Raw genomic sequence first — 226516 nt, 5'->3', positions numbered from 1 at the left:
AGTGGGGGCAATGTCTAGGAGCCCTTCTTAAGACTTTGAATGTTTTGTACATGTTAATTGGGGGGGAGGGGTGGGAAAGTGTATTAGGATTCATTTCTTCTGTAACTGACAGGAAGCCTAAAAAGATTTTTAAAAAATTAATATACTTTATTTTTTAGAAGAGTTTTAGATTTACAGCAACAATTGCAAAGATACCCTGTTTCCCCGAAAATCAGACAGTATCTTATATTAATTTTTTCTCCCAAAGTTGCGCTAGGTCTTATTTTCAGGGGATGTCTTATCTTTCCATGCGCTAGGTCTTATTTTTGGGGAAACACGGTAGTAGTTTCTTTATGATCCTGCCTATGCATATACCACTTTATTATTAACCTCTTTCTTTAGTATGGTATATTGGTTTTAATTAATGAACCAATATTAATACATTTTTATTAGTTAATGTCTATAGTTTGCTTAGATAACCTTAGTTTTCACCTAATATCCCTGATAATTTTTCTTGTTCTAAAGGATACTTTGAAATTCATAGAGCTATTCCAGTTTTCTTTAGATTAGGGTTAGTATTGTATATAAACCCCTTTACTTTTTGTTATTGTTAATCCTCACTTGAGGATATTTTTTTCTATTGATTTTTTTTTTATAAAAACAAAATTGGAGTTTTTATTATCAAGACAGTGTGGTATTGACCTGAAGATATGCATATAGGTCAGTGGGACAGAACAGGAGCCCTATTGATATGGCGGTAAAGTGGTGTGGAGGGGAAGCAGTCTGTCATCTGATATTAAATCTCATTCTCTGAGTGGCCTGAGCCCCTAGGCTATGACCTTCAGAAGTGTTCCTGGGTGAGAAAGGAAGGTTATAGAGGGCTGAAGAGCTAATCATCATTCTCCTGGGTCAGCCAGGGCTCTGGCAAAGTCTTCCCACTTGAGAACATTCTTTGTTATGGAGAACGCACTGGGTATATTTTTAAATGGTCACTTTTTCTCTCCCTTCCCCCCTAGATGGGAGGGAATTTTTCTTGCAACTGCAAGAACCAGAGGAGGGCAGTGGGGAAGGGAGTTCCTAGACTGGCCTCCAGCTAATCCTTTAGCCATTTGTCAGTTAAAACTCCAGCACTTTCTGCTTATGGTAATATGATTTTGGCTGTGGTTCTCTCAATCTGCTTATCTCTCTAGCTTTCAGGGTTGTTAGTTCTCTGATGGGTCTAAGAAAAGTTGTTGATTTGCAGTTTGTTCAGTTCAGCTTTTATTCCTATTACTAGAGGCCTGGTGCACAAAATTCGTGCACAGATCTGTGTGTGTGTGTGTGTGTGTGTGTGTGTCCCTCAGTCCAACCTGCACCCTCTCCAATCTGGGATCCCTAGGATTGGGCCGAAACTGTCAGTCAGATACCCCTTTCACAATCCAGGACTGCTGGCTCCCAACCGCTTGCCTGCCTGCTTGCCTGATCACCCCTTAACCACTCCCCTGCCACCCTGATTGATACCGAACTGCTCCCCTGCCAGCCTGATTGCCCCCAACTGCCCTCCCCTGCAGGTCTGGTCACTCCTAATTTCCCTCCTCTGCAAGCCTGATCTCCCCCTACTGCCTTCCCTTGCTGGCCATCTTGTGGAGGCCATCTTGTGTCCACATGGGGGCACCCATCTTTTATTGATTTTAGAGAGGAAGGGAGAGGGATAGAGAGATAGAAACATCAATGATGAGAGAGAATCATTGGTTGGCTGCCTCTTGCACAACCCCTGCTGAGGATTGAGCCAGTAACCCAGGCCTGTGCCATTGGCTGGAATCAAACCTGGGACCCTTCAGTCTTCAGGCGGATGCTCTATCCCCTGAGCCAAACCGGCTGGGGGGCACCCATCTTTGATCACAAGGGGGCAGTCATCTTGTGTGTTGGACTGATGGTTAATTTGCATATTACCTCTTTATTATATAGGATGAGAATAGGAGTGATGACTTCTAGTTCTTTATATGCCAGAGAGGAAAACAGAAGTCAATAAGAGCTTTTATTATTTTTAATTTAATTAAGTTTAAAATATGTTTTTCTTGATGTTAGAGAGAGAGGAAGGGAGATGGAGAGGGAGAGAAACATTGATGTTTGAGGAACATTGATTGGTTGCCTCCTGCATGCACTCTACTAGAAATCAAGCCTACAACCAGGGCATGTGTCCTTACTGAGAATCAACTCAGCCACCTCTTGGTCATGGGAAGACACTCAACCAACTGAGCCACATTGGCTGGAGCAACAGGACCTTTTAAAAAGGTAGTTTATGCCAAAACTGGTTTGGCTCAGTGGATAGAGGTCCCAGGTTCGATTCCTTTTGAGGGCATGTACCTTGGTTTTGGGCACATCCCCAGTAGGGGGTGTGCAAGAGGCAGCTGATCAATGATTCTCTCTCATTGATGTTTCTGGCTCTCTATCCCTCTCTCTTCCTGTCTGTGAAAAATCAATAAAATATATTAAAAACAAAACAAAACAAAAAACAGACTAACTCTTACTAGTCAGTCATTAGCTCTAAAAAAAAGGTAGTTTATTTTTCTTTCACAAAAATGGAGCCAATCCTGGGCAGGTAGGGCAATTCTGTGATCATCTGGGACCCAGAGTCCTTTTATCTTTGTCACTTTGGCATCCTCAACATGTGGCTTTCACCTTGTGTTTGGAGATGGCTTCTCCATTTTGAACCATGACATGGTCTTCCAGCCGTTCTCCAGGAAGGAAGAAGGGGAGAGGGAGAGAAGGGCATAGTGCTTTTCTTTAAGATAACCTTGTTCTTTAAGGGTACTTCCCTGAGGTTGCTCTCCCTACTTCTGATTCTGTCTGAACTAATAGACCCTGAATTCACGTGGCTACACCATCTGAAGTGGAGGTTGGGAGATATAGCTTTAACTTGGATGTGTCATTGGAGAATGGACAGCAGTTTCTACCACAACAGTGTTCCAAAGGTTTCCTCCCATTCTCAAAGGCGTCTATGACAGCAAGTGGCTTAAAAAATCTGCTTTACAAAATGGCTGCGAGTCGGGGTCATGGTCTATCAGCATCACATTGGCACTGGGATCAGCATACCCAGATTATGTAGGTTAAGCAGAATCTAACTCGTCTCACTCACCTTTCCTGAAGGCTCGCTAAAGGTCAGGCTTTGAACTGATAATAAGCTAATCCCAACCTACCCTCAAATCATGACTTCTCTTCTCTGGCAGCTTCCCCAGAGTGCACCTTGTTTCCAGAGCAAGCCATGGTGAAAGATGATGGCGACAAATATATTTTGTGTAAGGCATATAGGTTCTATCCAGAGGACATTAACATAACATGGTATACATGGACCCAGAAGAACCCCCAGGGCCAGGAGATTTCTGAAGGTATCACCACTGGTCCAGCCATCAAGAATGAGGACGGCACATTTAACATCACCAGCCGTGTGAGGCTGGAACACAACATGACCACCTACCAATGTGTGATAAGTCACAGATCCTTGCCCACCTCCTGTAGGTTGAACTGTACCCAGTTTCGGAGAGGTAAGCATTTTCTAAACGTATCCCTTACTCTTCCCTTTGACGGGGTATAATGTAACATTGAGGTTCCCATCTAGGCCAGGATGGGGGCTAATGGGGAAGGAGAAAGCTGGGTTTGGCCTACTTCAGCCCCAGAGCCAGCAGTCCAGACTAGGTCCCTACGCCAGGGTGAATGGCCTAATAGGTGGAAAGTGGTGACAGGAGTCCCCAGGGTTGCTGTTAACTTACGGCAGCTTAAGGATCTGGGTGGTCTATATGACCTGGAATAGGAAGCCTGTCAGCTATGAGGAGAAAGGGGATAGGATCCTGTCCATGCCCCCTGAGGATAGGGGTCTATCAGGGGCCAGAGACCCAACCCTCAGCAACTCTTCTGGCCAGGCTCCAGGGCCACTGCAAACTGTTGGCTGGTAGAGGGCAGATCAGTAGTTCTGTGCCCAAGCTGGGGAGTCCATAGTAGGGAGTCCTGCAAATGCCAAGGCCTTTCCTCAGGCACACTAGATCCTGAGCTTAAGATAATACAGCTCACTACAGAACCCGCCTGCTGGTGGGGTGTAGTTAATTGAGCTCATATCTTGGTTTCCATGGTCATGGCTCTGGTCTTGGGTGGGGATGACCCTGCAGGTCAAATGCATCTGCCTAGAGCTGAGAAGGGTTAGAGAGGCAGGGGCTGACTGGTTTTGCCAGAAGGGGCCTGGGGTGGCCCTGGAGGGAGAGAGGAATTGCTTTTGGAAACAAGGGCCAGGGATGTGTATGAGTGTGGTGTGTTCAGAATATGTGTGGCATATCGAAAATATGGAATTGAAATATGATTTATGTGTATAATCTCTCATACAAAAGGTCTATGGCCGTTAGGCCATAATGCTGTCACAATCAAATGAGCATGAGGTAGGGGAGTAGTGAGGGGGGGAGTGGGGCAAGGCATGATCTACTAGTGGTGATGGGTGGGGCAGCCAGCTGAGGCAAGTGGAAGCGAGCTACCCCAACAAGATTTTGTGAAAGCTGGGCCTCTAGTATAAAAAAAGAGATTTGTGTTGGTGACTTGTGGCTGCTGTAATAAATTGCCACAGACTAGGTGGCTTATAATTAACAGTTTTATTTCTCACAGTTCTGGAGGCTGGAATTCTAAGATCCGTGTGCCAGCATGGCTGGTGAGGGCTTTTTTCTCCGTCACACGTATCCTCACATGGTGGTAGGGATGAGGGAATCTCTCTAGGGTCTCTTATATAAGGGCACTAATTATTCATGATGGCTCCTCCCTCATGACCTAATGATATCCCAAAAGCTCCACCTCCTATACCATCAAATTGGATATGAGGATTTCAACATATGAATTTTGGGGGACACAGATATTCAATATATAGCAGCATATAGTGATGTAAGATGGTAGAGTGTGGTACATATTTGGTAGAGGTGTTCCATATTGCCCTGTATTTTTGGAAGATGCTAAACACACTATGTGATGTGTAAAGGAGTATGTAATAGGGATAACAAGAAGTGTGTCAGAGGGTTGTTGGTTATGTCTGTGACAGGCAAATGACACTTAGCAGTTACTGAGCCCTGCCCGTTGGTTTCCTTTTAATGTTTGCCTCCTCTTTCTAGAATCTGAGATGGGACATACCTGGGGCCCTATTGAAACTTTGATTGCTGTTATTGGCTGTATTGTAGTAGCAATCATTGGACTGATTTATTGTTGCAAAAGGTAAGGGGGATGCCAAAGCAAAGTGTAGCCCTGTGTTTTGGAATTGGCTCTGGGAGTTCAGGGGCCTTTGCCAGTGGGTGATATTTGAGAGTTCTCAGGATCGATGCCGGGGGGTGGGGGTGGGGGGAATCTCAGTGTGGTGTGTGGCTTTTTCTGATGTTGTGTCCGGGAATAACGTTTTCCATAGATCCTTATGTGGTAGTTTGAGACTCTGAGGAGCTGCACTGTAAGGCCCCTCTGCCTCTTCCTGACATACAGCCTCACTATGAACCAGGCCTCACTGTATTCGTTCAGACCAGCCTTTGAACTGTGAATGGGCTGCAATGTTCTCACACATAGAACTACAGCTCAGAGAGGGGAATTCCTTCCCCAGGTGCTCACATTTTGTTAAATGTAAAGGGATAGCTTACAACCAGATTTCACCATTAAATCAAGAGTTCCTAGCTCTCATTGGTGTTTCCAAACTATTTTTATCTTGACGGTGGTCCAAACAGCACATAAAATAACTCAAGGAAAAGAAGTCTAAGAGACTAGTGTAAACATTTTGCTTAAAATAGTTCTAGATATTAAATTGCCCTCATTTTTTTACGGCCTCCAAGGCAGAATCTGTGCAGTAGCTAATACATCTCATTAGAAATGCTGGTACATGGTCCTGGGGAAATCACTTCATAGAGCTGATCTTCTAAGTTGGTTTTAAAATTTATTCTTCTATTGAAGTTTTTAGGTCAATTATGAATGTTCACCAAATTTACAAATAAACTTGTTTGTCCAACTTAAAAAAAAAAGAATGCTTTAGGAAAATTAGAATAATCAGTTAATCAAGAAAAAAAGGCCATTTATCTAAAGTTGGCCAGTGATTCATGGAAATTTTCTTCTTTAAAAAAAAAATATTTTTGTTGACTTTAGAGAGGAAGGGAGAGAGAGATAGAAACATCAATGATGAGAGAGCAACATTGATCGGCTGTCTCCTGCATGCCCACTCATTGGGAATCAAGCCCACAACCCAGGCTTGTGCCCTTGACTAGAATTGAACTCAGGACCATTCAGTCTGCAGGCCAATGCTCTTTTCACTGAGCCAAACCAGCTAGGATGGGACATTTTCTTCTGATTGGGGTTAGGCCAATGGGAAAACTGGATATAAAGCGGTTTTCAAATGATTCTTGTGATATTTGTGAGTGTTCTCATATTTCTGGCCTTCCTCTGGCTTCTTATATCTAGTACTGTCACTGTTAGCAGACATTTCACATTGAAAAAAGAGACTACTAATGCCTTCATAATCATTCTAGATTAAGTCCTGGTTTGTAATGAAGGCTCCAGGCTTCCAACCTTCCCTAATATTTATCCTTTGCCATGTAACTTTTTAAAAATATATTTTTATTGATTTCAGAGAGGAAGGGAGAAGGAGAGATGTACAGAAACATCAATGATGAGAAGCCATGTAACTTTTCAGTGCCCTCCAATCATGGGCTGCCCTTAACATAGGGCTCAACCTTGTGACTTGCTTTGGCCAATAGAATGAGACAGTGAAAGAGGCCTTGTGTATTTCCATTTGCTTTTTTTTGTGCTGACATTAGTGAGAGGAAGATTCTAAGCTAGCCTGAGGGAAGATGAGAGACATTGAAGCTAGTGCTAGCTGCTCTAGAGGAGGTCAGTCTACAGTAAGACCTCACTTCACGTCATGCCTAGGTTCTGCAACTTGAAACAAAACAACATATAATGAAGCTAAGTTTACTATAGGCTAATTGATATAAACAAGAGGCAAGTTCCTATGGCATCTCATCCACATTATGGAGGACATTATCAAAACCATGTTTTTTTTGAGAACCAGCTATAGATTAGGTGACAGCCATCCAGTTCCTAGACATGTGAACAAATCTAGCTGAGATCATCACCATCAACAGGGTCGACTCTCAAATGTGTGAGAAATAAATCTTTATTATTTTAAAGCCACTGTTTTAGGCTTGCTTGTCGTATAGCAAAAACTAACTGATACAGCTCCTCGGAGAGCTGAGTTTTGACCAAAAGTGGTTGCTCTAGAGCTGTGAGAGAGTCTGCTATGAAGCATGCACCCAGGTAACATGTTCTATCTGTGCCATCTCAGGGATCTGCTGCTGTCCTCACCCTCAGGAGGTCCAGCCAATGCCTGAACAAAGCAGGAGTCTTTGGAGGTCTCTGTAGAGTGGCTGAGACTTTCTCAGAGTTGCACTAGAATCTGAAACTCTTGCTTCCCAATCCTTTTTCCTTCCTCCCTTCACAGATATCAGATCTACATCATGACCTAAAGGCTTCCCTCACTGACTTCTGTGCCCTCTTTCATAGGCACTACTCCCAATTATTCTCTCCTATTTCTAACACATCTAGAAAGCCGCCTTTTGGGAGACACGATCCAGTACCACAAGAAGAGACTAAAGAATTGGAACTTGGTGCTTTAACTGCCGTGCATTCATGATGTCTTCAGATGGAGGAGCACTGTGTAAGGCAGTTTTTACACAGATGGATAACAGAAACCACATTCTTTCTCAGAGAACATGTAAATAACTGACATTATTTTTTCTGATGACTGCCACAGCTTGCTCAAGAGGAGACTGTTCAAGCTGCTTTCCTGGATAGCCTCTGGCCAATCATCTCTTTCCAAGAAAAGAAGAAAACAACACTTTACAAAGAAGATATACAAATGGCCAGCATGGATATAAAAAAATGCTTAACATCATTAATCCTCAGGGAAATGCAAATCAAAACAATGAGACATCACCTCACGCCTCTTGGAATATCTACTATCAAAAAGACAAGAAATAAATAGTAGTGGCAAGGATGTGGTGAAAAGGGAAGATGTGGGTACTGTTAGTGGGAATATACAATATATTTATTATACATTTGAAGATAAATATAAAAATAAGTTTTCTGAAAAGAGCATGGAAGTTCCAAAAAAATTAAAAATGGAACTACCATATGGTCCAGCAGTTTTACTTCTGGGCATTTATCTGAAGGAAAGGAAAATTCAAACTTGAAAAATTACCCATACCTCCATCTTTATTGTACCATTACTTACAATAGCCAAGACATGGAATCAACTTGTGTCATCGATGGATGAGGGGATAAAGAAAATGTGATACACTCCTACACACAGTCATGTGCCACTTAACAAAGGGGATGCATTCTGAGAAATATATTGTTAGGCAATTTCATTGTTGTGTTAACATCATTGATTATACTTACACAGACCTAGATGATATACTAGTAGCCTATTGCTCCTGTACAGTCAGACTGCACTAAAATCATAAAACAATATGAGACCAAATCAAGCAGAAGAGAGAATGATATCAAGAGACACAGCCAACAGGCTAGGCTGCTGCTAGTGTAACTCCACATACTGTTTTTCAGAAAACTTATTTTTATACATAGAAAGAGTACACTCTAAAATAGCAGTAAAAGGTCCTAGCCAGGTGGCTCAGTTGGCTGGAGTGTTGTCCCATACACCAAAAAGGTTGTGGGTTCAATTCCTGGCTAGGGCACATACATAGGTTGCAGGTTTGATCCTCGGTTGGGGCAGGTATCGGAGGCAACCAATCAATATTTCTCTCCCAATTCCATGTTTCTCTCTAAAATCAATAAAAACATATTCTCAGGTGAGGATTACAAAAATAGCAATAAAAGCATAGCATTGTAAATACATGAGCCAGGAACAATCATTTACATCATTATCAAGTATTTTGTATTGTGCATAATTTTGTACACTTTTGTATGACTGGCAGCACAGTAGTTTGTTTACACCAGCATCACCACAGTAAGTCTAATTTAAATTCATCATCTTGTGAATAACGCATTGTGGTTCAATGTTAGGATGGCTATGACTTCCCAGGTGATAGGAAGATTTTTGCTCCGCTATGAGCTATGGGTCCACTATTGTTTATGTGATCAGTCCATTGTTCCTTGAAACATCATAATGAGGCATATTACAGTGCACACAATGGAATATTATTTAGGCATAACAAAAGCAAATCTTGCAATTTGTGACAAAGTGATGGACCTTAAGAGTAGTATTTTAAGAAAAATATTTGTAACTGTATGGTGATGAATTTAAATTAGACTTACTGTGGTGATTATTTTGCAATATATACAAATATGACATTTTATCCTGTGCACTTGAATCTTGGATAATATATGTCAATTATACCTCAAATAGAAAAAAGGGGGGGGGGAGAAAACAATATATATGTATATATATTTAATATATTTTATTGATTTTTTACAGAGAGGAAGGGAGAGAGATAGAGAGTTAGAAACATCAATGAGAGAGAATCATGTATCAGCTGCCTCCTGCACACCTCCCACTGGGGATGTGTTCGCAATCCAGGTACATGCCCTTGACTGGAATCAAACCTGGGACCCTTCAGTCTGCAGGCTGACGCTATGTCCACTGAGCCAAACCGGTTTTGGTGAAAGCAGTATTTTACTGGCTGCAGATTGTAACCAGTTTCCGTTTTATATTCTATTAATGTTCAGTAAGTTCAATCTGTACATGTCAGTATATATGAATAAAAATATTCCCCTTTATTAATGGCTGAGTTATTCTTTGATAGAACATACGTGACTTATCCCCTACCTCATGATTAGTAAAGAGTAGAGCTTGGAATTTTAATCAATAAATCATACTAGAGGCCTGGTGCACAGGATTCATGCACTGTTGGGGGTGTGGCCTGCGGGTATAGGCCCACTGTGGCAGCACCTCTCATCTCCTGGCTGTGGTCCAGCACTCAGCAGCTGCTCTCTGGTCCTGCATCTTCCGTGGAGCCAGAGCACTCACCTCCCAAGGGGATCAGGTCAGGCTGGGCCCAGATACAATAGCACTGAGAGGCAGTGGAGAAGGCCTCAGTTCTGCAGCAGCCAAGAACTTGCCTCTGGGGTCAGCTCTGTGAGCTTGGCAGTGGTGCTGTAAGGCCTGAGGCTGTCTGGAGGAGGTGGCAAGGAGCAAGGAGGTGGAGCCTGGGGCAAGGAGGCCATTGCAGCCTGGGTTTCTGCCAGTTGGCCTGAGGTTTGCAGCGGGAGCAGCAGCAGCAGCTTATCCTGGATGGACCCAGCTGTGAGGGAGCTGCAGCTTATTCTGAGTCAGCCCAGCTGCACTACCACTGTGGTAGTGCACTGACCACCAGGGGGGCTGCTCCTGCATCAAGCGCCTGCCCCCGTGGTGGTCAGTGTACAACATAACAACTAATTGACGGGTCATTCTGGTCATTCTGCCATTTGGTCACTGGGCTTTTAATACATTGGATTGATTACCAAGGTAGATCAATGTGTGAGGTTGGGCTGTGAATCATGAGCTTGATCATTAATTAGATCTAGAGGAGAGGCTTCCTCTGTACAGTTCTAGTCTGTTCTTAGGGGAGGACCTGATAGTTGGTGTGTTCGGTCCTTGCTTTATTTTCTTGACTGGCCCAAGGTGGCTGATGCTATTCCTAATTTGATAGAAGTAGAGGTGCCTCAGCCAGGACAGGCTGACAGGGCTGTGGAGGGTCTCATGCAGGTGTTGGTCATGGGTAACATACAGTGTGGTTCTGAATGCACTTATCAGGGATGTGCAGTGTATTCCAGGACCTTTGTGGGGCAGAGAAGCCCTGTTCCCATCTCTACTGAATGGAGTAATGACTCAGAAACAAGTCTTAGATCACTCAGGACTGAGTGCAATTAGCACATAGGCATAACTTAACTTGCAATTCTCTTGGCTTAGAGCAGTGATTTTCAACCTGTGTGCCACAAGAATTTTTAAGACATGCAATTCCTAACTATTTAGTCAGGGGCGCTAATTTCTCCCCTTAGATTGTCAAATGACAACAGCCAACATAACAATAGCTGTCTGGTGTGAATGAGTCAAAATTATACCTTTTTTTTTGGTGTCAAATAGATAATATAATGCGGGGGCCAGATGCAGCAGGGGCCAGATATGGTGGGGATCTCCCTTTTTTTTTTGTCCAGCACAGAAAGAGAGATACATGAACCGGTTCTAAGTGGAGGCAGCCAGGGATTGAGAAATAAAAGAAAGAAGATGCAGAGAAAGATGTATAAAGCTGAGAGCTTGGTGGAACCGCTGCCTCCTCTGATGGAGAGGCCAGGGCCTGAGCCCAGGCAGTACATTTATTTATATTTCCCAAATACTAGGAAGTATCACCAACACTTAGGATCAAAGGAGCTTATCTGCATTCTTGAGTAGGCCCTAGCATTCCTGTTGCTTGCCTGGATTTACATATCAAAGTCCACTCCGTGATACCTGGACAAAGGTCAGTACTGATAACATATCCAGCCTTTTTGGGGAAGAATGTTCCCAGGGCCTGGCTCTGCCTATGGCCCTGAGTTCAGCTGACAATAATTAAAGAAATGCCCATGTGCCTTCCCAGGCACTGTCTACAATATAATATATTTTTTGGTGGATTGCAGAATTTAGTTTATGTGTGCCATGAGATGGAAAAGGTTGAAAGCCCCTAATTTAGAGGGATGAATAGAACAGACTCCCCATAGCTGAACTCCCACCAGAGGGCGAGCTAGAGTGGCCTTTGGTGGTGGCCTGTGGGGATCGCAGCATTGACGTGTTTGGTGCCCACTGTGAGAATGTAATTAAGCAAACAATAAATCTCACAGTGGAAGGAGGCACATGGCAATAGTAGGAAGTAGTCCAAAGGTGTTCATAGTGGTTGAAAGAGAATGACACCCTTTGGAAAAAAGTAATAAGGCAGAGGAAGTTTTTATAAATTTAGTAAAAGAAATTATAATTTTGTAGAGATTGTGATACAGTAATGCAAGGTGAAAAATAAATAAAATATAATTAGATGGGGGAAATCACAAATGGGGTCTTTTCATAGGAAGATGAAAATATTAGATATAAAACATGGAGAACGGTAATTGGGCATTATTGATTGGAAAAGAATCTATGATGTAGGGGGAAAAAAGAAAGGCTCCAAGGAATTACTAAACTCAGATATAAGAATGCTGGTCAGACCCTGAGAGACCTGAAGAGCGGCACAAAAGAGGCAGAATTATGGGATGATTTTCATTCTTCTACCTCCAAGATGGATGGAAGGCCACAGTAGGACTTTAACAAGGATCTCAGAACTGTACTGCGTTTACTTTTCTCTCGGTTTCCCTGACGTGACTTCCCTTCCCCAGTAATAATGGCCTTGTGAGAAAAACTGGAATGGATCAAATAAAGAGAACGTAGAGGCAGGGCTCCTCAAAGTCTGGTTCTCATCACTTCGGGTGCTGACAGTCTATGGCAGTGGTCGGCAAACCGCATGCGGCTCACGAGCCGCGGCTTGCCGCTCTGTTGACGAATGAGTTTGCCGACCACTGCCTTAGGGAAAAACACTTAAAAAAACATTTTAATAATGTACTAATGTCTTTAACCTGAAGTCAAAACTTCTGGGTAAGGGTAATGCCTTACGCAGTGGTCGGCAAACTCATTGGTCAACACAGCGGCAAACCGCGGCTCGCGAGTCGCAGTTTGCAGACCACTGGTCTATGGAGGAGGGATTTGTGACCCATTTGTGCTGCAAGGAATGACACCCCTTCACGAAGAGGTGTGTGGCTGAAGACCACTTCTGGGTACCGCTCATCTGGCCGGTACTCCTGTGTACCCTCGCTCCTCCCAGTGAAGGAAACACATAGTTGCATATGCACTTTGCCATCACTTCCCCACTCCGTGGTGTCAGTGCCTGAGATCCGGGGAAAGGCAGCTCACACGCCTGTACCCAAGCTGGCCAGCGTGAGTGACCTGCTTTTTCTGTCACTTCAGAGTTGGGCCTGTACCAAGTGGAAATAGAGTAGGGGGTGTAGGTAGCACCTGCTTCCCCGCCCACGAAGACATGCAATGCCCCAGGCAGGTGGACCTGGCAGAGAGGATGCCAATAATTTAGAATGTAGTGCAATTAACTCGCTCTCTGGAACACAGTCTGACTTGAATCCCACTGCTCTCTCTTTCCCCAGCTTCTTTCAAGCTGGAACACACCTGCTGTTCTTCACACCTGTCCTTGTCTGGGGTCCACAAGACTTTGGCATGCAAAGTTCCTATCTTCTTCTGCATGTCTTGGTACCACATAAGGTGTCTGATACCTGGGCCTGGGGAAAGGTCAGAGGTGAGCCCATACATGTAGGGAGCCAGCCACCTTGGTAGAAAGCTCCGTGGGGAAGTTCTCCTGAAGGAAAGCTGCTGGGTAGGAGCTCACCTGCAGGATGGAGATGGGAGGATGGATAGTGGGCCCTGAAGAAGCTGGGTGAGTCCTCTCCAGCAGAAGGGCCACGTGACCGGTGGGAAACGCCACAGCTTAGCCTGCTATCAGTCTCAAGTCTGGGACTCAGGGAGGCGCAGGGGCTTCCTGAGTTACACGCTCCCTCTTGCTCTTGGACTAGAGACAACTGTCTTCCTGTGGTGGATTTGACTCTTAGGAAAGGTGGTGCTCAAGATGGAGCTCAGGTCACTGGGACTGTGCAGCAGCCTCGGACAGTCACTGGGACTGTGCAGCAGCCTCAGGCTCGAGTCTGGGCCTGTCATTTACTAGCTGTGAGATGTTAGCAAGTTAGTGTCACTCCTGATCCTGTTCCCTCATCTGCAAACTTGGAGAACAGTGCCGCCATCAGCACTGGACCGTGGTGACACGAGGTGCTTCCCTCCCATGTCCACTGGGACTGGGGCAGAGCAGGGTGTGGGCTAGCACGGACTGATATCTGCTCTTATGTGATGTCCAGTGCTGTCTTGGAGGCAGCATATCAGAAATGAAGTCTTCACAGGAGCTCCTGCTGGGCTGAGTGGAGCTCAGGGGACCTTCTTTGGCCAGGTTAGTTCAGTGCTGTAAAGCAGGGATGCCCTCAAATGGAAGGGGCACTGCCAGTGGGCAAGAACATTCACAAGGGTAAAGAAAGGCTTGATACTTCCACTCTATGGCTGAAACTTTCCAGCTTCTCCCGGAGCTAAACCTTAAGGCTGGGGGTGTCTCTCAAAGTGACCAGTGGCCCTGATTTTCTGGGATCAAGTAGGTCTTCTCTGACCAGCAGGTGGCGCTGAGCCCTCAGTTCTGCCAGTTCCCATTCCCAGAAGCTTAAGGTCTGAGGGCTGGAGGAAGGTTATTCTGGATGGAGTCCTAAGGATGGTGCTGCTAAGCCTTAGGTTTCACAGTGGGTCTGACCCCTCCTCTGGGCCTTAAGAGCAGCTAATGTAAGTCCCAAGAGCCAAGCACTGCCCCCAGAAATTCCAGGCTGATTCTGAGTAGCTTCTCATCTATTTTTTTCTCTACACCAGAAATGGGTCAGCTCAGCAACGCTAGGGGACTGTGTGGTGCAGGGAGGAGGTAGCTTAGAGCTTGGAACTGCAGTAGCAGCAGCAGCAGCAGCAGCAGCAGCAGCAGCAGCTTCCTGGCTCGCAATCTTGCCTCTTGAGTAGTCTGAGACAAACTCTCATTTATCCAACAAAAGCCCTCTGCAGGCCTCCAACTACAGCAATAACCCTGGCTTGTCATGTACACCATCCATCTATCCATCCACCCATCATTCATTCATCCAGCACTTACTCAGTGCCAGGCACAGGGCTAAATCAGACATACTCCCTAATCTCAAGGAGCTGTGGACTTGGAGGAGGGGAGACAGACCTGAAAATTCAGGCAAAAGTAGAATACCCACAGACACAGTTGAAGGGGGAAGGACCATGTCTTTCCAGAGGAATCAGGGAAGGCTTCAAAGAGGCATCATTTGGCCTGAACTTCTGTGGCTTTCAATAGGCAGACATGAAGCCTGGGCAGTCCAGGCAAAGGCTCAGAGGTAGGAAGGTCAATGTTATATGCAAAGAGGGGATAGTAAGGCAGACAGAGGAGTGGGAAGGTGCACAGGGTCCTGGCAACTGTGAACTGTAAGGCTGGAAAGCAGGTAAAGCTGAAATGGCTGGCTATGGGTTTAGCCTTGACCCAGAAGGCCATGGGAGCTACTGCAGGTGGTTGACATAGGAGGGTATGATCATAAACCTTTTAATAAGACCACTGGTGGCTGCATCAAAGATGGATGGAGGGGGTGAGATGGAGACAAGAAGACCGGGTAATACGTGCAGCCACGGCCCCTGAGATTAGTTCGAGGGGCAACTGTGAAGAAAATAAGATCAGGCAGAGAGACTCTTATTACCGAGGGGAAAAATAATAGCACCCTCTCTCTTAACATCTGCTTGGCCAGTTGTCTCATCATGTGGCTGATGCAATAGCAATCACAATAGCTAACATTTACTGAGCACTTATTATGTACCAGGCACAAAAGCATTTTACGTGGAGGGTGACTACACTGTTTGGGCAGGTTCAAGCCTTGGACTAATGAGAGGGCACAGTCCTCTCATGGCCACGCGCATGTCTCACCTTGGAGGGCAGGGTCCTCCCACCACAATTATAGCCAACAGCTGTAGTTGTAAGCTTGACCCTATGGTCCGAACACGTGGCCCCACAAGCCTGAGTGATGTGGGCTTGATAGAGATCAGGTGCATGTAACTGAGTAGGATGGAAACCCACAAGAATGTTGTAAACATCGTGACCATGCCCTTACTTTGCCTCGGGGCTTCTGGCTCTAAAATAAAGACACGGCTTGTAGTCTGTGGTGCTGCCGCTAGCTCTCCATCAGAGAGACTCTCCGTTAAAGAGGACACAGCCCCAACGAGACCCAGCTTTCATTGTCTTGTCTGTCTTTTCTCAGTCCTTCACCATCCCCGCTCAAGTTCACCCTTGGCAGTGCTGGCATGGCACAATGTTACGTATACTTTTCACTTCCTCCCACAAGAATTCTATGAGGCAGGTACTATTAGCATCCTTACTTTATGGATGAGGCAACTGAGGCACAGAGAGGTTAAGTTACTTGACCAAAGTCTTAGAGCTAGAGCCAGATTTGAATGCAAGCAGCTGGCATAAAAGCTTATGCTCTAATCACTACAGTAATGACCGTGACGTCCCTACCTCTCTCCCACCGAGCACCCCAGCTTTGTTACAAGTTCCTGGGAGTGGAGGCAGCGCTACAAGCCTGGTGAGTGTCCAAAGGTTGAAATGGCCAGACGGGTTGGCAGGGCTGGGCTGCCTGAGGCAAAAGGGGACATGTCTCCTTGAACTGGGGAAGAGGGCCAGCCTCATGGTTCTCTCCAGGGCTCCTGGACTTGAGCCCATGGCACCCCTGGAATGTGGGCTGGCAGTCCCAGCCCTCCCCTCCCTGTCCACCAGCATGCCTCCTGCTTCTCCAGCAAGAACAGCCCAAAGTCATGAAGGAGGGAGGCTTTATTGACAAGGAGAAGGCAGAATTATGGGTAAGTACACACAACACTGCTCCAAGAGTCCATCCAGGCCTGGGGTCAAGCCCATCAGGGGGGCCAAGGGCCCCTTCACCTCAGGGACCTTGCTCACCCCCACCATCCTGAGCTTTCCAGCATCTCCTTTTCTAGCAACCCCTAGACCCTCCATGGTCACCCTCTGGACAAAGTCAGTGGCAGCCACGGGTGGGGAGCCAGGACCAGAATTTGGTCTGAGGCTCAGTGAGTATGGTGGGTCCAAGACCCCTTCTTCTCAGCTTCTTTCTGCGCGGCAAGCCAGGGTCTGCCCCAGCCCACCCCCACGTCTGAGGGTGGGGGACAGAATGGGAACAGGCAGGCTCAGCAGCCCCAGCCCACAGAGCCCTCACCATAGAAGCCTCGGTGTTGGGGCAAAAGGTAGGGGAGCAGTGCCCATCCCACTGCCCTGTGCCTGAGAGGTCTCAGTGAAGCTGAGCCTTCTCACGCCATTTCCTCCCTGCAGGAGCCTGCCCGTGGAGCGGAGTCCTGTCAGCCTCAGCCTGTCCCTGTCTGTGCAGGCTCTACACCTCCAGTCTTCCAGCTGGAATGGGCTCCCTCATTGGCTGCCCTCCCCAGCTGGCCCACGCTTTAGTCATCAGGTTTGCAGGGAGCAAGGGTGGCTGGGGCCTGACCACAGGCATCTCTTGGGGCCTCAGACACACAGCAGCAGGCCCCCAACCTGGGAACTGTTCTTCCCCAGCCATCTGCCCAGCTGTGGCTGGTTGATCATGGGGCTCCAGCTTTAGGGCCTGACACTTCCCACAGTTTCCCAGCCTTGAGTCCGGGGAGGGGCACCGTCCAGTCCTGAGTTGGGGCTGGGAGGAGCAGGGACAAAAATAACCCAGTACAGGCTCCTACTAAGACCAGAAATAGGTAGTGACAATGCCTTTTAACACCCTGGGCGAGCGCAGCAGGGGGGAGGCTGAGCTGGGGAGGGCCCGGCCTCACCCCAGATCCTGGCCTGCCCAACGGGCCCCATACCATGTCCACTCTACACATCGTATCCCTCTGCCCATGTGCACACACGTGTGGGGTGAGAGCCCAAGGGACCACGGCTCAGGACAGGGAATCCGGAGCGATGCTAAACCTGGGCTTGGCCTTGGCAATGGCCACGCTGCGCTTACGCAGTGGCCCGCGGGCCGTGGCGAGGGTCAAGGCGTCCAGCAGGCTGCGGTCCTCCTCCAGCTGGCGGGCCGTGCAGAGGGGCGTGGGCACCTTGACGGTGTTGCCAAACTTGGAGTAGTCCACGGCGTAGCGGCCGTCCTCCTCGGCCACGATGGGCACGAAGCGCTGGCCCCACAGGATCTCGTCGGCCAGGTAGGAGGTGCGGGCCTGGGTGGTGATGCCCGTGGTTTCCACCACGCCTTCCAGGACGACGATGATCTCGAGGTCCTGGTGGTGGTGCAGGTCGCCGGGCCCCAGGTCGTAGAGCGGGCTGTTGGCGTCGATGACGTGGTAGATGATGAGGGGCGCCACCAGGAAGATGCTGTTGCCCCCGACCCCGTTCTCCATGGGGATGTCCACCTGGTGCAGGGGCACCACCTCGCCCTCGGGGCTGGTGGTCTTGCGCACCACCTGCATGTGGATGGTGGCGCTGATGATCATGCTCTTGCGGAGGTCCCCCACGCGCAGCATGAAGCAGAGGCGGCCGTGGCGCAGGGCGATGACGGCGTGCTTGCTGAAGATGAGGGTCTCGGCCCGCCGGTGGGCCTGCGCCGTCTTCATGAAGATGCAGCCCAGCATGATGGCGTTGATCATGAGCCCCACGATGTTCTGCACGATGAGGATGAGGATGGCCAGGGGGCACTCCTCCGTCACCATGCGCCCGCCGAAGCCGATGGTCACCTGGACCTCGATGGAGAACAGGAAGGCGGAGGAGAAGGAGTGGATGCTGGTGACGCAGGGCTCGACGGTGGCGCCCTCTCCGGGGGCCAGGTCCACGGGGGCCAGGTCGCCGTGGGCGAAGGCGATGAGCCACCAGACCATGGCGAAGAGCAGCCAGCTGCACAGGAAGGACATGGTGAAGATGAGCAGCGTGTGCGGCCACTTGAGGTCCACCAGCGTGGTGAACACGTCCTGCAGGAAGCGGCCCTGCTCCCGGATGTTCTTGTGGGCCACGTTGCAGTTGCCCTTCTTGGACACGAAGCGGGCCCTCCGCTCCCGGGCGCGGTACCGGGGCTCGGCGGGGTCCTCTGCTAGCCGGGTCAGCACGTACTCCTCGGGGATGATGCCCTTGCGTGACAGCATGGCTCCAGCGGCCACCAGGGAGAGGCTTCCCTCATGGGGGTGCCCCCTGACCAGCCTCCGTCCAGCCTCACGGTGGGGTTCCTTCTCCCTGGGTACCACCTTCCACTCTGGGACCCCTCTCAGCCTGTGCTGGCCTCACTTCTGAGATGCCTCCTCTACCAGACTCATCGTTACCTCCATCCGGCCCTGGCTTCACTTTTTACACCTGTCTCCCACTTCAGCCCACCTGCCCATTGCCTAGTGAGCCCCCCACCCTACTGATTCCCCACCTGGATCTCTGCTCAGCAGTCCTCCACCTACTGACCACCCCGAGGGGTCCCCCTGTCTAAGACCCCCGTCTCCCCACCCAGCCTTCCTTCTCAGTCCACTCCTTCCACGGTGGAACCTAGCACCTCTGGTTATTATGCACTGAGCAGACCTCACACGACCCCCACCGTGTCTTCTGCCTCACCCATGTCTGTCCCCGGGCCGCCTCCAAGCCAGCTTCACATCCTGCCCACCACTCCCCAGCCTCGCCTTGAGGGGCGCCCCTCTTTCCTCCCCCCCCCCCCCCCAAACCGTCTCAAGCTCTTGGCTCTTGGGATCCCCCTCCAGCTGTCGTCCTCTCTGTCTCCTTGGGATCCTGAGATCCTCCAGAGTCACCACCCTGCCCGGCTCAGCCCCGGATCCCCTGACCCCTGGCAGGACCTGACCGGCCTCACTCTGGAGTCGGGGCCTCCGGGCCCCCAGCGGGCCGTACGCACGCCCGGCGCCGCGCCCCCGCCCCGCGCCCCGCGCTCGGCCCCGGCCCCGCCCGCCGGCTGCCGCGGCACCTGCTCCTGCTCCTCAAGCCGCTGCCATGGCCTCCCCGCCCCCTTCTGCAGCGAGGCTCGCAGCGGCCCGCCCTCCGGTCCGTCTGTCAGTCCGCCGAGGAGACCGTCCTGTGCATGGTGGGGGTAGGAGATGGAGGGAGAGGGGCGCCGGAGGAGGGGAGTCGGGGGACAGGGCCGAGGGGCCGCCAGGGGGAGCCCGACCTGTTCTTGAACCGGAGCGGGGCGGGAGCAGGCTCCAGCCCCGCCTTCCGCCGGCCCCCGCCCATTGCCTGCTTTCTCCAGACTCTCAGGCTGGCCTTGGGGATTTGCCCCATCAGGTGGACAAAATCAGGTCCCTCCTGCCCACAGCCTATGGAATCAGGGCGGGATGGGGGTGAGGGAAGTTGTGGCTTGCCTTCCCTCTCTCTCGGGATGACAGTTTCTGGCGCCCTGGCGTCCGTCCCCAATTTCCCCACCCTCTGTTGGGTCAATATCTGCCTCTGAGTGCAGCCCTGGGCTTTGCGGTTCCCAGGGAAAGGAGGCACCGAGGGGCTGCATAACCGACCCGGTGACTGGGGGAAGTTAGATGCCCTGATGACTTCTCAGCTAGCTATCTACTTCTTCTCTTTGGGGGATGTTCTTCACCTCTTCTGAGTCACAGATCCTTTTGAGGATCTGATGAAATCCACGGTCCTCCTCTCCAAGGTGGGGGTGGAGGGGAAAGTACCTGAGAAGTTGTAGGAACACAATTTAACAGCCACTGCAGGGGATGCTGGATACGGCAGCCCAGGAGCCTGGGTGGTTGCATCTTTTCAATCATGACTGCCCCACCCCAGCCCTGCATTTCAAAGAAGGTTTGAGTTAAGGGCACTTGCTTCACACCTCCTTTCACCCAAAGCCTGCTTTCTTCTACCTTAGTTACTGGGAGGCACTTAGGTCTGTGGGGCTGTATTAGGGCCCACTTGGGCACTGAGGACCCAAGCTCATGGCCTGCACATGAGTGGTTTCTACTGCAGGCATTAGCCTAGGGTGCCCTATGGCTTAGGCTCCAGATTTTGTGGGGGGGGGGGTTCCCCCAGTTCTTGGCTGAAAGGGAAAGGCTGCTTGGTCTGTATTGTGGCAGTACTAGCCCCACTCCCTTTGTGGGGCTCAGGATCCATGTGTGTTCATTGGTTGATGTGGGGGCTTGAGGCTGAGGCTGGGAAGTGAAGGACAGTGGGTTTGTGGGCCTCAGGAGGGCCAGGTGTGGCTTTCATATTGAGTTTTCCTCTTTCTCTCCCATATCCACCAGCAGACAGAACACTATGACTTAGAATAAGCATGATCTTGGGCTGAAATACCAGAGGTACAGTGCCTATGGTGGGAAGGGGAAAATAGGGTGAGCAGAGTGGAGAGCTCAAGGAGACAGGATTACAGGGGCAACTACAGCTGTTGAGTCATCAGAAAAGGAGACTTGAAAATCGCTGTCCTCCCTCAAAATTTGGGCACTACTGCAGAAACCCTTGAGGTCCAAGAAGGATGGACTAGTAGTGTTGTGTAGATCCAGTATAGACACTGAGTAGAACAGAGGCAGTCTTTGATTTCATGTAGGGAAGAGTCAGTTCTAATAGCCAGAGGTGACCTACGTCTGTAGAGTATCCAAGTCAAGGTTGGCAGATCATGAGGGATCCTACAGAGAAGTTTGGGCCAGGACTGCCTTGGACAGTGGTTGGCAAACTGCGGCTCGTGAGCCACATGTGGCTCTTTGGTCCCTTGAGTGTGGCTCTTCCACAAAATACCAAGTGCAGGCATGTACATCCAGTGCGATTGAAACTTCGTGGCCCATGCGTTGGTTTTCGGCTCTCAAAAGAAATTTCAATCGTTGTACTGTTGATATTTGGCTCTGATGACTAATGAGTTTGCTGACCACTGGCCTTGGGCATCCCTGCAAGACTTCAGTGTGGAGCCTGCACCTGCTACTTCCCTTCAATTCCGTGGGGGTAGGTGAGCATAGGAGGACAGGGATCCTCTTCTCCTCCTAAGCTCTGGTCCTGGGAGCTCCCATAGTGGAGGGAGCTGCTGGGGCCCCAGAAGCGTCTCAGAGCTGGAAAGGCTGGCCCTACTCACAGTGTGGCCCTGAGGCCTCAGCTATTTCCTGCTCGACCCTTTCCAGGTGGACGAGTCCACTGTCCAAAGAGCCAGCCTCCTGCCCTGCTCCATCCTGTACCTCCTCATACTCACCTCCCTCAAGTCTCTTTCTTACTCAAAAAACTTCTCCATTTCCATTTTGTTCAAAGGCTTATCCCAGACTTCTTGTCCTGGCACTTAAGGCTGTCTGATTTTATGTCACCCATCCAGCACTAAATGGGCCGGTTTTATCCAACTCTGCCTGTATAATTCCTACCCCTCCCATGCCCAACTCGAATCCTACCTCTCCCAGGCAGCCTTAAAGGACTGTCCCTCTCTGAGCTCCTGTGACTTCTAGAACATCCAGAAGGGCTTGTGGTGGGCCCCTCTCCAATGACTGGTGGGGTTTACTTATGTTGTATGGCTCTGACCCCCTTGCAAACAAGATGAATGCAGGCCCAGGGCTCCTGGGATCTGCACCCTCAGGGCCTGGAACAGCCAGTACTGAAGGTAACATGTAAATGATAATAAAATGATATGCAAACGAGCACCTGCCATTTCTTGGCTGAGGGCAGGTATGCTCTTCTGTTTCAAGATGCGGATGGAGCCTGAGGGCAGCTGTGGCATGCACTGTGCTCTCCCTCTGGAGGGCCACCATCTCCTACTTCTGAATGCCCCTGCATGGAGGATGGAGATGGGGACATGTGGTTCAGACCTAGCCAGTCAGTTTGTTCCAATCCTCTGGTCACATGACTAGGGGCAGGGATGTGACCCAAGTTGGTCAATTGAGATTTTTGCTGGAACTATTAGGAGAAAGCATCTCTTTTTTTTCAGAGGGGTAGGGTGTAAGCTGGTGTTGCTAGTGACCATCTGTCGTTGGGGAGGGAGAGGAAGATGGAACCAGAAATAGAGACGCATCCTGATGTCTCTACACCTGGATCCAGTGTACTTGAAGTAGCACACCTCCTGCCCTTCTCAGTCACATGTAATAATAACTCCAGTTTTTGTTGAAGCCACATGGGGTTCCTGTCATGTGCAGGGGAAATAGTGCATTTCAAAGAGGGGTTGAGTAATCCAAGGTACTTGGGGTCCCACAATTTCAGTTCAGGAATTAAAGTGAGAAGGAAGGGGACCGAGCTATAATATAAGGAAATTTGCCTCTTTACCTGATGAGATAATCACAAAATGCTATCACTCTTGTTATGTGCTGCCCCAAAAAGCATATGTTGAAGCCCTCTCCCCCGCAATGTGACTATAATTTGGAGATAGGTCCCGTGAAGAGGTAATTAGGTTAAATGAACGGGAGGGGGCCCTAATCCACAATGACTGGCACCCTAACAAGAAAAGAGAGAAACAACACGGGTGTGCATACAGAGGAATGGCCATGTGAGGACATAGCCAGACAGCAGCTGTCTGCAACCAAGGAGAGAGGCCTTTGGAGAAGTCAAACCTGCGATATCTTGATCTTGGACTTCCAGCCTCCTGAGCTGTCAGAAACAAATTGCTGTCATTTAAGCCATGCAGGCCTTCCTAGTCTGTGGTGGCAGCCTAGGACGCCAATACCACCCTCATTTCCCAGACAAGGAAACCCGCTCTGCCTTAGCTCATACCGCTTCTTCAGGTCTGCTTGATGCCAAAATCATGCTGGCTCCACTGGACCCACAGTCTGCCCAGCCCCCTGCCCACCAGATCCAAGGCCTCTGGTAGGAAATAACCAATCTCTTTATTTACAAGTGATTTACAAGTGATTTTAGAAAACCCAGGTGGGAGGTGGGGCCAGGCTGGGGCATGGGATGGCACTGGGGCTCCGGGAGGTCACTTGTCTGCGCGGACGAAGGAGGCAAAGACGCTGTCCTTCCGGCTGAGCAGCTTCTCCGGCGTGTCGAACTCGAGGATGGCGCCACGCTTCAGGACGATCACCAGGTCTGCGCTCAGGATGGTGTGCACACGGTGCTGGATGGAGCAGGAGGGGGCTGGTCAGGGTGGTGGGGGAAGGCCGGGGCAGCCGAGGGCATCCTTCCTGCAGCTTGGAGGAGGCGGCGGCGTGTGGCCAGAATGTCCTGGCTCCGTGGTGACTGCCCTTTCCTGAGGTGGCTGTGATTCCAGGCCTTCCCTTCACTAATGACGTCCTCTCCCTTCACTAGGTCTCAGCTCTGCCTCAGACTTCAGGCTTCAAGCCTCAGAGACCCCCACCCCTCATTTCCTATGGAGATTAACCCTAGCCTAGCTCACTGGGCCTTGGGAAGGGGTGAGGTGTGGGAAGGGATGGGGGAGGAGGGCTTGGAGCTTGAAGAAAGAGAGGGGAGGTCTGAGGACAGCAGGTACAAATCCTCCCCACTCCAAATTCTGCAATCCAGGGTCCCCGCAAGCCTTGTAGACTCCTTGCCGTGCCCTGCCCCAGGGGCCCCTCCCTCTTGATCACCAGGTCCCAGTGAGCCCAAGGGCTGCTCTTTCATGGGGGTCCACCCTGCACCCCATGCACAGGCTCCTTACCGCAATGGTGACCACCGTACGGTCTGCGAAGGCCGTCATCACCACCTTCTGGAGGATGTTTTCCTGCCAGGTTGGAGCGGCAGCTGTTGGCGCACCTGCCCTGTGGTTGTGGTCTGGCCTAGCTTTGGGGATGTGGGGCCCAGGGTTGTGGCCCAGCTCCCACCTGACCCCAATCCTAGTCCCACCTCCTCCCTCTGTCTGGCCCTAGTCCACATAGGACCAACCGGATTCCTAGCATTCAAGGAGTTCAGTTCTGTGCTTGTGCGTGTGTGTGCGGGCTGGGAGCTTATGCGGGGTGTGCTCTGGTGGGGGACAGGGATGGAGTGGCCATGGATCTGTGTGCAGCTTGTATGCATGTGGCTTGTGAACATGCCCTCGCTGGAGTCAGGGTGCCCAGCCCTTTGCCTTTTTGGCCACAAATGGCCTTGATGTTCAAGGTGACATCTTGGACTTGGGGGCCACTTTATGCAGATTTCCCCCTAACCCACCCACCCTCTCCAAGCCCCCCACCCCTTGGATGCACCCAGGACCAACCGTGGCCATGTCGATGGAAGCCGTGGCCTCGTCCATGATGAAGATGCTGGTCTTCCTCACGAAGGCCCGCGCCAGGCAGAACAGCTGCCTCTGGCCCTGGCTGAAGTTCTCCCCGCCTTCTGTGATGATGGCGTCTGAAATCAGCCCCCGGAGAGGAGCAGGGCTAAGTGAATCTTGGGTTGTGAGGAGAGCAGACAGGGTGGCCTGAGGGGCGGGGGCTCAGGAAATGTCTGTACAGGAGCGAGTGTGTGAGCGTGTGTGGTGAGTACAGGTGTGTAGGGTTGCCGAGCCTCATACAACATCACGGATGCCACCTGCACGGATTACAATGAGAAGAGCACCCCGTGGAGTGTGTGCTACTGGGGCCCGGGGCCGTTCGGGGAGGGTGTGTGCACTGAGTGTTCACTCCGTGAGCGGGGAGCCTTTGTGGCATGATTCTCTGAAACCGAGGCGTGGCCAGCCTCTGCTGCCAAAGGGGCCGCAGCAAATGCAGCTACCCTGGGTGAGCGGTCTCTCAGGAGCCTGCATGAGCACCCTGTGCTTGTGATTCCCCAGACGGTTCTCTCCTCCCTCTTTCCCGAACTGGGCAGGCAGGTGGACAGGGAAGGGCAACACTACCATGGTATCAGGAGCCTGGAAGCTCCGTCTCACAGGGACCCCTACTGTCCTCTCGGTGCCAGACCCTGAACTGACCATTGTGTGACCCGGGGCAAGTCACTTGACCTCTCTGAGCTCCCGCATGGGGAGAGCTAGGACCAGATGGTCTCTGGGGTCCTGCCAGACCTCAGACTCCAAACTCTGGATAATCCTAAGGCACGAGTTTCCCCTCCCCAGCCCCGACGGACATCTGGGCGTCCGCCAGGGCCTGACCAGCAGCTCAGCCAGCAGGAGTTACCGAGGCCTCCTGGCAGCGCCTTCACCACCAGCTTCAGCTGCGCTATCTCCAGGGCCTCCCACAGCGTGCTGTCGGAGCACTTCCGCTCCGGGTCCAGGTTAAATCTGGGGGGGGAGGGGTGACACAGAAAGCCCTGTAGGGAGGGGAGCAGGGTCCTGGCTCCATCCCCACAGGCCTTGTAGAGGGTGGTGAGGCTGGTGAAAGGAGCAGTGAGTAAGAACTGATTGACTTGGGAGTATGGCTGGGAGATGGGCCCTAAGGTGGTGGCACCCAAGACCTGAGGGTAGGGGTACCCCTAGGGACCAGGGCCTGCCCAGGCCTAAGGAGAAAGAGAAGGAAGGGCATGGGGCAAACGCCTCTGAAGAACCAGTGCCAGCCCCTCGCGCTCCTGGCCTCCCCCCTCCCCCCCTTTGTGCTCCAGAGTCCCCGGCTGGTGCTGAGCCAGGCCTGGCCGGGGGATGGGGATGGGTGGTTGAGGGTGGAGTGGGTAGGGGGCCCGAAGCTCACCGGATGGTGCCGCTGAAGAGGACGGGGTCCTGCAGGATGATGGAGAGGCGCGAGCGCAGGGTGTGCAGCGGCAGTTTGGCGATGTCAATGCCGTCGATGATGATGCGCCCTGCGTGGAGACCATGCTACAGGCGGGGCCCTGTGACGCTGGGACGTGGGTCCCCAGGAGGATGCCGGGGAAGACAGTGATAGCCAGGCCTCCTGTGACGCCTGGCCACACGCCAGGCCTGCGGTTTCATCTGATGGCCGGCCATACCACTCACCTTCAAACATGTCCACCATGCGGAAGAAGGCGAGAGAGAAGGAGGACTTCCCACTGCCGGTGCGGCCACAGATCCCAATCTGGAAAGAGAGGGGCGGGTAAGCTGTGAGGGCGCTGGGAGCCTGGGAGTGCCGAGAGCCTCTGGTGCTAGCTGTGGGGGTGTGCACTGGGAGGTCACTGCGCATCTCCTTGTCCCGGCTTTCTCACCAGCTTCCGCTTGGCCAGGGCTGGGCCCCGTAGTTGGACTTGTGTCCTGCAGTGGGTCAAGAGGGGGCTCCCATGGGGACCCGCGAGCAAGTGCAGGCGTAGATGCCCATTGGCCAGGGCCTGGGCGTGGGCCGGGCTGTGCCCGGTACTTGCTGCAGGAGAGGTGGGGGCACTAGTGTGTCCCCCTGTGCATGGGGGTGGCAGGAGGCCTGGGTAGCTGCGTGAGGTGTGCAGGATGTGTCTGTGCATCCCACCTTAAACTGGAGCCATCTCTGTCCGCATTGCTTCCTGGCCCTTGGGTACCAACAGAAACGACAGTAAAGAACGAAGACAGAGACAGAGATGGTGACGAAAAGATGGAAGGAGAGGGGCAGTGGCAGAGAGAGCAGAGTGGGAGTGAGGAAGAGGGAATCAGTCAGAGAGTAAGGGCAGAGAGCCAGCCGGGGGTTCCCTCCCCGGGACAAGGGTGGCCTCACACTCTGCCCCTAGGCCCCTGCTCTGAAGCTCAGGGGCCAGTGCCCTGGGACAGTCTGACCACTTGCAGTGCTGACAAAGCTGCTGTAACCAGGGGAGTCTGAGGTGCCCTCCTTGGTGAGTGAGTGAGGGCCGCAGGAGGAGAAGGGGAGAGGGAGGCAGGGGAGAGGTGGGCTGAGCCCTGTCAGGTGAGGGGCCTGGGGGCTCTGCATGGGTGTGAGAACTGAAGGGCCCCAGAGGGCCCCGAGGTGACTCTGTGGGTGGCCCGGCCGGCGCCCTCCGCCCTGACCTTCTGTCCTGGGGAGATGAGGGCGTTGACGTGCTTCAGCACGGGCTTCAGGGAGCTGTCGTAGCGCACACTCAGGTTCTGGATTTGGATCTTCCCTTGGTCCGGCCAGTTCTTGGGGATCAGCGAGGGTGCTGGGGGCCAGACTGGGGGTCAGCCACCAGGCAAGGGCCACAGCTGGTATCCAGGAGTACCCTACCCCTAGGCTCTCTCCTGGCCCTCTCCCCAGAAGCCCTCCTGCACCCCTCACCCAGCAGCCCCTCGTAGCTCTCTGCCTCAGTTTTCAGGAGCCCGTGGATGCGCTTCACGGCCCCCAGCTGGATCTCCATGTCCGCCAGGTTCCTCACCATCCAGTTGAGGTAGTTGGAGACCTGTGGGGAGTGAGCTGGTCACAGTCTGTGGCCACGTGGTCTATCCCTGGCCACCAGGATGCTCTTCTTGTGGCTGAGGAGGGGCTACCCTCTCTACCCCAATATCTTTTGCTGCCCACTGGCTGGCTGTTCAGATGGCCCTTCCCAGAGACACAGGAGTTCCTCATCCATCATCCATCTGGGGCGTGGGCTCTCCTGCCTGCATGATCCTTCCGGCATCAGACCCAAAACAGGTTGGGTAAGACCCGGGGGTGTCTCTTGTGGGAGAGGTGCCCTGGGATTCCCTGTATGTGGTTTCTGATCCCTCCCCTGTCTTAGCCACTGCCACTCACCATGAGGGCGTAGGTGAGGCCCAGGCCCACCAGGCCGGCAGAGAGCCCCCTGTGCAGGGAGTTGGAGATGGAGGTCACGGCCGCGATGAGGACCACACATGCACCAATGTACTCCTGTGGAGGGACGGGGCTGGCTTGGGCCCTTGGGGGCTGAAGCCACAGTGACTTCCCCCCGCCCCTTCAGAGCAGAGAGAAGCTCAGCTGAGACTCAACCTCGGCCCCAAACTCAGGTAAATGTCAGCACACACAGGAGGCTTGGAAGGCTGGAGCCCCAGGAGACAGCGTGCACACAGCTATGCTCCCACACATGTACACAACGTAAGTATCACATGACTCACTTCATACACACACTCATCACAGTTCAATACACACCTATTCCCACTATTCACACACACACACCTCAGATTCCCAGTCCCCAGGCAATAACAGGGGGAAGAGGGGGTTTCGGTCAGACACTGGGAGGACCATCTGGGCTGGGAGAGGCAGGATATCTCGAAGACCCCCACCCCCACCCCCCTGTGTGTGCACATGAGCTGGTGGTATTCCACACTCTTCCCACCCTCCGGTCCATGTTTGGCCCTGGCTCTGCAGAGCTCCACACCCCTATCAGAACCCCCTGTCCTGGGCCCGGATTGGGGGTGGGTGGCACTTGCCATGCGGACTTCTAGCCATCTGTTGGCAGCCGTGAGGAAGAGGGAGGCGATGTTGTTAGAGTCCGTGTATTCGAGGAGCTTCTGCTGGAACCGGGCCTCGTACCTGGAGGGAGGATGATGGTCTGAGGCAATAGCCTTGGTTAACACAGACTGTGGGAACCTGCCCTGACGCTCTAAGGCAGATGAGACCTCTCTGTACAAGGAACTTGGGTGGCTTCTTTCCTGCCCTTGTGCCGTCATCACTTCCCTCCATGGGGTTACTATGCCTCTTTCTGACCAGCCTGGGCTCCTGGCATCACTCTCCTTGGCCCCCCCTCAGACCTGGCTGGCTTGGGCACTTGTTTGATGGTGAGTAATGGAATGAATGAAAGTGGCTTCAGCGCTGGTCCCGGGGATGCAGTGAGGGGCTCAGAGGGACTCCAGACAAGCCTCGGAAGGCACTGGCTTTTCATTCCTGGAAGGTGTTTGTTCTGCTTCGTTATTTCTGGGTGGAGGGCCTGTGATGAACTCTGTGTGTGAGGAGGGTAAAGGGAGTCTCTGAGGCAAGGAGCGTGCATTTGCGCAGCAAAGGTGGATGTGGTGAGGTGATGTGGTTGAGGCGGGCGTGAAACCCTACGTCTCAAGTGTATGTGCTCGAACAAGTGTGTGTGCCAGAGGGGCATGTGAAAGTGCAGGTGTGTGCGACGGGAGTCCACAGGGTGTGTGACCGTCTGCGGGGTGAGGGTGTGAGGGTGTGTCAGCTTCTAGGGCAGGTGTGTGATGGTGGAAAGAGCCCCAGCTTTGGGGCCATGTGGACCCAGGTTGGAGTCCAGCCCACTCCTCACAGGCTGTGTGTGTAGATAGAAGACTCAGTTTCCTCATCAGATGGTAATAGTTCCTACAGGGACTGCCACGACCTCTGAGCCCAGTGCTGAGTACTCCTGAAAGGTTTTTTGGGAAAAAGCAGGGCCTCCTTGAAAAACCAGGTCAGACAGGCCTGGGTTCCAAATCTAGAACCAGTGACCACTGTCTGTGTAGCCTCGAATTGTTTCCTCAGCCTCTCTGGGCCTCTTCTCTTCATCTCAGTAGGGGGCTGCAGTAACTCTGGGTGCAGAGTTTCTGTGATAGCACAGGTACAGTGCTTAGTGCTGGGCCTGGCACTTGGCAAGTGTACGATCAATAAATGCTACTCAGCTCTCAACAGTGCGGGCTGCTGGGCAGAAGCCAATGAATTAAACACATCCAAGGGATGATCATAAAGTTCTTCATTCATTTATTTAAAAACCATTCACTGTGTGAGTGCAATTCAGGGCGGGGGGAAAGGGGGGGACAGAGTGGGGGAAGAGCACCTCGCTGGGCAGCTGGTTCCCTGGCCGACCACAGGCTTGGTCTGGGGCTAGTTACAGGTTGCTGGGATTTACCCGGATCCCACTGAGAGGGTCTGGCTGCTCTAGGCCCAGCCTCAAGCCTTCAGGACACCAGTTGTAAGACAGACATCACCAATATCTAGAGTGGAGGGTAGGCCCAGGGGTGTGGAGGGGTCTGGAAGTTGAAAGAACTGGGGAAGTTTGGGCTTGAGAAGGGGGGAGGGAGGAGACCCTAGAGTCATGTGCCAGGCTCCAAGGAGCATCTGGACAGGAGAAAGCACAGGCTTGCAGGGGATGACCAGGGAGCAGAGCCAAGACTGGAGTGGAACTCAGTTTTACTCGGACAAGACCCCCAAGAGGCTCTCCCACTGGCCCCAGATGCCCCAGGGTGTGAACACCAGGGGCCCGGGCATCTCTCCCAGGGCTGCAGCTGGACCTTGGGGGCCAGGGGAGAAGATGTCAACCTCCTTGGACCCTCCCAGCTGGTCCTTGGGCCCTAGGGTTACTCTTGGCCACAGGGCTTGGTGTTGCATGGCTCCCGTCACACCCTGCACAGCTATGCCATCCTAAAAATAACCTGGCTTCACTCTCCAGTTGAGGCTTAAATACCAGAGCCCCACTATCTGGGCCAGGGGTGTCTGACCTGTCTGGCTGGAGGAGAGATGCCCTAATAGACCAGTCAGAGACGAATATAGCAGTCCCTCCACTCCCCAGGAAGCCTCAATGCTCCAATTCACCCAACTTCACAATTCAGGGTAGCAAGATGATGGCAGGGGCACTGAAGATTTCAGAACTTTCCTCCAACCTGGTGAATTCTGTCTACCTTTTGAGTCCTAGCTCCACTGCCACCTTCTCTATGAAGTCTTCCATGACTGCCCTCCCCTTGTGTGCTCCCACAGCTATGTCCTGCCAGGTGCTTTCAGAATACCTGTCAGATGGTTGGTCCTGGCCTGTTCAAAGTCTGGACTGTAAGGGCCTCCAGGTCAAGGGCTCATCTGACTCATCTCTTTTTTAGTGCCTGGCATGGGGCTTAGCACATAGTGCATGCTCAGTAAAGGATATTGAATGAATGAGCAGATTCAAGCCTGGGCTTCAACTGGCTTTACAACAGAACAGTAACATAAGCTCTCTGAGCCTCAATTTTCTTGTCTGAGAAATGGGGATAATTACTGTCACTGCCTTGGAATGCAGGGCAGAGTGAATGAGATGGGCATAGAAAGAACTCGACAGTGTTTGGCTTACAGAAGGTACATGCTATTGACTGTGAATCTAACCTATGATCCTTTGGTGTGCAGGCTGATGGCTATCCACTGAACAACACCGGCCAGAGCTAGGAGATTTTCAAAGATGGCCTCATGCTTGCCCATATGATGTAAGGTCCTTTCTAGCATTGATATGTGAGTACTTGTCCCAGCCTTGTTTGTTCTGAAATTCTGCCTTAGGTCACAGGGGGTCCAGGCTTGGCTGTGGGACTCAGGTTTCCTCTCTGGATTATACAGTGGAGCCCACCTGTCCTGGCCCTCTGGGAGACCTCATCTGAGCCTTGGGGTTTGAGGCAGGGCTGGGAGGTGTATGCCCTGGGCCTTCCTAAGTGGAGCCCTGAGATCTGAACCTCATTACCTGTGACCTGGCCTCCCCCACCCGCAACTTTCCCTACCTTTTCCCCGCCCCTCCCCGGGGATGAATCTGATACCTGAAGGCCCGGATGGTGATGAGGCCTTCCACAGTTTCAGCAAAGTGTGAGAGCAGGGGGAGCTGGGTGGTGTCATCCAGCTGCTGCAGGTCCCTGTGCCAGGGGAGCAGAGAGGGATGGTTAGGAGGACAGGCTGCGGGCTCAGCCTGGGTCTGCATCCCAGCTCCACCCCTTTGACCATGTGGGCAAGTGGCTTTGCCTCTCTAGAGCTCAGTCTCTCACCAGTCAATGATACCACCCCATCAAGCAGTTGTGAGGACTGGACAGCTCGTGTTAAGTAAAGTGCTTAACCAGCATGTTGGCACAGTCACTGCTATCCTGGGCATCACCTACCCGTCCTCTATGCCTTTGTCCCTGGGCTGCTGCTGCTGCTGCATAGCCTCCCTCTGCAGGGAGGCTGTGCAGACGCGGTTAGTTCCCTTGCACAGGTGAACCACCTGAACCAGAGGCAGCTGGTCCAAGGAACAGAAAGGCAACTCAAAAGCTTCCTGTCCCTCCCCAGTAATCACAATAGATTTCAGCACATCTCAGGTCAGGTCAGACGCCAAAGATTTCCTAGAGGGGGAAAGGCCAGCAGTTCCCATGGAAACATAATTGCTCCTGCTCTCCACAGCTGCACCTTGACAGGCTGGGGTGCAGAAAGCAGCTTTCCTCCAGGGCCACAGCGGGTGCTGGGGAACAGGGCAGTTACCCTGGCAGAGGAAATGCACTCTGTGGAACAGCTTGTAGTGTTTAAACAGTCACCGTGTTTTGTGACTGTCAGTGTGCTATGGGTACATTGTGGGTACCAGGGCATTCTAGACCAAACAGACAAAACGCAATTTATACAAGTCTTGATCCTTTGGTCAAGGTAATTGAAGCTGAAATGTACCTAAATTTAATTATTACTATTGCTATCAGCATTCTGCCTCCAGTTTTTAAGCAACCTTTGCACTTGGGAAAGGTACTTAATCTTTCTCACCATCACCCATAGTAAGAAATACTTTTTGTATCATAACACACCCCCATGCCGCCCAAACAAAGCTTACTGTTACTATGTGAATATGGTTCGATACTTTCTGTTTTATTTCTTTTCTTTGTAAATGCTGGTTATAATCTGTGATACTGATTTCAGGACTCATGGCTAGGTTGCCATTGGCATCTTGAGAAACGCTGGCCTAGAGGTTCTTTAAAATTGTCCCTACGATTCTTTGAATCTAGGATTTAAATAGAGTCGTTCCCAGAAAAAAATCCCTAGGGAATGTTCTTAGAAAATTTTAAGGAGAAAAGAGGTATGTGTGGCTCCAAGGCCCCTGAGGGCAAATGTGATCAGGAGGCTGGTGGTGAGTGGCTGGCTCCCTGGTGCAGAGGCTCCTGACCCACAGGCTGAGATGTGTGGTTACCATAGCACCCCTCACATCAGGTGCCCTCTGACTTCACGCGCTGGCCATCTGCCTGGTCACTGGACTCATACAACCCTCCTGAGACTCATTTTGTCCACATGAATGAAGGGCATAAGCATGCATATACCTCCCTGATCTAGCAGTTCCATTCCTGACCGTAGCTCCCAAGGAGACAGTCCAGGTATTAGCTGCAGCCTGTGTGCTGACACTTGCTTATATTAGGATAGTTCTGTGGTTGGAAAACGGCAGCTCTCGAGCCACATGCGGCTCTTTGGCCCCTTGAGTGTGGCTCTTCCACAAAATACCACAGCCTGGGCGAGTCCATTTTGAAGAAGTGGCATTAGAAGAAGTTTAAGTTTTAAAAAAGAGAAATTTCAATCGTTGTACTGTTGATATTTGACTCAGTTGACTAATGAGTTTGCTGACCACTGGGATAGTGGAATATGAATACTTCATTTCCTTCATGTCTGTTTTCCTTTTCACAGGGAACAAGACTCTACTACTTTTATGATAAAGACTTATAACAAGGGTACCAAACTGCCCATTGCAAAGCACCTCCCACCCCCTCCCCACCCCCAATCTCGGAGGTTGACAAATGATGCCGTCACCTGGACGCCACCCGGAAGTACTTCTGGATGAAGTAGCACACGATGGCCAGGGGCAGGAGGGCCACGAGGAACACAGGTGTCACGTAGGAGATGACGGCCAGGGCGGAGACACAGAGCAGGGTGGAGCGGCTCAGGCACTCCAGCGTGGATGGGATGTGCTGAGGGAGGGAGATGTGGGAGAGGGAGGGGAGTTTCCATTTTTGATGACCTTTAGTGAGTTACTTGCTGCCAGGTTTTGCTCTGTCACACTATTATAGGCACGCGTCTTATCTCTCCAGCTACACTGTGAGTTCCCTGAGGGCAGGAGGCAGCACTTGGCCTTCTCACTATCTTGTGCAATGGTAAATAAAGAACACAGGCTGAATCAAAAGAAATATTCTCTCCACAAAACCAGTCACCTTGGGCCAGCCAGTGTGGCTCAGTGGTTGAGCATCGACCTATGAACCAGGAGGTCATGGTTGGATTCCTGGTCAGGGCATACGCCCGGGTTTTGGGCTTGTTTCACAGTGTGGGGTGTGCAGGAGTCAGCCAATCAATGATTCTTTCTCATCATTGATGTTTTTATCTCTCATTCCTGCTCTCTTCCTTTCTAAATCAATAAAAAGATATATATATTTTAAAAATCAGTCACCTTGGTTTAGAATATGTTGGAACATTCCTAGAGTGAGCCAGGGGGCTCTTGGATGGAAGCCAACCGGATGTGTTTTCTCGCTCAGCCTTATTATGAGGGCCTCATAGGGGCTGTGGGCAGCATTATAAACAGATTGGGGCCCACTGGGTTCCTCCCCCAGGGCCCAGGTCACACGATCTGGGGAAGCCAGCAACAGACAGGGGCCTGGCCTCTCTCCGAACTGGAGGATTGGGTCACAGTCCCGTGTACCTGGTCGATGGTATTACAATCAGATGAGAATCTGTTCAGGATGCTTCCGAGGGGCGTGGTCTCAAAAAACCTAAGAGGCAACCAGAAGAAGGACCTCATTTGTTCACTGATTATTGAATGAGGGTAGATATTTCCTTCATTTTGATGTCTCTGGAGTCATCCCTGAGTCTAACCTCTGCAGGTCTGTAGCCATCTGGCCTGAGTCCCTGAGAATTCCCGCAGCAGTCCAAACGGGTGCTGGCCCCTCGCTGGCCTCTCTTACTATCAAGCACATGTGTGACCACTGCCACCTTCCTCAGCTGCTCCCCAGGCCTGACACACTCAGCAGCTGTCCTCCCCGGGACATAGAGTCCTCTCCAAGGGACAACCAGTCAGGGGAACAGGGCTCTGGGGACAGCTTGTCAGCTGGCTGACCCTGCAAGGCCTGTCTGTCATCACTCTAGCTGTGACACAGAGCCAGCCTAACCCCAACCGGAGTATTTCAGACCCCCCAGATCTGAGACCAACAGAGGTTATATAAACTTTGAGGACACCTCTCTGGGCCACAGAGTGGCTGCAAAGTAAATATGGAGTCAGATGGTGAGGTCTGGAATTGACAAGGGTGGGGCCAGATGACCTGTTGGCCTGTGGATTCTTAAGCCGAATTGGCTAGCCAGCTGGGCAGCGACTTCTTTTATAACCAAGTGGTATTTGGAGTTTTTATCCATGTCATTACAGAAGATTAGAGCAGCTACACCATGTGCCCAGTGTCAGAACCTGCAGGCTGGTGGAGGGAGGACAGAGGAGAGCTGAACCCATGATTGGAGACAAGCAGGTGGAACCTGCCTAGGGAAGGGAAACTAATGTTTACAGAGCCTGCAGACCCTCACTTTGGAAGACTGTTGAGAAAATTAGATGAGTGAGCCATGTAAAATGCCTAGCACTGTGTCTGGCTGAATAAATGCCCGTTTCCCTCTTTTTTCTCTCCTGAGGAGGACACCTTTACAAATATTTGAGGCTCCTTGAATCATGCCCAACAGCTTGTGACAGAGATTGTATATCCCCATTTTATAGATGGGACAACTGAGGCTCACATACTAGTGACTTGCCTACAGCCTCAGAATGGTGGGGGGGAGAGGTACCTCATGGGAGCCAGGATGATCCGGTTCAGCAGGCTGCGGTGCAACTTCTTGGCCACCTTTAGCCCCGTCCACTCTACTGTGACAGAGGTGACCAGGCAGAGCATGATGCCCAGGCTGCAGAGCACCGTGAACACCATGGCGTAAACGGTCTGGTCAAGGGAGCATTCCTGGGCCAGGCAGAAAATGAGGCAGAGTCCTAGGGGTGTCTATGGTTCAGCCCCCTCTACTCCTAACTTCCCTCCAACCCTGGCCCTTGCCCTGAGGCTGCTGGCCCCACCTGGCTGAGGGAGCAGTTCCTGGCCATGGGGCTCAGAGTCAGGGCACTGTCTGTCCACTTGGCCAGCCAGTAATCAATGGCCACCAAGACCATGTGCTTGAGCAGCTGGGAGAAGATGAGCAGCGACAGGAGCAGGATGCCCGCAGATGACAAGTACTTGGCGCAGGCTCTCCATGGGATCTTGGCTCGCTGGTGCAGCACCGACGACAGGTTGTCCTCCTCCTCACTCTCGGCTGCCTCCTCTGCAGGCCACAGAACACGCCCTGTGGCTTCACATCTGAGGGTGGTGCAAGGGGCATGCTCTCCCCACTTACAGATGGGAAGACTCAGGTACACAGAGGGGAAAGGGTAGAATCAAAGGCATCCTATCTTACCACCCTCAGGACCTCAAACCTTAGACCTCAGGCCATGATTTCACTCCCAGTCCCACTGTCTGTACCTTCTTCCTCTTCCTCATCCAGTAGGAGGCCATCTCTTGAGGACATGGCCCGGGGCAGGCCCTGGGGTGGCTCTGGGACTTTTCTCTCCACAATGGTTTCCTGAAAGACAATGTCCTCAGGTGTGCAGAGGGGAAAAGAGAAGATGTGGGGGCATCCAGCCCTGGTAATGAACAGTGTCAATTTCCAGGTTGCCCCTGCCTCTAGAAGGGTTTAGAGGGACGCATGTTTGTACTGCCTTCTCTCTTTCTATCTTTAAAAAAAATTATTCTTTATTGTTGAAAGTATTACATATATCCCCTTATACCCTCCATTGACCAACTACAGCCTCCCTACTCCTTAACCCCCCTACTGCCTTCTCCATTCTCTAACAGTAGCCCAAAGTTCCTGGGAGAGACACCTCTCCCTTATTCTTAGTCTCTGTGATATGAGAGAGCTGGCAATTCTCCCTGGCTCCAAGGGTGGGCATATGACACCATACTGGCCAATATTCTATATCCTTGGCCACAATGATTTGTTCAGAGGTGAGCACGTGACCAAATTGACCAATGAGAGTCAGTCCTGGGACTTTTGCTAAACAATCCTGAAAGAGGCACTCTCTGACAGCTGTTGATCTGTGAGAATGTAAGCCTGAAACTGCCAATGGCCCTCACTGTTACCATGGGAATGAAGTCAATTTTGAGGGGAGCAGAGCCAAGGGATGGGGAGAAACAGATCCCTGGTGACACTGTTTAACTGCCTGGATCCAGCTCTATCTGAAGTTATAGATAGAGCTATAACTTGGACTTTCTGGTTTCATGAGTCAATAAATCCATAAATCCTATCTTTTTTATTTTTATTTTTTTGCTTGGCTAGTTTGAATTGATTTTCTGAAACTCTGTGAAGTAAATGGTATCTGACTATCTCAGGATAAAGGGAGGGCATCCTCCTGATTCTGCCTTGGGTAGTGGGCACAAATACTGCTCATTTTCTGATAGGAGCAAGTTTATACTCCGCTCTTGCATCTGTCCTTTGGGGGGTTTCCTGGGATCAGCGAGGGCAGGAAGGCCTTTATGAGGTTAGGTCTAGCAGAACATTCTTCTCAGGGGGCGGATGCTTGGTCCAAGGAGATACCCACCTTCTCCAGCTCTTGATCCTGCCGATTCATGAGGGTCTTCCAGTGTTCAAAGAGCTGGCACTCAGACCTCTGGAAGTCCTTGAGTGTGCCCTCCCTCTGGATGGTGCCGTCCTTCATGGCGATGATCTGGAAAGGCAGTAACAAACCCTGCTGAGGGCTGCCCGGGGATATGGAGTGGAGGTCACACCTTGCCAGACTGAGCATTCAGAGGTGGACATATACATCCTTTCCCCACCACAAATGGCCTTTGGTTTTCCCTCATCAGCAAGCTGGTAGTGATAACCTACCCTCACCAATACACTCCCAGGACTTAGGCTTTTGTACATCTGGGGAGTAATTCTCCATGGTTGCCCATGGTTAATAGGAGGGTTTGCAGAGCAACTTCGTGCATTCTGGTCAAGCTGCCTGATTATCTGCAAGGCAACCGTGGCAGCTGTTTTTGTACACTTAGTGGGCTCATTGCACTCTACCCTTAGATGAGAGATTCCACCAGCTTTGGCAAAGCACCTGCTGGCTTAAATGTGTGGCCACACCTCTTTGTAATCAATAAAACTTATTTTATTTGTGATACTCAGTGTTTCACACTCACATGGACTCATGATTAATTTAGACACCTACCCTTGCTCCTTTTACCCCCAAACTCCCCCACGGGGCTTAGGGAGGGGTGCTGGGAGTCCTATCCACTGATTTGCCAATAAACCAGGCACCTCCATGCTTCTCTTCTTTGGATTAAGGATTGTCCTGCGATCTCTCGTCAAGGTCACCATGGAAACTCAGACATGAACCTGCACCTGTTTTAATAGCTTTTTTTTTTTTTTAATTTGGACTTTCCCCCCTTTTTCATAATGGAGGGAGGGTCTTGCTACATGTAGAAGGGAGACTTAGTTAGGGGAAAATAGAAGGGCTAATTGGCACAGGCAGACCTGAAGCTTAGGGTGGACCTCAATTTTCAGGGGCAGCTCTGAGTAGGGTTTAGGCAAGGCCCAGATGTCAAAAGTCACCTGATTTCCATCTTAAAAACTAAGGTAGATGTTGATGGGTATGCAGATTTAGTTAAACTCTGGATTTACAAAATTGCATTTCACCAATAATATGGAAGTCCTATTACTACTGCTATTGTTTGTTTCCAGATGGGGAAACTAAGGCACAAAGAGGGAAAAGAGTAAAATCAACTTGAATCTGACCGACTGGATGACAGGAAGCTGGTTTTCCCGTCCAGTTGGCATCCCAAAGGCCAAGGGGATGAGATATTTAATTGAGCAGGATGCAGAAGGTAGGGACTGAATGTCTACTATTTCTGAGATGTCTCAGTGCCAGCCCTTGTGGTACCCAGGCTAGGATGGGCAATGCCTGCAGCTCTAGGTGACAGCAAACCCTTGGGCTATGTAGGTCTCCCTGATCTGCCCAGTCTGCACGAAGCCATCCAGTGCTGATCTCTTCTGCTTGGTGGCCCTCAGACACTGCTATGAGACATCTCATTAACTTCTTGTAAGATGTCAGACTGCCTCTCCCATCTCACCCTCCTGCAGCTTGATGTCCCTGTGGCCCCTCACCCAGTCTGCATGTGGCAGGTATTGCAGTTTGTGGGTCACTAGGACCACTGTCCTCTTATCGTCTCTGAGCAGCTCAAGGATCCCGGCCTGCATCAGGTGGTCACTCAGGTGGACATCCAGAGCTGAGAAGGGGTCATCCTGGACAGAGAGGAGAAGGTAGGGGCAAGTGTAAAGGGAGGGGGTCACAGTGAGTACAAAAACCAGCAGAGTTATATCAGCTTTGGTCTCAGGGATAATTCGCTGTGTGGCCTTGGACAATATCCCTCAGCTCTCTAGGCCTCAGTTGCCTCATCTTAAAAATGGGGCTGTTATCAGTGATCATTCTCAAATAGTGGTTCCCCATAGTCTATGAAGCCTGAATTTCTTAGCGTGGGAACCCAGGCTAACCTGCTTAGTCTTCCTTTCACTGCTCATCTGTCTTGCCCAAGTTCTCCACACTTCAGGTTTCCAGGGAACTTGTGATTCCAGGCCTTTGTTTACACTGTTCCCTCTGCCTGGAGTCTGATGTGCTTTTGTCTGCCAGGGGAATTCCTACTCATCCTTCAGTGTTTCACCCAAGCACTGGCTCTTCCTGTGTCCTTTCCTGACTCCCACACCTAGCTTGCCCTCCTCTCTGTTCCAGCGGTACCCTGCTCAAAGCCAGAGCTGATAGTTATGTACATGAGGCCCCTAAGAACTGAGATCTCCCTTCTTCCAAAAGAAAACTGAGACCTCCCTGTGCCTGATACAGAGTAGTTCCTTAATAAAGTTTGCTGAAATCAACTAAAATATCCACTTTACTTCTCTCTAACAAGGTTGTTTAAAGTCCACATGGGATCCTGAGTGAGCTAGGACTTTGTGAAGTGCTGTATGTGAGTCAGTTACAGAGTGTGAACCTTACATAGTGACATGTGTTTAGCAGGGAGTGTTTATGTGTGTTGTGGAGAAGAGAGATTAAAGCTGGGGTCAGAGGCCCGAGGTTCCTCTTCTAATTCTCTCTCTAAATGGCCCCCTCTTTCCTTTTGTTTAATTGACATACACTTCAAGGCCTTCCTTCAGGAAGCCTTCCCTGATTACTCTAATTCTCACAGTTGTCTTCCTGGACAAGGCTCCTCGCAGTCGGTGCCACAAAAGTTGACTCTCAGCTGGGCTGTGGCTCTGGAGTATAGATGAGCTCTGCCTCCCTATCTGCACCTTTCAGGCCAGTGGTTTTTCAGTATCAACCACGGCACCTAACAAAGAACTTGGCATGAAGTAGAACAGGGATAGCTAAGAAGTTTGATCTCATGTCTGATGGCTAGTGGTTACCCAGAACACTGTGATGAGAAGGATTCTGAGGACAAGTTAAGTTCCTGTGGGAAAAAATTCTGTGATCAACTAGCAATGTCTGTTGTGGGCACAAGATGGGAAGTGGCAGCACACATTCAATGTACTCGTCATTCTCATAGTCAGGCTAAGTACGTCCTGATAGGTTGGGCTCTCCACTTGCCTTCCCTCATGGTTACAGTGGGTCACTTGCACTATCCTTGTCTCAGTTTCCCCATTAATAAGATGAATAAGTAATATCTCTGGCAGGAGAAGTTTGCTCCTGGTGATGGTGATGGTGATGGTGATGGTGTGTGTGTTGGCATGTGTGTATAGGTGTGTGTGTAGGCAATGAGCCAGGGAGGCAAGCCAGACACGAGGGCCCTGAGGGAGGTGCTGGCTGGTGCACTCACCAGGAAGACGACGTTGGTATGCTGGTAGAGGGCTCGGGCCACGCTGATTCGCTGGCGCTGACCACCGGACAGGTTGATGCCCTGTCACCAAAGGGGAAGAAAGGTCATGCCCTCCTAGCCCTTCAGGAGAGACTTTCCTCGAACCTACTCGATTGTGAGCTCCTGGGATAGAAGCCTAGCTCCGTCCATCTCTTTGTCTCTCCTCACTGTGCACAGAGAAGGCACTTTATGTGCTCACTGAATTCAGTGGGAAGTGGGGCATATAATCTCCAAGTCTTAGATGAGTCATCATAGAGGTGCTAGGGACCATCTGACGTGCGAAAACCAAGACAGAGGATGTAGGGGTTTCATTATACACAAGGAGGACGGCCCCTGGAGAATCCTGTGACTAAGCTGTGGAGGAGGGGCCCTGCCTATGGAGTGAACAGAAAGAGCATAACCCTAGGCCTAGTATTGTGCTGTGGGAACTCCCTGTATATCCTCGGGGCCTGAATGAAGGAGATGCCAGTCATCTCCAGCGTGGGAAGGTGCTAAGCTTTCTGCACCAAGCAAGGCTGAAAACTTGCCACAGACAGCCACCAGCCTGGGTTCAAGGAGATGATTTTGTCCCCATTGCAGGAAGTGCTGCAGCTTCACCCTCTCTTATTTCCCAGGTACCTGTTCTCCATGGCAAGGACCTGGGGCCTGGTGGTGATGGGTGGGGAGTGGGGGAGGTTGAGATCCTCAGCTTTGAGAAAACCCCTTGGAGGCTCTACTAACCCGTTCCCCAATCTGGGTCTGGTCTCCATGGGGCAGGATGTCGATATCCGGCTGCAGGGAGCAGGCTTCGAGAACCATCTTGTACCTGGAGTGGGGTGGGGCGGGCACACAGCTGCTCAGCCTGACCAGAGTGGGGCCCGAGCACTGGCAGAGGGTCATTAGCCTCCGGGCAGCTGTGCCAGGGTGAGCAATGGCTTTAATGGGTCTCATACTTGGGTGCAAGCAAACACCATGTGAGCTTAGAAAAAGCTGAGGGCGGCACGTTACACGGGCCTGGAGCAAGTTAAATATTTGAAGGATGAAATTAGATGGCAGCAAATATGCAACAGAAGTGACAAGAGAGGGCCCAGGGCACCTGTGCAGTGGGAAAAGTGACAGCCAGGGCCCTCGCTTGGGGCGCTGTCAGGGAAAATTACTGCTGGTTGGTTTAGGTAGGGATGCTAATGGCTGGTCAAATATTTGCCCAGCCTGCTCCTCTCATACTTCTCGGGCCAGCTCTTCACCTAGCAGGTGCCAGCCAGAGTGCAAGAGGAGGCATCCAAGTGTCTGGGTGACATGCTCTTGGGGATCAGGCAGCCTTGGATATGAGACCCATTTTGTCACTTATTGGCTGGGTGGCCTGGGGCCAGTTACTAAGCTTTCTGAGCCCTGGTTTCCTCACCTGCAAAGGGAGAATGAGAATAGTACCTGCCTACTGGGATTGTTGTGAGCATTAGAGGAAGTCACGTGTACAGAGAGTGTGGCACTGGGTCTAGTAAGAGCTCAATCAGTGTTGGTGGTTATTGTTCACTGGAGGGAAAGGAGTGCACAGGCTGAGGAGCTGGGGGTAGGGAATCATGAGCACAGAGACTCCTGGGGAGCTGGGCTGGCCATCCCACCAGCCACAGTAGAGGGCAGCAGGTCTCCCGTACCTCCCTCACCTCCTACCCTCTCACACGGGAGTTGGGCTGCCTGATGCCCGGGCACACTGAATTGTTTCCAGATGGACCGTATGGACCAAGCTGGAATCCAGCTTAGCCGGCTGGAGATGGACGGCTGGGTGTGGGGGATGGATGGAGGGGCAGGGCAGAGGTCCGGGCAGAGGGCTGGTGCAGGTAGCTCATGCTGCCCATGATTAATTTCTTCCCCTCCCCCCCAGCCCACCTCCCTCTTAGAGGCTTTTACCGCTGTTTGTTGAAGGGACTCTCAAAGGTGATGTTCTCCTCCACGGTGGCATTTAGCAGCCACGGTTTCTGAGAAGCATAGGCCACGGGGCCTCTCTTCCTGGGAAAAGCAGGGTGGGAGTAGGGAGGCATTTTCAGGGCTCATTCTCAGAGGCACTTGTCCAGGTGATGGCTTAGGCCAGAGCAGGAGATTGGGGCGGTGCTACGGTGGTAGGTACATTTGGCTGAAAATCTGCTCTGTGTGGCCCCTGGTGACGGCTCCTTCCCCAGGGTCTGAGGCAGGCTTGTGTGTTGGGTGTTTGCTGACTAGGGGGACCTTGGCCCTTCCCTGCCCTACATGTTACATGCGCCACCCCTGCAGTGTGTACCCCTTCCTGAGTCCTACACCGAGCCAGGACGGAACCATGCCAACACTGGGCCCCTGGTTTCCCCTTCACTGAATAGCTCTCAAACCATTCAACTTGGACATTAGCAGGGAACTCTCCAAATGGAACTTTTAAAGGAAGTAGAGCCAAGGAAACCACACTTAGTACGATGCAACTTGTGAAGACCCCCCAAATTAAAAAAGAAAGGAAAAGATGAGCTTCAGATAAAAATGACCTGGTGGGGCCCAGCCAATGTGGCTCAGCGGTTGAGCATCGACCTATGAACCGGGAGGTTATGGTTCAATTCTCGGGGTTACAGGCTCGATCCCCAATGTGGGAGGTGTGGGAGGCAGCCGATCAATGATTCTCTCTCATCATTGGTGTTCCTATCTCTCTCTCCCTCTCCCTCTTCTCTCTGAAATCAATTAAAATATATTCTGACCTGGTGGGAAGGAGCAGTTTGATGCACCGTGGCCTCTAAACCACCCCGTGGGCACAGAGCCCCATATGGCTCCTTCCCGGGGCCTGCCCTCCGTGTTCTCCTCGGCCTGAGACCCCCCTGAGGAAGCCGCCCTGGAGGACAGTGCTCCTGGGACACAGTACCTGACGTCTGCCTCGGCTGCTGGCTCCCGCTCTGGGCTGCAGCAGGGGAAGAAAGACACACCGTCAGGGCTCACGTGAGCGGACTGTGCCCTCCGCAGACATTTCGAGTTCCCTCAAACCCAGCATGAGGGTCTTTATCATCCCTGTGACCACGTCTGCAGCCACAAATGCTGCACGGAGGGGTGTGGAGTGGGGTGTGGCCATCCAGGGGGGTCACATCCATGCACTGCTGGAATCCCAGTAGTGTCCAGAATCCATGTGGGTATGTGAGGAGGGTCCCCCGGGGAAGGGTAAAGGGGAGAAGGGAGGGAAGGCGCCATTGGTGTGGGCTCATGGGGGAAGGGGACGTCTTGCATCGGAAGAGTAAGAGGACAACATGTGGCTCCTCCATCAGGTGGAGCCTCTGCATCAGAGCTCAAGTGCACTAGCCAAGGACTCAGGCTGACACAGCTGCACCAACAGCTGGGACAGGGAGTGCTGTCTGGCTGCAGCCAGGCATGGCTGGGCAGGTGACAGTGTTGCCTGCCGTTTGTGAGTGGGAACCCAAGGCTGGTGAAACTCAGGTGGCACCGAGAGAACTGAGAAGGTGTGATTTGCAGCCGCATGTGGTCCTCTCAGAAGACGACAGAGGAATCTGGGATCTGCCCCGAGAGACCCGGGCAGCTGCGGTGCCCATGGGCCCTGGACTGACCTGACCTGCTCCAGCACCAACTATGCTGTCCTGTTATTCTCATCTGCACAAGCGTACTTGTCACATACCACGAGGCCTGATTTTTGGCTCAAGAACTATTGTCTCTGTGGCTAGAGAGGCCGGGCCTGTCATCACAGCCTGGCACTTGGGGACAAGGTGGGAGAAAGGACAGAGAAAGACAGGGACGTGAAAGCCTCGTGTTAGGGAGCAAAGGCCAGACCTTAAACCCCCATAGCTGAGTCACTCTTTCCAATCCTGACTTCCCACCACCTCGGTGTGTGTGTATGAATGTTCTTGGGAGAGGTGAGGTAAGGGAGAGTTTTGAGAGTAAAACCATTAATTGGTTTTATTTTGATTTTTTAGATAAGACCGTAAGGCAGCAAGACCACATTTTTTTGTCTGGTCTGGAGATACCCACCTCCTCTCTGTATAGCCGTGTTTCTCAACCTTTTTTCTCAGGATCACCCCCTAGGGCCATTTTAGACAAATGTTTTCTAATTGTCCTTTCTTGAACACATTTCTTATCCAATTCTGTGGTGTTTTTGTCTGTTTGTTTGTTTGTTTTGTTTTTAACTCACAAGGTTGTACAACCATCACCCCAATCTAATTCCTGAACATTCTCATCACCCTTAAATAAACTCTGTACCCATTAGTAGTTGCTCCCTTCCTGACTCTCCCCCCCCCCCCGCAACCCAGTGGCAACCACAAACCTACTTTCTGGCTCTATCCACCGGGAGATTTTAATCCCACAGGTATACTGTATATCTGTTCGTATACACGGTCACAAGTCATTGTAATGTCTAAGGTTTCTCTCTCCCCAAGAACCAGATTTTGTTTTCGTTGAGAAGGCCTCTGAAATTATGTAGGTGGCACACCCCTGAATCTACAATCAGTATACTCACCACCATAAGCACAGCCCCCCCCTACCTCCCGGCATGCCCCACACCCAGACCCTTCCTTTATCCAGACCGACCGGCTTCCAACTCAGTTCCAAGGTTGTACCTGGCGTCCTCTCCCGTCTCGTTGTCAGGAAGGCTGCTGGGGCACAAATGGGAGGGAAAGAGCACCCGTTACTTCTTCTCCATTGACTTTCTCTCCATCACCCTGGGTCTTTGGGGAGAAGCAATCCCCACGCTCCCACCCATTCCCAGTGTCCCAGTGTCCCCCAAGTGGCTTCCTTGGGGTACACACTGCTGTTCTCAATCTCTGCCTCTCCGGAAGCTGGATGGGCACCTTCCCAAATAGCAAGGGCTTCACCAATGTTCCTGGCATGATCAGAGCAGCAGTGATGCTGGCTGGCACCAAGATTGGCTTATAGTTGGGAAAACTAAAGCTCAGCTAGGGAGAAAGACTTTTCCAAGGTCATAATCGTTTCCTACATTGTTTCCAAACGGTGGAATGAGACCCAGTAAGTGGATCTGAAATAAGTGAATTGCAAATGCACTGAAACAAAACCAAAACCAAAACCAAAACCAAAAACAAAAACAACAAAAACAAAACAAAACAACAAAAAAAACCAAGTCAGTGTGGTCAAGATATGTAATTTTGTGTGTGAAATTGTTTCTCTTGTTTATCAAGGAATAAATGAACTTAGTGGACTGAGATATAAAATGCATTGCACGTTGTAGATTCTAGTAAATGTGTTTTTTTGTTTTGTTTTTGTTTTTCGAAATACTGAGTGAGGTGACCTGATTTTGGTACCAATTTTGCTGGTGTTCTTTCTTAGGCCTCAGGCCACCTCTCAACCTCTCAGCAGCGGCCTCCTGCCCATGAGATGTGTACTCTGACAGGCACATTTGGGGAAAAAGAATCTGCTCTGCTTTCAAGCAGATCTCACGGAAACGATACTGAAACCAGCGAACACTGATTGAGCTGTTCTAAGCACTGTGATAAGCACTGGGACAGTGCTATCTATTTTAAAGCTCAGAGCATCCCCTCGAAGAAGGCGTGTTTTGACTGCCCCCTCTTTACAAAGGAAGTGAGGCGCAGAGAGGCTAAGTAACCTGCCCAAAGTCACAGAGCCGGCAAGCAGCAGAGAAAATAGATTCGTTTGACTCCGAGGCTCCATATTCTTAATGACCGTGCCGCATACTGTGATCACCGGCTATGGCTCTGATAAACGCTTTCTTCTCAGGAAAACCAGGGTGCACCGAAAATGGGGGTGGAAAGAAGCCTGAGGAAATGAGGGAGTTCTTTTCTGACTGGAGACCTGATAGATATCTCATCACTAGTCTCCAGTCTCTGTGGCCTCACTTCATTCTCTCAACTCAACCCTACGTTGGGTGCCCAGACCATCAGATAGCTGTGATATATGGACAAGCTGGTAACGTGAGCAGGATGAAAAAATCCAAGCTCACAAATTCCAACCGTGTGGCCACAGCCCAGATAAGCTTATCTGTGGCGTCTCCTGCCTTGATTGCTTCCAGGGTTGCAAAGGCTGTCATTTATCTGGGGGAAAGCGCATCCTCGGGCTCTCTGGGGACCAGGCCCGCAGTGAGCCCTCTCTGCCCTAATCCGGTTTGCACCATTGTCTGTGCTGCCCAATTAGCCCGTATAATGGACTCGCTCCCTCTCTAATCAGCTCCTGTGTAAGTCTTTTCTCCCAGTGGGACTTCAAGGCAGGAAGAGCATCTTTCAGCCCCCACAGTGAGGCCCACGAGGGAGCTGTAATAAGGGGAGGCTGTTAACTGACATGTTAATCACTCGGGGAGAAGGGAGGGGACTAGGACGCGATGTATGTGTCCTCATGCCAGGCACGGAGCGAAGTTGTTGCTATTCACCACTTCATCCTCACAGCAACCCTAGAAACAGGTGCCAGCACCCCCATTTTACATATGGGGAAACTGAGGGATCAGGTTTACATAATGTGCCCAATGGTACAGAGCTGGGAGGAGGGAAAAGCTGGGAGTGAATCCAGGTTCTTTTTCTTCTCTTTCTAGCGTAGTCCCAGCTTCCCTAGAATGAGACTCCCAAGAGATATGTCTATATTTTAACCTGAAATGTAAAGAATGGTACATGTGGCGCACACTTTCTCACTGATTCCTGTGAGTGTTGGGGGCATTCACCCAGGCCTGCACTTTGGGGACCAAGCACTGAGCTGAATAGACAATTTCCCCAGTTTTCCAAGTCCAATATCCTTCCCTCTAGTCGGCCATGAGGTGGGCACGTGAGTGCCTCAATCTGAATGAAAGCTCAGAACCTGCCCTGCAGAGGCTCACAGTCTGGTAAAATGAATCGGACAAGTACAGAACGTTGTAAGGGCCAGAAGAAACGTAGAGCAGGAAGGTACTATAGAAGCATTGAGGGGAAGTTATACATAGACACGTATGCCAATGCATAGGAAAAGGCTGAAAACTTGGGTGATGGGAGTTAGGTGGTTTTTATCTTCCTTATACATGTGTATCTTTTCTAAATTAATGCACATCCTTTTAGACTCAAAGAAAAATGTAATTTTAAAATGTAGTTTGGAGGAGGAAGCAATCTGAGGAAGTAAGGAAGGCCTGGTAGGAATTACAGCAGAGCTGAGCCTTGGAGGGGAGAAGCACTGAGACAGTGGAGGTGGAGGGAGGGGCTCGGGGACAGGGGAGGAGGCAGAGAATTGGAAAGAATAAAGGCTCTGAAGTTTGTATCTGAGGGACTACTCTACTCGCTGACTGCAAAACCTTAGGCAAGCCCCTTTACGTAGGGGAACCTCTGTTTTCTCATCTATAAAATGGGGGTAATGGCACAAACCTCACAGGGACACTGGGAGGATATATTATAATATAGCTCGTAGCTGGAGAGCTGGGGTGGGGGTGTCACCATCTATTCAGCTCAGGGCTTGGTCCCAAAGGTGCAGGAGGAGCAGGAACTGAATGGCCCCAACACTCATTAAGACCCAGCTATAAGTAAGAAGGGAAGAGGTGGTGGACATGGAGGTTGGAAGAAGTTCATCTTGCCACAGGCAGGCTAGTCATTGCCCTGAAATGTTACCTTTTCTACCCACAGTGCCTTTTTCAAATGATGTCATTGGGTCCTCATGCCCAGTCTCTGAGAAAGGAGAGGGTTTCCACACTGTCCTGCTGAGGAAGCTAAGTTCCAGAGAGGTGAAGTAACTTGCCCAAGGTCACACAGCTAGAGAGGCAGAGGCAGACCTACAACCACAGACCATCTGATTCCCAAGGTTGGCTTCACACAGTGTCCCTTCTCCTGTCTGCCCAGAAAACCTGGGCTGCACCTGAACCCTGGGCCCAACGCCCCAAGGCTCCAGAAGCTCTATGAGCAAATGGGACTACAGTCCTGAGAGGAGCCTAGTTCTCATTCCTGAGGATTCAGGGATCTTGGGAGGCAGCCTTCACACCAACCACGGCAATACAACAATGTTCAGAGGCAGGCCCAGGGCAAGCAGGGCCGAATGCACGTTGCCATGTGGAAGCCTCGGCAGGGGTGGGGCCGGCAGCAGCAGGGAGCCCTAGGGAGGCTGATTCGCACAGGGAGGTGGGACCTTTTCCCCACCCGATGCTTTCCCTGGGGTCCCAGCTTCCTGCTGGCTCCCTGGTGACGTATAAAATCATTCTACCGCAGACACTAATGGCCCTATTCTTTATTTTCAGGGCAAAGATTTCATTTACGTACATCTGCTAATATTGCCTTTTTATAACAGTGCTTTCCTCTTAAAGATGAAGGAGAGAGTTTGCAAATTCCCAGGTTGATAGTGCATTGAGCAGAGTGCCGCAGGGCAGGGGCTGGCAAACAGTGTGAAAGGGAATGCTTGGGAGTCACACGATTCTCCAGGAGAGCTGGACCCCAGAGGCTGACCTGCCAGATCTCAGGGCTGCCGCAGTAATTCTCCAACCCAGAATGCCAGACCTCGCCCAATGGATCCTCGGGGCCTGCCCTGGCGTCTGTCTGCATGCCTCTATCCACTCAAGACGGGTGAGCTCTCTGAGGCTGGGGCCAGGTTTTCTCCTTTGTAGTCTGGACAGAAGGGCTCAAAAAATCCACATCTTATGTCGGGCACCTGGGGCCCAACATGGAATCCTCCTCCAGCCCTGTCCTCAATGTGCTCAGTGTCAGGGGAAGACGGCTGCAGACAATCGCAGTGCAGTGAGATGCGCCCCCTAATAGGGCTCACTCATTCCCAGTGCTGACATTCTGGGTCAGGGGGACCGCTTGGGCAAAGGGATGCAGGAAGAAGAGACACATAACAACACATTTACACCGGCAGTCCCTTGAAGGTCATACATGGTTTCTGGCTCATTCATTTAGCAAACAAATTCATTTAGCAGAGCCACTGTGGATGCAGAGATGAATAAGAGATGGTCTCTGGCCCCAGGGAGCATACCACAGTCTCCTGGGAGACAGGATGGAGTACAATTAAAGAGCAATTTGTTCCTGGCATAGAAATATATCATCAAAGAATAATATTTACAATAATATTTATAGGGCACTCATCACATGCCAGGTCAAGCCTCACGTCTGCCCCGAGGGCAATAAGGGAAACCTGGTGCAGAAAGGTCACAGAATTTCCGAAGCACAGAGTCCCAATTGGAACCCAGGCAGCCTGGCTCCAAAGCTTGCTCAGCCACACTGCTCATTTGTTCACTGAAGGAATACATGCACCAGTGGTACAAACAAACCAGGCTCCCCAGAGCATTCTCCGTTCTGCGCCTCCTAGTCCTCCATCTCCCAGCCTTGTGCTTCCTGGAACTCTTTCTTCCAGGCACGAAAATCCTCCGTCCGGTCCCCCTTTCCCTCGGCTGCTGGGAAGCTCCAAGCTAGCTTGTGTGTTAAATGCAGTAGCCGACTTCTGCCCAGGTTTCTGAACACCTTTTCCAAACGCTTCATTTCTTGGTTCTTTTTTCTTTTTAAAAAAAGCTTCTATTTTATACTTTTTTTTTTTTTTTAATCAACTAGTCTCAAGTGCTTTCTGGGAATAGGTGGGAATAAATAATAGATTCGTGCTGGGCTCAGCGTGGGGTTCTGGCTCTTTAATTAAGATAGCGATCTTTTCCCAGAAAGCCATGTTTGTCTGGGTTGATTCTGGTTCCTCAAGACATTGACTGAATGGTCTGCTCCAGCTTTGCTGAGGATTAAGCTGGAAACCACTGTCTGGGTTGCACTCCACCCAGTGAGCATCGGCTTTGGAATCAAACAGAACCGAGTTTGAATTCCGTTTATCTGGGGGATGTATGAGGGCAACTAGTTTAACCATCATCTATGAAATGAGAACTGTGAGCAGTACCCACCTTGCCAGTTGTCATAAGGATTACATGGAGCAATGCACGTAGAGGACTTGGGAAGGTACCTGGCACATAGTAAGGGTAATGGGTATTCATGATGATGATGATGGGAATTACCAGTCACAGCATTTATTGAGTAATCACTGAACACACAATGGGTGCTCAATGAATGCACAATGAAGGCATCCTTAACGGAGCAGGGGGTTGGAAGGAGGGTTGCCCACCTGCCCACTGTGTCTCTCCCCACTACCTGAGCCCTGAGGACGTGTGTATTACCTGTTCCAGAAGACGGCCCCCGAGATCTTCTGCATCTCCCCCAGGGTGGCGAGAAGAAGTGAGGACTTGCCGCAGCCCACCTGCCCCACGATCATGGTCAGCTGGCCTGCAGGGAGGGTGGTCAGCAGATGGGGCTAGGGCTAGGAGGGCGTCTGAACCACCACCATCCGGAAAGACAGACAGATACGCCCAACCCTGGGGCCCCGTTTGCTTTCCTCCTACCTAGAACCCCCAAGGAGTCCTTTCCCTTTTTGAACCTTTCCTTCTGGGAATCTACACCCTCCTTTTCCTTTCTCACCGGTCATTTCCCCCAAACCCCCCAAAGCTCTTCTTCTCTCTTCCATGGTTCCCCGGTGTGAGCCCAGCTCCTCATGGTCCCACTAACACCACCCTGAGTCTCACCTCCATCACACTTCTATGCTTTGCTCAGCTGCTGCCCCTGCCAGCATGGCCACCCTGCCCCCTGGCCCCTACTCATGCCGAGAAACCCCATCTCCTCCAGCATGCCTTTCCCGGCTACTCGGGTCTGATCTTTTTTGCGAAGTGCCCATACTGTCTTCCACCGATGGGGTGACATAAAGGCCCCCATCTTGCCCTGTCCTTGCTGCTGCCCACGGACCCCTTGAGGATGAAGCCCACCCCCTCTCTGGAGTCCGGTCCCTGGAGCACCCACTATGAGTGTGCACAGAGCAGACACTCAATAAATGCTGCTCTTTCTTGTTCTCTCCATTCCGTGGAGACATGGGGAGGGGCACTTTAGACAGGGCTCTAAGGGAGACACCCCAGACCAGGATGAAGGAGCAAGCGGGCCCTCACCTCGGGGAATGTGGATGGTGATGTTGGACAGCGTGGGAATTCCGTCGGGGGTCCATGTGAAGAAGCCTCCAATGACCTTCATTGGCAACAAGAGATCATAAAGTCAGCTGGATTTTCTGTGTTAAAGTCTCTTGCCTCCCCTCCTCCCTGAAAGCCAACCACCACCCCACTCACCTCTGATTCCCTGAGTCCCTGAGTCACTTCCAGGACAGGGGAGTAGATAAATGGTCTTCTCGTGCCTACCCCTGCCTGAGGCACCCTCCCTGAGAGGGCAGCTGTGCCCTGCTCCCCTATCCCCCCAACTTGGTCGAGATGGAAGATTTGTTCCTATGAACCCTACAGGCAGGTATGGTGACCTTGGGGCAGAGGGCTCAGCACATAGGTCTCTGGCCCTTCAGATGCTGAGCTCCTTCTTGGTGCTGGTGCTGAGGGATCAGGCATGGGGTGCAAGGTATCAGACTCACCTGGACACAGCAATTGTCAGCATTCCCATCTGCGCTGGGGGCCAGCCTCTGCAGGGGGCCCATGAGGCCCCGACAATCCTCCCGGGCAGGACGCTTGCGGTTCACGACCTTGAGGGGCTGGGGATGGTTAGGATGAGGTGAAGGCTCAGGGGTCTGGGAGCTGTGCAGGGAAGGGAGCCCCCTTCCTGTGGGGAAAGGCGGAGGCAGGATGCAGCAGGGCTGAGTGGCAAGGGGAGGCTAGGCACTCACCACGGCCTGGTACTTGCCGGCCTGGCCCTGGGGCGCAGGCTCCCGGGGAGCGCACTGCTCCTCTCGGATCTCTGCACTGGACAGGAACTCACTCAGCTTCTGCACGCTACAGAGGAAGCACAGAGACACCCCTCACCCCTGCCAGGGGCAGAGGGGAGGAGGGAAGGGAGAGGGTGCAGCCTGAGAGAGCAGCTCTGAGGAAGTTCCGGGTCCTGAGGTGCAGCCTTTACAAAGCTCCCACTGGGGATGGAAGAAAGGGGGTGGGGGGGTGGTGGTGGATAAAGCAGGGGCATCTGTGGTGGAAGCAATGGGTGTTACTAGGATTTGTTAGGGTTGAGCAATACTCTGGAGTAGGTTAGGGTCTGGATTAGGGCGGATTTGGTTAGTTTCAGGAATAGTTCAATGTTAAGGTTGGTTAGACTAAAGGATGGTTGGTGTTAAGACTATATGAGTTACTGTTAGAATTAAGGTTTATCGGTGTTAAGGTTAATTAGGATTATAATTGGTTATTCATAGTAGCTAATATTTATTGAGTACATACTATATACCAGACACTATATGTTTTATAAGTATACAATTTAATCCTACCAGGGGAAGTGTAATTCTCAACTCATAAATGAAAAGCCTTCCCCCACTCCACCCCCCCTCCAGGAATTTTCCCATGGACCCAGAGGAGGCTCCAAAAGTTTTGGTTCATTTTCTCTCATCCCTGGGGGTGTGGAACCTGTCTTGGGCAGCTTGAGAATGATCTATTTACATATCTCTTTCCTCCCATTTGCTAAATGTCCCATAGGCCTGGGCCAGACAAGCCCTACAACTCTCGAGGTAAGAATAGTCTAAGGCTCTAAATGCACCATGGCCCCTGCTTTCTGCTCTGTGCATGAGCCCCTCCCCCTGACAAGAGTAGACTGACAGCCTCGGCCTTCTCCCCACCCTCGGTGTCTCCTGGACCTAGCACTTTCTCAACAGTGAGTGTCTGCATATGGAAATGCTCCTGAGAATCAGCATAGGCACAGCATTCTTGAACCTTGGTTTCTACACAGAATCCCAGGGCTGGGGTGGTACTGGGGAGGGGGTAATCATTATAAGTCACAATGCATGGCCAATAAAACTGAGGCAGCACAGCCAACCCTGGAAATGAGAGCTGATCTTTTCCACCCTGTTAGTCTCTGGTTAGATATTCCTTTGACCACAATTCTTCTGGGTTATATATAACCTCTCCTTCTATCCTAGAACCCCTGCCTGAGCTTCCTCATGTAAGTTGCTCCTTCCATCAGCTACTTCAACCCAATAGCTACTCCTTCCTGCTGGCTGCCCGGGACCTGCCAGGGTCCCATGAGACAGGGGTGTCAGTCATTTCCCTCAAGGCTATAGGGGCTTGGGTACAGAAGATATTTGTCACTGTCTGGTCCCATTGACGACAAGGAAAGACATAGCCAGCTTTCCCCAGAGATATGACAGGCCACTGATTTCAAGGAGCTATTTCAAAGGACCAAAGAGATCCTCACAGTCAAATCCTCAGCCCTCTACCTTCTGGCATTCATTCCCAAGAGGGCGATGCCTCTGGGAGAGGGGTGGTCACCCCTGGGTTCAAGAGCCTGGGAGTGGGGCCTCCCAGAGTGGAGGCCAGTCGGGGACAGGACCTGCAGGCATGTGGGGGAAGTTGCTTCACTGACCAGGGCTGTGAAGGCTCTGGGACCCGTGGGAAGGACAGGGGATGCTCAGCCAGAGGAAAACAAAGATTCAGTGAATACAAAGATTCAGTGAAAACAAAGATTCTGACACCCGGGGGCGGTCCTGTGGGGAAGGGATGGTGCTCATGCTGGGTGGCTCTGAAGGGTGGACCTAGGACCCATTTGTGAAGATGTACCAATTTTGGCCCAATGATGAATTTTTTTTACCGAGTTATCTTGTAGTTGACATTGACCTTGGAGCTATGCAAGCAAGTTGGCTAGTCCTTTCTCAAGGATGGCTTGGAAGAGAAGCCACGTGAGGCCTACATCCCTCTGCCCACCACAACCAGCTCAGAGAGGCCCGGATCAGTGGGGAGGCATGTTATGGGACCAAACAGCTTTGGCTGTGACTGTCAGGCACTGGAGCCAGTGCTGCCACATGAGCTTCCTGTCAGTGCCCTGGCTGGACCTGCCTCTCACCTGACTAGAGCTTTGACTGTAGACCGGACCACACTGGACAGCAGAAACAGCGGCGTGACCAAGATGTGGAAGAGGGAGAGGGAGGCGAAGGCCACCGAGGGCGAGAAGTCGGCTTCTTTGAAGAAGCTGGCATGGCCCACGAAGGTCTGTGGACAAAGGCACAGAGTGTGGGCCCCTCCAACCCCAGAAGGAAACAGGCCTGGACCAGGGGACTCAAGGGGACCTTCCAGTTAGGGACACCTCCACCATCCTCATAGTCATCCCCTGGCAACGTCCCCAGCAAACTCAGGACTCCAAGCTGGAGGGCCAAACTGCTCCTCCCTATTCTGCCCCCTCCTTGCCAGAAGTGGCCAGGGCCGAGCCCTCAGGTTGGGTCAGCTCTGCCCCCTCTCAGACAACAGTCCTCAGCCAGGAGAACTATGACCACCTGGTCACAGTGCTTGCCCCCTGGCTACCTGGTTGGCTCACTGTTACCCAGAATTCCCTGAAGAGCCGGGCCTGAACCAACCCAATAAATTACGTTGAAAGAGAATTCCCAAGCATGCCTGATGGGCTGTGAACGTCACAGCTCAGGACACGGGCCCCGGGGGAAATGAATGCATCTTGTTAAAGAACTGTGGCTATCACAGAAGCCAGGGAGTCCTGGGTGAAGGGACTGTGGGTTTACAGGGGCCCAGGCCTTTCTGGGGGGAGGGGACACGATGCTGCCCCCACTGCTGAGCTCATACATAGCTTTGGTCAAAATCGCTTTAGAAAAACCTCCACTGTAATCTCTAATGACGTGTAGGATTGCTCGTGCCGTACCCTTACAGTGCAAAGGGCAGGTTACAAAACTGCACGTGCGGCCCAGTCCTATTTTCGTAAAAAAGGTCATATTACGTGCCTTCCAAAAGGACTGGAAAGAAACACATGAAAGATGCTGCCAGTGGGATTACGGGTGATTTAAATTCTCTCTGCCCTTTCCTCTCTGGATTTTCCAACCTTGCTACTGTAAACATGCTTGGTAGCTATTTTTAAAAGAAAGCTTAATTTCTTGAAGACTGAGCCCCAGGTCCTCCAGGCCCAGAAGCCCGAGGCCCTTGTCTTCCTGGAGTGGGGGAGGGGTCCCCTTCGCCTAGAGACAGTGCAGACCGCCTCTCTGTGTGTGCCCCCACTGCCGAGTCATCTCCCGAAGTCCCACGGAAGGTCAGCCTCCCACACCGCACAGCCTGCCCCCACAGCCCGCCAGGAGGAGGAGGAGGAGGAGGAGGAGGAGGAGTTGGAGGAGCAGGAGGAGGAGCACGAGGAGCAGGAGGAGGAGGAGGAGAAGGGAGCAGCCACTTACGATGAGGACAGCGGCGATGGGGATAGCCGTGTTCATGAAAACTGTGGAGGAAGCACAGGTTCAGTGGGAGCGAAGTGAAGGCTCCCTCCCGGGTGGTGGAGGCAGTGCTGACCGTGGGTCCCTTCCCCAGCCATTGAGTGGAGCTGGGGCAGGGAAGGGGCAGAAGTCCAGCCCTGTGGCACCTCCAGCTCCTTACCTGTTTCCCTCAGGAGGACTCATGCCTCTGAGACGTAAGCCTTTACACAGAGGCTCACATGCTCCTATTCTGCTCCACAGTGTGAAAAAAGCCCCGTGAAACAGTGGTGGAGGTGGGACTGGAGAAGTGACGGCCTGTGGTCAACTGGGAGGCCAGCAGCATGGGTTTCTGGAGCCAGCAAGTTGCTTCTTTTCCTTTGCCTTTGGTCCCCGGGTCCCCCCCCCCCCCCCAAACGGGGTTCCCTCGGAGGCTTAGAGGCTTCCTAACCTCCCATGGCTCATGGGAAAGATTTCAAACTCATTCACACTGAGGTATCAGCGATGAACGACAGCTTACAATGAGGTCTCTCTTAGCTCTAAGAGCTCCAGCCATGAAACTATGAGCTCTGCAGGGGCTGTGTCTCCCTCATCAGATCAGGAATACCCCTACAAGCACCCCCAAGGTAGGCACAGTGTCTTCCCTATCTGCTTGGGAGCTCCCTAGGAGCTCCGGTGGGGCAGTTGGTTTGTTTAAAGTGTGGCCCTCGGACCCTCCAGAGGGATCCCAGAGAGCAATGAGAGCTGGACAAGAAGTCAGAACGGTGGAGTCCCTGCTACGTATGAGCTGGGTGACCCTGGGCAGGTCATTTCCCTACTCCGTGCCTCAGTGTCTTCACATGATCTTTATGAACTTGTACTTACTTGTTCACATGCTCTGGCTTTCCCCCAAGGTGAGAGGAGATAATGTAGGAGACAGGCTCTGTGAGCCCCAGGTGCTGACGATCACACCTCGCCCACTGCTTGCTCAGCCCAGGTGCCTGCTCCTCTGGCCCAACGAGGAAGATGCCCGAGGTCTGGGTGTGGGGTCCTGAACTTGCAGAAAGAGCGACCCTCCTACTATCACCTCCCTATCTCATCTTTAATTTTCCCCGTAGCCTCAGAAAGGAATGTGGTCTGTAATTAGCCAAGTGAAAGCAAATGAGCCAGGAGCCAGGAGCCAAAGGCCACGGGCTCAGCCTGTGCATGCGGCCCTGTCTAATGAATGGTGAAGTCTCGGACATGCCGAAGAAGCCCAGATGGTTAACACCGATCCCAGAAGCTGATCCAAGAATCCTGCATCGGCCAGTACATACACAGTGTTTATGGAGGTCTGGGCCCTGAGTGGTAGGAAAAACATAGCCTTGCCCCCAGGGGGCTCCTAGTTTGAGGAAAGAGACAAAACTATGCCTTCAGGAAGGCCCTGATATGCTGGGGAGAAAGGAAACATGCCCCTAGGAAATTCCCAAGCAGATAGGTAAGACACTGTGCCTACCTTGGGGGGTGCTTGTAGGGGTATTCCTGATCTGATGAGGGGGACACAGCCCCTGCAGAGCTCATAGTTTCATGGCTGAAGCTCTGCCAATCTGTCTGACCACAGGCTTTTCATCAACAGCAGTAGTATACATGACCGTGCACTAACTGCCCTTCCTGAAGAGGGCTCCATGCCTCCAGGTGCCCACAGCAGTGCCACAGCCCTCCCTCAGAGTCTCGGGCAGGGGCAGGATAAGCATGATTGGTTTTCCTACGGTAGAAGGGACCCAGGTCTGGGACTAGGACATAGCACAGCCATCACCGGCTGGAGAGGGAGGAGGAGAAGGACTTCCATGAGGCCTGGGCCCTTGACCATCACCAACTGCATAGCTCTAAACACAAGGTAGCCTGTGCCTCCCCTCTAGGGAACTTCTCAGGAAAGGAGCCTCCTTCCCTTCCTCTCCTCCCTATCCCAGCAACTACAAGGTACCCGTGCATCACCCCTTGGCCCTTGCCTCAGGCTGAGACCCCTCCCAGCTAAAGAACAGATTCAGAGTTAGATTGCAAATCAGTGCAACTCTGCTTGGAAAGCAATCTGGGGCTTTGTAGCTAGAGCCACAGAGTTTAGACCTTCTGATCCTATAATCCCTCTCCTGGGAATTTATCTTGAACACGTAATCATTTGAGGGAAGCAAAAAGCCCTCAGCAAGCTGGTGCTAGCTATAGCACCGTAACAGGCAAACAAAACCACAGCCACAGCAAACAAACCACCGGAAATGAGATCGACTACAACATCCAACACGAAGGGCCAGTTTAGTAAATGTGGTTCATCAACTCTCAGGGAGATGCTGCGGTCACAGAACATGTCATAACGAACACTTTGTTCTGGAGCATGTTCTTTCTGGTCGTGATTTCCCTTCATTTATATTTTTTTCTATTTTGTTGTCTTTATTCTTCTTGTAACTGCTTGAGCTCCTCTGAGGAATGAGACATGTTATAAGTAAATTTAAAAGTGAGTATTCCAAAGCTGATTCTCTCAAAAGAGAACCCATCTATAACAATAAAAGCATAACATGCTCATTAAACCAGACGACCTTCCGGAGGAAGCTGGAGCTGTGAGGAAAGCCCGGGCCCTGGGTGCCAGAGGGAAGCTGGGGCCGGCAGCCTGGGGAAGGAAGGCCTACTCTTGCAGGAATTTCATGCATCAGGCCTCTAGTATGGTATAATTAATGTTCGACCCCATTCTGGCTGTGGTATGGAGACATCCTCTTTTGCAAGGACGGCCTTTGTGCAGGAACTCTGGGTCCCCTTTGGGGCCGGGACTGGGGGATAGAATGACCAGCTGCTTGTATTTTAAAGGCCTTTCTGAGGAGCACCCCGCTGGGCCCTGACGTGGACAAGGCTGGGACTAGGGGTGTCAGGGAGGCCTGGGAGGCTCTGGCGCTCTGGGCTCAGCAGACACCCCTGAGCCCTGTGGAGGGTGGGGAGGACGGGGAGCTGGGCATCCCAGCTGTGGTGGTTGAACACTGTGGCCTTGCCTCTATTTTCCTGAGCCACAAGAAGCCCTGTAAGCTGCTAACGGGGGTGGAGACGGAGGTGTAAAAATATATATATATATATATATATATATATATATATATATATATATATATTTGACATATATTTATGACTAATAGATCTCTCTCCAACTTTGGCATGGGGTAGGAAAGAAAAAGGAAAACAAGATACTGCTTAGATCTTGCATATCAGGGAGGAAGGAATCCTGCTGAATGACGCGAGGTGAGAGCAGAAGATGACAAAACGATGTGTCAGGGTGATGCTGCGGTGGCCAAGTTTAGCCGCACGTAGGCCGGCTTCAAAGGCCTCCGTTGAAAGCAAAAGCCTCTCTGTTGTGGTGCAGAGATGTGGGCAGGTGTTGTATTCAACTTCCCCCAAAATATCCTCTAAGAAGAACTTATTAAAAAATTCTTTTTTGAGGGTCTTCTCTGTTCCAGGCATGATGTTGGGCTGGGGGGGTAGGAGGGTGGGGTCACAGCAGTGAACAACATACTGGCTTTTCCCACCATTGCCAAATGCAAGGAACCCACAAATCAAGCGAAACAAAACCAAGCGGGGTGCAGGTCACCGCTCCCCTGGCTCTGCCTAAGGCATGCGGCCTGGCTCTGTGGGTGCCAGGTGCACCACAATACCAGCAGCTTTTCATTTCTGAAGATAAATATTTCAGAAGCCACGTGGCAGGGAGCCACAGCCAGCCATTTGTGCCCCTGGCGAACTGCAGCTTTGTCCCGGGGGTGGGTGGTGAGGGGTGGCCCGTGGGAGCTGCAGGCTCACAGCCTGGCCTACCCACAGGCAGCACCTGCAGGAGGGGGCAGTGTGGCTGGACGCGCACAGGGCTGATTTACATTCTGTCTGATGAGTCATTCAAAGTCAGGAGGAAGAGGAAAGCAGGTCACCGGTGTGTCTGCCACTGGCAGTGGTGGGAGCACGGCAGGAGGCTCCACACGTCACACTGGTTTCTGACTCCTTCACTCATGAACCTCCCAGCTCCCCCTCAGCCACCTCCAGGCCCAAGAAAGTCAGGATATGCATCGGCAACCCACACCCACCCGGCTGCGCCAGCTGGTGGCAGGAAGAGCAGTTATTAAAGAGAAGCTGGAGAAGGAAGAGGGACCCGGTCAGGAGGCCCTGAGACAGGGCCTCCACCCAGGAGGACGGAAGGAGCTCAGGTTTTGGGCAGTGGACCTGGGCAGATGCTGGGTGTCCTGTGAATGGGGTTCACCAGCTTCCTCCTGCCTGTGCCACGCCCATGCATGGCATAGTTGAGCTTGGTGTTTTGCTTTTCAGGACAGAGTATGAGGCCAGTCACACTCATCCAAGGAGGGCCCACCTGATGGTGGTTCAGACTGGACTGGGAGGACAGAAGGTCATGACCCAGAACATTAGGAGAGATGGCAAACCCCCTTCCCTGCAGGTGAACTCCTTCAATGGAGCCCCTGCCTCGGAAGAAGACCCAGAGGCCTGCACACAGGGCACAAGGTCCTGCACGATCTGGCCTTGTTTCCCTCCGCTCACCGAATGATGTTTGCGTCTCGGACACACTGTCCTTCTTCTCACCTGTAGCCCTTTGTACCTGGAACATTCTTCCCCTTACCCGGTTAACTCCTAGCAGTCATGCTTTGAGCATCGGCAATGAACGTCACTCTATGACTTGGTCAGGTACAAATCTCACTGCACCTATAGAAAACCCCTTTCTCCTCCTGTCACTCACCACACGGTCCCATGACCAGCTTCCCTACTAGCCTGTGAGCAACCTGCAGGCAGAGACTGATATTTCTTCTCAGCCCCTCATCCCCCATGCTTAGCACAGGGCCAGGCACACAGCAGGTGCCCAGTGAAGATTTGTTAAATAAGTGAATAAAAGAAACTAAAGAGGCGAGGGCTGGGTAAGTACAGCAAAAGAGGAAGCAAGGCTTCTGGAACTGACCCCTGGCTCTGACCACAGGCTTGGCATGGTCACCCACAGGACTGTGAGGATGGGGACCATGCCTTTTACCTCTTTAACCTCCAAGGTCTCAGTAGAGTTTGGCACAGACAGAAGGCTCTGGAACGGGTGCTGCATAAAGGACAGAATGAACTGGCAGCGCGCAGCCTGGTTGACTGGGAGGGTCTAGGACTCCTTTGTCACTCTTGCAAAGCTTGTCCTCAAATACATGGCGGGGCTGGGTACCTAGAGCTATGCTGCTGCTGCAAGGAAACGGGTATTGAACTGACTTCTAAGGGGAGCGGACACAGCACTTGCCTCCAGCTTTTCCCCATTTTATCTTCTATTCATGGAAATCCTGCCCATCTTGCAAAATGCCGCCAAGCCTCATCTTGCATGAATGGGCTTCCTTCTTCTCTGTCATTTGCTGGCTGAGGACCTCAGGGAGTCATTTAACTTCACGGAGCCTCAGTCTTCCCTGCTGTAAAATGGGACAATGGAGCTACACACTTCTCAGAGTTGATGTGAAGATTAAATGCAGTCAGGCTTGCTAGGCAGGCAGCGTGGAGCAGGTCCACACAGTGTACAGCTCCCTGCCACACTATGAGCTCTGACTTCTCAGCAGATTACACACGCTTTGAAAATGGGGAGCACATCTCACTGACTCTTTCATTCCTCCCGGTACTTAGCACAGGGCCGAGCACATAGCCTGGGCTCACTCAATACCCATTGAGTAACTAGTGTCTGTTATTCTTTGATTCTGAATTTTGATGGTGGGAAAACTACACCCATTTCCCTTTCACCCCCTCCAGGGAGGCCCTACCCTGCCCTGCACTAAGGCTCCACACACAGCTCTAGCTCTCCGTGAAGCTGAAGGTGAGGCCATCAGATAGAGAGTCCGAGGTAACCTGTCTGCCCCACAGGCTGATTGACTGGTGTAGGATGACAGACTGAAAGCCCAGTAGGCAGCACCAGATGGGCCCCATCAGGAAATGTGACTCTAGGGCTTCTCGGTGGCACCAGGACCCATGGTTGGCTGGCGCCGAGGGGGTGAGAGTTAAAGATGCCCCATTACCTCAAGCCTAATGACTTGTGTTCTGATGCCTGGGGACAGAGAGCAGAAGGCAGGAAGTCTGGGAGGAGATCAATGAAAACACACTCAGAGCGTATACCTGCAGCCAGGAGATGCCTCACCCACCACCCATCTCCCTCCCCCGAGCCCCCACCACCACCACAGAGAAACCCGTCCCAGGAAGGGCGAACCCTGAGCAAACAGCGCTGGTCTTCCAGAGCTCTCCCCAGGCTCTTTCCTTTCCCTCCCCAGCGCCTCTCCCAGGGATCAGCCTGGGCTGCTGTGTTGATCCTTCTGTGTCCCCCTCTTGATTCTAGAGCCCCTCACTCCTTCCAGAGTCATCTTAGCTCTTGAAAACATACAGTCTCCCTTCCCTGGGTCCTCTCAGCCTCAGGCCACTCACAAAGTCCTGGCTTGTCTTCTCAGGTCCCCAGGGGACAAGTGCACCCACTAGATAGGCTTTAGTGGGACGGCCCCGGGAACCTAGGATTCTTCTGCTGTCCTTTACGTTTACGTAGGATGGAATGCAAGATGCGCATACATCTCCTAGGAGCAAAGTAGCTGCCACCTGACCCTATCACCATGATGGAGGCTGCCCCCTACTTTCCTGCCAGCGCCTCAGTTTCCTTGCTGCTTCTCTCCCATTGCAGCAACCATGAGCCTGCCCCACCCCACCCTGCTGTGTTGTTGCTGGGAGAGGAAGTCACCTGGCTCATGGGGGAAGCCATTTCCTACCTCAGCAGCTGCTCCCCAGAGGAAAGCCCCTGTTCTCAGGTCTCTGTAACTCAGGAGGCTGGACACAGGGTTTCTATTAACCAGACCCAGGGGCAGGCTGAGCAGGCAGAGGGAAGGATGAAGAGGGCCTGGGTCTGTGGACACTGATTTCTGAGCTCTCTAGGACCTCCCCAATTTCTGCTGTCCTGTGGAGTGCTCAGCCTGAGGGTCTGAGGCCACAGGGTCAGGGGTGAGGGTAAAGGGGCGAGATCAGCAACCTGGAGTGTCTTGGTGAGGAACCCAGGAAGCAATGGCTGCTTGCCTTGCTCATGGCTCCAGTCTGAGAAAATCAGATCCTAGCAGGACTTTCTGCAGAAAGATGCCATGGCTGTGCTGTGTATGGTGGGAGGCCTGGCCACTGCTGACTGGACAAGGGTCCCTGCCTGAGGCACAGGACCCCAGGGTCTGGCTGGACACAGAGAGGCAGGACACCTGCTTCAGAACAAGGCTTTCCCTGTGAGAACCTTCAGGTTGGATGGTAACCACCTATCCCAAGCAGACCTTAGGCAAAATGAACACCAGGAATGCCCAGATGACATGAGGGACTGTCCATTCTCCATGAGCTTACTTGGGAGACACATCCAGTGCACCCTCCACTACTGCCCAACACCTGTCACTCTCCCTCCTCTGCCCCCAACCCCCACCCCAGGTATGTCTCTTCCTTGCACAACCCCTCCCCCCAACACACACACATTTAAGCTGTGGGAGGTGATCAAATTTGTTCATCTCTTCAAATTTCCTCCCCTGTTTTCACTCCCGTCAGAGCCCATTCTAGGTTGTTTCTCTTCTCAGTAAGAGAAAATAACCTAAAAATGGTGCCCCATTGTGTCCCAGCTCTGTGTGGAAATAGTTCAAGGCCGGGAGCTAGAGACTCCAGAGGACCTAGTCTGAGTCATACTATTAACCTCAGGAGTGACCGCAGGAGGACACACCTCTGGGTCTTAATTTCCCATCAGAAAACCGTTTACATCCCTTGCCACATTCTGTGTAATTTCTACAGGTCTACCTTCCAATTCACAAATTCTCTCTTCAGTTAAATTATTTCATTTAACCTGTACACTGAGGTGCTTTTGTTTTTTATTTTTATTGTTTCCATTTTTCCCCCCTCCCATTGAGCCATTGGACCAACTGAGATAAACTTCAGCCAGGACTCCATCGATCACCTGACCTCATACACCCTGACTCTGACTGGGAACTATTATCCATCGAATTAATTTCAGTAACTAAATGTTTAATTTCTACAAGTTCTTCTGGCTTGCTTCCCCCCTCCCCCCCCCCCCCCCCACACCCTGATATTTTCCTGTTCTGCCCTGTAGGTTCTAATCTATTTTTAGCTCTTTAATTATTTTACACACACTTATTTTATGATCTCTTTCAGACTATTCTGACATCTGCAGGTATTGAGGGAGTAATTCTCCTATTTTTTTCGCATTTGCTGATTCACTCTGGGGATGCATTTATTTTCTCTGGAGGACTTTTATTTCTTTATTATCAGCTCGTTGTTCAACAGGAATATTCCCCACAGGAGCCCTGTGTTCTCTGGAAAGTGGCTTTATTACGTGTGTCTGTTGGGACCCTAAGAGTTTCACCAGTTTGGGTCTTTTTTTCTTTTTCTTTTTCCTTTTCTCTATTTCTGGGGTTGGAGTTCCCAAATCAGTGGGTTAATGCAAATTCAATTAGTGTGGAAACACCTGTGAGGACCTCAAACTTGAGCTCCTGTTGTTTCAAGAAAACGTTTCTCCTCCTCAGGGCCCCAGATAAATGGAAGTTTCCCGTTGCTTCCCCAGGCAGTGGCAGCTCAGTCTGACTTATTGAAAGGAGTCCTCACACTTAGGAGCATTCAAACTGTTATTTATTCCTTCCCTACTGCCTCTCAGGAGCATATCAACTCAGTAGCCTCTCTCTCTTTCTCATCCTGTATCTTGAGGGCCAGCACAGTGCTCCCCCTCACCCTCCCGCACAGCAGGCTCTCAATATGTTTTCAGAATAAGTAGACTGAAGAACATTGTGATTTCCGGGGGCTCTGCTGCATGAGTCAGTGCGAGGCTCAGCTGGATTGGATGACCCCAAAGCCCCCTGCTCTGCCACCACCCCCTCCCCCACACCCCGAGACCCTATCCCAGCAGCACACAGGGCTGGCTGGGTGGGCGGACTCACTGGAGATGGAGGTATAGATGGCGAAGGCCCTGAGACTCGTCATCTCCTTCCTGCGGGTCATCTCCACCCGCGTGCGGAAGATGTTCTCCCAGGCGTACAGCTTGAGCAGCTTGATGCCTCGGAGCATCTCGTTGGTCTGCTTCAGCCTCTCATTAGAATACTCCTGCCAGGGGCACCAAGTCAGCAGAGGGCTTCGTCTGCCCCGTCCCACACAAGAGGAAGGAGCTAAGCCAATGCCCTCACCATTGCACAGACCATGCCCAGCTCCTGCCTTCTTCACTAATCCCACCCCACGGACCAAGAAATGGGGGAGGCCGACAGGTGAAGTGACCTGCTGGAGGCCAATGGCAGTGTGCGTGTGTGAGTGTGTGTGTGTGAGTGTGTGTGTGAGTGTGTGTGTGTGCGTCTGTGGAGTATGTGTGGAGTGTGTGTGTGTGTGTGTGTGTGTGTGTGTGTGTAGTGTGTGTGTGGAGTGTGTGTGGAGTGTGTGTGTGAGTGTGTGTGTGTGTGTGTGGAGTGTGAGCATGTGTGTGGAATATGTGGGAGTGTGTGTGTGTGTGGGAGTGCTTGTGTTTGGGGTGTTATTTGGTGGCATCTGGGGGAAGGACGGACACTCACCAGGGTGCTCCGCTGGGCCTGGGAAAGCTTGGTGGCCACGAAGTACTGGACGGGGGCCAGCAGAATGATGACAGCTGCCCCAATTAAGGCACTGACTCCGAGGATGTAGTAAAGGAGAATCACGCCCACGATGATCTGAGGGAGGATCATGGGAATGAGTTCCCTTTGACCTGGTGGCTGCCCTGCCAGGGGGTCTTGGCAAAATCCCCTTCTCTAGTCCCCTAAAGTGGTTCAGCCTTGGTGCATGGGTTTCCAAACGGTCTTGGGGATCAGGGCAGAGGAAGAGGGGTGACAGAGCAGTGTCAGAAGAAGGAGTTAACATGATGGGCTCACCCAGCAGAGAGTGTCTTGGCTGGGAAGTGACTGCATTTATCTGCAAGGCTGGCTGAAGCATTATCTGCCCCAAGTCTGTTTCCCAGATGAAGGTCTTGGAGCTGAAGTGGCACAGTGGGTGTGACAGCTCCCTTTGTTTTGCCCTGGTTATCCAGGCTGATAAGGCTGATGTTTCACTCTCATTGGGAAAGAGTGACATAGGAGCAAAGGGGCACTGTTGCCACCTCCACGACAGACAAAACCAGCCCAGGATCTGAGAGTTTACTTTTCAGTCTTATGCTCCTGACAGCTTTAGTTTTCCAGTGGATCTCCAAGATATCCTCTAAAAAGAAAATCCGTTCTGTTTCTGGCGTTATATAAATGACCGCCTGCTTCTGAATATTTATGACAAGTGTATGTTCCTCTTGCCAGTCCCCAGTGCATCAGGATAACAATTTTCTCAGGTTGCTTTCAAAACCAGGCACCTCTGAAGTCAAGGGCTTATTCTAGAGGAACAGATGTGCTGCCTTCCCAAATTGAAAATAAAAAAGTCTGCTGGGCTGGCCCTGCACTCCCTGAGCCCTATGCCAAATTGTTGCTGAGCTCCTTGCACCACCTCAAGGACAGAGGAGCGGGCGGGTGGCTCCGTGGATTCCGTTCATCCCAGAACGCTTCCTGCATTAGCAGGCATTTAGGGCTGGGAAGCGACCCTCCACCACCTGCCTCCCAGCGTTCAGCGGATGTTGAATTAACGCTGTCACGGATGGGCAGAGGAGCTCATTAGGAGATGAAGAACCTCCTGCTCCTGCTGGGCCCTGCTGCCATCTCCCTCCTGGAAAATTATCCCCGGTCCAGTCCTTTCGTGAACTGCCCGCATATGGAAAAGCTAGCAGGGCGTCGTTCAGCAGCTTGGGTAGGGCCAGACCCCAAGGAAGTCCCCAGAGTCACCACCAGCTCACCAGCTGGGGGCCCGTGCCTGCAGCTCCACCACCTCCAGGTGCTGGCAGCTGCAGGGGAGGCAATATCTGCTGCTGCAAGGCTCCTACTCACACTCCGCCTGCCCTTCCTCGTACTCCTCAGACTCCTCTGACCACTCCTCTCTTCTGCAGGGGTCTGACTGAACCCCACGGGGGAACATACCAGAAACCAGGGATTCTGAGTTTGCAATGCAAGCATGGGGGGAAGGGGCCATTTTAGTTCCTATTCACAAGTTAGAAAAGCAATCTAGGGTAGTCGTGGGGAGATCTCAGCACTTGCTGGCTGGGCAATCTTGGGCAAGTTACTTAACCTCTCTGTGTCTCAGCTTCTTCATTTTCCTAATGGTGATTTTTAATGTCCACTTAGCAGGACCGCTGTGAAGATTAAATGAACATATGTGATAAGCACCTAGAATAGTGCCTGGCACATCGTTGTAGATCAATACAAGGTGGCTGATGCCCCTTCTTAAAAACAAACAAATAAACACACAGGCCCTATGGAACCCTGTCACTAGGGGACCACAGAAAGGCGATGCTTGGGTGTGGTGCTGCTACCAGCTCACTGTGTGGCCCAGGGAAAGCTCCTGGACTTTGGGCCCCTGATGCTCAGAGATGGGGTGGGGAAACACAGAGGTTCCTCTCTATGGCCAAATTCATTACCAAGGTGTCTGAAAGCTTCAGGGGCCCCTGAAATTGTAGGCATAATGTGTGAACACCCATTTGTTTTTCTGAACGTTTCATTAGATTTTCAAAAGTATATGTAGACTAGGGGTTTCCTAAGGCTGGGGTGGAGAGAGGCATGACTGCCAATGGGTATGGGTTTCTTTTTTAAAATATATACATATTTTATTGATTTTTTACAGAGAGGAAGGGAGAGGGATAGAGAGTTAGAAACATCAATGAGAGGGAAACATTGATCAGCTGCCTCCTGCATACTCCCTACTGGAGATGTGGCTGCAACCAAAGTACATGTTCTTGACCGGAATCAAACCTGGGACCGTTCAGTCCACAGGCCCACGCTCTAGCCACTAAGCCAAACTGGTTAGGGCATGGGTTTCTTTATGGGGTGATGAAATTGTTGTAAAATTGTGATATGATTGTGCAACCCTGTGACTATGTAAAATCCATCACGTTGTACACATTAAATGGGTGAATTATCTCAATAAAGCTGTTATTCAAAAAGTATATGTGACCAAAAGTGACTATAAAGCAGGGAGAGCCCTTGGGGATAAAGAATTGGGATTCCTGAGGCCCAGAGAGGTTATTTGAATCAGCTGGTCTCTTCCAAGTCCAGATATTTTCCTCCACACCCAGCAGCCCCCAGGAGCTAGTAGGCCCTCTGGGAATGGGTCTGGGATTTCTGCTTCACTCCCAGCTACAGGAGAGGATCAGAGACTCCCTGGTAGAAGGTGGGAGTCAAGTAAACCATGTCCAAGATTCTTCCTGTATATCAGGGGGAGAGTGGACCTCCTTCACAGCCAGCCTCTCAGGGTGTTTGGTTTTAAAAACAATCATGGTTTTGATGTTCAAAAATAACACATGCTTATTGGAGAATTTAGAAATGCATGAGAAAATAAAAACCACTTGCACTCCCACCATGTGACCTTCCAGTTCTATTTTTCTGTGTGAATCTGTGCAAATGTATACATACCTGTATTTCAGTTTAGTAGGGGGTCTATTGTATATGTCATCTTGTAATTAATTTGTTTTGCTTAAAATATATCAGAACACTTTTCTACAACATAACTTTTAATGTCTGCAAGTGTTCCACATATGATTATTCTATAGTTAGAAAAAAAAGATTTTAAGGTTTAAACTGCATTTCAAAAGTTTTAATGGCACTACGTTCTCTGACCACCCAGAGAGATGGCTAGATGCTTGCAGAGGGTGAGACTGTATGGAGCAGTGGTAGGCAAACTCATTAGTCAACAGAGCCAAATATCAACAGTACAGCGATTGAAATTTCTCTTGAGAGCCAAGTTTTTTTAAACTTAAACTTCTTCTAATGCCACTTCTTCAAAATAGATTCACCCAGGCTGTGGTATTTTGTGGAAAAGCCACACTCAAGGGGCCAAAGAGCCACATGTGGCTCTCGAGCCGCAGTTTGCCGACCCAGGGATGCACCCCATGGAGACCCTAGCAGGGTGGAAGGTACAGGTAAACATGGAAAGGAAGAAGGTGAACCCCTAGTCACTGAGCACATAGCAGCAGATTCTGGTTTTGTGGCCCCTCTCCCACTCCCCACCAAAGCACACATCACTTACCTGCACTGGCATAGCCCAGAGGTTTGGGCACAAGAAGAAAAACCACATGAGCTGGTTGGTGTCGATGGCAACCAGGTTACAGATCTGCCCGGCAGTCATTTCCCCCATGGACAGGTTGGAGGTGGACAGGTGCATGATTTTATTGTAAATTTTGGTCTAGAAATGAGAGCAGCATGGTTCGCATTTATCATCCTCATTCTAATCACCACCCCAGATGCCACACGTCCATAATGTGTCAGGGGCTCCTCAGACATTCGCCCTATGGAGCCCAGAGCAGCTCTGTAAGGGGGCCCTGCATTACTGTCCCCTAAGGCTCAGAGATGATTAGGGCATTGATGACCAATCACACAAACCCGAGAGGCAGCGTGCAAACGAGGAACCCACGGCAGCAGGTCAGGCTACTTTCCCAGCAAGCAAAACCTCTCCCTTGGGGACAGGACTTAATGAGCTTTTAAATCTTAAAAGCAGATTTTCGTGTCTAGTTGAATCCTTGATTTACCAGAGGCCAGAAGAGAGCATACTTCAGAGACATAAACATGACAAAGTGGGGCAGCCATCTGTTTTAGTGGGCCATCTCCAACCGGACGGAGTGTGCTCGCGGACAAGCCCTGTCTTCCTTGAGACTTGACACATGACAAGTGCTCAGCCTGGGATGGGCTCATGTGGGTGTTGATGAGCCCCAGCCCCATCCTGGAGGCCAGCCACCCTGCGCACCTTGCTCTGCCCCCTCCAGGCAGATGGGAACAGCCATGGTAAAGGCTTCCTGTGAGCTGTGAACCTAAAAGCCATCCCTGCAGAGTGATTGTGCCTCCCAGGAGGATGGCAAATTTCCAGGCCATGTGCTCTTGAAAAAGGAAAAATACATTTCTGTCTTAAATATCCTAGGGATGCCTGCTCACAATGAAATCCTGTTGTAAGGTGCATTAATTCATTATTTGTGTAAACCCAGGCTTTTTTGTGGGTCAGGCATCCTTAAGGCATGAACCTATTCTATATCTTTTTTGTGAGTTTATTTACACCACGGGTAAGGTTTAAAATGAAGGCAATGGCATTTTTTGGGCAAGTCTATGCACATCCTAGGTTATGTGAAATCAGTCTTTAATAATAAACCTAATTTCAGTGAAGTAGAAACATAGGCTAATCTATCAAAGAAAGTATTGTTAAGTAAAGACCAAAATACATAGAAACACACAACCGACTGATAGTTAGTATGCCAAAAAATTATATATAACACAGGAATTTTACTTAATAACCTTTCATGTAAGAAATGGGATTACTCTCACCCTAACCGGTTTGGCTCAGTGGATAGAGTGTCACCCTGCGGACTGAAGGGTACCAGGTTTGATTCCGGTCAAGGGCATGTACCTTGGTTGCAGGCACATCAGTAGGGGGTGTGCAGGAGGCAGCTGATCAATGTTTCTCTCTCATCGATGTTTCTAATTCTCTATCCCTCTCCCTTCCTTTCTGTAAAAAAAAAAAAAAAAAATCAATAAAATATATTTTAAAAAAATAAATCGTATTACTCTCAAATTCATGAAGACATGAACTCTTGCCTATAATTTTATGTAAATTTCTGAAAGAAATAAGTTTTTATCTCATTTGTTTCCATAATTAATGCTAGCATTTTCTTTTCCTGACACCTGAATCAGTCTCTCTTATTAATGAAAAAGATTCAGATAGTTTGATAGAAACAATTATATGCTAATACATTAAAAAACCATTTTGCCTCTTTTAGTGTAATTGGAAAACTCTGGGCCGGAGTGTGAATTATGACATACAGATAGAAAGCTGATTTAGTTACAAAACTGTTTGAGTACAAAAATGGCTGTTGTTTGTGGTGGTGCAGGTCTGCCTATCACTGGAGGGGTATGAGCAGAGGCTGGGATTTTCAAGATGGTTTTCAAATTGAGCAATAGCTGGTTCCTGCCAGTTCTGAGCCCCTATGAGTCAGATCAATGGATCTTTCTACCATTCTCCTATGATGACATTCTTGGAAATGGCTCTGCTTCCTCATTGGGAAAACCACTGGGGATGGGCAGCGATGTCATGGCAGCCGCTCAGGTTGTGCACTGCACAATTCTGGGGGGCACCATACACATGGACTATACCTAAATAACCAGAGTTTGGTCCCTGACACTGTCCCCAACTCAGGCTATGCCTTTTCTCTTCCAGTCCCTTTTCTACACAGCCTCTTGGTCCCGGCTCCCAGAGGACCAGTCAGTGTTAATGACTCTGAGACTCACTTCTGAAGAATGTGGCTTTGGGGTTTAATCACAACTTCCTAGTGTTGTACTGACTTCATGGGAATGGCTGGGTATGGCAGAATCTGTAGTTGTCTCCCCATAACCATTCTTTTCTTTTCACCAGAAGAATTTCTAGAAGAATGATGGCAAGAAGACCTCACTTTTTAGCCTCTACAGGTGGCCATGTGGGCAATTTCTCAGGAAAGGGATGGAAGAGAATATGTGCAACTTCCGCCCTGTGATTTTTAAAGGAAGGCAGCATTCCCCCTATTGTTCCATCTTTCTTCTGCTGGGTTACATGTAGGCATGTGGCAATTTCAAAAGTCCTTTAGAACCACAAGATGAAAGTAACTGTGAGAAGCCTGGCAGAACAACATTACACAAAGAAATAAGGTCTCTGATATTGTGTGGCTATTTCACAACCCTGACTGTGAAAAACAAACTTCCACCCTATGTAAACCACTATTGTACTGGGTCTCTTCGTTCCAACCGCTGAACCAAAATTCTAATAAAAACACTGGGGCTTAGACAAATCTCATCACCAGCTTGCCTCAAGGGCCCTGCATCCTCCCTGACTTGGATCATCCTTCCAATGACTCAGAGAAGAAATCCACAGAAGGCAGCAGCAAGAAGCTAGACACAAGGGACCTATTAGACCAGATAAGTCTCTCTTATGACCTAAAATTTAAGATCTCCAATAGATCTTAGAGGCTCTCTAATCCTGGCATGTCAAACACATTTTCTGCTTTGCACCCAAGGAAGACCATGTGGCAGAACTCTGGAATGGTACCTAGAGAGGATTCTGAGGCTACAATTGCATTCTGAGGGAAAGAGTGCTGTGATGGATCAGGAATGACAGTCTCATTCAAGGCTGAAAAACATAGAGGCCCACAGACTGAGCAGTTGACATTCAGGGTCAAGTCCAAGGCAGAACTACAACATTTCCTAAGTCCAGCCCAAGGCATTTCCCACTATCCCACACTGCATTGTCAACGGTCATTATTTCAAAACTCAGTTAAAAGAGCCAAAAAAAAAAAAAAAAAAAATCCCAGCAGAAATTATCCTTGAGGGCCCATGAGGACAAGTCATGTGGCTCTTACTATGAAGTGGAAAAATAACCAGCCAAGTACCTGTATTGCTCCTCGCAAGTTAATTCCAGTTTCAATGGCAACGTAGTAGGATGCTTGCAGAAATGTCCTCTGCAGCAGGAGGGCCAGGAACAGAAGCACGGCCAAGACGTAGGCATTAGCAAGAAACTCTTGGGATGAGACAAAGTAAACCCCAAGAAACTGTGTCTGTTGGAAAGAGAAAGCGCAGAGTCAGCTGTCATTGTCAGCAAAAAGACCACCATCAGTACCTGTTCCTGGTCCATAATGGCTATTAATATAGGACCTCCCCATGCTTGCAAAGCCATGTGCAATTGTTTATGCGTGAAAAATCAGACCGAAGAATCCCACTAAGCATTCTTCTAACTACAGGGAGGGCTGCCTCTACCCTCTTCAACATCTTGCTTAGGGGAACAGAATGTGACTCAGTTCTAACCTTATGCCCAGAAATGTGACTTGCCGTGTTGCGGCCACGAGGCCCAGAGGAGCTCACTCTGAATGGAGCAAGAATAAATAGAGCGAATCACAGAGCAGCCAAAACCAGAATGGCTAGAACAAATCCCACGATGTGTGTTCTTTGCTACAAAAATGGAATGAGGGAGGCCTTGTCCCACACTCACCAGCAGCCTGTTTGTTCTGTAGTGATTTCTGGGAGGAAAGACCAGCGAAAAATATGGCATGGCCGTGCTCCCAGGCGAGAGATGGGAACACATCACTTAGACTGAAAAGATCTCAGGCCCAAGTCCCCTCCACTCCTCCAGCCTCTTGGGCTCCCAGGACCTCCTTGTAAATGTAGGGTTCTCTTGCTGCACTCTCCAGCAAGATCTCAGATGATAATCAGTGGGGGGGAAAAAAAACCCCAACCCAATCATTCTGACTTTGTTGCTAAAGATACCAGGGAACAGCAGCATGTCTGCTTCCAAATTTAGCACTGGGAGCTCCCAGGAAAACTTTGATCTTGGCTAAGTTCATTGCTCCCTAGCAGAGCCACATCACTATTTCCGTGAAGACAGAGGTTCTTCCCTGAACTCTGCAGGCTCGGTGGAAGGGTGTGGGAGCTGCTGCAGGGAAAAGAGTGCTGGGAACGAAGTGATGAGAAGCGGCCGAGGCGTGTCCCTGACTGTGGTCTGGCTGGAAGGGGCAAGCCTCTGAGGGGAGTCCTTTCCCTAGAGTCAGGAGGGCTTCCTGATGGGAGGAAAGATACTGCCTGTTGGCTCAACAGGGCTCTCTAAAGGAGCCCTCACTGCTCACAGCTGTTTCTCCCTTGCTCTGTGGGACAGGGGGCTCTACCCTTTGGGGACAGCAGGAAGTGGACACAGGGAGATCACTGAGGGATTCACACAGGACTCTTAAGAGGAAAGCCGACTGAGACCTGAAGCCCTGGACTCTCTTTTCATTTGTCAAAATACCAGAGGGAGAAGGGAGAAAGTAATGGGGGGGGGGGGGGGCGCGACGGGGCAGGAAGTAGCAAATGGACTTTAAGATTAGGCTGCAGAGTGGGGGTGGGGGATAAACCTGACTTTACAGGGGTGCAAAGGGCAGGACACACTATTTATCAGGTGCAGTGCTCCATCTTTATAAAACCCTAATGAGAAGGGTAACATTATTAGCCCCATTTTATACATAAGGAAATGGAGCTACAGCACGGGTAAGGGGCTGGCCCCAGGTCACCTGCTGTAAAGGAGAATATGTGAACATGAACCTGTATGATGCCAAAAACACCACCCCAGACCTGATGCCTTGGCCATCTAACCTTTGACCTTGAGTCTTTTATCATCATCGTCAAGCTGTGAATGTGGGGAAGAGAAACATGCCCATTTGGGTGGGTCTGAGTAAAAAAATGAAGGCATGCACGGAATTCTTCCATACTGCTATTCTCTGCAGAGACCCTGGAGAATGAAGTCTGTTATTTTAAAACAAGAAAGCACATCTTGGGAATTCATTCCAAAGGAAGTAATTTAACGCAAGGAAATGGCTGTAGGCGCAAAAATGTCTATCCTTAGATTAGATCAGGGGGACAGTGCAAAAATCCCTTAAATTTCTAACCACAGGGAACTGTCAGGAATGTTATGATACTCATGGGGATGCTATGTACCCAAGAACACTGATCATCATGAAAGCTCTTGAGCAGCCCAGAATGCCACACATGTGCTGTGCCACAGTGACCAGAAGACGCATAGGGTGGAGAATGAGGACTGGAAAAATAAATGGACTGTAAATGTTGGTTAGGCTCTGGGTAGTATTTGTTAAATGCACTCATTTCATATTTGTATTTATTTATTTTTTACAAGGTAACAAACTCTATTTTTTTGCAGCTGTAAAAGCAAAGCCTTTACACCTTACCCTGTCACATATCCATTCTTGAGTCAGAAATTGTATTTCTTCGGATCAAGAATTTTATGACATGTTAAAATGGAAGTCTCCCTTTGGGCATAAGTCATTAATTCATTTCCCTTCAAAGAGATAGTTTTGAAAGGATGAAGTCTAGAGAAGCAATGTTTTGATTAAGAAGTGGGTACCAGGTTAGCTGAAGAGGCCTGGGGTACTGTCCAAAGAAGGCAGGCCCTGATGAAGTCTCGTGACCAGAGGGTCCTAGGAGGCTGTGCGTGGCTGTGAGGGCGTGGCCATTGTCCAGTGCTCTGCAAGCATCATGGCAGGACAGAAAAGGCTAAGGACCTACAACTTAACATTTAATGGGAGATAAATGCTTGGTAAGGTCAGATACCCTCATCTCACATTTTCACAAACTCTCAGAGCAGAAATTATGTTTGTTTCCAGGGATTTCCCCAATAGTGCTAAATAAATATTTAAACAATCAATGCATATGATTGTCACCCCTCATCTAATTTCTACAGAAGTTATTACACTTTTCCCCATTTGCAGCTGAGCCAATGAGGGTGGTAGAACGTGAGTGCTGAAGAGCACAGGGAGAGTTTGGAGCACAGGTACGACTAGAGCCCAGAACTCATGACTCTACAGTTAGGACCCCAGGGCCCCTGCCTGGCCAGAGGTTTGACTGGAAAGGCTCCCTCCCCTTGTTCTCTGGAGCTTGAAGGGAAGGGCCACTTGAACTCTTGCTTCTGATTTTGGCAGGACCCAAAAGGTGAACTGCCCGTAGGTCCTAGCCCGGGGCAGCTATGGGTAAAAGCAATGAGAACTGTCTTTGATTACTCACAGACCAACATAGCCCCCCCATTTGCCCACAATCACTGGACATGCTGGTTTAGAGCCTGCACATTGAGGCAGACATATCTGAGTTAGCGTTCTGACGCATTACATACTAGCCATGTGTCCTTAAGTAAGTTCCTCAACTTCTCGGAGCCTCAGTTTCCTCACCTGTAAATGAGGCCATGAAAGGTTTCTACTTTAGAACATTGTGGGGAGGCTTCAATGTCACGATGAAGGTTAAAAAATTTAGTAAGTGCAAATAATCAATATACAATAACTTCTGCATTATGTGTTGAAGATCGTTTCTCCTGTGCCTTCAGGGTGTCAGGCCTGGAGCTGGGAGCTGAACACACAGAGCCCAGGCAATGTAATTCCTGTCTTAAGGGACTCAGGGTCCAGTTGAGGAAGGAAAGAAGGGGTACTTTGATGGTGCAAGCATGATATATAGGTATGTTATAGGACCACAGAGGAGGGCCATCTAATTCAGCCAGAGGAAGGATGCCTGGAGGAGGTGACATCTGAGCTGGGTCTTGGCAGCTGAGAAGGGGTCAGTGAGGTGAAGGAAGGAAGGAAAGGCAGCTCAGGACAGAGCAGAGGCATGGGGAGCTGTCACACACTAACTTCGTAAAGTCACCCACAGGGATAGCCACAAATATGGACACTCAAATGGGGGCACAGACTCACAGAGAATAAGACATGCCAACAGACACAGGGACAACACCAGGGACACACAGACAGAAACATAAGCAGTTCCCAGGAGAACCCATTCAGAAACAAGCACACACACAGTCACAAACCTACACGGTTTTCCTCTGAGAGTTAGAGGCTGTTCTAAGCTTTGGCCCTGAGACCATACCCAGACTGTGTCTCTGCTCAACTGACAGCCTAGTGCAGTGCTGGCAGGTTTCCGATGCCAGCAGTTCCTTTTGAATCCAATTTCCTCATCCTCTGGCCAGATCAGTGGCATCCATGGCAGGTGACAGATTGTGGGTGGGGGCTGGGCAGGAGAGGGCACTGGCAAACGATATAGAATGGCCTGTGCCCAGCCTGGGTCCCAGCTTTTTCTGGCAAATGGCAAGGGGGGCACAGAAGCATCAAAGATCTGTCAGGCCATGGGACACTTCCAGTCATTAAAAAAGAAATGTTTGTCCTTGCGGGTGCCCAGGGCGGTGGTGTAGTTCTTGCTTGCTGTGAGTATCCTGAACAGGGAAGAGAGGGCAGGGCAGCCACTGATAGCGAGGTAAACATTGGTGCCTGGCTGTGCAGGCTTCAGTAGTGGATAGGCTGAGCGGAAGGAAGGGTCTTCCCACAGAGAGGTTGTTAAACATTGCAATGTGTAGCTAGAGAGTTTCCCTCTCTGCAGGTACAATACATAAACACCAGAATAGCACCTGTCTCTCTGGGTCAGAGCTGCAGGGAGGCAGGGGGAGGAACCAAATGACCTCAATATATGACCCATCTCCCCCATTTTCTGGGCCCAGAAGCCCAAATGAGAAGTAAGCCATGTCCCACTCAACCACACAATTGAGGATTCCTTGTTGCTGACAGTAGAGACTACATTTACTTTCAACTCTCGTCCCTATGTGTGATTGCATTTAGGACACAGGGACCATATGTGCAATGTGTAAGGCCTGCTGCCGCTGAGGCAGGGCCACCGGTCTCAGGGACTTAGGTGCTGGCCGAGTAATTGGGACAAGAGCGTTCCAATGGGAGGGCAGCAAAGCCCAGGTTTGTGTTTAAATAAAGGGAAAAGAGAAGGCAAAGCTAGTGTCAGATGAACTAACATCTAAGTGCTATTCTCACCATCGCTTCGGCACATCCTGCCTCACAGCTCTCTCCTCAGGAGAATTCCACAAGATTTTGGGGAAACACAGGAAGAAGGAGGCGATGGGGTCTACCAGACAAGGGCTCTGGCCTGTGCCACTTCCTTCTGATATTAAAACCTGGCTCCATGTTGCTGCAGGAGTACCAATGTCGAGTATTCTGGGGTCACTCTTGACTAGAATTAACCTAAAAGATAACACTGCCGTGGACAACAGAAGCAGTCTCTTCCCTTCTCTTTTGGAACCAATAAAGCTCAGAAACCAGAATAAGCCTCAAAAGCCATCAACATCTAAATAAGTAAAATGCATTCTCACATTCTTGATTAAACAAGAAATCTGCCCACCTTAGCCTGACCAACTCCTAGTCATCTGTCAAGGCCCCATTCAAATACCCCTTCCTCTATGACCACTGGCTGAGTTAATCATCCATCTTCTCATCGTTCCCGGATATGCCCTCTAAGAGTAGTGTTTAACACACAATCCTATATAATAAAACTCTAATATGCAAATCGACCGAACGGTAGAACAATGAGTCGCTTTGATGTGCACTGACCACCAGGGAGCAGAAGCTCAATGCAGGAGCTGCCCCCTGGTGGTCAGTGTGCTTCCACAAGGGGAGCACTGCTCAGCCAGAAGCTATGTGCAGCGGCTGTGGAGGGAGGATCTAAGCTGGCAGGCGGACAACTCCCAAGGGTCCTGGGCTGTGAGAGGGTGTAGGCCGGGCTGAGGGACTCCAGCCCACCCCAGTGCCCAAATGTCATGCACCGGGCCTCTAGTATATATTTTATTTGGATTTCTTGGAGTCAGAGGTGATGGCCTCATCATTGTAAGTGCCCAGACTATGGAGTGAAAGAGACTTTGGTGCAAACCCTGACTCAACTAGTCACAAACTAGTTGAGGGCCCAGGGAAAGTCACTTAACCTGACTGAGCGTTAAGTTACTCATCTGTACAATGGGGATTAAATACCTACCGCACAAGTTGTGTGGTATGTGAATTATATCTCCAAAAAGCTGTTATAAAAAATACTTACCCTAAAGGGTTATATTGGGGATTAAATGGGATAATACACGGATCACACCTGCACACAGCCACACATGTAGCAAGCAGCCAATAAGTGGTGGTATTATTGTTAACACTCCTCCTCATAACCATCGTCTATATTCTCACAGCCTAGCCCAAGCCTGACACATAGCAGGGTTCAATAAATATTTGCTGAATAAATTAAACCAACAGACTTGGAGTGTCTCATATTCCTGACCTAGAGTGCTTGGCTGATTAATTATAGCTCAAGAAAAAATTAATATAAACCTCCAGAGAATTAACTGCTTTCTGCGATTTTAGAGTCCTCGAGATGAATAACATTGCACAAGGGAGTGTCATAAATTACTAAGATCTCTAGTTAGTCACTCTCTGCATCATTATTGGACTGTTTGTTGGTAAAATGTTATAATGATGTTCTTTCTGGGAAAATAAAACATTGAGTCTTATTAGAGATGAAAAGTTTTCCATTTTCCATGTGACCATCTAAACCTAAGTGGCAGCATAGAAACAGGTGAAAGAATGAAATATCCCACATCCCATCCATGGTGAATGTTATTGCACCAAGCAAGGGAAATAAATATCCAGAAGGACTTTTTGTCCAACAAATTTCAGTTTGTAGCATCTTTAGAGCTATAATAGAAAGGCCAATGGGTATCGTCTAGTGCAATGTTTCCCAAACTTTTGACATATGTGTACCCCTTCTATAATTTTTGTAATGCTGAGTACTCCTGTACTCATGAGAATGTAGAATTAGGCACAGCTAAGCAAGGTGCAGTGCATATCCCCACCAAACTCTTCCAGTTCCCCTGGGGGTATGCGTACCACACTTTGGGAAACACTGGTCCAATGGGTTTCAAATATTTTCAAGACATGAAACTCATTAAAAAATAAATTTAGCCCTAGCCAGTTTGGCTCAGTCATAGAGCATTGACCTGTGGATTGAAGCATTGCAAGTTCAACCCAAGAATATTGGAGGCAACCAATCGAAGTATCTCTCACATCCACGTTTCTCTCTGTGTGTCTGAACTTCCTACTCTCTTAAAAATCAATGGGAAAATGCCCTTGGGTGAGGATTAACAAAACAAAACAAAACAAAACAAAACAAAGCAAAATAAAACAGGCGCGCGCACACACACACACACACACACACACACACACACACACACAAAAGGAAAAGAAAAAGAATTCAATGGGAAAGTTTAACATATTAATAAAACTGGGGAAGCTCTGAATGAACTTTGGATCAGCGAGAGCAAAAACCCTAGGCATGGGGATTTCCCATGTTCCTTCCCCCACTGGGCAGCCCCCCAGGTGCCCCTGCAGAACCTCGGGTGCTATGGATATACCGAACTGGGGAAGACAGATCCCTGAAAAGGTACTGAGAGTCCATTAAGGTACCATGAACTAAAAACCAACAAGTCATAAAAGGTCTTGACACTGAGCACACAAATGCACTTCCTGCAACTTTCTCAGTGACTAAGTAACCGGGAGAGCTATTCTGGTGGAGAAGGCATGGCGAGCAGAGCAAGGCACCAGAAATCCTCTTGGGGCACAAGCTCGCCTCCTGGCATTTCTGTGGACTGATATGGAGCATCTTCTGGATGGGGGATATTGCCAAGCAAGGAGCAATATTGTGCATGTGTGAGGAGTGACCCTATGGCAGACACGGTCGCACACATGGGCCTCTGGCACGTTCTCACCCACCAGTGAAAACCTTCCAAAGGGTGCCCTGCTCTGCCCCTGGGTGGCCTACCTTGGGCTGGAAGACGTGGTTCTCCTTTCCCAGATGGTCCACGATTCCGAAGATGCACATGGGTCCGGCGAAGCCCAGTAGGTCGGCCAAGATGCGGAAAGTGCTGCTGAGGACCAGGCGTCTCCCGAAGGCATGGCAGAGTGCCCGCCAGATGGCCCGGGCACTCTGTGGGCTCTGGGTGTCCTTCCGCTGCCCAAAGAGACCCATAGCCAGGTCAGAGCGGCTGGGGGCCCATTCACAGCAGGGCCCAGCATCCCAGGAAACCCCTGGCTCCTGCTGCCTGGGGAAACCCAGTGGCCACGTCTGCTGCAGACAGAGGAACTCCAGGAAGAAATCATGGAACCACCAAGTGCATAGGTGAGTGGACCCATCAATATCAACATGGTCCAGATGGGGAAACTGAGGCCAGGGTATGGGTCAAGGTCACACAGCTGCAGGGGCTATGTGATGAGCATGGCACTGCAATGAGGAGTGGCACAGGCCACACTTACTCGCTATGGCCTGCCACTGCATCTGCCTCAGTGTTTCCCTGCCATGCCAGGACAGAGGCAGCGAAGGAGCACCAAACTGGGAGTCAGGAGACTGGCTCTGATACCTACCAGATGTGGGCCAGCTCTGAGGTCATGGCCTTTCCCAGGACCTTGTTTTCTACTCAGTGATGTGGAGAGATCCTTATCAGGCCCAACTCATAGTTATTGTAAGGACCAGGCCACTAACGCCCTGCTCTCCAAAATGGGTGAAAATTCCCACTGTTAATCCCTGAGCTCCAGAATGAAGAGCACAGGACATACAGAATCCACTGAGGTCACTTCTCTTCTCAGAGCCTCAGTTTCCCCACTTGGAAAATGAGGGCATTTAGACTGGATGACCTCAACTATAAGGGCCATTCCAGCTGTGACTGCCCTATGACTCAGTGGTGCTGGACTTGTCCCTGGCTCACTGCGTGACTTAGGTCAGACCTCTTCCCCTCCCGGGCCTCAGTTTCCCCACCTGTCCCACCCGGGGTTTGACCCGATGCTTTCTGAGGTTCCCATCCGTGACTGTAAACCAGAGGGCAGGGGAGGGGTGGTGCAGCCACGCTCCCACTGACCACCTGGGCGTCGAAGGCCTCGCGGAGCCGCCGGTAGTTGGTCAGAGCCCTCATGGCGATGGGCAGCTTCCCGATAACGCGGAGATCAATGGGCTTCTTGTGGGCAGTCTTGATGAAGGCGTTCATCCACCAGTACGTGCCTTTGGACAGCAGGTTCACGAAGGGCTGCAGGAAGCGCACCCCCAGGTCCTGCAGGTCCTCGGGGGGCTTCACCTCCCTCGGCGTCTTGAAGAAGATGTATCTCTGTGGGGCACATAGGCCACTGGGGATGGGTAAGGGCAACTTCTCCCCACTTTCCAGTTGGCCCCAGCAAGCAAACATCTGGGGTTATGACATCCCACCCTTGACCTCTTAACAAATGGGACCAGGAAAAGGAACCCCAATCCTTTGGCCACCAACACCAGGGCCTCCTGACTCTTCACCAAGGCTCTCTGAATCCCCTGGGCTGGGCTGGGTTCAGGCTAGATTGGGGAAGAGCAGAGATGTCCCGTATGCTGTCTTCTCCACAAATCGGAGGATATCACCATGCAGGGTTTTCAGAACATGGAGCCATGCAGACCTGGGTTCGAATCCTGCCTCTTCTACTTACTAAATTTTTGGGCAAATCTTATTTAAATTGTTTCCTTATCTAAAAAGGGGGTGGTACTTGCATCACAGGGGGTGCTGAGAGGGTCAGTTGAGGGTAGGGAATGTAGAAAACCCCTTGTATCCTACAAATCAACTAACAACAGAGGAGTCAGAGAAATGCAAATTGAAGTAGCATCTGACACTCATCAGATTGGCCCAAATGAGAAGTGGCTGTAGCCCCCACTGCTGGTTGGAGGAAGGAAGAGGGTTTTTATTTATTGCTGGTAGATTACGGTGATCTGCAACATTGATTAAAATTTGAAATACACAGAGTGTTTGAACCAGCAACTCAATCTCTTGGACTCTCTTCCAGAAAGCAGAAATACATAAAGATATAGTAAGTATGTTTAATACACCATTATTTGTGGAGGCAAAAACTTGGCAAGAAAGAGAATGCCCATTAATAGGGTAGTGGCTGATAAATTATGGCTCAACCACATGATGGAATATTATGCAGACATTAAGAAAACAAAATAGCCATACTACACTTGGAGGGCATCCTAAGAGATATCTGTTGGATGAAAAAGGTAAGATGCAAAAAACTGTAATGTAATCCCATTTTTATAAAATAAATATTGAGAGTTAAAACTGTGTGTGTGTGTGTGTGTGTGTGTGTGTGTGTATAGAGAAAGAGAGAGAGAGAGAAAGAGAAAGAGACGCCCCCCCCCCCAAAGGTATACACACTTTTTTTTGATAACTCAATTGATATTTCTTTCTTTTCAGATTTAACCCATTGGAATTAATAATTACTCAAATTGTGTATACATTTTTTGGGGGATACTCTATATGTATATGTGTGTGTTGAGAAAAAAACCCTGAATAGATAGAAGTTTATGCTATATTAATAAAAACAAAGAATGAAAGGACACAGATTAGGTTGTTAATCTGAGTTACCTGAGAAAGGAAAGGGAGGGAAAGGGTGGATAGGGGAGGGAATACTCTTAGAGAGGAAAAGGGGGCAAGCAAGAATGACAATGAAACAAAAGACACGTATGCAGCCACCTCGACTCATTCCCATATGCATGTAACCATATGAACACATTAAAATAAAAACAAGTGTCACCCCTCCCCTCCCCCTGAAAAAAAAAAATCAAACAAACTTGGAGAAGGCAGTACCTGAAGCTTTTATTTCCCCTCTGTGGGATTAAATGCAGAATCCTATAACCTTGCTAACACATCCTGTCACCTTCCTTCCCCCTGGGCAGCAGGAATGCTGCTCCTGAAACTTCTGACACTGGCCTCAGCTCCCCTTTCTAAGGCAGATAAAGCAAGCTGACTTCCAGGACGTGGCTAAGAAGCAGGACCCTGGTCAGAAGCCCCGCCCTAGCCCAGGTGCGTCCTCAGGTGGGGGGCAGCCCAGGAAGGGCCTGCTTACCCTCACCCTGATGACATTGACCTCCACGAGCAGCAACATCCCGTAGAGGACTACCAGCAGCCCCGTGAGGCAGAACCGCAGCTGCGAGAAGCCAATGTTGTGGTCGTAGAACTTGACAAACTTGATGGTCTTGGTGATGAAGGCCAGTGTCCAGTAGACCAGCAGGGCTGTGGAGGACAGAGAGCAAAGAGGATGTGTGTGCGCCCTCATGCATGTGCAAATATGTGGGAGAGGAGAAAAATGAGTGTGTCAGAAGAGGTGCATGAACACGCAAGTGTTATAGATATGAGTGCCCACATTTCTGAGTAAAGGGATGTTGCAAGTGTGAATAGCTGAGTGTGTAATTTTGAAATGATGTACATACATTCAATCATCCATGATGGTCATGTTCAAAGACAATAATCTTGAAAGTCAAGCAATTCACACTTTACAATAAATAGAACAAAAACAGGGGAACTGTTTCTTTAATTTAATTAAGTTGTAAGTGCTGTGCCAAGTAAGCACTTTAAAAATAGTGTCTCATTTATTCCTTACAGTAGCCTTGTGAGAGAAGTATGTGTCACACCCCCAATTTAACAGACAAAGAAGTCGAGGCTCAGAAAGCTTAGGTGGCTGATCCTAGGCTGTACAGGCTCCACCCTAGAATGGAAATTGTGGAATTTCCAAGCTGAGATCTTAAGAGTCCTTCATTCCAGCCCTTTCCTTTTACAGGTGAGGAAACTGAGGCCCAGAGAGAGGAGGTGACCTGCCCAAGCTCACTGCAAGCTAGTAACAGGGAGAGGGTGCGGGTAGAGGTCCCTGGCTCTCCAATCCAGAGCCGACTATTGCATGATGATGCTCCTCAGGGGGCCTGGGAAATGGGGGATACAGAAAGTCACAGTCGGACCAGGTGGCTCAGTTGGTTGGAACATCATTCCATACACCAAGAGGTTTGGGGTTCGATTCCCGGACAGGGCACATTCCTAGGTGGTGGGTTTGATCCTGGTCAGGGCCCGTATGAGAAGTAACAGATGGATGTTTCTCTCTCACATGGCTGTTTCTCTCTCTCCCCCTACCTCTAAAAATCAATAAAAACATATCTTTGGTGAGGATTTAAAAAAAGGGTGAGCCACATAACGGGGAGGCAGTGTGTACAGTGATTAGAACTGGGCCCTATAGCCAGATACAGCTGGGCTCAGATCCAGTGACATAACAGCTATGTAACCGTAGGTAAGTCATTTAACCCAGCTAGGCCTCAGTTGCCTGATCTATAAAATGGGGATAATAATAGTATTACCTCAAAAGTTGTTGTGAGCAATGTATGAAAAGCATTTAGCACAGTGAGCCTGGCACATAGTGGGTGCTCTTTGGACATCAGCTGTTAATATTTTTATCATCTCCAGATTTCAGACCTGGGGTCATAAATATTTGAAGCTGTCAGTGGATTCTAGCCTCTTAATTATCACCATTGCCACCTACCAATAAACCAGTCAACTAGTAACAACTACAAAAAGATCACAGGCAACTCCCCCGCTTTGCGCCTCTCCCTCCCCCCTCACTCCCATCTGCAGATAAAGTCAACCTGACTAGACCTTCACCCGGCCCTCCATCCCTAGGCAGACCTGGACATGAATCCCAGGGCATCTCTAGGGACAAAAGCTGGGGTCTGCCCCAGGCTGGCTCTGAGCTGGGGGCTAGGTTGAGGCACTGAACTTGCCTGGGGAGGGGCAAATGCCCTCTCAGCTCCACCTGGTCTCCAGGTCACAGGAATCCCATAGCTGGAGGCCATCTCCCTGCCTCCACCTACACGCCCCTGGAAAGGCTCTATTCCAGGCTTCAGAACCTCTTTCGTCCTTAGTGAGGGTCATACTGGGGCCAAGATCTGACAATATGCCTCACACTGTTCTGCCTCTAACATGTAACAGACATGGTCTGATTTGATCTTCATAACAATCTTATGACTTACTATTGCTGTCCAGAAGGGAAAATGAGGGTCAGAGAGCCTAAGTGTCTTGTCCAAGGTCACACAGGGGGTTAGTGGTGGACCAGGACTAAGCCCAGGGGTTATTTCCTCAGTCCCATCCTAGAGTGCTGAGCCCTCAGCTTGTTGCCAGACACAGCTGCACCCAGCAAAAGCTTAATGCTCAGCTGAGAAAAGGGGAAAGGAAAAAGAGTGGTGGAACACAGGGGCTGCTGGGGAGGTTAGACTTAGAATGTCCGTTTTTCCTCCTTCTTTCCCCCTTCCTCTCAGCCCCTCATTCCACCCATTACCAAGTTCTGGCAATTTTACCCCAAAATATCTTGAATCCGTTCACTTCTTTCCACCCTGGTGGCCACCTGATTCAGGCTGTCCTCGTGCCTACCCTGGACCTCCTTGAGAGCCTTCTCATGGCTTCCCCACTCCCCTCATCCAATCCAGCCTCCATAAAGCGATACATATCAAACATGACCTCAATGCACCCATGTTCATAGCAGCATTATTCACAACAAACAAAGGTGGACACAACTCAGTGTCCATGGATGATGAATGGATAAAAAAATAATGTGGTATACACATACAATGGAATATCATTTAGCCATAAAAAGGACGGGCATTCTGACACATGTTACAATCTGGGTGAACTTTGAGGATATCATGCTAAGATAAGTGATCCAGCCGAAAAAGAACCAAGTAGTATACGATTCCAATCATAGGGTCATTCCAACCTAGAGTCATCAGATTCATAGAAACAGAAAGAATAGTGCTTGTGAGGGGTTGGTGAGAAGGGATTGGGAATTATTGCTTAATGGGCACAGTTTCAGCTTGGGAAGATGAAAAATTTTGGAGAAGGATGGTGATAATGGTTACACAACAATATAAATGTACTTAATTCCACTGTGCTGTAGACTTAAAAATGGTGAAAAGGTAAACTTTATGTCACACACACACACACACACACACACACACACACACACACATCAATCCTCAATGGTGTGGCCTTCAAGGTCCTGTCTAGTGCAAGCCCCACCTGACATGCTAATCATCAAAATGCAGCTTCCTTCTGTTCTGCGCATCAGCCACTATTTTTCCTTCCTGATTTCCTAAGGTACTTTGCTCCTCCTGCCTCAGGGTCTTGGCACATGCTATTCCTTTTCCTGAAGTGTCCCCTCTCCTTTCTCCTAAATAGTTCCTACCTATCCTTCAGTTCTCAGCTCAAATGTGACTTTCTCATAGGACAGTTCCTTGTTTTCACTTGGGGCCCCAGAATCAAGGTTGTTTTGTGGGACAATGTAAGCTGCATGGTGGTTCACCTTTCTGTGGGACTCCAGACCTGTGATCAGAAAGCAGCCTCCTCAGAGGACCAGCGATTCCCCCAAATACCCACTGCCCTCTCTCATTCCACTTTCCCTGGTTCTGGAATTCCTGGCTCTGTGGCGAGCAAAACTCTAAGAAAGGGAAATGGAGGGAGTTAGTCCTTCCTCCTTGGAGAAGGACAGGGCCATCCACGGGTGGTAATTTGTGCTTTAAGGGTAGAACATTGTGTGTGTCATGGAGAATGAGAAAATGAACTCACCAGATGCCCAGTCAGGGTGTTTCCAGGGGGACCAGGCAGTTAATGAGGGATTCTCTGTGCATGAGAATCTGCTTCAGAACCCGGAGTGGGAGCTCTCTGAAGCCTGTATTTAACGTTTCTCCCTCTGCCTGCCCTTTGTCCCCCAGCCACACTGACACGGGGCCCCCAGGGCAGCAGGCTCACCTGGATAATGGATGGAGCTCAGCTCCCACCTTACACGGGAAGGTAGACCTGTGGTCAGCTTGGAAAACACTATCTACCTTCACTAGTCCAGAGAGGTCCACATTCCTGATGTTAATTAGATGCTGCAATTTAATGACTTACAGTCTGACCACAGCCTACCAGCCAGATGGACAGCCTGGTGTTAGGCATGTAGACTGAGCCCAAACACAGAGGCAGACCTGTGGATTTATACCTCTGGCCCATGCACACCCTGAGGACTTTAGACATACAGTTTCAGAAATAGTTAAGATCCTGCTGAGGTGCCATAGTCCTGGCACCCCGCTGGGCAGGCTAGTGCCAGTCACAAAACCTCTGAGCCTCCATTTTCTGACCGGCCAAGGGGAAATAATAGTGGTGCTTATCTCACAGCATTGTTGTAAAGAGTAAATGGGTTAATATAAGTAAAATGCTTCGGATAGTGTCTGACACCTAGTAAGTGCTAAGTGAATGTCCACTGTTGGTGTTTTTAACCTCTGAATTTCAGGGTCCACATCTGTAAAATGGGAATAGCAATAGTAGCAATAGGGAGATTGTGTGGATTAAGTGTGGTCACAGGTGTAAGAAGCTTAGTACTGAGCCTGCATGCAGTACATGCTCAGCAAATGTCCACAATTAGCACTTTTGTTTCTGCCCGGGACCCCAGGCACTTGGTGTCAGAAGCTCTAGGCTGGCACTCCTTCCTGAGTCTCTTTAAATGTTGGCAAACCACAGGTTCTGGTCCCATGGCCTTTCTCTCCTCTCTTGAGCTGACCTCACCTGGGCTCAAGCTTTAGATGCTCCCTGTGATGGTGGAAGGTACATCTCCATCTCTGAGCCCCAGGCCCCTTGTTCCCCTCACTCCCATTTATCTAATTCTGACTCATTTATTTAGTGACCTATTTGATATTTAAGTTGGCATGTCAGCGACATCTCAAGCTCAACATGCAGGGAGAAAAATTGACCCATATTGCACCCCAATTCTTGTTCCTTCTCGGTTATTAATACCTCTATTTGCCTAAGCACTTGAACCCAAAGCCTCTGACCTCATCTCCTGCCATTTTCCCCTTTTCCATTTGATTCCTTTGCCAAGTTTCTTCCTCTCAGAAGGCCTTTGCCACTTGCCGTCCCACCTGCATGGAATGTTCTTCCCCCAAATATTTGCAACTCACTCTATACGGACAGCTCCAGTGCCATCGCTCTCTACTGCTTACTCAGCTTTATTTTCTCCACCGCACCAGCACTGCCTGTTTATTTAGTTACTCTTTTTGCCTGTCTGTAAGCTTCGTGATTGCGGGTTTTTTTTCCTTCTCCACTTTTGAACCTTCAGGCATCTTCAAACTTTTTAAAGTGGGGGCCAGATCACGGTCCCTCAGAGAGCTGGAGGGCCGGACTATATGAACTACTAATTCCTACTGTAACACCTCGGCTGCGCTCACTGCCCAAAAAACCTGGCGGGCCGGATCAGACTCCTCTGCCGGCCGCGTGTGGCCCGAGGGCCGTAGTTTGAAGACGCCTGCGTAAGCATGTAGAAGAGTGCCTGACACAGGAGTCCTCAGTAAACATGATCTGAAGGAATGAAAGGAGGTTCCTACCCCTCCCGGCCCATTTCCCTCCCCTACCGATCAGCAGCTTAGGGAAGTTGGAGGTCTCGATGTTGTGATAGTAGACCACGGAGGTGACAGCAGCCATGAACGCCATCCCGGCCGGCATGTACAGGTGAAGGTGGCGGGATTCGGTCACCCTGAGATGGAGGCAAGAGACAGACAGACAGACAGACAGTATGTGAATATCCTGAGTACCCTAACAGAGCAGTCCAGGCCTTGGGCTGAGGGCTCAGCACACAGTGGGGTCTCCAGGACTCATGCACAGCTCCATGCCATAGGCTGGCAGCTCTCCCCAGTCATATTACATACATGCCTGCTAAGTAAGGGGCCAAGGAAGGCCACACAGAGATGCCAGGAAGGCTCGGCATTCAGGCTTTGGCAGTCACAGCCTTCTTTCCCCGGGTTCGTGCTCATAGAGCCTGGCCTAGGGAAGCCGGCCGTGGCAGCCGCAGCTGCAGAGCCTCTGGCCCTGAACCACTGTTCTGGGAGTGATCACAGCTGGGCCTCTGTCCTCGGGGGCCTCTGGCAGTGCCGGAGCCTGTGCACCCAAAGCTCTTAGCGACAGCCCCATTTAACATGGACAGTGTAGACCAGCACTGCTGCTCCTCCCCAGGCGGTGTAATAATAAGACTGATAGTCAATATTTATTGAGCATTTACCTCAGGCACTGTTCTTAGCACTCCATGTATGTTAACTCACTTTATCTCTTCATAAACACCATGAAGTCGGTACTGAGGCACAGAAATGCTAAGTAACAAGGCCAAGGTCACTGTTTTTGTTTCCTGCCTTGGGCTGGTGATGGAGGCAGCCCATACCCACTCATTGTCTGCCCTCTTTAACTCACAGAGGCCTGGGTGGGTGGTCTCTGGTCTGGTAAGAAACCCCTAGGGAGCCAGAGCTCCTCCCACACCTCAAAGGAGCTGGTGGGCGAAGGAGCTTCATAACAGGGAGGAAGGTGCATGAGGCCTCCACATGACCGGTGAGGTGGCTCAACTACTTGGTCCTGATCAAGCCCTTCCAAAGCTCTCTCCTATAGACAGCAAAACCCACAGCCAGCACTACAGGCTCAGTGATGTGGCCTCAAACCATTCATCTAGCATTGCCCAGACTGCTCTTTCTACTGAAGGCATGCTGGGATCCCCCCATTGCCAGAGGGCCTTCTCCAGTATCCCACCTCGGGCTGCTCTTGCTTGAGCTGCTCCTTCTCTACAGCCCAGCAAGGCCCTCGCCCTCAACAAGCTGACAGAAGGAAAGAGCAAGCAGCTCAGAGCTGACTGAGAGACAGTCTAGGGCAGTGATACTGCAGATGAGCAGAAGGCTGAGGGCACAAAGAAGCTGGTGGGCCAAGGAGCTTCACAGAGGAGGTGGCACCGGTCTGGACTTTGAAGGATGAGCAGGAGTTCCACAGAGAAGGAGAGGGGAGCAGGTTGGAGCCCCAAGTGGTCTGGAGGGACTAGGGAATAGAGATAGAGGCAGGGGGAGCTAAAGGAACGACAAGTTTACTCCAACAGCAATGCGCCCAGCACCAGGGAAGGGATGGTGATTGGTTCAAGCACCATGCAATTCCATACCCTTTGCCAGTGATTTGTCTAAGGGCGATCCTAGCACCCAACCTCAGCCAATGGGATGTAAAGGGAAGCCTGCAGAGGATGTCTGCATAAGGAAGAGGCATGTGAGACCATGAGGGAAGACAAAGCAGACACACAGAGGATGGAGTAAAAAGATGGGGAGAGCTGGGCCTCTGATGCCATCACTAAGTCACCACACCACCACCAACAAAACGGCAACGTCAGCCTTCTTGTTAAGTGAGACAGTAAATGTCAATTTTCCTTAATCCTTGATCAATGGATACTTTCAGCAAAATATAGATATGTGACAAGGCAATCACAGTGGGGACCTTGAGAACAATCAACCCTCGGCCCAGGGACTTAGGGAACTCTTGCCTCTGGACTCCTCGAAGTGGTTTTGAAAAACCCTATAGATGCTCGCACATTTTGAAAGTGACATCTAACATGTCACATCATTTAAGTTTAAATGAATTATTATTTTTTTGCCACAGAAAGTAGAAATGATAAATATTTTATAAGATGAAATAAGATGAGGAATAACTATAATTGAAAGAAATATTTCATGACATGAGTTCATAATATAGGTTTTGGCTGCTTATTGAATAGTATACACTGATTTCGGTAAGAAATTAGGGAATATTTTTTTACATATGGGCTTTATGCAGTGTATGGTGGTCTGGGGGAAACATTCTACGCATATTTTCTTTAAAAGTGCGTCCTCATTCACCCACACTGCTCTGGCTGTTCTGAACCCATAGAATCACACATAGCCATAGGACCAAAGGAAGACAGGAAGCCCTATAGGTAAAGATGGCTTAATTAATCTCTAAACAAGGCTTATCCTAAATTAAAGTCAAGTCTGAGGACCACTGCTTTAACCAGCCTCCACTTCCACCTGCCCCCTAAACTTTCAGGCAGGTCTGTAAACCCAGACCAGGGTGCACTGGGGGTGCCACAGGGCAGGGACAGTGGCTTCTCCTCCTGTCTGCTCCTTTCTGATGCCCCTCCCTCACTCTTGCTTGTTCAGGGGTTTGGGGCCACAGATAGAGGCCAGCCAAGACCAGCATGTGCCCGGTTTAGGAGCTGACCTGTCTGCAGTGGAGCAGATGACGGTTTGCACTAAGCTGGGAAAGTTTGGGATACAGGTGCAGCCCACACAGGAGGGGCTGCTGGACAGCCTAAGGCAGAAAAGTCCTGGACTTGATTCATTCCAGTCTCCCACCCTCTGGGGATATGCTCTCTGTTCAGGGCTCTGCCACTCCTCGCCTGGCACCCTGTTTGTGGTCTAATTCCATCCTCCATGGCCCTGTGAAGCAGGCAAGGCAGGGGTTATCATGCTCTTTTCATAAGAATGAAAGAGAGGCTGCTTGGCTTGTCCAAAGTCCCACAGCTGGTGGGTACATGGCAGAAGCGCTAGCAGAAGACACAGGCCTACCTTCTGCATGGGCGGAGTGTCTCTCTCTGTCACTGCTAATTATAACCGAGTGGGTATTTCTGGCCTAAAGGCTCACAAGGCATCCCTCCCCTGTCTCCAACTTGTGTGCTTGGAAAGGGGTGTTGGGGACTTGTCACCTGCTGGTCACTGAGGCAGTACGCATTCTGGTCATCTCGCTGGTCTGGGGACTTTGATACTCAGGTGAAGCCTCAAGGCAAGCAGTTATCACAGAGATTACCACTGAAGGATGCAGGGACATTGACAGAAGGAGGGTGAGGGTGTATGCGGGAAGGTGGGGGATCCCATCCCCCTGCCATCACCTGCAGGAGCCAGGGCTGGCAGGAGTGGGGTTTGAGCATACTCTGATTCTAGCTCAGAAGGGCTGGACCTCAGGTATTTAAGCCAAATGCCCCCACTTTTCACCACCTCCTCACTCAGGCAGTCGCTGAGCCTTGCTGATTCTTCCTTAGTGACAAGACCGCTTTGCCCCCTCCTCTTCTGCATTCTCAGCTGCTGACACACCATTTGCAGCTGCTATTATTTCTCACCTAGATTACTGCAATCACCTCCTAAGTGCTGTTTCTACATCCACGTTCTCCCTGGCTCCAAACCTGCCCTAGACACCCTCTAGGGTTCTCACCTAAAAGTGCCCTGCCGATTACAGCTGATTACACTCAACCTCCAACGCTCTGCTCACTCACCTGCTGGGTTCCATGCTTCAGCCCCGTGCACTTCTCCCAACCCGCCTGCTTTTCCAGGGTGTGGGTGGGGTTGGGGGAGTGGGGGAGGAGCTTGTTCCTGCAGGCACAGAGAGCTGACTGGGAGGATACCCGGTGCCAAGGCTGAGGACTGGGGATATTATATACCATTGGAAACCAGGGAAAGATTTTAAGCAAGAGTATTCCCCCTTCCCCAATAAGGTAACCCCAGCAGCTACAATAGTAGGAGAGGCTGGGGACCTTCCACAGAATCGGGCACTCTAATACCGTGATCGGCAAACTGCGGCTCACGAGCCACATGTGGCTCTTTGGCCTCTTGAGTGTGACTCTTCCACAAAACACCACGGCCTGAGCGAGTCTATTCTGAAGAAGTGGTGTTAGTAGAAGTTTAAGTTTAAAAATGTTGGCTCTCAAAAGAAATTTCAATCGTTGTCCTGTTGATATTTGGCTCTGTTAACTAATGAGTTTGCCGACCACTGCTCTAATAGGCTCTGGGATTATTTAACTGGGTTGTGGTGTTCAGATCTGGTTCCCTGATGCACTGAGAGCAGGGGCTCAGTGCCTGGCACAGAGTCTGGCACACAGGAGATGCCGGGTGAACAGTTGCTGGATTCATCAGCAAGTGATACTGGCTCATGGAATGCATGAGGGCCGGGCTCTCCCTGAGCCCGAAGGCTCTGGAGCAGATCCGTTCTCCCGAGCTCTCTGAGAGTTACTCACCCGTCAGACAGGATGCCCTCCGCGATCTCACACACCAGGACGAAGAGTAGCATGAAGGTCAGGATCCAGCGCAGGTTGTGCCCGGGGAAGTGGAGCCACGTGCTGTGGTGGATGTGCACCTTGGAGCTCTGGCTGCCCCATCCTGCGAGGAGAGACAGGAAGAGGTGGGCAGCCTGGTGAACGGGGAGGAAGGTGCAGGAACCCCAGGAAGGTGCTTCGACATTGGGTCCATGGTGGTGGGGGGGGAGCGTACCCCTTTGCACACCTGTGCCTGAGTACGCTGGGGTCTGGTACACATGCACTAAATGTCCAAGCATGAAGCCTGGACTAGCCCAAACCCACTATGCAGGCATCCATTTTATATATTGATCTCTTGTGTGACAAGTTATGATGTAAATAAATCATTTGGTTGGAAACAGAGTGTAAATGTTGGTATAGTTTTGATACACAGATGAGCGTATGTTGCATCTGCTTCCTTCTTGTTTCTATTTGTCAACAGCTAGTGACTCTGCTTCTGCAGCATCCTGCTCTTTTGAATTTTGTTACAATATTTTCTTTCTTCACAAAAGCTGCATATTCTCAGATTTGCTTTTTTTAAATTTTTTTTTATTCTTAGACTAAATTACCACCTTTTGGGGAGACAGGGGGATGAGTTGACAGAGCCACCCAGCTTGGGAAATTCAAGGTCTTGCAGAGGGATGAAGGGGATGCTGTGAAGAGCCCAACTTTGCGGAGAGCTTTCCAGCAGCAGCGCTGGGGGCCTCTGGCGTCCAAAGTCAGGGGCTGCCAGCCGCCGGAGCCTGAGAAGTTGCGCTCCGGAGACACGCGCCCAGGTGGGGTCGCAGGGAAGGGGATCCCTGTCCCTAGCTCCCAGCTCTCCTCGTCGAGGCTGAGTGGGACCCTGGGATTGTCAGAGACCACATAAGGGTTTGCAGGGCCTCCGTCCGCCTCTGAAGCGCAGGCTGCACTCCTCCCGGGCCCAGCTTCGGCTGACTAGGGAGGGTGCCTTGGGGGAGGGGTGACCCGGCTCAGGACAGCCCGAGCCCCTCCCGACCTTGTTCCCCTTTCTCCACCCCAGCTCCGGCCATGAGGTGGCAAAACTTGGGGATTCCTTGGATCTGGAGCATCCGCCTTGTTCGGTGCAGGCTCGGGGAGCACCCCAGGGGATGAAGGGAAGCGCAGGTGTGAGAGTGCGGGATCGAGAGGTAGTATACAGAGCCGGGGACACAGGGTGGGGATCCCCGAAGGGGGACAAGCCTCGGCTGCGGGCCGCAAGGGGACACCGAGCGATGCGGTGCGGTGGGGTGCGGGGCGCGGCCCCTCTTCCTCCTCCCACCCCGCCGCCCCCTCCCCTGCTCCCCTGCTCCGCGGCTCCCGACCCCCGCGCGCGCGCTCACCTATGAAGAGGATGGGGAAGGTGATGAAGAGCAGGAAGACGTGCGGCACCACGTTGAGCGCGTCCACGAAGCAGCCGTTGTTGAGGACGCCCTGGTCCACCCGGTAGGCGGCCGAGCGGTTCTCGCTGCCGCAGAAGGCCAGGGGCATGGCGGCGCGGGGCGGCGCGGATCGGAGGATCGGCTGGGCTGCGGCTGGCTCCCCGCGCCTCCGCGCCTCTGTCCCCGCTGCTCAGCCGCCCTGCCCCGCTGCTAGGCGCCCGCCCCCCACCCCGCGGGCCCCGCCCCGCCGGCTCTCCCGCGCCCCCCCCTCCCTGATCCGCTATCTGGAGGGGGGGGGGGCGGGGCACAGCCGGGAGCCCAGCCGGGCTACTCCGGACCCCCGCTCCAGCGGTGGCAGCCCACGGGCCCAGATGTGCCAGAGGACGCTTTGTGAGCGCCTCGCTGCGCGGGTGCGCTTGGGAAGTGGGAGAAGGGCGGGCAAGCTCAAGTCCGGGTGGAAGAGTCCGGGGTGCAGAAGAGAGGAGGAGGGTCCTCGTGGGTTGGAGTGGGAGGGAGCGTCTGGGGTATCTAAGTGTGAGCTCACTGCCCCGGGATCTGAGATGTGGATTCCCCCAGGCAGGGCGACAATAGAGGTAGTTAGATCCCAGGATCCTGGTGGGGCAGAGTGGAGCTAGTCCCCACCCCAGGTGGGTAAGAAAAGCAGCCGAGAACATGTATTGGGCAGGGGGTGGGGTGGGGGCGCTTGGAATATTTTGAAAAGTGATCCCAGGTGCGGGGCACTCCTAGGTGCTTTAAGGTGAACCTAGTGCTGCCAAAACCAGTGTCTGCCTGCGGACTGAAGGGTCCCAGGCACTTACCTTGGTTCCAGCACATCCCTAGTCCGTGGTGTGCAGGAGGCAGCTGATCTATGTTTCTAACTCTCTATCCCTCTTTCTTCCTCTCTATAAAAATCAATAATATATATATATATATATATATATATATATATATATATATATATATATTAAAGATGTATCTAGTGCTTTCACAAATCAGATCTCCCAACACTTTCACTAAGTACGGGTTGTCGCGGGTCCTATTTATTTATTTATTTATTTATTTCAGATAAGAAAACGGAGGTTCCAGGGAGGTTACATGACTGACCCACGATTTCACTGCCAGCAAGTGGGGAAGCATAATTTGAAACCAGCTCTTCCATCTCACCACCCCCATCGTGTAAGGCATGCATCTTCTAATACATTGACACCTCCCAGTGACTGGCAGGTGAATGAGTGGAATGGATCCTGGCTCAAGGCTGAAAAAGAGGCCGCTTGTGGAGTTGTATCCAGCAAAAGCAATCAGAGGCCGTCAGGAAGGGTGGAAAGAGAGAAAAATCTGTATTCTTAATCAGACACTGACGGGTTTAAGGAGTTAAAGAACCTGCTAAATTATAGACAATGTTATGCATTCCTACACTTTTTGGAGCCATTCTCACAGGCCTATGGCCAGAAAGGTTTATGTCTTATGAAGAAAGAAGAGCAAATGGGAAGAGTTTTCTGAGTTCTGGTTATAGAGCTTAAATCCGTATGTTCTCAGGAGGGGCTAGGGGGGCAGCCGGGAAGTTCTTTTCAGCCCCTTTCCATCTGGGCTTCTCTGAACCTGCTCTGCGGCTGCTTTGAGGCTCCTGAGCATTTTCAGGACATTGTCAGACAATGTCTCAGCTCTGCCTCTGTCCTGGGAGCCGCCAGGGAGAACCAGGCACCCAGGCAGAAGGCAGGTGGGATTGGGTGAACAGCCTGGGAGGGCGGGCGCTCAGGGTCCTAAGGCCTCAGATAGTCTCTAACTTCCAGGGAATCTCTCTGATGTTTCCTGCAGCATCAGCCAAAATACTGACAATTTGGCCGCAGTAAATGTTTAGCATTGGCGACAGGAGTTAATGAATCTGGGTGAATTCAGGCTCTGAAAAGGCGATTCCTGCATCCACGTGGCCAAGTGAAAAAAAAAAGCTTATGAGATAATGTCGGGGGCAGGGGGGAAAGGAGGATACAAAATTGTGTTTCCTATGGTTACAGCCATATTAAATATGGATGTTTGTGTGCAAGCCTGCAGGGAAAGCTCAGACTTGCAAATGGCTATTGCATTAGGGTGATGGGCAGTTATATGTTACCTGCCATTGCTTGTGATTGTTATTACCATGTTCTTTCTGTAAAAATGAGACAACTGAGGTTCAGAGTGATGAGATGGTCACCTAACTTTTTTTTTTTTTTTTTTAAGAGTTCTTTATTTTGTGTGTGTGTTGGGGGCGGAGTGGGGGAGAGATCCAAGTTTCTCTCAAGCTTTCTGCCATTCTGTTTTTGTAGTTACAAGTTCAGTTTTTCACACTTTTAGCCATGTTATTTTTCTGTTTAGTGCTAACAATATATATACCTTTAACGAGCAAGTCCCCAACGTCCACCACTACTAGTTGTGTGATGTTGGACAAGTCACCATTCTGTGCTCCAATTTCCTCCCTTTTAAGCGGGGAAGATAGTAATACTCACCCTAGAGGAATAAAACAAGATCACAGAGTTAAATATACTTTGTAAGCCAGGGAGATGGTTCAACCATCACTGAAGATTATCCAGTGTTTCTTCCCTCCCTTGGCACTCAGCACGCAGTGCCAGGCACAACCCACACACTTGCCTCTCCAAGCCATTTGAAATAAGCAAACAGGCCGTCTCAAAACAAGCTGTGCCCAAGCATAAAGGACTATTAAGCGATCCTCAACTGGGACTAAGAGAGTGTTAGGTTTGGAGGCTGGAGTGGGGCATGGGGCTGGTCATCCCCAGCACAAATCCTCTGGGTGATTGTGGACAAGTTCCACCCTTCCTTTCATCTAGCTTTACCGTAAAGATGCCATAGAGATGCCCTTCACTGCCCACCGTGTGCTGGCAGAGTTATTTGAACAGTGTGGAGTCAGGCGCATAGAGGGCCATGAAAGGACTTGGAAACAACCCAATTGCTCATCAGTAGCGTGCTGGTTAAACAAAACAAACAAAAAGCCCTGGTGTTATTCAGACTGAGGAATACTGTGAGGCAAATCCAGAGAATAAAGTGGAAAGATTTTCAAGACATAGACGTGGAGCAACCTGTGCTGCAGAAAACCATTTATTTCTACAACAGAAGCAGGCACGGAGCTACCAATGTGTCTGTGCGGAGGCGCTGGGTCTCACCTCTTCCCACCTCCAGAGATGCCTTCTAGCTTCTGCCTCGGTGTGCTGGAAGAAGGGCAGGCTCAAGGAGCTTGCTCAGAGCGGGGATATCCATTCCCCTTTGGGAATTCCTAGCCTTCCTGCGAGCAGGATGGAAAACCTGGCATGGATTTATGGGACCTGGATGCTCCCCACGCACTGGCCCACTGGGTGGGTGTGGCCTAAGGCAGGGCCCCTCCTCTCCTTTGTCAGGCAAGGGCGTGGCGCAGAGCTCCCTAAGTCTTTCCCAGCTCTAGTTGTTCCGCCTTGCCTTTAGAGCCTGGTCTCTACCTGGCTGATCAGGAGCGTCCTCTTGTCAGAGAAGGTCATCAGGATGGTAATGGGGTGATAGTTCCAGAAATTAACCCTTTCAGTAACTCCAATCAGTAGCGGGCTAGTTAAAAACAAACACAAACAAAAACCATGGTATTATCCCTACTATGAAAGACTGTGCAACAAATACGGAGAATGAAGTAGGGCCAGCTGTGTGGACTTAAAAAGATGTCTCCTCCCCCACCCCCATCCCCTTTCAGGCAGATGATGGAAGCTGGGGCCAGGTGGAAAGCAGACAATGGCTGTTCCAAAGCCCGTGTCCTTGGGGGAACTGAGAAGACTATTAAATCACTAAGAGAGAGGATTGAGTTATAGACAAAATGTCATGGTTGGAATCAGGAGGGGAAAGTCATTTTTCCTTTCATCCCCATCCTGCCCTATGTGGGGAGGCAGGAAGAGGGGAGAGAAGGTCTTGAGAGCAGGAACCTGTGCCCAGCCTCCCTGCCTGTCTGCTGTGTGTGTGTGTGTGTGTGTGTGTGTGTGTGTGTAAGGGGGGGAGTGGGGGAGGCACAGGGATAGTCACCCAGCAAGCAAAAGGCTGTACATTATACCAGAAAATCCGTACATGGACTATTTTGAAGAAAGGTTTCCTTACCCCAAGGCAGGGCCATCAGACCCACAGAGGTAAGGGGCCCAGAACAAGATGCACCCTTTCCAGCATCTGGGCACCACATAACTGGGGAAGTGGGGAAAGAACTGCGAGAAAGCCCAGTGTTAATGCTTTGTGCCAGCTTGGTAGAATGGGAGCTTGAGATAGAGATTAAAGAAAGTTCTTGTTCCTGCCTATTTAAATTTCGGCCCAAGATCACCCTCACTACAGTAACGTAACTCAGAAGGCTTTTCCATGCATGACCTGGTACTCTACACCTTAAGGCCACTGGAGGATGAACTCAGCCTCCCACTGCTTCCCCCAAAGATCCGGCTCCCCAGCCCATCAGTTCCAAATGGAAGCTTTGCTGAACTCTTCCAGGGGAGGTGGAAGGCTGTAATTTTCACACCTCACATCACAGCACGAATTTAGTAAAATCCCCCCATTTCTCTGCCCCCAAGGAGCTTCTCTTCTTTTCTACCTCACAGTCTCTTCAAAAAAACGTGCCCCTTATGCCCCAGAGCAATTCAGCATTTGCATACATAGCCATTCAGGGTTTCTCAAGCAAGTCTGTTTCCCTTCCCAAGCTGCTGAGCATCCTCAAACCTGCTCTCTTCCTGGATGGATAAATGGGGGATTGGAGAGAGAATAATATTTTCTGTCTTTTGTTTCACCAACATTTGTTAATGTTTCGTATCTGCCACACTCTACCCCCATTTTAACCCTCCGAGTACCTCTGTGTAGTGGTAGCTATTACCAGAGAAAGCTGTGGCTCAGAGGCATCACGCCTTCTCCCAAGGTCACACAGTTGGGAATGGGAAGGGAAGGGATGCAAAGCCAGTTAGGCCCAGCTCCAAAGCCGGTGCAGTTAACCACCGCCCAAAGCAGTGGTCAGCAAACTCATTAGTCAACAGAGCGGCAAATGCAGCTTGTGAGCGACATGTGCCAACCACTGTCCCAAAGGGATGCAGGGCCTACTGAGGAAGTTCCTGCCTTTGAGACTGTCTCTTGAGAGAGTGCAGGTCCCCAAAAAACAGACCTTTGGGGAAGCCTGCATATCGGTGCATTTTGCCTTTCCTGTGTTAGAAACCAAAGGGAAGTCCCAGTCACGGCATGGGTCACTGGCAGCAGTCAGGAGGCCAGATGGGCACATGTGAGTGAAGGAGCTCTGCTGACTGGGGCCTCACCCTGTGGGTAAAGCAGCCACACAAATGACCCGTGGTGATTTGCCTTGGAGAGAACTCCTGTCAGTGACAGAGGGAAATGGCTGCATGTGGGCTGTACAGGGACAGTTCATGATCTGGCCCAGCGTTGTGGGATCCCCTTAGGTGTGCTGACCCACCTCTCTCCCCACCCTACATCAGAGCCTCCATCCGGGCTCAGCCAAGGGGGAGGCCTCTCTCTGGCACAGCCTGGCCACTGACAGCTGCCCCAGCCTGAAGGGCTCTGCCGGGGCTGGGGCTGAGGCCAGGGAGGATGAGGTGTTGCTGAACAACCTGCCTTCTTCTCTTCACTCCCCAGCCCCTGTGCCCTGAGCAGAGGCTGCCTGGACCCAAATTCTATGCTGGGAAACTTTACATCCCAGGATGACCCCACCAGCCGTGACCTTGGGCAAGTCCATCTTTCTGATCCTCTACTACAAGCTCATGGATCATATGAGTGAGAAAGCCTGGCTCACCGTAGACCTCATGTCAGGCTTTTCCTTTTTCAGATCAGCTGAGGGCTCCTTGCCTGAAATCCTAAGGCATTAATTGATGTTGGTCTGGTTTTATTGAGGAATATCTGACATATAACATTGTGTAAATTTAAGATGCACAACATAATTTTTTAAAATATATTTTATTGATTTTTTACAGAGAGGAAGGGAGAGGGATAGAGAGTTAGAAACATCGATGAGAGAGAAACATCGACCAGCTGCCTCTTGCATACCCTCCACCAGGGATGTGCCTGCAACTAAGGTACATGCCCTTGACCAGAATCAAACCTGGGACCCTTCAGTCCACAGGCCGATGCTCTATCCACTGAGCTAAACTGGTTTTGGCAAGATGCACAACATAATGTTTTGACATATGTATATTGGGAGGTGATTACCGCAATAAGTTTAGTTATATCCATCAGCTCACCTATTTGCAATCTCTTCCTTGTGGTGAGAACTTCTAAGATCTACTCTCTTAGCAGCTTTCAAATATGCAAGAAAGTGTTGTTAACTACAGTCACAATGCTGTACATATCATTCCCAGAACTTATTCATCTTATGGCTGAAAGTTTATACCTTTTGACTCCCTTCACCCATTTCCCTCCTCCAGCATCTTTCTCTGTCTGACTTATTTTACTTAGCGTAGTGCTCTCTAGGTTCATCATGTTGTCACACATGGTAGGATTTCCTTCCTTTTATGGCTGAGTAATATTCCATTGCATACCACATTTTTCTTATCCATTCATGCTTTGTTTCTTTATCTTGACTACTATAAATGCTGCAACACTTACTGATATTTAATAGTTAACTGAGCTCTTACCTAAAACTTAAATGGGCAAGGACAAAGGGCCAAGCCCTTTATTGTATTATCTGGCTTGATCGTCATCTCCCTTTAAGGCACGTGGCATAAGGCAGAGAGGAAAATTCACTTGTCCAAGGTCCCCCAGTAAGTAGTGGAGCCTGGGAGTCTCCTGCTGAGCAACAGGGGATGGCTGGGCTAGGGATGGGGTAAGTGAGGAAGGCACGCAGGAGAGTGGGAGCAAGGTGGGTGGCCTTGTCTGGAAGTGGTGTCTGCAGAGTAAGCCCATGTCCTTATTTAGCCTTGCTGCTTGAGGATGCGCCTATATGAGACACATATAGCTGGCTTCCTTGTGCACTGGAGAGAGCTCTGTGCATAAATGGAGATGAGTACGCGCAGCCTGAGACTACAATTCTGTGGGGAGGAGGGAGGGAGACCCTTCACGTTGGTGCTGGAGCAAAGAAAGACCTCTCCACTCAGGCAAGCTGAGACCTGAAAGGGAGCAGGGGAGGGAGAGTTGGGGGTGAGAGAGAGACAGCAGGAGACTCACAGCCACTGCCTAACTTTCACCTGTTCCAGGGAAACACTGCTGAAGTATTCCCCTCGTGTCCATAGTCAAAATCTATTTTTAGCTAAAATGAGTACAATAAAAATTCAAATTGGCAATTATATTCCATTTTAAGCTTTTGAATAGCCCGTGTGTTTTTGAGAGGATACTCTTTTAATGATGTGGGTGCTTTGGGGCTTGGACAAAGGACAGAGTTTGGAGTTTTGTCAGAAACAGTGAACTGGATGGTTTGGAGAAACCAAATCAAATTCACAATGGGTACCCAGATCTGTAACAGAGGCAATTAGTCCATCGGTGAGCAGGCATTTATTGAGTATCTACTGTATGCCAGCTGGATTCCCTGTAACCCCCAGCATGATTATTACTGTGTCCTTAGGAAACGGAGGCCCAGAGAGGCTAAGGAACTTGCCTTAGCACACACAGCCAGTGAGAGGCATAACCTAGGTTGACTGGGCTTGGAGAGGTAGCCTATTGGATGCTTTAGGAGAAAAGGTGGCTTGAAGGATGGCCCAGCCTGTCCAGGGAAAGAAGGGAGAAGATGCATGGCTGGGGTGAGGGTGGGGACATTGGTGTGGGTAAAGGTGGGAAGCTGGAATAAGGCTTCAGCTGCAGTGAGTGACCATGAGTCTTGCTGGGGTGGGGCACACTGAGGAGCCATGGAAATAATGGATGGTGGGACTGGGTTGCTCATGCTCTGGGATTTCCAGCTGAGGAACTGCCCCTACAGATGGTGGCTGTTCACTTGACAATCCTCGTTTAGGAAGCACCTGTTGTGTGTGTGCCCAGCACCAGGCAATGGAAACCAAAAACAGGCTCCTTCACCCACTGGCTACCTGCATCTCAGCTTTCAGCCCTGGGCTCAAATGTCACTTCCTGGATGAAGCCTTCCCTGACCCTCCCACAAGGCAGTCTCTGGCTTGGGTCTCCCAGCATTTGGTATGGTCCCTGTCACTGACCTTATACCACCCAGTATTGTGACGGTTCATTTGCAGGTCTGTCTCACTGGACTAGGATCTGGTACAGTAGGTGCTTAATTTCAATACCTATTTGTTAAATGAATATTGAGTGGACAAACAAACAAATGAATCGATCAGTGATAATGTTCACCCACAGACAGAACAGCTGTGTGTTTCCTCAGCTAAGTGAAAAATTGATGTCTATAAATTGGATTCAGTTTTCTCATTGACTTACATCATCTCATTGAGGTGCATTTTTTTTTTCTTTTTGGCATATTCTTCTTCATTCATTTGTTGGCTTATCTTTGCTGAGCACATACTATGTGCTAAGCATCTTACTAAGTGCTGGAGATACAGTGGTGAATACAAGGCCTGCACTGAAGGAGCTCACTATTTAATTTTTTGAGAAATTCCCAACACCTCACTATTAAGGTTTTGTTTTTGTTTTAATTGTCACCCTTTTATGAGAGTGGACTTAACCTCTTTTGGGTTAAATCTGATAAAAGCTTAGGATCATTTCTCCAAAAGGAGATTCAAACATTGGGGTTTGTAAACCCTCCCTAAATCCATCTGTGGACCCTGAGTCAAGAACTGTGGCCTGGTGTGGCTGCCAGGTGCCTGTTGGACGGTGCTGAGGGATTGGAGCCCCATCGGGCAGAACTGTGCTCTGTGACCTATTAAGTTGGTGATGGGCCTGAACCGCAGAATCTGAACTGACTCGCTGGTTTGGGGATTGCCTTTGATGACGAAGAGTCTGTGGCCAGAGTGGCTAGTCATGGGCATTTAGGAGAGAGGGAGGAATTCTTCTTTCTCTGAGGTGGCTTGCCCTCATTGCTTGCCTGTAGTGCTTGCTGAGAGCCTCCATGGTCTGCCCACCTGTAAGCAGCATGTGGATTGTGGGGAAATAAACCCCTTGGATTTCTCAGAGCTCCTGTAAAAAGCCCTGGCCTCCTGAGACTTGGAAAATAGATAAGATATAAAGATAAGGAATCCTTCCTCTCTCTTTCCCTAGAAGCGTTTTGCCTTTCATGTACTGTGAGAATTAGTTCTGTAGCTATTTGTCTAGATAAGAGCTCTGGCCCAAAGGGAAAATAAAACACATCCAGCAATCCCACTTGTGGGTCCATGCCCAAAATAATTGAAAGCAGAATCTCCAAGAGATATTTGTACACCTGTGTTCATAGCAGCATCATTCACAATAGCAAAAGGTGGAAGCCATCCAAGTGTCCACTGACAGATGAATGGGTAAACAAAATGGAATATTATTCAGCCTTAAAAAGGAAGGACATTCTAACACATGCTACAACATGGAGAAACCTTGAGGACATTAAACTGAGATAAGCCAGTCATAAAAGGACAAATACTGAATGATCCTACTTACATGAGGCATCTAAAGTAGTCACATTCGTAGGGACAGAAAGTGGACTGATGGTTGCTATGGGCTGGGTGGAGGGAGGTGGGAAGTTCATGCTCAGCGGGCACAGAGTTTCAGGTCTGCATGATAGAGGGCTCTGGGGATGGATGGTGGTGACGGTGAATGTGCTGGATACCACTGAACTACCCACTTAAACTGATGAAGATGGTAAATTTTATGTTATGTGCATCTTACCACGATTTAAAAAAAAAAGGATAATACAACTTCTCTTATCTCCCCAAGAGGGCCGAAATGTTGGAACCAGGACCAGCTTCAGCCCGGAGGTGCTGAAGGGGCTACATGTGTGACTCAGGCTGGGCCAACTGGAAAAGGCCATACCCCAAGTCAAGCCAATCAGAATAAGTCCTTGGGATTTAGCTGGAACTCTTAGGATGGCAATGTGCTTTTCCCACTGGGGTTGCACTACTTGGTAGACTACGTTTGGGATACTGGAGGACCATCTTGGCATCACATGGGAAGAGCCTATATAAGCATGAAGCCAACCAGATGGGGGGAGAGTCCAGAGATGGTGTGCCAGGTAATTTTATGTATCAACTTGGCTGCCATACTACCCAGATATTTAGTCAAACATGTCTGGGTGTTGCTGTGAAGGTATTTTTTTAGATGAAATTAACATTTAAATTAGTAGACTTTGAGTAAAGATTATCCTTTATAATGTGGGTGCGTTTCACCCAATAAGCTGAAGAACTTAATGGAAAAAAGGCTAATGCCCTTGAGGAAGAGGGAATTCTGTCCCCAAACTGCCTTCAGGCTTGAGCTGCAATGTTAGCTCTTCCCTGGGTTTCCAACCTGCTCACCTGCCCTGCAGATTTTGGACTTGCCAAGCTTTAGAATTGTTTGAGCCAATTCCTTAAAATCCCTCCTCTCCCTCCCCTCTTTCTCTTTCTCATACTCTCTCACACACACCCCACCCTCTGACAGTTACAGATGTCTTGCTTTACTTTTGAATCTAGTCAGTCCTGACATCAGCTACGCCTGGATTTTTTATTTAAGAGGTCTTGAATTGAGTGGCCTTTGTCACAAAGAGTCAATTTCAGGGGGGAGCAGCTCACACAATTGAGCTCTCCTTCCATGCCAGGCCCAGTGTCTCCCTTCTACATGTGAGCTGGGCCTTGAAGGATGCACAGACGTTCACGTGTGCATGAGGAGCACAGGGTAGAGTGGACATGAATGTGTGCAGAGACACAGACAAGTGAAGGGCACAGCAAGCCAGGGAAATCAGATTCAGTGGCCAAAGGAAAAGAAGTGATTGGCAAGAGACCGGCTGGAGAAGTGGTCAGAGGCCGGGGGATGGAGGCCTTTATATGCCTCGCGAGGAGTTTGAACTTTGTCCTGAGGTCAGCTTGGGAGGCATTGGAGAGTTATAAGGAGAGCCAGGTATAAACTACTTCCCTGCAGAGGGAAGGACACAATGAAGCAGAGAGAAGGTAGGTGCAGAGACGAGTTATTTTATGGCTGGAGTTTTCCCTGGTGCTTCTGAAATCATATTCCACCCACCGTTGCTTTTTCACTGCTCGAAGCACTATAGCATGATGGTCAATGATATGGACTCTTGGAGCCACCCTGACTGGGTCTACATCTGGCTCTTCCACTTACTATTTAAGTCAGGCATCTTACTTAAGACTTGGTGCCTCAGTTTTCTTGATGAACATGAACATCATTGCTCCCTCTTAGTAATGTCTGTAATGATTACATGTCACTGCATGTTTAGGGCTCAGCACAGTGCTTGACACAGAGTAAATACCTAGCAGTTAGTAGCCATCTTACTCCCACCAAGGTCAATGGGTGAGCTGCTGGGGCGCAACCTCCAGGCCCCAGGAGGACAGCTGTGGCAGGGCCTCTCCCCTCTCCCTGTACCAGTCCCCATCTGCCTTTCCCAGGGGGGCTGTGCCTGCACCCCTCGGTTCTCACAGAACATGGCCAGCCTGGACCCAGGGACCTGGGAAGGGTCACTGCAAGGACAGGAAGAGAAAAGGGCTCTCAGCTCTGAAAACAGATTTTTACCCAAGTCTCAGGCTTGGGAATTAGGTTGGAGTCGGGTGAAAACCAGCTTCCTAGTCCTGCTCAGGCCCAAAGGAGTGTCCCCAGCCCTTGTACTCCGACTTCCAGATGCAGAGGTGAGAGGTTCAAGGCCAATTCAGTAGACCCGAGACTAGCTGTGGGAAGAGCAAGTTCAATGAGATAAATAAAATGCTGAAAGTTCAGAGTCAACAGGCACTTGGTATTCCCAGCTTTTTCCGGTTTTGTTTCCACAGTGCAACAGAAATGGTAGCTCTACTACCAAGTTAGGGGAACACTGGACAAGAAACCCCTCCTTGGCCTCCGTTTTCCTGAATACCAAAGGATGGGAGGCCTATTTAAAGGCGGCAGTAGGTCCCATCTTGTGGGCCAGGTTTGATCCGTTGTTAGTGGCTCCCTGTTTGGCTGGTTGGAGAGGGCACTGGGATTACAGTAGTAATGTCTGCCATGTGTGTGGGAGCCAGTGGGTGATGCATGGCTGTCCTTTGCCCGGATGGGTTTTTTCCTGAAAACTCAGCCTTGGCACTGAAGTGGATTCCTAGGTCTGGCCCAGTGCTCCCAGTGGACTCTCACCCCAGCAGGGACCCTCATGGCTTTCCCGAAAAGTTAGGAACTGCTTTAGGCCCAGCCTCTGTACACATTCTCTGGAATTTCCACTTCTTACCTGGTTACTGCCAATGTCTGCTGGGGAGAGCTGTGTACTTTGGGCTCAACACAGGACAACTTTCCAAAACATGAAAATTGATATCCTTGATGATAGTAAAGAGGACTCAGGCCTTATAAAAAAAAAACAAAAAACAAAAAACAATAAGCTGAAGCCCCCACAGCCTGCCAGCCCTGGCTCATAACTTATGTCACTCATGTCCCAGCCCCCTCTCTTCCCTCTTCCCACCCTGCCCAGTGGCATACAATCCCTACTCCTCTCCTCTAAACTGAGGGCTCAGGCCCTCTTTATTGTCCCACTCATCAAGCGCTGAAAATCACTGATAAACTCATTTGTTCTGAGGTGCCAAGAACTAAGAATAGCTGGAGATAACTTCCAATGGTGAGATTCCAGGCATCAACAAGCAGAAGGCCTCAGCAGCAGTATTTGTGAGTCACACGAGGAGGTAGAGGAGGTAACCACTGCTGAACAGCAAGCAGGATGCTAGTTGTTCTTCAACTACAAGGAGAATTGTTCTGCCAAAGGTCTGGAACCTGAAGCATTCCACTAGGGCTTCCCTGCCCTGCACAGGATGTGGTGAGGAGGGTATGGTCTCTGGGGCCAGAGTGCCTGGGCTTCAAGTGCCAGCTCCACTTTCTCACGTGACCCAGGGAAAGTCACTTAACCTCTTTGTACCTCAATCTTCTCTTAATAAAATCATGGTTGGTGATATTATTACCTACTTTATAGAGTCGTTGAGGGGAGCAGATGAGCTTGGTGGTTAGGATATTCCCTGGCAGGCAGTCAATACTAAATGTTTGCTGTTATCACAAGACTCCTTGGGGATGGTGGGGGGGGGGGGGGGGGGGGGGGGGGGGGGGGGGGGGAAATGAAGCTATCCAAGTCATTGCAGTTTGAGGTGGCAGACACCAGGGCCCAGCCCAGGCCTAGCACATAGTAGGTGGCAGCAAAGATGAGCTGCCTCCTTTTACCTTCATTTTGGAATTATCTCCAGAGTCAAGTCAGGAGCTAGATAAGAAAATACAGAGAACTCCTCAGCATGGCTGCTATCTCTGGAGCCATTAGAAGGCCACTGTGGCTTTGGCTCCACTGAGATCAGAAAGTCTTGCAGATTCTCTCTTTCTCTGTGCCTCCCATCCATCATGACTTGCTCCCCACAGTCTCTATTGCCTCAGCAGCTATGTTAGGTGACACCTGATCCCACCCCTAGCCATAGCTGATTGGACCTAGGAATGATTCCTGACCCTAGGGCTGCCCACTCAGGTGAGTTGGCCCAATCAGATTCTGCCTTGGGAATTTGGAGTTGGGAAATGGAAACTGAGCCAGGTGATGGTGATGGAGTTATAGCTGAAAGGTCACCTAGAGTTAGGCAGATGATCATGATGGCCATGTTCAAACTGAGTCCTGAGGATGCAGAGGAAGCTGGTGGCAGAAGCAGGAGGCCTGGACGGAAAGAGCTGCCCCTTTGAGACATTGTAAATCAGAACTACTTTCCACTTCCAATTCTCAGGAGGCCTGAGGACACTATGTCTCCTTGGCTTGGATTTCCATAAGATGCCTATACGGACACAACCCCACTCTCTTCCCTGGAGCTAGCCTGAGAGCATTCCTGGGCCCTATGACCAGGAGGGACTCAACTTATCCCCCTGCAGCTCCTTGGCTCAAGCCCTGTCTCCTTCCATAAGGTTCTGCTGGATGTAATTTCATGGATGGGCTGGACCTCTGCACTTCCCTCACTCACACCCTATCTTGGTGACCTCAGGGGAAGCAGCTGAGGCATGCCCCTGAGAGAAGCTGGGGAACCTCACACCTTGAGGCAACCACCTGAGGGTCCTGCTTGAAGCTATGCTCTCTGGAAGTGAGTGAAGTCTCTATGACACTGGCTTAATTTCCTGCCATCTTTCTGCTGAGAAGACACTGAAGCACAGCTCAGCCTGGCTCTGCTGACTCAGCCTCGGCTTCAAGCCAGCCCCTGGCCTTGATTATGTCCTTCCTGTGAGACCCAAATCTCAGCACTGGGTTCTGTTTCTCACTCTTGATTAGGAGCCAAACATTATGTTTATTTTATTTTTATTTTTATTTCACAGCCTTGAATCTGCTACCCAAATCCACACTCTTCTGTAAGCTGAAAAAGAAATCTGTTTATTTTATTGATGAGTTCAAAGTACGGTTTGTGGCAGCAATGACAGCAGGAGTGAGGGGAGAAGGGTGTAGAGTGGGACTGAAGAGTCAGGTACTATTGGACTTCAAGGGAGAAGTCTCCCAGGGCTGGGAGAGACCAAATTCACAGGGCCAGAGAGAAGATAGGAGAGTCCTGTTCCAGGGGCCCTTTTCAGAACGATTGGCTGCTGTCCCTCCATATTGGCCTTCAGAGCAATGGCCGGAGGTGCTCCTATGCAGCTCTTCTCCAGTGCCAATGGTGTCTGAGGCCTCTGGGTGCTGACTGTGGGTTTCCAGGGTGCCTGCAGGCTGGTGTCTCTCAAGGCTGGTTCCCGGCTTTGTGTTCAGAAGGGTCGGTCCAGAGCTCACTGGCTTCCAGGGTGAATTTGGTTTCTCCTTCTAGACTTCAGAAGAAGGTCCTGTGGGGAAGATGAGACAGACCAGGAGGGTGCAGGCCTTGTGGGTGCACACTCAGCCCAGGGAAGGGCCTGGCAACAGGGAGGACTCCCCAGGGGTGCACGGCCCTGCCAACCTCTGACAGCCCGTCATGGTGCAGGCCCCCAGCTGCTACACACCCCTCATAGCCACAGCACACAGGAGATCAGGGAGGAAGCAGAGGGACACCTGAGATGAGGTAGGAGGGGACTGGAAGGCAGAGGGGCTGGGGTCCCTCACAAAGAGCAGAGGACAAGTGACAGAAAACATAGGGCCCCTGAGGCCATCCCAGAGACCACAGCAGAGCAGGCCAATGGTCTTGGGAGCTTGGGGCCCTTATGTTTTGAGGAACTTGTAACAGGGAAGACATAAGTCCAGCCTTGAGTCTGCCCTAAATGCTGCCAGCTGTGGGCTTTAGACCACACCAAACACCAGGTTCACAGCCACCTGCCAGCTCTGCCCTTGGGCACAGCCCTGTCAGAGGGTGGAGAACACATCTCACAGGTGGGTGGGCTCCACAGTGTCCTTCAGATAGGAATCCAGAGCCACAGGAGAGAAGACACAGAGGACAGTTTGGTCTGAGCAGGGCTCAGGCCACGACAGGTCACAACATGAACAACCCCATAGGCCAACCCTGGTTCTTTGGACCAGCCTTAATTGCATCTTAATCACCCTGGCCCAGCCCAAACTTGGGGTGGGGTGGAGCAGCGCTCCCAGAAGGTGGCGCCCAGGGCAGGGGAACTTCAGGCTGCACTTGCTTTGGGCTCTCACAGCCCGTGGTGCCTGTTTGAAGCACTGCCTGTGCCCAGCAGAGGATGGTGCTCATCGCTCCATCCTGCTGTGTGGGACCCGGGACAGGTCCCAAAGGCTGTGGTGAGTCAGGGTGCCCAGGTCCCAGCCTGCTACAAAGCGGGCTCTGCTCAGCTCCCGGGAATGGAAGGGCCTCTGAGTACAACAGAAACCCAGTGTGGCCACGAGCAGGCCCAAGTGTCACTTCAGAACTGTGCCTCGTGTGCCCCTCCAGGCACCAGTCCAAAGAACCTGCCGATGGCATGGGCAGCGACGGCCACGACACGCAGCACGGACAGACGGGGCCCTGCAGCCCGCCTGCCTATTCACCGTGGGGGGCTGCCAGGCTCCAGCTGCAGGAAGAACCCGTGTCTAACCACGGGAGCACGGTCTTCAAGGAGCTTTCGGACCGGCTGGGGGCTTTCGGCTGCAGAGGAGGGAAGAGAAGAGCTACATACGCAGAGCAGAGCAGGAAACACAAAACAGGGCTCAGTTATTTCCAGGCAGAGCTCCATCGGACCTCTCCCTTCACTTGGCTGCTGCCTAGGCCCCAGGTTCCAGAATTCCTTGCTATGAGACCTTGATTTCTCCAAGACATGCACGGGACTCAGCCTCTGCTGGGTAGGGGGAGCAGACAGGTCCAGCCACAAGCAGAGGGGTAAGGAGGTAATGTGATGAGGTAAGGATAGAGGTCAGACATCAAAGAGGCAGGGAGAGACAAAGACAGAGAGATAAAAATGGATGCAGAGACTCAGAGAAGCAAAGGAGAAGGTAAGAAAGAAGAGGGAAGGCGATGAAGAAAAGAAAGATGAAGGGGAAAGAGTGGGGAGAGAGATTGACAGGGAGGATTGGGAAGAGAGAGAGGGGGGAAGGAGACAGAAAGAGAATGAAATAGAGATCCACACAGGTACAGAGACAGGAATGAAACAGAGAGCAATAGATTATAGGGAATCACCGAGAAAGATGGAAACTGGGCCAAGGGTCTTCGCAGATCCTGCAGGTGGGGCCGAAGCCTGTGGTCCTGGCAGTTTAGAGACTCAGCAAGAAGCAAAGCAGTTACCTATCAGGGAGGCATCCAGAGAGGAAAAGACAAATCTGTAAACTAGCTGATGATGGTGTGGGGGCTGAGCCTCAGGGTGGGGAATAAGAAGTCCTGAGGCTTTGTACCAACGTCACTGTTTACTTGACTGAACCTCTCTGGGCCTTAGTTTCCCATACACAAAGAAGAATTTGGACAAGTTTGTCTCAGAGGCAGCTCTGAAAATGCTTGAGGACCATGGTTTAGTGCTAGGCTTTCTCTAGGTCCGTGCTTTCTAAGAGTGATTTCTACTAGAAGCTGTGTGCTTGGGCCATTTATTTCTTCAGGCTGATGGAGGCCAGGAGTGAGCTGCAGAAGGGAGCCAAGATTCTGGAGGAGGAAGAGACAGAGGAGGTAGTGGGCCAGGCTCCCCCACACACTTACAGCTCGTCATCATACTCCTTCGGGGGACAGACAGCAACAACAAGGTCGATCCAGTCCTGCGGGGAGAAGGTATGTGACACTATGGCACACTCAGGGATTGATGGCATGTCTGCCCCTGACACTCCATTCCCATTTCTGGGCACCATGGCTCAGGATCAGCTGGCTCAGACCTTCTTCCCATGGGAAGGTGGGCCCAATTGGGGCTGGAGGACCTCCCTTTGTGGCCCCATGGTCTGGGGAAGCTTCCAGCCTCTGAGGCTTCAAACCACAGAGCCAGGGTTTCCAGGCCCTTGTATGACACCAAGTTCCCAAATGCTGACCCGTGGACCCGGGCAGGGCAGCAACCTGGAATCATGGAGGAATTTCTTAAAACTCTAGATTCTTGGACTTGACCCCTGGAAATCTAGGGTAGGTCCTGGGAAACAGTATGTTTAACAAGGTCCCTAAGTTATTCTGATGTATAGCCAATTAGGGAATTGCAGGCCTAGATTTCTGATTCTGTCACATGCACCTCCTCAATGGATCACTGCCATCCTTGGATTGTCCATCATTGTCCACCTTTGATTTGGATATTTTCAATAAAAGGTATGTGAACTACCACTGGGTCCCTCTACCATGCAATAGTTCAGAGATTGAACTGAAATCTCTTCCCAGGACCTCCCTCCATCCAATCCAATTTTGTTCTCAAGAACCACAGAAAGTACTTCTGCAGCCCTTCAGATAATCAAAGACAGTCATCATGTTACCCGTAAGTCTTCTCTTCTCCACATCCCTTCATGGGGGTCCCAGTCCCATCTGGTCTGCATCCTCGGCTCTGAACTTAATACCCCAGGCTCGGCTGCCTGCATACAGTTGCACAGGTTGTGCATTGCACAGCATGAGCAGGCGCCATTCACACTGTAGTCAGTAGGAGGGCACCCCTCGAGTTGTGCAGTGCACATCCCGGAAGATCTTACGTGGTGGCCCTGACCCAGGTGTCTAATGAGCACAGAGCAGGCTACCCTCATTCCCTCCTCCATTCTGGGCCCTCTGCTTCTGTGAATGCTTTCTGATAGCTCCAGGCACTCCCTTGATTCCTGGTCAGGGTGCACTTACAGAAGACCTGAAGACCTTTAGTTTTCTTCTTGGGTGGGTTGCCACACCTGGTCATCTGGAGTCTGTATCTGTGCTACTTCCTTTTTGGATTCAAAATCAGGAACTGACACTTATTTTTTTCTGAATCCCACATTGTCAGACTGAGACTCTCAGCTGGATGGGGCATGTGGGCATCACGCAAGTGTTGCCTGGATCCTGGATACCCACCCTGGGATGAGGAACCCGGACTCTAAGCCCTGGTTGCAGAGACCAGGGTTTGAGGCAAGCAGGCAAGGGAGGGAGGCAGGGAGGAGGGTCACGCTTACCCCCTGATTCCAAGCCTTCTGCAGGAGAGCCTCAGCCTCAGCCAGCGTGTAGTCTGTCACGATTTTGCCGTTGATTGCCATGACCTCGTCTCCTTTCACAAGACCGCCTGCGGGAAGATGAGGCTGATTGGCAACTGGGCTGTATGTGACATGTGCCTGGCCCAGGGCTTGGCTAAGGGGGTCACTGCAGAGCTGCAGAAGGAGCCTGACTCCTGGATTCTGACAGCTCACAGGGGCTCCGGAAGCACGAGGGGAAACAATCCACCAGGTTACTCCAAGGTACATTCTTCCCACACAGACCACATGCCCTCACCCCCACTCCACTCAGTAAATAGGGACACAGGTGATAATCTTTGTCACCCAGCCTTACTACGGGCCTTTGCTATTTTAGAGGCAGACCTGCATTTTCAGGGAGGTTACTAGAAATGAAACATGAACTAGTTCTGCAAGTCATCCCTCTCTGTGCTCCAGCTGTTGGCTTTCCTGCAGAGTTCTGTATAACCATCACACCATCCCCAAACCAGGACATGGCTGTCCCCACTCACCATGCCGCTCAGCAGCTCCACCCTCGTAAACAGCCGAGACAACCACCTTGCCGATTGGGGAGTCCACACCGCCTTCCAAGGCCAGGTCCAAGGATCCTTCCTGGTTAGAGAAAAACAGGCCTGAGGGAGATGAGCAGACAGCAGCCTGTGGGCACCTGGGCAATGAGCCTCTTGATAGGGCCACGGAGGAGACAGGAGAAACCATGGCAGGATCATAGGGAGAAAGTGAGGCATGGTCACCAAGCAGGGCTAGGACCTGGGACACCACCACTGGAGGGGGCACCCTCAAGGGAGAGAGGAGGGACAATGGGGACCTGGGGAGTCAGCCAGGAGTCTCAGGAGAGTTGGAGAGGCAGGGGACCAAGAAAGGAGGGGGCAGGGGCAGAGAAGGGTGGCGGCTACCCAACCTCCATGTGCCCAGGTACCTTCTTAATGCGCAGAAGCCGGATATCCTTCCCTATGATCTGCTCTGGGGTGAACTAGAGGGAAAAGACAGTGGGGAGCTTTGACTCTGTCTGAAGGATGAGGGTGGGCCCGGGGTGGGAAGGGACCCAGGCACTTATGGAGGTCATGGACAAGGGGACATTTCCCAGCCCCAGCATCATCAGTCTTCAACTGGAGGAGGGGGGTGTGTGTCCCAGGCCCCCTGGGGGACATGTGGGCACACACACAAATTCCAGATCCATTCTTCCTGGGAATGTTGTAAGATGGTGAGAGCATGCCTCATAAACATAGCATAGTGCCTGGCATATAGATAGTGCTCAGTGAGTGTAACTTGTTATCAAACACACACACACACACACACACACACACACACACACACACACACCATACACTTCCCACTTGAATGCCATTTGAAAGGTGCCTTCACAGGAAAGAACAGAGCAGTTGGGGCTCCTCATGTGCTCATCCCTGATACCCCCAGGACCCAGAGCATATCACCAACAAACACATTGTAACCCCCAACCCTCATTCCTGGGGTTACTCCCAGGGGAAGAGAGTTCTCTCTTACCATGGAGTAGGGATCAAAGCCTTCCTCATATTTCCGGAAATCCTGGAAGCAAAGAAGAGTGTTAGGGCAACAGGTCTGAGGCCCCAGAGGGTCACTGCAGGAAGCAAGCTTAGGGCAGAGGTAGGGGAGAAGGTGAGGGGGCCAGGTGTGGCTGGATGGGGCATGCAGGAGGAGGCTGGCAGAGCACCCCTGCCTAAGAGAAGCAGAAAGCTGTGGGGAGTATCAGAAGAATCCCAGCCCTGGACCCTGCACTGTTCCTGGGAGAAGGTGGGGGTTAACATCTGTGGCTGACAGGGGCACCAAGCTGACAGATGTCCAGGTGGCGCCATGCTTATTGAAGGTCTTTTAAAAATATGTATTTTTATTGATTTCAGAGAAGAAGGGAGAGGGAGAGATAGAAACATCAATGATGAGAGAGAATCATTGATCAATTGCCTTCTGCACGCCCCACACTGGGGACCAAGCTTGCAACCTGGGCATGTGCCCTGGGCTGGAATCAAACCTGGGATCCTTCAGTCCACAAGCCAAAACTCTATCCACTGAGCCAAACCAGCTATGGCTTATTGAAGGTCTTATCTTCCCACAGCCGCAGGTCCTATGGCCCTATTTCAGTTCCTTCACATGCCCTGTGTGAGCCCAGGTCCAGGCTTTTGGAGAGGAGGGAGGGAAGCCCAGCTTTTCTCCATGCAGTGCTATGATCCCAAAGAAGGCCCAACCCTGCTCAAGAGACTGCTTGTCTGGGAGAATCAGTCACAGGATGATGGGGGACAGTGGGCGGAGGAGGGAGAGGAGGGGCAAAGGGAGAGCAGGCACTATGGGGAAAAGCGAGAAGTCTGTGCTTGCCCATGTCCAGTGTTGATCTTAATGTAGTGTTTATCTAGAAGATGAGAGGCCTTCTCAGAGCCTTAGCCTGGGAAGAGGCGAGAGGACACGCAGCTCTGGGGACGTGGCTGGTGCAGGCTCCGGGAACAACATTCCCAAGATGAAGAAACAAGGTGGTGAGAAGGGAGGAGGAGGTAGAGCCAGGAGTCACACAGAGAGCAGGAGCCCAGGGTCTACAGACTGAGGGGCCACGCACACCAGGCTGGAGAGCAGCAAAGCTTCCCTTAGTCCCCATGGGACTATGGGAGCCAAGGAGCGGCCTTGCCAGACTTAGCAGAGCCACCCCCAGCACACAGTTCCCTCGGCCTCACCCAGTGTCACCTGGGGCCTATGGTCAACATCATGGGGAGGCCACAGCCACCACTATGCCCAGCATAAAGCATCCACGCTCGGGGTACAAGACGAGGGCCACATATCAGTAAATGGATCCTTGGGCATCTGCCTGTCCTCTCTCCTCTCTAATCTTCATCATCCCACTCAACCCCAAAAAGCCAAGGAGTCTCGAGCCTGGTCCAGCTTGAGGCCACCCCAAGGTCAGTCTACAGATGTCAGGACAGCAAATCCCCATGCAAGCGAGCATAATAGGCAGGATCTGAGTCAGTGCTCTTTCAGGGAGGGCCCTGCCTGCCCCTGGCTGTCTCTTCTGCAAAACTTGGCAGTGCTGGCTCGGGGCCTGAGAATCTTCCCCCTGAGAATCTGCTCTCAGGGATGGGCCAGATGGCAAGTGCTGTGTCTTGTGTAAATTTAGATCAGAGACTTATAAGCCATTGTAGCTGGTCAGCCCTTGGAAAAGGAGCCCAACCCTTCATCCAGAAGAGGAGAGAAGGAGGCCCACAGAGGTGACATTCATGCCCAAGGCCAGCCAGTCAGTGGGCAGCGGAGTGAGGGCTTGACTCCAGGCCTGGGCCCTTGGATTTCTCACCTTCCTGCTTCTCTCCCTTTGAACCTGTGTGTGCCCTAAGCAACATGGACCTTAAATGTCTCTTTTATAATCATGGTGCTTTGAGAAACAGAATGGCGTAGTGTCAAGGGGTGCAATCTCCCGATTTAAGATCTGGGGTCTGACACTGGCTGTGTGTGTCAGAACATCACAGGTGCATTTCCTAATCTCTGTGTCAGTTTCTCATCTACAAAATGGGGATGATGATAGCAAGTAACTCCTAGGTTGCTATAAAGATTGAAAGAGTTAATATACAATACATAAAATATTGAGAAACAGTGTTTGGTGCAGCACACCTTCTGTTAGCCACCGCCTGTCACTGGGAGCAGCCTCCTTGGCAGACCCCATGTCTCACTGTACAGACGACATCTTCCCTTAGCTTCCTGCCTATAGTCACATTCGCCTGTGGTTGGGTGGTGGGTTATCAGTGTGGAGTTTGGCTGCACGATCTCCCTCCATCTGGGGGTCTCTTTCATTGGCGGTGAGGCAGCCAATCCAATGGTGGTTCTGTGGATGTGAGCCCCAGGAGGTGGGGAGGGTAAGTGGCTGCTTCCTGACCAGCTAGGACCTCTGTGGCCCCTGGGCAGATGGAGGATCTGGGCCATCACTTCCTCTCTGATGTGGACATCAGAGAGGAAGTGATGTGAATTATTATGATCCCGGGGGTTGGGATCTGCTTTGAAGGGCCAAAATGGGGGGAGTGGCGGTAGAAAGCTCAGGCACCTAGGGCTGGAACAAGGGTCCATCTTGGCCTCTGAGGGTTTCCTCTGTCCTATTCCTCTTTGAACAAACATCAGCAAAAGAGCTAATTCCCCAGGGATCCTGCATGGGGCCCAACAAGCCTTGTGTCCCCACTTGACACGAGACCCTCCCCAATTCCTGGCTGTGGCCTGGGAGAGAGGACAGCTCTGGCCTGAGGTTCCCAGCAGATGGCGCTAGGGGCCACCTGAGAGCCGATCAGCATTCCCAGAGAAAGAAGTCAGAGTGGGAGACACAGGGTGGCAGGAAGGACCACAGCCACACTACGGGTATCACTGTACTTGTCTGAACGCTGTCTGATAAACCACCATCCTCTTCAGCATCTCTTGTGGCTGCCAGGGGAAAAAAAAAAAGTTCCATGCTGGATGTTACCAACGGGCCTCTTCTGCCCCCTAGTGCCAGATCCCGGGCCTGCCACCCTGGGGGTGGCCCTGACAAAATCCCTCCCCAAATAGACACAGCCTGATTTACGCTTTGGCCCGTACAATGTCCCCAGACACAGCAGCTACCCAGTTCTAGTCAAGCAGACACCACCACCCCTTGTCATCAGCCAGAGCATGCGACACAGATGCACCAGCAGGCTGTCATGGGAGCATGAACCTAGCTTGTCGGGAAGCTGACAGGACAGCTAGAGCTCAAAATAAGTATCTGAGCCACCCTGCCCTGACATTTGGATAGGGTTTCCTTGAAAGGAGAATTGGAATTCTGGCATGGCTCTTCCCACCACGTGTGGGAGGCCAGTCAGTGGCTGGTGCCCCTGGAGCAGGGTGTGCATGAGTCCCAGCTCGCTCAGCTGCGGGTGACTGAGGGTGGGCTGACCTCCCCTCTCCCCCAGGGCCACACCTCACACTCTCAGTCCCAGTGAGGAGTGAGACGTGAACTGGAGAAAGGGAGTGGATCTGCTCTGGCCAGGTCCCCTTCTGAGAGTGGTCCATGCCACACGGAGCCACGTTGGGTCTTAGGGGCAGAGGCAGAGCCACTGGAATCACTATAAGTTTAGGCAAGTTGGCAATCTAGGTAAGAGTTTGGGCTTTGGGTTATGAATGACTCTGAAATAAGTAGTAAGTCCTGGCTTTGCCTTGGGCCGTGAACTTAACCTCTCTAAACTTTGGGCTCCTCAAGTGTGAAACAAGGATAGCAAGTACCATCTACTGGATTGTTGTGAGGGTTAAGTGAGACCCTGCAGAGCAGACACAGGGTAGGCTCACAGCAAGTCTGAGCAGTTATTTTCATTACTTCTAGACGGATCCCCAGTCTGTTTGGTCAAGTGAGGAACAGGAATGTCACTGGCCATGTCACGACCACTTACACCCATGTGGATCCATCTCTTGGCCAATGAGAAGGTTAGGAGATGGCACCTAATGTGAGTTTGTGTCCCACCTCACTGTCCCTCCAGCAGATCCCAGAAGAGGCGGACCTGGTCTGCTCGCTGGCGATGCCCTGGAGGGGACCCGAGAGGCTTACCAGGACCTCAGATTTCACTGCTGGCCTGTAGATGAAGTTGGACTCCTGGTGGACCATGACAGGCTTGGAGATGGTGGACACACCAGGGCCTCTTGGAGGCTGCGGACTTGGGCAGAATGTCTACAGAGGTTAGTTTAAGAGAGAGCCATGTAAGGCTATAGCGGGCATGGCCCAGGTCAACTGCAGCACTCTGACACAAGTGCAAATTCACACCATGCACATGCTGAGCCAGCCTGGCCTGTTTACCTGCCAAGGGTCCTGGAGTCTGATCTTCAGCAGAGAGATGAGCAATCTGCTGGCCACAGTGTGCCCTGAAGTCAGACACTACGTGCCTCTAGGGAATCAGGGACTTGAGCCAGACTTGAATCTGGTTCTGGGGTCACCAGAAGCCACTGTCACTCATAGGATAGGCTTTCAAGGCTTGCTCTCAGTAGCCTTGGATGCCGTTCAGCCTCCTGTCTCCCTAAGGGTTCTCTCTTCTGGCCATGGTTCCAGTCCCCTGATGGCACAGGAAGTATCTGCTGTCCCTGATGGGTGGGCATAGAGTCTCTGAAGGCTGGGGTGAGAAGCAGTAAGAGAGGCACCTCTGTCTGCTTTGCTCTAATGCACTGGATCATCTTGGGTAACGCCCATTAAAATGGGCCACAAACCCTACCCAGGGCCCTTGGTGGGTCCCCTACTGAACCCCTGGACTTGACCGCAAGATCCTTCATGAGCATCTCTACCTTCCTTTATACTCATTGCTCACTCCTTCTCTCCCTTCTCACGTTGCCTAACTTTATCCTACAAAATGCCAGGTTTTCTTGCCTCAAGGCTTTTGCACATGCTCTTTCCTGCTGCTTTACTCCCCAGGTGTCAGCTTGGGAACATATCTTTGCCTTCAGAAAGCATTCCTTGAGGTTTTTTTCTCCACTTTATCCCTAGGGTTTCCCCCATCTCCCTCTGGTAGTGTGGTGGTTTCCTGCTTACTTGTCTGTCTTCCCACCAGACTGTCTTGGGAAAGGACTGGGCTGCCTATTTTGTGGTGGTGCTCCAGTGCCCTGCATAGTGTCTAGCATATAGCAGTTGCTCACTAAACATGTTTCATGAATGAATGGATGACTTAATAGTATAGAGGGCACATGAGACAGTACCTGGGGGGTAGATATGACCCTGAAAACCTTCCCTTGGTGGGTGCTGATGAGGCAGGTACAGAAGACGACACAGGTGTCTTTTCCCACTACCTGAGACCTGCTGGTGGATGGGCGGACAGTGAAGTTGTGTGACCAGCCATACCTCCTCCTGCTGCACTGATGACAACTCACTAGGAGCATGCAGAGAGGAGGGTGGGCAGGGCTGGGGGTGCAAAGGCCAAAGTGCTAACTAACAAAACAGCAGCCCCTGACTTTTGGGTCAGGAAAACCCTGGGTTTGATGTTGCTTGAGACACTTAGGGTCCAGTTTTTCAGAAGCTCCCTGTGCTAGGGGAGTTTTTAATCCTCCCTGTGCTCTGATTGGGAAGTAACAGTGGGAACTCCGAAATTCCTGGAGCAACAATCTCTGAGAAAGCTGGATCCTGTTTGGAAGCTTGACCCTGACTCAAAAGTTGGCAGAGGTTACCTCCAACCTCATGTTTGTGGCTTCACCCAAATTTTCTTGTACTTTGATTTGCCTCTGATCACAGTAATGTCTACTGATCACCTACTCTGTGCCTGTCATATTCCTAAGTATTAACTTAGAATAAGGTCATGTGTTAACTCATTTGATCCTCATGACAGGTAGGTGCCATTAACATTCTCACTTTACGAGTGAGGACACCCAGGCTCAGATTGATGAGGTAACACATGCTCAAAGTCATCCAGCCCGTGGTTGAGCCAGGGTTCACACCCAGGCAGCTCCTCCTTGCTGTTTCCTGCACCTGCAATGCCCTTTGCCCCATCCTTCATTTATCACCATCCCTCAAGGCTCGGCTCTACAGAGGTGCCTGCAACCTCCCAGTAGAAGGCGTCTCTCTCACACAACACCTGACCTGTGCTGATTTTATAGCCGATCTTTCCCTGTCAGCTGCTCATCCTTCTGATGGCAAAGTCCTGGAGAGCACAGATGGGCCCATCTCCCCGGTCCTTTGCTGCACTGCTCCCCTCCCGCTTCACACAGAGAGGCACATGACAGGTCCTCAATCAATGATTTTTGATTCAAATTTGTTGAGGAAAAGCTGCCTCCCATCTTGGTGGGGACCACTCACAATAAAAATGTGATCCTCTGTGCCAGGCTAATTCAACGGCCTGCAAACCTGGTCCTGGCTGGGCTCTGAGGGAAGACATCCCTGGAACCGTCAGGGCTCAGGACTCCACCAGAGGTTCAGAGGGAGTGCCTCATAGAGTCCCCTGTGAAAGCCAGAGCCTTGTCTTCTGGCACTTCCTCACTCCCACCTTCCTTCCCCCAGGCTCTCCTCAGTGCTCATTCTGCTCTGCATGTGGGAACTCAAATCTAGGCAGGGAAGGATAATAAAAGCCACTGATTGGAACTACTGCCTGCCTCCCCCACAGTCCACCACAGTCCCCTTCACTTCCCCCCTCGCCCCCAGCTGACTTGAGCTGCATGGGCTCTGACTCCAGTCTGGCCCCACAGCTTCTGGAGCAGAAGAATATTTTGCTTTTTCCTTGCCAGGAATCAAAGTTCTGTGTCTTCCTTGAGGATTGCCTCTTCCAATGTAGTCTTTGGATTATGAACAATTAATAAGAAATATGTCTTTTTGAGAAACATCACTGTTCTGCCTCCTGACTTCCAAGAAAAAGATCCCTCTTAACAGTAAATTTGGGGATTTCTAGGAATTCTCCATCTTCATGTTTTCTGGAGCTGGAAGATGGCCAGACACTTCTGGGGATTATGCTTCAAGCCAACGCAGTTGATTGGTGCCATAGAAAATGCTGCATTGGGCAGTGTTATTGCTTCATTTACAGAGTGTAAGATTGCTCCCCTGAACCCCTTTTCCCTCTGTTAAATTGGGGATTCATTTCCCACACTCAAGGCTTTCTAGCTAATATCAAGACATGACCAGCGGTGGCACAGTGCTCTGGCTATTCAACACAGCCTTGCGAGCACTGCAGTGAATGCCACCAGCTCACATCAGCCAAGAGGAAGAGAGGGTAGCTTCACCCAGATTTTCTTGTACCTTGATTCGTCACTCCTCACAATGAATAAAGTCTACCGAGCACTTACAATGGGCCTACTACGAACACACGGTTGCTCCTTCCAAGTACCACAGGCAATTCCCCATGCAACACACACTTCAAAGTCAGCAGAAACCATCTGCATGCAGAGTGTGCACAACATGCAGGCTGGGGAGTTCATTCCTGGGAAATGGGATGGGCTGATGTTTCCTCCCATTTCCCAGGGGCAGTGGAAGACATGGGAAACAGCAGCCCTGCCCACTCCACCTGCTCCCCAGGGTAGCATGCAGAACAGGGGCAGTACCTTCGGGGTGGGTGGGAAGCTCCGTTCAGGGACAGGGGAATTGGCGGGCTTCCTGCTGTGGTTCTTGGCCTCCCAGTCCTCTGCAGGATTGCCTGTGTCCCCGGCGCGGAACGTGTGGTTGCCCAGGGCCTCTTCCAGTGCAGAGGGCAGTGGGCGGGTAGGAGTGAGGTCATGGGTGGGAATAGAGGGTGGGGGAGGGATGGGGATGGGGGGTGGGGTGTGCTGCACCCAGGGTGAGGATGAGGCACCCACATGGCCTGATGACGGAAGGACAGGGGCTGCGGGAACCTTGGTGGGTGGGTTGGAGGGTGGGGGATGGGGCATCACAGGTAAGGCAGAGGGAATCTTGGGGGGGTAGTAGAACAAGTCCAAAGGGATGTCATCCAGGTCAGTGGTGTGGAGGTGCAGCCCGCCAGCGAAGCGTCTCAGGGGTGGGGCCAGGGGAGACATAGAAGGCGGGGGGCCCGTGGTCATCTGGGGGTTGCAAGGAAGTTCTGTAGTCTTCCGGCTAGTGCTTCACTTCAAAGTACATTGAGTACAAGGCTCTTCTAACTGATTACTTATTGCTGGAGACCCACCACCCTCCAACCAGAGCCACACAGATGTCACCTGAGCTCATGCCAGACTGCTGGTAGGGAATGCCCAAATGCAAGGGGGTCCCACATCATGCCATTTGTGGGTGGTAAATAAGGTGACCACATAATCCATCATCTAAACTGGAACACACTTGACAGTGAACTTGGCACTCTTAGTTACACCAGGACAACAGGCCTAGCTGGGGCCATCTCAGATAAGCTGGGACTTAGTGGTCACTGGAGACAAGCCCAGGAAAACAGCTATGTTCCCCTCTTCTAGAGAGGAAGGGGGAGTGCGCAGGACGGTGGCCATTGTGCCTCCCGCAGCTGCCAGGGCGGGTCATTCTGAAGGCAGCAGGAGGAGAGGCTAGGTGGAAAGAAGGGCTCGGTTACCTCGGAAATCTCATTATCAGCAGAGGAAATCTGCTCAAGGCGAGTCTGACAGAGCCTTTCCACCCAATACTGAATCTTTTCCGATTCCTCAAGGTCTTCCCGCTCCGTCTCGGACACCTGGGACCCAAGGCCGAGGCACAAAGGAGAGGACAAAGGCACACTTGAGTCACACGTGGGTGGCACACACGAAGCATTTCTTAGAAAACCCCCAAGTGTGGTTGGTGTGTCAGCTTCTAGAAAAAGACCCAAGCTTGTTTCACCTGGGCCCAGAGGAGGAGGAACAGCTGGGGGGAGGGTGTCGAGGTCTTGGTTTGACTAACGCCACTTATAGGCGCAATCAGAGAAGGGGACTTCTGCGTTGCATGGGGTTAGCTGGCCCCCGAACCCTGAGGCTCTTAAGATTCTCCATGAATGGTTCTATTGTAGGCTCCTAGCACATCCTAAGAGTTTTACTTTACGTTTCTTTTCCCTTCCAGGCTGCCTTGTTCTTAGAAGTACAAGTTCAATTTTTTAAAATTTTGTGGCTAATCTGTTCCTAGTGCCAGACCTAATGCACTTCACATTTTCCAGGACTTCTCTTGTTTTGTGATGTCATCAGCTTGGCCATCTGTCATGGAAGCATGAAAGGAAGCAGAACCAGTGCTATCTCAAATAGCCAGGGAGTGAAGGTCACCCGGCTCACCTAGGAATAAGGATTACTCATGCTCGGAGTCTGCTTTGGCATGTCTGGGAGGGAACAGCCTTAGATACATTCCCAGGTTGAAGAGATCTAGCCTCAGACACACCCTCTGCTGATGGTAGCAGCCTCAGACCCATAGCCTGGCTAGTTGAGGAATAGCCTGAGACATCCTGCCTGTGCATGGGTTAGCCTCAGACCCATACTCTCAGAGCCCAAGCACTTTGGGAGTTCTTGATCTTGAACTTATAACCTGGGGAGGGGGGCAAACGATTCAGATGAAATGACAGGTGGATGGAAGGCTAACTTCCAATCTACCTGTAGGCAGAGGGGTAAGCCTCTGACTCACAGCCACACCTGGGGCGGAGAGGCCTACCCTTGGACTCACACTCTGATATGGGGGTGGGGTGGGGGGTGGGGGGTGGAGGGCACAGACCCAAACCTCTGGCCAGGTGTGTGGAAGGCTAACCTAAGTGCTACCATCTGAGCAGAGAGGTTAGCTTCAGACCCATACCTGAGCAAGGAGGCCAGTCTCAACCCCAAACATACATCTAAGCCAGAAGCTAGTCTCAGATGACCCTGGGCAGGTGGGATGATCTCACGCTCCACACTAAGGAGGGGCAGCGCTCACTCCACCTTTGGACTCCATTTGGGGAGAATAACGCCGGCTGGTTCCCTGGGAGCATGATGGGGAGCAACCAAGCCGCATCCCAAGGGTGCTCCCGGGCCTCTGAGCAGGTCACCTACCTCTTGGGCCAGCCGGTTGATCTTCAGTTGCTTTTCCTTTTCCAGCATCTCCTCTTTCTCTTTGTAAAGCTTTTGCTCAAACTCCAGTTCCTTCTTATTCTTTCTCAACTCCTGCAGGCTGTCATACTGTGCTTTCTTTTCCTTTCCTTTCTGAGCAGATGTGGCATTTTTTACACGACAAGGGTTACAAGGTAGTGTTGACACTGGCACAGCACCACAAACAGGGCATTCAGTCCTCAGCAACACCAGGCAACCATCCCAGGGCGAGCCCCTCCCCCAGCTCTGCCCATGGGCGTTGGTTCTCAGGTTTATGACAAGCAGGCCACTGCTACTCATTGCAGAGTAGGAGACACATTTCCTTTGCCAGAAGAATGGGTTACTGATTCACTAATTGGCCATGTGACCTTGGCTAAGTTTCTTAACCTCTCTGGGCCTGATTCATCTCCAAAATGAAAGAAATGTCTACACCCTAAGCTTGCCATCTAGAGCCAATGAAATAACATCTATACGTGTGCTTTATAAACATTAAAGTACTGTATAAATAAAAGGCATTGTATTTGCTTCCTAGTATCTGGGCACATGCTTTCTCCAATATTTGGAGAGAAAGGTGTCTCATATGTAGACACCACATGACATAGTCTCTTGCCCAGCATCAAACATCTAATAAGTAATGGTGCCAGGATTTGGCCCTGAGTCTTCCAGGTCCCATAAACTTTCTACTGTGTCCAGATGAGCTGGGGGCAATTGGAGAATGGCAAGTGTCAACTCCATCACACACAGCCTGGAAGATACAGCTAGCTCTCCGGAGAGGGAACAGAGGAGAGTCAACATGCTGTGGAATGTCTGGGGAAGGAGGAAACCCACCTGCGAGCTCACCCCACCCCCAACAAACCTTCCTGGGGCCTGAACTCAGAATTCCTCAGTCACCCCAGCATCGAAGGCCAGACATGAAGATTTGAGTTTATTAGCAATTGTAAACCCCACTAGAAGGACTTGGGCGGGGAGTGTCATTATGGACTTATGCTTGAGTCATCCTGCCCCCTAAGACAAGCCCCACCTCCATGTGCATATACTGTGCTCTGGAGATGATCCCACCCACCACCCTCTGAGGCAGTGGTCGGCAAACTCATCAGTCAACAGAGCGGCAAATCACGGCTCTCGAGTCACCTGTGGCTCGCAAACCACTGTTTGCTGAGCACTGATCTGAGGAATGGGACTCACCCCAGAACAGTCTATGTGCCGCTTGAGCAAATGGCTTCTCTGCTTCAGAGTTCTGCTTGTTTCCTTGCCTACCTTGCCGATTAGACTCTTGGCTCACTTGATGAATCCCTGCTATCATGTTATAGATTCATACAGCAAATCCCCAGAAGGAGTCAGAAACATTGTGCCTGGTGGCAGCTGGCTAAAGGAAGGGCATGGCCTCCCACAGGGACCACTGTGATAGGAATGGCCATTCTGGGCTAAAGTTTTAGAGCCAGGGCACCTGGATGGGGCAGGCACATGTGACAGTTCCTGTGACATCTCCAAGAAAGCAGCACCTGCTTACTGATGCAGAAGGGCAAGTTGCCCCATAACATTGTCTACTGCTCTCAGAACAGTCTGCTCCATAGGGGTACTTAGTTGCATGTGTGTCTGCCTCCCTGCCAGAAGGTGGGCTCCTGCAAGTAGGGCTGGTCTCCATGACTTAGTCATGCAGTCCTGGTGGGAGGGTTAGTCAGAACCATACATCCTCAGGCCCTGGCTCAGACTCTGTAGGGCCACTGGCCGGGGAGCTTTGAAGACCAGAGGGGTTACTTCCAGGTTAGGAATTGAGACATCGAGCCGTTAGCTTTTCACATAAGGGGGATGTTGTGCCTCAGCGGTCATGGCTATAGATAACCACTTTGCCACCTGGGCACTGGGTGTTCCAGCTCCTGGGAGACACAGCATCTCACGTGGCTCTGGAGAAAGTGGCGGTGGATTTTCAGAGCCAGCAGGAGGAACACGATTCTGTTGTCCTTTCAGCTGTCAGTTAGATTCATGGCAAATATTCCTTTCAGTCAGGACTAAGGAGAGGCAGATGGGGTGGATGTGTTCTTGCTGCTAGAAGCAATTTTCCTCTCGTTTGGAAATGAAATGGAAATCGAAATACCAGCTATTTCTGGAATGACTGAACTAATGAATAGAGGGAAGCAGGTCCAGCAAAAGCACTTTTTAAGGCACGTGATTTCTGAGGGGAAGTGAGTGTGTGGAGGAGACGCACACACACCTCTCTTACATTTATCCAGTTATCAGTGGCCTGGGAAAGATTTAACCTACCCATCTCCTTTCATTCGTTTTGCAAGTAAAATCCTGTGTGTGAGTGTCTCTAGTTACATTCTAGTAGAGACCGTATATAGGGAAAGAGTCCGTAGTGTAACGCAATGAGGCATCCTAAGCCAGGGTCAGCCTGCAAATGGAAAAGGACAGTGTGACGAGACCAAGTCCTTCCTGAGGCCACCACAGTGTGGAAAGGAGTCCCCTAAGGGGCTCTGTCCAGGCTTATTAAGGGTCAGACAAGTCATGCCCTGGGCTCCAAGGTGAAGACACTCTTCGTCAGGAATGACAGTGCCGTCTTAGTGTCTGAATAGTGCTGTGCTGGAGGGAGGGCAGATGTTTCTAGCACATTAGATATCCTCGTTTACAGGCAGGGAGCGGCTACATATGATCAAGGTCACACCGCTGCCAGGACTTTGGTTTCTGGAGGCCAGACATCCTGCCAGAAAGAGCCGGTTGAGTGATGACACCTACATGGCTTTATCCAGATTTATGCTGAAGCCTGGATCCCAAATACCAAGCCATCCTGAAGGTCCAATCTATAGATGTTAACAGCGGCATTTTCATAATGAAATGCCAGAGTGATTTAGAGAGAAAAGGGATGAGAAAGGTTTATGGGGCCTGGAGATACAGCAGTAATAAGGTTTAGAGAGGAAATCCAAGGCCCCAGAGACCAGAAAATTGCATTATCCCAGGCGCACGGGGAGATATTTCTAGGGAGAGTTATGGTTGCTGTGGCTCTTTGTCTCAACCCGAGGCAGCGAGCTCCCACCTCGGCAGCCGGTCTGTGTCTGTCTCCGTCAGCCTCATAATCTGCATCGTGTACACCCCACCTGACATTTCCCTCTGCCTGACCTTGGCTTCCTGTATTGGCCGCTGGGTCTGCTTGACAGAGCAATAGAGCAGCAGCTTCCTGCCATGCCCCTGCCCCGGATGCCCTGTGCCCCCGGGGCTGACCCAGGTCGTGCCTGATGGTGCCCGGGCAGGTTTCACCCCTAGAACCCTCCCCCACATGATGCCCCAGTGACAGGGCCCTGCCCTATGGCAACAGCCTGACAGAGAAGCACAGCCCTCACGTGAACAGTCTGGGTCACACGGTTGAGAGTTGACAGGAAAAAGCAATGTTTGGAAAAAGCCAAAGCCCACAGCATACGCACTGGCAAACGGCACAGCACCCAGCCCTGTCCTACCTTCCGGAAGGATGGGAACTTGCCATCGTAACGATAAAACCACCCAAAGGCTGTAACAACACAGAGAACGGAGCCATGAGACAGGTCAGTGCAGCTGGCGCCCTGAGAGGGCAGAGGCCGGGAGCGGGGCTCCCATGAGTGGGGCTCCAGCCACAGAACCACACCCTCTGCCTGACTCTCCACTTACCTGCCTCGCCTGGGCTGTAAAGCGGGCCCAGGACCACCTGAGAAAGGCCCCGACCCACCACCAGGCCCTGGGCCCCTGCCCCCTGGCCCCTGCCCCCGCCTCTGGCTTTAGAAGTCAGTGCCAGGAAAATCAAAGAGAAAGCCCCTGGTGGGATGAGCTTTGCCAAATCAGAGCCACAGCCTGCAAGACACAAAGCCCCGTTGAAAGAGAACGAGGCTTTTTCCTGACCGACGTCTGGTCCCTCCATCCAAGAAACGGCTGGAGACAAAAGGGAGTCTGGGTCTCTGCCTAGAACTGCTGTCAGCCAGAACAAAACAGTCTTGTCCCACGGACCAGGCCCTATCCCCCACCCCCAGTGTTGGAAGAGAAAGCGATATTGGGGGCAGCTCTGGCGGCTCAGGTGGCAAGCAGGCAGATCAGCCTCCAAAAAAAGCACATCCCCAGCCAGGCCAGACAACCTGGGCACCAGCCCCCTGCCGTCCTCAGGCAGCAGCCTGGCTGGGCAATACCGCAAACTTGCAGCTTTCTGGGCCAGCGGCGAAGGCTTAAATAATGACTCACTCTGGACCAGCCTGGGCTCTAGAATAGAATCTTGAAAGCCCCTTGTGGACCAAGCACAACCCTCTAGCTGCTGGATCTTGGGAGGTCTGGGGTGTCCTGGGGAGAGGCCTGAGGAAGAACTTAACCTTGGCGGTACTTAAATATTTGAACCAACAGTTTAGTTGTACTGTGTGCACCAGCCGTCATGTCAGCCTGACCCTGAGTCCTGTTCTCGAGGTTTTGTGTGCAGGGCTGGGACCAAGCCAGGGCTGAGAGGAGCTCCACACACTCCAGCGGTCTCCACCAAATGCTGGTCCCCCAAAGCTGGACGCAGGGATGGCAGGGGAGGTGAGCAGAGCAAGCAGAGCAGCGAGGCCAGTGAGCGAAGCGGGGGCCGCAAACCTGCTCTCCCTGCTCCTCCGTGCCTCTGTCCCCGTCGTCATCGTTGGCAGGCTCAAACTCGGGCTCCACTCTCTGACCATCTACCCGGGAAGACAGGGGGAAGCTGGTGAACTGAGAGGGATTCAGGAGACCTAGAGGCCAGACGCGCTTCTCAGGAGCCTGGGGGCCTGGGACCAGCTTCCTCTATGGGCTTTCTCGCTCTGGAATGGTGTGTGTCAGGCTTTCAACTTTGGTAGCTTTAGTTTCTCTGTCTATAAAATGGGCTCACAACGCGGGCCTGTGATCTGACAGCAGAGTGAGAAGCATTTTGTGGGGCATTCAACTGATCCTGGGAGGTGTGGCACAGAGGATGGGAATACCCGAGTATTTGGTGCCAGAGCATACGATGGGAGAACAGATCCTCCTGGCGACTTACCCCCTTCAGACCTCTGGGTCCCCCAGGGGCTGTTGGAGCTGTGTGGGTGGACTGGGGACCCCGAGGAGGTGAAGAGATTCCCAAGGGTTAGTAAGGTGACCAGACGTCCTGCTTTTGGCGGGACAGTCCCGATTTTTAACAATTTGTCCTGCGTCCCGAGGCATTTTAAAATAGTCCCGATTTTTGGAAAGAAAAAATCAAAAGCGGGATGTCTGGTCACCTTAGGTTAGAGGGGCACGTGTGGCCAGGAAGACACTAATTTTGACATATGTGGAGAAAGCAAACCACTCATTCCAGTGGTTTCCAACCTGGATTCCAGCCTCCCTGGGATGATAGGAGGTAGTGTATAAGTTTGCTGCCAGTTATTTATTTGTATTTCAAATATTAATTAGAAGAACTTGCCCAATCACCTACGAAAGGGTTAATGTTAAGAGCCTTTGCTGTTGGCTTGATTTCTGGCTACTCGACAGTGGAACACTGCTGCTTTCTTGCTAACAAAAATGACTACCTAATCCAACAATGGGGGCACAAATGATTACTTAATAGTTTGGTAAGAAAACAACTCCACCTCCAAACCATGGGGCCTCTTGGATGTGGGGACTAATGGATTGATGGGGACCGTAATGGCAGGAGAAGGGTGGGAATCTCTTGTTTAAATCTCTTCACCTATGCAGGCTTTTTCTAGCTCTGGGGTCCTTGATTGAAATCTCTCCTCCTTGTTGGTTTAGCTAAGGAAGTTCTTCTGGGGAGTTCTATGACAGTGTGTCCTAGACTGGAGGGCCTGGCAGGATGTTGGGGTTCTGTCGGATCGGCCATGGGTAAGCAGGGTGAGCCCCCGGGGCAGAGGGTGGTGAGGGGAACCGTCAGTCCCACCCACATCATTAGGACGAGTGGCCTCACTTTCTGGGCAAGCGATGCTCCCCACTTTTTACTGACGGTTCAAAAGTGCAAGGTCCACCCATCATCAGGCACAGACACACGAGTCAGGTGTAAGCTGTGGGCTTACTGGGCCCAAGTTGAAGAGGGTCAGGGAGGACCTGAACACAGTCTGGTCCTGCTGGCCCGGAACGGCTGAGACCATTCCAGCCTCTCAGGAATGCGGAGAAAGGCAGGCCCTAGGCTGACTCCCAGGTCTTCCTGCATTTCCTGACTTATCTCCAGATGAGAATTAATTGCTGGTGCGTATGGAGATGGATGAAGGCGGCAGCAGCAGCAGCCCCCGCTCAGGCTGGCGGAGTCTGGTCATCCATCTCACGCTTCGTAATGTTGCTTTAGAAAACATTTACATGTTGGACAAAGTTCTCACTCCTTTTCTTCAAGATGCTTGGTTTTGTTTAAAAGCACCAAATAAATAGCTAGCTGCAGAAAGGGTTTTCATTTTCTGTAGTTCCTGAGAGAGATGCGTTTGTTCTGAAGCCAAGACCCAGTGTCAAGGCAGGTACTAAATTGACTAGGATTACTTTCGGGAGAAGCAATTAAAATCGATCTCTCTTCTTCTGAAGTTCCTGTTTCATGCATTAAGAGCAAATTAACTCCCTGTTGAAAGCACAGATTATTCACTGGGAATTCAGCTCTGGCCTCATCCTCAACTAATGTCACAGAGAAGGCTGATGAGAGCGTGCTTTGTCCTTCCGAGAGGTCCCTGAGATGACACCATGCCCCCTGCCAGAGAGGAGTGGCTGGGTGGGAGTTGCTTGCCTTGCACCAAGGAGGGCGAGGTGGAGCCATCCAGATGCTCTGTACCTCTTCATTGGCCCCAGTTCATGTCCCTCTAGGACTTGGGCAAAATTCAAAGTTGGAGCCAGAGATGTCCAGACCCTATCACACATCCCACATGGCTGCCACATAGCAGAAATGGGGAATCTTGGTCCTTGGTTACAGATTCACTCCATATCTGGAGGTTTTCAGGTAGCTGAGCACAGTCAGCTGGAGTAGAACCTGCCCCATGTCCATTATCATCAAAACAGCTATAAAGAGTAAAGGCCCAACCAGGCATCCTGGACTTGTGACTGCCTCGGCCTCCAAGCTGCCTTGCCCCTGGCTCCCCACCACGAGTCCACTTAATAAACACTGAGATTGAGCCCCCACTTTGCCCTGGGGCTGTGAGCTTCCCCTTGAAGAGGCATGCTGGGAGTTGGGGTTGAGAGCTAGTGGAAAGGAGAGCAGTTGGTTGAGGCCTGGACCAAAACTAGGGATTATAACAGCACAGAAGAAGAAAGTAGATAAAGGCAGAGGGACCCGAGGCCAGAGGAAGGCCACAGTTTGGTGCCTGGGAGTCCTGATTCCATCCTCAGAGGGGAGGAACATCTCAGTGTCCATGCCCAGGGATGCAGGTGCTAGGGTCACTTCAGGGAAGCTCCTCCCACAGTTGCCCATCAAGCTTGGACTACCAGATTCTTGCCCTCTGTCCTGCCGCTGTTTCACCCCAGCCCCAATTCACACCCAAGCAGGAAGAAGATATAACACCCAACAAACTAAGATAATCCCATGGGCAGTTCACTTCCCCTACTCCAATACCTCTTCAGCAGCTCACAGGCACAGGGAGGGTCCAGCTGCCTGTGTCTGTGTTGTGAGGGAGAGCCAGGCAGCAGACCTCGAGGACAAGGAGGGCAGACAGATCCCAGCCCCAATGCCCTGGCAGACAGGCCCTGGCACAGGGCTGCCCCTCTGTGAAGCAAACGCAGCCCCGATAGTGAGGGCTATTCACCTGGGAGGTGGTGGTGAGTGAAGAGGGACCAGCATCTCAGCCTGGACCATCCCCCAGCCTCCTGGCCTCTGAAGGAAGCTCTCTCCCCACCTACCAGCCCATGATACATACACTTTGGCTTGCGAAGGGACACTGGGTGCATCTCGGCGCTGATGGTCTTAGAGGAGAGCAGCTGTTCCCTGGAGCCCCAGTCTTCTTCCCACTGCTTCTGGAACTTCTCTTCTTCCTCCACGATCCTGAAATAAGATCCCATGCCTGTGATTAGTGTCAGAACCTTCAAGGGCCCGGCTTCTGCCTATAGGTCAGGGGTGGGGAAATCATTTGGTCTGGCCCTGCCAAGGCATGAGGGGTGAGTTGATTAAATGTTTGATCAAATATAGCAGGCTAATTTTTAAGTTGATAATTCTATATGTCCCTTGAATGATGTTATAAATATCCAAATGCCCCACGGCAGGAAAAAAAGGTTCCCCAACCCATGCCCTGACATATTTGGCTATGTAGACAGAGCATCAGCCTGAGGACGGAGGGGTTTCAGGTTTGATTCCAGTCAAGGGCACATGCTAGGTTGCGGGCTCGATCCCCAGTGTGGGGTATGCAAGAGGCAGCCGATCAATGATTCTCATCATTGATGCTATCTCTCTCTCCCTTCCTCTTTGAAATCAATATATATATTAAAGATTCCCCACCCCTGCTATAGGGAAACTTCAACCAGCCTGGGGAGAGACCATGTGATTCTAGCTGTGGTGAAGACTACAAAATCCTTGGCTCTTGTATTCTAAATCGAGTGTAAATGCTACTCTGATAATTATGTAGAACCATGTTCTAGTTACTTGAATGGGCTGGGCTTTACTAGGATTATGGAATGGCTAAAAATAAAGGAGGGCACAAGAGGGCCAGGTGAACTGGTCTGGGGGTGGCCTCTGGCTGGCTACACTCCGAGAGCACACTCATGTCCACACACTGACACCTGTGTGGACGCATGGGGAAGAGGCACTCACTGTTCCATCTCCTTCCGGTATCTCTCATTTTCCTCTGCTGCCTTCTGGGCAATTTCCTTTTTCCTTCTGAAACATGAATGCAGATTGGCATCATGAAGTCTGTGCAAGGGAAGTTCACTCTTCTTTGTAGCTAACTCCTGATTTGGAAAAAGTTCTATTTCTTTCAGGATTCCCTCCAAGGATGCCTGGGCCAGCTTTGGATGCTGGCTGTGTACTCTGTGAGGTTTTGTTTGGCACCACTAAGCAGAGACTCTGAGCTGCCAGAGCCGGAGTGCAGGTCAGAGTGGGCCACACTCTGCACCCACCTCTAAACTCTTAGCTAAAGTGACTGATGACAGTCAGGGCCTGGCCTGAGGGAGGTTCTGCTGGAAGAGGGCCCAGACCCCAGAGGCAAAGCTGGGTGACTACCCAAGACCAGGGCTGTGGGCAGAGGTACCAGCAGGGGTAAATCTGTGATGGGAGAGAGGGGAAAATCCCTGTCCAAATTCTTATAAAGCTCCTAGAATGTACCTGGATTTAGATTCTGACATTGTTTTTTATATATGAATTGCTTGTCCCATCTATTCTCTCAAACCATCATCTCAACCATCTCATGTGTGTGTGTGTGTGTGTGTGTGTGTATGTGTGTGGGTAGGGAGACCTTATCATCACCGATGGGGCAGCTAGACTGCCTGTTGTGAATCCTCATTGGCCATGTGTGACTTTGCACACAAGTGGCTTACCCTCTCTGGGTCTCAGTCTCCTCACCTGCAAAATGGGTTAATACCATCCATCTCACAGGGCTACTGTGAAAATGACATTAAGTAACATACATGAGGCTATAATACAGTGCAGCTATATGGTTGGTACTTATCAGATGTTAGCTACTTGCAACCCCATATTCCTGGGTCTTGGACTTCAGGGGCTCTCTTGGGCAAGGAGGGAGGAGCCTGGTGGCGTGGAGGCAGGGGTTGCTTATTCTGGCCACCACTGGACCCATCTGACCTGAGGACAAGCCTTCGGAGGAGAGGATGAGGTCGGCTCAGGGCACAATGGACAGGAAGCAAAGCGGATGTGGTCAGAGAGGATAGGGAAGGGGCATCCTAACTGGCCACACTCACTGCTGCTCCATCTCCCGCTGCTCCTGCAGGATCTTGTTGGACTCCATCGCCAGCCGCTTCTGCATGAGAAGCTCCTGCCGCTGCAGCTCACGCTGCCTCACCTCTTCCAGCCGCTCCCTCTCCGTCATGAACAGCTCCCGGCCCTCGTGGGAAGAAAAGAGGCCCCATTATCAGTCCCCTGGGAAACCTGGGCTCCCACTGCACAGCCTTGGGGGCCAAGATGAAGGCTATCTTCTCACAGTGGTTCCTGCTTTCTCTGACCCAAACGTGCCCTGGCTGGGCAAAGACCCTCTCCCTCTGCTCTGTCAGAGCTTCAGGGACAGAGACACCCTTGGCCCTTCGCGGGAGTGTATGGCAGACCTCAGGGCTCTGAGTGGCTGGGCCTGGAGGTCAGGGGTCATGGAGGCCTACCAGCTCACTCTGGACTTACAGCTCCAGCTACGATGGAGATGGTCAGGCTGCGGCTACTCTTCAGCACGTTCACGGCCTGTGGGGACAAGTGGGCAGTCAGCTGAGGCCTGACAGACCAGAGCAGTCCAGGCCTCTAGAGAGCACAGGTTTCAGACACGGTGGCAGGGGGAGGGGTGAGATGTGGAGGGCAGAGGTGTAACAGCCAGTAGGTGAGGATCTCAAGTCTCACCTCCTTATGGTCCAGGTTGGAGAAGTCAATGCCGTTGACTTCGACAATCTGGTCTCCTGCCTGGTGGAGAAACAGAGAGGCATCAGCGTGTCTGCACTATCTGTATACTCACTTATCTGAAGGAAAGGTTCACCCTGGGGTTCAAGGGCAGATGTTGGGTTTTCAAGTGGCTGCACTTCAGCTCTCCTTCATGAGCAGAGCGTTAGAAAGCTCTGATGGAGTCCTCTGCCTCATGTCTTTCACCAGCTGCCCAATATTATATCGTTTGAGGGTCATTCCTTTGGCTGAATTTATGACATTTGCTTTAAACACTCAGAATATAGACCTAGAAGCCTTCGGACTTCTCATATAGCAGAGGCTGTGCTGAGTCATAATTGGTAGCTAGCATTCATCGGTCCCTTACTATATGCCAGTTCTAAGCATGTGTATTGATTCATTTAATTCACACAATGCCTCTAGAAGGAAGGCTGTTACCCCATTTTATGGGAGAGAATTCTGATGCACAAAAAGAAGAAGTAATATGCCAAAGTAGAAGTGACAAGTTCTGGTTCTGTAATCAGACCCCCTAGGTTTGAATCACAGCTCTACCATTCTAGGTAGCTGATCCTGGAAAAATCACACACTTTCTCTGAGCCTCAGTTTCCTCATTTGTAAAATGGGGATGATGACAGTACCTAATTCTCAGAGTGCTCATGAATTTTAAAGGGCTTAGAACACTGTCTGATCCAGTCAACACTCAACGATCATTATTACTGCATCCCCAAGCTCAGGACTAAAAGCTCTCAGAGCTGGAGAAGACTGGAGAAAGGGTCTGATGCCACCCTCTCTGTGATGCTTCCCTTCGGGAGGTGGGAAGAAATCATCAGCCAGTGACGGCATAAAGAGGGCTGTGTGGGAAGACGTGTGTGTCCCTCACTGTGTGGTCACAGTCTGACCATGGCCCAGGCTCACTCACCTCCAACCCCACCTCGGCAGACAGGGAGCCAGGCTTCACGTTACTGATGAAGATGCCTGGTTTCTGGATGGGGCCACTGGAAATGCTGTGGAAGAGATGGGACATGCAGTGAACCTCTGCCTTCAGTGCTTGCTCGTTGTAAATGCCATGCTTCCTCTGCCTGTATCTCCAGGCTTGGTCCCACAGAATACAGGTCACCCATGAGGTCAGGACCCAAGGCTCTTCACTGTCCACCTGTGGCCAGAGCCACAGACAACTACTTATAACCCCTGCCTCCCCACCCAACCCCTCACCCAATACATCACATGTGCTGTTTCCTTTTCTAGCACTTTCCTATTTATCCCATAAGGCTCAAATCTATCTTCTTTACAAGGCTTTAACGAAATTCCTCTTCTATCCTAAGATTAAGATAGTTGTTTCCTTCTCAGTGCTTCTAAAACACCTACAGCAAGGGAAGCATTTGCACTGTTGTTCTCCCCACCCAGATGTGGCAGACATCATTAATCCTGCACCACACTTTTTCCCACCAAGCCTGGATGCAAACTTAGAGTTCTTTTCAAAACAGTACACCAGGAAGCCACTACTAATTGATTAGAGGTAGCACAGGATTGGAATGCAAATGCAGCTCCATTAGCAACCTTGCCATTCATTCCTGTAACTGGTTATGTGGTTGGGTTCAATATTATAATAGGCTGCAATCTCTGAGAAAAGAGGGGCTTTTTATTATTTACTAGAGGCCTGGTGCATGAAAATTCATGCATTGGAGTGGGGGTCCCTCAGCCCTGCCTGTGCCCTCTCACAGTCCAGGAGCCCTCAGGTGCAGGAGGCAACACAGAGATCAGGGGACGGCGATGCCCCCATCATACCTCTGCTACTGGCCCTGGTTACCTGACACCTTGGCTGGCCCTGGTTACCTGAGCCTCAGGCTGCCCTCATCTGTAAAATGGTCCTGTTAAGGGCTGTCCCCCTGACCTTACAGGCCTGTTGTGAAGCCAGGCACCAAGAAGTGTCATCACCAGTGGATAAAAAGTTTCCTCAGAAGCAGCAGTGAGAAAAGGGAAAGGCATTAGGGGCCCCTGGGGACTGCTGGCCATAAGTGAGCCCCAGGTCATGCCCACCACCCACCTGCAGCCAAGGCCCCGGGAGCCCACCAGGCTGATGAAGACCTTCTTCTCCCTGTTTTCTCGACTCCCTGGGGAGCCCAGAATGTTCCGCCCGCCCTGGAGGAAAGAGAATAAGGGTCACGAGACGTCACATGTGTGCAAATGGCCATTTGAGCTCGTCAGCACTGCTTTCCCGTGTGAGTCTGATGGCCATTCTGTCCCTGGGGGAAGAGGTCTATATCTGCTGGGCTTGGCTGAGGGCCCAGCACCCACAGGGGCTTTCTGGATGCACAGGGGCATGTGTGAAGCCCCTGAGAGCACATCCTTAGAGTAAGGCCCTTTTCAGGACCAGCTGCCCCTCCTTGAAGACCATTCCATCCAGATGCCATCACTGGTGATCTGGACCTTACCTCAGATCCTGACACAAACTGATCCACATACTGCCATTTGAGGGGCTCGTCAGGAGAGCTGATGGGAAAGGAAGTGAGAAGGGAGAGGTCCTTAGAGATGTTTGAGAGACCAGGCCCCAAGTCCAGATCTTCCCCATCTGGAGCCCCCAGTCACCACTGGCCCAGGACCCTGAGCCCACAGGGAAGCATCTGCTTGCAGAGGAGGGTCCTGCTTACCTCTTCACAGGGATCAGGCCGATGTCTGTGGGAGGAGAGGCACCAAGGTTAGGACGGCTTCTCTGCCCTCCCCTCCTGCCCCAGGAGCTGATTCCCTGCTCCCTACCACCCTACTCCACCATCAGCACCACCCCGCTTCCTCCCTTCCCCCCATCCCCACCCTCTGGCCTCACTCACGTCTCACTTTGATGGACACAGTCTTCTTTGTGCGGATGAGGTTGATGACCTCCTCATGGGTGCAGGAGGAGATGGAGTACCCATTGATCCGGACGATCTCGTCCCCTACCTTGGCCACAGACAGAGGGGCACAGGTTGAGGGAGCATTGGGTGGCAGAGCAGGTTCACTGCCAGATGCCCCAGGCCTGCTCTCCAGGAAAGGGGACGATGACCTAACTATATGCCCTAGTGCCTTGTCACAACCAACCCACCCTCCAATAGCCGAAGAGACCCCAGGATGGACCATATAGCAGGTGGTACTTCCGAGGAGTCTTTCTGCCGCCCTGTTTCAAAGATGGAGAGACCAAGGTGGCGGGGGAGGGGCACAGAGAGTGGGTAGCAGAGCTGGGAATAGAATTCAAGGCTCTGTTATCTCACTCTGGCGTCCCTTTTACCCTATTGGGTACCAGCTGGTTCCGGAATCCATGCAGAGGGTGACCCTTCACACAGATTCAAGCAGCTCTTCTCACCCACCTCACTGAGCATGCTTCCCTGCAACACCATAACGGAGTTTGGGTGGGGAACTTCCAGGACTCCTGACCCAAGCACACTTCACACACACACACACACACACACACACACACACACGGTCCCTTTCCCCCCCACATTATGGAAACTCAACAGACATTTCATCTGCCGCTGCTCTGACTCTGAATTCCCGTTCTGGGTGTGAGCAAAGAACAGCAAATGAACAAAAGGCTTTGGCTTTGGAAGGCCTGGGTTCAAACCCCTACTCTTGCTCTTATTAGCTGTGTGACCTTGGGCATGTCTACTGAACTTTCTGAGCATGTGTCCCTCCTCTGTGAAATGGGGAAATGTGGTTGCTATGAAAATTAAGTGAATGTGTACATATAAAGTCGACCAGCATCTGGCACCACAAATAATAAATACCTGGTTGCTATTGCTATTATTAGTTGCACCTGAGCTCTAAATATTCCGATCAGATCCCTCTTCTCAGGACTCAGCCCTCCTTATACAGGGACAGATAGGGGGCACTTGGGCCTGCGGAGGTCCAGCCTGGATACAGGTGGGTGGTGAGACTGTCCTCCAGTAGACACTGCCTTGGGCTCCTCCAAGTACCTTGGCCCTGGGGATCAGGCTTGAAGTTCCTCATTTAATAACTGCAGGTCTGGAAGGAAGTGAGACCCAGGGAGGTGATGTTTTGTCCAAGGTCACACAGCCATTAGCCATAAAACAGGGACGGATCCTGAATGATCCTCTCCAGCCTGAGCCAGCGCAGGTCAGCAGGGGCTTGGCTCACACCACATGAGCTGACCCTTTGGAGACTAGTGGGTACATGTTGACTCTCGGTGGGGCCTGGGGACTGGGCGGGCAGACAGTCCAGGAGGGACTGTCAACTCCTACCTCCTACAGCACCGCCACAGAGTCACCTTCTCACTGTTGCCACCTGAACACTTCCCTTCCATATCTGGACACCCTCCCTAATCTTCTCAGGGGCCTGCAGGGGTGGCAAGGGGTTCAAAAAGGTGCCATGAGGAGGGACTCACTGAGAACTGTCTGGGTTTCTGGGGACATCTCCTGTAAGGAGAATAGTTACTAGCTCCTGCACCGACTTTTCAACAACTCTGTGTCTGTTACCCAGATGAGGAAACAGGCTCAGAGAGGCAAAGCCACCTGCTGAATGTCACCCAGCCAGCAAACAGTGTTGCTGGAATTGGAAGTCAGGCTTCCCTGACAGACCCCAAGTGTTGGCTCTTGGGCGTCTGGAAACAGAAGATCAGGGCGCCTGGCTAAGCCTGACTACAGCTCCCTGCGTCTTGCCCTCTTTGAGTCCTTGCCATCTGCCGGAGCCATCAAGCCCCACAGGAAAGGCAGGGGTTGCTCTGTCCACTTTAAAAGCTGGGACCACCACGGGTGCAGAATCATTCTCCAGCTCTGGACCATATAGCAGGTTGGGCAGCACAGACCGCCCTAAGCATGGGAAAAGGATGTAGGTTCAGTTTAAAAACACACACACTGAAACATCTCCAGCAGGGAGATAAGAGCAGAGAGATGAGGTTCCAGGGCTACGTCCTATGGGTGGGTTCAAGGCCCCCCAAACCTGGGGGCCTAGCCTCACAGCTCAGATCAACAGGACATTCAGTCCAGCCAACCTGTGCCTGAACATGTCCCTCCTCTACCTTCCAGAATCTTCCTCTGGCCACATCCAGGCAGGAGAGCTCTCCGGAAACATGAGCCCAGACAGGTGAATGGATGCTGGTGCTTTCCCCAGCTCATCTGAGGGCAGTGCCCTGTCCTGTTGCTAAAGGGAACCTGCCCAGGACCCCAGGCAGCACGGTTCCCACACAGCCCCCGGCTCAGGTTGCTGGATCAGCTTTCTTCACCCCCCCCCCCCCCCTCGCTCCCGCGCGCAGCCCTGCAAAAGGCCCTTTGTGCGAGGGCCACAGAGACACGATGATCCGAGGGGCAGCGGCACAAAGGAACGATGAGCCCGAGAAAGAGTCAATAATGCCTGAGCCTGAGACACAGGCGGGAAGATAAAACTGTTTCATTAAAATGGCCCAAAGCCCCCAGGCACGGAGGCCTCGCGGAGAAATGCTTGTTCTAGAAGGAGAGCTCGCCCTGGAAAGAAGGGGGCCTCCTGGGGGCCGGGAGAGGCGCTCATTGTGCTCTCTCCCTGGCTGCGTTTCTGGGCTGGAAAATGTGCGCCCAGCGGAGGAATAAAGAAGCGGTTGAAATTTCAGACGCCGCCGGCGAGCCGTGAGACAGGGATTTAGAACAAAGCGGTGTCTGTCAGCTCCCCGTTTCCACCTCCCACTCTGTGGCGGTGTCTTGTACCCTTCCCCTCAGGCCCCTCAAGCCCCCTGCTTGGCAGCCCGGATTGGGGTGTTGATAACAAACATGCTGGAAGCTCTGGGAGGGGGTGGGAGGGCCTCTCTTTATCTGGACATCATACAAAAACACAGCTCTGGGCTCCGGCAGGAGCGAGCCCTGGAGGGCTGCCCATCTCTGCTGAGGCTCGGGGAACTGAGGGGAGGGGCGCCTGGGGTGCTGAAGAGAGACGCCTGAGCTTGGCAGTCAGGGGACCTGGGTTCAAATCCTGGCTCTGCCACTTGCTGGCTGTGACACCAGTCAAGAGTGAGTCGCTATCATCTCTGGCAGCAGGATGATACAGCCACGGCATACAACGAGGGCTGGTTGTGAGCATGTTAGCTTGGCTCATCCCAGGTACTTACTCATCTCCCTCTCTGCTTACCTAACAAGTATGGGAGCTCTTGTGCCAGGCACTGTTTTAAGTACTTCATGCTATGAATTCTCCTCTTAACAACCCGGTGAGGTGGATAGTATCATCATCATCATCCCCATATTACAGATGAGGAAACTGAGGCATGGGGTTAACTGCTTTCACCAGTCATACAACTACAAAGCCAGAACAGTTTGGATACTACATAGGATTTTTTTTGCCTTCCAGTAAAAGGCTACATGTCCAAAGCTTCAGGTGTCAGGACGTAACTAGGAAGTAGGGGAGGTGGGGGAAGAGCAGCAGCAGTGGCAGCAGCAGCATCAGGGAGAGCCATGTTCCCAACCGGATGCAATAAAACAGGCGATTGCCTGCAGCCCGAGGGAAATCTATCAGGATGCGGCAGCCTCTTCCTCCCCCAAAGTCTCAGGAAGGTGAGTGGGGGACACACAGCCCAGCCAGTGCGTGGGGGAGGCAGGAAGCCTGAGGACTCTGCCTGCTCACCTGCAGCCCGACGCTGTCTGCCTGGCCACCTTTGATGAGGTGGGAGATGAAGAGCCCACAGCCGAACTCGAGGCCCCCCCGCACGCTGAGGCCCAGGCCTTCGGGGTGCAGACGGTCCAGGCGCACCTCTTTCAGCTTCCTGCCGTGGGAGAGGCGGGTGATGGCCCAGCTCTGGCCTGACCCCCAGTGCTGCCCCATCCCCTAGGGAGGGACCCTGTCCATCCCAGGGGGACCTCGCCCAGCGGTGCCTCCAGCCTGGGGGCTCCCTCCGCACCTGGAGCGCCGGGGCGTCAGCTGGTCGTACTCCACCTGGTGCTTCAGAGGGATCAGGGGCCTGATGGCGTCGAACAGCGGCAGGCGGCTGGGCTCATTGATGACCAGCTTCAGGTCTCCCACAAGCACAGCCACGTCCATGGTCCTGCAGAGACCAGGGGGACCTGGAGTCTCACCGATGACCATGACCTCTGAGACCCAAGGATTCCCAGAGAAAACAGGCCTGGACTGGGTCCCCACCACCACTGTCTCAGAAGAACTTTGTTCTCTCATAAAAGCATCACACGGAAACCGGTGAGGTAGAGGTTATCAATCCATTTTGCAAATGAAATCAAGTCAGGAGTCAAACTCCACTATTCCCATTTCTGAAGTTCAGGGCCTCTCCAGACAGGAAACCTCCTGTGAGATGGCAGTGACCCCCCCTTCCCTGGTCTCCCACTTCTAACCTGTAGCTACACTCTGTAAATTCCACCTTCACAATCCCTCTCACTCGCCTCCTCTTCACACTGTTCAGGCCCTTGGTGTCTCTGGCTGCCTCTCTCCAGCTGCCTGCCAACTTGCTCATTCTCATCTAGTCTTTTCTAAAAGTCAGTCACTCCTCTGAACCCTTCGATGGCTCCCTGCTGCCCGGAGGACACACTCCATTCTCCCTGGCAGCCTCGGGGCCTCCCTGACCTTCTACAGGGACTTGCTCCAGGTTTAGCTGTCTAAGGTCTCCACGAGCCCCGGGCTCTGTTCCTCCAGGTTACTTGTCACTTCCCAGCCACACCTGTGCTTTCACATCTTCATCTTGGTCGGCTAATGCTGACCCTTCATCCTGGAATGCCATTCTCTGGTATTTCTACCTACCAAAATCCTTCTTATTCTTACCCTTCAAACCTACGCTAAAGCCCTAACCGATTTGGCTCAGTGAATAGAGCGTCAGCCTGCGAAGTGAGAGTCCCAGGTTTGATTCCAGTCAAGAGCATGTACCTTGGTTGTGGGCACATCCCCAGTAGGGGGTGTGCAGGAGGCAGCTGATCGGTATTTCTCTCTCTTCAATGTTTCTAACTTTCTATCCCTCTCCCTTCCTCTCTGTAAAAAAAAAAAAAATCAATGAAAAATATTTTTAAAACAAACAAGTAAACAAACACCCACACTAAAGCCTTTTTGGCCCTTTCCCCCATGGTTAGAAAGGAAAACTCCCTTCTTCACATCCTGAGATTAATTTTTTTTCTTCTGCTTTTAATTATATTCAGATCTTATTTTACTATAACTTATGTTAGTGTAGTGTGTGTCCACCTCCCCTCTCTAGGCCACGAGCTAGTTGAGGAAAGAAAGTAGATCTTATTCATTACTGGATTCTGCATGGTACCCAGCAAGTGGCAGGAGCTTATAAATGTACGCTGAATGAATAAAAAAGCAGGTGGGTCCTAAGGGACATCTGACGCAGGTGCTGGGGCCAGCTGGCATGTCCTGTCCTATTCCAGCAGGCACACTCCACTGAGCCTATCTGGCTACTGGATGCCGCCTCCCCATCCGATGGTGAGCAAGCTGAGGGCAGCGACCAGTCGGTCATGCTCACATCTATGTCCAAGCCCCTGGTACAGAGCTGTGCACAGAGTATTTGTGCAAATATTTGCTGAAACGTGTGAATGATGCATCCATTTCCTACCCGGATCTGCTCCACCCCCAAGCTCCCCAGGATGGGAGGGGGAGGTCCTCCTGTCACAAAACAACTCGTCCTTGGGCTCCCTGCGAACAGAGGCACCCAGGTGGCCCACAGGAGCTAGATGCCGCACACTTACTGGTGATACATCCGTAGCACGTCATAGAGGTAGTCCTTCTCGGCATCATTTTCAATCAGAAAATCCACCTGGAAAACCCAAGAGCAGAATTACATCTGCAGGCCCAGCTCCCCCATTGCAGATCCCAGAGAGGGGGAGACCACCACTGAGGAACTCCATGGCATCAGCTCAGGGCTAAGGTTGTGAGGAGAGGAGGAAAGCCACACACAGGCCAGGCTGGTCCTCTGGCCCCAACACTTCACACCTGTGCAGACCACCCGGGCGTGGCCACAGTACTCTGCACATCCAGATGTGGCAGGCCGAGCCTCACCCCAGGTGGGTGCACATGCATCTGCACATACATGACAGTGGTACGCCCCATGGCAGCGGTGCTGCAGCTCAGTGTCCAGGGAGACCACGGCAGTGTCGGCTCTTGGTCTTACCTGATAGCGGCTATAGTGCCGGATAACAGCTTTCAGAAAGGATTTGGGCCACTCGCTCAGATAGCACATCCCACCGGCTAGGAGCACCCCACCACCGGGTTCTCCTGTGTCCCTGATGCCAGGGGCAACTCCACCGTCCCTCCTGGCCTAAGCTTGGTTGGCCCTGACTTCTGGCCACTCCTTCCCCTCCCCAGGTCCCTGAATATTCCTCCTGCTCCCCACACACTCACTAGAGGGAGAGTCAGGTTACTTATTTCATCTTTGCTGACGTCAATGGCTGGGACTCCAAGGTCAGGGTCAGGAGCAACTGTTTCATTAGCACCTCAGTCCCGGTGGAGCTGGGGGCCCAGGAGCCTCGAGCTCCACTCCCTGGGACAGCTCAGTGCGAATCTCTACACACTATCCTTGGTTCCTCTTCAGCCCGAGGCTGAGTGAGAGGGGAAGGTTAGAGACTCCCTCCCTCCTGCAGCCTCCAGGCCCAACAACATGGTCCAGGGCCTCAGCCGCAAGCCCCTGCCCCTCCACATTGGTCCTCAGAGGAGGGTCAGCACAGCTTTGCCTCTTTCTATGAGTGTCTCAGGGGTTCTGGACTAAGTCTGTCCCAACACCCTAAGCCCCCACTCTTTTGGCTTGATTTATCATGAGTGAGGAAACACTCTTTTGAATGACTGAACTATGGATGTTCTGCTCTGCACGGGGAGCATAAAAATCCCATGTTCTCTGGTTGGAGTGAGGACCTTCTGACCAAAAGGCTCCTAGCCCCACTCCAGCTGTGGGGGTGCAGAAGAGGAAGGCGAGGAGAGAGAATCTCTTGTTGGCAGAGGCCTGAAGGCTGCTGCTCTCTCCCACCCCTCCTTGCAGAAATGCCTCCCGCTGTCCTTGGTAGGCAGGCAGCGTTGATGCACTGGGTGGAAAGTAGGAGTAGAAGACAAAAGCAATTTTCAATGTTACAGTCTAGGATGCTGTTTATCTCCTTCCCGGTCGACCACAGATCACCCGGAGATGGTCTTTGTGGAAAAAAAGTCTAGTCCTGGGGTTCTAGGGTCCCCGTCCTTGTCGGCAACCTTCCAATGCTGACCACAGCATCCAGAAATCACAATCTACCAGTCCTCGGAGGCAGCTGCCGAGTTCAGCTCTTTAGCCTGCTGTCACCAGTTTGGTCACTCGAATCCTGGTCTTGAGTTCTACCCGGCTCTCCTTCTCCAGGGTCATCTCCACCATTTCCTAAGTGGGACTTGGACTCACTCAGAACGACCCATCTCCTTCTATCATTTCAATGTGTCCATTCAAAAACTTATCTATATACCATAACAGCTGGGGAAACACATCTGGTTTGCGTGGGATGCTCTTTAAATACAAATCTAAGTGGCCACGCCACAGGGAGGTCCTATGGCAAACCATCGGGAAAGGTCTCTGCTTCGTTGTCAGGCCACACTCACGTGACAACACACACTCACACCTCACTCTCTGGGCTTACAAAGGCACCTGAGAAAGACAACTGAGAAAGATGGAACTTTTTCTAGAAGCCTGACATGTAGTAATGTCACCAGCATAATTCAAGTTTCACTTTTGTAAGTGATTTTTTTAAAAACTCATGTGGTCTATCCTCTCCTCCTGGAGCCTGGGTTCTGGCAAACTCGGCAGGAGGACCAAAGATCAGCTGGGTGGGTTTCGCCTGACACCTTGCACTCAGGTATCAGTGGAGTGCACACGGGCAGGCAGTGCGCAGTGCTGTCTACTGAATGACAAGTGAACTCCAGCTGCTCTAATCTGGAACCTTCCTTCCAACCTCTTGGTCCAGTCCTGGGTGACCACCTCCCCATCTCCTCAGCACACATCTGCCACGGCCTCCTGGATCTTTCTCCTGTTAGCTCAGTTTCAGCTTGTCACCAAAGAGTAAGTCCCAGACCCACACAAGATGAACTGTCCTCCCTCCTTCCCTCTAACCCTGCGTTTGCTTAAGGGCAGTGCAAGCTCCCCTTCCAAAGTCTTTCCTGACCACATGCAGCCTGGAGCTTCCTCACCAGCCTCCCAGCTGAGCCCCTTCTTGTCTGGCTCCTTCATTCAGGACAGACTCTGTTTACTGGCTGCTCGCCTCATCAGAAGAAGTTTACACGTAATGCCTTTAACCTCCCAACAATGCTCTGAGGTGGATGGACAGCACTATCCTCATTTCACAGACGAGTAAACAGAGAATCAGAGAAGTGGCAGAGCTGAGCCTTCACCCTATGTCCGCTGGCTCCAAAACCTCTGCTTTCTCTCGACCACCATATGGTATCCACTTCCCAGATACAACTTTTTTTTTTTTTATGGATTTGTCTAATACACATTTATTGAGTACCTATTATGTCTTCTTTCTCCTATATCTAGAAAGCTTTTCCTTTTCTTAGATCCCTTCTCAATGATGGGCAGAGAAATCCTAAGGAGCCACCATCTACAAATAACTGTTAGGAGATCTATTTATCACATCAATCCCCCCTTCCCCCCCAACCTCTGCTGACTTTGTATCTGACCTTGTGTCTGGTTGCCTTCATTCTCTAGCTGATGCTCAACCATTAATATTTCTGTGCTACAGGCCTATATGGCAGGGAGACGTGGGGGTTCAGGCCCCTTGTCTGGGGCACGAGAGGCAAATTCTAGGTGTGACCTTGGGCCCCGGCATTCCTCTTTGTGGTCTGGCCTTTCCGGAGAGAGGAAGCATATACCTTCAGCTCATGCAAATTCAACTCCACATGTGCACCCAGCCAAAAAGGGAAAAAGAGAGCAAGAACAAATTAAATAATGCATATTGTTCCATTTGACTTTGGGCCATGTGGGGATTAAATGAGTGAATTCAGGTAAAGTACTTAGGAGAGTGCCCTGGGCCTTAAAACATATGCTGAATCTCTTCCTTTGCACCTCCAGACCCACCTGCCAGCCTTCGCCACACACTCTGTGTCCCAGGAAGCTTTGCCTGAGCTCCCTGCCCTCAGCTCCTTGCTGTACTCAGCAGTGGGTGGGGAGGGGTGAGGAGAAAGGGAATGGATTCTGATTCTGGCTCCCACCACGCTGGGTTGGCAGACTCCCCCACCTGAGGCTGCAGATGCTGCCTGGGCCATGGCTGCCCCTATTTGGGGGACCCTCCCTCCCCTGGCCTTCAGGAGCCCTGGCTTCTGGCTGTTGCTCCTCTCAGCCTGTGTTAACAAGCCTTGTTGGCCCATGTGCTCCTGCCCTTCCCTCTATGTGGCCCCTTCATAGAACTCTTCAGTTTTCCGGTTGGATGGACCAGCTGCTCCCCCCTGACTGGCTGGCCTGAAACATTAGCTGTTATTGATGGCAGTGCCAGCATCATTTCCTCTGTGACCTCTTCCTCCACTGCTAAGACACCTTGGCTCAAATGTCAGCTCTCCTCGGTCCAGCCTTTCTTCGGGCTCTGTCACAAAGTCACAAAGCCTGTCCTGTCATTCTCTGCATCCTTTGTTCCCACCCTTGCCCCAGGACCCACCAAGCTGTGCTGTACTTTCTCTTACCCTCCTGTGTCCCCACGAATGTGTGTGTGGCTCAGGCCCAGGCCTGGGGGGAGTGTGGGGAGTGGGGCCAACAAGCTCCTTCCCCATCTAGGTCTGCATCTCTCTGCTTCACCTGAAAAATGGGGATTCAAGTATCTGTTTCATAGGATTTCATCCTTCTATGAGGGATTTATAATTTTAAAAGTTATTCATGAGTGATTAGTTGTCAAATGGTCAGAACAGTGCCAGGCAAATAGTAAGACTAGGTAAATAAATAAAACTAGGTAAGAATAGATGATACACATTCTATATTCTCAGCAGCAGGCAGGGAGTGGGCCCTCCATATATGTTGGTGGGATGAATGGGCCAGACACATTCTTCCCTGGCCTTCACAGCTTGCATCCCAGATAGTGCTGGGGTTGCTTGTCTCTTGTTGTATTATCCTTCTTCTTTTGAAAAGACTCATATCTTGCCAACTACAATAGTTGGTAGCTTTTGACCCAATGCTTGGCACAGCTGACCATGCTCCCTTCTCCTGGTTCTCCTGCCTTATTTGCTGTTCCTTCTCCTCTAAAGGTTGGATCTCTCGAGTCTTCTCTCCATCTGCACCGTCTCCCTAAGTGACCTTGTTGGTCTCGGGGCTTGAACTACCATTCATACTGCCTCCCCACCGACGACTCATTGATACTTGTGTCCAACACAGGTCTCTCCTAAGTCTTCACACTCCCACTGCTACTGGCCTTCTCACTCCCTTCTCCATTGAGAGGTCTAATAGGTATCTCACACTTAAAACATCCAAAATGGAACGCTTCGTTTCCAACATCTCCCACTCTGTCTCCACCAACTTGCTCCTTTTCCCAAAATGTAGATCACCCTTGATGTCTCTCTCCATACCCACAGCCATCCCATCAACAAAGCCCACAGGAATAGCTGCACCCTGTGTCCTGGGTCTGACCTCTCCTCACCTTAGTCCAAGCCCCTGCCTCTGGCCTGGGGTACTGTAGGAGCCTCCTAACTGGATTCCTATCTTGACCCTCTTAGTCTGCTCCCTACCAGCAGTCAGAGCAAGTTCTTAAAATTTTTTATTTTAACTATCCAGTTTGATGAATTGCAACAACTTTCTATACTGGTGTGACCACCACCCAGATCATCTCATTATCTCAGAGTTTCCTTTTCCATCAGCTCCTCTCCCATTCCCTCACATACATGTAATCATGCAGAACATACTTTTGTGTTCTCTATGTTTCTGAGATTCATCTGTGTCTGCCTGCAGTAATAGTGTTCTTCTTCCTATGACTGGGTGATAGCCCACTGTGTAGGTACATTGCAGTTTGTTCATCCATTTCTCATTATGTATGAGTCTTGTGGACATGTATTCTCACTTCCTTGAGTAAACAACTAGGTGTAGAATTGGTGGCTCATATGGTAAATGTAGGTTTAACGTTTACAGAAAACTGCCAAGCTACATATTTTACAACATGGCTGTATCGTTTTGTATTCATCTCAGCAGCAATGTATGAGAGCTCTGTCTGTTCCACGTCTTCACCAATACTTAGTATTGTCAGACTTTCCCATGTCAGCCAGGCTAGAGGATGTAAAATGTTATCTCATTGTTTACTGTGCATCTCCCTATTTACTTACATGCTTACAGACCTTTCATGTAGCTTCTTTTGTGAAGTTTATGTTCAAATCTTAGAGCAATTCCTTTTAAATGTAAATCAGTCATGTCACTCCCCTGCTGGTTTCTCATCACATAACAAATCCCAGAGTCTTGACCATGGCCTACCAGCACTCCCTTGCGCCCCCCCCCCCCCACCTCTGATCCATCCCCACCACTCTCAGAATTCCTCTCAGAATTCCATAGCCTCACCTCTTAACTGAGAAAACTAACACTTGGAGGATGATGTGGCTTATGAGTTGACAGGGTTGCAATTTGAACCTAATTCTGTGCAACCCCAGATAAGAGACAACAGCAGTGAACATTTGTGGAGGCCTCACCAAGTGCCAGGGTTGAGTTAAGCTCCTTCCACATGTGTAGCTCTCCCCCAGCACCCACAGTAACCTTAGTAATTAAATATCATTGCTATCCTCACTTAATCAGAGAATGGAGGCACAGAAAGGTTAATAGCTGGTTCAAGGTCACATAGCACTATCCAGGACAACACACTACCCTTAGGCACTATGGGTTTAGATTACAAATCATTCCCTGTGGGTCAATTATCTGTGAAATACTAAGGAGGAACACCCAGAAAGCAAAGGACAGCCAGAAGTTGATCTCACCCTCTATACCTGTGAGCCCCTCTCTATCCTCGGCTGTTTCTTCCTTCCTCCCTTTTCCTTCCTGAATGAGCTCCAGCCTGGGAGGGGAAGGCTGCACCTGCCTCCCAAGCTGCAGGGCACAAAGTCCAGCCCAGGCCTTGCCCAGCATGGCGCCTGCTCCCGCCTTCACTCACAGAGGCATTAATAGGTAATGACTTGTGATGAGGAAGAGCCGAGGCGGGCGGGGGAAACACAGAGGCCTGAGGCCCTTTGGAGCCCGCAGGGCCTGGTGAAGAGGACCAGAGGCTAACCCAGGGGCTAACCCAGGGGCTGACGCAGGCACTGGGGCCCCAGAGTTAATTCTCTGAAAAGAGGCGAAGACTAACACCCACCAAAAGAGGCCCGGCCTTACTTTCAGCCCAGGGGCAGGAAAGTGAAACTCAAGCCTGAGCCTTGGGGTGGGGGATTTGAGGTTGTGATCCTTTCAAGAGGGTTGTCTGAAATCTATACTCACCAGACGTCCTTGCTGTTGAAATATCTCCCCTCCTGTCCCTTTGTGAGAGGGTACCCCAGTGAACACTGCCTCACACCTCCCCAGCATTCTCTCACCCCAGGATGCCCAAGGACCCATTGTTAGGAAACTTCTGCCAGTATGAGTTGCCTGCTTTGTGCCCCAGCAAACCTTGATCGCCCCCCTCCCTGCCCCCGTTCGTGTGGGGTCTGCCTCCCACACACACAGCCAACAATGTGAGGGCAGAGAGTGGGTCTAGCGCAGAATGGGTGCCCAAGTCATGAAGTGAATGCCTGACCTCTGGCTCCCGGAGCTCAGCCCCTGTGGCCCTGCACTGGCTGGCTCCTTGGCCCCCCTGGGCCTCTCTGTGGGGAGAGAGGGGTTAAGTACCCTGATCTTGCCTATCTGAGCTCTACCCCTCAGGCCTGAGAAGAAGGTAGGCTTGGTGTACAGAGAGGACCCCTCTGGGCTCTAGGAGGGTAAAAGGGCATACAGTTGTGAATCCCTCAAGCGGGGCCTGTGGGTAGCTATTGGCACCCTTGGCTTCACTCTAGGGCTCTGAGGCATCCTAAGGCCTGATAGGGAGGTCCCCTGGCTCTCCTGAATGGTCCTCTTTGGTCTCAGGGACCCAGTGGCTCAGGCACAGTGCTGGAAACTCTTCTGGAAATTCCCTGGGTGAAATTCAGCAGCTTTCAGTGATAGTCTGGACTCCCCACCACTGAATGAGGCCCCAGTGGGACCCACAGGGGGAGATGTAGCTTTGGGGAAGGGTCTGGCTGACTCTCTGGACCACCTCCCTTCTTCCCACTGGCCCAGGGCCAGCACCAGTTCCTCAACAGCTTCTTTTCTTGGGGACCTAAGAAATGCTCTTATGCAGGGAAGGGGTGGCTCCTTGAAGCGTTTTGAGGTCAAAATACAGAGACAGAAGGCAGTTCCCTCTCAAACACTGCCCTCTCTCTCTCCACATGCTCCAATTGAGCTGGGGCGCTAGGAGCTGGGGGATTTTCTCACTTTGTCTTGTCTCAGGCCAGGGCTGGAAAGAATTCCAACTCCAAAGAAGTCCCAGCCCTGAGAGGGCAGAAGAAGGGACAAAGATCGGATCTCTAGTTCCTACAGGCCTGCTCCCTGCTTTTACTGGCATCCCAGGCTACCCAGAGCCCTCAGTCCCGCTGGAAAAGGGAGGGGTCGGGGCGCTTGGGGCTCCCCTAGCAGCTCTGACCTTGTGCCGGAATTCTCTGGCCACCTTCCGGTCCATGGTTGGGGCAGATCGCGCCTTGTCTCCGCACAATTCGCTTCTTGCAGGTGCCGGGCTGCCGGCGACAGTGACCGTCCGGGCCCGGGAGCAGTGGGGGCGGGGCCTGGCCGGTGGAGGCGGGGGCGGGGCCGGGCGGCTGGGAGAGGGAGACACCTGTCTGCACTTGGTTTCTGTCTCAGCTCTCTGATGGGCCCGGGGAGCCAGTGGGCTGCAGCGTGAGTATGTGGCGGTGGGTGGGTGGCTATTCCAGTTCCCTTGGAACGACCCTCCAGACGCACACGATTGAAGGAGAGGATCTGAGAAGGAGGTTTAGGACCTTTTTTTTGGGGGGGGGGGAGGGGTAAGGGATGGGGGACAGTAACGCAGAGGCCCTGAAACTCAAACACGGTGGATAGGGAGCTGGGTGATCTAGTCAGGATTCTCTGGGTACACAAATAGAGGCTCATGCACCCTCATGAGCCTGTCTGTCATCCCTTGCCCCATGTCTCACCTTCAGCGTGCATTCCATAATGGCCTCCTTCATGGGCTTTTCCCACTAGGAAGAAATCTTCGATCCTAATTCCTTGGACCTGGGTCTTAGTGTGGCTCACAGAGGCCAGAACCAGTGGGTGGAAGTGCCCCTCCTCCACCAATTCCCTTCCCATCTCCCCCCCTAGCCCACTCCCTCCAAACACACCCACACACACGTTCACTGGAGCATGGTAGGGCCTAGCAATGACAGTGGGATTTACGGCCGACCTTAACCCATGTCTGAGAGCCCAGCTGGTTCCTGTGATTCAATTTCACCAAAGTTTGCTCAACTCCAGGTCTAGTGCAGGGTGCAAAGACTGATGAACCCAGCCTGGGGCGGACTGAGAAGAAAGAGGGGGCCAGGGAAGGGGCATTAAAACGGGTGTGAGTGGGGACTGTAGGGACTTTTCATGATGGAGCTTGTGCCTGGGTGGGGGCTTGTGCTGTTGGCACCACACTGGGGGAAGGGAACGGGAGATGGACAGCAGCCCAAATCAGAGAAGCACTTATAATTATAACCTCAGGAGCACTGCCCCTCCAATAGCTGAGGTTTTGCCAGAGGACTATTTTTACTCGCTAGTTTAAGATGTAAATCCCTCCCAGAGAAGAACCTTAAAATATTACCCACGGTCTTGCCTTAGTGTAACTAGTTACCTCAGAGATCAAAGGGGAAAACTTGTGGAATTTTCAAAGTTCCAAGAATGACACACAGGATATATTTCTCTCCAATTTACTTTGTTGATTCTCTACATTTCATCACTGTATCATATAGCCATATTTAGAACACAGGCAAGGTGGTAAATGCCCTTGTAGGAGGGGATGTGGTCCACTGGCACCCCAATCCTTTTACATGACTGCCTCCCCCACCAACTCCTTCTTGTAATGCTTCCCTCTTGGTTTTGAGGACCAGTCCTGGTTCTCCTCGCCCATGCATTTTTTTTTTTTTCAAGCTTCCTCTGAGACAACCCTTCCTTCACCCATTCCCTAACCGGGCTCCATCCTTGGCTCTGTCCTCTTCCCTTACCCATTTACACCCATGGCTTCATACCCCCGGTGTGCTTTATTTACCCCCCTCATCCCAGAACAACATGCGATGAGGAATGGATGCTCACCAACTTAGTTGAATGGGTGAATGAATGAATGTATCCCAAATCCATACCCCTGTTCAGAGGTCTTACTCGGGCCAAAATCATCATCTCCAAGGCCTGGCATCTAGTTGGTGTGCCAATACTTAGTTGAACAAGTGAATGATGGCCAGGTTCCCAAGGCTCTCAGGCCCAAATTTCCATTTTCAATTTCCTCCTGGACAGGAAGTGTAACTTGTTCACAAAAATGTGGTCAAAGTCTGGCCTTGATGGGAGCAACTTCTGTTACTAAGTTATCATTTCCTGAGCTGCTCAAACTGGAGTGGGGGAGGAGGAGAAGGAGTGGGTAGGCGGACTCAGGAGGCTGTAGTGGAGAGTGGTGGGAGCACAGGCCAGGACTCTGCCGACCTGAGCCTTGGTCCTACTACTGAACACGGACCACTGAATGGCAATTCGCAGGACCGACCTCTGCAAAAGGAGTGGGAGGAGACCTACTAGCATCTTGGGTCTCTGGCATAAGGGGCTGAGGGACCTAAATCCTGAGCCAGGGATCTCTGAGGACTAAGGGATCTTGGAGGCTACACAGGTTGCCTCCTCATTCTGGGGGAAGACTTAGGGCTGAGAGATCTGAATCCATCCTCCCCTGGGAGGGGCAGCCAGCACATGAAGGGCTAAGGCCGGATCTTCCTCAGGCGCCTAAATTATGGTAATGACCTGGGCAGTCCTGTCACTCTAGCTTGGGGAGGAGCCAAGCGCCTGGGAGGAGGGGCCAAGGAAACCTTGGGCAGGACTGCATCGGCCGCAGTGTGGAGGTGTGACCCAGGCCTCGCCGGGAGAGGCACTCAGGACTCCGGGCCTGTGTTCAGGCTTCCCCGTCCACTCGCGCTCCTATGGGGGCCCCGGCCCCGCGCGTCCTCGCGCCCGCGCTCTGCCTGATCCTCTCTTGCGCCTGGCTGTCCCGGGGTGAGCTGGCAGGGGAGCCCCTGGAGGTGCCTGCTTTAGGTAAGAGGGGTGTGGACTAGGGAAGGCCGGGACTGGGGAACGTTTAAGGGAACGGACCGGGGCAGGATGGAGAGAGGGAAGAAAAAGAGAGGATTTAAGGGAGGCCAGGAGGACAGCCAGGAAAAAGAGGGTCTGAAGAGAGGGGCCCAGAAGGAAAGAGAGGCCTCGGAGAGCTCGGGGAACGGGTCCCAGGCTGCGCAGACTGGAAGAAACCCAAGGTGGGAAACTACAGAGAACTGGGCGCAGAGAGTGGGATGAAAGAGGAAGACCCTCATTTAAGAGTGCCAGAAAGGAGGGGGTGGGGAAGGATTTGAGGTGCCAGGGGAGATGTGGGAGAGGCTTCTGAACAGATGGGGGACAGGTGGTGGGAGGCCCAACAAAGAGAGGCATACTCTGAGTGGAGAGGAATTCCCTGTCCCCAGCTGAAGCACCTGCACCCCCCAGCAACGCAGAGCTGCAGCCTGCTCTGGCCCAGGATCCCAGGTGAGTAGCTTGTGGCTGCCCCTTCCACTGCCCCCCTCTTTACTCCTGGTGTGCGGGACCGGGACCCCGGAGTTAGCACTGAGGTGGGATGGGCCTGGGAGCGGTGGGGAGGCCTGGCCCATTCTTATCCCCTAACCCCTGCCGGGCTTGTTTCTCACCACAGCCACCTGGAGAGGACCCTTGCCACAGGGGGTGCGACAACAGTGATGGGAGGCCAGGTAAGGGGAGGCCTAGAGAAGGGGGGAGGGGCCTTCAATGGGCAGGGGCTCTTTTCTGTTGGGACCTGAGGCTGGTAGGGAGTTCCTAGGTTTCAGGAAGGCTGCCTCTGTGATTATTCAGAAGAAAGCAAACAGTTTCTGGTAACCATGACGTACGCAAATTCATAAGTCACTTCTATTCCCACTCTCCTCATCTCTTAGGGCCCTGCAGCTAGCTCATTAATCTATCTATCTATCTGTCTATCCACCCACCTACCTACTTTTTCTTTTTCTTTTTTAAAAATATATTTTATTGATTTTTACAGAGAGGAAGGGAGAAGGATAGAGAGTTAGAAACATCAATGGAAGAGAAATATCGATCAGCTGCCTCCTGCATACCTCCTACTGGGGATGTGCCCGCAAGCAAGGTACATGCCCTTGACTGGAATTAAACCTGGGACCCTGGAGTCCCAGGCTCTATCCATTGAGCCAAACCAGTTAGGGCCATCTACCTACTTTTTAATGGGAGGAGGGCACCAAGGTGCTATCAGGAGACAATTGAGCTCTCCCCTCCCCGAGTGAAAAGTGGGAAGGTGAGGGGTTAGGAGAGTGTTCTCTTTTCCCTGCCTGGCCTGGGAAGACCCTAAACCCTTCCAGAGGTCCCTCTCCATACCCCCAGGAGTGTCCCAGCAAAGCTGCCTTGAGAGGGGAGAAAACCTGGGCGACCTGGTGGGGTTTGCAAGGAGGGGTTGGTTGAAAAGCAGAGGCCTGAGCTGCTATCCTCTGAGTCCTGACCACTCCCTGTCACCCACCCTCCTGGGCTCCTCATGCTTTCAGAAGAAGTGCTGGTTCATTTTCTTCCTTTGCCAAACTCCTTTGGGCTCTGGACCAGGTGACTCAGGTTCTCCTTCCAATCCTGGCCTTCACGTGTCTCCTTCCCACAACCACAGACATGTTACAAATGCAGCCCACCCAGCAGCCAGGTCCCCCACACATCACTTTAGGAATCAGTCTGGGTAGCTCCTGTGCCAGCAAGTGGGGAACATCATTTATCGTAGGAAACAGTGTGTCTCACATTCCTGCCCTTTGGAAATAGATACGAAGACCCCAAGGTAGGAGGGGTCATGCTTATCTGGGTTGTTTTTTTACATTTCTTACTTGCATACTTTTCCAGCTCCCAACTTTTAGAATTATGGTGAAATATAGTTTGATTTGAAAGATAGTATCTTTATTCATTTATAGCTGGGGAAAGCAAGGTAGGTGGGTGACTTGCCGGGCCGCCACAGAGCAGGTGGAGCTGGTCTCCTGGTGTCCTGGCCTGTCCCTGGCACCATGGATACCCCACAGGACTCCAGGGAAATGTGCTTCAGTGAGGGAAATGATCCTCACCCAGTACCCCTTCCCCTGGTGGGCTTCCTTCCTTGCCACATTCCAAGGCAGGCTTCCCCCTTTTCCTTGGGAAGCATCTGGACCAGGCCACCCCAGCAGGATTCTCACGTTACTCATAGAGGAAAGAGGGCCATCCGCTGGAAAGTGAACTTGGGGGACGCTTCAGGGCCTTCTGCCTGGAATGTCCTCATTTTTAACAGAAGGGGAGTCCCTGACCAGCACTATGCCACTCTTCATTTCAGTGCTGCCTCACTCCTACAGAGCTTAGCCATTCTCGAAGAATTGATGGTGTGTAGACCAAGGGTCCGTAAACGTAGGTGGAGAAAATGTGTTATTATTTACAGGAACGTCAATTAACTGAAATTTAGCATTCCTTTCAATTATTACTGTAGACTACGCACCACGAGAGTGTGAGCAGTGTTTTTGACCGTCACCAAAGAAATCGCACATGTAACCTGTCCCCTTACAGTTGTTGCCTCCTCCCGATCTCACTTATCCTCACTGCTTCAAAATGTTGGCAGTGACAGCACAAGCTGCTAGGTCTGGTTATTTAACATATTAAAAGTGCCAATATTACCAAGTCACACATTATAACGTATTTTTACAACTATATTTCAATGTATTTTATTTCCTTTGTAATCTCATGTTTTATTTTAGAAACATTATTCTGAGAAGGGACCCAAAGTCCTCATTAGATTGTCAAAAGTGTTCATAAAAATGGCATAACAATGATTAAGAACCCATCTACACTGAAGATGAATCATGTGGACAGGGTTTTAAATTGTTCCTCAACTCTGTAGCACAGGCTGCTTTATCCTCATAACACCAATCTCAGAGGCCACATCTGAGGTGGAGGAGAGGAAGAGAGAGACATAAAGGCCAATTTTAATTAAGCTCTTTGGGGCCCTGTAGGACCTTGGTGTTCATTGTTTTCCCTGGCTGCTCTCTCCTATTTCCTGTGGTCTCTGAGGTCCTAGAAGATAGATTACAGCCAGGGTGGGCAACCTGGGCCCTAGGGCTTGGCCTGGGTCTGCATAGTCGGGAGAGCTGGGGAACACCCAGGAGGGACTTTCCAGTGGTCAGTAGGATAGTAAAGAGGGAGGAGGTGAGTGTCTGGAGATGAGGCAGAGAGACTCAGCCTACCAACAAGGGGCAAAGAGCTGGGGTTGGTCTCAGGGACCAAGAGTTCTGAATACTTTCTATGTTCCAAGTCCTTTGCTGGAGGCTAGGCATTCATCCTGGGGATGCTGACAGTGAGAGAGGAAGACATGTGAGATGAGTCTCCACTATGTGTTTGTGTCTTGTTGGGCCTGTAAAAAAGAGCGTGGACTCCTCGAGGGCAGGGGTTTTGTTTTGTTCACTACACCTGGCCAGCGGCTGGGCATGTAATTCTGGAAAATTGTACAAATGAGTAGGCAGAGGCTCTGACAGGGAATGAGCCTGCCGAGCAGAGTCCCAGATCCAGGTGACTTTAGACATTTTGGACTGGAGTTCTGCAAGGTTAGACCTCAAGTCAGCTAGCCATGTGGTGACTGAACACACATGATGTTCGGGACAGCCCTAACTTCAGAGGGTTTGTATCTCGAGAGACCAAGTGTTTGGATTTGGGGTCTGGAAAATAGGATTTCTTAGTGTTACAGTGGGGAGAGGTCCACATCCCCACCTGCTGCTTGTGGGAGTGGGCTTCTTGCAATATCCCAAGAAAAGGAATTTTCTTAGACCATCCAGGAGGATGAAGTAGAAAACTTTATTTCTGAGAAATTAGATCTCTTGAGTTTCCAAGGTCTCATTTCCCTTTGCCCCACCTTACAAGAAGTGTAGCTGTGGCTTTATCAGGACTAGAATTAGAGCTAGTGTCCAGAAATTTTGCTCCATATTGGAGCAGTGTCCAGTCTAGCATCAGGCTAGTTTAGCTTATGTTCCCCTTTGCAGTCCATCAGTCCATTGCCTATGGGGTCCACATGGCCACATGGCTTTGCAACTATGGAGGGAACATAGGCAGGAACAAAGCCAAAGGAACCAGAGAGCTGAGAGAGCCGTGTGCCGAGAGCCAAGAGAGAGCAAACACTTTTGTTTGGAGGATTATGTATACCCAAATGTTTGTGGGCTTGTACTGGCTCCACCTCTTCTACTCAATGACTTGTGTATCCAGGTTTGATTGACAAGTACCTCCCCTAGGTCATCCCAACTTCACTGTGCATGCGTCCATCCTCTCCTTTGTCCAGTCTCTCCCCCCCCCTCCCCCTCCCCCCAATAATCTGCTGGGAATGGGTTGGTGGTTCCCTAGGGAGTGTAAAGTTGCAGCTTCCTGATGAAGCTGCACAAATGACTTGCCTGTAATGTCTGGCCTTCCCTTTTGCTCTTTTCCTATTATCAATAACTAATTACTGGTGATTTCAATGGTATCAGTAGCTCCACTTTGCCTGTGTCCTCCTCAGATGTGTGGTCTCAGGGAGAGTCCTGACTTGGAGTTGAGTTCTGAGGACTGTGGGTGGTGATGAGTGAGGCACTATTTTTGCTGTTGGAAGATCCTAGAAGGAGGGTTGGGGTAAGGGATGGGGTGAGATGTCCTCCCATCCTGCAGTGAGGAGCTTTGCTCTGCCTCATGTGGTTTCTGTGGAGGAACATGGTTGTTCTCAAGACAAGGGGGTAAAACAAAAACAAACAACGAGTGGGTTTTGTGTTGAGGCTGTGGAGACACAAAGGTTTACTAGAGAGAGCAGGGGGGGAGGCGGGGGGAGGTGGGGAACTTTGGAGGAGTGGGGGTGTGGAATTCCACTTTGGAGAGTAAAAAACAAAACAAAACAAAAAGCCTTTACTTCTCTGGGCCTATGGCAGGCCTGAAAATTCTCCCATCCCTGCCTTCCAGAGGTGGGCCTGGGAGGAGAAGGCTTGGGACATGGAAGAGTCGGGGCCTCCCTTCCTCCAGGTGATGGACAGAAAGGGCTGTGACCTCCAGGAAGGCTGCCCGTGATCACATTCTCTCCCATTTTTAAAAGGAGGTGGAAGCTGTGGACTCCGTGGCCATGTCTTCCTGGGAAAGGCGGCTCCATCGGGCCAAATGTGCACCCTCTTGTAAGTGGTCCCCTCCCTGTGGTCCGGGGGTGTGTGTGGGAGGGCCCAGCTGGCGGAGAGGCCAGTGAGGGCAGGACAGGCTTCCCTTGGGGACTCCTGGGACCTCTTTTCCCTGCATGGGCTTTCTTTCCCATTCTCCAGCCCCATCCTCCAACTTCGCTCTGTGTTCTCCTCCCTGGCGGAGGAGCACCTTGCCAGTGTTCTGTTCTTAGGACCACGGCCTTGTAGCTTTCCATTCTCGCACTATCTGACTCTAAGGAGTTTATGCTTCCCCCTCCACTGTTTCTGTGGCCTCTCTCTGTGTTCCGAGGCATTGCTCTTCATCCTGTCCTGTGTCCCTGGCCTCTGCCCTCACTTGTCCATGGCCTCACCTGTCCTGTATCCATGGCCCCTCCTCTGACATCATGGCTCCTTTTCTCACCACACCTTGCTCTGCTTTATCTTCTTGTCCTCTGGGGCCTTTCTCTCTACTGCATTCCAGATGTGAGGCCTCTTCCCCTCCCCTGGTTTGTGCCATGGCCTCTGGGCTTATGGAGCAGTGAGGAAGAGCAGAACTTGAAGATGTCAGGCTACTGTCCCTGCTCACCCCACATACTCCATAGCTCAGCTCTGCCTGCCTTGTCTGGCGGCCAGGCAGGAACTTTTAGCTGTGGGAGCTGATGAGCAGGTGGGGCTGGTCTGGGGGCCATGTGGTGCATACTGAAGGCAGGTACCCCACCCTACCTGCCTGCCAGCAGTCTGAGGCACCCTACTTGTGCCCCCATTAAGGTTAGCTACTTAGGAATTTGGATGAGTATCTGAGTTCCATGTAGTGCTGGGAGGGCTGGGGCCGGCTGCCCTGGCATGAGGAAGGAGCTTCATCCCTGAGTTCTGTGAGTCTCAGCTTGATGGGGGGTGGGGGGGTGCTTCTATGTCTCCCATGCAGACTTGTTCTCCTGCTTCAACGGGGGCGAGTGTGTGCACCCAGCCTACTGTGACTGTAGACGCTTCAACGCCACTGGACCGCGCTGCCAGATGGGTGGGTCTGGGCTCCATCCCACCCTGGGAGGGGCCGTGGGTACAGGGACATTCTGGGGGTGAGTGGGGGCCACCCTAACAGGGCTGAAGCCCAGCAGCCTTTGGTTTGGTGCCCACTGCAGTTACGCAGAGAGGTTCTCTTTTCCTGGCTCAGTGTACAATGCCGGCCCCGAGCGGGACAGCATCTGCCGGGCCTGGGGACAGCACCACGTGGAGACATTTGATGGCCTGTACTACTACCTCTCTGGGAAGGGCAGCTACACGCTGGTGGGGCGCCATGAACCTGAGGGACAGACCTTCTCAGTCCAGGTGAGGCCTCCCTTGACCTGCCTGTCTAAGAAGGCTCCACTAGACCCCAGAGGCTAGTGCCCCTTGTTGCAGGCATGCACCTGCCAAGAGGTTGCCCAGGGGGCCTTGCCCTGCATGGGCCATGACCTTGACGACCCTGCCCTCTCTGCCTTGGGGTGTCCCACATCAGAGTTTTTCATGGCTGTCATTTCATGATGGATATGTTACAATTACAGAGTGATGAGGTACTACTCATTCATGGATTATAAAATCAACAGAATGAATCACCAACAGCCTAAAAATCCCCAAAGAGAATAGATAATGTAAGAATGCATTATACTTGAATGGGGTGAATACTATTTTGTAAAGCTTTTGTTTTATTTATATATGTATATATTTTTATTTCTTACTGTGGGTCATGGTCAAAATATTTGAAAACTATTTAGTAATTAGACTATGAGGTGGCTTTCACAGATCCTACTTTTGGCTGAAGTGGTCCATCTGCTTAACCACATTTAACAGTAGCAGTGGAAAGCTGAGGAAGAAAAACATTTTCAGACTTTTCTCTAAGCTCTGGGAGCTCTGGTTCCCCCTCACCCTCTACCCCATTTTTCCTATGGCCTTGGAGGTGTGGGTTCTCTCTGAGCAAGGGGCAGAGGAGATGTGTATGTGACAGGCAGCACAGGAGAGATGTGGGTGCGGGGAGGGCTGGACTGCTCGCTAGGGTTGCGATAGAAGTGTGTTTATAAAGTGTGAGTGAGGGTACCCTGTGAGTGGATATATGAGGTGAACATGTGTGTGCATTCATTCTGTATGCATGTGAAATGGTGGGAGTCTACAACTCTGCCTTTCCATCTGATGGGATCACCTGGGATGGAGAAACAGAATCCAGACAGCGCAGTATAGTGAGAGAGCGCTGGGATTTGAACCAGCAGACTTGGGTTAGCTTCCTGGCTGTGTGTGTGACCTCCGTCCCTTCACCTTCTGAGAAGCAGTGGCCTCCTCTCTGAAATTCAGATACTCGCAGCCCTGACCTCCCTGGAATGTTGGGGGACTGGGAGAGGCCTCAGAGGAAAGATGCCTGGCATGCAGTGGACAGGTGATCAGCATTTAGCAGAAGCTCCGCAGGAGCCCACTGGGTCCAGAACTGGAGTTCCCAGTAGGAACCCTGCACTCTGCCCTTTGACACCCCCCCGCCCCCAATCAGGTGCACAATGACCCGCAGTGCGGCTCCTCCCCCTACACCTGCTACAGGGCTGTCAGCCTCTTCTTTGCGGGCGAGCAGGAGCTCCGTCTGGCCAAGGAGGTCACCCACGGAGGAGTGAGGTAACGACGCTTTCTGCTCTGACTTCTCCTGCTCCGGGGCAGTGCTGGTGGGGGTGGGTGAGCACCTGCCGTCCTCAGGCCTAAAGAAAATGGTTCTAGGGGGCAGCGGCAGGATTTCCACCACGAAAGCAGGAATACGCCAGCAGGCCAGCTGGGTGTCCAGGCAGCTGGGTTTGCAGGAAGACAAGTCCCTCGTGATTTTCTGTGACTCTCAGGCCCTGTGGGTTTCCAGTCGGTGGGTTTTCAGGAAAAGAGCAATTTCCCAGAGAGATGCGAGCATGCTCCTAAAGCATGCTAGTCCCCCGTCCACCTCCACAATTTGAAGAAAACCTGCCCGAATGGATAATACAGAGTTCAAGTTTCCTCAGAACAGAAACGGCACGCTTTCGCCCTTTTCTGGTGACATGGGGTCATTTTCTGGGACATCAGGGGACCGCACGAGGAGGGAGAGCCCTGTTCCCACACTAACTGGACTGTGGTTCTTTCTGAAACCTAAGTCGCTGTCCTTCCCTTCCTGGCTGCTCTCAGTCACTTTGTTGCTGAAGGAGAGGTGGGGTCTTCCTGCGATGACCCTTCTCCCCTTTCTCATTTATGGCTTCAGACCTGGAAACGGGAAAACCAAGCTTTTGGTACCATTTTGGTTGGTTGGGCGCCTCTTTTGTTATCCTTTGCTGATTTTTCAGGTGGATGGCCAAATCCCAGGTTTGCTAGGAGACCCTATCCCAGTAAGACTTGGGAAAGTGGTCCTTGTGTCTTCTGTCCCACTCTACCTTCATCCTCGGAGCTTGCTTTTCTTACCCCTTTCTCGTCCTTCACCAAACAAAGAAACAAAGCCATTGTCTGCTTATACCATCTCTGCTGACTAGGAGAGCGGAGCTAGCAAATCCAGGCACTATAAGATTTGTCTCTGAAAAAAAAAAAAAAATTGCGATTTTTAAAAAGCAATTTTAAAACTCTGGAAACAAAAGAATCTCTCTCTATGGTGGACTTCTAGGCCCTGAGGAGTCGGGGAGGGAAAGAGGGGCCTTGGGTTTCATGGTCCCAGCGGCCGTGTGGATGAGGCAGGTGTCGTGTGCATGACGGGTCCTGCAGGTAGGGATGGCGGATCCTTTGGTGAGGGGACTGGGCTAGTGGAGGTGCTGTGAGTGCTCTGGCTCTCTGGGCCATGTTGCAGGGTCCAGCTGCCGCATGTGATGGGGAGCGTGCACCTGCAGAGACTTGCTGGCTATGTCCTTGTGCGGTATCAGTCTGCCTTCACGCTGGCCTGGGACGGTGCCTCCGCTGTCTATATCAAGATGAGCCCGGAGTTCCTGGGCTGGACCCATGGGCTGTGTGGGAACAACAATGCTGACCCCCAGGACGACCTGGTGACCAGCTATGGTAAGGTGCAGGGTGGGCAGCCTCCAGTGGGTTTTGGTGGAGGGACTGGTCTGGGAGGGGTAGGAGGCCTTAGGGAAGAACCCTGGGTCATGTTACTAAAAACCAGTGGGAGGCCACATCCTCAGTTCTTAACCACTCGACCTCAGTTTCCTCTTCTGTAAAATAGTCATAATGACAATTCCTGCTAGGGTTGTGTGAGCATCTCCTGGGCACTTTGCTGGGTGGGGTTGACCTTGTAAGGCCTGGGGGGGGTGGGCAGAGAGTCAGGAAGAGAGGGCCCAGCTGGAGCTGAAGGTCCCCAAGGAGGAGAGGTAAGAGTAATAGTGAAGGTGCAGGGACCAAGCTTGCGGACTCAGGCCCGAAGAAGGGCAGTGACACCTTGAGCACCCACAGCATATTGAACACTTTATGTGCATCACCCCATGTAGTCCGGGAAATGATCTCATGGGGGGGATTATGGGCCTATTTCACATATGGGGAAACTGAGGCCCCGTGTCCAGGCTTACACACGGTACTCTCTGCATGGCGTTGCCTCCCCTGAGTGTGGAGCAGGTGGCACCCACTACAGATGTTGAGCGTTATCCCAGGAGAGTGACTCTGTTGGGCATGCAGGTTGGGATGGGAGCTCAGCAGGATGGATTCCTCAACTCCTTGCCCACCTCTGGGCATCTCCTCGGCTGCACCTGCCTTCCCTCTGATTTCTCTGTGCACCTGCCTTCCCCCTCCCCCCCCCACCACCTCTGTGGTCATGCTGGTTCTCCCCACAGGGAAGCTGACGGACGACGTGGCTGAGTTTGTGCACAGCTGGCAGGAGCAGGCCCCTAACCAGCCTCCAGGGCCCACAACCTCCTCCCTGCCTCGCCCTCCGTGCCTGCAGCAGAGTCTGGGAACCATGCAGGTCGGGACCCCGGCTCCTTACCTCCCACCCTAGTGCCTGGCTTACATTGGGTTCCCATCTACCTCTTGAAAAGTCATTGGCTGCAGGTGCCCAGGTTGTAGGTGCCCAAGGACCCTGTCCTCTCCTCCCCTCCCCTGGGCCTAAGCTGGGGTTCCATGTGGGGCTGGTGGAGTCAGAGGGCTGTGCGTGGCCCTCCAGCTCCCTGCCCTTGCCCCAGAGTGTGTATGACCGGTGTGAGGCACTGCTGAGGCCCCCCTTTGATGCCTGCCATGCCTACGTCAGCCCTCTGCCCTTCGCAGCCAGCTGCACCAGTGACCTCTGCCAGTGAGTGTGAAGCCTGGACTGGGGGGGGGGGGGGTGTGGGGAAATCCCTCTCAGTTATGGGGTGGGCTCAGCCCGTGGCACTGACAGATAAGCTTCCTAAAACTCTGAAATTATCTGCGTAGATGGGGCAGAGCTTTTCCATTCACTGAGGCTCAGAAATGGGGCCTGACCCCACCCTGCCCCCAGTTCCTTTCCCAGTTGTGTGGAGAACAGGGATGCCTGAGCCCTGCAGTCTCTACAGAATGTGGAGGGTTGGTGGCGACTGGGCCTTGCTCAGTATTGCCCTCGGTTTTCCCTCACAGGTCAGCAGGTGATGATGCCACCTGGTGCCGGGCACTGGCCGAGTATGCCCGGGCATGTGCCCAGGCAGGGCGACCCCTGCAGGGCTGGAGGACCCAGCTCCGGCAATGCAGTAGGTGCAGCCTGGTGGTGGGCAGGGAAGGCCCAGACAAGCTCTGTCCTAGGGTGGCGGGTGGCATTCTGAGGCCTCAGCTCCATGTCCTGTCCTGCCCAGAACCACAGTGAGAGCTTTAAGCCCTGAGGTCCCCTCCCATGTGACAGACAGATGGGAAACTGAGGCTCAGACGGGATGGACTGGCTCAGGGCCATAGAGTGAGTGACAGGAGGGTCGTTTTCGCCATTAGGGCTAAGTGGTCGGTAAACCGAGACTCGCCAGCCACATGCGGCTCTTTGGCCCTTTGAGTGTGGCTCTTCCACAAAATACCACGGCCTGGGCGAGTCTATTTTGAATAAGTGGCGTTAGAAGAAGTTTAAGTTTAAAAAATTTGGCTCTCAAAAGAAATTTCAATCGTTGTACTTTTGATATTTGGCTCTGTTGGCTAATGGGTTTGCCGACCACTGGGCTAAGGGATCAGGAAAATGAAAGCCCTTCCGTTGCTGCCCCAGGGCCTAGGAGAGGGACTGGGTGGGTCTTGGCAGAGCTGGGCCCGGAAGGAGCTGACCGGCCGTGCTGCTGACTTCCCCCCAAGCCGTGCACTGCAAGGAGAAGGCCTTCACCTACAACGAGTGCATCACCTGCTGCCCCACCTCCTGCCAGCCCAGGGCGGCCTGCGTGGACAGCGAGATCGCCTGTGTGGATGGCTGCTACTGCCCAGACGGTATGCTGGGGGCGAGGGGGTGCCTGACCCGGCCGGGCACAGAGTGAGCACGCAGCAGGGACTAGGAGGATGCCTGTGCGTGGAATGAATGAAGGAAGGAGCAAGCAACTAATAAGGGAATAAATGAATGAACGGGCTGAGGGAGGTGAGGATGGGGGCGGGACTGTGGTTCTCGGGAGGTTCGGCAGGGTGTCTCATTTCATTGGGTCTGAGCTTTCTATGGTGCGTAGATGAGGGCAAGTCGTCCACCGTTCACCTATTCATGTACCACATTTGTTCCAACGTTCATCCACGTACTGTTTTCATGGTGCATAACTTTGCAGCACATCTATAGTGTGTGTGCAGGCCGCTCAGCTAGGCAGGGGTGGGCTAAAAAATATAAAGATTGACTTTAGGGATCAGACTCTGGTGGCAGTGAGAAGACACTTACGTATGACTCCATTCTAAGGCACATCCACTCAGGGGTTCACAAAGAGAAAGGATATAGGAATTCACTAGTGGGATGGTCAGGGAAGGCTTCCTGGAGGAGGCGGTACCTATGCTGGTTCTAGATACAATAACAGGCTTTTGAGAGGTGGTGAGGAGAAGCTAGACCATATGCAGGCTGTTTGGGATGGGTGTCTCTGAGCAGAGTTCTGGAGGTGAGATGATTTGCTCAGAGGAAGTTCAGGTGTGGCCTGAGCTGAGGATTTTATACAGGAGGACGTTTGAAGGTGGGCTCAGTGGTGCAAGAGCTTGAGTGTAGGAATCCTGATCACAGGATCTGGGAGCCATGAAAGGTTTGTGAACAGGGACGGAGGTGAGTGAAGTGGGCCTCTCTGTCGCCATAGGGTTGATCTTCGAGGATGGGAGCTGTGTGGCACCGGCTGACTGTCCCTGTGAGTTCCACGGGACCCTGTACCCGACTGGCTCTGTGGTGAAAGAAGACTGCAATGCCTGGTCTGTGCCCACTGCTGGGGGTGGGAGGAGCTGGTAAATCCCAGGGCTTTCCGTCAGGGCTGCCCATCTGGAGGTGTGGGAGCCCTGATGACAGGAGGGCACTCACTCAGCATCTCTGAGTCACAGATGTCATTAGATTTCATCTGTGGGTGGAATCTCCACCGCCCATGTCAGAGATGGGAAAACTGAGGGCTGGGGGCAGGAGCTCTGTGGACCCCGCCGCCCTCCAGCATCTCGTCCAGGAAGGGTGAGCCCTGCCGTTTTGGTCTCTGTTTCAGCACGTGCACTGCGGGCAAGTGGGTGTGCAGCACATCTGTCTGCCCAGGTATACCTGACCCGCCTTGGACTCTACGCCCTTCCCCTAGTCTCACAGTATTGAGGGCAGGGAAACTGGGAGCCAGGCCTGCTGTTGGGGCTAGGGCGGTGGATTTGGGGGTCACTCAGTTTTGTTTTGTTTTTGGTGTATCCACCCTCCCCCTGTTTCCTCAGAGCTGCTTTGCCTGGTTAAGCGATTGCTCCATCCACGAGGGCCCATTTTTCCTGGGGTTCTATGGATCTAAGGGCCTTCCTGACGTTAGGAGCTTGGATGAGAATTGGTCTTCAAGCCCAAAGCCTGGTCTCCTATCAGAGGGAGTTCAGGGCAGGGCTGCGCCTCCCCAGGGGCCAGGGCTCCCAAAGGGCAGGCCAGGGCTCCAGGCGCTGCCCTGAGTCCTGAGGACAGGGTGCTGACTCCTCCTCCTGCTCTGGGCCTGCAGGGCAGAGGCCATCCCCACGCGGCAGCTCCCGGGGGTCAGCCACCTCTCTCTGTCCTCAGCCGAGTGTTCAGTGACCGGCGACATCCACTTCACCACCTTTGACGGCCGCCGGTACACGTTCCCTGCCACGTGTCAGTACATCCTGGCCAAGAGCCGTTCCTCGGGCACCTTCACAGTGACATTGCAGAACGCCCCGTGTGGCCTGGTAAGGGCTGGGGACCCCGGGCACAATCCCGCCAGCCGCCCCTACCTTCTGCCCCTAGAAAGGCTAGGGGGTTTAGGGCAGGGCGCCGGGTCTTTCCACAGCACAATGGGCAGCACTGATCACACTGATAAATAACCGCTTTGCAGTATTCATTTAATGTCTGTCCACAAATACATACTCTCCACGAGGGCAGGGACTATACCTATCAAGTTAATCACTGTGTGATTGTGTAGATCTTTTCCGGTGCAAAGAGGTAAAAATGGGCTCGAGCTTACTACCCATTTTAGAGATGAGAACGTGAGGCCCAGAGAATATTAGCTCTTATCCTGCCTCCCTGTACCAAGAGGAGCTTGGTACTTCACAGGATGTGCACATGGAAAGAGCTCTATAAACAATTATACAAGAATGAAACTGAAGACCCAGTTGGTAATGGAGTGGGGAGTGTTTCTGATGCTAGATTTTGGGCCATTCAGGGACCATTTCTGCTCTGTGTCATAGACAGCCTGCGTGTTGACTATCACATTTATTTATATTATCCTTGCTCTGTCACTGACCTCCAGCCTGAGCTTCTGCCTTCCCATTCCCCAGATGAAGGCATTCAATTAGAAGACCCTTAATATCCTCTGTCACCATGAGGAGCCTACACCTGGCCTCAAATTGCACTCAATTCTCTGCTCTTGAAGGGCTCTATTAGGACCAGCAGGACAGACAGACTAATTCTGCCCCATGGGCCTTCCTGTCTCCCCAGAACCAGGATGGAGTCTGTGTCCAGTCAGTGTCAGTGATTCTGCACCAGGACCCTCGGAGACAGGTGACCCTGACCCAAGCGGGAGATGTCCTTCTGTTTGACCAGTACAAGGTCACCCCACCCTACACGGACGGTACGGCTTTGGTGGATGAGAGCTGGCTGGGAGCTGCTGCCCAGGCTTCTCCCAGGCTCCTCTGGCCAAAGACACTGCCATGTGGGCAAGAGCTCCCACTCTAATCCTGGGTGGATCAGGCTGGGGCACCTGGGTCCCAGGGACATGGATCATGGACTCTAAAGTGACCTTTGCCCCCACTCCAACATGACAGGCTTCAGAGCAGTATGACCTCTCCTAACTTGGGTATGAATGGAGCTGTTTTCCACCTCCGCTCTCAGATTTGTTTAATGATCACTGTTATCCTGTCTGATTCCACAGGGATTTGTGGTAGCTCCTAGGAAGCACGACTAACAAAAATGGCAAAATTACTAAGAAGTAAAATAGCGCTGGAGAAAATGCAAAAGGAAAAAAGAAAGGATAGGGACTCAAGATGGAGGGGAGTGAGGGTAAAGAGGCCAAAGAAGTATAATACAAATCACAAAGGGCATACAATTCACCACGATTGCATCTACACTTTAAAATTGCTATGACCGAATCCAAAGTCATGCTGTGAGCTTCCTGGTGGCTGTTGCGAAGAGAATCTGGGCAGTTATGGAATTCCCTTTGCCAGAGAAGGAAACATACCAGTTAGTGGGGAGACAAAGCTGTGACAGGCATTGAAAGCTAGAGGAAATATCTCAGGTGGTGCTGCCACGGAACGTTACCCCTGGTCCTGGTTTCATCCTGGAGCAGGATTTCCTCACACCACCCGCTTGGCAGGGCTCACTGTGGGTGAGGGCTGGGCTGGGTATGAGGCTCAGAGGGCACCATGCAGGTGGTGGGGGTTGGGGGGTGGGAGATGGGGTGGGGTGCATTGTGACCCAACTTCCCACACCCCCCTTCGGCTTCTGTGCCCAGACGCCTTTGAGATCCGGAGGCTGTCCTCCGTGTTCCTGCGGGTGAGGACCAACGTGGGCGTGCGGGTGCTCTACGACCGAGAGGGCCTGCGGCTCTACCTGCGGGTGGACCAGCGATGGGTGGAGGACACCGTGGGCCTCTGCGGCACCTTCAACGGCAACACACAGGATGACTTTCTGTACGTGCTCCTGCCCTGGGCCCGCAGGGCCAAGTATCCTAATCTCCCAAACTCCATGGGCCTGGTATTCTCCATGGATCATTTATTTCTCTGTATGTAAACTTGAGTATGTTTCTTTAAGGCAGTGGCTCAGTCCTCTCTGTGCGGAAGATGCAGAGGTTGTTAACATGCTGACTCCTGGGTCCTACCCTTTAAGAATCTGCTATAGGTTAAGGCCCAAGAATCTTATTTCTAACTAGAGGCTTGATGCCCGAAATTCGTGCGAGGGGCTCAGCCCTCACAGCCTTGGCTTCCTTCGGAAGTTCGTCTGGAAGGATGTCCAGTCTAATCAGCATATTATGTTTTTATTATTATAGATAAGCACCCCTATGATTCTAGTTTATGAGGTCTATAGAGCATACCTTGAGAAATACAGTTTTATGGCAAAAGTCTTAAAATTAGCAGGGGCTTGGGTTGTTGGCTTTGACTGTGAACACCTTTATTTTTTATTTTTAAATTTCTTTATTGATTATGGTGTCACATAATTGTCCTCATCCCCCCATTCCCATCCCAAACCCCTTCCCATGAATGCCCACCCCCTGTTGTCCATGACCTCTGGTTAGGCTTATATGCATGCACACAGTCCTTTGAACACCTTTAGATGAGTGCAAGCTCACAGTGAGCCAGTGATGCAGAATTCCTGCTTTCTCTCTAACCTCCCTTCCACTCTCCTGCCTGGTGCTGTTCCCCATGGACCGATGGAGCGTCAAGGAAGGACTCTCTGGGCTTGGACGCAGTTTAGTGCCTTGGGAGGGGACAGTAGTCAGGCCTCCCAGAAATAAGGACGAAGGATTGATCTTGAAGGATGGGGGTTCCGGCCAGTCCTTTGAGTTACAGGCCTTGGGCGATGCAGAAGGAAACACAAGCGAGCGGCTTTCTTCTGCCGGAAACAAGGATTCAGATTTGCTTGGAAAAATCAGTAACAAGGAAAAGCTGAGCACTTTGCAATGCACGCACACTTAAAATGCAGCGCTCTGCTCCGTCTTGCCTGGAGGGGCTGAGTTAGGGCAGCTGGCCAGCTGGTGGGGCAGACCTTGGTCTGCTGTGTGGGCTGCTTGCCACCCTCCTGAATGTGAATTCTGCGGAAGCACTGCTCCGTGTCACTGGAGGACTCTGGCTGCCCCGGAGCAGTAATGTGGGCTGAGCCTGCCCCCTATGGACGCCGAGGGCTCCCTTCCTGAGTTTGGTGACCCTTGGCCGTGGTGATGTTTAGAAAACACCATGCTTCTCCCTCTTGCTCTCCTTACTGCCCCTCATGTGACGGTCTCCTCCCCAGAGAGGAAGGGAGGGCAGGGAGTGTTAGGAACGGCCCGAGGGGAGAGGAGGAAGAAGTCTGGTTCATAGTGTTCCTGTTTCTCTCTTTCTGAAACAAGAGCTGGGGGTAGGTGCAGAAGATAGGGCAGTGTGGGCCCAGGCCCATTGTGAGTCCCTTTGGAACCTGTTACATTGTGATGTGTGCGCACGCATAGCCGTGATTGTGTTTGCATGTGGTTGTGGAGGCCCCGTTGGCTGCTGGCATGTCTGGCACATACCTGCGCCATGTGTGAGTGTGTGTTTGCTTGAAAGGGGTGTGCAGGTGGTATTCTTGGGCTTATGGTGTTCCAGTTCAGGTGGGTACATTTGTGCCTCTTACACATGTGCTTATGCTTGGTCAGTGTGTGTGTGTGTGTGTGTGTGTGTGTGTGTGTATACATGATCAGGAGGGTGCTTACGTGGGTGTACACTGGATGTTCACCTGGGCCCCCATGGACAGTGTGGCTATGTCTTGACTGCAGGTCCCCGGTGGGTGTACCTGAGAGCACCCCACAACTCTTCGGCAATTCTTGGAAAACACTGTCTGCCTGCTCCCCGCTGGTGTCTGGCTCCCCCCTGGATCCCTGTGACATGCACCTGCAAGCCGGTGAGGCGGGGGGAGGGGACTGGGTGCAGTGGAACGGGTTTGAGAGATAGGAAATGGGAGCCTGGGCGTGAGGCAGCTGGCCCAATTGGGCAGGGTTGCTAAGAAACTGGGTTTCCTCCGGTGAGGGTTTGTCAGGCAGGAAGCTTCACGTTCTGCCCTGTTAGGTGCACTAACTGGGTCCCTTATCTCAGGGCAAAAGCCCAAGTCCTCACCATGGCCCCATCAGGCCCTATCTTCTGTCCACTCCCCTCATCTCACCGCCTCCTCCGCTGCCCTCCACTCTGCTCTGGCCCCCCGGCCCCCTTGCTGCTCTCCTCACACAGCCAGCCGCCTCTCCTCTCCAGGCCTCTGCACTTGCTGTTCCCTCCATCTGGGATGCCTTTCCCTCAGAAAACATACTTCTCACCCTTTTCAAGATTTTGCTCAAATACCATCTTCCCACGGAGACCTTTCTGATCCCTTGATTTAAAACCGCAATTTCCCCTCCTTCTTCAGCTTGCGAACCCTGTCTCTTTCCCGGCCGCTCTCCGTAGAGACTTCTCCTCCCACTTTGCTATGTAAATTGTTCAGTGATGCTCTCCCCCGACCAGAATGTTTGCTCCACGAGGGCAGAGATTTTTGTCTGTTTGTTCACTCCTGTTTCTTCTGCCAGCACATGGGTTCATGCCTGGTGGAATGCAATGTATGAATGCATGTACACATGTAAACACATACCACATACAGTGGCCCGATATATATTCACATCCGAACTTAATAAACCATACCCACACATTCCCAACCAGACATGCACACTGGAACACACACACACTCACACACACACACACACACACACACAAACTCCCCTGAGCTGTGGGGAGGGAGGCAGGGCCTGGGTCTGGGTCCAGCCAGCCTGACCCCCGGCCTCGTGCCTGTGCCTCCTTGCCCGCAGTCTCCTACGCGGTGCAGGCCTGCAGCGTGCTCATGGAGGAGCTGTTTGCGCCCTGCTCCCTGTACCTGAGCCCCGTGCCCTACTTCGAGCAGTGCCGCCGGGACGCCTGCCGCTGCGGTCAGCCCTGCCTGTGTGCCACGCTGGCCCACTACGCCCACCTGTGCCAGCGCCACGGGCTCCCCGTCGACTTCCGCACCCACCTGCCAGCCTGTGGTGAGTGCCCTGCACTGTGCACCCGTGAGAGGGGGCCTGGGGGAACGGGCGCTCCAGGCCGGAGTGTCCACCCGAACTCGCCCCTCGCGCATCCCCAGGCTTCTCCAGCCTGACATCCCGCCTCGCAAACGGCTTCTCCTGCTCTCACCTCAGCCCGGGGCCTGGTCTCCTTGGTCACCCAGGCCTGGGACATGTGACACCCAACCCCTATCTTACCCCACCTCCAGCCCAACTCCAGGTCCTGTCACCCCACCCCCACCTCTCAGCACTTGCATTGCAACCACTCTGGTCAGAGCTGGACTAAGCTTTCTAAAGATCTCCTGCTCCATGGCCCTCAGGTGCATGTGTGGCTCAGTGGGCATGAGCTGGCCCATACCCACTGCACCTCACCCAGCCACACACCTCCCATCTCTTAGTTGTCTCTGCCCCACTCCATAAGCTGTAGGGACATGTCTGTTAAATAAATGAAAAAGTAACAGCCTTGGGAGTCAGGAGGCCTGAGTTCTAAGCCAGCCCACTTCATAGGTAATTGCTGTGTGTCCCTGACAAAGCCATACCCCTCTCTGAGCCAAAGTTTCTCTAGAGGTGACTGGATAGGACCTGTGGGTCTCAACGTTGGTGCACATTAGACTCACCCTGGGAACTTTGCCAAATGCACTTCTCTGGGCCACATTCAGTTCAATGAAAACAACGTACCTGCAGAGGGAGCTGGCATCAGCATCTTTAAAAACTCCCAGGTGGCTTGGTGTGCAGCCCCAGTGAGAGCAACTGAACTGGACAGGCTCAGGGGATCTACTTGCCCTGACCCTTGGCGAGTAGGAGACTCGGAAGAGTGGGACAGCGGCCAGATTAAGCAAAGAGAGGGCCGTTTGGATGAGAGGCTGCCAAGGGGGCATAATTGATCTCAGCCGAGTGTGTTACTAGCATGGAAATGAGAGGGGCCAGAGTTTTTGTGTGTGTGTGTGTGTGTGTGTGTGTGTGTGTGTGTGTGTGTGTGTGAGATGGGGTGGGTATGTGGCTGTCAGGGGCCAGTGATTTCCACCCTTCCCCCAATATCATTCCCTAAGAGGAATGCCCTGTAAAGAACAAGATACACCTTTGGCAAGGCCCAGCCTGAGGTCGGGAGGTGGGCCCAGCTCTGCTGCCCTGCCATGCTGGTGTAGTGGGAGGCAGTGGGACGCTGCAGTCAGACTGCGTTTAAATCCCAACTGTGACCTTAACCTGCTGTGTGACTTTGGGTGAGTGTCTTCACTTCTCTGGTTCTCAGTTCTCCTCATCAGGATAATGATCCCACCCTACGCAGTGGTGGGGACAAGGGAGACAAAGCACAGTTCCATTTCCTACTACAGCACTGTCCTGTGAGGCCACCAAGGAGTACAGCCCCTGCGTGGCCCTGTGTGGACAAACCTGCCAGGACCTGGCCGGCCCTGAGGCCTGCGGTGGTGACCTCAGTGAGGACGAGTGTGTGGAGGGCTGTGCCTGCCCACCGGACACCTACCTGGACACCCAGGCTGACCTCTGTGTTCCCAGGTGAGCAGGTCGGCTTGACCTCTGTCAGTCGGGGAGGAGGCTGGGATCTCCAGGGCACCTGAAGCTGGGAAGCCTGCCTGGCCCTCTGATGCCCCTACTTCATCTCACAGTCACAGGGCAGATCGGGGTAGGTAAGGTGGGTGGATGGGTGGGCTCCCTCCTCATCCCTGGCCCTTCAGGCCACTCCACAGAGACAGAACTACCCCACAGGCAGTGGGATTCTGGAGTCACACTGGGTTTAAACCCCAACTCTGACCTTGACCTGCTCTGTGACTTTGGGTGAATATCTTAACTTCTCTTCAGGAGGACCTGCACATCAGGAGGACCACAAGACAGAACCACCCCACAGAGCCAACAGGGTCTCTCTGTCCTCACCTCCCCGCTCTGTCCACAAATATTTATTGGCCTTCTAGTGTGGGCCCGGCATTTCTAGGCTCAGGACATTCAGCAGTGAGCAAACAGAATGCTGTCCCTATGGCACTCCCATTCTAGGTTGGGGTGCAGAACAGGCAGACAGACAGACACTTATGGGTCTGGTGGTGATCAGAGCTACAAAGTGCAGTGAGAATAGGAGTCCTTGGTGGGACTGGTCACCGTTATGTCACCTGAGATGAGCATGGAAGGAAGGCCTTTCTGATAAGGCAACTTTGGGCAGAGACCTGAGGGAAGTGAGGGACAGGTGCTCCAAGCAGAGGCTGCTGTAGGCCTGGTCTCGGTGTGGCTGGAAGGCAAATGGGATGTGGAAGCCTCCCAGAATCATGGGTCGACAGGCAAGGCCCTTGATCCCCACTAACCCCCCCCCCCCCGCCATTTCTCCATCTGTAAAATGGTTTCATATTGGACTGAGTGGTGGGGGCTGGAGAGAGGCCTCTTTGGAGGGTAATATCAGAATCACTCCTGCCTTTTTAAACTCCAGAATTCTCCCTGGAGATTCAGTTCCCCCCGCCCACAGTGTTGAGTATTGACAGCGAGGGGAGCCTCTGTACGTTGTTTGGGGGTTGGGGGCGACTGGAGAAGGAGAAAGTGACTGGAAACCTGGGAGTGGGATGAGATCAGACTTCCCTTCCAGCCCCCAACTGCTCTGCTCCTAGGCCTGCCCTTGGCTAGAGCCCACAGGTGCTGTGGGAGGCATGTGAGGAGGTAACGGTCCTTGCCCTCAGATGACCTACAGTGAGGCTCCCTATGAGGAGCAGATGACATGTTGTATTTAGAGGCCTAGCCTGGTGCTCAGAATATGTGACGACCTATAGGCATAGGCCTGAGCAATTAGGACAGATGCTGGGTGTGAATGACCAATACAAGAATATGGCCCTGTCCCCATTCACAGCATGGGCTCAGGCAGCATGGCCTTGACTTTACATCCAAAAGAGGTTGGCGTTGGGAGTGTACGGAGACCTAGCTCGGCGGGTGGGCCTTGAGTCTGAGGCCCACCCATGACCTCCGTCCCTGGTGCCGGCTGGCCTCCTCACTCCCTGGAGATGTGTCACATGTCACAGTAGATGCCATTAGATGTCCCTCTGCCCCTGACTGGCAGAGAAGTGAGTCCCTGTCCTTGGCAATCCCCGCCTCAGCTCCTGCATCCGCTCACTGGGTTTTATAGGAACCAGTGCTCCTGCCACTTCCAAGGAGTGGACTATCCCCCGGGAGACAGCGACATTCCGTCTCTGGGCCACTGGTGAGTTCCCTGTGTAGCTGTGCTGCTGTTACTCTGTCAGTGGAAGTTGCTAACTGAGGAGAGTGCATCTGAGCAGAACGTCTCATGGATGGCACTCACCTCTGCACAGGAGCCAGGGACAGGCAGCGGGAGGGATCTGGGGGCAGTGACTGCGGGTCTCTGGGTCCTGCAGTGACTGGGGTTTGGTGTGTGGGCTGTGCAGTGACTGGGTCTGCTGACCAGCATATCTCTCTCTCTCTCTCTCTCTCTCTCTCTCTCTCTCTCTCTCTCTCTCTCTCTCTCTCCAGCCACTGCAAAGATGGGGTCATGAGCTGTGACAGCCGAGCCCCAGGTACGGGGACTGGAAGGGAGGGGGCTCTTCCATGTAATGGGGCCTTAGAGAGGAGAGTGAGGAGCTCAAAAACAGATGGGGGCGGCCACCCCCCCCCCCAATCTTGCCCTGCACTGAGCCTTCTGTGTTCCTTGCCCTCTCGAGAAAGACTCCAGCTTGGAGGGTGGCGTCCAGAAGTCCTGTCCCAGCCTCAGTCCCACCCTACGCCCGTCCTTCCTGCTTCCCTAGGGGAGCCTGAGACTGTCTCTCTCGGGGGCCAGCTGGTGTCTGGACTGTCCCTGGAGGTCCCCCGGGTCCTGGATTTCCTGGGCCTGAGCCATCACATGTCTCCTGAGGCAGACTCTCTGCCCAGGTGGGTGCTGGACATGAGGGTCACAGAGGTGGGGAGGACAGCCTTGGCCTCTGAGACGTCCCCAGGCCATAGAGATGGGGGTGAGGTGGCCCGGTGATGGGTCACCCCGTGAGGGGGTTGAAGGTGGTAGAAGGAGACTGGGGAAGGTCTCTTGGGCAGAGGAGGCCACTGAGGGAGGAGATCAGCACAGAAGGGACCGGAGACTAATATGGCAGGCGGCAAAGAGCGGGGCCTCCAGAGTCAGGCAGCCTGGGTTCACATCCTGCCCACCATCGCTGGCTGTGCAGTCCGGAGTAACTCACTTCACCTCTCTGAGCCTTTGTTAGCTTTTTTGTAAGTAACCTAGACTTCCGCGTCCTCCCCATGCTCCATGTATATTCCTGAAGTGTCTTCTTTTTATTTCTGGCTTTGGATCACTCCCTCTTTGGGACTTTTATCTCCTGTGGTTATGCCTTTCTCCCTGCTCCATCCCAGGCTGGCATGAACCTCAGCTCCCTTTTACTGATTTTCCTGGAGATCACTCCCACAAGTGTGAATGTGCACAGCCAGTGTGATGGAAGGCCTGGCGAGAGAGAGAGAGAGAGAGAGAGAGAGAGAGAGAGAGAGAGAGAGAGAGAGAGAGGGAGAGGATTATGCTATAGAAATACGGGGAATGGGAACTGACTTCCTGTTGCTAAAAGTCCTGTGGACACCCCGCCACACTGCATGGCTCCCCTATTTTTAGCTCTTCTCCTCGGCCCTCTGGGGCACTTCCTCTCTATCATGCCTTTTGCAAGCAGAAGTGTTTCTCTCCATTGTATGGGGATATTGGGTGGGGGAGAGGGTGGTGGTGGTGGTGGTGTAAGAATACCTCACAGATCTGTTACAGGATTAAATAAGAAAACACATGTGAAGTGGGGGAGCAGTGCTTGCAAAGATGGGGAAGACATGTTCGGTAGCTGGAGCTGGTAGCTGAGGAGGTTGTCCTGCTGAGGGACACCACACATCCCTCCTCTCCATGTGGAATGTGCACATGGGAACCCAAGGAATGTCCAGAAGCAATCAGGGCATCAGGGCCCATCTCTCCCTGCATCTCCCAGGTGCTGGGTCCCCTCATCTCCCTGGCCAACCCTGCCGCCCAGGACCCCAACCCCAGGCCCACATGTTCCAAGCATCTTGCTGCGTGCCCGTGCTCCTTCTAGCACCCACCCTCTCCTCTTTCAGCCGCTGCCTGCCCAGTGGGCCAGGTCTTCGTGAACTGCAGTGACTTGCACACTGACCCCGAGCTGAGCAGAGAGAGGACGTGCGAGCAGCAGCTGCTGAACCTGAGCGTGCCAGCCCGGGGCCCCTGCCTCTCAGGCTGCGCCTGTCCTCAAGGGTAGGTATCTGTGCTGCCATGGTCTCCCGCTCTGTGACCGTGAGGTGGAATGAGGGTCAGGGAAAACCTCACACAGCCTTGCGGGCAGACACTGGACCAGGGCTGGCCTGTGACAACATCTAATGGCCAGTGAGGAGTCTGAGAGAGGGCAGGAGCGTGGGGGGTGGAGTGTAACTGTCCCTGCTTATTACCAGCAGATAAGGAAGGGGCCTGGCCTCTCTGAGGCTGTTTTACGTCTGTGAAATGGGAACAATAGTAAGACCAGGTTGTTGTGAGGATTAAACAAGGCACTGAAGTTGAAGCGCTGAGTGGGGTGTGGCAGGCTCTAGAGGTCCAGTGAGTTCAAGGCCATGAGAGAGTAAACCCTGTTTCAGCTCCCAACCTCTTTCCCTGACAGAGGTCTGAACAGAGCCCTCTGGTGACAGCCTGGTGCCCCTACAATCCTCGCAAAAGCAAGGCCCACCCATTTCCCCCAGGCAGCATTAAAGTTGTGAGGTCCATACGAGGTGGGTTTTGTGGGTTGCCCTGTACACAGGTGGCTACAGGGGCCCCGTACCCAGCTCTGCCAGTGCTCATTCCTGATGCTGGTCTTGCTTCCAGTCTGGGCTGAGAAGACAGATGGTGCCATGACTTGGCATTGCAGGGCTGTGTCCTTCAGCCTGTGCAGAAGTCAGTGGTCAGCTGGGAGTCATGGGCCAGGCCTGGCAGCCAACAGAAGTGAGGGGGTGGGGGGGGGGGCAAGACTTCTAAGGTGGGGAAAGGAAGAGGTAGTCATTTGGAGCTTTACTGGTTATGAAATTCTCCTGGGATTTGGGATAAGGTTCCTAATGATGCCCAAGTACTGTCCTAACAAGCCCTGTTGGGGACCCTCTGGGCCCCTTGGCCCCAGGCCTCTCTCCATCATGTCTCTAAGAACTCTGAGTGCTGTGTAGTGCTGCAAAGGACCTGGCCACTGCAGGGGCCACGGAGGTCGGCTGTGGTACTCCAAGGGGCCTGAGCCACTAGGCGGTCTAGCCCAGTGGTGGTGTACTATCTACCACCTCCTGGGTGAGTTAGCCCCTGAAGCTCAGTTTCCACATCTTTTAGTGGCACAGAGTAGGCACTCAACATGAGTCTTCTTTCATTTGGATCCCATGCACTTGCTGTTGTCCCCCGAGGGGGCCTTGGAACAAGAGGGTCCTTTAAGAGCTAAGGAAAGGGCACTCCACAGATTGAGGGCACCTTGAGGACAGAAGCCAAAGCTCCAAGTCTTTGCACTCTCCTCTCTGTGGTGGGCAGGAAGCAGTGCTCAGGGATGCAGGCAGGCCTGCAGAGGGCAGGAGGGAGCAATGGATGGTGGGTGGCAGGAAAGACCTCTGAGGAAGCGTCTAGAGCCTGGGGCCTGGGGCTGGAGGTGGAAGGCAATGAGCCAGCCCACTGCTGGTGTCTGATGCAATAATGGGGGAAGGAGGGGCAAAAAAACAATATTACTGTGTCCATCCCTGGCGCTAGGCAGTGTGCCCAAGTCTATAATTAAATCCTCATAATGACCTTGGGAGGAAGGTGCCATTGTTTTCATTTTACACATAAATATTCAGAGGCTTAGGAAGGTGGCTTCAAGGAAAACGTAATGGATTGAGCACAAGCCTTCCCCCACTGCTTCCTCCCACAAATCGCAATGAAATGCTGGTAATGGATAAATAAAGTATAAATCCCCAGCAACAAGGAGAGCAGCTATGGAGTGACAGGGGCACCAGATGGGTCAATCGTTTTCGAAGGAGGAATGAGCTGGGTGTGTGGAAACTGACCTTGAGAGCAGAGGTGATGCCTGGGCACCCAGGACAGCAACCTACTTCCTGTCCACAATGTTAGGACAGGAGGCTCCAGGAATCCCAGAAAATGGGGTGGTGGCAGGAAGACAGGCAGATGAGTTGCAAGTCCTGTCAGGAGCAGTTAAACCACTGGTCACCTTCCCACCCTCGCAGGTCCTGAGACTGCCCTGGTGCCACCCAGCAGGAGAGAGGTAGTAAGAGTTTCTAGAGAAACCAAATCTGAGGCTTTGATCTTGGGGGACAAGGAAGGATGAGAGATGGAGTGGAAACTGGGAGATGGAAGGAAAACCTACTGGGTCCCCCAGCCTGGGTCCCAGGTCGATGGCATCAAAGCTGTAGCCTCCCAGGCCAGAGATGAAAGAGAATTCTTCTCTATGCAATTGGCTGGGGCAAAATAAGACAAACTAACAAAAGAAACTGACCTTTGAGGGATTCCCCAAGAAAACGGTGGGTCCCCCTTAAATATGGAGGTTCCAGTCAGCCTTTGGTGCCTCACTGTTGTTGTTGTTGTTTTTCTTTTAATTTTTAAAAACTTAGGTATAATTTATATGTAATAAAAATGCACAGTACAGTGGTATACTTGTCCCCTGAGTATACAGCTGTACTAAGTATACAGCTATACTAAGCTTTGACAAATCTATATCTTCTTGTAACCCACACCCCTCTTAAACTATAGCCACTCCTGTCACTTTAAAAAAAAATCCCTCATGCCCTATGCCTTTCCCAGGTGGTTCCTCCCACCTCGTTTGCCATGGTCTCATTGCATACGTTTTCGAGGTTGATCCACATGGCTACGCTTCCCCGTCATTTGTTTCTTTTTATTGCTCAGCAGTATTCCATTGTCTGAATATACAGTAATTCATTTATCCACTCAAAGTTGATGGCTGTTTGGGCTGTTTCCAGTTTGGGGCTATTTTGAATAAGGCTACTCTGTCTTTCTCTTGGATGAGCAGGTTGGCATGGAATTGGGCCCCAGGGTAGCTTTGTTGTGTGATTAGATGAGAAACTTCCAAATAATTTTCCAAGGCGCTGGAACAACCATACACTCTCACTGCAGGAGAGTGCTGGCCGCAGCCCGGTCTCACTGACACTGGTGTTTTCTGACTTTTTATTATTTTGTTATTTCAGTGAGAACACAGTCATCGCTCAGCACAGTTGTAATTTGTGTTTCCCTCATGACTAACGATGAGTCCCTTTTTCATGTGCTTTTTGTACATCTTCCTTTGCGAAGTGTCCATTCAAGTCTTTTGCCCATTTTTCATTTGGCCAATTTTTAAAATTGAGTTGTAGATGTTCTTTATATATCTTTATATATCTTTATATATATCTTTATATATCTTTATATTCTGGACTGAAGCCCTTTTGTCCAACGTAAGTATTGCAAATATTTCCTTCCAGTCTGTGGTTTGCCTGTTTATTTACGTAATGTGTTTCATATGTCTGAAGATTTTTAGTGAGCAGAAGTTTTAAATTTTGGTAATGCCTAATTTGTCATTTATTTTTTTAGGATTAGTGCTGTCTGTGTCCTAAGAAATCTCTGCCAACTCCAAGGTTGCAAAGATATTCTTCTATGTTTCATTCTAGCTTTTCCATCTGGGTCTGTAAGCTATCTAAAATTATTACATTTTGTATATGTTACAAAATGGAGTCGTTTTATTTTATTTTTTTCTCTGATGGATATCTAGTGGTTCTAGCCTCATTTTTTTTAAAATAAGACTTTCCTTCCCTTATTAAATTGTTTTGTCACCTTTGTAAAAAAAAAAAAAAATCAATGGACTGTAGAAACGTGGGTCTATTTCAGGACTCTCTGTTTGGTCTCATTGATCTATTTTTCTCTCTTTAGGCCAATATCACACTGTCTTGATTTCTAAAGCGTTATAGGAAGTCTTAAAATCAGAAAGTGATAGCGCTCCAACTTTGTTGCTTTTCAAAGTCTTCTGGCCCTGCTAGGTCTTTGCATTTCCATGTAAATTTAGTATCAGCTTGTTGATTTCTACCAAAGAGCATCTTGGATTTTGTTAAATCTGTAGATCAATTTGGTCTACTGGCACGTCACACTTGTGAGTCTTCCAATGCACAAACATGGTGTTATCAATTAATCTGTGGAGTCTTTTTTCATTTCTCTCAGCCATGCTTCAGTTTTCACATAAAGGTTTTTGCACATTTGTTACTGAACTTATTCATAAGCATTTGTTGTTCATTGCATCTATGTTGTCAACTTTATTGGCTTGACACTGTATAAATATTGCCTTATTTTCCTTTTAATATCTGTAGGGTATGCAGTGCTGTCTCCTCTTTGTTCCTGATATTGGTGTTTGAAGATTTTATTTATTTACTAGAGGCCCGGTGCATGGATTTGTGCACCAGTATAGTCCCTCAGCGTGGCCTGTGGGGATTGGGCTAAAACTGGCTCTCCAACATCCCCCGAGGGGTCCCAGATTGCAAGAGGGCAGTTCTCAGGTGACACCCCCCTGGAATCAGACTCCCTCCTCTCTGGTTCCAGGTGCATCACCCAAGAACCTCAGCTGCCAAGTCACTGCAGCTTAGCAGCTCCTGCTTTGAGCATCTGCCCCCTGGTGGTCAGTGGCAGAAATGGGAAGGTGCTCTCCTGACCACCTGCTTGCTGTGTCCCTACAGCCTCCTCAGACACGGGGATGCATGTTTCCTGCCAGAGGAGTGCCCGTGCACTTGGAAGGGGAAGGAGTATTTCCCAGGGGACCAGGTCATGTCTCCCTGCCATACCTGGTAAGTGAAGACCCCATCTAGACTCTAGCTTTTACTGGGAGTTGGGTCAGGGGCTAGATATGGGATGCAGGATCATGAGCATAATCTAGCATTCCCCTTCCATGCTTATCTTGCAGGGGTTTTGCCTCCATATATAAGCGTATGCATAGAAAGAATTTTAGGGGTGTTTTTGTGGGTATTTACACAAATGTGATTTGTTCAGACATGTATATAAATGTATACATACGTATCTGTAAACCTGATGATGTGTTTGCATATTTATATAAATGCGTAAGTGTGGGCAGAAATCCAAAATGCATAGAGTGTATATATGAATGTGTATGTAAGTGCATGTATATGAACAGGTGACCATTCATAAACTTGAATATCTTAGTGAATATATACAATTATGGATTTGTGTATGTATACAGGTATGCATATATATATATATATATATATATATATATATATATATATATATATGTGTGTGTGTGTGTGTGTGTGAGCATTTGCATTCTCACCATCAATGAGGCCTCTCAACAGGCTGGGCAGCTTCTATTGCGGCCACTTCTGTCCCGTGCCTCAGAGGTTCCAGCCTGGGCTTTCCAGGGCTCCGACAGGCCTGGTGCTCCTCCAGCCTTCAATGTCTCTGCAGGATGGAGGCAGCCCTGCTGGGACCAGGGAACAGCTCAGCGGCCCCTGAGCCCTGGCTTCAGCCACTCTCTGGCCAAGGACCAAAGCCTATCAGCTAGAGCAGTGGGGCTAAGATGGGGAAGGGAAGGAGACAGGACTAAGATGCCTCAGCTCTTTCCAATGGAGCCTCCCACCCAGTGGAACCCATGTCCTGTCCTAGTCCCACATCACATTCCAGTGACTGTCCAAAGGGGTCAGGCTGGGTACAAGACCCTGGATAAAGTGGCTTTGGGTCAGGCCGGGGACCCTGACCCTGGTCTGGTGTTTCAGAGATGAATGTGATCTGTACGAGCCCTTCCCAGCCCCTCAGCTCTCCTGAACTCTGTCTCTTGTAGGCTGAGGAGCGTCTCCTAGACTCAGGTTTCCTCTCACCCTAATGAATGTGTGCACATGTGAGTGTGCACAGGCTATGTGCTCCAAGGGTGGTGTCTCCTACATAAAGGAACTCACAATCCCACCCTCCAGGCTTCTGTGGGAGCTGATGATGTTTGTGTGGCCCACGGGCACACAGTGAGAGCTCAGTAGGCAATGTCTCCGTCAAGGATATTCGGGGGTGTGGGTGCCCTGACAGCTGGTCTGGGTGCATGTGTTTCAGCGTGTGCCAGCAAGGCTCCTTCCAGTGTGCCCTCCATCCCTGTGCCGCCACCTGCACGGCTTATGGCGACCGGCATTACCGCACGTTTGACGGGCTCCCGTTTGACTTCGTGGGCGCATGCAAGGTGCACCTGGTCAAGGTGAGCTCCTGGATGCATCTGCCCAGCTGGCTCGATGTGGACCCAGGGCAGCTGAGGCTGTAGAGCTGTCAGGGCCTGGTGTTGCTCTGGACTCCAGTGTGACCCTAATTGGGTGGTGGGGGGATCTAAGCCCTTGGATGTGGCTCATCCAGAGGTGGAAAGAAATTGTGAGGAACAAGCCAGAGGCTAGACAGAGTTCACCAGTCATAAAATGCTCGACTGCCTGCTCACTCACCATTATAACCTTGTCCCATTGGGTCTAAGTGTTCTTCTGTCTATAGTAAGAGCTAGTGCTTTCTGAGCTTTTGTTATGTGCATGGTGGTCTGCTGAGCAATGTTTGTGGATTATTTTACTTCATTCTGACAGCAGCCCTTCAAGATAGTTATAGTTATGACCTCCATGTTATACTAGTAGATGTAGCAACTGGGGCTTCAAAAGGTTAGGTCTGTTGCCCAAGGTCACACTGCCAGGCAGTGGCAGAGCTGGATCGCGTTTGAACTAAGAAGTCTGACTGGAGAGTGGTACTTATGGAATCACGTGGAGGAAGAGGAATGGCGATGGGGCGGGGCACAGTAGAAGCAGGATCCCCTCCAGGAGGAGGAAACGGTACCAGCAGGGTAGGTGGAAGGGTGCCAGAGACACAATCAGGGGATCTTGGTTTTGCTAAGGGCCAGTCTATTTCATTAAAAAAAAAAAAAAAAAAAAAATATATATATATATATATATATATATATATATATATATATATATATAATATGCAAATTGACCAAACAGCAGAACAACCAGAACGACTGCTTGACCAGTCATTATGAGGCGCACTTATCACTTCTTGGTCCCTCCCCCTGGCTGGCAGGCTCTGATCCCCCAATAGTGAACAGGGTGGCAGTGTGGGGCGGGGCCGGCTGCTGGCAGCCAGGGAAAATGGCCCTGATCACAGGCCAGGCCTAGAGGCCACACCCACACACAAATTTCGTGTGCCAGGCCTCTCATACAATAATAATAAACCTTTTATGGAATGAGTCCTATCTATGGGGCACATAATTTCAAAGCTCCACAGACCCCATTTTGTCTTTTAAATTTCAAATCTAATATTTAACCTTCACTAACATTTAAAAATAATATAATAGTACAGGTTAAAAACAAATATTCCTCCTCATCTATTTTTGGTTCTCATTCCCTGTTCCTAACAGGTATAAATCCTGCAAGATTAGTTCTCACCACACACACATGCACATACACACAGTTTGTTTCATTTATATGGATAAATTTCTACAATTTGCTTTTTTTCCACTTAACAGTATACCTTGAACATTATCTCACATAGTGCATACTTTTTCTTTCTTCTTCCTATTGAATTCTGCAGAGAATTCTGCTCTAGTTTGTTTTATTGTTCCCTCATTGATGAATATTAGGCTGTTGCCAATATTTAAATGCACAATGAGTACTTTTGTGAAAGTATCTCTAGACTTGTAGCAGTGAAATTGCTGTAAGAAGTATGTACATGTAAAATATTGCTTCATGTCTATAAATTGCCCTCCAGAAAGGCTTACACTGCCACCTACCATTATCACTATATGTGAGATAGTGTCCCTTCCCCTACATGCCTGTCATCCTATTGTTCATTCATTCATTCATTCATTCATCCATTCATTCATCTATCAGATACTTTTTGGAGAATCATCACATGCTAAACACTGCACTAGATGCCCCCAAAAGGACACTGAACTTCCAAACACTGAGGAGGTTGCCCAAAGTCACACAGCTTGTAAGAAGTAGCAGTGAGTTGAAAACCACTTCAGGGTTCATGTCCCTCCATGCCTGTGCCTCTCAGCAGACCCTTTCTCTCACCAGTTTCAATAAACTAATTTGTTTTCTCCTCAGAGCACATCAAACGTCAGCTTCTCTGTGATTGTAGAAAATGTAAACTGCTACAGCTCTGGCATCATCTGCAGGAAATTTATTTCCATCAACGTCGGGAACTCGCTCATCATCTTTGATGACGACTCAGGAAATCCCGTAAGGCCCGGCGCAGGTGAAGGTGGTAGGGACACGTGGCAGGTTGACAGGGGTTGAGGGCAGAGGACTAGTTTCTTTACCACAGCAATTTCTCTGGGAGCCCTGGAATCAGCGGCTCAGATTGAGTACCTTGGCCAGGGTCAGGAGCACAGAGGTCAATGTCACGGTGTGAGGGAGGCGTAGGAGTTGGTGAAGTCCTGGGGTTGGGCAGTGACCTGTAGCCGGACCCAGCTGCCCCAGGTGCTGGGAGACACTTTGGCCTCAGGAAGGACCATCTCTGTCGCCTTAGAGTCACGAGAGCTTCCTGGACAAGAAGCAAGAGGTCCACACGTGGCGAGCAGGGTTTTTCACGCTGGTGCATTTCCCGCGGGAGCAAATCACCCTCTTATGGGACCAGAGGACCACAGTGCACATCCAGGCTGGGCCACAGTGGCAGGTAGTCATATGACTAGTGACCTTCAAGGAGCCATCTGCTCCTGCCTGGGGCTGAGCCGAGCCACTGGGTGTCCATGGGTGTGCTGTACCCTCACGGGGGAGCCAGCAGCAGCATCATGCCTTCTGTCCTGTCCTCCCCACACCTTCTCCTCTGACCCTTCTCCTAGTCCTCTTCATCCTGGGATCCTAGTAGTTGCTTCTGGGCTCCTGATAGACTCCTGGGCGCGTGGTGACCCCCTACCCACTCCTGGCGAGCCTACAACTGATATGGTATCCTCTCTACTTTCAGGGCCAGCTGGCGGGGCTCTGTGGGAACTTCGACTTAAAAACCATTAATGAGATGAGGACCCCGGAGAACTTAGAGTTAACGAACCCCCAGGAGTTTGGCAGCAGCTGGGCTGCAGTTGAGGTAAAGCCTCCCTGAGCTGAGCCCTGGCCTGCACGAGAGTACCTGGCCCAGGTCAAGCAAAAGGGAACTGGACATCCCCAGCCCAGGCTATCCTAGGGCCCAGGGACACCTGCCATCCCATCTCACAAATCAGTGCACCTGCCCTGGATCAGGCTCTGGGGCGGCGAGTGGGGGGAGGTGGGGACTTGGAAAGGGACAGTATCTGTCCTAGGAGAGATGACCACCTAGCAGGAAGGCGAGGCTTGTTGAAGCATCCCCATCTTACCCACATCTGTGCCCCCAGGGCCTGGCACTAGGTCTGGCACAGAGGAGAAGCCAAGAGAGACCCATGTGGGTTGAGGCAACTTGAGAAGGCTTCCTGAAGGTGGTGGAACTAGTGAGGTACTTAAAGAACAGGACAAATTTGGAAGAATGAATATACCAGAGAAGAGACCTCTGAAAAGGGAGAACAGTATCAGCAGAGGTAGACAGCAGCAGAGGGTGTCCCAGAGGTTCGGGACATGTCTGACCGAGGCTGCCAAGCTGTGAGCATGGAACCTGGGTTCTTGTCTTGGATCTTCAGTGACTTGGGTAACCTCAAGTCCCATCTTCTCCGGTCCTCTGTGAAGGGGTTGTGCCAGGAGAGGTATGGCCTCATCTGACCCTCGAGAAGAGGCTGCTGGGAGTGCTACGCAGAGAGATGTCTAAGACCTGTGTCAGGCTCGGCTGGAAGGAAAGCTGATTAGTTATGACTGCTGTGGGGCAGCCTTGGAGGGTGGGGAGGAGGGTTACATAGTCGCCTTCCTGGACTGAGTCATTTGGGTCCTTACTTCTCTGTTGGGGAGCAGACAGGGATGAGCCTCTGTGGACTGGTGTCAGGAGAGCTGGTAGTCATGGCCTGGAGCTCAGTGTCATCCTAAGGCAGAACAAGGCTGCTCTCAGCCTCAGAAAGCTGTGCTCTGCCCTACTCGCATCCTGGCGAAGCTGAGTGGTGGACTAACCTTTATTGCTCCCCTCCTTCCACCCACTCCACCACAATTTCTTTCCTGCTACTCCCCTTGGCCGTTTCCCGGGGAGGCGGTAGTGAAAATGTAGTCCTGAGGGAGGAGGGTCGGCGGACATCGGAAATCATGTCATCTATAGCTGTGCAGCAACAGTCCCGCGGGCTAAATGGCTGTCAGCCAGCCACACGTAAGATCTGGGTCAGAAGTTCGTGCATGGCTGCCTGGTCCTCTGCCTCAGGTACCGCAGGCTGCAGTCAAGCTGTCCGCTTCGGCTGGGCTTCCATTCGGAGGCTGGGATGGAGGATTTGTTTCTTCGCCCACTCCCATGGCAGTCGATAGCGTTCAGTTCTTTGCCACCATGGAATGGAGAGCTTCAATTATTTGCTGGCTGTTGTCTGGAGAGACTCCAGCAAGATGGGATCTACACATAATGCAACAGAGTCGTGCAGTCATAGACACAGAACCACATCCATCCGTCTCCTTTTCGGTCTTCTGTTGGTTTAAAGCGAGCTCTAGGCCCCTCCCACTCTCACAGGAGGATTATACAAGCACATGAACCCCAGGAGATGGGATCAGGAGCTCACTCTAAGAGTCTGTGACCACATTTGGCAACAGGCAGTTTGGGGGGGTAGGGAGGTCAACAGCCCTGCCTTTGCCCTCAGTGCCCAGACACCCTCGATGCCCGGGACACGTGTGTCCTGAATCCTCTCCGAGAACCGTTTGCCAAGAAGGAGTGCAGCGTCCTGCTCAGCGAGGTGTTTGAGACCTGCCACCCTGTGGTGAGTGGCCCCCAGCCAAGGCCACTCCTGACCCCACCCTTCTCCTCAGGATCCCTCCTGCTCTCAGACCCCAACACCCATCATGCCTTGGGAGAGACACTTCAGGCTAAGAGGGGGAGACGCATCGCTGCCGTTACCTTGCCTCCAGCTTGGATGAAATAGTCTGTCCTGTTTCCCCAGACAACCCAGGAGGACAGACAGACAGACAGACAGAGCTGTGCCCTTTCGAGCTTATCTCCACCTGGCTCGTCCCCGGGCAGGAAGTTCTTCTGGACAGTAACCCCACACCCTCTTGCAGGGGCTGGGGCTCAGCTCTGTTCTGCAGCCTCCAGGCCCCCAAGGCAACTGTCTCTGCCTGGGCTGGCAGTTCATACGCTAGTCAGCTCCTCAGCCACACCTCCAGGCCTGGGATCCAATGGCTTAGGCCCTGACCCTGCACAGCAGCTCACGCCAACCTGTGGTCCCTTCGTGTTTCTGCTGCTCCCTGAGGCTGATTGGCATCAGCTGAGAAGCTTCCGGGCAAACATTCATGGTCTGTCCTCTGACCTCTGACTTCTGACCTCCTCTAGGTTGATGTCACTTGGTTTTACTCAAACTGCCTAACGGACACCTGTGGGTGTAGCCGGGGCGGTGACTGTGAGTGCTTCTGTGCCAGCGTGTCCGCCTATGCCCACCAGTGCTGCCAGCATGGGGTGGCCATCGACTGGCGGACCCCGCGTCTCTGCCGTGAGTGTCCAATCACCTGAGGGGGAGAGTGGGGCCCTCTGTGGGCAGATGGGGGCAGGGGAGAGGGGAGGGAGACAAACACCATCACTCTGTCTTGCATTCATTAAGTACTTATTTCTGTGCCAGGCACCAACTGTTCTGTGTGCATCACTCATTATCTAGAGGCCCGGTGTACAAAATTCATGCAAAGGGCTCTCACAGGCCCAACTTTGTCTGGAAGGTTGTTTGGAAGATCATTTGGCTGTCTGATCTAATTAGCATATCACGCTTTTATTATTATAGGTTCTTTACCAACTGCCCTATAAAGAGGACTGTTTATTCCTGCTTTAGAGTTGAAGAAACAGGTTAGAGAAAGATTAAATAAGATGCTCAAGTTCACATACGTTAGTAGTAGTATTGATTTTTCCTTTTCCTCGGGCTCCAGTATCACTCGACAAGGTGCTGTCACTCATCCTATCTTTATTTTTAAATTTTGATATTTTATTCATCATGGGAATTTTGCATTAATTTTGAAATTTAAAAAATGTTGATGAACATATATAGAAATTGATTACTGAAATTTTTGATGCCTCCTTAATCTTGTACTGAAGTGAGTCCTTGCCTTACCCTAGTCCAGCATCACAAGTCTATGGGGCAGATGCTAGCTGTGGTCCCATCTGAGAGAGGAGGGCACTAAGGGACAGAAAGGTTATATAACTTGTCCCAGTGTGCACAGCTGACTAGGCCTGACTTTAGACAGCCGGCTCTTGACAATCCTGGGTGACCTGCTATGAGCCTGATACACACCTGAAACCAGACGCTCAGAGATCTTCTAGTTTTCTAGTTCAGTTTTCTGATCACAGGTGAGGAGAGGCAGGTACTTGCCCATAGCAACACAGCAGATCAATCTTCTGACCCTTTAGTGTTGATTAGGGGGTTTGGGCTGTGGGATAGAGCTGGTGGCTCTCTTCAGATCACACCTATGAATGGAGAAGCCCCTACTCACGTAGCCCAGGTCTACCCAACTGGCTCCTCATAGCCTTGCTCCTGGATTTAGATGCCCTTTTCAAGGTCCCCAGCTTATTCCAACCCCACTGACTGTGACTGAGGAGCCTAGGAGGAAAGGTTGTGTTGCTAGACTAGGCCACTAGAGGGCGCGCTGAGCACACGCTTACAGGAGCTTGTGAAAGCCTGGTGGAAATTGCACTCAGGGATCTTAGATTTTGATTTTGATCTTGTCACCTGGTTCCTTTCCAGCCAAGGTTCTTGACAGACTGACTTCTGTCTGGTGCTTGCTTTCCTCTGCGACCTTATGCAACATTTCCGATTGGAACTCCCACCCCTTGATTCTAATCTTGCCATGTGGGGCCGCACAAAACATACCCTTCTTCTCAACATGCATTCATTCTTTCTTTTGATAAACGCTCAGTGCCTCCTATGGGCCAGCTTTGAGCTGGGGGGGGGGGGGGGGGGGGGGGGAGGCGTATAGAGAGGAGCCATTGTATTTCCTACAGCTCAAGATATCGGAACACAATGCCCAGGCCTGAATCTTGGAGTTCAGGAGGCAGGCCAGGTCCGCTCCTTGGAGAAGGAGGAAGTGCTGGGGTGCTGGGGCCTTGGCTCTGCCATCTGTTCCAGCTTCCTAAGAAGGCTGTTCTCTCTCTTTCAGCGTACGACTGTGACTTCTTTAACAAAGGTAAGGCTGTCCTCCCCAAGTGGAACCTTGGGGCCGGGGCACTGCCAGCCCTGACCTGATGCCACAGCAGCAGCAGCCATCCTGGCCCTGGAAGAGCTGTGACATGGGGCAGGGAGGGACCCTGTCACGCAGGGAGAGCCCGGACAGTGCAGGGTCCAGGAAGGCTCCAGAACTCTGTATCCATAAGCTTATATGGAACCCAGGCCAGGCCAGCTTCCTGGGGATTATGCTCATTGGGGCAGCTTCACCAGGAAGTAAAAACCAGTGGGCCACCCCACGACCCTCATAATCTGGCTCATCAGGCCCATGGGACATTGTCTGGGGTTTACCGAAGTTTTAAGTTGGCAACGGCAAATGCAAACTGCTCTCCCCGAGGATGGCCTGGCTCAGCCCCTCAGATTGGTTATCAAATTTAGCCAGTGTCCTAGGGTCTCAGAGTATGCTCCCTCCCCTGCATTAATCAGAGTGAAAACACAGATCACAACTAGAGTGAAGACCCCAGGCAGGCGTTAGAGCCAATTAGTCCATTTAATCACTAGGGTCAGTGCGCAGTGGGAGGAGGGCTGCCCAGGAGTAGTTTTTGGCACTGATCTCTGTCCAGCTGGGCCAAGGTCAGACCTTGGCAGAGTTAGATGCTCAGCAGGTCCTCGGTGTCATTCACCTTTGACCTCCAATGCACTCCTCTCCCCCACTCGACCCTTCCAGGCCCCATCCTGCCAGGAGCAGGCCTTTGTAGATACGGGCCCAAGGCTCTGTCCTCTTGTCCAGTTCCCTGCAGTCTCAGATTTGGGGTTGAAAAACATCTCCCTGGAAAGAATACAGCCAGGAGAAATGGTAGGGGACCAGTCAGAGACAAAGATACCAGTTAGGGGGTCTGAAGGATGAGGGCGGGGCCGGGGCACTGTGAAATTCACAGGGACTGCAGTCCCACTTATGTATCAGCGCCTCGGGGCTCCTGGTGGACGAGCACCTTTCAGCCCTAGAGGAATAAATCTGTGATGGGAGAACTGTGGTTGGTGCTGGGGCAGGCGGTGTCTGTCTGACATCAGGCAAGACATTTCAGCAAGACAGCTCTGAGCAGAGTCTCTCCCTTCTGTGGCATTTCGGGCAGCAGTAACTGGCAAAGGACAGGCTGTTTCTAGCATCCTCCACCCACCCACCCACCCACCCGTCCATTCCTCGCTCTGCTTTTCTCCCACTGTTTCTCTGGTCCAGGCCCTTGCTGGGTGCTGGGGAGCCGATGGACAAGGAGAGCTGTCACAGGGGGCGCTGGCTGAGCTGGCCCACGCCAGCTCTCTGAAACCAACTGTGTGTCCCCAACTCCACATTCAGTTGGTAGTTTGGCCTTGGCCACTGATGGGAGTTCTTTACAGCATGAAAATCAGCAAACACTACCAATTGGGGCTTGTTTTTGAGGGCTGATGATTAACTATGTACAGGCACAGTGCTGCCTGGCTCCCATCTAGGAGAGGAGACATGCCAGGACCCCGACTGAGATCCCTCAGGAGAGCTGCGATGGCTGTGTCGTGCTCCCAGGGCTGCTGGGGCCCAGCGGGAGGGGTGATGTTTGTGTGTGGCAGGAGGGGTGCAGGGAGAGCTTCACCACGGAGATGACATTTGAGCTGGGCCCCAGAGATCTAGGAGGCGTTTGCCAGGCACAAAGCAGAAGGACTACCCTGAGGGGCCTGGAGGGGGCAGCATGAGTGGAGACACGAGGCAGGACGCAGCAGGCTCTTTCAAGGAACAGCAAGAGAAGTTTGGTGTGGTAGGGGCAGAGGAGCGGGGAGGTGGGGTGTAGGCAGGAGCAGGGTGTGAAAGGCCCCCGAATTCAAGCTGGGCTCTTGGATTCTCTCCTGAGGGCAATGGGAGCTACTGATGGGTCCCAGCACGGAGTGTGTCAGAAAGGTGACTTGGGGAGGAGGTGCGGGAGGTGGGGAGCACACCAGAGGCAGGAGGCCACTCACGAGGCTGTTAAAATTGTCCAGAAACTAGCCTGTACTGACGATGCAGGAATCCACGAGACTCCGAAGTGGCACAGGCTTGGCATAAGGAAACACTAGTGCCGAGCCGAGCCCAAGCTCTCCTCGCCTTCATCCCTCCAGCCGGGGTGAGCAGAGGCAAGGTCTGCTATCTCCTCCCAAGGGTAAGGTGACCAGACGTCCCGCTTTTGGTGGGACAGTCCAGATTTTTAACAATTTGTCCCGCATCCGTGGTGTTTTAAAACAGTCCCGATTTTTGGAAAGAAATTGTTAAAAATCGGGACTGTCCCGCCAAAAGCGGGGCGTCTGGTCACCTTAATAACAGAGCAGTGGCTGGCAGTGTAGAGTCTTAGGTAGGGGGACAGGCCCATGGAGAGTCTTTTGGGGGGGAGGAGTCCAGGTGACCCCTGTGGGTGACCTTGATCCCAGGCTTCCTGTGAAATTACTCAGGTGCTCTGCCAGTCCCTGTCAAGGATGACAGCCTTCAGTTCCTGTCCTTCCTCCTCATGGAAATCGAGGTCCCTAGAGCTTGGGGTGAGGGAAGTAACCAACAGCACCTCCTTGGCACTCTCCCTCAGCCCAACCTCTGGCAGGACGGGAGGTGGGCAAAGGCCCCGGGAGGCAGGCCTCACGACTGGCCCTCTCTCTCCAGCTCTAGGGAAGGGCCCCTACCAGCTGGCCAGCCAGGCAGCCGGTGGTGCCCGCGTGGCCACGAAGGCGGCAGGCGGGGCCGTAGTCCTAGTGAGCGCAGAGGAGGTGGCCCCGGGGGACATGGTGAACTTCCTGCTGACGGCTGCCCTGGACAAGGCCAAGGCCCACGGTAAGGCCTCCTGTGGGGGAGGCATTGCCAGAGAAGGGAAGGTGCTGAGGCTCTAACCCAAGCCTGTCAAACTTAGCACTAACACAAGACAAATAAACAAGGCTTACGTTGATGTGGGCTGTAAAAAAACAAAAGCTTCCATTTCATAGAAACATAGGTTTATTTCGATAGAGGCATGCTGAATACAAAGGGCTGAAATAAATGAGCTGCCGTTAACATAAAACAATGGAACATTTTAATAAAAATTAATATCTTTTCTTGAACATTAACTTACTAGACACTGAATAACTGCACTAATTAATAAGCGTAATGCAAATAAACCTATTTTTCTTGTTCTCCGAAAGCAAAATATTTCCTGTTGCGCACACCATACAAGTCAGTACAAGACTAATGACGACGTGGCGATTGGTTGCTAAAATATTCGCTGCTAGTATTAGTGGAGAGAAATGGTGCACCTGTGCGTAAGGCGTGTAAGGGAAATGAAGGCAACACGATTATAGTGATCAGTCATTAGCGAATGTTGAGGTTCGTTATTAATAATTATGTATGACAGGATATTGTAAAAATTAAGTTATGAAATTTTTACTAAAACGTTTCTTTCATACTGTTACATTGCCTGGGCCAAAAAAGTATTCGTTGTGGGCCACTTGCGGCCCTCGGGCCAGGAGTTTGACATGCTTGCTCTAAATCAGTGGTCGGCAAACTGCAGCTCGAGAGCCACATGCAGCTCTTTGGGTCAGCTTAGGAGTACCCTAATTAAGTTAGTAACAATGTACCTACCTATATAGTTTAAGTTTAAAAAATGTGGCTCTCAAAAGAAATTTCAATGGTTGTACTGTTGATATTTGGCTCTGTTGACTAATAAGTTTGCCGACCACTGATAGGCCATCGCTTAGTGGGAATTTTCTGTTCTCCACTCAATATTTTAGTCTAGTAAGGTCTGCACTAGAGGAAGTGTTGATTCTCCAGGGGTTTTGCGGGCATATTAAGAGCACCAGAGCAGCCCGGCCTTGGAGAACATCGCTGTGGAGAGGAAGAAGTTGGGTCCAGCCTCCATCTCAGTCAAACTTGGGTTTTGTGGGCAGCTGGGGGCAGGGTGCAGACCCAGTGAGGACCCAGGCTCCCATCCCCATTCCATCCTGTGCTCCTCCTTCCCCCATCCCCCCACCACTATATACAAGGTACTGGGCAGCAAAAGAGAAAGTGCCTTCCAGGTGAGATCTTGGGTGTCTGTGTGGAGGAGGTGTCCCTTGAAATGGGTCTTGAGGGGTGGGAAAGATTGTGATCAGGAAAAATGCAGAATAGAGGATGTCTTGGGTAGGGATCGGGGAGGTCCAGCCAGCAGTGAGCCCCTCTCTTTAGAAATGGGTCCTTGTGGATATAGGAGGAAGGAGAGAAACAGGCTCTGGGCAAGGGCCTTCCCGCTGGGACTCTGTTTTCCTATCTGGGGCTGGACCCAGGGTGCCCGAGTTCCACCAGCTCTGACCCTCTGGGATTCTGTGAGGAGCAGGACCACGCAGGGGTTGCTGAAATCTGGCAAATCACCAGCTTGTCCGGTGTGACCAATAAAACGCAACTCCACCAGGGCGGCCGTGTCTGTCTGTCATGGCCACTGTTGTGTCCCTGGCATCTAGAATTGCACCTGGCACGGGGGGTGTCCTCAAAGTGTTTGTGGAAGGAAGGGAGGGAGGCTGCTTACCTCCCGAGGTTTGGCAGTCGGTGGCTTCTCTAACCCTCCGCCTGCCCTGGGGAAGGGAGGCGCACCGGGGGGCAGCCAGCAGGCAGAGGGGGTGGGCCGAGGGGAGGTGGGCAGGCATGGAGGAGCAGATGTCCCTGAGAGGGAAATGGGCGCCCGGTGTCTGCCCCCCATCGGGGCCTCTCTCTGCATGGACCTTACCGTGTGGCTCTCTGCAGATCCGGATGTGGTGTCCCTGGAGGCAGCGGACAGACCCAACTTCTTCCTCCACGTCACAGCCAACGGGTCTCTGGAGCTGGCTAAGTGGCAGGGCAGCGATGCCTTCCGCCACCACGCCTCCTTCTCGCTGCACCAGGGGACCTGGCGGGCAGGCCTAGTGGCCCTGGAGTCCCTGGCGGAGCCTGGCTCTTTCCTCTTCGTGTCGGGCCCCACACTGGCCCTTCGGCCATACGAGCACTCGGAGGCCTTCCGCAGGGGCACACTCTTCAGCCTTCTGGGTAGGTGCCCTCCCTGCCCTCACCCTCAGCCCCTCGCTCAGCTGCCCTCCCCGGCCTCTCCTTATTCCCCTTCCTTCTGCCCCCAAGAGATGGAATCCTCACTCACCCTCCTGGCACCAGGAGGCCACGTAGGTGCCACCCTGAGGTGGGAAGTGTCCTGGCCTCCGTGTTGGTGGCCTAAGGAGTGTGGGCAGCATGGCTCAGGGCCCAGCCAGCTTCCTGGGTCCTGCCTGTTCCCACAGGCCAGATTCCCCGTCTAAAAATAGGGCGGCCTTTGTGGAAACGCAGGGCGAAGGGATCGTGGCTGCTGCTTGCGCAGCTCTCTGGCTCAGGTTTCGTGGCGATGGGGCACACGCCCGCCCTGTGAGCCCACAGCCTCTCCCTGCCCCCTGGGAGGCCCGGGACCCTGTGATGGGGCAGGACTGGAAAGGGTCCCAGGGCTTTGCCCTCCCCCTGCCGGGTGTGTCTGCCCCAACGACTTCATCTCTGCCTGGACCCGGAGGCAGTGATCACAATTTCCTTACTGAACCATGTGTGTATGTGCGTTCATGCCTGTGAGGGCACCTCCCACCATATGAATGAATCCACACGTGTGTAAATGTGTCTCCAGCCAGGCTGCTCACTTACCACCCCACCCATACCACACACACACACACACACACACACACACACACACACACACACACACCAGGCTGGGCCAGCTCACACTTACATTCAGCGGTCATCTATCCAGCCCATCAAGAATGCGCCCCCCCCACTCCCCAGGACAGAGTGGTTGCTGGCCATGATGGCAGGGCTGTGTCCCTTTCTGGAAGACCCCGAGACAGAGTGGGTGAGCCCAGGCGCTGAAGCCAGACTGCCCTGGGTTCGAATGCTGACCTGGGTCCTTGGCGCTGGAGGAGAACGCCCCTCCCTGACCGTTTCTTCACCTGAACAACGGCGATGTTTGCCTCAGGGTTAGTGTGGGCCAGTGGTCGGCAAACTGCGGCTTGCGAGCCACATGCGGCTCTTTGGCCCCTTGAGTTTTTAGCAAAGGCCAGCTTAGGAGTACCCTAATTAAGTTAATAACAATGTACCTACCTATATAGTTTAAGTTTTAAAAAAATGTGTCTCTCAAAAGAAATTTCAGTCGTCGTACTGTTGATATTTGGCTCTGTTGACGAATGAATTTGCTGACCACTGTTGTGGGCGATTGAATGTATGGCGTGGGCTTTGCTCTGGGCCTGGCTCAGAGTGAAGTTCTCGGTGCTGGTCCCAAGGGTCTTGGAAAAGTAGGTTCCTTCACAGTCAGCAGCAGTGCGGGGGCCAGGAGGTCAGGACGGGGCTGTAGGGTGGGGCCAGGAGCAGAGACCTCCGCTTGTGCCAGGGAGGTCTGGGGTCTTGTCTGCCTTAATGCCCCACAGAGTCTACACACTCTTCCCCTGAGGATCCTTCATTTGCCAAGGCACTGGCCATGGGGCCTTTTACAAGGAACTCTCCCCTGGGAGAGCTTAATTTCCCCAGCAGCTTTTATGCCTCAGTTTCTTCATCTATGAAATGGGAATAATAATAATAATGTTACTTCATAAAGATTATTGTGAGGATGAATGCGTGCATCCTTATGTGAAATGTTGAGTGCCCTACTTGGTGCTATCTGAGTCAGCTGTTGTTATTATTAGTAGCCCAAGTTACTAGGGGCAACCAAGACAGTGCTCAGCCAAACCACGCATCTGGTCCCAAGACTGGCTACTTCACGAAGGCCCTCTGCGAACAGAGGGCATAGCTTGTAAAGAACAGCTCCCCCTTGTCTGGGGCCAGATGCCCAACAGGGCCCTGGCTGAGAGGGGCGGGGAGTTCCCAACACCTCCCCCACCCCCAGAGGAAAGCCTCCTGGCTCCCTGGAGGTCTGCAGTGGCCTGGCCAGAGGCAGAGCAGGAAGGATGGGATGGTGTCCTGGGGTGCAGGGTGATCCTGACCACCAAGGTCTCAGAGGGGTAGGGTGACAGGCAGCCTTACGGAGAGATCAGGGATCACAGCCTCCTTTCCCGTCACCCCTCAAAGCCCAGCTCCAATGCCTGCCTCGTAGCACCCCCTTCCTCAGCCCTTTCACCAAGTTCCTGGACCCCACCCCAAGGTCCCTCCAGACACTGACCCCAGCTCTCAGCGACCCAGTGTCCCCTGAGGTTGGCTCTCATTTATTTGTCTCCACTTTGCCCCATGAGTCTATTTGTCTCTTCCACGAGCAGGGCGGGGCGGGCGCTGGCTGAGCTGGGCTGCCTCTATGCTCTGGCACTGATGCCCAGTCCTCAGACTCTTGGGCGGGTGCCTTTCCAGATGCCAGCCCAGTGGGGGCCGCCTACCCCATGTGTGAGTGGCGCTACGATGCCTGTGCTAGCCCCTGCTTCCAAACCTGCCGGGACCCCAGGGCAGCCAGCTGCCAGGACGTGCCCAGGTGAGATGGCATGGCATCCAGGTATGTGCCTTAGCATATAGACTCTGCAGGCGTCCTCAAACTTTTTAAAGTGGGGGCCAGATCACGGTCCCTCAGAGAGCTGGAGGGCCGGACTATATGAACTACTAATTCCTACTGTAACACCTCGGCTGCGCTCACTGCCCAAAAAACCTGGCGGGCCGGATCAGACTCCTCTGCGGGCCGCATGTGGCCCGCGGGCCGTAGTTTGAAGACGCCTGATAGAGCATACACATATGTGGAATGGACTTGTATGTCATCTGTGAGCGGAGGCATAAGCATATATTGAGGTGTGCGTGTACTCACATATACTTATATACACATGTGTGCTGTGTATACGAGGGGTGTGTACTAGATGAATGTGCCTCATTTGGGCATATGTGAATATATCTGTGTGTGCACAATGTGCATATAGCTGAGCCCTGCGTGTGTTTGTGTGTAAGGGGTGCCTGGGCTTGTACAGCTGTGTGCATGCATGTGTCCGAGCTGCATGTGTTTGGGTGTGGGTGCAGCTGTGCGCGTGAGCGTGTGTACACTGGTGTTTGAAGTGGTCTGTGTGGGCATGTAGATATATCTGTGTGAATACTTTTGAGTCCTGCAGGCATGGGTGTGTGTGTGTGAGAGAGAATGTGCCTGAATCGAGGCACATGTGAGCACATGCAAGTGAGGGCTCCGTGTGTGCATAGCTGGACTTTGTTTGTGTGTTTCCCTCTCGGTCTGAGGGCAGGAGTGTGCAGCATGCATGTTGGTGTATATGTAGTTCTGTGTGATATGTGACAGGTTATGGAGACTCATGGGAGTGTGTACATGATAAGAGCGTACACATGCACATCGTAAAAAAGGACGAGGCCCCTGCTCAATGCAGGTCAAAAGAGGGGACCCTCTCACATTCCTGACCACTAACCCTTCTGGCTCTGTCCACAGGGTGGAAGGCTGTGTGCCGGCATGCCCCGCCCCCAAGGTCCTGGATGAAGTCACGCAGAGATGCGTCTACGTGGAGGACTGTGAGTGGCCTGCATTTCTCACCCCTCCCTCGGATTTGCCGTAAACCCCAGGGTCTCACGGACCCATCATACCCAGACCTCCCAGGTCCCCTGGACAGGCCGGGTCAGCTGAGGGGCCTCCGGGAGAACCCTGTAGGGCAGGCGGAGACCTCATCCAGCCCATTCTCCCGGTTTCACAGAGGAAAAGTGAGGCCCGGAGTAAGGAAGGGACTGGCTTGGAGTCACGTGGCAGAGCCCAGACCCGCTGGCTTCTCTGAGTCATCCACGTGGCAGAGGCCCTGGGTTGGTCAGGCCTCTGACCAGCCGTGGGGAGCTGTCTTCCCCGCTCACCTATGGTGCCCATCTGACCCCAGCCCTGCACAGTGTGACCCCTGGGCACCAGTCACCCCCTGTCTGAGCCTCCTCTCTCATCTGCCCCAGGTGTGGAGCCTGCAGTTCTGGTGCCCCCAGAGGCCCGTGGCAATGAGACCCTGCCTCCGAGTCAAGAGCTGCCCACCCCCAGGGACCAGGAGCTACAGTTCCCCCAGGACATTCCTGGGGCCCCCTCCCAGAGGCCAGCATTCACCCCAGCTGCCCCACTCACCACGGCCCTGAACCCATCCCTGGCAGCCAGTGAGGGGCCAACACTGCCTCCAGCCCCCACCCAGGCGCCCCTGGGGGTCACTGCATCTAACCTCCCTGCCCCTGCCACCGGGGCCCCGGCCAGCAAGGGAGTGACCGCCAGCCTCCCAGCCACCCCTCACGCACCAAGGTCCTCGTCCCTCCCCCATTTGCGGCAGATGTCCACACCCGGCATGGGGTTGGGTGCCGTGGAGACAACCAGGGTAACGGTGACCTTTACAGGGAGCCCCAACGTGACAGTCTCCACCCAGTCACCCCCTGCCCCTCGCTTCCCACTCTTGACCAAAGCGGTGACGGTCCCAGGCCCTGGCTCCTTGCCTGTTAGAACAACACCCCTGCAGGCCTTGCCGAGCCTGGGCTCGCCCGCAGGTCCCTCCTCCAGGCCCGTGGCTTCCCCTGCAGTGACCTCCAGGCCCCCCACTTCCTCAGAGTCCGGGGAGACGTGGCTGACACCTGCAGTAACGAAGGCCACGAACAGGACAGGGGTCCCCCCGCCCGAACAGACCCAGCCCATTCCCAGTCCCAGCAGCGCCCCAGCCGAGTCTGGGGCAGCAGCAGAACAGGCTCCTGTCAGCCCTGTGGCCACCCAGGGAGTGGAGAGCGTGCCACCCACCCAGAGAGTGGAGAGCATGCCACCCACAGAGAAGGTCCACCTGGGCCCAGGCCAGCCGACAGGCCTGCTGCCCTCCCCACTGCCCAGCCCACTCCCCACGTCCCCACCCCAGCCCTCCGGGCACACCACCACAGCCACAAGGCCTCCAGCACCCCCCCCAGGCACTCTGGCTGCCACCGGCCTGCCCACAGTTGCCCATGGGCTGGGGGCCACACCCTTCATATCTCCAGAGTCAACTCGGCCCCCCCAGCTCCTCTCTGGCCTGTCCCCTGACACCAGCCTGCCCCTGGCCAAGGTGGGCACATCTGCCCCAGTGGCCACGCCTGGTCCCGAGGGCCCTGTCATCACCCCTCCACTCCAGCAACAGGCCACCTCTCTCGCCATGGCCACCACTCCATCTGCTCGGTCTCTCAGCCCGGCCCTGCCTCTCACCCCAGCTGTGGTGGCCCAGGTGCACCCACCCAGTCACACAGCCCCTCCGGCAGCAGGCACAGCTCCAGGCCCACTTCTGGGAGCCACATTGCCAACCTCTGGAGTGGCGACTGTGGCTGGGGGGGTGGCCTCCACAGTATCTGCTGCTCCACGGAAGAGCACCACGGAGAAGATGGCCATCCTGTCCAAGCAGGTGTCTCTGCCCACCTTGGCACATGGCTCTGCCCAGGAGGGGCCCACAGCACTCACGCCTGCTGTGGCCCACACTCTTGCCACTTTGGTGACCGAGGCCAAGGATCCCTGGGCTGGCACAGCGCCACTAGTGCCCACATCCCATCCCTTGAGCCCCGTCTCGGCCAGGACCGCCTCCCGAGAGAGCTCACTGGTTCTGCTCCCTCAACTCCCGGAGGCCCATGGAACCTCGGCGGGACCTCTGCCCCCTGCAGAGCCAGTGGGAGAGGCCACCACGCAGTCGGGGCGCTCGGCCCCCGTCCAGGGCATCTCCGAGGGTTCAGCCGTGGCCTTGGCAACCACCACTGAGTCCAACGCATCCATATGTGTCGTGAGTGACTTGACAGGTTTCTGGCCTCTTATATATGGACCCTCCATGCCTTCCCTCCTCCCAGGCCACTGGGCTTGGGCACCACCACTCTCACATTCCTGGGCTAGGGGCAAGTTCTTTAGAAGCTTCTTAACCAGTTGCCAGGCTACAAAGATGGGGCTTAGTCACTGCCTTCACCCCTCCCCCATGCTCCTGAGGCCTGGAAAGTTCTCCAGGATCTTCTTGGCCTTTGATACCATAGCAGGGTCACACCGTGCCCCACTGGGGCCCCAGAGGCTAATTGGATGGCTTGGTGTGATGTCCTGAGTGTGACAACATGGGTATGTCAGTGTGCATGTTTGTGTCTGGGTGCCTGCATGGGACTATGTGCCCTGGTTTGTGTTCATGTGTGTAAGATTCTGAGCACTCAGGTATCTGTGTGTGTGATACATGATGCTGAGAGACTGTGCATTTGTCAATAGATAGATATTGAGTAGATAGATAGACAGACAGATAGATAGAAAGAAAGAATGTGTATGGGAGGGGGTGCTTGGGCTTCTGTGAGTCTGAGCTAATGTGTCTGCACACCTGTGTACCTGGGATCTCAGCACAGACCAGGCATGTATGCAGAGATCTCGGGGAGTCAGTCCTCAGACCCTCAATCTCATGGGCAGTCCAGCCCCACGTCCCCTATGGGTTGGGTAGATGGAGAGTGAGGGCTCCATTCCCTGGTAGGTTTATCTCAGGTCTGTTCCTGGTAGAATCTGCATCTGGAAGGATCCCGGGCCCTCGTGGCTGCAGGCTGGGTGGGCTGGGGGTGAGTGGCCGTGGCTTCTAGCATGGGCACTCACACGTCCCTTCACCCTGTGCCAGCCAATCGCGGAGGAGGACTGTGTCCGCCACATCTGCCTGGAGGGCGAGCTGATCCGGTTGAACCTGACTCAGCACTGTCCCCAGGGTGCTGCACCCCTTCACTGCGGGGTCCTGGGCCTCTCCGTGCGAGTGGGCGGGGACCACTGCTGCCCCATCTGGGAATGTGCCTGTGAGTCCTGGGGTCCACTGGAGCCTCCCCTGTCCTCGTACCGTGTCCTTCAGCCTGATTTCTACCGCTGACCTGGGGCCTCCCAGCCTTAGAGTAACCCTGACCTGAATATGACCTCTTGTCTCAGTGTGACCCTTGACCTGGCAGATTTCCTACCCTTGCAACCTCTGATCTCTGTGTGACCCTCCAGCCCCCAGGGCCTCTGCATCACCCAGGAAAGGGCCCAGGCACCGGCTCCGTGCTCCTACGCAGCCTCGGCTTTGAAGGCACCTGTTTATTCTTCTTGTCCACTGCCCTCCCACAGGCCGCTGCTCCATCTTCCCCGATCTGAGCTTTGTCACCTTTGATGGGAGCCATGCAGCCCTATTCAAGGAGGCTGTCTACACCCTCAGCCAGAGCCCAGACGAAATGGTCACCGTCCACGTCCTGGACTGCAAAAGCGCCAACCTGGTGACTGCCCGCTTCTTTCTGCCCACACTTGGGGCTATGACTAGGCCTGGAGGGGGATTGGCAGTGAGCTGGGTTTTGAGGCATCTGTCTCCCAGAGGTCCCCTGAAATGGGCACGTGGGGCAAGAGTCAGTGGAGTCTGCTACCTCCTGGCCTTTCCCGGGGCCTGTGCCATCCCCAGCTTCCTGGGCATGTGCATAGGATCTGGGATGCCTTTCCGGGGATGTGGCCTGGTCAAACTGCAGGGAATCCCCACCTAGGATGCCCCATGAGCCAGGTGGAGGAGGCAAGGTTCTTTGTTTGTTAGTTGTGGCTGAGCTTGCATGGGGTCAGGTAGAGCCAAAAATGTTCTATGGCCATGGTCGGCAAACTGCGGCTCGCGAGCCACTTGCGGTTCTTTGACCCCTTGAGTGTGGCTCTTCCACAAAATGCCTGGGTGAGTCTATTTTGAGGAAGTGGCATTAGAAGAGTTTAAGTTTAAAAAATTTGGCTCACAAAAGAAATTTCAATCGTTATATTGTTGATATTTGGCTCTGTTGATTTAGAGCTTGCTGACCGCTGGTCTATGGGATTCTGCACCGTTGCACAGCCCCGATGGTGCCGCTGGCGTGTTGTTGGAGGGAAGTCAGGGACAGGGGCAGAGTGTGCTCACACTTGCTCACCAGGATAGTAGGCAGGACTGGGCTCCAAGGTGATGGGTTGATGGGGGCTGGGATGTCTCTGCAGGGGCACCTGAACTGGCCCCCGTTTTGTCTGGTGCTGCTGAATGTGACTCACCTGGCCCATCAGGTCATCATTGATCGCTTCAACCGGAAGGTGAGTGCATCAAAGAGCCTGTCCTCCGGGGCCAGGCAGCAGTCAGTGGAGGGCCAGGGCATCCAGGGTGGAGGGGCCTGCGGCTTATTCATGATTGGGAACTGGCGTGTGGAAGGACAAAAAAAAAAAAAACCAAAAAAAAAACAAAAAACCCACAAACACACACACACACACAATGGAAAGTTAAGTATATTTGGAATATTTGGAAGAGTTTTAATTAGAATACTTTGGCCACCGTACTGTCAAGCCAGGAAGAGTACCGGGAGGGATACTGTGACAGAGGAATACTGTGACGGGAAGAAACAGTGGCCTTCACGACTGTTCCAGGGGTCCTCAAACTTTTTAAAGTGGGGGCCAGATCACGGTCCCTCAGAGAGCTGGAGGGCCGGACTATATGAACTACTAATTCCTACTGTAACACCTCGGCTGCACTCACTGCCCAAAAAACCTGGCGGGCCGGATCAGACTCCTCTGCGGGCCGCATGTGGCCTGCGGGCCGTAGTTTGAAGACGCCTGGAAGCTATCTGACTTTTGCACTTTTGCCCTGAGGGATTCTGTCTTAGTGGTCAGCACAGAGATGGGGAGACCCCAGAGAGGAGTGCCCGGCCCAGAGGCTGGGGATTTGGGGAAGATCTCCCAGAAGAAATTATCGGAGTGGAAGCAGGAAAGAAGAGAACGATTAGAGGGACCCAGAATGTGTGCTAATTTGCGCATAGAGATGTAGCCTGCTTCCAGATGCTGCACTTCTTGCTTCATTGTTGTGTGCTCATCAGACCTTTACGGACTCTTCTATGCACCTTGGACTGTGTCTTGGCTGCCGGTGCCTGAAATTGAGCCTGTCACATAGAGGGTGCTTCATGACTGTTTGTTGGATAATTGGATGGATGGATGGATGGATGGATAGACAAGCTGTGCTCACATTCAGTACAACCCTTCCCCCCTTTAAGGTGATAGTGGACTTGCAGCCTGTGTCGCCCCCCGTGAGCAGGTATGGGTTCAGAATTGAGGACACAGGCCACATGTATGTAATCTGGACGCCGTCACACATCCTGATCCAGTGGCTCCACAGCTCAGGACTCATGATCCTGGAAGCCAGCAAAGCCAGCGAGACCCAGGGCCGTGGCCTGTGCGGTGAGGTGGGACCCAGCTGGGGGCAGGGGGATGCTTTCTGGATCTCCCCTGTCCTCCCCAGACACAGGTTCCCCTGTACCAGGGAAAGCAGGGCCAGAGTATCAGCCAGAGTGGGGATCAGGAGAGCTGCCAGGCAGAGAGACCCAATGTCCCTAATGTCTTCTGTTCTGGAACTGAAGCCGCCAGCAGAGAGATGGCTCGGGGCTCTGGCCTCGGCCAGTTGTTGCTTCAGGCAGGATTGTCTGTCAGCTTCCCTGGTGGCTCCCTAATACCAGATAATCCTTCCAGCCTGCATATGCCTGAGCACTTCACAAAGCACTTCCACGCTCCGATCACACTTATTCCAGGTCATCCACACAATAGCCCTGAGCCGTGGTCATTGAACTAAAGAAGAAAGGGGGCTCAGAGAGGTTAAGTGGCTTGCTTAAGATCACACAGCAGAGCTGCTACACCCATAGAGCTAGTGTTCTTAGACCACAGCATGGCTGCCCTCAGCACATGCCCTAAGGGACCAGTGCATTTTGATAAGCAAACTTGGATTGATTCAGGAGGAATCCGAGTATGGACTGCTATTCCTTGAAGGGGCAGAGAACTGCCCTGATTATGGTGATGGATGACATAGGGATACTTATACACACACATCCTTATGGCCTCCATCCGTAAGGCTGCTCACATTTTGTTCATTCACACTCACGCCCCTGTGTTCAACATGCCCTGTTCAACATGCCCTCTACACTTAGACTAACACACGTAAGTCTGCTTCCTGGTTATTCTTTCATTTGTGCAACATATAGTTACCAGGTGCCAGTCCCTGGGGGCCGAACAGAAAGCAAAAAAGACAAACCTCCTGTTTGATGAAACTTCTGTTTTTACTGATACAAGCATCTCTCCTTGCACACATCAGTACCGCCAGCACCAGCACCACCATCACCCTTTCCTCACTTGTTCTACTGTTCACACCTGGCAGAGTGCTGTGGTCAGCAATAATTGGGCAGGCCAACTCCTCCGGAGGGTCCCTTTGTGACACCCTTCAGTGACTCAATGCCAAGACTGAAATTGTGACCTTTGGGAACATGGATAAAATTTTATTAAATGATGCTTTATATTGACAAAGCTGGTGGCTGGAAGTATCAGAGCAGAAGACAGCTAATTTATCTCTAAGCTATCCAAACTAACACTTGGTATCATGGCCACTCGGTTAGGCATGTGGGGAAATTCTAAGAATCCAAACGAAAATGAGGCTTTGCACTCACAGAGCAAGACCAAAGTGTGTTACACAATTGGGAAGGTCATGGACGATGCATTAAAGGGGTCCTGGAAGGAAGTATTTCAGGCAGAGGGAGCAGCCTGAGCAAAGTCAAGGGCAGACAAGTGTGTGTCTGACGCCCAGAGACTGAGAGAGAGGCTGGAAGTTAAGGCCATGGTAGAAATTATGGCAGATAAACTTCAGTCCCTTCCCTCCCCTGGTGCCTTAACACTGCAGTTTATTTCTTGCACACATAAATTCCCAAATGGAGGTCCCTCCCATCTTGTGGCGCTGCCATTTCAACACGAGCTTCCAGCTCCAAGGAAGGAAAGAGTTGGGAAATGTTTATGGACCAGGTCTGGTTGTGGTGCCCATCACCTTCACTCGGGTCTCATTGACTCAGTCAATGACTCAGCCACATGGTCTCACCAGCTGCAAGGGGGCCTGGGAAAAATAGGCTAGCAGATTGCCCAGGCAGAAGAGGAAACAGGTGTGATAACTAGCTAGCCATCTCTGTTAAAGCAGACATTTTTGAAGTAACTTAATTTTCATATAATGTCAAACTTCAAGGTTACAAAAATAGTATAAGGAACTCTGTGTACTATTTACTCAGATTTACCAAGTATTCACATTTGGCCCCATTTGCTTCTCTTTCTGTATATTAAGATAGAGATAGAGACATTTGTATTAATGCACTTTTCTGTGCATATGCAATTTATATATATGCATTTTTTTTTCCTGCACCACTTGAAACTATTTTTATATCCCTAAATACTTGGGCATGTATTTAGAACAAAGATATTTTCTTACACAGCAGGTTTCTTAGCTTCTCTGGGCCTCATTTTCCTCACCTATAAAATGGGATAATACTAATACCAGCCTCAAAGACTTGCTCGAAGGGATATGCAGAGTGACAGCTGAGGACCTGGGAGTGTGGTGATTATTGTGGCTGTTGGGTAATCCCGCCCCCTTCAGGTATCTGTGATGGGGACGCAGCCAATGACCTCACCCTGGAGGATGGTTCTGTGGTGGGTGAGGACGAGGACCCTGCTCCCTTTCTGGACAGCTGGCAGGTGCCCAGTTCCCTGACCTCTGTGGGCCAGACCCGCTTCCGCCCAGACAGCTGTGCCACGGCCGACTGCTCCCCCTGCATTCGCATGGTGTCCAACCGCACCTTCAGCGCCTGCCACAGCTTTGTACGTGCCAACTGGGTTCAGGGTGGGAGGACCCCGTGGCTGGGAGGGGCAGATCTGGGTGAGCTCCCAGAGGTCTTGTTTGGGACCAGGTTGGGTGTCTGCAGAGGCTCATTGTTGCCCCCAGGCAGGGCTTGGGAGAGCTGGGCCCTGGGATGTGGGGAATCCAGAGAGGCAGCACTGCCTGATACATGTGCCCAGGTCTCTCCAGAGTCGTTCTGTGAGCTGTGGATCCGGGACACCAAGTACGTGCAGCAGCCCTGCGTGGCACTGACCGTGTACGTGGCTATGTGCCACAAGTTCCACGTGTGCATCGAGTGGCGGCGCTCTGACTACTGCCGTGAGTTGGTGCCGGGGGCCGTGAGGCGGGTGGGGCAGGTGTCTCCTCCATGGCTCCTTTGCTCCCACAGTTAGAGTGGGAAATACTTTTACAGACCCGAGTCCAAGTCGAGGCTTTCCAGATTTAATTATTCATTCATTCCATTGCATTCATTAATAAATGTCTATATGCTTTATAAATAAATCTATGGGTGTTTTAATAAATTAACAAATTTGTTTTTGTTCTAACTTATATTACCAAGCCAAGTAAATCTTTTATTTATTCATTATTTTATTTCTCTGAGTCTCCTTGCCTCATCTGTACAGTGGGGACAGGAATAATAGCTCCCTCTAGGGCTGGTTTGAAGATGGCATGAGATACTGTGCTCAGAGGGCTTCACACTAGGCTGTCACCTGGCTATGTCCAGCACATCTTCACTCCTTTCTCTTCACTGTTGGTCATCTGTCTCTTCTCTCAGTCTCTCCACTCCTTCCTTAAAGAGAATTGGGATCCACTCTGTCCCACCCCCTTAGCTTTGCCCTAGTGGGGTCAGCAGGGGTGGACTGGCCTCCAGTAGTTTGAACACACCCAGACAGGCAGGAGGTGGCTCACAGGAAGACCACACCTTTCATATGACAGGTAAGTGAAAAGACAGTGCCACCCAGAGGATGGCTTCAAACTGAGGATTTCAACTCAGTGGGTATGAAATCAACTTTTGGAGACAGTGCCAGTATTTGGAAAATGCAACAGAATAGAAAATACTAGAAAAATTAAATATTATCTCATGCACAAGTTTTGTTGTTGTTGTTACTGTTGCAATATATCAGTGATTCTCTAAAAAAGTAATGATGCATGGGCCCCACATTGGTCTGGGTTCGGGTCCCCGTAATAGCAGTTCAAAAACTCTGGGTGATCCTTTGGCTATCTGGTTTGGGGACCACTATTCTTTCTTTCTTTTTTTATTTCTTTTTCTAAAAAATATATTTTTATTTATTTCAGAGAGGAAGGGAGAGGGAGAGAGAGAGAGAAACATCAATGATGAGAGAGAATCATTGATCGGCTGCCTCCTGCACACCCCCTACTGGGGACAGCCCACAACCCAGGCATGTGCCCTGACCAGGAATCAAACCTGGGACCCTTCAGTTCAGAGGCTGATGCTCTATCCACTGAGCCAAACCAGATAGGGCAGACCACTGTTCTATTGGACCACAGTATAAAATCTACTTTTTACAGTCACGAGAGTTTGGAAACACGGACTTAGAACAAGGGGTTGGCAATGTTTTCCGTGAAGGGCCAGATAAGTGTGTGAGGCTTTGGGGGCGGTATGGCCTCTGCACAGCCACTCTGCTCTGCCTCGTAGTACACAGCAGCCACTCAGTAGTAATGAATGGACGTGGCTGTGCTTCAGCAAAACTTCATTCTCTGCCTCCTGATCTAGAGGAAAGAGGCAGTGAAACGCCTTTTGCACCATCTGCTGAGTCACAGGTGATGCTCACCGACGCCCCCTGTGTCCCTGCAGCCTTCCTGTGCTCCAGCGACTCCACATACCAGGCCTGTGTGGCGGCCTGTGAGCCCCCCGAGTCCTGCCAGGATGGGTTGCTGGGCCCGCTGGACCCGGAGCAGTGCCAGGTGCTGGGCGAGGGCTGTGTCTGCTCTGAGGGCACCATCCTGCACCGCCGCCACTCGGCGCTCTGCATCCCCGAGGAGAAGTGCGGTAGGTTTCTGCCCTCCGGGGAGGGACCCTCCACACTGGCTTCGCCCTAGGCCCTCCTTCACCTTCCTGTACCCGTGGCCTGTATCCTTCCGGGTCTGCTTTGGGCTGCTCTGACCTCCCAGGGAGGGTCTAACCTGGGATAGTCTGGGTCTCCCCACCCTCCTGAGTCTCCTATGCCCCCCACACTCCTACTGCAGCTTGTACAGACAGCACGGGGGTGCCGCGGGCCCTGGGGGAGACCTGGAACAGCTCCCTCAGCGGGTGCTGCCAACACCAGTGCCAAGCTCAGGACACCATCGTCCCAGTGGACCTGGACTGCCCGGGCCCCCGCCCTGAGACCTGTCCCCGCTTCGGGGAGGTGGCCCTGCTCCGGCCCACGGAGGACCCGTGCTGCCTGGGGGCTGTGTGCGGTGAGTCCCACTGTTCACTTCCCTGGGCCTTGACTCTGAGGCGGTTAAAAGGCTCCAGCTCTGACCCTGGTGGATAGGACAAGGCTAGGAAAGTGGAAGTGTCTTATGTTTGGAGGGGGAAGTTGGGGGGAGGGGGAGAACCCTGCTTGAGGGACAGGAGCCACACCTTAGGGTGAGCAGGGCTTAACCGCACAGGCTCTGGAGTCAGGCCGCCAGTGGACTCTCTCTCCACCACTTGGCAGATCATTTACCATCCTCTGTGCTTCAGTCGATTCTCCTGTAGCAGGCGGCTGATAGTACCCACCTTCCGGGCTGCTGTGAGAATTACAGAAGTTAACACTGATCCAGAGCGGCCGCTGGCACGCGGCCCATTGGGTTGGATGTTAACTATTATTGCTCTTTTGTCCCAGTCACCCTCTGTGTGACCTTCAGAGGCTCCTGCTAGGAATGAGGGGTCTGGGGGCTGGGAGGCGTCATGGGGACCAGGCGTCCAGGCGCTGGGCTGCGCTGGAGGCCGGGACAAGTCCTGGCCTCCAGGTGACAGGCCCTATGGCCCCCGGGCTAGTGTGTAACCAGACCCTGTGTGAGGGCCTTGCCCCCACCTGCCAGCCAGGCCACCGACTCATCCCCCACTTCGAGGAGGAATCCTGCTGCCCCAGCTACACCTGTGGTGAGAAGTCGGGGGCTGGGAGGATGGAATACCGACCGCCTGGGGGAGGTGGGAGCCTGCAGCTGGGACAGGGGAGCAAGGACAACTTTGGGGATCGGGTTCTGGCTGGAGATTAGGGCGGGTGGCCCGGTGTGGCCAGGCAGGGTCTGCTCCCAGCACCTCAATTCTGTTTTGCCCCCCCAGAGTGTGACCCAGAGCAGTGTGAGGTCGAGGTGATCCCCAGCTGCCGCCAGGACCAGATCCTGATCGAGGGCCGCATGGGGGATTCGTGCTGCACCTACTACTTCTGCAGTGGGTAGACAAGCCATCAGACGTCAGCGTGCACACTGGGCCTCAGCCACCCCTTCCTCACCCCGGCTTCCTTGGGTGGCGGGGAGGAAGGGATGGGGGTCACCGGGTGGGGTGGGCACAGGAGAAGGTGAGGTTCCTGTCCAGAGAGAAGTGTAGGAGAGAGAGGAAACTGATCCCCTGCGGGTGACTGAGCACGAGGAAGTGGGTGCTCACTCACTCAGTGCAAGACTTCGGTGGCCACGGAGAACGTCCGCGTTCTGACTCCAGTTCAGGCCACGGGGGACCATGAGCCACTGCTCTCAGGCTGGCTTCATCCCACCTAGCCACTTGTCCTCTCCCAAGCCCCCTCCCCACAAGGGGGCTGCCTGTGACCGCGGTGTCCCCTCTCCCCTCTCAGCCTGTGGCGAGTGTCCAGATCCGATCCCTGAATGTCAGGAGGGGGAGGCGCTCACTGTGGACAGCAACACCACGGAGCTCTGCTGCCCTCTGTACCAGTGTGGTGAGTCCCTCCTTAGCTGACGCTGCATTTCTGAGGAGTCACGCTCCAAGGTGCCTGTGGCTGATGTGTCCCCCGCCGCTCCCTTTCGTGCAGTGTGTGAGAACTTCCGCTGCCCCCGCGTGCAGTGTGGCATGGGCACTGCCCTGGTGGAGGTGTGGAGCCCAGACCGCTGCTGCCCCTACAAGTCCTGCGGTAAGACCCTGACAGGGCGGAGGTCCAGGCCCCTTTCCATCAACGAAGTCTTTATTGCAATTAGTAATATATTATAATTTGGTTAAATTCACCTCATAGCCTTTGGGGAAGCCGAAACCGGTTTGGCTCAGTGGATAGAGCATCGGCCTGCGGACTGAAGGGTTCCAGGTTCGATTCCGGTCAAGGGCATGTACCTTGGTTGCGGGCACATCTCCAGTGGGGGGTGTGTGCAAGAGGCAGCTGATAGATGTTTCTCTCTCATTGATGTTTCTAACTCTCTATCCCTCTCTCTTCCTCTCCGTAAAAAATCAATAAAATGTATTTTTAAAAATCCTTTGGGGAAGTCGGTGGGCTTGTCCGTGATCGATCATGAACACCAGTGAGCTTTATATAAAAAATGTAATTTTAAAAAGAGTTGAGCCTGGCCCGTGTGGCTCAGTGGTCGAGCCGACCCATGAACCAGGAGGTCATGGTTCTATTCCCAGGCATGGCACATGCCTGGGCTGTGGGCTCGATCTCCAGTAGGGGGCGTGCAGGAGGCAGCCTATCCATGATTCTCTCTCACTATTGATGTGTGTATCTCTCTCTCCCTCTTTCTCTCTTTGAAATCAATAAAAACGTGTTTTTAAAAGAGTCAAGAAACTCTATTTTGCACCTGGATATTTTGCTTGTCTTTTTCTAGGCCTGGATAAAGGCAGGGGTGTTAGTCTGTCTCAGTCACTGCTTTGTCCCCAGAGCACAGAGGAAAGCTCCGCGTAGAGTAGGCATTTAAAGCCATCCGCCATGTGCGTTTCCCAGAAGGGTGTTTCCCAGACACTCTGCCCTGGAGCTCCTCGCCCTGGAGCTGGAGCTGCTGCCTCCCTTACGTTAGCCAGTGGTGCCTCAGCCAGGGGCGTGGAGGCAGGTGGAGGAGGGCTGTGCCTGCAGTGAGGCGACTGGAGGCCCAAAGGTTCTCCACCTGGACATCTCTGGTGAGGTGGGTCCTGGCTCCTCCTGTTTTTCAGAGTGTGACTGCGACACAATCCCAGTGCCCCGGTGCCATCTGGTACGTAGAGCATGCCCCTCCCCTGGCCTGCCCCGTTTCCTTTCCTCCCTCCCTTCCCCTGGAGACCCTGTTCCTTCCATCTAGGTCACAGAGCCTTGGTGGCAGGTCAGTATTTGAGTCCTAAGTCCAGTTCTCTGGGCACCATGCTCTTATTTGTAGAGAGGGCATGGTCATGCTTCTGAATTGTGAGGATTAAGTATCATGATGATGAAGATGGGGATATTGAGGATGCTGGTGATGATGATGGCGGGGATGGGGGGGATGGTGAAGATGATGATGATGGTGATGATGATATTTATGATGGTAGCTAATATTAATCAAGAGCAAACTATATGCTGGGCACTCTCCTAGAGCTTTTAAATATATTATCATATTAATTCTCACGACAACCCAATGATTCTATGATTAACTCAATTTTACATAAACACAAGGACACCAAGGTTAAGGTCATGTAATTACAGTGTCAGGATTGGGAGCCAGGAAACCAGCAAAGTTATGTTTAAAGTTATGTTTTTCACATAATTTTATGAATTATATGTATCACCCCCCAAACCTCTACATGCATCTCCTCTCACTTTACCTCCTATATCATCCTCTCTCTCTCTCCCTTCAACGGGTGAAGGAAGAAGGGACGTAGCATGAGCCCTGTTGATGGGCCAGTGGGTGCTCAGAATGACAGGAGAAGCCTGAGGCCCAGAGAAGACCCTGGGGTGCTCCTCAGCGGGGAACCTCTGTGGGAGGGTGACTGAGCTCACAGGGTGCCAAGGTCCCGGGGCCCGCCAGTCCCTCCCCCACGGCTGCAAGGAGAGAGAGAGAGGTTCAGGGGGCAGACTGCTCGAGGGCAGGGCTGGGCCTTCCCACCCAGGGTGCTGACTGCCTCTGCCCCACCCAGTGGGAGAAGTCCCAGCTGGACGAGGAGTTCATGCACAGCGAGGAGAACGTGTGTGGCTGCGCCAAATACGAGTGCGGTGAGCGGGGAGGTAGAGCCGGGATGAGTGAGCTGTGGGCGGGGTGGGTGCTCGGCTCTCGGTGACCGGGGCCACCCTGCACACCCGTGTAGTGAAGGCTGCCGTTTGTCTGAGCCGAGAGCTGGGGGTGATGCAGCCGGGCCAGACGGTGGTGGAGCTCTCTGCCGATGGCGTGTGCCACACCTCCCGCTGCACCGACCTGCTGGACCCTCTCACCGGCTTCTACCAGATCAACACCACCTCTGTGCTGTGTGACGTCCACTGTGAGGCGGTAGGGGGCAGCATGGGACGGGGGGAGGGGGGACGGGTGGGCATGTTAGTAGGGCTGGCTTGGCAGAGCCAAGGTGCTCCAAGAACCAGAGGGGCCCTCCAGCTCTCCCCAAGCTCTCCAGACAAGTCTAGAGCAAGGGCATCAGGGGCTCCTGAGACCTCTGTGGCAAGTGCTGGAAACGGGGCCGGGAGGGGAACAGCGGGAGTGAAGGCCTGGCAAGAGTGGGGGTTCGACCGAGACCACATTTATGAAGCACCTTCTATGGCTGGCATATCCCAAAGTTTTGTGTGTTTTTTTCTGTGTTTGTGTTCCTGCTATCACTTGTTGAACACTTCTACATGCCCGATACTTAAGATCGTTGCTGGCTTCTAGTGAGGGCTAAAGAAATACTAATTGAATAAACAGGCTTAGAATTGCTCCTATTTTCAGATGAAAAAACAACAACTGAGGTTTAGGGAGGTCCAATCCTTTGTCAAAAGTCCCGCAGGAACTGGGACTCAGCCTGAGGTCTATCTGGAACCGAACCTGGCCCCCGGAATGACCAGATGCTGCCTTCAAAGGGGCAGGGAGCTCTTTATCACTGGGGCTGATCCCAGGAACCACAGCAAAGGAACCATAGAGTGGCCATGGGGTGACCTTCCTGCCCGAGATAGAAGGAGCCTGGGATTCCCCTCCCTGAGCATCTGCAGAGGCCCCTGCTCTGGGCTCAGAGACAGAGACAGTGGGAGAGGCAGGAGGGGCAGGTGGCCATGTGCTGAGCCCATTCCGTCCTCCCGGTCCTGCAGAACCAGGAGTATGAGCACCCGCGGGACCTGGCGGCCTGCTGCGGCTCCTGCAGGAACGTGTCCTGCCTCTTCACGTTCCCCAACGGCACCACCTCCCTGTTCTTGGTATGCAACCCCTTCAATGCCCACCAGGGAAGGGGTTCCAGCAGGAGATGCTGAGGACCAGGACCCGGGGCTGGGTACAGAGGGGGTCCTGGGCAGTGCTAGGTTTGGGGCTGCATCTGCCTTTGGAGCTATATACCCTATCGGTTCTCTCGGGCCATCCATCTGGCCACGGTCTCCATCGCCTACCTCTCTGCCCTCCAGCCTGGGGCATCCTGGATTGCAGAGTGCGCCCGCCACCACTGCAGCAGCACCCCCCTGGGCGCCGTGCTTGTCCGCTCGCCCATCAGCTGCCCGCCACTCAATGAGACTGAGTGTGCCAAGGTCAGTGCCAGCCTCTCCCCGCCCTGCAGCATAGCCTGATGCCAGGGGCATGGGATCCCTTACTAGTGCGGTGGGGAGAGGTCCTTTGTGCAGGAAGTGGGAGGAGGGGTTCCCAGAGCCTGTGCCTGCCCTGCCACCCCAGCTCCACAGCTCTCCATGCATTTTGGCTCCGACCACCTCACACATCACAGGGCCACACACAGATACACACAAACATACACTGTTACAGACACACCACCACCAACAGTCGACGGCTCACATACACCACACACTCCGCGGGGACATTAACACCCCCATATGCCAGCGCACACATCACTCACTGTCACACACCACAGCACTTCTGCCCTAGTGTGGACAGCTGTCCCTGTGGGTACACCCCCAGGACAAGGATTTCCTGGAGGGTTTAGGGTTATTGTTAAATTATTAAAGCTCCTGAAATGAATATTGGCATTTAAAGATTTCCAACCTTACCTAGAAAATAAATACACCCACACACATTCATACACTCATACACACAATCACATATGTACACACACATATATAGACTCACAAAACCACACACATAGAGAAACTCACACTCACACTTATTCACCAAGATCTGTCATATCCATTGTCTTCTTCGTTTCGCAGTAGAGGAGGAGGGCTCTAAGGGAGAATTGCTCCCATTTTAGAAATGAGGAAATTAAGCCCAGAAGAAAGGGACAGCTTATCCCAGGGCTGAGACAGAGCCCAGGCTGCCCACCCAAGGGTCAGCTACCGCCTCTCTCCCTCCCTGGGGGAGCTGCCACTGGAAAGCATCACCTGAACCTGGGTTCAGGCCTCAGTGGGAGTCGCAGACAGTCTCAGTGCCAGTGTCCCAGCCAGTCAGCTCACACCTGTGGCTCTCCCTTCTTCCTCTGGCCAAGGCCTGATGGCCAGCAGGGCCTGGAGGTCCTGCCTGGTGCATCATGGGAGGAAAGGAGTCAAGTCCCTGCGACTCTTTGCCTCTTGCTGCGATCGTGGCTCCTGATCTGGACAGGATCTTCCACCCACCTCCCCTCTTCTCCCTCCAGGTTGGGGGCTCTGTGGTCCCTTCCCTGGAAGGATGCTGCAGGACATGTGAGTGAGCATGGTGGAGACCCAGGGGTGAGGGGCTCTGGTTTGGGGGAGAGCGTGTCATGAGGGGGCTAAAAGGCCAGGCCCTGCCTGGCCTGGCACCTCTGGTGGTGGCTCTTTGTGGGTGAGTAGATGAAGGGATAATCCCCCCACCACGAGGTCCAGGCACTGGCACACTTAGGCAGCTGGCAGAGGCCATGGTCACATTCCTGTCCCGACAGCAAGGCTTCTGCTTCTTGTTGGAGACAGGGACATTGGGATATTGAGTCCAGGAGGTCAGTAGCCCACTGGCCTGCCCCTGCCAAGGCCCTCAGCCCAGATGCCCCCCGCCACCACATGAATTCTCCCTGTGGCCAGGAGCCCTGTCTTGGAAGGGCCTCATGGGTGGGATTCAGACTCCCTGTGGAGTCTGAGTGAGAGGTCTGTGCAACTGTCCTCACACCTGGCCCTGGGACCTGCAGCCCCAGCCACACAGGCATACATGGCCCAATCAGCCTTAGTGCCTGTGCCCACATGCCTCCCCCACCCCCTTGGGTCCCAGACCCTTCCTTCGGAGGCTATAGAATGTGAGACTTTTTATGATCACCTCACGTATCCCAAGGAAGTTGGGCTCAGTGCCTCACTGGCTGATCTCCGACCCACAACTCATATTTGCTGAATGTCCCGTGTGCTCCCGTGTGACCTGCAACCCATGTCCCTCTCCCCAGGTTCCCTGGGGACCCTGTTTCCCGTGGTCCCCGTTAGCCCCGCCTCTCCTCCACGGGTTAGTGTCCACTGCCACCCAGGTACTCCTCTCGGGAGCCCACGGAACTGGAGGCGGGCAGCCGCGTTGCTATTTCTAACCATGTCCCTCTGCTAGGTGCCCCCAGCTCTGGGGGTGGGGGTGGGGAGGGTGGTGCCCCTGCTCCCTGCCTCTGGCAGAGGCCTTTTGGCCAACAGTGCATGCTGGGTAGCAAGTTGTGCCCCCTAGGCTTGCATGGGAATGCTTCAGCGGTGCCCGCTCACCTGGCGCCCACCAATGCCCAATGCTGCCACCGCTTTGCTCCCACTGGTCACTCAGCCAGTCTTAGTCCGGACCCAGGGGCCATGGCCAGAACAGCACTCAGTTTCCCTGCCTTGTGGGAGCATGGAGAGTGGACAAGGTCAGCTTATCTCTAGCTGGGAGTCCTCCTACCGCTGTGGTGGGAAACCCGCGACGAGGCCCCAAGGCCAGAAGGATTCCCCCTTTTCCAGAAGGCACCTGGGGCCCCAGCAAGGCCATGCACCTGGCAAATATTAGCTGAGCACCAATCTGCCAGGCCCTGTTCTAGGCACAGTGGACACAGCATACACCAGGCCTTTTGGCCAACAGTGCATGCTGGGTAGCAAGCTGTGCCCCCCCTGGGCTTGCATGGGGGGCACAGCTTGGCACCTCGCAGAGCTGCCATTTTAGTGGGGGAGACAGAATAACTAGTAAATTGCAGTGTCTAATAGAGGGGATGCCTCTGGTTTTATGGGGACAGGAACGTATGCAACGTGGAGGCCCTCATTCTGAAAAAGAACACAAACTTACAAAGCCAGATGGAGGCGCGAAAGTCAGTATTTCTTTAGAATGAGGACAGGACTCACAACAAACTGTGGAAGAGGCGGTGCAGAAGGCTCTGCAGCTTACACATCAGCAGCATAACGAGCAGGGCATTTCTGACCGGGTGGCGCGATCCTGTCCTGGGCAGAAGCAGGCTGGGGCGGGGTCAGGAAGGAGGCCTGGTGCAGGAGAGGTGCCATTCCAAGAAGGGATTCGGGGTAGGCCAGGGGTGAGGAGATACCTGAGCAGTCGAGGGCATGAATGAGCCTCGGGATTGTTGTCTGTGGGCGGCATGGTCCGGGCAGAGGAAAGGGCACTCCTATCCATGTCCAACCCTGCAGTAGATATGGAAACAGTATGAGCCTGCTGTGTGCACGCGTGATACTCAGGACTGGGGTTGCCTTCATTCTCAAAATTGCAGAATCTTAATGCTAGAAGCCCTCTTGAATAGAAAAGCTGAAAATCAGACAGGGGTGAGGTCAACAGTAGAGGTTAGGAGACAGATGTTGGGACTGGGGTGGGGAGGCATCCTGCCTGTCCCCAGATCCTTCTCTTCCCTTACCCCAGAGCCCCCGAGGCCACCCCAGCCACCTCCCTCTGTCTCCTTCCAGGGCTCTGAGTGAAAAGCTTGCCCTCTGATGGGGAGGGGCTCTGATGCATGGGCACTAACGTTGCCAGAGGGGACCTCCAGCATGACACTAACTGCCCCAGTCCGGCCCATCCTGCTGCCACTGGAAGCACTTTTTAGCTGCCGCAATCACCTCACCCTTTACCCTGTCCCCCCAGGTAAAGAGGATGGGCGCTCCTGCAAGAAGGTGACCATCCGCATGACCATCCGCAAGAATGAGTGCCGGAGCAACACCCCTGTGCGTGGCACCCACAGGGCGGTGGGGGAAGGGCGGCCTAAGATGGGGAAGGGGAGGGGAGATGGGGAGGTGGGGGCTACCCAGGCCGCCTCACGGGCTTGCCCATCCCCAGGTGAACCTAGTGTCCTGTGATGGGAGGTGCCCATCCGCCAGCATCTACAACTACAACATCAACACCTACGCCCGCTTCTGCAAGTGCTGCCGAGAGGTGGGCCTGCAGCGGCGCTCTGTGCAGCTCTTCTGCGCCACCAATGCCACCTGGGTGCCCTACACAGTGCAGGAGCCCACCGACTGTGCCTGCCAGTGGTCCTGAGGCCTGGGGCTGGGGCTGGCCGGGCCACCCTCCTCCCATCACTCTGCTTTCAGTTTCCAGCTGGCCTGTGGGTCGGGAGGGGACACTTCAGGTGTGGAGAGCTGGTTCGTGTGGAGCCTGGCATGAGCAGAGGCACAGAGAGTGACCCGAACAGGCCACGCCTGCCCACCCTGGCCCCCTCTCTAGGCTGCCCCTCTTCCACACTCGGGAAAGTGCCACAGAGGAGGTCTGGAATGGGCCCTGGGTCAGGGCAGCAGCCTCTGCACACCCATGACTCTGGCCACAGTGCATTTGGTGGAGGGGGTGAGAGCTTTCCTGGAATCAGAGCTAGACCCAAGACCAAGTGCAGCATCAGGATGGGGAGCCCAGTATCCTTCTTGGCCACGGAGAACCACAGACACAGTAAAAGGAAAGAGGGCTTTCACTGCAACACATGGCCTGCATAGAGCTGCCCAGAAGGAATTCTCAGAAGCAAAAAGGGCGGGTTCCTGGCCTGGTCTCACCAAGATCTGTGAGCTCAGACCCAGAGACTGAGGAGAGGGCTCAGGGACAGTCAAGTCCCCTGAGTGCCCTGGGATTCTGTTATTGGCATTGTGATTTGGGAAAGGTTTAGAAGAGCAGGCCCATGCCTACTCCATACCACCTCCAGCCCCATCTACCACAGCTGGCCTTCCTGGCAGGAGGGCTGGCTCTTGCAGGTGGTGATGGGAGGGAATGAGTCCCTCAGCCAGGGCCCAGCACAGCTCCTCTCGGTGTTGCTGGACAGCCACCCTCCAAGGTTGTAGATGTTCAGTGGGTACCTTCAGCCTGGGAGGGCAGCTCGACTTTGCAGTGGCTGTTTCTCTAAGGACATAGCGGTGTTGGTGTCTGCAGGGACTTCAGGTGGGTTTTGTGGTTCAGCTGGTTCTCAGCTCACTGCTTCCTGGGCCTGATAGCAGGAGAGCACCTGTCAGTGGTGTGTGGTGCCCGATTCTCTGAGCATCTGTCAGACCCTTGTCTCTGAACCAGAGTGTCTCCCCTAAAGCCAGGGCCAGGGCCCCTTCCACACCCTACTCTGCTGCTCCCCTCTCCCCCCCCCCCCCCCCCACATACACACACATCCACCACCAGGTCACTGGTGCTCCTGGGTCCAAACAGCATGAACGTGAGGTTGTTCTGGCCAGCAGTGTCCGGTACATCTGGATATGTGTGGTTGTCCTGTGCCCCCAGGGTTGGGTTAGGGTTCTGTACCAGGATGGTCCCCAGCTGTTCCTGCAGACTCTCTGTTCCTATACCTGTATTCTGTTTAATATCCAATAAACCATGGGAAGACATTGAGCATCTCTGGGGGTGTCAGGTGTGTTTTGAATCTGAAGGAGTTTCAACTGTGAAGATAAGACCCTATTTTATGGCCCCGGAGATCACCCTGACTTCTGCCCTGCCCAGCCCAACACCATGCTTCACTCAGGACAAGTCCTCAGTTGGTGTCTGTTGGGTGGAATTGGATTGATTCTTAGGGGAAGGGGTTGGAAGAAAGAAGAGGACATTGAGAGCTGGGAAGCTGGCACCCAGGTGAGAAGCCTGGAGATTGGCCCCAGCTCTGTGGGGCCAGGGCACATGCCTCTCACATAGGATGTGAATGGCAGATCCTGAGGGTAAGTTTCATGCCTCAATGTCTCTGTAACTATTTTCCCGTTGTCTCATAAAGCTCGGTGAGTTTTTGCAACCACTGTTGACTGTGCTGGGGTTAGGGAGAATCCAGAGAATAGCCTCAAGACTCAAGGGGTCTCTATAGCATCTCCCCAGCCCTTGTTTCCTCTTCACTCTGTGCATGTCTTAAAGCTTAAGAAAGCCCCAGAGGCCACACAGACTGGTAAGAAATAGAAGCCCATGGTGGGAGGGTGGAGGGCAATGGGGTCAAATATACAGTGACAGGAGGCTAGACTTTGGGTGGCGGGCACACAGTGCCATGCACAAATGATGTGTTATAGGGCTGTACACTTGAAACTTATATAATGTTATTAACCAATGTCACCCAAATAAATTTACTTTAAAAAAGGGAGAGGGGGGGAGAAACAGAAGCCCAGGTCCCAGCCCCTCGGAGAGCTGGTATCAAGCTGGGTGAGCTGGGCGCTGGGCGGGTGCCTAGCCTGCAGCCCCCTGTGACGTATTTGCAAACACGAGGGGTTTTGAGCCCCAGAACCATCCCATTTTCCTTGCTTGGGGATCAAGTTCCAGCCCTGATTTTCTGGGCTTAATCCTCTTCCTGTGGAAATCAATAAGGACATTGTGATGGAATGATTCACGTTCAAGGTCAGGCCGGAGCAAATTGGAGGCGACATGCTGATTTTACTGCCCTCCCTGAGCAGAGAGCCAATCCCGCTCACAGACCCCTTAACCCTTTCCTCGCCACGCCCGTCAACTGTGTCAGCATCTGCCCAGCTTTGACCTCCTCCCTAAGAACTAGGTCCCCAAGGCTGGGTCACCCATGTGTGGCCCAGCCTTTCACATTTCCCCATGGAGTCTCATACACTTGTCATAGTGGTTCGAGGAAGGCAGATGGCAGTCACAGATGGAATCAAACAGGAACAACTTCAAGTTAAGATCAAACTTGTGTAAGTTTATTGGCCATATCTTTCCCCAGAAGCGAAAGTTTTCCAAATTCAAACACTCTTTTCAGGGTTCCGGGTCCCCTCTTCCTTGCTTTTCCTGGGTTGTCCTATTTGGGGAGATGGAGGAGAAGGGGAACTAAATTCCTCACTTTTTTAATGGATAGCAAGTCAGATATTTTCTGTGGTTCAAATATAATAGTTTATTTTTTTATTTCTAATGAGAGAGAGGAGACGAGAGAGAGAGAGAGAGAGAGAGAGAGAGAGAGAGAGAGAGAGAGAGAGAGAGAGAGAGAGAGAGAGAAACCAAAACAAATGTTCCTGAGTAGCTGGAACCTTGCATCCAAAGTGATTCAGAGACCCTGGCTCCTCTGTCTTGGGACGCTAGCATCATCAGAAAGAGCCTTCCAAAGGCACCATGCTCATCTGCATCAAGCCAGCCTGGGAGGAGTGCAGGGAACATGCTCTGGAGGTTTGGGGGTGCCTGACTGAAAGTGACTTGCTTTTATCACACTGGCCAGAACCCGTGTGCAAGGCCACACCTAACTGCAAGGGAGGCTGGGAAATGTAGTCCAGCTCTGTGCCCAGGAAGAAGAGGAGGACAGTGTCTTCAGTGAAGAAATGGAGATCTTGCAGACAACTCCAAGTTTAGCTGAGAAGGGCAGAAGAGGGATAAGGGATGAGGTCAAGAAAAGGTTTATTTGCTGGTTTGAAGAAGGCAGTGTCTTGACCATATGTCCTGAAAGGAGCCAGTGGAAAGAAAAGAAAGGTTTTGCTGGGAGAGACATCAAGGGTCTCAGAGGGCCTGGGGCTGGGACAGTGATGGATAAAGGCAGTCCCCAGTGTCTATGTCCCCAGTGTCTAACACAGAGCACTGAGAAATGAGCAGGAACATGCCTTTAAACGTGAAAGTGAGGAATCCGGGCAGCAAAAAGTTAAAGGGTATATCGGGGTGGACAGCGCCAGAGAGCCAGGTCTCCCCCGCCCCCCACTACTGTGGTGGTGCCAACTAATCCCCTGCAGCAGGCAGGAGGCCTGCACAGCTGTCTCTCCCACCCAGCCTTTGTCCAGAGGTCCTGGCAGCCCAGGGAATTGGAGGAGAGGGGGTAAGGAGGGTAACAGGATGGGTTCAACTGCTGCAACCTTGGAGAGAGCTGAGCCATTCTCTAGGCTTGCCACTCAGCCCTCACTTGCCATGAAGACTCACCTCCCTGTAGGCCAGTGCTCCCCAGCCATCTGGACCCAAACTCCATCCCTGCTCCTCCCACACAGGTCCATTCCTGCTTCTGATCTTTACCCGAGGCCTTTTCCTCATCTGGAATGCCTTTCTCGATATTCCTAGACAGTTCTTGTCTAACCTTCACACCCGCCTTGTAACTCCAGCCCACAGGATTCTTCTCTTCAGTCCCTAGCACCACCACATCCCTAGATTCTGCTCGTCGGGGGCCTTCTTGCTTGTCTATGCCTATGCTCTGCTTAGAGCAGGGGGATGTAGTCCTGGTTCACACATTCATTCATTCTTCACCTACATTTCCTTCACAACAGGTGAGGAAGCTAAGGATCAGAGACGTTAGGCAGCTGCATAGCTGGAGAGTGGAGGATCCAGGATCTGCACTCATACTGTGTCATTCCAGAGCCCATACTCAGACTCTCCTTTCTGACTAGGAGGGAGCATGAAGAGGATTGGTGGGGGCCCAGTAGCTCATTCTCTAGGACCCTTCCTCCAGGAAGCCAGAGGGGAGCAGTGAAAAGGGCTTTCTAGTCTCTCTTCAGCCAATTGTCAGTGAGAAGACGTTGGCAAATTTCAAGAGTCAACCCTCTGTTGTGAGAAGGAGGAACAGGTTCTGCATCCCAGGGTTGGCATGGGGGTCAAGTGAGATCATGAATGGCAACGGGCTGGACAACTGCAGAGGCTGTGGCCATGTGTGAGGCTGCCCAGCTGAGCCAGGAGATCCCAGCCCAGTTGTGCCCAGGGCAGGAGAAGAGCAGGAACAAAGAGCCCTACCCAGCCTTAGCCCACCCTTCGCCCAAGAGCTCTGGGGCTCATCGCCAAGCCTTTGCCTCTGCGGCACCCTGGCCAACTGTATATCCTGCCTTATTCTACCTGATCTAAATCATCGTTTATAGATTGCTGGAGCTGAAGGAGGAGCAGGGTGCACTGAAGGAGCCTGGATTACGGGGACAGACTCTTGCCTCTGAACAGCGATGTGATTTATTCTCTCCAAATCTCAGTTTTCTCGTCATTAAAATGATAATGAGAATCTGGCCAAGTGATGGTGAGAAAGCTCTTGGCCTATACTAGGCATTAAGTGAATGGAGCTATTATTACCACTATGGATAGAACCTTGGAAATCATCTTCTTGGAACTCCACGTTTTCAGGAGCAAGACACTGGTTCTAGAAAGAGGGCGACTCAGCCAAGGTCTTATTGCAAAGTGAGCAATGGTGAAGGCAGCACAGACTCCAAACCCAGTGTTCCTTTCCTTGCCTCCTCCAGGGAGTCCTCCCGAAGCTCCAACTCAGGCTGGGCCTCCCCGCTCTGACCTCACAGCCTCCGCTATCGGAACCACCCACTGGGCCTTTGGAGACCTCTGTCTCCTTCTAAGACAGGAAACTCGCCAGAGAGACCCCAGGCCTTTTGCTCTTGCCCTCGCTTCCCCAGCAGTAACTGTCTCAAGGCCAGGTCCCCTCCAAGGTGTTCAGGCCCCTCTGGGGTCATTCCTGGGACTTGGCGGAGCTGGGTGACACTACCTCCCAGGATGGAGGGGAGAGAGAAGCAAGAGAGGGAAGGGTTAAAGGCTCGGCAGCTGGGGAGGGCGGCCTGCAGACGGCCTAGCCCAGCACTGGGAGGCCTGGCCATTCCATTCCTTTGCAGATCAGTTACACCCAGCTGTCTCCCTCCCCACCTCAGTGCCCCTCGGATTAGGCGGGAAAGGATCCCCGGCCTGCAGCCTGCACACGGCCCGTGGGGAGCAGCGCCTGCAGCCCATGCCTCCGCGACAGCTGCTGAGTGTCAGGCAAGAACATAGATCAGCGGGATCCTGGCAGAGGTGCCCCAGCCCAGGCCCTGCCCCCAACATGTGCGGGAGGGGCCCCCTCAGGAGAAAGGGGGTCTGCAAGGGATTTGGGAGGTACAGGGAAGGGACTGCTCCCAAAAATATCTCTCCTGCCCATATGTCACTGTGCCTCCAATTCCACCATTAGACATCTCAGAAGCTTCCGGTCTCCCAGAGACACCAATTAAAAATGACACCCCATGATGTAGCTGGCAACCTTATACACTGCTTGCTGGGGATGGCTTGGTAAAATGTATGAACATTTTATTTTACGAAGAATACATGAAGTCCCTCAAAAGTGTCTATTTCTTTGTTCATTAGTTTCACTGAGGACTTTAACTCAAAGAAGTACTTAAGTTACATAGTTCATAACATGGGGAAAAAATGTTGTGGAATATAGTTGCATGATAAAAAACAAAACAAAAAACTATTGCCATGAATATTCTTATATATTTTATTGATTTTTTTACAGAGAGGAAGGGAGAGAGATAAAGAGTTAGAAACATTTGCCGAGACCGGTTTGGCTCAATGGATAGAGCGTCGGCTTGGGGACTGAAAGGTCAAGGGCATGTACCTTGGTTGCGGGCACATCCCCAGTAGGGGGTGTGCAAGAGGCGGCTGATCGATGACTCTCTCTCATCGATGTTTCTAACTCTCTATCTCTCTCCCTTCCCCTCTGTACAAAATCAATAAAATATATTAAAAAAAAAAAAGAGTTAGAAACATTGATGAGAGAGAGTCATCGATCAGCTGCCTCTTGCATGCCCCCCACTGGGGATGTGCCCTCAACCAAGGTGCATGCCCTTGAGCGGAATCGAACCTGGGACCCTTCAGTCGGCAGGCTGACACTCTATCCACTGAGCCAAACCTGTTTCGGCAATTGCCATGAATATTCTTAAAATACTCACATGAAAAGCTTCATGAAATATACAGGACAATTTTAAACTGGAAAATATCAGTGCCTGTAATGAAAAGCAGGGTATATAGTTGCATCAGTAGGCCAGATAGGTGGAGTTTCTGGGAGCTATACAGAAGGGGGGAAAAGTGTACAGGTTGGACAAGGCTGCCTGAGGTCTAATCCTGGCTGCTTCCCTCAATAGTTCTGTGGCCTTGGCAAGTTACTGAACATCTCTGAGCTTCAGTTTCCTCGCTGTAAACTGAAATAATAGTTACAATAGTTGTTAGAATTATGTGGGAAATATCCTTGTGATCCCACCAGCAAAGGAACCAGCATTCACCTAGTGTGTGAATGGTTATGGTATGTCTCTCACTCCCCCAGCCAACCACTAACACAGCTGCTGACGAACTCCACAAAGGACCAATTCTGATTAATCTAGACTTTTATTAAAAACTAGAGGCCAGGTGCACAAAATTCATGCATGGGTGCAGTCCCTAGGCCTGGCTGGTCATCAAAGTGTGAATGTCTGGCATGGAAAGGCAGGTCATAACTCCTGGGCGGTAAGCAGAACCTGGGCCCCCGGGACCCTGTGACCCCCTCCACCTGAGTCATCAGCCCCTGCTTGCTCCCTCAGTGTCTGGGAGCCAGGCAGCGCCCCAGGCCCCACTCCCATCTGTGCTGGTCACCATCTGTGGGGCAATCACTGGGGCAATTGGGGACTGCTTGCACCTGCCTTGGCCTGGCACTGCTACTCCACCATCCCACCTTGGTCCCACTCTCATCAGGGCCCATCAGGGCTGGCAGTGCCTCCACTACTGCCCGCTGCCAGCACTGCATCCCCAATGCCCATCATGTTCTGTGCCACCCCCTGATAGTCAGCTCGGGTCATAGTGAGCAGTCAAACTCCCGGTGGAGGAGAAAATTTGCATGTTAGGATTTTATTATATAGGATAGTATTAGTCAATCAAAGCTCACTATCTACTTGAAAATAATAAACAAACCCAAAATGGTGTTGAGATGGCAATGGAAATTTTGCTCGTGAAACACATCAAATTAAGAAACAGGAAGGACATGAACAGTATTCTAATCAACATTCCCAGGATGATTCATGAAGATAATTCAGCATTCATAAAATAGGAGAATTATATGTAAAAGCACAATCAGAAAGCAAAAAAAAAAAAGTGCTTTTAGAAATTGAAAATGTGCATGACCTCACAGCACAGTAACCTACAATTACAGACCTACCTACAACTAGAAAGTTGAACAAAAATACATGAAATATGTGTTTTTAGACATTGGACAGCAGGCAATGCAGGGCTGGGACCCCCAAAAGAAGGGAAACAA

The 226516-nt window shown here is 52.0% G+C and overlaps 5 protein-coding genes across 31 annotated transcripts in view; 2 read left to right on the top strand and 3 right to left on the bottom strand.

Annotated features, from left to right (window-relative positions):
- NCR3LG1 (natural killer cell cytotoxicity receptor 3 ligand 1) overlaps positions 1 to 8704 on the top strand; it is a 41349-nt gene extending 32645 nt beyond the window's left edge. The window contains exons 4-7 of one of the 6 annotated variants that reach the window (XM_045577698.1): positions 3189 to 3503; positions 5100 to 5199; positions 7519 to 7672; positions 7769 to 8704. In XM_045577698.1, the coding sequence (XP_045433654.1) occupies positions 3189 to 3503; positions 5100 to 5199; positions 7519 to 7648 (545 nt within the window). In that variant the 3' untranslated portion in view covers positions 7649 to 7672; positions 7769 to 8704. Of the gene's footprint in view, positions 1 to 3188; positions 3504 to 5099; positions 5200 to 7456 lie in introns of all 6 variants that reach the window. The other 5 variants (XM_045577702.1, XM_045577699.1, XM_045577697.1 and 2 more) reach the window with 5 other exon arrangements.
- Positions 8705 to 16452: 7748 nt separating this feature from the next.
- Positions 16453 to 19293, bottom strand: KCNJ11 (potassium inwardly rectifying channel subfamily J member 11). Its single transcript, XM_036427682.2, has one exon. The coding sequence runs from the start codon at positions 18767 to 18769 to the stop codon at positions 17579 to 17581; it is 1191 nt and encodes a 396-aa protein (XP_036283575.1). The 5' UTR covers positions 18770 to 19293; the 3' UTR covers positions 16453 to 17578.
- A 4077-nt stretch (positions 19294 to 23370) lies between these two features.
- On the bottom strand, positions 23371 to 94676 carry ABCC8 (ATP binding cassette subfamily C member 8). 10 transcript variants are annotated; one of them, XM_036427535.2, is made up of 39 exons: positions 94399 to 94666; positions 93002 to 93143; positions 88575 to 88696; positions 83222 to 83388; positions 81220 to 81462; positions 80130 to 80318; positions 72368 to 72532; positions 68995 to 69150; positions 65442 to 65576; positions 64824 to 64986; positions 55876 to 55916; positions 54552 to 54697; positions 52399 to 52504; positions 52150 to 52266; positions 51686 to 51761; positions 50870 to 50975; positions 45375 to 45410; positions 43682 to 43717; positions 42715 to 42813; positions 41551 to 41635; positions 40792 to 40872; positions 39095 to 39232; positions 37542 to 37667; positions 36427 to 36526; positions 35988 to 36229; positions 35711 to 35877; positions 34590 to 34659; positions 33710 to 33867; positions 31720 to 31812; positions 28681 to 28783; positions 28028 to 28141; positions 27575 to 27695; positions 27328 to 27470; positions 26359 to 26437; positions 26096 to 26204; positions 25589 to 25692; positions 24694 to 24827; positions 24160 to 24222; positions 23371 to 23692 (listed from the first exon to the last, which is right to left on the bottom strand). In XM_036427535.2, the coding sequence occupies exons 1-39, from the start codon at positions 94544 to 94546 to the stop codon at positions 23417 to 23419; spliced, it is 4899 nt and encodes a 1632-aa protein (XP_036283428.1). In that variant the 5' UTR covers positions 94547 to 94666; the 3' UTR covers positions 23371 to 23416. The 10 variants fall into 10 exon arrangements, 9 of the variants coding, with proteins under 9 accessions (XP_036283428.1, XP_036283430.1, XP_036283429.1 ...); XM_036427537.2 differs by having other exon boundaries at positions 45375 to 45407; XM_036427536.2 differs by having other exon boundaries at positions 81223 to 81462.
- A 14043-nt stretch (positions 94677 to 108719) lies between these two features.
- Positions 108720 to 151532, bottom strand: USH1C (USH1 protein network component harmonin). 13 transcript variants are annotated; one of them, XM_036427181.2, is made up of 27 exons: positions 151400 to 151532; positions 143501 to 143568; positions 141715 to 141858; positions 141441 to 141579; positions 137696 to 137804; positions 137519 to 137543; positions 137303 to 137360; positions 136915 to 137009; positions 135790 to 135874; positions 134835 to 134894; positions 134625 to 134681; positions 134195 to 134337; positions 133095 to 133160; positions 132208 to 132332; positions 128975 to 129054; positions 124361 to 124510; positions 122938 to 123054; positions 121970 to 122443; positions 118515 to 118634; positions 117332 to 117382; positions 114470 to 114511; positions 113883 to 113936; positions 113458 to 113557; positions 112913 to 113019; positions 112259 to 112354; positions 111513 to 111568; positions 108720 to 109245 (listed from the first exon to the last, which is right to left on the bottom strand). In XM_036427181.2, exons 1-27 carry the CDS (start codon positions 151433 to 151435, stop codon positions 109233 to 109235), a joined length of 2670 nt encoding a protein of 889 aa, XP_036283074.1. In that variant the 5' UTR covers positions 151436 to 151532; the 3' UTR covers positions 108720 to 109232. The 13 variants fall into 13 exon arrangements, with proteins under 13 accessions (XP_036283074.1, XP_045433577.1, XP_045433579.1 ...); XM_045577621.1 differs by lacking the exon at positions 151400 to 151532 and adding an exon at positions 143923 to 144006; XM_045577630.1 differs by lacking the exons at positions 108720 to 109245; positions 112259 to 112354; positions 128975 to 129054 and adding exons at positions 109275 to 110500; positions 112578 to 112580; positions 127846 to 127895.
- Positions 151533 to 159000: 7468 nt separating this feature from the next.
- On the top strand, positions 159001 to 218855 carry OTOG (otogelin). Its single transcript, XM_045577893.1, has 54 exons — positions 159001 to 159030; positions 159101 to 159176; positions 160102 to 160194; positions 160348 to 160502; positions 161689 to 161807; positions 162982 to 163187; positions 163955 to 164085; positions 164303 to 164409; positions 164712 to 164821; positions 165399 to 165527; positions 166358 to 166466; positions 166745 to 166791; positions 167281 to 167426; positions 168175 to 168307; positions 169187 to 169364; positions 171179 to 171303; positions 172232 to 172444; positions 173794 to 173974; positions 175575 to 175649; positions 175937 to 175980; positions 177536 to 177689; positions 182138 to 182245; positions 183513 to 183651; positions 185534 to 185668; positions 185958 to 186104; positions 186393 to 186512; positions 188158 to 188274; positions 188844 to 189000; positions 190649 to 190675; positions 193307 to 193474; positions 195389 to 195667; positions 197981 to 198098; positions 199041 to 199120; positions 199541 to 201348; positions 202201 to 202369; positions 202674 to 202819; positions 203544 to 203633; positions 204581 to 204764; positions 206986 to 207206; positions 207405 to 207543; positions 209042 to 209236; positions 209434 to 209646; positions 210212 to 210316; positions 210500 to 210607; positions 211005 to 211106; positions 211200 to 211298; positions 212303 to 212343; positions 213236 to 213311; positions 213404 to 213582; positions 214368 to 214472; positions 214674 to 214793; positions 215846 to 215891; positions 218239 to 218318; positions 218431 to 218855. The coding sequence occupies exons 1-54, from the start codon at positions 159001 to 159003 to the stop codon at positions 218629 to 218631; spliced, it is 8583 nt and encodes a 2860-aa protein (XP_045433849.1). The 3' UTR covers positions 218632 to 218855.
- The last annotated feature ends 7661 nt before the right edge of the window (positions 218856 to 226516 follow it).

This window comes from Pipistrellus kuhlii, unplaced genomic scaffold (genome assembly GCF_014108245.1).
Source record: "Pipistrellus kuhlii isolate mPipKuh1 unplaced genomic scaffold, mPipKuh1.p scaffold_m20_p_9, whole genome shotgun sequence".
Taxonomy (NCBI): Eukaryota; Metazoa; Chordata; class Mammalia; order Chiroptera; family Vespertilionidae; genus Pipistrellus; species Pipistrellus kuhlii.
This window is presented reverse-complemented; position numbering and strand designations above follow the sequence as displayed.

Excerpts from the sequence above, each read along its gene's own strand:
- KCNJ11 (XM_036427682.2), bottom strand. The coding sequence starts at position 18,769 with ATGCTGTCACGCAAGGGCATCATCCCCGAGGAGTACGTGCTGACCCGG.
- ABCC8 (XM_036427535.2), bottom strand. The coding sequence starts at position 94,546 with ATGCCCCTGGCCTTCTGCGGCAGCGAGAACCGCTCGGCCGCCTACCGG. Across the intron at positions 83,389-88,574 it reads CTTCCCTAAGCTGCTGATCG|CCCTGCTGGTCTACTGGACA; the intron begins GTAGGGGAGGGA and ends TGTCCTCCACAG. Across the intron at positions 52,505-54,551 it reads ACAGTCAAAGCTCTAGTCAG|CGTGCAGAAGCTGAGTGAGT; the intron begins GTGAGAGGCAGG and ends CTTCCTCTGTAG.
- USH1C (XM_045577621.1), bottom strand. The coding sequence starts at position 143,991 with ATGTGCTATCTGAGCGAGTGGCCCAAATCCTTTCTGAAAGCTGTTATC. Across the intron at positions 141,859-143,500 it reads GTGCTACGGATGTATCACCA|GACCATGGACGTGGCTGTGC; the intron begins GTAAGTGTGCGG and ends TGGTCTCTGCAG. Across the intron at positions 117,383-118,514 it reads CAGTGAAATCTGAGGTCCTG|CCACAAGAGATGCTGAAGAG; the intron begins GTAAGCCTCTCG and ends TTCCCCTGGCAG.
- OTOG (XM_045577893.1), top strand. The coding sequence starts at position 159,001 with ATGGAAGAGTCGGGGCCTCCCTTCCTCCAG. Across the intron at positions 173,975-175,574 it reads GCTGACCTCTGTGTTCCCAG|GAACCAGTGCTCCTGCCACT; the intron begins GTGAGCAGGTCG and ends TGGGTTTTATAG. Across the intron at positions 199,121-199,540 it reads ATGCGTCTACGTGGAGGACT|GTGTGGAGCCTGCAGTTCTG; the intron begins GTGAGTGGCCTG and ends CATCTGCCCCAG.